The sequence below is a fragment of the Diadema antillarum genome, unplaced genomic scaffold (genome assembly GCF_040938485.1).
Source record: "Diadema antillarum isolate AM-2024a unplaced genomic scaffold, OU_Dant_1.0 seq00000512_RagTag, whole genome shotgun sequence".
Lineage (NCBI taxonomy): Eukaryota > Metazoa > Echinodermata > Echinoidea > Diadematoida > Diadematidae > Diadema > Diadema antillarum.
In genome coordinates, this window is record NW_027271466.1 from 1,539,671 (window position 1) to 1,828,028 (window position 288,358).

Consider the following 288,358-nt stretch of genomic DNA (forward strand, 5'->3'; position numbering starts at 1 on the left):
CATATTGAGTTGATGCGTTTAGTTTAATGAAATGAACAGCCATCCAAATACACAGCATTCACCACTGACAAAGTTATACTCAAGGAAAGAATGTGACATTGTGTAAATGCCACTGCTTTGTAAAAATATTGTTTGAAATTTGTGAATATCTTTGTTGAAGATGTTATTTATAAGAGCATGGGTTGTGTGTTTGTGGCTATTTAAGGTATTTCTATTGGGTTTCCTGTTACATTGCTCTGTTCTAAGTGTGCTGAAATATTGATTTCTTTTCTTTTTCCCACCTAGTTCGTACATGTAGTTAGAAATTTATAATGTGATACAGCGTATTCATTTCCCTCTTGCCTACTTGAAGGCTGTTGTATTTGGGGTTCATCTGGATTTAATGCTTTTTTGTAGATCTCTTATTTATCCACACTGAGTTCATGTATTTTCACGAGCTACATCTTGTAGATGGAAGCAACATCTAGGGAGTAGGTGTTATGTTGATAGGTAAATGGAGAAAGTATTTTGTGATATTGGTCATATTTGTGAGTGACTGAGAGAAAATTATGCCAAAGTCGTTGTGTAAATAAATTTTGAAGCTCAATCATGATACTGCCACAGTGACCATAGTATTTCAAAGTGGATGAGAACTGGAAAGTGATGAATATTGAAGCGGGTATATGTTTTCCATGACATACATACTAGTCTTTGTTTCCTACAGTGCTGATCGCGTTAAACTTACTACGCGTAGAACCGCGCATCGGTAACGCGTTCACAAACACGTTTCAACGCGAACGCATCGACCGACGGAGCTCCGCCGGTCAAAGTGTCTAGCGCCATCTACGGCGCCTAAGTGAAAGTATCGCGCGTAGCTGCAATGCGATTTTGCGCCGCGCAAAATGTCGCATTGAAACACAATATTTGTATATTTTGCAGCGGAACAGAAGAGAGTGATTCACTTAGTTCTTTACACTCGTAATGTTAAGATCTTTGTGAATAATTGGTGCCTTTTCTTTTCGCTCGCTTTTCAGCCTCTGAGGACGGAATTCACGGCAACAGAAAATAAGTGTCTGGTAATACAGATAGTCGGGACTTTCATTTTAATGACCTGTTGATTCGTTGTTGGTCTATCTCGATTTAAAGACGTTTTGCACTCGTTAATTAGCCCTTTATATTGCTGTTCCAAACGATCTACCGAATTTATCCTTCATTAATGATTCTCAAAGTTATGAAAATGAGGTGTCAGAACTGTTTTATTATGTCCGTCAGTAAATCGTTACACATCTGTATTTTTTTTCTAAAACGCAAACAGAAGGAAACTGCCCAGAAATTGATATATTTTATCAGTGGTAAATGAGCACAGAAAATCGGACGCTATCACGATAGAATCCCATTTTCTTTGCTTATTTTTCCGCTGATACATTATTTCTCAAACATTGAAACTAAATTGCGGCACCTCCTTTTCATACAAAAAAAAAAGTTTGAAGGAAATAAAGCTGATCTTCTGTCTCACGAAGCGAGGTAAACGCGACAAAATTAATACGACGTTTCGGCCGCGAAGTCTGCTATAGATAGCCGTCGGCTGGCAAAGTACTATTCATTTTTATTTTTTTTTAACCTCGCTTCGTGAGACAGGAGATCAGCTTTAATTCCTTCAGTTTCTACACGATGATGGACACCTTCCCGACTAAAAAAAAAGTCAACAATGAAAAAAAAAAGGCTGGTCGTGAAATGTTATCCATGTGAAATGATTTATCTCTTGGCTATAACTTACTTCTTAGTTTATTAACCTAATATGACGTTCGAATTCGTTGTATTTTTGCTTTGAACGCGTTGAGTTGAAATATATCTCGTTTTCTTTTTAACAAATGGTGTTGACGTTTATCTGATTTTTGTCGTGTTACGACAATGATGCGATTAATCATTTTTTTTTTAATAATCTCGTTAATCTCTGTTTCCGGGTGATGTTAGTTTCGAAAGGTTTATTATTCCGAGGGTTCGTTATTCCGAAACACACAAATTGCGAATACCATTATTTATATTCATTCGTTCGAAAATGGAAAAGGCTTGCTTCATTCGAACACAATTTTAGTTTGTGGCGTTTGTTATTCCGAAGGTCGATTGTCGTTTCGTTAGTCGTTTCGTTGGAGTTTCGATATTCTACATTAACAAACCTTCCCTAATTTTCCGACTAATGAATATCCGGAATAAGCGAACCTTTGAAATAACGAGCATTCGGAGAACCTTTGAAATAACGAACATTCGGAATAACGAACTGAAAGCGGAAAAACAGTACCCGGAGAAAGCGCTGAAAGCGAACGCCTTGACTTTTGATGCCGAGGCAACAGCTATCCAGGAGTGCATGACACGTTCAAACGTTTTACGCCTTCGTCTCGCCTTTGTCTGGCAAAGTAGTATTTATTTTTTCGTGTTTACCTCACTTCGTGAGACAGCAGATCAGCTTTATTTCCTTCAGTTTCTACCACGATGATGAACATCTTCCCGACTAAAAAAAAAAAGTCAACAGTGAAAAAAAAAAATAAATAAGGCTGGTTGTAAAAAATATTAGCCAAGTGAAATGATTTATCACTTAGCTATAACTTCCTAGTTTATTAACATAACATGGCGGTGAAATTCGTTGTATTTTTGTTTTGAACACGTTGAGGTGAAATTTATCTCGTTTACTTTTTTCAACAAATGGTGTTGACGTTTATCTGATTTTTATCGTGTTACGATAACTATCGTGTTACGATAATTATGCGATCAGTCATTCTTTTTTTTAAATTATCTCATTGATCTCTGTTTCCGGATGATGTTAGTTTCGAAAGGTTTATATTTCCGAGGGTTCGTTATTCCGAAACACGCAAATTGCGAATACCGATAGTTATATTCCTTAGGTCGAAAATGGGAAAGCTTGCTTCATTCAAACACAATTTTAGTATGTGGCGTTTGTTATTCCGAAGGTCGATTGTCGTTTCGTTAGTCGTTTCGTTGGAGTTTCGTTATTCTAGATTAACAAACCATCCCTTATTTTCCGACTAATGAATAGCCGGAATAAGCGAACCTTTGAAATAACGAGCATTCGGAGAACCTTTGAAGTAACGAACACTCGGAATAACGAACTGAAAGCGAAAAAACAATACCCGGAGAAAGCGCTGAAAGCGAACGCCTTCGAAATTCTGACGCCGGGGCAACAGCTATCCAGGAGTGCACGTTCAAATGTTTTACGCCGGGGCAAGCATTAAATTGGCGCCTCTGTCAACTCTTGACGCTTGTGGCATTTTGTTTGTTTTTTTCGTTCGTCAGATTATTTTATAAAATCTTGTTTTATTTTTGTTTGGTTTGGTTTTTGTTTTGCTATTAATTTGTGATGCCATGAGCAGTTGCTGTCACTGTTCCTGTTACGGCCGAACTTGTACCCGTTATGTACTTATACACGTAAGTTGTTTTTTTTACATTGTTTTTACTGTTCGAAATTTATTATTCAAATAATAATTTTCCGTTGGTTTTGAATTCTATACTTTACTGAATTTGTGTTTGTGTTACTTGGAATACTTATTTTTTTAGTGTCATGTAGATATTTGAAATTGCACATTTCGTATATTCTGATATTTTTTCCGCCTTGATATGACAACGCTGTTTCATTTGGGTTGCGCCCATTCCAGCAACTGATGATTTGTTAGTGTAAAGCGTAGTACTCTGTAATTATCTATTCAAATCTATTTCAAATAAAGTTAAGCATGGATGTCTTTGTTATATTGTTTTGTTTTTTCTTGTTCTAATTATGTTAAGCTCTCTAAAATCAGCTATAAAGAAATGCAAAACTTTTGTAGTGCTGTTAATTTTATGAATAGGAATTTATACCTTCTTTACATTCAACCGTTTGATATGACTACAACGAAATTGAATTGTTTTTAACGTAATGTTCGTTTAAATATTATTCAGCTGTCAATAGAAATGTAGACATAAACCATTATTGTAATAAATTTTTATATCTCGGTTCACTGTAGCTTATCTTATGTACATTTTGCAATTATTCATGTACGTCTAAAAGACTTGAAATGTTTCCGATTCAATTCACTTTAATAACAAAAAAAAAGTAGATTTATGTCGTCATTAGCTTACTGAGTCTCACTCATTTGCAGAATACAAATCAAAATTTCCAAATATTATAGAGAAATTAAAAGTCCATGACCTTTCTTTCAAGTGTGATTAATTTTTCACTTATTTTGCTTGGTCAGGTTAGGTTTATCAAAATCGGGTTGATCTCAGAGTCGAGTACTCGTGCAGCGAGCCCAAAGTGGCAGTTTATTTTCGTCATTACTATGCGTTATTAGAAAAAAAAACCCGTTCATATTCTCACCGTTTCTCTTTCAGTTATCTTCCAGGCTTTGGTGTCCACATTCGAGACCCTCACTCGACATACTTACTGACACTGGCACAAACGTCTGCTACACTGGCATGCGCAACAACAAGAATTCCACGCTTGTTTTTTATGGACTTTTAAAAACAGAGGGGGAACGTTCCGGCCAGCGGGTCTGTGAACAACGGAAACCAATAGAGCATACACACCCAATCTCATACAAATACTTGCAATTGTCGACAATTTTTGTTCAAAGCTATTTCGTGTAAATGATGTCATGAAAACAGGGACATGGGTGCAGTAGTTTTACAACTTTCATTGGAGAATTCGATTGGGTTTAGTACAGAACGTATTATCATTATTACTATTCACATGTTCTCAAACCCTGTGTCCAGGAAAGTTCCCGTCCTGGTTCAGAAAACCCAATTACCCTGCAACGGTGTCTTTCTGTGGTTTTTTTATTTTTTATCTTTTGACAGACTGTATTTTATTGCATATTTTCTCCTGGTGAATGTCTGTTAATGTATACACACTTAGTATGTCTAAGTGGTCATGTTTATAAGAAAACCAACTGTCCATTCTGATAGTGGTGATGTATTATTTTTCTCCTCATAGCTGGAAATGTGCGATAAGCAACTTACGTATTTCTGATGACCACAATCTATAATCTGTTTCCTGTCAGAGTCCTACCTTTTCTGAGATGAAATAGATAGTGAATATTAGTTTCTATTATGTGTTTCGATTGTTTTGCCCCTAGTCAAGTAATTCCTTTTCGAATTTGTAACCTTTCCACATTTTGCTTAGCCTATACATTAGAAATTCAAGAACAATTAGAAAGGCTATGAATCCTCATGCAGCTGAAAAGGCGTTGATAATATACCACTTGTATCACTGAATACTTTTCGTATTGTTTCAGCTTTTTTGATATTTCAATTGCTCTATGAAATTTTATTTAAAAGAATTATGGCTAAAGTATCCATGTATACATCTCGTATGACAGCCTGCCGTACGCGTTTATTATTAAGTTCCATGTAATCCTTTGCGTTGTTAGATATGCTTATTGCAACTAAGCGTTTATTATCAGCAGACAGGTGAACATGAAATTACGGTCATGACTATATTGCATTTTATACGTACCTTTAAAGGTATATGTTACAACTAGCCCTTTATAAAACGGAGACTACGTAATCCGGGATACCAAGTATTTTTCTTTAAACTGTTCATAAAGTTATGCACAACTTCTGAATGACAGAATTTGAAGTGCTTAATGTTGATTGAGGTTCTTCCCGACGTTTTGACAAAGTGAATGAGGCATAATTATGACTGCGTTATGAATGATTTTGGTTCAATGCTTATCTGTCACTTCTTCCATTTAACTGGTTTCTTTTGACAGTACTGATTCAACTGACATCTGCATATTTCCAGCTTCCATGATATGATTAAGAGTAATTGAGAAATCATTATCGGTGTAACATGATAGATACATGTATTCGTAATTATTACACAGTGTACCTATGATATCATGTAAAATGTATGATAATATGGTTACAGGGTGAATATTTTCAGTACGATCATATAATATAGAATGTGCACTTTAATTAATTTTCTCTGTTATTATGATAATTATGCATAACACTTCTTTCATAACATAGATTACAATCAGATTGTACGTACATGTAAGATCATATTCAAATACTTTTTTTTTTCATTTGGATGAAGGTGTCCACATTTAAACTGAAACATATAAGTCAACATAAAGTGATAATAAGATAATGTACCTCGTGTACATATATATTTTAGGCATTTCATTTAATCGCGCTGTGTATATCTACGTCACATTAGTACCAACAATGATGGTTTGACGAGTCCATCCCCAGGTATACTGATAATTATATATCTAAGGATACCTGGAAAGTCCAAAGCAGGGTAGCGACGTGAAAAATCAATCATGGATGGTAGTGTTTGTTATTATGTTGATAGTGTTTGTTATTATGTTGACAATTATTTTAGATTGGTCTAAACATAACGTTGGATATCACCTACGAATCTTGTATTGGTTCTTATGCATTTCAGACGCATGCATTCTCGCTGTAATCATCAAAACGACGTGAATTAATGCGTATATTTGGATTACAACCAACACAAAGTGTGCATAAACATGAACAAACATGCTTCATAGTGCAAGACGGACTCGGTCTATCTGTGCCTTGCGTGACTTCTAAGTTCCTAAGTTCCATTATGATTCTATCGGCCTATATGTTTTTTCCCTCGTTATAAACGATCGTGAAAAAATCTATCGTATGACGTTAAATTAAAAAAAAAAAAACGTCTGCATTGAATAAACGTCCACTTGTGTTTAATATAGATTATGTAGGTGAAGCCCGTATATTCGCATCATAACCAGAAAAGGTAATAAAAAATGAATATATTTCCGTTGTAACCACCACAGAGTTTGAATGGACAAAATGTGAATAAATATGCTCAACTGAGTGTGAAACACCTACTGGGCCTACGTGTGTCTGGCTTGATGTCTAAAGTGTTCATGAAATCCGTTACGATTATTTAGGCAAATATTACTATTAAGACAATCATGAAAGTTCTATTATTTGCACGTTTTATAGGTTATTTTGTTCGTCGAAGAACCACCCACTTTTGTTAGAACGTACGTAAAACGCATACATTCGCATTGTAACCATCAAAGGTATCGAATGAACGCGTATATATGCGTGATAAACACCAAAACGTGTAGATACATATGCTCAATAGAACTGACATCGCAGTTATAGTAATAGGGATGGGAAGGGTCTCTGATTCAGTAATAAATGAGTGAAGGATAATTGCCAGCTATTAGAGTAAATTTGTAAACACTATAAAGCATTAGTTGCTAACCTTAATATAAAACTTATACCAATGAAAATGGCTCTTATACAATGTACGCACTGTATAGAAGGAAAAAAAAAACAGCAGCTCGCTATCGTTCTGTAGCGGGAGATTTTGAAGCATTTTAAAGGCTCACATAGTCCTAATAATCTTGTAAACATTAATGTGACCCTTTATACTCTCTACAGAATCATGAAAGATCTGTAGTACACCTAATTGATTATCTGCGCATCGAATAAGCGCCATCTTCTGTTTAAATATACGCAAAACGCGTACATTCGCATTATTTCCAGTAAAGGTATCGAATGAACCAATATGCTTATTAACCACCAAAACGTGTGAATTAACATACTCGACAGAAATAACATCGCAGTAGTACAGAAATGGGAAGTATTCCTAATTCAGTAGTTAATATGATTGAAAGATTATTGCCATCTATTAGAGTGAATTTGTCAACAATATAACGCATTATTTGCTAACTTATAACACAAAGGCCGCAACAACTCCCTCCCTCCCTTGACACAGACAAGAACATTCCAGTCCCTAAATAAGCTACCTCTGGAATAATTTTTGCTGAGCGAAATAATATTGTGTCGAGATTGATGCTCAGAATAGGCCACTGAGAGACATTAATGAGGCAATAATCTCTTGATAACATGTTTTTCTACCACTTTCAATAGAAACTGCCGGGGCAGAATCCTTTCGTAATGGAATATACATTTCAAAAGGCGGACATACGGTTTACAGCAGCAAAAGATATTGAATAATTATGATGTCTCTTATAACCACTAGAAAGCCATGTTTGTGTTCTGATAAATATACATGTACCAATGTGAATAAACCTGGTCAGCAGTGAATAATAGACCTAGTAGACCTTCCTGTACCTGGCTTGACGTCTTAAATGTTTAATGATTCATTAGGATAATGTGAACTTTTTCTATAGTCTCTAAAATATCTTGAAGACTATAGTTAGCACGATACATTATTATTTGTGCAAAAAAAAAAATAAATAAATAACCGCCCTCTTGTGTCTAAATACATGTATACGTAGAACGCGTAGATTCGCATTATTGCAAGTTAAGGTATCGAATGAACGCATTTTATTTTGTATGCGTAATAACCACCAAAACGTGTGGATAGACATGCTCAATAGAAATGACATCGCAGTAGTAAAAGGAATGGGAAGTTTTCCTTGTTCAGTAATAAATGATTGAAATATAATTCCCATCTATCAGAGTGAATTTGCCAACAATATAAAGCATTTTTGGTAACTGAATTCATAGGCCACAAACACCCCCCCCCCCCCCCGCCTAATACGAACAAGAGCATTTTGGTCCCTCAATAACCTACTTCTGGAATGATTTTTGCTGAGCGAAATATGATTGTGTTAAGATTGATGCTCAGAATAGGCCACTGAAAGAAATTAATGTGGCAATACTTAATTTATGACATCTGTTTTTGTACCACTATGAACTGGAAACTGCATGCTGGGCAGAACCCGTAATAGAATACTCTTGTATATACATTTTAAAAGGCGCACATTCGGTTTATAGCAGCATCAGATAATGAATTAATGCATATACAGCTGTACTTCTCTTACTGTATCTTATAGCCGCTAGATAGCCTGTTTGTGTTCGGATGAATATACCGATGTAAATAAACCTAACAGGGAATGATAGACCTATACTGGACCTATCTTTGTCTGGCTTGCGAATGAACGCATATTAAATATTTATGCGTAATAACCACCAAACGTGTAGATACACATGCTCAATAGAAACGACATCGCCGAAGTAACAGGAATAGGAAGTGTCCCTGGTCGAGTCGGGGGGGGGGGGGGGGGGAGGGTGTATGTGGCCTATATAGTTACCAAAAATGCTTTATACTTGTAGTGTTGACAAATTCACTCTAAAGCATACGCATTTACTGTATTATCATTTGGTGTTGAAAAGGGTTAGGGTTAGGGCTAGGGTTAGGGTTCAGAAGAAAATTAATGTGGCAGATCCCTTTTGTAATGGAATACTTGCATATTCATTTCAAAAGGCAGACATTCGGTTTACAATAGCAAAAGACAATGAATAAATGCGTATATTATGCTTCTCTTATATAACCGCTAGAAAGCCCGTTTGTGTTCGGATGTATACCGATGTATATAAACCTTCTCTGCAGGGAATGATAGACCTACTGGACCTTTCTGTATCTGGCTTGATGTCTCAAATGCTTACATGATTCATTAGGATGTGAGCTTTTATAGTCTCTACAAAATGGCGAAAGATCTATAGTACGCACGACAGATGATTATTTTTGTGCATCAAAAAAATAAATAAATAAATAACCGCCCTCTTGTGTCTAAATACATGTACAGAACGTGTAGATTCGCATTATTGCAAGTAAAGGTATCAAATGAACGCATAAATATGCGTAGTTACAATCATAACGTGGAGATACACATGATCAATAGAAATGACATCGCCGAAGTTACAGGAATGGAAGATGTCCTTGGATTAGTAATGATTGAAATATAATTGCCATAAATTATATTAGAGTGAATTTGTCAACACTAAAAAGCATTATTTGGTAACTTAACTCATAGAGCCCATTTATTATACTTTGCTGTTGTTAAGGATTAGGGTTAGGGCTAGGGTTTGGGTTAGAAAGATATTAATGTAGCAAATCCCTTTTCTAATGGAATACTTGCATAATACAGGCAGATATTCGTTTTAAAACAGCAAAAGATAATGAATAGATGCGTATGCTTCATAACTGCTAGAAAGTCTGTTTGTGTTCGAATGAATATACCAATGTAAATAAACCTCGTCAACAGGGATAGATAGACCTATACTGGATCTGTATCTGGTTTGATGTCTTGATGCTTGCATGATTTTTTAGGATAATGTGAGCTTTTATAGTCTCTAAAAAATCGTGAAAGTCCTTAGTACGCACGATATTTGTGCATCAGAAAAAAAAAAACCACCCTCCTGTGTTTAAATACATGTATACGTATAGAACGTGTAGATTCGCGTTATTGCAAGTAACTTATCGAATGAACGCATTTGTATGCGTAATAACCACCAAACGTGTAAGTACACATGCTCGATAGAAATGACATCGCCGAAGTAACAGGAATGGGAAGTGTCCCTGGGCGAGGCGGGGGGGGGGGGGGGGGGGGGGAGCGGAGGGTGTATATGTGGCCTATATTGTTACCAAAAATGCATTATAGTGTTGACAAATTCACTCTAAAGCATACGCATTAACTATCTTAACTTTTTGCTGTTGAAAAGGGCTAGGGTTAGGGTTAGGGTTAGGGCTAGGGTTAGGGTTAGGATTAGGGTTAGAAAGAAATTAATGTGGCGGATCCCTTTTGTAATGGAATACTTGCATATTCATTTCAAAAGGCAAACATTCGGTTTACAACAGCAAAAACAGTGAATAAATGCGTATATAATATGCTTCTCTTTCTTATAACCGCTAGAAAGCCCGTTTGTGTTCGGATGTATACACCGATGTAAATAAACCAGGTCAACAGGGAATGATAGACCTACTGGACCTATCTGTATCTGGCTTGATGTCTTAAATGTTTACATGATTCATTAGGATAATGTGAGCTTTTATAGTCTCTAAAAAATCGTGAAAGTCCTTAGTACGCACGATTTTGTGCATCAAAAAGCCACCCTCCTGTGTTTAAATACATGTATATGTATAGAACGTGTAGATTCGCGTTATTGCAAGTAAATTATCGAATGAACGCATTTGTATGCGTAATAACCACAAAACGTGTAGATACACATGCTCAATAGAAATGACATCGCCGAAGTAACAGGAATGGGAAGTGTCCCTGTGCGAGGCGGGGGCGGAGGGTGTATATGTGGCCTATATTGTTACCAAAAATGCATTATAGTGTTGACAAATTCACTCTAAAGCATACGCATTAACTATCTTTACTTTTTGCTGTTGAAAGGGTTAGGGTTAGGGTTAGGGTTAGGGTTAGGGCTAGGGTTAGGGTTAGGGTTACAAAGAAATTAATGTGGCGGATCTCTTTTGTAATGGAATACTTGCATATTCGTGTCAAAAGGGAGACATTCGGTTTACAACAGCAAAAAAACAATGAATAAATGCGTATATAATATGCTTCTCTTTATCATAACCGCTAGAAAGCCCGTTTGTGTTCGGATGTATATACCGATGTAAATAAGCCAGGTCAACAGGGAATGATAGACCTACTGGACCTTTCTGTATCTGGCTTGATGTCTCAAATGCTTACATGATTCATTAGGATGTGAGCTTTTATAGTCTCTAAGAAATGGCGAAAGATCTATAGTACGCACGATAGATGATTATTTTTGTGCATAAAAAATAAATAAATAACCGCCCTCTTGTGTCTAAATACATGTATACAGAACGTGTAGATTCGCATTATCGCAAGTAAAGGTATCAAATGAACGCATAAATATGCGTAGTTACAATCATAACGTGGAGATACACATGATCAATAGAAATGACATCGCCGAAGTTACAGGAATGGAAGATGTCCTTGGATTAGTAATGATTGAAATATAATTGCCATAAATTATATTAGAGTGAATTTGTCAACACTAAAAAGCATTATTTGGTAACTTAACTCATAGAGCCCATTTATTATACTTTGCTGTTGTTAAGGATTAGGGTTAGGGCTAGGGTTTGGGTTAGAAAGATATTAATGTAGCAAATCCCTTTTGTAATGGAATACTTGCATAATACAGGCAGATATTCGTTTTAAAACAGCAAAAGATAATGAATAGATGCGTATGCTTCATAACTGCTAGAAAGTCTGTTTGTGTTCGAATGAATATACCAATGTAAATAAACCTCGTCAACAGGGATAGATAGACCTATACTGGATCTGTATCTGGTTTGATGTCTTGATGCTTGCATGATTCTTTAGGATAATGTGAGCTTTTATAGTCTCTAAAAAATCGTGAAAGTCCTTAGTACGCACGATATTTGTGCATCAGAAAAAAAAACCACCCTCCTGTGTTTAAATACATGTATACGTATAGAACGTGTAGATTCGCGTTATTGCAAGTAACTTATCGAATGAACGCATTTGTATGCGTAATAACCACCAAACGTGTAAGTACACATGCTCAATAGAAATGACATCGCCGAAGTAACAGGAATGGGAAGTGTCCCTGTGCGAGGCGGGGGCGGAGGGTGTATATGTGGCCTATATTGTTACCAAAAATGCATTATAGTGTTGACAAATTCACTCTAAAGCATACGCATTAACTATCTTAACTTTTTGCTGTTGAAAAGGGCTAGGGTTAGGGTTAGGGTTAGGGTTAGGGCTAGGGTTAGGGTTAGGATTAGGGTTAGAAAGAAATTAATGTGGCGGATCCCTTTTGTAATGGAATACTTGCATATTCATTTCAAAAGGCAAACATTCGGTTTACAACAGCAAAAACAGTGAATAAATGCGTATATAATATGCTTCTCTTTCTTATAACCGCTAGAAAGCCCGTTTGTGTTCGGATGTATACACCGATGTAAATAAACCAGGTCAACAGGGAATGATAGACCTACTGGACCTATCTGTATCTGGCTTGATGTCTTAAATGTTTACATGATTCATTAGGATAATGTGAGCTTTTATAGTCTCTAAAAAATCGTGAAAGTCCTTAGTACGCACGATTTTGTGCATCAAAAAGCCACCCTCCTGTGTTTAAATACATGTATATGTATAGAACGTGTAGATTCGCGTTATTGCAAGTAAATTATCGAATGAACGCATTTGTATGCGTAATAACCACAAAACGTGTAGATACACATGCTCAATAGAAATGACATCGCCGAAGTAACAGGAATGGGAAGTGTCCCTGTGCGAGGCGGGGGCGGAGGGTGTATATGTGGCCTATATTGTTACCAAAAATGCATTATAGTGTAGACAAATTCACTCTAAAGCATACGCATTAACTATCTTTACTTTTTGCTGTTGAAAAGGGTTAGGGTTAGGGTTAGGGTTAGGGTTAGGGTTAGTGCTAGGGTTAGGGTTAGGGTTAGGGTTACAAAGAAATTAATGTGGCGGATCTCTTTTGTAATGGAATACTTGCATATTCGTGTCAAAAGGGAGACATTCGGTTTACAACAGCAAAAAAAAAACAATGAATAAATGCGTATATAATATGCTTCTCTTTATCATAACCGCTAGAAAGCCCGTTTGTGTTCGGATGTATATACCGATGTAAATAAGCCAGGTCAACAGGGAATGATAGACCTACTGGACCTTTCTGTATCTGGGTTGATGTCTCAAATGCTTACATGATTCATTAGGATGTGAGCTTTTATAGTCTCTAAAAATGGCGAAAGATCTATAGTACGCACGATAGATGATTATTTTCGTGCATAAAAAAATAAATAAATAACCGCCCTCTTGTGTCTAAATACATGTATACAGAACGTGTAGATTCGCATTATCGCAAGTAAAGATATCAAATGAACGCATAAATATGCGTAGTTACAATCATAACGTGGAGATACACATGATCAATAGAAATGACATCGCCGAAGTTACAGGAATGGAAGATGTCCTTGGATTAGTAATGATTGAAATATAATTGCCATAAATTATATTAGAGTGAATTTGTCAACACTAAAAAGCATTATTTGGTAACTTAACTCACAGAGCCCATTTATTATACTTTGCTGTTGTATAAAGGATTAGGGTTAGGGCTAGGGTTTGGGTTAGAAAGATATTAATGTAGCAAATCCCTTTTGTAATGGAATACTTGCATAATACAGGCAGATATTCGTTTTAAAACAGCAAAAGATAATGAATAAATGCGTATGCTTCATAACCGCTAGAAAGTCTGTTTGCTTTCGGATGAATATACCAATGTAAATAAACCTCGTCAACAGGGATAGATAGACCTATACTGGACATATCTGTATCTGGTTTGATGTCTTGATGCTTGCATGATTCATTAGGATAATGTGAGCTTTTATAGTCTCTAAAAAATCGTGAAAGTCCTTAGTACGCACGATATTTGTGCATCAAAAAAAAAACCACCCTTCTGTGTTTAAATACATGTATAGGTATAGAACGTGTAGATTCGCGTTATTGCAAGTAAATTATCGAATGAACGCATTTGTATGCGTAATAACCACCAAACGTGTAGATACACATGATCAATAGAAATGACATCGCCGAAGTAACAGGAATGGGAAGTGTCCCTGGGCGAGGCGGGGGGGGGGGGGGGAGGGTGTATATGTGGCCTATATTGTTACCAAAAATGCATTATAGCGTTGACAAATTCACTCTAAAGCATACGCATTATCTATCTTTACTTTTTGCTGTTGAAAAGGGTTAGAGTTAGGGCTAGGGTTAGGGTTAGGGTTAGAAAGAAATTAATGTGGCAGATCCCTTTTGTAATGGAATACTTGCATATTCATTTCAAAAAGCAGACATTCGTTTTACAACAGCAAAAAACAATGAATAAATGCGTATATAATATGCTTCTCTTATATAACCGCTAGAAAGCCCGTTTGTGTTCAGATACCGATGTAAATAAACCAGGTCAACAGGGAATGATAGACCTACTGGACCTATCTGTATCTGGCTTGATGTCTTAAATGTTTACATGATTCATTAGGATAATGTGAGCTTTTATAGTCTCTAAAAAATCGTGAAAGTCCTTAGTACGCACGATTTTGTGCATCAAAAAGCCACCCTCCTGTGTTTAGATACATGTATAGGTATAGAACGTGTAGATTCGCGTTATTGCAAGTAAATCATCGAATGAACGCATTTGTATGCGTAATAACCACCAAACGTGTAGATACACATGCTCAATAGAAATGACATCGCCGAAGTAACAGGAATGGGAAGTGTCCTTGGGCGAGGCGGGGGGGGGGGGGGGGGGAGGGTGTATGTGGCCTATATTGTTACCAAAAATGCATTATAGTGTTGACAAATTCACTGTAATGCATACGCATTTATTATCCTTACTTTTTGCTGTTGAAAAGGGCTAGGGTTAGGGTTAGGATTAGGACTAGGGTTAGGGTTAGGGTTAGAAAGAAATTAATGTGGCAGATCCCTTTTGTAATGGAATACTTGCATATTCATTTCTAAAGGCAGACATTCGGTTTAGAACAGCAAAAGACAATGAATAAATGCGTATACGCTTCTCTTCAATAACCGCTAGAAAGCCCGTTTGTGTTCGGATGTATATACCGATGTAAATAAACCTGGTCTGCAGGGAATGATAGACCTACTGGACCTATCTGTATCTGGCTTGATGTCTTAAATGTTTACATGATTCATTAGGATAATGTGAGCTTTTATAGTCTCTAAAAAATCGTGAAAGTCCTTAGTACGCACGATATTTGTGCATCAAAAAACCACCCTCCTGTGTTTAAATACATGTATACGCATAGAACGTGTAGATTCGCGTTATTGCAAGTAAATTATCGAATGAACGCATTTGTATGCGTAATAACCACCAAACGTGTAGATACACATGCTCAATAGAAATGACATCGCCGAAGTAACAGGAATGGGAAGTGTCCTTGGGCGAGGCGGGGGGGGGGGGGGGGGGGGAGGGTGTATATGTGGCCTATATTGTTACCAAAAATGCATTATAGTGTTGACAAATTCACTGTAATGCATACGCATTTATTATCCTTACTTTTTGCTGTTGAAAAGGGCTAGGGTTAGGGTTAGGATTAGGACTAGGGTTAGGGTTAGGGTTAGAAAGAAATTAATGTGGCAGATCCCTTTTGTAATGGAATACTTGCATATTCATTTCTAAAGGCAGACATTCGGTTTAGAACAGCAAAAGACAATGAATAAATGCGTATACGCTTCTCTTCAATAACCGCTAGAAAGCCCGTTTGTGTTCGGATGTATATACCGATGTAAATAAACCTGGTCTGCAGGGAATGATAGACCTACTGGACCTATCTGTATCTGGCTTGATGTCTTAAATGTTTACATGATTCATTAGGATAATGTGAGCTTTAATAGTCTCTATAAAATCGTGAAAGTCCTTAGTACGCACGATATTTTGTGCATCAAAAAACCGCCCTCCTGTGTTTGAAACGTGTATACGTATAGAACGTGTAGATTCGCATTATTGCAAGTAAAGGTATCGAATGAACGCATTTTTATGCGTAATAACCACCAAACGTGTAGATACACATGCTCAATAGAAATGACATCGCCGAAGTAACGGGAATGGGAAATGTCCCTCGGTGAGGCGGGGGGGGGGGGGGGGTGTATGTGCCCTATATAGTTACCAAAAATGTTTTATAATGTTGACAAATTCACTCTAAGGCATACTACTTGCATATTCATTTCAAAAGGCAGACATTCGGTTTACAACAGCAAAAGACAATGAATACATGCGTATATGCTTGTCTTATATAACCGCTATCATAGAAAGCCTGTTTGTGTTCGGATGTATATATACCAATGTAAATATAACCTGGTCAACAGGGAATGATATATAATAATACTGGACCTATCTGTTTCTGGCTTGATACACGCCGTCCATAGTTACTGGAATGGGAAGTGTCCCTGATCGACAGTATAATTGCAAACTATTAGAGTGAATTTGTGAACATAATATAAAGAATTATTTGGTAACTTAAACATATAGGCCACAACATTCTTATGGAATCGACTGTCAATAAACGACCAAAAAAAAAAAAAAAAAAAGGAAGTGAATTCATTGGGAACGGAAAAAATATTTTGATGTATGTATTCCTTGTATATGAGATCTCCTGTAGTAGGCCTAGATCTATCGAGTTTCCACGATACACGGGAAAGGAATTTCGAACGCTTTTCAACTGCAGTGCACATCAACACACGAACAGAAACTCACCTCCCACTTGCAGAGAAATGATGTAATAACATTGTCAATAGCACACAATCACTCTAATAGTCATTTCTTACATTGGAGGCAAGGGAAAAGAGGGATGAAAAACAGTTTCATATGCATGCAATTATATAGGGAGCATGCTATTCGTATAAATATAGGGTAGGAAAAGATAGGGAAGAAAGTTGAGAAAGTGATATTATGTTCAATCATGAGAGCATATCTCTTTGTTCTTTCTTGAATCTCTGGTGGCTCTAAAAAGAGCCGTTGTTTCAGGGGCCAAGCCTAGGCCTTGCCTGCACCCCGCCTGATGGTATAGAGCAAGACGCGTCCATAGATCAAGATGGTATAGTCTGTGGCAAGTTGAATGTCCCTACTCAGAGCTCGTCGTTAAAAGGACCTCACAGGTTGTAGATTATGGTATATACGGAAGTCTTCGAGCTTCGAGGTTATTTTTACAGTAATCTTCTTCACTCTTGTGGAGCCCGTTGACTCGTATAGTGACTGCTTCAGGAATTAAAACAGATAATATCGCTTGCCGGCTCCCAGTGATACCTCCTCCGCTAGTTTTTCTTGTATAGAAGACTGCATGATGACTCTCTGGCTCGCGTGGCGGGAGACATGGGCCCCATGAGGCCCCATCCTTCTTCTCATATCGACTTGCAATTTAATTGCAATGTAAAGCAAATTATGAAGCATGCATTATCATGAAAGAGAAAAACTACGCGAAATGTAACAATAACCAAAGTAAGTAAACAGAGGAACTTTAAGTCCCCAGTACTGGAAAAGGAAAAATTCGAAAGCACGATTAATTTTGCAGTTCTATCGCCATTGAATTTTAATTTGGTGTTTACACAGAATGTGGTTATTACCGCCCAAATTTCAAGTAAAGAATTTCCTTTCTTAAATTTCTTTTCCAGTTTCGGTCCCTTATAGGGTTATTTGAGACTAATTTGTGTCCGGGACCTTCTGTGAAATTGATTTGGAAAATTATCGAACAAAACACCTGTAAACAAAATTTTCCCTTCAAGTTCACAGAAAAGCTTAACGCTGCTTTCTTCAGCTGGGAAACACAAACTGCGTTGTCTCAACAAAACTGTAAAAAACTGGTAGTGATTTAGTACGAATTGCAATATAAAGCAAACTGCTATAAGAAAAACTACGCGAAATGTAACAACACCAACTAAAGTAAGTAAACAGAGGAACTTTAAGTCCCCAGTACTGGAAAAGGAAAAATTCAAGAACATTATTTGCAGTTCAATCCCCATTCATTATGATAAGGGGTTTACACATAATGTGGTTATCAGCGCTCAAATGTCAAGGAAATAATTTCCTTTCTTAATTTTTTTTCCAGTTTCGGTCCCTTGTTTTATAGGGTTATTTGCGACCAATTTGTGTCCGGGACCTTCTGTGAAATCATCGATTGGGAAAATTATCGAACAAAACACCTGTAAACAAAATTTTCCCTTCAAGTTCACACAGAAAAGCTTAACGCTGCTCTCTTCAGCTGGGAAACACAAACTGCCTTGTCTGAACAAAACTGTAAAAAACTAGTAGTGATTTAGTACGAATTGCAATATAAAGCAAACTATGGACCATACACTATCATAAAGAGAAAAACTAAGCGAAATGTAGCAATAACAACTAAAGTAAGTAAACAGAGGAACTTTAAGTCCCCAGTACTGGAAAAGGAAAAATTCGAAAGCATGATTTGCAGTTCTATCCCCAATGAATTTTGATTAGGTGTGTACATAGAATGTCGTTATTACCGCTCACATTTCAAGTAAAGAATTTCCTTTCTTAAATTTCCTTTTCCAGTTTCGGTCCCTTATAGGGTTATTTGAGACTAATTTGTGTCCGGGACCTTCTGTGAAATTGATGTGGAAAATTATCGAACAAAACACCTGTAAACAAAATTTTCCCTTCAGGTTCACAGAAAAGCTTAACGCTGCTTTCTTCAGCTGGGAAACACAAACTGCGTTGTCTCAACAAAACTTTAAAAAACTGGTAGTGATTTAGTACGAATTGCAATATGAAGCAAACTATAATGGACCATACATTACAACATCATAAAGAGAAAAACTACGCGAAATGTAACAAGAACAACCAAATTAAGTAAACAGAGGAACTTTAAGTCCCCAGTACTGGAAAAGGAAAAATTCGAAAGCACGATTAATTTTGCAGTTCTATCCCCATTGAATTTTAATTTGGTGTTTACACAGAATGTGGTTATTACCGCCCAAATTTCAAGTAAAGAATTTCCTTTCTTAAATTTCTTTTCCAGTTTCGGTCCCTTATAGGGTTATTTATGAGACCAATTTGTGTCCGGGACCTTCTGTGAAATTGATTTGGAAAATTATCGGACAAAACACCTGTAAACAAAATTTTCCCTTCAAGTTCACAGAAAAGCTTAACGCTGCTTTCTTCAGCTGGGAAACACAAACTGCGTTGTCTCAACAAAACTGTAAAAACCTGGTAGTGATTAGTCCGAATAACAATGTAAAGCAAACTGGGAACCATCCATTATGAAAGAATGGAAGTATTCGCGAAGACAACCTTGTAAGAACTAAAAAAAGAAGAAGAAAAAGCGCTAACGTATGAAAGTTACAGCTATGATAGATAAATCAATGAAGTTTTGCAAAATAGTCATATTTTAACATCATGAACTATTGTCTTTTTAATCTTTTACTAATTACTCTAAAAAATGACTAACATGCATAACTGACAGGCACTTTTCACATCATTTAGAAAGATAGGTAAAATGTATCTTTGTAATGTCAACAGCTTAGAATCTGTTGAACAAAATTACCTCTGAACCAAACACCTTAAGGCAGTATAGGCCCTACAGTCTGTATTGTCATTGAAACATATAAAATTATGGTGACTATCCAGAATGATAAATACATTATTTTTCAACATGCTTAAGTCAATTTATTCATAAAACCAACAGCAAACAAAAATAATGCTCACAAGTAAAAAAAAAAAAAAAAAAAAAAAAAAATTTTGCTATTTTACGGCATTATAACTCGAATATAACTGCTTCGAGCGCATACCCGTGGGTTAATATTTCGATGCAGTCAGTTGCGCCGTTATGATTTTCGCGACGGGGACGCTCAGAGCTAGCTGGCTAGGGGAAATAACATGTTCTGAGCATGCGCAAAACGCACGTCAAGTCGATGGCCATGGTCGACGCGTGGCCTGGGGGCGGGGGGGGGGGGGGGGGGGGAGGGTGTCACAAAGCCGTTCTTAAAGTTAAGAAGGACTTAAGACCGACTAGTGATCAGTTCTTAAAGGGAATGTAAACCCAAAGAACACTGTGGATTGAGTGAAAGCAGGAACATTAGTAGAACACATATCAGTGAAAGTTTGAGGAAAATAGGGCAATCGATGCAAAAGTTATGAATTTTTGAAGTTTTGGTGTTGGAACTGCTGGGTAAGGAGTCTACTAGAGGTTCTGACGTATGAGTGGACTACAATATAAAGAAAATATAAAGGAAATTCAATAAAAATTCATTTTTCATGAAAATTACACATTCCATCAACTTGATACTGACATATGTTAGGGTTAGCGCTTATTCCCCCTGCTTTCTGAAAGCAGTTTAGTCAAGTTCTCTTTCATTTTGCTAGAAAAGTGCATTTTTGTGAAATTCCTTTCATATTTTCTTTATACTGTAGTCCACTCATACGTCATAACCTCTAGTAGTCTCCTTAGTGTCATGAGCTATAAAAACAATAAAAATGAAGAAACGAAAATCAAACTCAAAAACAAACCAACAAACCAAACTAAACGTTTCAATACACATCCGCTCAGTAACGACGCATGGCTGTGAAATTCACGTGTACTGAGTATTACCTATGGAGGGGAGGGGGTACAGTGGTGCCGATCGCTAGGTACCCTTTTAAGCTGCGCTAAGAAAACGGAACGCACGCACTAAAATTGCGCTATTTTAAAACGGAGATTCATAATCAACGAGACGGTCACGACATTCAAAACTGCACTATTTATGGCATATTTGAGGTACGAATTAGGCGAATTTGTGTTATATTAATTTTTAGAATAAACAAGCTACAGATCCTTAGGGTGACGATAGGTGGTACCCCCAATGCTACACTGCAGTGGTGGGGAGGACAAAAATCTCTTTGATCTATTTATAGCTTGGTAGTAATGGGGTGTCGGTTATAAACGTTACAATCAAAGAGATTTTCGCCAGTGACTTTGGTTACAATGCATGCAGTCTTGGACACCGACGTACTACTACATTGTAGTATACGAGTACCAGTAGTGTTTCATCAACGAGTAGACCTGCTGCTTTTGTTCATGTACATTACCGGCGACATAGCCTAGTTTTCACGACGCTATACAGACGCAAGGATTTACACTGACAACTGTTAAAAGTAACTGTTGCGTACAAATTTGTCGTACCGCGCCCCCCGCGAGCTACCCGCCAGTTTTCATGCAGCAGCTGTTTTCATGCAGCATGCTAGCTAGCAGCATGCAGCATGCTCGCTCATCTCATCGTGGGGGGAAAAGCAAGTGTGACGTGTGTGTACTGTATTATACGTACAGCTAGCTCTATGGTGTGTGTGTACATACACCGTATGATTATGTAGGCGTGATAGGTAGCGCGCGCACCTACCCCTACCAAAACAGCAGAGTCTCCTACCATATCAGGCAAAATGCCCAGTGTGCTGCAGATGAACGCAGTATGTGTATGTGTCTGTGTGTTGCGGCCACTTTTGTGGTTGCGGCTCATCATCCGTGCTCATATCCAGCTAGCTTAGAGGTCAACGCACAACTAGTCTAATACAGATCGTAACATAGGATCTTCGATGTCACGCACGTCAATGATCCACGTGTTCTCAGTTCATTACATCTTTATGTTAGAGAATTATCTAACGTTAGATAGAGTCTATAGACCATAATACTATAATCATAGCTAGACAGTAGGTTTGCATCAAGTCCAGACTGCTGTAATGTACTTAGTTTCTATTTAGTTCTTGATCTCGAACCGATGGAATCCCCCAAATTTGTTGCTCATTTTTCCACTAATATCACACTATTCAGAACTTTATCGAATTTCTAATGCAGCTACGTACGTTCACTATTTGTGTCATATCGATAAAAAGAGCCTGCTGAGCTGGTGTTTCATTCTATCCTTTTTCATTTCCTTCCTGTCGGTTTCTTCTTTGAGCCTGGATGAAAAAAAATGCCATATCTTGCCATGGGAAGACAACACATACAGGGCTGCCAACATTGGAAACTAGTTGAGAGTGGGACTCCCATAGGCCAATGCTATAATTTAGGACAGGAGTCAAAATGAGTGAGATGCAAATGAAATAAAGTTATAGAGTGAGAAAGGACCAAAATGAGTGAGAGTTGGCAGCCCTGCATGCACATACCATCGTGAAATATTATAACATGAAATTAAGAAAAAATAGGTGAACGATGAAAATTCGTTTGTAAAATCATAAATCAAAGGTGATTTCTTATGAAGCAACCAAGATGTACAACAGCTTTGATAATGAAGCAAGTGAAATCTGAAAACTGTCATGGAAACAATTGATATTGATAAGGAATTCTGACAAAAACTTACTCCATTCCATAATGTTCGAATTTGCCTCTTCTTTTTTCTTTTTTTTTTTGAACGGGTAAGATTATAAAATCATAAACGCCACCGATAAAATGACAGTCACAATTACAGTCTAACATGCAGGGGCTGTAGGTACCGTAGTACCGTAGGCCTATATAACAACTCCGTAACAGCTGATTACGTAAATGCATCTTATCCATGGGTAACTGCAAGAAGGTGCATGGAATTTAGACTTGAGTCAAGAACTGTACATATTATTTTTTTTTAATCCGAAACCAGATTTCTTAGACTGAAAAAAAAAAGAAACACAAAATATATTGTAAATGTATGAAGTAGTTTTATTTGTGATTTTATGAAGAATAAGAATTAAATATGAAATATAGAATATAAAATATAAAATACCAGAAGGGCTTTAATAAAGGCAAATTTCGCCCAAGAATCTGCAGCACACCGTGGTGCATTCCTAACGTTCTTGCCTCATTTTGGTATACTGCAGTACTCTTTGGTATGTATGGGATATTATAGGGAAAGGGACCGTTCTTCATGCGTGCAGTACACATACACACTACTGTTGTATGGGTAGCTATCTCACCGATCACATTCCTTATCTCATGCGAGGAAAACTTACAAAGTATAGAATTTCTTCTCAAAACTCGGTCAAACATGAGCGTGGAATATACTCATTACATTAAAGTGTCAATACCATTTCAGTGGTGGAGTTTGATTTCGCCATTTGTTTGTTTTAGCTCTTGAATGTACGACTTCGTATGTCCAATTTGTTTGTGCCTTGGTACCATTAAAAGTCACGTGCTGCGCCGTACATACAGTATACTACGTACACCCTTCACAGCCAGTACACACCGTAGAGAATCGGTAATACAGCTCTATGGTACACACACACAGCGTACCATCGCGATCGAACTTTTAGTTACTCAGTATAGCGAAAACACGTGCGGAGCAGACAATCTCATGCGGATTACAGTACAGGGTGAATGAGTAGTTAAACGTATCACGATTGAATGTCAAATCTTTTTCTATGTCTCTGCAAATTTAGGTTATCTAAGCATAAATAGATTATGATGCATCATAAAATAGATTAGCCGTAGCAAGAACTTGCTTACACGAGAGTTAGTTGACAACGTTGCAAAATAAAAACCCCGTCATTGAATGGAATGTCCCGGAGCCCATTTCCGCTATCAGAGGACGATGTGGACGCTTCGATAAATTGCGTGTGGCATATGGCAAAGATGTGTGAACAAATGGGTTGGAATAAAATTTTTGTTTCACTGCTGCACAAGCACTGAATGCCAATACTAGTACACAGTTCATAAAACAACAATCACAGCTTTAGTCTCCTGCATTTATTTTGTCGAAAGGGAATAAAAAGCTTTTTCACGATTAATCCTTCGATGATGCAATCTCAGAAAGTAAATCTTATTTTATTTCCCGAAACTGAACATATTTCGTGTACTCTGTTATCACTTCGATTTATTTCTGTCATATAAACATACTCCATGATATTCATGATATAGCGTTACGTGTTAAGATGCGTACATTTTGTAAAACTGGCTGTGGTGAAAATTTGTGAAGAAGAATGCACTCTACCGCGATTTCGTATCCAAACTTCGGTACGCGCATCGGATACTAGTATTCTGCTACAAAAAGTCCCCGAGTTCCAATGTGTATAGACGCTCTGGACATAGCGTCCGGAACAATAGAAATTAAAACTAAATACTAGTATTGGTAGATCACCTAATTAACACACACACACACACACACACACACACACACACGAAAAAAAAATCACCAACCCCCGAGGAATGAAAGAAACATCAACATGAAGAACAAGCATGCCATAAAAATGAAACTCAAGCTGAAGAAATTCAGCACCGACAGGCAAAAGAAGGGCAAGTCAGCGCCGTGGAAACGTGTAAAGTTCGTTACGTTTTTGTGATTTAACGCGGTTGTATGCTTTCGGAATGATAGAGATTAAAACAAAAAAGGTCACCTCACACACACACAAAAAAAAATCACAAACCCTCAAGGAATGAAAGAAACATCAACATGTAGAATTAGCATGCCATAAAAATGAAACTTAAGCTAAAGAAATTCAGCACCGACATGTAAAAATGAGCAAGTCAACGCCAAAAATACGTGTTTATTCATTACGTGTTTTGTTTTTTTTTTGTGTGTGTGATTTTACGCGGTTGTATGCGTTTGGAACGATAAGAATTCAAACAAAATACATGTAGGTCACCTCACACAAACAACGAAAAGAATCACCAACCTCCATGGAATGAAAGAAACATCAACATGAAGAACAAGCATGCCATAAAAATGAAACTCAAGCTGAAGAAATTCAGCACCGACAAGTAAAAATGAGCGAGTCAACGCCGAAAATACGTGTTTATTCATAATGTTGTTTGTTCGTTTTTTTTTTTAATTTAACGTGGTTGTATGCGTTGATCGGAACGAGTAGGAATTAAAACAAAAGATGTCACCTCACACGGAAAAAAAAAATCACCAATCCCAAAGGAATGAAAGAAAAATCAACATGAAGAACAAGCATACCATAAAAATGAAACTCAAGCTAAAGAAATTCAGCACCGACAGGCAAAAGAATGGCAAGTCAGCGCCGTGAAAACGTGTTTGTTCGTTACGTTATTGTGATTTAACGCGGTTGTATGCGTTCGGAACGATAAGAATTAAAACAAAATAGGTCAACTCACACGAAAAAAAAAAAAATCATCAACCCCCAAGGAATGAAAGAAACATCAACATGAAGAACAAGCATACCATAAAAATGAAACTCAAGCTGAAGAAATTCAGCACCGACAGGCAAAATGACTCTGAGCAAGGCAGCGCCGTGAAAACGTGTTTATTCATTACGTTTTTGTGATTTAACGCGGTTGTATGCGTTCGGAACGACAGGCGGAATTAAAACAAAATGGGTCGCCTCACACGAAAAAAAGAAAAGAAAAAGAAAATCGACAACCCCAAAGGAATGAAAGAAACATCAACATGAAGAACAAGCATACCATAAAAATGAAACTCAAGCTAAAGAAATTCAGCACCGACAGGCAAAAGAAGGGCAAGTCAGCGCCGTGAAAACGTGTTTGTTCGTTACGTTTTTGTGATTTAACGCGGTTGTATGCGTTCGGAACGATAAAAATTAAAAAACAAAACACGAATCCCCAAGGAATGAAATAGACATCAACATGAAGAACAAGCATACCATAAAAATGAAACTCAAGCTAAAGAAATTCAGCACCGACAGGCAAAAGAATGGCAAGTCAGCGCCGTGAAAACGTGTTTGTTCGTTACGTTTTTGTGATTTAACGCGGTTGTATGCGTTCGGAACGATAAGAATTAAAACAAAATAGGTCAACTCACACGAAAAAAAAAAAAAATCATCAACCCCCAAGGAATGAAAGAAACATCAACATGAAGAACAAGCATACCATAAAAATGAAACTCAAGCTGAAGAAATTCAGCACCGACAGGCAAAATGACTCTGAGCAAGGCAGCGCCGTGAAAACGTGTTTATTCATTACGTTTTTGTGATTTAACGCGGTTGTATGCGTTCGGAACGACAGGCGGAATTAAAACAAAATGGGTCGCCTCACACGAAAAAAAGAAAGAAAAAGAAAATCACCAACCCCAAAGGAATGAAAGAAACATCAACATGAAGAACAAGCATACCATAAAAATGAAACTCAAGCTAAAGAAATTCAGCACCGACAGGCAAAAGAAGGGCAAGTCAGCGCCGTGAAAACGTGTTTGTTCGTTACGTTTTTGTGATTTAACGCGGTTGTATGCGTTCGGAACGATAAAAATTAAAAAACAAAACACGAATCCCCAAGGAATGAAATAGACATCAACATGAAGAACAAGCATACCATAAAAATGAAACTCAAGCTAAAGAAATTCAGCACCGACAGGCGAAAGAATGGCAAGTCAGCGCCGTGAAAACGTGTTTGTTCGTTACGTTTTTGTGATTTAACGCGGTTGTATGCGTTCGGAACGATAAGAATTAAAACAAAATAGGTCAACTCACACGAAAAAAAAAAAAAATCATCAACCCCCAAGGAATGAAAGAAACATCAACATGAAGAACAAGCATACCATAAAAATGAAACTCAAGCTGAAGAAATTCAGCACCGACAGGCAAAATGACTCTGAGCAAGGCAGCGCCGTGAAAACGTGTTTATTCATTACGTTTTTGTGATTTAACGCGGTTGTATGCGTTCGGAACGACAGGCGGAATTAAAACAAAATGGGTCGCCTCACACGAAAAAAAGAAAGAAAAAGAAAATCACCAACCCCAAAGGAATGAAAGAAACATCAACATGAAGAACAAGCATACCATAAAAATGAAACTCAAGCTAAAGAAATTCAGCACCGACAGGCAAAAGAAGGGCAAGTCAGCGCCGTGAAAACGTGTTTGTTCGTTACGTTTTTGTGATTTAACGCGGTTGTATGCGTTCGGAACGATAAGAATTAAAAAACAAAACACGAATCCCCAAGGAATGAAATAGACATCAACATGAAGAACAAGAATGCCATAAAGATGAAACTAAAGCTGAAGAAATTCAGCATCGACAGGCAAAAATGACTCTGAGCAAGGCAGCGCCGTGAAAACGTGTTTATTCATTACGTGTTTTTTTTTTTTTTCTTAATTTAACGCGGTTTTATGCGTTCGGAACGATAAGAATTAAAACAAAATAGGTCACCTCACACGAAAAAACAAAAACAAAACACCAACCCCCAAGGAATGAAAGAGACATCAACATGAAGAACAAGCATGCCATGAAAAAGAAAATCAAGCTAACGAAATTCAGCACCGACAGGCAAAAATGAGCAAGCCAGTGCCGAAAATACGTGTTTATTCATTACGTTTTTTTGTGATTTAACGCGATTGTATGCGTTCGGAACGATAGGAAGTACTGTACGAGCTGAAATTTTCGCGTACAGATATTTTTGCAAATTGCTATTTGGGGGGACGTTTTCGCGTGTTATTAATTTCGCGGTTGCGAGGGCCTAAGTAAACTAAACTTAGTTATTCGCGCGTTGTTATTTTCGCGTGTTGTTATTTTCGCGGTTCAAAGGCGATTCGCGAAATTCACGGAATTCGCGAAAATAAATCCACCGCGAAAATTTCAGCCCGTACACTAAAACAAGATACTTAGTAGGTCACCTCACAGAAAAAAAAAAAACAACACCAACCACCAAGGAATGAAAGAAACATCAACATGAAGAGCAAGCATGCCATAAAAATGAAACTCAAGCTAAAGCAATATTCAGTACCGACAGGTAAAAATGAGCAAGTCAACGCCGAAAATACGTGTTTATTCATTTTTGAATACATCACCCCTTCTCAGTGACACATAAAAACTATAAACGCACACATGTTTTCTTCTTTTTCTTCAATTCACAGTCAGTTATAAAGCTCTTTCACTTTGAGTCAATATCATGGCGCGGCCCGATATGGATCGCATTGCGGTGGGAGCGCGGGCGCGAACACAAGTACAGATAATGAAATGTTGCCCGCGAGATGGCGCTATTCCACAATAGTGAAAGGGAAGGGAATATTTTGCTGTACAATGTGTACGCGTTGCGATCGCGTATGGCGAAACGCAACGCGGAAGTACACGTACCGACGCGTTTTTGGGGTAACGCGTAGGTAAGTTTAACGTGATCAGCACTGTATGATATGAAAAAAATGAGAGTAGAAATCTACAGATGTTTGTCGAATGTATGATATCATTTATCAGAAATATTATTGGATGTTCAAAACTTGCCCCGATTGCTCTAAGAGAAATTCGCATCTTGAATGATACATGCACAGAAATCTGTCATTAAACTGGTGTGCATGTTGAATTTTAGTATGAAATTTCCTAATCTATGCACACAGTTTTAGATTATTTTGATGGAATACCAATGGATTATAAATCTGCCAACAGTGTATTCTCAGTATTATGAAAATACGGCAATTTGGATATGAAATGTTTTGCAGAAACTAAAAAAAAAAAAGAGATACATGTGAGCGATTTAGTTTTGCCAAGGGCATAACATTATTTTCTACAATCCACATCATTTAAAAAAAGAAAGCAAACAAAAAAGCTTTTCTTTGAGTGGAATTTGTGGGTATTTATTCACACAGCATCATCAAATACGATGATACATTGTGGGATAAACTCTGTTCCAGAGACATAAATGTTGCACTGAAAATCAGGAAGAAGTGATGCAACTAAGACCCAGTTGAGTGTCAGGCGTCTTTGGCTGATTGACATCAATCAAGACTTGTGCTTATCATAGACCCATCTATGCTGCCATCTCCTCAGGAAATAATATTGGTATTTATGAAGCCGTTTTGATCGCTCCTTGTGGTGTTGCTTGCAAATGCTGAAAGAAAAAAAATTGTCATGCCTGCTACCAAATTAGCTAACGTTTGGTAAGATGGCGTGAAAGTTATACATCGGGATTTTCCCGTTTTTGACCAGCACACTGATATGGAAAAGTAATTTGAAAGGCTCATTAATAATGGAAAAACTGTGATGTAAACTACCCTGTAGTTCCACTAGATTTGATTTTTGTGAGTAAAACAAATCAACTCCTCTCTTTCTGCAACTCTTGTTGACATATGCAGCCTACCTTGGTATGTTGGTGATGGTTGCTATGGTGCATACTTCCATGTAGGTGGCGTAATTCGTTTTCAAAGTGAAATTTTTATTAAAATTATTGTATTCTTGTAGACTTCCACTGCCCTGAAGGAAATGCACCTGGCATTGAATTGTATTTATTTATTCATTTATTTTGTCCTTATTGCTTTTGTATAATTTGCAATGTATACATGATACTGTAAAATAAATGATATATGAGCAGACACTTGCTTTACTTGCAATCAGTGTATGGTTATTGTGGCTTTAATTACATTTAAATTTAGGAACAGGCTGCTAAGAAGTGTGTATTTGTGCATGCATAATTATGGATGGTTGCAAATGCATTGTGTGTCTGTGTGTGTATGTGTGAAAGCAAGGCAAAGAATAATATGGATGATGGCAAATTGTACAGAAATGCTTATAAATGAAGGGTGGAGAGGTTTTTGTGTTTTTGTTTTTTGTTATTGTTTTTTGTTTTTCAATAACAGGTCTCCAAGATTACAGTGCATAGGAGTTTCAGATCAGCCATAGTCTGCTGCTTGGACCGTCTCCGGAATGGTTTATATGGAATATAAACCATTCTAGAATATGATTTTGCAGTCGCATTTTCTCACTGCAACTATGCATTTATAGAAAAGGCATGAGAAGCAGTAGTGTAGCAGCTAATGAAATTGTAGTAGCATACAGAGATGGCACAATAGCAGATTCAATAGGATATGACACAGGATGTCCAACAGTTACAATTATAGTGGCATCGACAGCATTTACATACTGTACTTTATGGAAAGTTGAGAAGACAATATTACACATTTACAAGACAACAGGTCTCAATATAACAAGCTGCTTGGGATCATTGAAACTGCCACATAATATCGGGGACAAAAACAACATGATACGTGTATAAACTACTGGGGCCTGCAAAATTACCTTGTATCTGATATCTCGCTATACATAGCTAACCTCGTTATAAGAAGGCTCCACCATACTAACTATAATGTTAGGTACATGTCTCTGCAAGAACAAATACACACACACACACACACACACACACACACACACACACTTATTTGACGTGAAACAATCCAAACTAAAATGTTGCAAGTTTCCATTTCTTTATTCTCCACATTCAGATGTGATTGTTGTTACATCAAACACGTTGATATTCAGATTTCTTTATACAAAAGCAACAGCAAATGGGCAATTTGCGCACAGGAGAGAGAAAAAATCGGTACAAAACAAAAAATCTACTTGATCGATGTTCTAAAAAATCAGTCTTCAACAGGTATTCATGAAACACTGTAATATATAGGTAAAGCAGAGAAGAAAACTGCAGCAGACCTTCTAAAAACATCACATGATTCTAGAATGCAAGTTTCTTGTAGATAACAATGTGCGTTTTCTCAATATGAAAACATAATGTTGATTACAAATCTTCACACAATATTCTCAAAATATATTGGAGCTAAACCATGACATTGACTTAAAGCACTTGAGGGGGGAAAAAAAAGCAGACACATTAAGATTAACCCGATGAGGATGAGTCCCGGGTATACTTGAGCAAGTGTCCATGGGAAGTGCGTATTGTAGCAAAATCAGCTCGTCCTCGACGGGTTAAGTTTATACTTTCTAATCTGCATCCGTGATTTTTATTATTTTTTGAGCTTTCTGTAAACTTTAAATAACTGTAGCAGTGATGCATTCAAGGAGAAGTTCATGATCTAACATTTAGTTCTACATCCTGTAAACATGTTTGCACTACACTGACATCCTGACATAAAGCCAAACTGAGAACTGGTCGTACTCCTGTACAATTTATGTACAAAATCTTAGATTTACAAGGCATGAGGGTTGTCATGGCAACGATCACATTCTCAGTGCATCATAGTTAAACAAGGCATGCATATCTTATAGTCCGGTGGTGATAAAACTCATTGTCATAAATCAGAAATAAATCAAACATGTCTTTGTAGGATAAAATATGGCTTAAATAGACGCCACAAAACAAGAAGAACTAGAAATGTCGCTTTGGCGACTGGTATGCCTCCGCCATAATGCATGATTTTCCCAATAGGTCTAGATAGTACATGTGGACAATGTGTGATTACATTTTCACAAAATTGGCAAAATATTTAAATAACAAATTTGTCACAAATGTGTTGAATGTTCACCTTCCTTGACCTAGGTTTAATTGGATGAATAGGAGAGCATGTATCTAGGGATTTAAGGACTTTAACTTGACTTTGACCCATTCATACATTTAGGCATTGAGTAATTTTCAAGGTACAGGTGTGGAAAATTGGTGTGAATTTCTGAATTGAATAGTAAATTGTTACCATTTTCATCTGGCCCTTGACCCTAAAATTCATAAGATAATCACTTTCAGGTAGAACATGCATAATATAGTGTATGTACTAAGTTTCAAGATAACTTGAGCCACTTCCGAGATATGGAGGAAAAAGTTAGTTCAGCACTTTCACTTGATTTTTGACCTTTTGACCTTTGAGGCAAAGAAAGAAGAAAAAAAAAAACTTTCCAGAGAATTTCTATTAGGTTACACATGCATACACCAAGTGTAAAAAAAAAATAACCCTGCTGGCATTACATAAATATGAGGGAAATAGTAAAATTTTGAAGTGTTGCACTTGACCTTTGACCCCTGACCTTTGACCCCATGAACCCTACATTCTCTAGATAATCACTTCCAGTCAGTACATGTATATACTATGTTCCATGAAGATACCTTGAACAATTTTCCAAGGTACGGAGAAAAAAAGAAGTTTTAATATTTTTACTTGACCTTTTGACCTTTGACCTTTGACCTCACGACCCAAACTTTCACCAGAGAATTTTAATTGGGTAATACATGTATACACTAAGTTTCAAGAAAATATCTTCAGGCATTCAATAGATATGGTGGAAATAGTGAAATTTTATGTATTTGACCCTGACCTTTTGACCTTTGACCTTTGACCTCATGACCCAAACCTTCACCAGGGAATCTTAATTGGGTAATACATGTATACATTAAGTTTCAAGAAAATATCTTCAGGCATTCAATAGATATGGTGGAAATAGTGAAATTTTATGTATTTGACCCTGACCTTTTGACCTTTGACCTTTGACCTCATGACCCAAACTTTCACCAGAGAATTTTAATTGGGTAATACATGTATACACTAAGTTTCAAGAAAATATCTTCAGGCATTCAATAGATATGGTGGAAATAGTGAAATTTTATGTATTTGACCTTGACCTTTTGACCTTTGACCTTGAGCATGTGCACCCAAAAGTTGATAGGCACAACTTCACCCCCTAATACACATACATGCCAAGTTTCATTAGGATACCTCAACAGGTTTTGATAGTTACCTTGTCCACAAAATTCATTACGGACGGACGGAAGGACGGACGGAAGGACGGACGGACGGACGGACGGACGGACGGACGGACGGAAGGACGGACGGACGGACGGACGGACGGACAACCCGAAAACATAATGCCTCCGGCACCACTTCGTGGCGGAGGCATAAAAAGAAAAAAGATTGTCATGGATATTTCTGAGGTTCGTGTCTGGGTTAGCTTCATGGTGGTAATTGTCTATTCATGAATTGAATGTAAACCAGACATCCATGTCAAGAAATAAACTTAAATAGAAGCCACAAAACATAACAAATGCACGTATATAATGAAGCCTGCATTCTTTCATATTCGCCGAGGTCTGTATTCCACGATATCTATTGAGGCTAATGTCTGAATTCAGTAGTAAAACGGCCTAAAAATCTCTAATCAAGCCTACAATACATGTGCTTGGTGCTTTCCCAACAATGTAATTACATTTCCTCCAGAGTATCATACAAACATGGAAAATATTTCAACTCAATGATCATCAAATTTGAACAAAATTCAGTTGGCATGGACATCTGCTTACAGAAAATCAACTTGAATATATAAATACACCTCACAACTCATTATGTCCATATATCAATATGCTTAGCACTTGGAAACATAGGAATAGGCAACATTCATGCAAGACATAGTTTCATGACGGGGAAATAAAAATCAAGTAAAGTTTAGTTGGCATCAAAAATAAATCTATAAACGACTTCACATGAGTGCAAGGAAAGAAATTCTTTTCAGCATTAGCACTTTAAAAAAGAAATTGAAAAGATATGTACAAACACATGTTCATGCAATATAGGTACTGCATATCATACTGATTTCTTTACAGTGATAGGGAAAAGCAGTTTTGGGGCGATGAAACAAAAACAGTGTATTGTATTGTAAAGCACCTTAAGGGAATATGTTCTTTATCTTCCCCTTGGAAGAATATGGATTGCGAGTTCAACCCCAATTTGAATTGCATAATAACCACAACAAAAAAGCAAAACAAACAAGCATACATGTACAAGAACATCTGCCTCAATCTATGTACAATGTTGTATACACTCACTCTCACAGCACAGGCTTATGTGTTGTCAGAAGGATGTGGTTGCTCAGATTCAGTTTCAGTTTCTACAAGAGATTCTACTCCTCTTCAGTCACATACACTGTCCACCATGACTTTAATGTGTGGGTGTGGTCATGCCATTTCCATACAGAAGACCAGTCTTCTTCACAGTAAATGTATCTAAAAGACATACACAAACATGGACTGTATCTTGTGTTTGGCTGTTCTTCAATGGTATGGCACAGTCTGACTAACAGACAGACAGACAGACAGACAGACAGACAGACAGACAGACAGAGGGGACGATCACTGCTCTGAAGAGTGACATCATCAAATCAGGAAAAGCAAGAAAGCATTACAGCACAGGAAAACAATTATTGCACAGTGCAAGCAATGACCTGTATTGAAACCCCAGAAATAAATTCCACTCACAGATCCAGTGGCCACTGGCACGTTTGATGTCACAACAGTGGAACCAATATTAAAAGAATAGTACAACTTTCTGTCAAGTACAGTCAGCGTCATATACATGTACATCTCTCTCTCTCGGCTAATTCACTCAAATTTACACCGTTTCAAACAAGATAGATGAAATACTTGACCCATGTAAGGCTGCAGCCATCCCACCACCTACATTGCCAGGATACTGCTGGGAACCTTCAGTATATGACGTAAATCGTCTCATGGTTTCACTCATGGGGAAGTCGTGTATTTCTTTCTACACCTGATCATATCCTGGTTTAATCATCTTGCGTAATTGTTTTCCCTGTAAAAAAAGCTTGCTACTGGACAACATTTTCGTCTGAAGTTCATTGGCAAGCTACTTGCAATGGTTTCTCTCTGACCCGCTCTCACTGATGTAAGTTAACTTTAACTCTGTGTGGAGTCTGTCACCATGGTAACGCATCATCAATACTGAGCTGACATCACCACTTATAACACCAAAAGAGTCTGATTGACCATGCAATTTTGACTTTTCTACTAAGTCATCCACCTCGGTGATCCAATTGGAGTCTGTTGCCTAGCAACACTTGAAGATAACAAGGGCTCCTTGTTGGCTGGGTATGAAAAGAAGCGATCAATCAATCACAATATCCTCTGCGGTGAAAGATTTTCTTTGACACCTATAACTCCAGTCTTGACGTTTCATATGACCTCCTGTTTATAGATGGTAGAGGTGGGTAGGTTGGGCTTGTGGGGAGAGTTTCCTTCCGGCAATCACTGCTCGTCGATCAGAGGAGTAGAGTCCCCGCCCGCCTGGCTGGGTGCCGGCGTGGAGATGGACATGGGGCTGGGCTCGTGCAGGGCGGGGCTGGGCTGGACAGGGGGGCGCATGTCCTGCTGCCGACGCTTGGCCCACTGGGCAGCCTGCTGTGCCCAGTCTACTGTGGCAGAGACGGCTGGCATGGCGCTGCTGCCTCCACCGCTGTTTCTGAGATGCACGAATTGAGATTGAGACAGGAAGGCAGCAGAAGAGGATGTGACAAAACTTTCATATAATGATCTTTCATATCAACTGTTGTAGCTATTAAATTCTGATTTTTTTTTGTATCTGTATCAGTGACCCAAGGCAGTGTGGGGTTGGGAGCGGTTGAGAGAATTTCTTGTCTTTTTAATGGCGAGGAAAGATGATGTGAAATGCGTACATTTTATATATTATCTTGAAACAAACAACCATTACGTGACTGGCATTCATGTTAGCTCTTACTTTTATGAACAGCTCATAATGAAAGTGATTTTATAATATGTATATCAAGGGCTTATTTACTCCAAGTGTCAAATCTCTCATGTCTCTAATTGAATTTTCACCTCTTCATGATAGAGAGTTTTATTTCCTACACCCCTTTTCCCCTCCGTATACAACAAAGACACACACACTGTGATTTTCAAACTAGATCTTTCATTCCAGGTGTTGAAAACTGGTGTATGCAGCATGCAAATTAATCTGTATCTGTGTGTGTTTGTGTGTGTTTGTGTGTATTTGTGTGTGTGCAAGAAGCATGTTACATGGTACAACTCTATCTTAGTGAAACCAGCACTGAGCCTTTTCCCCTGTAGTGACACACTCTCCTACTTTGACATTAGGGAGCTTTAGATTTTTGCAACAGTGAGGTTCAGAGAAATAAAACCTCTTCTGAGCATGAGCAAAATCTCTTCTCAAAGGCACTCTATTTATACCTTGCGTCATCTGAGTTTTCACTACGCGCTCTGGGCTACATTTACCTCCGTTCAATTCACAACACAGAGAGTTACTTGATGCACTGATCATGGGGGGGGGGGGGGGGTGCCATATTACTTTTTTATGGGTTGCATATTCTCGTGTAATCTAAAGCTACTTAACAACATGACGCAGGGAAAGAGGAGAACGTCCAATGCAATCGTCATCTCAAACGTCTGCGTCGCAAATCTAAAGCTCCCTATTATGAGTAGGTGAAGAGAGAAGAAATAAAGCTCTAATATCAACTAATAGTCCTCCTTTTTTAACGTACAGTTGAACCTCTCTTATCCGGCCTCCCTTTATCCGGATCTCTCTATTATACGGACGCAATCTCGCCATGATTTTTTTTTAATTACGGGAGGAAAGGGGGATTCCCAACTCCTTGACAACTCCTACCCAAACACACATGAATTACATATTACTTCCAACATGATTAACATACATACTTTGTACATTACATCAAATTTCCTTCCAAATTGCTTACCTCCTAACATTTCAACATCCCCAAACATCCCCAAATGTAACAATGAAAAGGTTGCAGTATACACATTACTACATGTGGTACTACAATGGGCTACATCAGTACATGTGTATGTATATGTTCATGTATAAAGCATTGAGTCTCCCGTATCCGGCCAAATCCCTTATCCGGATGAGCCCTGGTCCCGACTTGTCCAGATACGAGAGGTTCAACTGTATGTCTCACATCAATATGTCCAAATTTCTATTAAGTCCACTGCAAGGAAAAACATCAATGTTGAACAATTTCCCATAGGATGTAACCAAGGTGATACGAACCTCTGCGGGGTCCTTGCCACTGTCCTTTGCATCATCTGGCTGGCAGATGGCGTGCTGCCACCCCAGGACTGGCGGGGGGTGCGCTGGGACTGGTACTGGGGTGTGCCTGTGACGTTGGTCTGAGGGGTCATGCCTGCCCCCTGTGGGGTGCGCATGGGGTTGATCTGAGGGGTGCGGATGCTGCCAATCTGGGGAGTGCGGGCGATGCCAGTCTGTGGGGTACGCATCCCCTGGGATGGACAGAGAAGTTGGAGGAGGGTGAACTATGATCACATTCAAGATTTCTTGAAGAATTCAATCTTTTAAGTGTGAGATATATTTATCATTTTAATCAATTTCATTTGGTTCGTGGATCACATTTCAAACTAGCGACATTGCTATCACCGACACTTACAACCTGAGATTCTGTACTGAATATTAATCTCAAAACCTCAGAGTTGAAGCCCAAATAAAAGTTAGCTATGACAAAATGGCATATGACTGTTTGAACTATATTCTGAAGGGATTCTGAAGATTCTACTGAAGACTACCCCTGACAGAAACACAAGTATAATCATGTGGGGGTAAGAAACACAGGTAATTTCAGGGGTCAGTGGCTATGAAACTTAACCCGTTGAGGACGAGTCCCGAGTATACTCGGGCAAGCGTCTATGGGAAATGCGTGATGTAGCAATATCAAACCGTCCTCAACAGGTTAAGTGAATCTTCTACAGAATCAGCACATAGGATTTGCCGATTCACCACGTACTTGTACATACAATGTACAGGCATTCATCTACAGATTCATATCACCACATCATTTGTGTTCCACAGTTGGAGTACAGCTCCTCTTCATCATGAAACCACTCAAGAATAAAAAATGAAGATCATGCAAAGTCATCAACCATCACCTTATTTTCAATGCACAAGACTATTCATTTGCTTATTATGACCTATTGTACAAAAGTCCAGTGTAACAAAAATGCATACAGTGTAACAACTATACATTTCTACATTGATGTCTTGTCTTGCCCACAATATCTGATGACAAATTGCCGCATTTCAATGTTGGAATCATCACCACATTCAAGAACAGAGGATCACTTACTGCATAGGAAGGCGTGGCACCCACAGGTGTGGCCAAGGCATTCTGTGGTGTGGGGTAGGAGTAGCCATACCCGTAGCGGCCAGCTGTGCCCACCTGTGGGGTCTGGTTGGGGGTCTGGCGGGGCGTACCCTGTAGCATGTTGGGAGTGGCATACATCCCGCTGGTGAAAGTGGTTCCTGTCTTCTGGATCATGGGTGTGCCCGCTTGAAATCACACAAGAAAATCAATGAAGACATGTAAGATACAATTTGAGATGTGACTGATACCAAATATATTTTCATTTGGTAGGAAATGACATTATAAAAAGAGTGTGTTCCATGAAATCAATATGTATACTGACTGACATATCACTTTTTTGTCAAATCATTCAAAAACATATAACCAGATGTACAAAATTAAAACAATACCCTGATAGGCTGGTGTACAAATGTATCAAAGGCATGCATCTGTTTGTAATAATCATTACAGACCTTGCAACAGGCTATTCATACCATTGATTGCTTCAAAATTTGTTCCAAAAGTTGTAATTGAATTTGTATGTATTAGCTGCTGCCATCTCACGCCTCAGGTAAGCTTCCTAGTTGTAAGAAACAGCCTTGTCTTTTTCCCTTCCAAAAAGAATTACATTCAATGTAATTTAACCCTTTTCTGTGCCAGCAACTTTGGAGAGTGTGTATAATGAATGCTCTAGGATTTCTGTTCCAAGTGGCAGTCAATGCAATCAAAGTGTTAAAGGCATAATTTACCATTTGCAGATAAACCAAAAACCCAGCATCAGTGCATTAAAATAGTTCTAAAATGTGAGTTAGGGATAGAAATAACCACTGTAAAAATTTGAATTAGTAAAATCGATGTTAAGTATTGTTAAATACACAAAATGTGAACAATAGTTATAATAAAGAACGTTTCCAGACTAAACCGTCTACAAGTTACGGTTTATTGAGAAAAATACAGACATCTCCTTATATTTTACGCTTTATCGCGAAAATGTTATACGATAGGATGTTTTGTGGTACAACAGACCTACACATATGCATTAAATGTCATGTCATGAAATCTTTTTTAAATCACTGTTTCCAAAGGTAAACACGAGGTTAAACCCCTTTCAGTGCAAACGACTTTGGACAGTGTGTAAATTGAATGGGGCTTCCGTGCTAATCAGCACTCAGACCACTCAAAGGGTTAATCTGTAAATGTGCCAACTGACAATGACACAGAAAGGGTAGACAGTTTTCTGAGGTTTCTTCTGTTTGTTGCCATCTGTGGCTGACATTGCTACAGACATTGAGACTCTTTCTGAGTCCATCCCTGAACGAGGTACAAGATGGGTCCTTAAAACTCACTCTGCCACGGCGTGCCATCGTGGGCCACCGACATCGGGGTCCTGTGCGTGCTCATTGGTGTTGGAGTCACATTCATGCCTGGAGTGGGGTGGGAGAGAAGAAGACATTATTATTATTCCAAGTCTTCACATGGATCTATGGTTGGAACTCTTCTTCCCTACTCAAAATATACAATACCTCAGGATGAAGTAGAGTTTAAAACATACTCAAGAAGTTTAACAATTTACCTATTTTTCAATTTAATTCTGATATTACTTCCATTATCACAATTTTTTTTCTTCAAATTCAATGACAAAATGTCAAATAATATGAATTACTTTCCCCACTTTCCCTAACAATTGGCCATGGTTGTATTCTGTAACACAAACATCAATCACAAAACATGAAACACGGAACAAAAATTGAACTGTTGAATGGGTATTAGACACAGCGCTCAGGTGGTCACCACCAATGCTCATGAAATTCATCCTATCTCTGAAGATCACATTTCCTGCTATCACCAATAGATGGCACCCTTTCCTTACCTGGGATGGGGTCCCTGAAGTGCACCTTGAACCAGCGGTGGAGGGAGTTCACTGTGGTGAACATCTGAGTCCGGAAGCGGAAGCCATCCGGTGTGACAGTCACATACTCGTGCCGCACCTTGCTACGTGGCTGGTACGACAACAAGAACTTGCCTGAACAGAGAATACGTGAAAAGGAGAGATCAAAACAGTTAGACAGACAGAAGGATAAACTAGAAATGTCGCTATGGCGACTGGTATGCCTCCGCCATAATGCATGATTCTCCTAATAGGTCTAGATAGTACATGTGGACAATGTGTGATTACATTTTCACAAAACTGGCAAAATAATGAAATGACAAGTTTGTCACAAATGTGTTGAATGTTCACCTTCCTTGACCTTGGTTTAATTGGATGAATAGGAGAGCATGTATTTGGGGATTTAAGGACTTTAACCCATTCATACATTTATGCATTCAGTAATTTTCATGGTACAGGTATGGAGAAAAAGTGCAATTTCTGTACTGAATAGTAAATTGTTACCATGTTCATCTGGCCTTTGACCCTAAAATTCATAAGATAATCACGTTCAGGTAGAACATGCATAAATATGCAGTAAGTTCCACGATAAATTGAGCCACTTCCGAGATATGGAGGAAAAAGTTAGTTCAGCACTTTCACTTGATCTTTGACCTTTTGACCTTTGAGGCAAAAAAAAAAAAAAAAAGAAAAAAAAAAACTCTCCAGAGAATTTCTGTTAGGTTACACATGCATACACCAAGTGTAAAAAAAAAAAATAATAATCCTGCTGGCATTGCATGAACATGAGGGAAATAGTAAAATTTTGAAGTGTTGCACTTGACCTTTGACCCCTGACCTTTGACCCCATGAACCCTACATTCTCTAGATAATCACTGCCAGTCAGTACATGTATATACTATGTTCCATGAAGATACCTTGAACAATTTTCCAATTTACAGAGAAAAAAAAGAAGTTTTAATACTTTTACTTGACCTTTTGACCTTTGACCTTTGACCTCATGACTCAAACTTTCACCAGAGAATTTAAATTGGGTAATACACGTATACACTAAGTTTCAAGAAAATATCTTCAGGCATTGCATAGATATGGTGGAAATAGTGAAATTTTATGTATTTGACCTTGACCTTTTGACCTTTGACCTTGAGCATGTGCACCCAAAAGTTGATAGGCACAACTTCACCCCCTAATACACATACATGCCAAGTTTCATTAGGATACCTCAACAGGTTTTGATAGTTACCTTGTCCACAAAATTCATTACGGACGGACGGAAAGACGGACGGACGGACGGAAGGACGGACGGACGGACGGACGGACGGAAGGACGGACGGACGGACGGACGGACAACCCGAAAACATAATGCCTCCGGCACCACTTCGTGGCGGAGGCATAAAAAAACAGAGAAAACCAGAGATAGACAAAGCACACACATTATTATAAAGGGAGTGAATCTTTGAAGTTATGGAAGTATTGTGGACACTCTGAAGTATCAATCAGTCAACTTGATGTTTTTAAGTTTGCAGACTATCAAAATAAGATGTCGGGAGCAGGAAAGGCATCAATGTTCTGAATCTGAATCTGTAACACTTTATAACATCTCACACGGGCAAACATCTGAAGAATGTGTCTCTTTCTTTTTGCGACAATTTGTTGTGCTCAAAAAATGCTTATACTACCTGTTTTTCAACTTTTCAAACATAATAAATTCTCAAAACAACAATTCACCAAGCACAAACGCTTTGCCATACGGGATACTTACAAGGAAATTCCCTACAATGCAAGAAACACTTTTTTTTTCGTTCCTTTTTTTCCCATTGGAAAAATGCACATACATATCATTTTGAGGCAGGTGATAAAATCAAGCCAATACAGCACATAACATACTCAAGCAAATCTTTCCTACAAACTAAATGAAGACCATCCATCATCATTACTGCATTACAATGAATGAATGAACGAACGAACGGACGAACAAACGGATAAACGAACGAACGAATGAAGGAATGAATGAACAAATACATAAATAAATAAATAAATAAATAAAATAAATTAATTCTCACTACCCTGAATGGGCATTTTAGCAAAACCCATTCTTTTTTCACATGCTCAACAGTCAATTCAGTCACCCCTGGCAAGCAGGCAAGCATAGTTTGTAGCACCCTGACCATGTGAGAAAATGAATGAATAGGACCAAGACCACTGGTCTAAGGTCCAAGAAGATGGCGGTACCTGGGTAGTCCTTGGTAAAGCTCATAAAGTAAGGGATGCGATTGGGTGTCTTCTTCTTCTCCTGAGCCAGGAGCCGATCCATGATCTCCCGGTTGCCGCCCTCGGAGTCACGGTAGTACTTGTGGGAGGTCACGTCCCGCACGAAGCTGGCCATCGGCTGGACGTGGCGGGCTATGATCTCATCCAGATCCTCAAACTCCTGTTGATTGCACAATGAAAGCAATATGCATAAAAGTAAACAAACCTGTTATATACACACAAACAAAGGTTAATCATTTTCCCATGTCAATAAACCCTAAACAACAATTCATATGACAAAAAAGACATGAACAAAAAATGGGTGAAATATCATAAGTATACAGCAATAACAAAATAATAATAATTAATAGTAACAGTTATGTCTGTTTATTGGTCTTTTTATTCCCATGCAGCCACTCTAGTCACTTCATCAAAACATACTAGTCCTGTCTAAATCAAAATCAGTGCAATATCAAAGCACATCTGCTTAATTCAAAAGGAATCCCTCTTAACAGTTTGAGATGATATAACATAAACAAGAAACAGACCATTCTCATTTGACACAAATGTACACACACATCCTGTTCGTTTTGCTTTTCTCCTCCTTTTGTTGGCAGACTTTGTCAGAATTGCTTTGCACCTGAAGGAAGAAGTACCTTAAGACTCTAATATCCTAATATGTCAAAAGAAGCAGTGTACACCAATATCATATGAAAATAGCAAGTACTTTAGGACAGGCATTGAACTCCTTGTCATACGAAATCCAATAATCATACATTTTTTGCGTATCTTAGATTTTCAGTTTCACATTAAACAGGACCACCAATATTCACACATCAAAATCATCAAGAGTCCACAGAGCTTTTGGGAAATAATTTGTTTCCTACATCCATTTCAATTGGTGATAGTACTTCCTACATCAGGGAGACTGTCATATTATATTCTCTCCTCAGGCCATTCGCATTTCTTTTTTTCATACATCCTCTTACAAAATCAGAGAGACCTAGCACATCTGCATTGCAGAATACTTGAAACAAGACTAGTTTTTGGTGGAGGTTTCATACATCACATGGTTACCCACCTCGTCACCTATCCTCAGGCTGGAGCCAAGGCTAAAGTCGTTGTCCTTGCCCTCCTCCTTAACATCAATGTGCTGGTAGATTCCTTCATCCACCTTCCATGTCACCGTAAGGTGGTCAGCTCCCTGAGGGGACAGATAGAAGCATTAGTCCTGAGCTGTTTCTCTTCTTTTTTGACAGAAAGAAGATACTTTCCTACGCACATAATTTGCATAAATGTCTTCGTCAACCAATCATGTCACTGCTAGCTGGCTGGCTTTGAGGAGTATTATAGGCAAAAGGAAGGATAAATTAAAACTTTCATCCTCTTTCAAATCGATATCATATACACATCTGCTCTGCATATGTCTTACAAACAAGGGAGTTGAATATGCATTGCTAATAAGCTCACAGAATCTGTCTGAGTGTGGTTGAATGGTTTCTCAAAAAGACAACATTTGCACCTAAGTGCACTTGCTGATCGGCGGCTCGAGAAATACACGAGTTGCAAAATCATTAAATCCTTCGTTACTGTTAATCAATAGTAACATGACATTAAAGGCATAATCTACCATTAGCAGAAGAAACAAAAACCCAGCTTTATTGCTTCAAAATAGTTCTTAAATGTGAGTTAGGGATAGAAACAACCAATGTAAAAATGTGAATCAGGACAATTAATGTTAAGCATAGTTCAATATACAAAATGTGAACAATAGTTATAATAAAAATGTTTCTAGACTAAACCATCTACAGTTATGATTTATTGAGAAAAATAGTGATATCTCCTCGTATTTTAGGCTGTATCGCAAAACGTTTACATGGTAGGATGTTTTGTGATACAACTGACCTACAAATTGGCATCAAATGTGATATATCGAACATTTTTTTAAATCACTGCTCCCAATGGTAAACAGTACCTTTAAAGGAAGAGGAAGCCAGCTATGCCCTCAAGAGAGAAATGAATACTTGACAATCAGTTTGTGAGACATTACCTTGCTGCTTGGCCGGATGACCACGTCACCGATGTCTGACTCCCTCATCACCTTCTCAGCCTGCTTGTAGGTGATGTTCTGGAAGGATGGGTGAGTGATCACTCTCTTCACGTAAGCTGCGGGCAAACAGAATGATTGCTATCAGTCGTCCATAACCATACAGTAATCATCAAAGAGGATCTGAGACACCTTTAACCCTGTGAGGATTAGTTGATATTGCTGTAACACACATTTCCCACGGACACCTGCACGAGTATACTCGGGACTAGTCTTCAAAGGGTGAAGCTAACTTCAGATTTTCAGTACTAGGGTTTATCCAAAGAGTAATAACCTATGCTCATAGATACTGTACTAACAAACAGAGAATTTGTGTCAATAGCTGAAAAATGTGAGCAAATCTTCCTGAAATTCAAAAACTCACTTCAAGGTATAATTGGTCCTATCAAAGATCTCTCCAGCTGGTCAAAGATTCGCTGCTTTCAGCGCACTTATCCAGATTTTCAGTGCATCAACCAAGTAAAAATCCATGCTGATAGATACTACAACCCCCTCTGAAAGGGCTTGTGTCAACATTGGGAAAAATGTGAGTGATACTCCCTGAAGAGTGAAACTTTGCAGCCAACATTTCAGACTAAGTAAGAGTGATTCTACTGAGAAATATTTTCCCAACTGGGTGTCAAGACTCACTGCTGGACTGGGCAGCCTTCTTCTTGTCATCCTCAGCCTTCTGTTTGTCCATCTCGGCAGCCTCGTAGTCATAGTAGGTGTCCCGCGGCGGGGCCCACTCCCCGTTCCGGTCCTGCAGGTCCGAGCTGCGGCTGGTCAGGTCCACCTGGAAGCGCTCGATGTCGATCTTGATGATCCTGGCGTGGAGTGTCATGCCAATCTGGATGGACAGATGGACAGACGGACAGACAGATGGACAGACAAGAGAGATAGAAGGTCAAATAGTGACACATAATATGCAAGAATAGAGACACAAAGGTACAAACAGCAAGATGGAAGGACAGACAGAGAGATAGATGGTAAACCATGCAGAGAGATGGAATAACAGACAGACAGACATATGGATGAATGGAAAGATATATAAAGAAATACTGTAAGGAATAGAAAATCTTTACACCTCCGAGAGAACGCATTTAGAGTTATTGAGGCTGTTGTTCTTCATTTCGTATGACAGAATGAATTACAATCCATTTCACCAAAGCAAAATTTACCACATCTTTCTTTGCTCTCATTTGCTTATCATTATCACTCATTTTCAGCAGGAATTGGAAAGCCGAAATATTTGACTTAACATCAACTTGCACTTTCCTAGCAGGATATCACATATGCATTATGAAGATCTCACTGCCCATGTCAGATCAGCATTAAAAAAAAAATCACACAGCACCACTCTTAGATGTTTCAAAAATACAGGTTTCCCTGTCTCATATTATAAACTCACCTTGACTCTGTCTTCTGGGTTTTTGACCTTACTGTCACTTAGCATCTTGGTGTGGATAAATCCTTGGATGCCATTGTCCAGCCGAACTTTTACCCCTACAGCCTGGCCAGGGCAGTTACCCGTGTCGAAATGGCTCCAAACCTAAAACGCATACATGAGGCAACAGAACACGCGGGTTAAAAAAAAATGAAATCCCAATAGAAGAACATTAATACTTGAGTAGAAATGTAATAGTCTTACACAAAGAATTTAATGGATTATAGACAAAGAACTTATCATCTTATAAGAAATAATATTTACCCACTGCTCAGATTCAGCTGCTTTTTCATTTTTTTTTTCTAAGATTCATCTTTCAGTCAGTCCCTTCCCCATCCACTCCACAAGGAAAAAACACAATTCCCTAACTTTCAAAAAATTGGGTCCATAGTCCCATGCCTGTAAATTTTTATGTGCCTCCATCACAACCCATGAAGAAAAAGAAAATGGTCATGTCTAACCTGGTTGAGTTCTTCAAAGTAGTCCTGCTGACAGAAGGGGCAGAGCCAGAATCCTGTCTCATCGTTCTTGCTTGGGTTGGCCTCATCCAGCATCTCCCTGGTTGGTCTCCGCCTAGCGATGCCTGTCACCGTACACATCACCATCTTCCCTGGGGTGGTGGGCAGGCATTGGGAAGCAGGAGGGGTGAGAAGAGAGGGAAATCAACAGTAATATCTTCCCCTTGAATCAAATGCTTTGGGCCCAATTCTAAAGCAGATAACTTATCGATCTACCACGGCAAATACTACTTAAACCCCTGCGTAGCTTAAAGGGACTGTACAGTACTGGTTTAGGTGGGGATTCATGTTTTGAACATTCCTAAGTGAGATAATGAGAAACCTCTTATGAATATGAAAGAGCATGTAATTTAAACAAGGATTCAACATGTATTTGATGAAAATTGGTTTTCAAATGGCTGAGATATCCAAAAAAGTGATAATGATAAAAGGCGACAGGCCACGCCTTTTATCAGGATCTCTTTGTTTCACCTTGTTTTTGGATATCTCAGCCATTTCAAAACAGATTTTCATCAAATAAACTTTTGATACACCTTAGAATTGCGTGCTCTTTGACATCTCATAGAGTGATTTCTGAATATCTCGCAAAATGTTAAAAGCTAAATCTTCACCTCGACCAGAACTGTACACACCCTTTAAATATCCAAACTATGACCATAACAAAGACAAACAGACAACAAAAGAGAACTATGCAAAACAACAGAGCCAACAAAATGCTCTTTCCTCATTCTAAATAGTTCTCTCTGATATCTTTTCCCCCGTTTGCGTGTATTTTTTTTTCTTTACAGTAATTGATTGACCTGTTGGTAATTGTTGATAATTAGTAGACAAAGTAAAACAAAACAACAATCCCAATTTCCCACTAAAGAAATCACGCTACGATGCAAAGGATTGAAAAGTGTCTATTTAGCTCAGAGTAATTTCTCCAGCATTGTAAAATCCCTCCTTCTTTAGTAGAAAAAAAGGGTCAAAACATCACAGAAAAAACACCTATCTATCTTCCACATACCCCTGTAGAAAGTCTCAGGGGTCTCCTTGGTCAGCATGCTGAAAGCCTCCTCTGGGCTGGGGGGATGGAAGGGTGTCCTCAGGTCCTTGTAACGACTGTTCAGCTCCGCCCGGATGTCATACAGTGTGATGCTCCTGTTACCATAACCCTACAGAGAGGTGTACAACAAGAGCCCTCTTTTAAAGGCACTGGCTTGCAAGTTATAGACATGAATGTGCAGTCAAGGATCTTTGTAACTTGACATTTCTTGACTTACTATTCCTGTCTGAAAATGCATAAATGAGACTACACTAAAGGACTAAAATAAAGCACATGTCAAACAAAAAGGGACAGATTAACATACTGAAAACAGAGAGACATATATCAGATCTTGACCCGTTGAGGACGAGTCCCAAGTATATTCCGGCAAGTGTCTATGGGAAATGCGTGTTGTAGCAAAATCAGTCCGTCCTCAACAGGTTAAGAGCACTCCTTACAAAAAAAAATAAATAAATAAAAATTCCATGCGCTTTAAGATATTACACCAATCTATCTACAAATGAACACAAATTCTAGATTAAACAAAAGGACATATTTATATGATTTTTTTTAATGAATATTCAACATACCTGTCTTTCCAGCTCCTCTGCAAAGGCGTCGAGATCCAAGTCCTTGAGTTTGTCTGGATTCTCCAGGATTTCCTCCAGAGCCTCAGCTGGGTTAGCATCATCTGCTGCCTCATCGTACTCCAGAGCATCAACAGCCATCTTGCGGGCCCACTCGTAGGTCTCTGGGTGGATGCGGGTGCTGTCCAAGACCTCTATGTAAGTATCGTCAGCACTGCGGAGTGACACAAGAGATCGCATATTTGGTCTATTTTTTGTTCGTTTCTTTTTTGGGGGGAGGGGGGCATTTCCCCCTCCCCCACACATACAGACACACAAACACACAGATGAGATGTACTGAGTTAAGTAAGAAATATCTCCAAAGCCTGTCTCTTGAAGATGACTGTACTGGAAGGAACAGTATCCCAGTTTTAGAACAATAGACTAACAAGATCAGCACAGGTCTACTTTCATTAACCCGTTGAGGATGGGCTGATTGGCTACAACACGCATTTCCCATAGACACCTGCCCGAGTATACTTTCAGATCAATGACACTTTCTGATGGTCTAGTTAACAAGAGCATCAAGCTCCACATGACTCACATACCAACAAGTTAATAGATTAATAGACAAACCAACCAACAAGCCTACACCACCAAATCCCCCTCCCCCCAAAACAACAACAACAACAACAACATAGTAACAAGTTCTGGCCACCCTTACCCATCACCAGCCGAAGCCGTGTCAATCTTGAGGAAGCCAGCACAGTTGATGAAGACCTTGGGGCCAAGCTCACAGTGGGTCACCAGCTGGTTTCGGTTGTCAAGCCTCTGGTTCTTCTGCTTTAGCTTCTACAGTGGTTCAAGGGAAAGTGTGGACATAGCACATCAATGAAACAGTGAAGCCCATACTAGTCATAAACTACTGTAAAACGAGGAATTTTTGCGTGCATTTTAATTTCGCGAATTTCGCGAGCCCCAAGATTCACAAAATTACAATGCACATGAAAATTCTTGTCTACACTATATGCATTGAATGCCAGTGGCAGTTCGCGAAAATTTCATGCCGCAAAAAAGGCCATTGGCTCCAATTCGCGAAAAATTCATGCCGTGAATATATCATGTTTTACAGTACTTTATTCACTGAATGGGCTTCAGTAGAAATTCTAACTTCTAGACGACTACTGTACAGTATTTTATGAAGGGCATGGCATCGTTGATAAGAACACCATGCAGTACAGTGGACATTTAGTTTTTATCCCTCTGTACAAAAAAAGAAACCAAACACAACATATTCACAAAGAAATACATGTGGACACTTACACAACAGACACACACGTTAGCAGAACTGGAAGTTATTGAAATATGGTTATTATGCAATGTCATCATCTTTTATAAAAACTGTCACTGATAACGACATCATGGAACAATCTGCTGCTGTGTGAGTCATCCTTGAACGAGTGATAGACCACATTTTTTTGAAAGAGGCATGTAAGTACAACTACTGCAAGATATAATTTCTAAAGTCTTGCCAAACATCACTACCTTAAGTTTAGCTATCACTGTGAAAAAACAACAGACAAACAAACAAAAGGCAACTTACTCTCAGCAGAGCATTGCCCTTCCTGGGCCCCAAGCCACAGACAAACTGGACCAGGGAGGAGGTGTGGGGGTGCAGGATGGCCCGGTTGATGTCCACGCCCACCTCGTTGACCCGGTAGATGAACTCTTGGTAGATGGCTTCTCTCAGCTCATCCTGATTCACCGCTTCCTATAAATTGCAGCAAAAAGGACAACATTTGTCAAAGTAAAAAGTGTGTAATCAGCAGGACACTCTCTGTGTAATGTGAATGTTATTGGTTGCAGGAATATATCTCACTATAATCATCATCCATTACATGTAATGGAGATTAAATCATTAACCCTTCAAGAACGAGTCCCGAATATACCCGGGCAAGTGTCTATTAGAAGTGCATGTTGTAGCAAAATCAATCCACCCTTAACGGGTTAAGAAGTTCATAATGTTATTGTGATTACAGCAACTTTTGCCAGGACTAAAATACTTAAGCTTGTTTGACATTCACATTTTCTACTTTAATTCCTCCTCCGACGCAGAGAGCTACTTGATGCAATGATCATATGGAGGTGTCATTTCACTGTCTATAGTGGTGTCTCTACGAAATCTAAAGCTACTTTTCAACACAACGCAGGGAGAGAGGAGGACGGCCAATGCAATCGTAGTCTAAACGTCCCTGCAGCAAATCTACAGCTCCATGTTGAAGTTTTCAGGATGCATCTCGTAGAATCAGGAAGACTTGGTAGCTATGCTATTCAGTGAGTTTGCATGAATCTGTACGATCAGTAATTTAAAAAAGAAAAAGAAAAAGGAAGACGTGGTCAAAATACCTGCTGGGGATGCAGCTTCATACAGAGGAGGTCTTCGTCAGGGTTACAGAGACGGGCAAACTCCATGAGGGGATCCTGGAGGCGGCGGGCCACCGAGACGGCCTGCCTCAGGAGGGGAGGGTAGTCTCGGAACTCAGCCTGGATAGAGAGAGAGAGAGACAGACAGACAGACAGACAGACAGACAGACAAAAGGAGAGAGAAATAGAGAGGATCAATTAAGATCTTTTTTTTCCCCACTGGGATATTTATCATTCTGCATCAAACATACATTCATCAAAACACATAATACATCACAATATTTCAAACAAAGTGATTTGTGAAGATCTTGAATCATTGCTAAAAAAATAAACAAACAAACAAACTACCACTACAACAATGGATTGGCATCCTGGGTCCCAAATTCACAAAGGTACAGTCAAACCTGCCTTAGCAACCACCTGCCATACAGTGCCACTAAAAAAAACCCACCCCCTTCCCATAACCAATGAAAGCCATGTTTAAAGACCTATTTTATTACGTAAGTCTCCGATCGAGACTACATGTCTCATCGGGTGTAATATGAGATCCCGCTGGTCACGTGTGTGGCAATTCGTTGGCGCGTTTTGTGTGTGTGAAAAGGATTTTCACAACCCTCGAATATTCAAGAATTTCGCGGAAATTCTTCCTTTCGGACTTATCAGAATAATGAAAGAACAGAAGGATAGAAGATCCGCTGGCGTGGCCGCGGAAAAAGAAAACAAAGAGAAGAAAACTGACCGCGCAGCGGCAGAATCTTCGGGCGAAAACAGAGCAGCAATGGAGTCACAACAGGCGGTGAGTGCTAGCCAAGCTGACCGCGCAGCGGCAGCGAAAGGTACGGCTGCCAACACGGGCCGTGGACGGGGAGTACCGGCGGTGATGGAGGCTGGCGACCGCGCGGCGGTAGCGGCGACTCGGCCTCGGATTGCTACGAAATCCAACTCGTCAAAGTTGACAAATGATAACTTTGGGACCGTAAACAGTCGTCTTGATAGACTCGAAGGCTTGCTCTGTCAGTTCATGGAGGCTCTTCCCAGTAAAAGGGAAGGGGTGGCAGGCATGGGACATGCACAGCCAGACCGACATCTTGATCGCAGTGGAAGTGATTCAGCCTCTGCTTCAACTTCTAGCGTTAGTGCAGATTATGATGGATATTGAGGATGATGACATGGTGCATGCCTTGAGTGCAGGGCATAGCTCAGAGCTGGAGTCGTGCGTGGATAGGGCAGAAGCACAGACAGTACCAGCTTTTGCTGCTAAATTTGCGGTGGCATCAGATATTGGACAGCCTCTTGATGAGGAGCTAGCAAGCTCTGTCAACTACTTGATGAGCCATCATCTGGAAGAGAAAGTGCTCGATGAGACAAGTAGCAAATACCCAGTGCCGTCGAACTGTCGAGGGATCGACACCCCGAAAGTGAATCAGACGATCTGGGACAACCTCTCTGCCCCTGTTCGTACGAAGGATGTGAAACTTCAGAGGGTCCAAAAATCCCTAACAAGAGGTATCTCGGCTTATGTCAGCCTGCTCGATCCAAGCAACATATCTCCCGAACAGCAAGACGTTCTAGCTTTGTTGTGCAACGCAAACTTTGAGATGAATGCTCTTCGTAAAGAATTGATCAAGCCGGATCTGAACACGAAATTTACTCATCTCTGCAAACCAACAAACTCTGTAACCAAGTATCTCTTTGGGGATGACTTGGGCAAGCAAGTAAAGGACTTGCAAGACCAGCACAAAGCGGCGGCCGGAGTGATGAGAGGCGGGTTTAAAAGACCCAAGCCGGCCTATCACCCCTACCCAAGCCAAGGGTCTCAACGCAGATACAAGGAAGCTGGTTGGGTGTCGCGGACATCCTACGCGGATTCGTCAGGGAGCACATCTAGGCCTTTTTTAGGCCAACGAAACCAGTGGAGGAAGAGGACCCCACAAGCTCCCCATACATTTACCCCGACAGCGTCTCGAGAGGGACGCCAAGCCCCACAGTACCGGAAGCTCGGCCAAGGGCAGGGCAGGATGAAATAGAGCAACTCCCAAACAGTGATGAGGTAAGGGAGACAATAACATCTAATGTCAATGATATTGCAGTCGGAGGTCGACTGAAGCTACATATGCACAACTGGGGAGAGCTTACATCTGATACATATATTTTGCAAGCTGTACAGGGCTACAAGCTTGAATTTGACCCAGCTAAATATCCCCTTTGTAGGGAAAAACCCCTTCATGAATTCAAAAGAAATTCTGAGGAAATGGCCTCGATTCAGGAAGAAATCAACAAGCTGGTTGAGAAAAATGTCATAGAAGCATGTGAACATGTAGAAGGGGAATTCATATCAAATATTTTCACAAGGCCAAAGAAGAATGGCGGCCTCAGGGTCATCTTGGATTTGACAGAATTAAACAAGAGTATTTTGTATCAGCATTTTAAGATGGATAATATCAAGACAGCTCTACCGCTTATTTCTCCGGGAGATTATTTAGCTTCAGTCGATCTCCGAGACGCATACTTCACGGTTCCTATCCACCCAGATTCTCGAAAATTCCTGAGATTTACATGGCAGGGAAGGTTATGGCAATTTCAAGCACTTCCCAATGGGCTTAGTTCAGCACCAAGGCTCTTTACAAAACTGCTAAAGCCTGTTTTGGCAACGCTCAGGGAGCAGGGCCACATTGTAATTGCATATCTAGATGATACACTTATCATTGCAAAAACTGCCGAGGAAATGCAGGCAGCAGTGAGCGCAACTACTAAGTTGCTATCAAATTTGGGGTTTATTGTTCACCCTGAAAAATCAGTTTTAGAGCCTACTCATGAGATTACCTTTCTGGGTTTCAATCTGAACACTCTGGATATGAGTGTTAGGCTTCCAAAAGAAAAACAGGAGAACATAAAGCAGTCTTGTAAAGAACTGTTGGCTACTGAGAAACCTGTTATCAGAACAGTTGCAAAGGTTATTGGACAACTAGTGGCATCCTTCCCAGCAGTACAATATGGCCCTCTCTATTATAGAGCCTTAGAGAAAGACAAGATTCTTGCCCTTGCAAGGAACAAGGGACATTTCGATAGGCATATGACCTTGTCAAGAGAAAGCATCCATGAAATTCAGTGGTGGATATGGAACCTTGAGTCACAGTTTAGCCCAATGCAGAGGGCAAAACCAGATGTGGAAATTCACACAGATGCCAGTGGTAAAGGCTGGGGGGCAACAAATCTGTGCACTTCAACAGGTGGCAGATGGAATAGTGATGAGTTGAAAGAGGCAAATCAGAATAAAATTAACCTGCTAGAAATGGTAGCAGTTAGTCATGGGCTAAAAGCCTTTTGCTCAGAGAAAAGGAGCAATCATGTACTTGTTAGAGCAGATAACATAACGGCTGTCGCATATCTGAACAATATGGGTGGCACAAAATCTCCTGAATGTAATCAAATGGCCATTGATATTTGGGAATGGTGTATTAGTAAGGACATCTGGCTTACAGCTGCTCACCTACCTGGGCGATTGAATATTGAAGCAGATCGCATGTCTCGAAAATTCTCGGACAGCACAGAATGGATGTTGAATAAGAGCATATTTCAACGAATAATCAGGAGATTTGGTGTGCCTGAAATTGACATGTTTGCCTCCCGCCTAAATAAACAGGTAGACCGATATATTTCTTGGAGGCCTGAACCAGAGGCCTGGGCAGTAGATGCCTTCACAGTTGATTGGAGTCAGTGGGATTTTTATGCCTTTCCCCCATTCAATCTAGTGCCAATGTGCTTGCAGAAAATTCAGAAGGATAAGGCATGTGGGATTTTAGTGGTGCCCAATTGGCCAACACAGGTTTGGTACCCTATCCTTAAGAGTATGCTGGTTGAGGAACCCATTTTAATTCGAAAGAGTAAGACATTATTATGTCAACCAGTTTCAGGCACCCCACATCCTTTGAATAATCACTTGTCTCTATTATGTTGCAGGCTTGGAAGGGACTTTACGCAGAGCAGGGCCTCACACAAAGGACAATAGACATCATAGCTGCGTCGTGGAAAGGATCCACTAAAGCACAGTACCAGGTGTACATCAGAAAATGGAAAAGATTTTGTGCAGAGAGACACATTAATTATTTGAATGTCCAAGTTTGTGATGTCCTTGCATTTCTTACAAATATGTTAGACAAAGAAAAAGTTGGATACAGTAGCCTGAATACAGCCAGGAGTGCCCTTTCCACGTTTCTCATAGTTGATGGTGGACGACAGCCTCTTGGGTCGCACCCACTTGTAAATAGGTTTATGAAAGGAGTTTTTCATTTAAAGCCGCCTGCTCCTCGCTACTCTTCTATCTGGGATGTTAAAGTCGTCTTGGACTACCTCAGAAAGCTGTCTCCATCCAAGGCACTTAATCTGAAGCAACTTACTCAGAAATTGACTATGCTGATAGCACTTGTTTCTGCACAAAGGGTGCAGTCTCTTCATGTTATCCACCTGGACAGGATGAGGTGGAAAAAATCATCTGTTGAGATTTCTTTTGAGAACACACTGAAACAAAACAAGCCTGGAAATACGGGATTCAGTGTCACACTAAATGCGTACCCTCCAGATAGGAGATTGTGCATAGTGAATTATATGAAAGAGTATGTGCAGCGGACACAGAATCTAAGAGGGATGGAGAGACATTTGTTAGTAGCTTATAAGAAGCCTCACCATCGTGCATCAAAGCAAACAATTGCACGTTGGATTAAGACTGTCCTACATGACGCTGGTGTCGATACACAGATCTTCAGTGCTCACTCCACAAGGGCGGCCTCTACGTCAGCAGCACAAAGGAGTGAGGTGCCTGTGTCAGAAATCCTCTCAAGGGCTGGATGGGTGGCTGAGAAGACATTCCGCAAGTTTTATTGCAAGCCCTTACAAGATACTAACCAATTTGCCCAGGCTTTACTGAAAATGTGACTTGGCAACTTCAGTCTGCATATGGAATGGCAGTCTGCACAGAGTGCACAGGTATGTCTGTCTGTAGTGATGCCGTTGATGGCTTACAGATGTATTGTTCTGTACGTGACTACAGGGCTTTGAAATCTCATATTACACCCGATGAGACATGTAGTCTCGATCGGAGACTTACGTAATAAAATAGGAAGATTAAATGAGAACTTACCTGTTTGAAATTTAATCTTGATTTTATAAGTAAGTCGTAGAGAAGAGACTACATCCCTCCTCTTCCCACCCTGCGACTTACGTAGCCTTATGCAGGTAAAGTTCTCAACATCTTCATCTTCCTATCAATATATCCTGTAGTCTCGTACAGCTTTAAAAAATTGCCACACACGTGACCAGCGGGATCTCATATTACACCCGATGAGACATGTAGTCTCTTCTCTACGACTTACTTATAAAATCAAGATTAAATTTCAAACAGGTAAGTTCTCATTTAATCTTCCTATTAAAGTGGCCACTTGTCTATAGCGGCCACTTTTGTTATCTCCCTTGGGTGACCGCTGTAGACAGGTTGGACTGTAGTTTCAATAGAGTCCATTGGCTATGATAGATTGATCGAGCGTAAACTTCTCCAGTATTTTCAAACTTCAAAATATTCCATATTTACAAATATTCAAGTTTTGCAGGTTCCTCAGGGAACACACACAATTCTTTTGTAATGGATGCACTACACTAACAGAAATTGTCCAGAATTTCAGTAAAGTGAGACATCCTGTGTACTAACCTCGGCAATCTTTGTGGCTTGGAAAGTGACGGACACGTTGCTGTCGAGCATCTGTACTTCGATCGGCGCCATCTGCTGCTCTGATTCCAGATCCTTGATGCAGCCTCGGATGTCTTGTATGACCGAAGTTGTAGCTCTGTTAGATGAGGACGCATTGAGAGAAGAGAAAGTGGGGACAAGTGGGGTGGGGGTGGGGGTGGGGAGAGAATGTTGAGAAAAGAATTTTCACTTCTGTGAGTCACAGGAGCTGCTGCATCTGCTGAAATTGATAATACTGATTGCTAGCACTCTCTTCTTGGTATTGCATTCACTCTTTAGTCTGCTATGTAGAGAAACCTCCAAGAGCCACATTAAACCGAGAACACAATGCACAGATATATAGAAGATGCTAAATGGCCGACAATTTCAACAAGAAATATTCCCACTCTCTGCACCATGAATCTTTGAAGATTAAAAAAACATGCCAAGACATAATACAAGACACAATCTGAGGGCAAAAATAATATATCTGATAGAATATGGGGAAACTGCACATACGTGTATTGAGCATGCTGAATCAAATTCTTTAAAAAAAACACACAAAAACAAAACAAACGTACTTCTCATCTCAAAAACAAATAATCTTATTTCTATGTAAGAAAACAATACCAAATAATGTTAGCAACACATAGGAAACTTTGATCACTGTATGCTGTCCATTGATTTGAAAATATTCTTTCACACAGGGCCTAGCTTTAATATGCTAAACATTAACTCTTAAACCAGCTCTGGAAATCACATGCCACCACCACACATGAAAAGGCCTGCACCCACCTTCCCTCCGACGCCACGGCAACCACGTGCGGCTTCTGTTGTGCGATGAAGTTCTTGAGGGACTCCAGGTCAGCCTCCTTCAGGTCCCGGTCCCGCTGGTAGAAGGCCGTCCGCCGCCTCAGGAAGTGGGGCAGTCGCAGGAAATCTGTCACCTCCCCCTCACCATCAATCATGCAGCAGAATGCAGCGTTGTCCCTTTGAGAGGGGAGGGGTAGGGATAGGGTAGAAGATTTTAACGTCATTACTGGTTTAGAGTGAAAAGAGTGGAAGGCCGATTTTTAAGGATATATTCTTGATTCGCCGATAATCTCTGGCTACAGCCCGAAATGTTTATTCCAACTTACTGGGGACCAATCATAACAGACCTACCATCTGGCAACATTTTCACAAACTCTGCACCTGCCTGAAATCTGCAGATAGGAGACAACAGGTGATGCCTTTATTTAACCCTTACATGACTACAGCATTTAAATACCACTGACATCATATGCAGCAAAGATGCTGGAGATACTCACAGGTATATTAAAAACATTTACAGCTTTATGGCATGGAGAGGGAACTTGGAAATCCAACCTTGGAAGTAAGATGTGCTTCTCATATGTGAACACCAGGTCCATGGTGGCTATCTTTGTCAAATTAGTATGTTCATAATATGTTCTTGTCATCTTATCTATGTCACTGCGGAAACCAGACATTAAACTGGCACATCAAGTCTTATATCTCATTTCTTAGGGCCACTGGTGGCTTCGTACATGACTACCAAAATAGTATGATTGGGTACATTCCCATATTTCGTTAACATCACTGGGGAATGGTTATTAGGACTTTCTGTCACATCTCACCTCTTGTACATGAATGCAAATCCCATAACTTCACAAATCTTTCTCAAGATATTACAAGAATGTACAAGTTGCTACTGATCTTTTATATATTCCAGAACAGATATTCGATCTTTGAGGCAAGCACGGCTTCCAGAGTCTCACCTCTCGCTTGTGAACGCCATGCAAATGACATCAAGATGGTAAACTGAATGCACAAATGCATTACTATTCTTTCTTAAACCCAAGGACAAATATTTGATCATTTAAGGGATGGTAGTTTCGGTTGAGGTGGGGCTTCAGGTTTCCAACTTATTTTCATGATAATTTGTTGACATAATGAGAAACCACTTATAGAATATGAAAGAACATATAATTCTAGGAGGAATTCAAAGTTTTTTTTGATGAAAATTGGTTTTGAAATGGCTGATATCTCCAAAACAGAGTAATCCTAATAGAAGGTGGGACCCACCTTTTATTAGGATTCCTTTGTTCTACGTTGGTTTTGGATATTTCAGCCATTTTGAAACCAATTTTCATCAAATTAACTCTGAATTCCTATATAAATTGTATACTTTGTAACATTTCATACAGTGATTTCTAAGTATCTCACAAAAAGTTAAAAGCTGAATTCTCACGTCAACCAATACTATAACATCCTTAACTCGTTGAGGACGAGTCCCGAGTATACCCGGGCAGGTGTCTATAGGAAATGCATGTTGTAGCAAAATCAAATCGTCCTCAACGGGTTAAGGTGAGCATGGTACCCATGAGACTCACCTCTCGCTGGTGAATGCCATGCCCATGACCCTCAGCCCCATCCGTCCCTGGCCCTCCAGATACTCCTCATCATCCTCCTCCATGGGCTGGTCCACCTGGAAGGGCATCACCTTCAGCCAGTTGAACATCTTGGCGCAGCATTGCTGTCAGGGGTCGGAGGTCGGGGGTCGGGGGTCAAAAGTAGAAAGGGAAGTACATCAGTCAAGTCCACAGGGGTTCATCACACACAATCATAATCATAATCACAATAACACAATCACACAGGGCACTTTAGGGATGCAGTTGTAACAATATGCAATCCCATTCAATATTGACCAGTTTTTGTTACTACAGGTGACATTTAAGCACAACAGAGCATAAAACAATTCCAACCCAACTGCTGAAAAGATAACATGCAAAATAAACAAATTTCACTCTTAGTCTGTATGAAAGTTGTGGCTAATCCCATTCCTCTGAATAAAGAAACTGCTATAGGGTCCCTCACAAAAAGAAAGGAAAAGCAAAACAAACTTCACAAGGTTAGATTGGATAAATCATTATGGTAAACAAATGCATCTCCCTAATCCACAAACATTCCTGACTAAAAGATGCTTAACACATTTAAAGAATGCAAATGGATTTTCATGGATCTCGTTTCTGTTTTTCACTCACAATAACTAACTGTCGAGATATTTCCAGTTGACTTCTAAGAATACCAGTGTAATACACTATGCCACTCTCAGACATACTTTGCAGAAAAGTAAGAGAAGATTCTGGAAAAGAAGTCACCCATAGATTCTAGTGTGGGTGCACTGTGCACATAGCTCAGCAACCACAATCCTCATTAATGTGCCTGTAAATATTGTTTTACTTTTTCTTCACTCATGGCAAAAATTCAACACAGCCTCTCAGTCCCATTCATAGGAAACTGTGTGGCTCCTATTGGCTTACCTTAATAATGCCTTCCTTGGCCTCCACAATGAGCTTAGCCCTCAACTCCTTGGCCAGCTGAGGGTAAAGGATGTTGTTGAGAGCCATCTTGATCGCCTCACTCCTCCCCCTGTTCCAGTCCTGCACCACGGTGCTGAAGCCGTCCACATAGTAGAGTTGCTTGATCTCGTCATAGTAAGTCTGGGACTGGTAGGAACTGTGGAGAGAAGCGGCGGGAAAGGTCTTACGTTGAATCATGTCAAATACTCTGTATTTTTTAGATGGCAAGAGTGACAACTATGAATCAACTCTCTACTACTCAGTACTGTGCAGATGGGAAGGGTGACAATAATGGAAAGTGTAATAATAATCAACCCGAGATGGTCCACTGTTTTTGTGATGAACCAGAACTTTTGATTTGGTGTCATAGTGGGAAGAGTGGGTCTGGGACAAGCATGAGCAGGGAATCATGGAAAAAAGAATGCAGTGGGCTAAAAACTTGTTTGTTTTACTTAATTAACATTTTCCTACCCCTACTGAGTGCTTTCTACAACATTCTGAATCTGGCTGAGGCTTACACAGCTGGAAAGTGCAACAACTTACAAAGAATGGATTTGAACAAGTTAGAGATACCACCGTCTCTCTTCATTGTTACCCAAACTGATTCTCTTTGAATGGACTCTTTTTTTTCTACCTCATTGTTGTCCTTCAAAAGGGGGGGGGGGGTTTACACTCCCATATAATTTTACCACGAAACTTCTACGGATTATGACTACCAAGAGTGACTGTCATTCAAAAAAAGGGGGAGGGGCAAGCACTAACTGACCTTCCACCCTGTGCCATGTCAATGCCCATGGTCATCTCGATGAGTTTATCCTTCTCTGCCTGGACCAGCTTCATGAACTGGTCCCCGAGGAGGTCCTTGACCTGCTTGTTCTTCAGGTACTTGCTTCCAAAGATGGGGTGGCTCTCATCGATTTCCTACGATTGCCCAAGAGAAATGAGTAAAAGATAACAATGCATTTAAAAGTTTTGAGAAATGAAGAAAACCTTAAATTTGACAGCATGTAGGTTTCGTATTAACTCACTCAATTCCTTTTTTTCAAAGGTTACCAAAGCAAAACAGAAAGAACAGAATATCAATTTTCCAACTGCTCATGAGAGATTAAATCAAAAAATTATGGGTAGAATAATTCTACAGCACAACAATCTATAAAGCCTTCTTATCCTTTTACATTTTCCTTTTTGTGTGATCAGCCAGACAAATGCTTACAGATTACAAAAATTGCACGATGACAAATACACACACACACACCAACACACACAACACACAGACATCCACAATGTACCATTTGTGAGTTTGTGTGAATAATACCAGTATGAAACAAAGATATGGGGAGGACAGCATACATCTCACTGTAAGTCACCTTGATTCCTTTCTTGGTGGGTTTGATGGATATCTTGGCCCTCTCGTAGTACGTCTGTCGTACACACTGCCTCACCAGTGGGTCGTGTGCAATCTGCAGCGCCACCATGTAGTTGGCCGCTTTCAGTACTGCATCCTCTGACTGAAATTTGCTGTGGAAAATTCCAAAGAAAATGACGATTGATCATCAATTAAGTGGCAAGTGATCTCAAATGATATTTTGATACTAGATTATATGCACAACAAATGCATATTGAGGGTTGATTGTGTAAACTGGTGCACGGCAAAGTGTAAACCATTTTCATGATAAAGTAAATACATTCAGCACAATTGGAAGTTTTCATTCAGCATGAGATTTTCTGCACAAATTTCATGAACACACTGCAAAATCATGATGATTTCAGTGAAAAAAGAGACAGACGCAAGAATATCTTGAGAAAAACTGAGTAAAAAGTCACAGCTTACTTGCTGACGAATTCGGAAGCCGCCTCCTTGGTGCTCACTGGATGCTGATCGGGATCGTGGCGCTGGTAGTTGTCCCTCAAGTTCTCCCCAAACTGCTCCGGAGTGAGGCCATATTTGGCAGCCAGACCAGCTGTAGAGCAAGACATCACATATCAAAGTTTTACCATTTATCCATCCTTTCTCGCAGCATCTCATCTCATGCAATTCCCTCTACTTAATAACTGTACATGCCACATATTTTGCAGGATGGTATTTTGTGAATTGTGACTTGCGAGACTGCTTCCAGAGTGGTTAAATTCGCCATAGAGAACAATGACGGAATGAGAAGAGGTATGACCACTTCTTGAGAGAACAATTACTGAATATCCCTTTCAGAGACAAAAGATGGTGCATCTGTCATATAATAGAAAATATTTTCGAAAGTCGGCTATTTCAGGAACATAGGTCCACTCGCAAAATTTGCAAAAACAAAAACATTGCAATGTATACTGGTTTTCCTAAGCAAACAAAAGAAAAGCATTTATAAAGCATCCACTCCCCACGCTCTATGAGGAACCAACACAGCCCCCAATTATGAGCTAAGAATCTAAGCTTTTCGTACCAATCTGCCCTGTGGGGCAGACTTTCTAGAAGTCTCTGTAAGGATCTAGAAGTCTCTGTAAGGATCATCAAACCTTCCCTCTGCCAATCACTAATGATTTTGAGTACCAGGTATACTAAATGTAATGTTAAGAACAATGTAGCTTGGTAGGCACATCTGGCACACTGATCATTACTGGCATCATCCTCTGTTCTACAGTGGGAAGGTCTAGGTGGAATCATGGACGCAAAAGATACATCACTCTTTCCAGGAAAATCTGTCAACACAAACACTCCTAAATGCTTTCCGCTGCCAGGAATGTCAGAAAAAAAATGATATAGATGTTTCTGTTGTGATCTGCATTTTTTTTCTCTCTGATTTTGAGCCGTTCTAATGGACTCCACTAATCCTCGTTATTCCCTTTCCAATCTAGTATAGGCAGTGAAATTCAGAGTTGCCAATTCGTCGCATTAGAATGATAAGGGCGTTAAGTTGCCACTACATCAATAGTGTTCGAAGCAACTTTAACACCTTTCTCATTCTAAGCCGATGAATTTAAAGAGGACAAAATGATTATTGCGCCAACAAATCTACCCAAGGACCCAAAGGGTTAATATCTGGGAGCAGGGAAGTGGGAAGAATGAAGACAGAGCTCAGACTTACTCAGCTTGGCATCCTGGCAGAGTGCATACATAGACTTCCTGCTAGCCTGCTTGATCTCATGACTCTTCACACCTGCCTCCTCATCATAATCATCGTCAGAGACCTCCACCTCTTGCTCCTCCTCAACCTCCGTCTCCACCTCCACCTCCTCCATCTCATCCTCCTCTGCCACCTCCCCGTCCTCTTTGTTCTTGTCAGACTTCTCCTTCTCCTGCTCCTCCTCCTCCTTCCCTTCCCCATCTCCTTCCTCCTCCTCCTTGTCCTTGGTCTCGCCTTCCTCAAAGCCATCATCCTCCTCATCCCGCTTCTTCTCCATCTCCTCTGTATCCATCTTCTCCTCCGTTTCCGTTGCCTCCTCTCCCGTCGCCGCGGCGTCCTGCTTCTTCGCATCCTCCTCCTCCGCCTGCTTCTTGTTGCTGTCCATGTCCTCATCCTCGTCGTCGTCATCGTCTTCTATCCGCCGTTCCTTCCGCGGCGACTTCTCCTTCTTCTTCTTCCTCCACCTTCTGACCATCACCTTGCGCTTGATGGTGACGACTTTGAATTTCTTCTCCTTGGGCTTGGCCCGGAGGCTGTTATGCATCTTGGGCACCTCTCGGCCGTAGTACAGCAAGAAGTGCATGTACACATCCTTCAAGCTCTCTGTCGAGTCTACTGCATTTAATCTATCATTTAAAGAAACAAAAACAAGAACGTTACATAACAAGAAATCAAAAGAAAGTAAAACTTGAGACATCGTTTGCATGATTCCCCTTCACTCCCTCTTCAAGCTGGAGTTTAAAGCTGGAGTTTATATCTAGCACTATTCAAATACAAATTATGTCGATTGAGGAAGCACACAGAACCTATTCTGCATACAGGGAAAGAGGTGAATCGATACAGATCAATCAACCGAAAAGCAACTAACAGCAAATATCTGAAGAATCAGTTTCCTGCAAGAGGCTGCAATTAATGCTTACTTCTTCAATGAGATACTATTGATTCAACATCCACACAGAGTCACATGAAAAGATAATGTCGATGTGATACATGTATGTCATTACGGTGTATAACATATACCATACACTGTAAATGCTACCGAAAATGGAAGGAAAAAACACCAATATCTGATGGAAAAGAACCTCACCCAACTTATGCTGCATAATCAATGCCACAAAAAAATAATAGCAAAATTCTGCTCAAACATCACTTTTGACACAATACTATGACCTCTGACGAGCAAATAAGTAAATATGACAACAGAATGAGTGATTTGTGAGGAGATAGGAACCATTCAAGGTTTGGCATATTGGAAAGCACATCTAAACCTAAATATTTCGCTATTTGAGTAGATGTTTGCAAATTATGAAAAATGCCTGCGAAAGCATGACTTGTCACTAAAATTTCAGCTTCCACCCCCCAAATAATTGCTAATTCAATATACCAGAGCACCAGTAACTTTTGCATTCAGGATTTTGTGTTATTGCAATGGTATAAGGCATGAAAAATTCCAATCTTTTGTATGCCCACACATCTTCAGTCCACAACGTAGGTCTATGTGAAAGAATCTTACTATCTTTTTTCTTTTCATCCTTTTCATAATCTTTTTCTTTTTAAGACATGAATTGTCCTTTCAAAAACACCTTTCGATGTCCTGATTGGAAAGGGCCCGGAAGTCCTCCGGCAGCTCGGCGTCGAACTCCTGATCCTTCATCACGGTGTCAAACTGGTATGTCTGCATCTTCTCAAACAGCTTACGTAGATTCTCCTTGCGGGTTTTCAGCTGGCACCACTGGTGGGGAGAGGAGGGTCAAACAGAGAGGAAGAGAACGGGAAGGATGATGTCATCGGTGGCAGGAGCAGAAGGCTTTGCCCCTTTCTGTGCCAGGGACTTTGGACAGTGCGTTGAATGCTATGTGGTTTACTGCGCAAATAGGCTATCAAAGCACATAGAGGCTTAAAACCACTTCTGAATTTACAAACAGTTTAACAACTTGACAACCCACCAAACTACATCGATATTGTATACAAAATGCCTTGTCATTCATGTACAAAAAAAACAACATACAGCGGTACTACTGATCCACACGTACATCTTATAAAGCAGTCAAAGAAGAATGACAGATACATTTCAATGTTAGCTGTCTCTCTTCTTTTCTTTTCTTTTCTGGTAATCAGTGAGGTGGGTGATTGGTAGATATGCTCATTAGTATAATCTGACAAGCAAGCTTAGATTACAGTACAAACAAGATTGAACAGATACTGAAGTGTGCAATTCAGTATACAAACAAACATGCCTTCCATTATCAATATAATTATGAATTACAACAACAATTCAATTTATGATTATCCAAATGCCCATAATGAAAACAGAAGTTAGACTGAATTTCCAGTCACGCAGTGGTAAGAAGTAGACACCTGTCCAGTAAGTTGTCCGTATCTCGTCACATCCTGACCCTGATAGTGGTTTGCCAAACTGGAAGATTACTCATTGGTAAAGTGTGGTGGATTATACCAGGTAATGACATCCCACATTGATCTTTACTTATATTGAATTTACCTTGAATTTACCTTGAAGTGCCACACCTCCATCTTCACGTAGATAGATTGCAAGTGTGGCAGGGTTTAGGAAGCTTTTTAGCCCATTAATAATATTGTGTGAATGCAGCTTGCCGCTCGTCCTACCTCCTAGATTTACCTCTCTTCAAATGAATGAGCACTAATTGTGGTCAGAAAATAGTGTTAATAATCATCATCACGCTTAACTCCCCGTATATAATTATGGTGCCAATTCTGACATGGCTTTTTCTCTGGCACCCACAATGGAAAGTCAGCACCTCACCTTCTCATCCCAGTGATAAACCTTATACAGGTCATTGAAGTTCAGCTCAGGTTCAACGTACTCTTTGCGGTAGAAGGCAATAAAAGGCACCTGTAGAGAAACATATTTTTGAAACAAGGACAGAATGGGACAACAAAAAAAAAATGCATAAAGATGATCTGAGATGTGCCACACACATCCAGAAATAGCACATTTGTGTCTTTTCTTTTCACATAACCATGGCAAGATATACGCTCTAGCTCCGCAAGCATTTAATGTACCACTCATTTGTATGTATAATTTGCACAGTATCTCGATTCATTCACTGTACCCACTGCTTGCTTTGGTGATAATATTGGCATCTGAACAAATCAATACATTTTTTTTTTCACTATTCAATCTCGGAAGTCTTACCATGACTGATGAGAATAGGAAGCATGGAAGGGAGGATTTTAAATTAGCATGAATTTATGAACAGCATGACAGCACTACAACCTTAGACTGGTAATCTGAAGTGCAGTATTCCAAAATTCTTCTTCTTCTCTTCATCCTCCATCTTCTTCTCCTTTCCTCTTCCTCCATCATCTGTTTTCTTATTATCGTAATTCTAGGATTATTTCTATTATTATCATCATCCTCATCAATATCATCATATATCATTATTAGCACCATCAGTTATTTCCCCTTTTTGAGGAAAGAAAATACTTCTTGGCACGTCATGTGGACAGTTCCTCACCTCAAAATGCTGATTTCTCATGAAGTGGAGCGCCTCCCTGATCTTTTTCTTGGTCTTTGGCGGTTTTCTCTCATAGCCACTGGAGCCGTAAGCACCGTCACCCTGATCGCCAAAGTCCTGTTCAGACACACAAGGCAGTGTAATTATCAGACAGGAACAGCTCTCAAAGTAATTACACTCCCTTCTCTTGCCAATATTATAATACCGGTCTTTTTTTTTTCTTTTCTTTTTTTTGCATTGCCAATCCTCACTGTACTTCAGGAGTAGCTTGGCACATCTACTGGCTTGCTTTGAGAGATGCTCTGCACAAAGACTGTCTCATTGAATAAACATTAATCAATCCTTCTCACCATGGTACACATGTGGCCTACCATATGGATTCTTGCATTGGTATACTGGGGGAGGGGGTAGTAGGGGTAAGGGGTTAACCAAAGGCTAATGAAATCACACTCAGTAAGTAACTACTATTTAAGTGCATGAGCACATAAAGGATTAAGTATCAAGTCGACTACAGCTACCAAAGTAATCAGAGGTGTAAGAATAGTTCAAGCATGTATTTTGCACATAACAATAGAGGTGGGCTATAGAGGGTGACATTTTCAGAACATGCTCATCACACCTGAGTTTGATGACTTTGTGCCTACTGACACCATTTTCGAAAAAAAGAACGAAAAAAATGCGAAATCCAGGGTGCCCCAGCCGAAATCGTTAAAAATCCAAGATGGCCGCCGTTTCGGCTTAAAAAAGACATTTTTGGCTATAACTCGGCTATATTTTGGTCAATTGTGATGGTTTTGGTGTCTAACCCCATGTTTTAGGGGTCAAGGAAATGGATTATAGTGTTCATTTTAGTGTAAAACCTCATCTTCCACATCATACTTACTTTTTCCCATATTTAGGGTTAAATTTTCCTTGTCCTTTACCCCTACCCCACCCACCATTTTTTCACTTTTTTTCTGTATTTTTTCAAGTCATGTTATCTACCATACTCTTAATAACAAGTTATAGCTATCAATCTGGTTTTTCTACCAACGATACAACAAGAAATATACAAATAACTTTCGATATACATGTATGTGTCATGCAGATACCGGTATGTGGCTGGTGCATTCAGGATGCATGCTAACTGTGCAACCAGTGCTAATACTGTTTCTGCTTTATAGTGCCCATTGACATTTGGTCATTAGACCTTTAACAATAGTCAAAGTGTACAATTCTACTGTAGGTGTACAATTTTGTAAAATGACTTGAATAAGCCTTCTATATATGTCAATTGTCCAGCCAGCACCATACTTGACTGGATGATGTACATTGTATCTGGCGTCTTGCCTAGAAAACACATTTTTACCATAACTCATTCATTTTTTCATCTTTCAGCCTAGTTTTGGTGTTTCACCATCACCACCTGGTCCCTCATTTCTCATGCCTGCTTTTCCCTACCATGTATGGTATATTTCTGTTCTTTTATAAAGCAAGAGTCCTCATGTTTGATGGGAAATTTGATACCATTTGGGTGATTATCCAACCAGTTCTATGACAAGCAAATGTTTTGTACAATGTATGTTCCTCACATAGCATCATAATGGTAAAGTCATCATCTCACTCTCTGTGACTGAAAGTGCCTAAAGCTGAGGTAATTAATATCTGTTGACTTTATCTGTCATTTCCAGTCCCTAGGTTCTCTTTTCCATTTCCAAAATGTGACCCAAGCACAACAAGCAGTTAGATTACTGGTATGTGCATAGGCTGTCTGTTACAGAAACGCAAAACATGGGGAGGCCCATTAATTAACAAAGTTGACGAACTCAAGGAATGCTTAGATACCCGAGATCTCACCAAACTCAAAGCTATTTTACATGGAGAGCTGTCATACCGCAGACTCATATCCCATCGAGATTATTGTGCACCCACATGTGTATAAGGTCTTGATACCAAATCTCTGAGATGGAAGTAAAGATGAACTTGACTCTTCTAGTGACTGGAGGAGAGTCTGATAATCTCCCTGCCCCTGGTCTGCCCACTGAAGATGACATGGTGAATGCATTCAATCTAAAGTCAACCAATGGCATCATACAACCAACAACCCATTCCAACCTTGAAGAAACTGTTGATAGTTAACTGGGCATCAATGATTCTGCATTGCGATATTGGATTACATACAAAGGTGCATGAAACTGGCACCTTGGTATGTGTTGAGACCAAGAACATGAGGCATGGAATCGAGCACATGGAAAGAATGAAAGGGACAGATCAGCATCAGCACTAGTGATGCCCAAAGCAAGCTGATATACAGACAGTACTGCTGATGCAGATTCTTCCATAATGTACAATATATAGGCTCATGGGATGCATCATCCAGCCGAAACATTACCTTTGTGCTGGACAATATTGGTATATCATAGAAGGCTTATTCAAGTCATTTTACAAAATTGTACACCTACAGTAGAATTGTACACTTTGACTATTGTTAAAGGTCTAATGACCAAATGTCAATGGGCACTATAATGCAGAAACAGTATTAGCACTGGTTGCACAGTTACCATGCATCCTGAATGCACCAGCCACATACCGGTATCTGCATGACACACGTATAACGTAAGTTATTTGTATATTGCTGTACTATTGTTGGTAGAAAACACCAGATTGATAGCTAGAACTTGTTATTAAGAGTATGGTAGTCAACATGACTTGAAAAAATACAGAAAAAAAGTGAAAAAAATGGCGGTTGGGGTAGGGGTAAAGGACAAGGAAAATTTAACCATAAATATGGGACACAGGTCAGTATGATGTGGAAGATGAGGTTTTACACTAAAATTAACATTATAATCCATTTCCTTGACCCATAAAACATGGGGTTAGACATCAAAACCATCACAATAGAACAAAAAATAGCCGAGTTATAGCCAAAAATGTCTTTTTTAAGGCGAAACGGCGGCCATCTTGGATTTTTAACGATTTCGGCCAGGGCACCCTGGATTTCGCATTTTTTTCGTTCTTTTTTTCAAAAATGGTGTCAGTAGGCACAAAGTCATCAAACTAAGGTGTGATGAGCACGTTCTGAAAATGTGACCTAAAATTGACCCTCTATAGCCCACCTCTAATAACAATACATTTAAATACCTAACAAGAATAGAAAATCAGAAAGTCATATTTTTTTTTGAGAGAGAGAGAGAGAGCAGAATATTCATCCTTTTTTCAGCTTTGTACACATTCCACACAAAATAAGTACAATCTTCCTTTTTTTTCAAGAATGAAATCATTCTCTTTTGCAGAAGTACACAAGTACTACAATATGAATAACACATGGCAAAAGAAAAGCATCAGTCAAAGATTATGGGGTTGATAATACCTGATTTGAGACAGCTGGGGTGAGGAAAGCTTGTTTGTAGATCCACTCAGCCTCCTCCTCCAGCTCCTTGTCATCCGCCTCCGTCATCGGCACAACCCTCAACTACAGAGAGAACATGGGACCCCAAAGGAAGTGAGATAGATGACAATACAGTTAGGTATTTCCATTTTCAACTCTTTCGATGCATTGAGCATCAAGTTTTTTTCAATCTGCAAAGTCAACATGCTACTTACAGGGAAAGGCACATTTTTTATTAACCTGCATCACAGTGAAGACATTGGTCAAATAATCATTTACATCCTATTAGCCTGCACAGGGTACTCAAAAGTGGACCTGACACAGGATCTGACACATGAATCAAGCACAAACAATACTACTGTTGTTAAAGTTTGTCCCAGCTCAGAGTCTCTTCTCCCATTGATCCCTACTGCCTAACTAGCTGTGAATACAACATTTGCAACATATCTAATTAATATTCCAGTCAAAATTTACTCGTCAAAGTGCTCCACGATGTCTTTGGTATTATGCATAATATTGAGCAAGGGCAAGAAAACATGGCTAAGAAGGTTTGCCTTTTACAGGTGCCAACCCGTATACCGAGCCTTACTGGTAATTGATAGTACTAGTATAAAAGCAGTTACAAATATTGATATCAAGCTCTAATCAAAGGCAGTTGTTCATATTTGTGGAATTCAAAGCCTCACAGGCAGTTGCTGATACCATTTTCAGATGACAAAAAGGCAGTTCTTGTTGCTAGTATCATAATTGATCGTAGTTGTTACACGTAATTAGTGTCAGGCCTTTACAGTACATTGCTAAAATTGGCACCAAGTCTCACCATAAATCTCTCTGGAAGGTCTGCCGTCTTGATCTCCGAGTCTAGATCCGTGAAGTGACCCCTCTCCAGCTCACTTGGCTCAAACACCTGGACACAAATAGAGAAAGGCAGACTTGAAACAAGGTAACCCGGTGGATTCTTGATCACTACCCAGAAGCGGAACTAGAGGGGGGGTTTGGGGGGGGGGGGGGGGGGGTTGCAACCTCCCCCCCCCCCCCCCAAAAAAAAAAAAAAAAAAAAAAAAAATCCGGGGACCATTTTTTTTTTTTATCTTATCTTTTTTTTTTAACTTGTAATTTTTAATTTGGCAATGACCTCTATACCAAAAATAGTGGTGTTTTAGATGCAAGAAAACGCCATTTTCACACACAGATTTTCAAAAATTCTCCCTACTCTGGGAGGGGGGACACCCCCCTCCCACACTCTCCCCCCCTCGCTCGCTCCGCTCGCTCGGGCTTGGTCGCTACGCTCCCTCGCATACCGCCCCAACCCCCCCCCCTTTATAAAAAGCTAGATCCGCCCCTGCTACCGATAGAGAGCAAGCAAGATGAAATCTCCCGCAATAGCTGAGTCCCATGGGGTCTAAACAAAAAGAGGCTTGTGCAATATAGTTTGAAGGCAAACATCACACATTGGGTTGGGATGGTAAAACTACACATACAATGCATACTTAGTCAGAAATACACACACCTTTTATTTAAAAAACATCTTTTTATTTTTGATGATGAATAAGAAAGCAAACTTGACATCAAAGAAAGATATCAGTTAACAGCTCTACAAAAGACACCAACACAATTGTGGATGGTCACATTTTAATCTGTCAATCAATCAATCAATCAATCAATCAATCAATCAATCCAAATCTGTCAATCAATCAATCAATCAATCACTCACTCAATCAATATCTGTCAATCAATCAATCAATCAATCAATCAATCAATCAATCAATCAATCAATCAATCACTGAATCACTCACTCACTCACTCACTCACTCAACCAACCAACCAACCAATGAATGAATCAACCAACCAACCATCCAATCAATCAATCAATCAATCCAAATCTGTCAATCAATCAATCAATCAATCAATCCAAATCTGTCAATCAATCAATCAATCAATCAATCAATCAATCAATATCTGTCAATCAATCAATCAATCAATCACTGAATCACTCACTCACTCACTCACTCAATCAATCAATCAATCAATCAACCAATCAATCAATCAATCACAAAGACTGTCCCCACACTGACCTCATAGATGCTTTTCTTTGGTTGTCTCTTCTTGCCAGGGCGCTTGGCTCTCCTCCGTGGCTCTCCCTCTTCCTCAAGATCATCATCCTCTTCCTCGTACTGTAGGTGGAATCAATTTTTACAAGATGCATGAGTGTTCAAAAAGCTTGCTTTATTAATTTTGTTCATTTTCTTCTTCAATTACTTCTTTGCTCTGCACAAATTTTGGAATACACTGTCAACCACTCTGATTTATATGCAACGTTATAACTATGTAGAATGTTAACTGAATTATGTAAATCATAAGCATAAAAAATTCACGACAAGTCTACTGTGCAATTAAAACACTTTTCAATGTCCAACAAAAGAATACTAAAAGCTTAATATCCTATGTTGGCAGTGCAAACCTTGCTGTATTCACAACAAAGAGGCAACATATGCCTGCTGTTATGCACATATCAGTAGGCTAACCTCATAACATGATGCTGTTCGCATTTTTAGCTTGTACCTGATCATATTCACTTCACTGCTTTAATACTTCTGTGTCTGGCATTTCAGCCTTGTGATTTGATGTATAATTCGAAATCTACTATTGCACACTTCCTTATACAAAATGTGGATGATTTAGATTCCTAGAAATCAAGTTAAATCATTTTAAATCAAATCAATATCGACAATCACCTCAGAATATTCTTCTTCCTCAGCCTCTTCGTAGTCATCCCCATACTCATCAAACTCTTCAAAGTCAAAGTCTATGCCAAAGATGTCCTGAGCTTCTTGGAGGGCACTGTTTAGGGGTAACAAACGCAAATATTGTGAGGAAGATCACATATGACCAATATATGACAAACATACGACCCACACAGTCAGTTATCATCATTGTATTACTGTATCACATGTATTTTTTTCTTCTTCTTTTCGTTACTGTTATTTTGGTTTGGCATTTTCTTTATGTTATTGTGTTTTCTAGTTTTCATGTATAATAGCATCAGTGCGCTTAGAATCACCTGTATAAAGCGCCATATAAATGCAATTATCATACTGTAGTTGTTGTTGCTGTTATTATTGCTGTTGTTATTATTATTATTATTATCATTCTTCTTCTTATTATTATTATTATTATTATTGCTATTATCATTACTACTATTATTATCATTATTATGTAATGTTACATAATATCTAGTCACAGTAAGATAAACTTTGTGAAAAACTGGAATGGCAACTCTGACAAGAATTAAGTTCCTATGGAACATGTATGGAACATCTCTTTGAGAGAGTCATAAGATTCCTGTTTTGTTCACTCTCCAATGGCAGGTGATACACACATTACTTGAGATTGAGAGACATGATGTAATAGTTTGTGATGTCACTTCAGACCCTCTGGAAAATTATGGTTCTGACATTCAATTAGTAGGCATCCAGGTCATAGACAATATCAACCTCATCAAAATGCAATGGGCATCACACCTGTCACAAATGTTATCAAAATGCAATGCATTCATGAAAATGAAAACACACTCACGAGTCGGTATATCGTGGGCGGTGCCCCTTCTTCTTCTTCTTTGTGATTGGCTGGCCTGCGTCGTCGACGATGAAGTCATCGGGATCTGTGAAAGAGCACAAAAAGGTATGGCATACGATCCTAACAGCAGGCAAAGAAAGATCATTTTTGATATGGTGGAATTTCCACGCGTGGGTCAGTACGGCTTGTCCTGAGTTTAAAGGCTGATTACTGTTTTTACCAGGTATCCAACCTTAATACCCATCTTCTCCCCTTCCCCCTCCCCCCCCCTCCCCCAAAAGTACATACAGACAAATAAACAAATTAAACAAATAAAATAAAATGACTAATGTAAGAGTATGACAGGTGAGACTCCCACTAATGTAAAAACATATTCATCCAACTTTTGAACAGCTAGCAGGGAATAGCCCAGAGCAGACTGGAGACAATTACAAATAGCTTGAGGCTAAAACTATAAACGAAGCAAAGATAGATAGATATACTTCCACTTTTCAGAATTTAAGTGTTTAACATCACAGATGATATCACATTAACCCATTGAGGACGGATTGATTTTGCTACAACACGCATTTCCCATAGACACCTGCCCGAGTATACTCGGGACTCATCCTCAATGGGTTAATAAGTTGCAGCAAAATGCACCATCTTTCTAAACATACCAAGACTTGTGAACGACCATTGCAAATTCATATTAATTTCAAATCAATATTCCTTTCAGTTAGTTCAGACTCGGGGAACAGGTAGAGAGTTGTACCAGCCAAGGACGGATGCAAACACTTGAATATTCAACTGTCCTTCTGCTCCACGTACCTGATTCCTCCTCTGAGTCCTGAAGGTCCGCATACTGGTCAACTTCCACTGTCTCAAGCAACTCTTCTTGCATCTCCTAGCACAATCGAAAAAAAAATGCACAAAGAGAAGAAACATAAACTTTTGTACACTTGCTCATTTTCTGTCTGCCAGGTAATGACATTGTGAAAATGTTACAATCCTGTTCAGAACATATTTTGAGAGTGAATCACCAATCGAGGGAGTTTCATTCCCTGATGGTGAACTAACAAAGTTTTCTTTGAGCCTCCCTACAGTGATATGCACATAAAGAGCATGTTCTTGGTTGACCTTACAGACAAGCAACTGCAGGGACACCTAAGGAGCAGTACCAAACATTACAATAAGTTTGCTTGATATGAATTTAAAAGCTTCATTTTAGTCATTATCTTTTACTCTGTTGTCCAGAGTGGAATGGTCAAAGGAGAGGAGGCTAGATAAAGGAGCTAAAAATAAGATAAGTTTGAGAAAGATGACATTCTCACTGGGTGAACGTCACCCTTTATGACTGAGAGACAAAGAGAGAATGTAAGGACTCACAGCGGAAGTGGGACTCAGCTCTCCTTCCTCTCCCTCGCCTGCAAAAATCTCCTTGGCGATCGCATCTCTCTCGTCCAGTTCCCGCATCGGGCCTGCCCCACCATCCTCGCTACCACTGTCCTCCTCATCAGATATCTGACGCACACGCCGGAATTTCTTCTGCAAATTCAAAATGGATGAAAGAGTTTGCCATTTGATGAACGGTCTTACTTCGGCATACTATTGTATACACCATATATTTTGATATATATTTTTTTCGAATTTCATGAGTCTGGTGCTTTTCGCGAATTCAAGAACTCACAAAATTACTAACTCTGCTCCCGACATGAACTCGACGCACATGCATACATGTATTGGTATGCAGTACACAGTACTTGAACAAGGTACGCGATATTACTGTACTCCACAATTGCAAATCAAACCCCCCGCAAAATGTCATGAAGTCCCGATTTGTGAAAAATTAAACTCAATAAATAAATGGTGCATACAACTTACATCATTTATGACCAGAATGGCCATTTCTGTTATTGGTAAGTGTCATGTGTACTCACAGGAGGTTTTACAGGTCTCACAGTGGCAATACCTCATGAATGCGTTCATTTCAATAGATTTCAAACAATATATCTCAGCCATGGTACAGGCTATATACACCTGAGCTTCAATCAATGACTCAAACTGGAATATTTGGCTTCCTAAAAAACATGGATCACTCTCCAGCTAATTTCTTTTTCTTTTTTTGTGCAAACATACTGCTACACTCAAAATGTACCAATTTCACCACTACAAGGTGTACACAGCATTTGACCACTGACTGTTTCAAAATGTGTGGTAAAAAATCTAGGGGCTCTTTAAGTAAACTGTAACTCCTACCACCATGGAATGTACATTGAAGATCTCTCAGAGTAAAAAACAAAACAAAACAGCAACAAAAACAAAAACAAACAAATACCGACCTCAAAACAGACGAACAACCAATTATCCCAAGAGAATCAACAAATCACAAACCGCACAAGATACATAAATATTTGCAAATATCATTTCTTTGCATTCTTCTATACTTTTTACAAGACGTTTTGCACTTACCCTCTCAACTTTGACCCCAAGGTTCTCTTCAATGAGGTCGTAATCTTCTTCTGTCAGCCTTTCATCATACTCTTCTGCAAGGTGACGTAGAAAATAGTATACAAAGAGCTCAAAAAAACCTTCCAGTTTCATATCTTTTTCTCCTTTTTCTTTTTGTCTTTGCCCTTTGAAATACTATTAAACACTTTAAATATTGCTTCTTTGAGGAATTTGCAGCAATACACAACATGTCAAACAAAGTAAGTTTATGATTTGAAATACAGCTCAAGAAGTCAATTCTGTCATAAATCTGATAACCTTAAAGTTTTACTGTAGTTATCCAGTATGCCAATCAAAATCATACAGACAGACTCATATTTGTACATTGATATTGTATGTACTATGTGCAAACTTGCACATATTCGGAGAAGTTTACATATCAAAGTGTGATATCTTTCACAGAGAGCAGGTCTATTTTTTTTTCTTTTGGTGACATGAAATCATGTGTAAGAATTTGAAATAAAAATTCTTCAATCTAGCAATTTACAATGTACCTTGAAGTAGTACTATAACAAACATGCACACAGATGGACATTTTTTTTTTTTTGTCTATCAAGGTATATATTTTCAAAGAGAGATCTTATTTTCCTTCATTCTAGATGTCAAGTCTTGTGGCATGAAATCATGTGTTAATTTGAAATAAAAACTCCCAAAGTCCTTACAAATGAGACATGGAAATTGTCCAATATCTGAAGATGGTGTTAAGTTCACCATAACCATCTTTTCAAGCACCTTGAATTGCATTTCTCTACAGGAATACCCACAATGCTTCAGAGAGAGAGAGAGAGAGAAAAAAAAAAGCTGCTAGCATAAAGCCACATTACAGATTTGGTATAATGTCAAAAATCAGAATTGAAAGAAACTTGTTCATATTTAAATAGGCTGACAGTGCCAAATTTCCACATGTCATTAATGGAATTGAATGGCACAAAGATAAGAAAAGTACAAATTCACGCTGACATCTCTGCTATTCTACAAGTAAAGTGACAAATATTACATCCTCTTTATGTGCGCTGTATACACATAGGACGGACTATCACAACTACGGTATACTGCTTTCGTCAAGGGTGTGATTGTAATTGATATTAAAAAGGAAATACAGTGGGTAACAGGTTTGTTTGCCTACTACTTCTATAAAGTGCATTTGCCTACAATTTGTATAGGGTGCGCAGGAAATAGTCCCATCCATAAATGTACGTGGATGGGCAGTCCACACATCTCATACGCATCACACATGACAAGCACTGTACAACACAACTACTTGTCCACTGGTATACAACTATGATACAGAATGTTGACAAAATCAAACCTAAATGTCAGCTAATTCAGTGCAAAGTACAGAGAAGAAGGGCTACGCACTAACCTCTGTGTTTTCTCTTTTTCTTACGGCCTATTTCTCCCTCATCTGAGTCAGAGTTCTCCTGCTCCTCATCTTCAACGTCATCGTTTATTAGGTCCGGTACATTCTCCTCCTCATCTGCAAAACAAGGATACATTGGTCAAGAAAGAATGATGTCACATTTGTGCAAACAGCATGAATGTAGCTCTGAATCTTCATCTTCTTTTCCTTTTTATCAATGAATTCTTGACTTTCAGACACATGTCAATTGTATACCAGTACTTGCGAGGATAAGAAACTTTTTTTTTCCTGCTTCTTCTTCAGGAGAGATTACATGTAGATTGAACTAAATACAGTTGAACCTCTCTTATCCGGCCTCCCTTTATCTGGATCTCTCTATTATACGGACGCAATCTCGCCGTGATTTTTTTTTTTTTTTTTAAATAATTACAGGAGGAAAGGGAGATTCCCAACTCCTTGAGAACTCCTACACAAACACACATGAATTACAGTACATATTACTTCCAACATGATTAACATACATTACATCAAATTTCCTTCCAAATTGCTTACCTTCAGTCATTTTAACATCCCCAAACATCCCCAAATGTAACGATGAAAAGGTTGCAGTATACACATTACTACATGTGGTACTACAATGGGCTACATCAGTACATGTGTATGTATATATGTATAAAGCATTGAGTCTCCCGTATCCGGCCAAATCCCTTATCCGGATGAGCCCCGGTCCCGACTTGTCCGGATACGAGAGGTTCAACTGTACATGTAAATTCATCAAGTTTGCACAAAAATCACCTGAGACAGACATCTTCATTTTCATCTCGAAGAAAACTGTTGTCAATTTACAGATTAGTCATGAATTTAGTGATTAAAAATACTTTTGATAATGCTGCAATTGACATAAACAATGATGAAAGTACAACTAAAATGAAAGGGAAGCTTTTATTCTCTCCTATATGAAGTATAAAAGTACTTAATAGCAATGAATGACACGATCTATAATAAAAGATACAGCATCAACACAATGAAAGGTATTGGATGGGTTAAGCAGGCAAACATTACAATGTATTACAGGACCCATGGAAGCAACATAAGGGGTCAATATTAACCTTCTTCCTCCTCCTCCTCCTCATCATCACTGCTCTGCTGGACATCTTCCTCCTCCGATACCTCCGCCTCTTCCTCAAAGAAATCTGACATCTTCTAGGTTGGCACTATTCTTGGGTCAAGGACGAAAAGAGCTGCAGAGGGACGGAGAGCAACACAATTAGATAGCAGAATATGTGGACACTGATACAAAGTAAATGGTTTGAAAGTTTCCTGCAATGCATACAAGTGATCTCAAAACATTAACACCACGCTACTGAGAGTTATCCTACAGATCAGCAGAGGGGTTTGAAAAAAAGGAATGACGATAATAAATACTGAAGCTAAAATGAAAAGTCAAACATGAATGAAATTGCTTGTTATAATACTGCATATTCCTCAGTTGGGCTGATTCCTTGCAAGTTACGATGTACTTGCACTCTCTCTTCCTTCATGAGTACTTGTCAAATATCAGCATTTTCTGACTGTACAGAACATACAAGTTCCTATCAATACCATTTCATTTCACTCTCTAAATCCAAGTTTGTCCACAGAGTTAAAAATTATGCATACAATGGCACTTACTGTACACTGTAAACCAGTGCATACAATGTACATTGTAACTTCTCTGTAGTAACAACCATGCAGGCTACCTTCCACTACATGTACACATGTACATGTACATGTATAATGCACATTCCTATCACTGGTGAAGCAATCAAATCATTGGCCATATGAAAATAAAAGTTTTCATTTTCTTTAACAGTACATGTACACCGCACGTATACAGTTGTATGTTAACAGTGCCCGATCAAGAGGGGGGTGCACCAGGCACGCGCCCCCTCTTTACTTTTGGTCTAAACAAAAGAAATAAAAAGAAAAATATCGGGGGAGAGGGGGGTGCGTGCACCCCCCCCCCCCCCCCCCCCCCCCCACCTCCTTTACTTTTGCGAAGGCGCCTTCCCTTTATGGAATTCCTGGATCCGCCCCTGGTTAAACTTACAATGTACACGTACATTATTCCCAAGGTGATTTCTTCAACTTATCGTACAAGACACACTTTTCTGGACACTGTTTGTAGACCCTACTACATGTAGTACGGGTCTCCAGTCATCTACATATGATCTACATGTACATGTATAGTACATGTACAAACTTGTTCTGAAATAATCTGTGATATAGTATGTTAGATCAGTGTACTATTTACTTCAACTTCTACAGATTGTACATTTTAATGTACATTTGAGTCAATATGTAGAGTATGTGTCATACAAATTGTATCTGACAACATAATATTGTAGATGACTGCACTTCTCATGAATAAATGACTTTCTGAGATTCAGAGTTCTTTTTAGTTTGAACCAAACGGTACTGGTGCATTATCGAGCCAGCTGAGGCACATTCACACAATGATAAAAATTTTACAGTTGTCTAGAACATACTCAGCTCAGTGCTTGTAGCTTGTATGTAGATGTACATGTACATGTACAGGAAGCAAGGTGGGCTATCACCAGATCACAGGTCATTGGATTGCTTCAATCTTATCTTTAACTTTATCAGGACATTACAACAACTAGAAAAGAAAAGTGGTATAGAAAATAGGCATTCTGTCAAGGTCCCCATACATACACAAGTGTACGCTTGAACAAGCGAGTAGCCACTTATTGTTACATGTATTTTTCTCTGGTGAGAGTGAGGCTTACATAATTGCCAAGGCTACCAGGCCAGGGCAAGTTGGCAAGTTGGTTCTTCTGACTTCTTTGTCTTCCAGCTATTCAAGTACAATTGTACAGACTGCCATTGGCACATTACCTTACTTGTCCTTGTCAAGTGCACAGATGAAAAGTGCACATAAAAAGATCACTACAAATTATACCTAAACACGTGCTGCTATTACCTGGTACTCAAGGGTTCAGTGATTTAATGATGTGATGATTATGGCTGAATAGTTAGTTAGAGGTTTAACGTTAGGTCTCCGTACATGATGCACTCAGCTCAGGGCAGGTAGACTTGCATTTGGCTTTTTGGAAAGGCATTGTAGTATAATACACTACACATACAGTATCGTCAACGCGATAACCGCAGCGCAGTAGGCCTACAATGTACCTACAGCATCTATTGCATGTGTTCTGAATGCAACAGACAACAGAGCAGAGCTCGCGTTATCATGGTTATTGACGGTGTCTATGAGGCAAAAATACCTTTAATGTGTTGATGAATCAGAACCGTATACTAACGATATTATTCAAAATTCAGTCTTGTTCGAAAATTCGACATCCAAACGATAATAACTCTTTACGAAGAAATAAATAAACAGGAATATAATCACTTACGGGGCTTCCCAGCGACAGCGAGTGAGACGTAATAGATAGGTAATAATGCACAAGGATGGAAGTGCTACTTTTCTGACTCAACCTTATGTGGGGTCATGAGTGCAAAATCACATTCCCTCTTCCAGTTTGCCTATCGTTATCGAAATGGTAACACGATTTAATATGGTACATTAATATGAAATCATATTAAAACGGCCGTAGAGGTTAAAACTGACATTTATATAGAAAATTCGTGCACTAGTGCTAATCTTATCCTCCTTTTGGGATTTTCTGAGAAGCAAACATTACATTTGGTTATCACTCCTAATTATTGTTCCGTTTACCACTGATTGAAGGGTTCTGATTAGAATCTCTTTTCTTCGCTACTTGTAGTATATCATTCTGTTATTCACATTAGTAAACATGTTTTATTCTTCTTCCTGACACTGACTGATCACTAAGTAGAATGATGGTTATGAATCTCAGTGAATCAAGTCCAACTGCAGAGTGTTAAAACGTGTGACAATAATAATCTCGCACGATGACTAACATACTCAAAACAGAAATTGGATTAATTCTGCGCTCTGGCACAGCCACCACATGGGTGTAGTAAGCTTTTCACCCGGCATATGAAATTTCTTTATTATCATCTTTCACTTGCACATCTTGTTCAGTCCAGTATAGTTCAGCTCAGTTTATTTTTGCATCGAGTTTTCATGACAATGTAAAGCAAAATTTGACGATATTTTATAAATCATATAAATAGATATATTGTTTCAACGCATTAATACAGCTTATAAAAAGAAAAAAAAAGTATAAGGAAAAACATGCAACAAAGTGTTAAATTGAATGTAAAGAATATACGTGTATATGCAGTATCACTTAAAGTTGGAAATGCATTGGACCAATTAATGATTCATAAGCGGAGTTTGATTATTACTTGTGCACTCTCACCTAAACTGAATGATGCACCAATTTCATCTAAGTAACACTCAAGACACTTACCAGAACATACACATGATGAATAAGAAATGTGTATTTCTCTTCATATATATATATATATATATATATATATATATATATATATATATATATATAATATACACATATATACAGTATTATATATATAATATATATATATATATATATACATGTATATATATATATATATATATATATATGAAGAGTTTGTTTGCAAAAACCGATAAGTCCATATTTGCCAAATGGAGATATTTGCGATTAAAGGTCAAGAAAAATAAAGAGAATAAGAACATTTGTGCTTCTTTTGACCATAACTTTAAAAATGTACCTTTATATGTAGTGACAAATATATCATTTAAAAGGTATTATTTTGTACTTTATGACAGAGACCGTACTTCAAAATCTTCAAAAATGGACTTATCGGTTTTTGCGAACAAACTCTTCATATATATATATATATATATATATATATATATATATATATATATATCATATATCATATATCATTATATTTCTTGGGGGGGGGGGCTTTCCCTTCAGATCTGTAATGTAAAATGATAGGCAGACTGTCAAATCATCAAATTCAATCTTTGCTTGTAATGTCAGTCATTTACTTTAAAACCGAGAATGAAAGCCATTAATGTAGGCATTCCATTGTTCTGTACATGTATTGTAGTTTTGTAAGCTTTGCATAAAATGTATTGTAGTAATGTAAAGTGAGTATAAGTGAGGGGACTGCACTATACAAGTTCGCTTTTTAGCAGCCCCTCAATTTTCATTTCCATCAAATCCTTAATGAAACAAGATGTCTACTGATCAAGTGACATTATGTTACAAGAATATACTATCATTTTGACGTTTGCATGTATACTGTTTGGAAATGAAAATGAAACATGAATGAATAAATGAATGAATGAATGAATGAATGAATGAATGAATGAATGAATGAATGAATGAATGAATGAATAAATGAATAAGTGAATGCAATAACATCAGTAGAACACATCACTGAAGTTTGAGGAAAATCGATAATCCTTTCAAAAGTTATGAGTTTCGGTGCTGCAATTGCTGGATTAATGATACATGTATAAATAAGATATGAAGATAATTCAACATAATATTAATCTAATTTCTATAACGTACTGAAAATCACATGACTCACCTATTTCAGAAAGTATAGAGGAGAAACAATATTACCCTTAACAAATATGTCATTAAAACCTAAGTCGAGGGAGAACTGTTTTATTTTTTTCTCTCTCTCTCTTCTTTCGTTCTTTAAAACAACAACAACTGTTTTCATGACGTTTATAGCAAATTAGAAATCTGTGGGAATCTTTTCTTTGTGTTGTTGTCTATAAAATGCTTGACGTCACGAATTATTAGTCTTCTCATCCAACGATGGCGGCATCGAAGTTCAATTCATAATTTTCTTAACAATCTACCCAATATCCCTCAAACTTCACTGATAATTATGTTCTACAGTGCTATTGCACATTTACTCAATCCATAATCTTTGAATGTTTTTCCCTTTGAACATAGTTTCCATCACTTCTCAGTCTCCTTGCGTTTAATTTCTTTAGACTTTGCTACGATTAATCCTTACGTTCTTTTCTAAGAGACAATATTGCCACTTAATAGGTATTACTTATGTCACTGAATGCCTTGTAAACATAGCTTGATTGATATCTCTTACTTTGTCTATACATTATACTCTGTATTTTTCATTTTTATTTGAAGCGTTTGATCGCAGAACTGTTAATTTGAGATGTTTGCGATTAAAACAGTTAGAAAACAGATAATATTGAGAAAATATGGGATTTTTTTAAACATAACATCAAGAGTATTCCTTATCTTGTAACAAGTGAGGTATACCACTTAAAGGTTTGGTTTTGCTCTATCCTCAAATGATGAACCTCCCTTTAAATGCTAAAAAAAAAATGACACTTAACCCGTCTTTGTTATCAAACTCTTCATTTGAACCGGGAGGAAAAAAAAAAACCACAAACAGATAAAACAAAACTATAATCATACAATTGATGTTGGCACATAATACAAACTTCTGTAAGGATTCTGCGAAGAGTCCAAGTTCATTTTGTTGTTTCTGTTGTTGTTGTTGTTGTTGTTGTTGTTGTTGTTGTTGTTGTTGTTGTTGTTGTTGTTGTTGTTCTTTGTCATCGATTGGACGGTAAACGTAAATGCAAAGCATAATCTTTTACAACATCATACGGTCAATTTGTCGCCAGAGTAATGTTATACATTATATTCATCACAGTTTTCAAACAACTACATGTGTATGGACTTGACAAGCCTGCAGCCAGGGGGTTTTCGATTGCTGTTTTTAATACAAACAACAATTATACAAACGACAAAAACAAAAAAGGAATAACAGACAGGACAAAATGAGACAAGGCTAAACAAGTTTTAAGTTTTTTTTTCACTTAAATCTTAAAACTTGTTTAGCCTTGTCTCATTTTGTCTTGTCTGTTATTCGTTTTTTGTTTCTGTTGTTTGTATTAAAAACAGCAATCGAAAACCCCCTGGCTGCAGGCTTGTCAAGTCCATACACATGTAGTTGTTTGAAAACTGTGATGAATATGATGTATAGCATTACTCTGGCGATAAATTGACCGTATGATGTTGGTTTGCATTTACGTTTACCGTTCAATCGATGACAAAGAGCAACAACAACAGCAACAACAACAACAACAACAACAACAACAACAACAACAACAACAACAACAACAACAACAACAACAAAATGAACTTGGATTCTTCACAGAATCCTTACAGAAGTTTGTATTATGTGCCAACATCAATTGTCCTTGATTCTTGTATATAAATATGGCATGCTTTTGGATAGCAATAGATTTACAGTGATATAGTGCTATAAGCAAAATAAACACATAATAGATAAAGATGCATAGATACAGAGAGAGAGAGAGAGAGAGAGAGAGAGAGAGAGGGAGAGAGAGAGAGAAAGATCATACATACAGAAAGCATATAATTATAAGAAAGGTAAAGAGTTATACGACAGTCAAATAGATAGATAGATAGATAAATAGATTGATAGATAGAGATAGATAGATAGATAGATAGATAGATAGATAGATAGATAGATAAATAGATAGATAGATAGATTGATAGATAGAGATAGATAGATAGATAGATAGATAGATTGATAGATAGATAGACAGATATAGATAGATAGATTGATAGATAGATAAATAGATTGATAGATAGAGATAGATAGATAGATAGATAGAGATAGATAGATAAATAGATTGATAGATAGAGATAGATAGATAGATAGATAGATAAATAGATTGATAGATAGAGATAGATAGATAGATAGATAGAGATAGATAGATAGATAGATAGATAGATAGATAGATTGATAGATAGATAGATAGATAGATAGATAGATAGATTGATAGATAGAGATAGATAGATAGATAGATAGATAAATAGATTGATAGATAGATTGATAGATAGATAGATAGATAGATAGATAGATTGATAGATAGATAGATAGATATAGGTATAGAGATAAAGATTCAGAGAGAAAGTGAGAGAAGAGCCAGGTATATTTACTGATATTCGGTAACTTCGCGTGACAAACTATTTAGATTTTGAAATGCATCAGAACGGAGAACTGCCCAGCGATATCATCATTTATATCCTGCTCTCGGTTTTTATTTTAGCAAAATATCGTTCCTTGTCACAAAGGCCTATCTTTAACCTAACTGCAGCAGCTAGATCGTCATTCATTCATTCATTCATTCATTCATTCATTCATTCATTCATTCATTCCTTTTTCGTTTCCAACAAAACATATAAAATAATGTATTACAGAAATTGAATACAAGTACATAAATTTCATCATAATTCAAAATAAAGGATAAGCTTACAGAAAAATTGTAAGTATACGAAAATGTTGGAAATGGAGAGGAATGCTAAAAAGCTGGGCTTGTAGGGTGCATTCCCCCCTCACGTAATACAAGAAATTATATGATCGACTGACTGATATCCGTTGAAAATGGATGAAACAAAGAAACTAAGACAAAAAGACCTATTACTAACCTAACTGATCCGAAACAAAAACCCTGAACAAATCCGTAAACTAAGTCGCGGTCATGCCGGAAGAGAGAGGAGAGAAAGAGAGGGAGAGAGAATAGAGGGGGTCATTACCAATCATACCCAGGTAATTTCCCAGAGTACGTGACTTTCTGTATTGTTCGATCGTGCTACTATTTTCATAGCTGTTTTGTTGGTTATAGCTGCAATATATAGCATTCATTGAGATTCACGATATATCTGTTGAATCATCTTTACTTTTACAGACATGATGCACAATTCTTTCACATTTCATTAAACAAGGAAAATAAATCTTGCCGGTTGTGGATCATTCAGATGAAAAAAAAATGAAGAAAAAGCATTTTTAGTGGATGTATCATAAATCCTCATTATTGTGTGTCAAAGATTGGCTATTCACTTAAACGTTTCAGCAGGGAAACATGTTTATTGTATATGATTATACGTTATGGTATGATATACATTTCAGATCCGTTTAAATCCAGACCCATCTGATGAAATCCCTCATAATCTAAAGAATTCCATTGATCTTATACGAACTGAACACATCTTTATGAAAGCGGGTATAGAACATCTGAATTACTTGTTCTGGGTAATTTTGTGTTCGACTCAAGAACGAGCCTAATACACAAAGTGGTCTAAACCCATTACGATATAGTATAGTCAATCTGACACCTATAGACAATACAGTCGTCATGTAGTAGTAACATGCCGCTTAAATCGTGTCATTGGAAATAAGCTCGGAAACCGAAATGACGTGACGTTGAAATTCGTGTCGTTATTCCTAGGAATATACTAAGAAGCATTTTTCCCGAAACCAAAAGGCAGCATGACGCTTCCGAATAAAAAAAAAGACCTTCCGAGACAGTGACATTGATACCACAAGTTGCCTATCTGTTCATACAAAAGTTGGTGTGTGTGCATAAAAAAAAATCCCTCTTTATTCTATACTCAGCCATCAAAGACAGAACGCTTTGTAGCGGGTTATAAATCTCGAGACCAAATTCAGGGGCGTCACCAGCTTTTTTTCAAGGGGGGTGCGTTTTGACAGTAAATGTAAACTGTGAGATCTTTTTTATTTGATTTATTGGCTCATGTGTCATCATGTACATGTAGATTTACACATACTCTATATATTGTACATAATACATGTGATTGTATACATACACGAATCTTTCGCTATGAAGGACTATTAATACGGGGGTACATTATGTGGCGGTGTGAGATCCTCGGCGATGATCTATTCCGCTCCTTCATTGCGGAGGGAGTGGGAGGGGGATACCCCCTCCCACGATAGGAACTTTTTGTAAAAACAAGAGTGTAAAAGTCGCGCTTATAGGGCATAGTAAAAATAGATATACTATGAAGGACTATTACGGGGGTACATTTTATAAGAGGGTATGGTGTGAGATCCTCGGTGAGGGAGCGAAGCAACCGAGCGGGAGAGGGTGTAGGAGGGGGATACCCCTCCCACGGAGGGACTTTTTGTGAAAAGAAAAAAAGGAGAATTGCACAACAATTAAATGCGAGCGAGCGGAGCGAGCGAGCTTGAAAATTTTGACATTTTACAATCCCGAACTGCGGTTTGTAGCTATATTTTTTCGCTTTGGAAATGAAGGGGGCGCACCGGGCGCAACTGCTGGCAATTACTGGCAGCAACATGAGGATAATGGCATAACGATTAAATGCGAGCGAGGGTAGCGAGCGAACTTGAAAATTTTTACATTTTACAGTCCAAAAACTGCCGTTTTTAGCTCTATCTTTTCGCTTTGGAGATTAAAGGGGGGGGGGGGTAGGGTGGCGCACCGGGCGCATCTGCTGGCAATTACTGGCAGCAACGTCAGGAGAATGGCACAACGATAAAATGCGAGCGAGCGAAGCGAGCGAGCTCGAAAATGTAGGCATTTTACAGTAAACTAAAAATGTCGTTTTTAGCTACATCTTTTCGTTTTGAAAATTAAAGGGGGGGGGGGCGCACCGGGCGCAACTGCTGGCAATTACTGGCAGTAACATCAGGAAAATGGCAAAGCGATTAAATGCGAGCGAGCTTGAAAATTTTGACATTACAGGCAAAAAATTACCGTTTGTAGCTATATTTTTTCGCTTTGGAAATTAGGCAGGGCGTACCGGGAGCAACTGCTGGCAATTACTGGCAACAACATCAGGAGAATGGGATAACGATTAAATGCGAGCGAGCGGAGCGAGCGACCTTGAAAAATTTGACATTTTACTGTCAAAAAAAAAACTTCCGTTTGTAACTATATTTCTTCGCTTTGGAAATTAAGGGGGGCGCACGGGGCGCAACTGCTGGCAATTACTGGCAGTAACATCGGGAGAATGGCATAACGTGAAATGCGAGCGAGCGGAACGAGCGAGCTTGAAAATTTTGACATAGTCAAAAAACTGCCGTTTGTAGCTATATTTTTTCGTTTTCGAAATTAAGGGGGGGGGGGGGCGCACCGGGCGCAACTGCTGGCAATTACTGGCAGCAACATCAGGAGACTGGCATAACGATTATATTATCGTCTGTATCACTTCAGTCAATCAATTTTCCTTACAACGTTTTTGTTACCCCAAGGTTCCACAATTATGTTTTCTCAATTTACTTTGTTTTGATTATGCAACCTTATTCTACGTTACCAAAGAAAGTGAAATGTTTATGTTCTTTTCGAAAAATGAAATTAAGTTTGAATTGAATTGAATTGAACTGAATTGAATTAAATTGATTAAAATGCGAGCGAGCGGAGCGAGCGAGCTTGAAAATGTTGACATTTTACAGTCTAAAAACTGCCGTTTGTAGCTATTCCTTTTCGCTTTGGAAATTAAGGGGGGCGCACCGGGTGCAACTGCTGGCAATTTAATACTGGCAGCAACATCTATTCAGGAGAATGGCATACACTATAGCGATTGAATACGAGCGAGCGGAGCGAGCGAGCGTGAAAATTTTGACATTTTACAGTCCAAAAACTGCCGTTTGTAGCTTTGTTTTTTCGCTTTGAAAATTAAGGGGGGCGGTGCGCCACTGGTAGTAAAGGATGTCGGTTTATGTTCATGATTGGGGGAGGTATGACCAGCGAGGGGGCGTCGAAGTGACCAAGCGGGGGAAGGATGTCCAAAATCTGCACTTTAGAGCATCCCCTAATTGTTTGTGTTTGTGTGTGTGTGTTTTATACATGGAAAAGTTGGGAAATAGCCCAGGTCAAGTCTTATTATTGGCAATGCAAGGCATCTTAATATAGACTATAGTATGTAAAGCAACACTCAGTGATCTAGCTTTGATATAACGAAGTGTAAGGTAAAGAGGTGTACATTCTACATCACATTGCGCAACATTGCAGCGACTTTTTGCCGTTCGGATGTTCTGAGTACACTGCTCCATCCTCCTTATCATTCAGAATGCCAACCAGGAATTACGCTGAATCACAATCTTTTGTCGGCTCCGGGCTTTTTGAACAATGTTTTACACTATTGATGCCTCTTTGATTATGGTTAAAAGAAATCTTAGAGAAAAAAAAATTCTTGCTCACCCTTTCATGTCAATTTCAAAGCAGTTTACTAATCCTTGAATTACCATTTTGATATATATATATATATATATATCTTTTTGTACCAGCGTTGGATTGAGGGGAGGGGGGGGGGGGGGCACGTGCCCCCCCCCCCCCCCCCCCCAGTTACGCCATTGATTGGAGACCTATAACGGAGGAGGAGGGTGTGGGCGGGGTATCTCCGTCCCATGCGACGGAGCTTTTGCATTTTCTGAATTGATAATCCGTTGCACAATGAATTAAATATACCTTACGTATACAGTACGGTCAACAGGTAAACACTGTATGTATATAGCATCAGTGCTGCCAGAGCCGGGGTGCGATTGTTTTTGTTTGTTGTTTTTGTTTTTGTTTTGTTTTGTTTTGTTTTGTTTTGTTTTTCCTCCTGGTACAAAATAAAAAAAAGAAGAAAAATAAAGAAAGAACATTATTATTTAGCGTTCGGCGTTGAGGTCGCTCGCAGACTGAAGCGTGTTTTTTTTTTTCTTTTTAGGTTCTGAAGGGGGGTGCGTTCGCACCCAGCGCACCCCCCCCCCCCCGGTGACGCCCATGCAAATTATGGCGATAGGAACAGGACTGAACTTCAAAACATACTTCTTACGTGTGCATCAACTCTTTTTTTAATGCTCCATAGACTGAAATTCCATACTCTCTCTCTCTCAAAAAAAAAAAAAAAGGGAGAGTGAAAATGTTCACTCTTCATAACAGAAAAGAGTGAGTTTCGAGTGAAATTGGAGTGAATTTTGAGCGAAAATGTTCATTTTCACTAATGCTCATTTTCACTAAATTTTGAGTGACCTCATTTGCAGGGATCACTCCAAAATCTTTGAGTAAAACAATATTATTCAAACAAGCACAGCTGACTGGTACAGATCTAATCTGCCACAATCCATTATAGGCAGCGTGATCAGAACCCCTCCCATTATACTTATCTGCAGGAGGAAAGAGGGGAAATAATCACTTGCATACCAGAAGTGAGACACGTCGGATGTTTCGTATATTTTACAGATTTCCTTTCCCTGAAGGGGTGTTGTTTCTCTATAGGTCTGTTCGTTTGTTTATCTGTATAGTATCGTCTTGCGTTCCGGGATGACAAAGCGCAGATGCTCTGGAGGGCATTTCATGGAGCATTTTGGTCGGATATTTTTCTGACAAACTGTTACAAGTTACTGAAATCCTTGCATGTGATTGGCTGAGAGCAAATTTGTCCAACAACTTTGTCGGACAAAATGCTTCATGAAATGCCCCGCTACAGTAACTGTTCTTCCATAGTCGTAATTCCGTTTTCTCATAACGCCCTCTATTGTTGGAAGCTGTCCCCGACTCAAAGAGATTTTTCTACAGAACAAGAAATTAGGGGGAAAGAGGAAGTGATATGGTTTTATTTCAACATCATAGCAACATTCAATAAACATAATCAAACAACACAATAAACAACGAACGAAATAAAATGGAAACATAATTCGTCAGCCAAACATTGAAATGGGGAGAATATCATCATTCTGTTTCGGTCTCAAGTCACTATCGCAATAAATCACGCGATACGCCAGAATGTCCATAATAAATTATTTTCTAATTGACTTTGTATGGCATGAGACAACTAAAGTAAAAGGATAACAGAAACTACTCCCTCAAATGAGCTAGAACCTATTCAGTTTTCTGTTTACAGATTGCTGAAACCAAAAACATTTCAAAATTCAGAATTGATCCTTCGAAACGTAATCTGCATCTATCATTATGGTTGGAAAGAGGAAGTTATTTATCGGCTACCATTATTGTAATGCTACGTACACCCTTGCATAGCAGCTCCCATCCACACTCAGGGTGAACCAAAATTCAGTGGCTGATTTTATTTCATGTGTGTGTATGTGTATGTGTGTGTGTGTGTGTGTGTGTGTGTGTGTGTGTGTGTGTGTGTGTGTGATTGTGTGTGTGTGTGTGTGTGTGTGTGTGTGTGTGTGCTTGTGTGTGTGTGCGTATGTGCATGTGAGTGAGTGCGTACGTGTACGTGTGCGTGTGCATACGTGCGAGTGTGTGTGAGACATGCTCGACCAGTATCATCAAGTACTATTTCGGTCCTATTACATCAGTAACAGGTTATCCAAATCCTTGAGGTTTGATCAGGTTTGATCGTTATGCTGGAATTCTGAAACAGTAAAGGGTAAACGATTAAAAACTGCAAACAGAAGGACGAAGTTGTATGGCCAATACATTGTATATTAGCAGTTGTATGTAACATTGAAACATGATCTATTATGTATAAGTTAATACAAATTAGAATAACCTTGCACGGTAATGAATAGGCACTTGTAACGGGTGGCCAATAAATCAAGCATGGCAGAATATGAAATACCTGATCGAAAGAAAATGATATGCGATGTGGGACTTAATCAAAGAAATGACGGTAAACGCTGTAAACATGGTCTGTTAAAACTTAACATTGTGATCCTCACGACTTTCGGGTATGGGTGTTACGATGGCAAATACACACAAAAAAACAACAACAACAACACACAAACAACACAACAATGTTAACAACCCAACGACAAAGGGACAAGGACATAAAGTAGATATGACCTGAAAGTAAAACAGACCATTAACATCAATATTTGATTTTGATTCATGTATTAATACATTTACACTTTTATCCCAGTTCGCCTCTCGTTTTCTCCCCTCATTCAGAAGCTGGTTTCGAAATTTCTCACTGTATGCTTATATATTTCATGTGTATTCTAACTACTTTTAGACGTTCATATACTTTCGTTGATGTTTATGGTCAATCGATATATAACGCCATTTTAATAATAATGATTGTGATTGCGCCTTCGTCTTCCTCTCTTTTTTTTTCTTCAAAATCATATATCAAAGTAGGCCCCTATGTTCAAATTGTATTGACAAAGGCAGAAATCAAATCAAGCTGATTACATACACATATCATAAGAAAAATTAATGGTTCTGTTGCAACATACGATGCGCTACTGCATGAGCAAACCAAAAGTGCTGTGTAATCAGGCATTGTGGTATTTTCATTTGGCGATTTCGTATCATAATACTAAAAGTAACACTATATGGTCAGAGGAGGATGTTGGTGTTCACCACGCATAATTACAAAGTCTGGTGTTTTTTGTTTAGAATGGAGCTAGTGGCCCGGTATACACAGGGAATATATCTCGCATATATGTGAGTATGTGTGTGTGTGTGTGTGTGTGTGTGTGTGTGTGTGTGTGTGTGTGTGTGTGTGTGTGTGTGTGTGTGTGTGTGTGTGTGTGTGTTTGCTTTACGAAGAATAAGATAATTTACGAAGAATAAAAGAGTCACCTGTACCATTAAAATATATGCGCCGCCACAGAGACCGCAGATTACAGACTGGACGCTGTTAAGAGAAATTCCCTAGACTCGGGGACCATGACGATGACGTTACATTTTGGCTCGAGAATCACTGAAGCGACCGATTGTTTCGTCATCCACGGAGGGTTTGTCCAAGGAGGTAAAGCCTAGTATCTCCTTGGTTTATCCAGAGACAACCTCGGTTATACCGAAAGTAACGATCTTCGTTCATAGGCCTTCAGAAAGACTGGCGCTGCTTCACTTGGTACATCTGCAAAACTCACAATTGGAGAGTCTATACGGAGATATAGAAACACTACGAAATACTATATGTATATATATATATATATATATATATATATATATATATATGTATATATATTATATATATATACATATATATATACATAATATATATATATATACATAATAAATAAATATATATACATAATATATATATGTCTACATATATATATATAATGTTACTACGCTACCGACGGTCTTCGCACTATATATAATATTATATATCACGAAGAAATGAAGGAAAGGTAGCAAAACAACACTAGATAAAATAAGAGTATTAGAAAGACAACCTATAGAGAACAACGAATATAAATCCCCAAAATTACACGTATACAAACTGGTTGTGGTTATTAATGGCAGCTTCAAAATCTTCCAAAATACGTGTACATTCATTATGTCATCAAATAATGGCCAATCCGCTTTACTGAATAACCAGTATCACTGGCTATGAATGAAGCATACTTTTTTTTATATGGAATAGGAACTGACGAATGTCGTCTAAATCTTCTTCAATCTCACTCATTCGTGGTTGAAGTGAAAACCAATTCAATTCAAATAGTAAATGCCTTAGATTAAATGAGCAATACATCAAACGCACGGAACGATAAACTGTCAATAAAGTAGGTCAATTACTAACTTCATAATGATGCAAACTTTATGGCGTTTCAAAGTTTCACTTGACGTGTTTATTGGTTTATTAGTGATATTAGTCATAGTCAGTTTTACACATCACGAGGTAGTGATGTCATTGCAAGATATCTTATCGATAAAGGTTTTAGTTTTTTATTTTTCTTCTTAGACAACCCCCCCAAAAAAAAAATTCGAAGAAAACAGATTGCAATATCCTGGTATGTATTAACGTAGGCCTATGTCATTCGTATCACATTTGTTTGTTTGTTTGCTTGTTTGTTCATTTTCTATCTGAGAAGATGGCTAAATAGCCCATATTCCGCTACGCTAGAGCTGGACTTAAGCCATATGCACAGACCAACCAACCAATGGGAGAGATGATGACATCACATTGTCTAATTGCATAAATCATCATGAAAATGTGATCACCGTCACTGTTTTAACTTTCAGTATATCCGTATTTTTGTGTGATTTTATAATCAAACTTTACGGTTTGTATGCTCAGCACGTGCATGCCTTGTCTCATTAAAGCCAAACAAAGCGGAATGGTTTATAGTTCCCCTTTAATCTATAGCAGTTTATAATTAGATGAAATCAATGCAGTCATGACAATTTAACCAACTGGAGTATTCCACAACGGAGAAGGGTGTGTGTGTGTGTGTGTGTGTGTGTGTGTGTGTATGTGCGTGTGTGTGCGCGCACCGCGCGTGGGGGGTATGCCCCTTTAGTACAACAGTAACAGACAAACAACATGAATAAATAACCCCGGCATAATCGTGTTCTGCAGTGTGTAACATTGCAGACATAACGGTGAACATACAGTATGAATTTTCATTGAAAATAAACATTGATAGTGTACATGGTTCCTTGACATTTGCTCCTGCGACAATAATTGCTCCCATGAAATATACCTGCACGCTAAGCCAAACATAAATTCTACCTACATTTAACACAAACTCTAACTCTAATCCTAATCCTCACATCAAACTAAACGTAAAACCCTATCACAACCCTAACCATTTTCGTCCTTGGAGAAAATAAGACCGGAGCAACTGCAGGAGTAGGCCTAAATGTCGTGTCACCAGTAGTGCGCACAGTCGTCATTGAGGTGTTGGCTGATGATAATCTGAAAAAAAAAAATGGAAATGGCCCAACACACAGGCTTGTGCTGGAATCTAGGCTTTTTGCCAACTCAAAATGTTCTTCCAGACATTATCACTGGAATTTGTTTTACTTCGAAACTAGAACAGGATGTTTGGATTCCTTTCCATTATACTATCGCAAAGTTTGATAGTGTCATGAAAAATAAAGAAATCCTGCAATCCTCCTTGTGATTCATCAGTATAAGGAATTTACAAATTCACAGGCTCAAACTTGATTATCTTACGGAAGTTAAACCCCCTTTATTTCTCTAGTTCTATTTTTGTTTTGGTGTATACGCGGTTGCTCCCAATCTCTATGCATGGTACATCTGAGTATTATTTATATGGCTCATCGAATAATGTCGTTCTATAATTTCTTTTAAACTATTTCTCAGCAATCCCATTCTTATGGGTTCTTCTTTTTTTCTTCTTCCTTGAGAGTAACCACAGTCAGCTTGTCTGTCACAATAAACTAGCAAGTCCATAAATAATAAGAATAATATAATATTATATACATGTATATATATATAAATTATTCGATTATGCAAAAGACCATGACAGAATCGGTTTTTGTCAATGCTTACAGCGGCACGTAAAGCGGAAAAATGTCACGATTATGTAAAATCAACCTTAATGGATTTACTGAAGTTGTTATTTGCTGTAGTTATTACACTGTACATGATTATATAATGACGTCACGCAATATTATTGGCTATACGGGGGTGGGGCATTGATATCGATATGGGGCGGGGTCACTGGACAGGTGGAGGCCAGGCTGAGCTCTAATCGAACCCTTTCGGTTCTGCACTCACAACGTAAACATTCTTGCGTATGAGTGTGAACCACAGTAAGAGTTCTGTGGTGTGAACCACCGTGTCATGCATGTGATGAATAAAGTTCATTGAAACTTTGTACGAAGCCAATGAGTGGTTTATTGTACACCGCATCCTGATTCTGTTAGCAGACGAGCAAGTGTATTGGTGCAATAGTAAACACCGCCACCTCTTGGAACCAGCGCCTCATCGTCACACTCCCAGCCAAGCTTTCCTACCAAATGCTGCAAGGTTGTTTTTGCTTTGCATACACACTCAGGCATAATACTGCATGCAGTATACACGCCTTCATTCACACACACGACGACACCAAAAGCCACCATCACGAAAATGCCAATCTTACCAGTGTACCGCCGATCCGACGTCGCGATTACATGCAGCGAAAAGGTATATTAGTAATCACCCACCATTCTATTGTATCGTATTGGATGAGACACTGTAGAGTTGGAGAGTTCCTAAGTACCAAGTATTAGAACAAAAAAGCGGCCTGTTAAGCTAGGTGGAAGTGACAGGACCATTTTTCGCAGGAATACGTAGCCGCCTCGCCACGGTGACGGTAGTAAAAATGACGATCAAGGAGGATTTTATGGAAGCATGGAGACGAAACTTCGGGGAGTTTCCACCGCCGGGTCTCATATTTCTGCTGGACACGACTGTCGCCGCGGCTCTCCCGTTCGCCAGCAAGCGTGCGCTCACCGACCTCCAGCTGCTAGAGGATGACCTCAAACTGACGCGAAGTCGCATCTTTAAATTGAGGAGTGAGATTAGACGAGAGAAGTTCTGCCAGACATGGATCCAGAAAGAAATCATTAGGATCCGACGGGCCAACGAGGGGCTAGAATCTCTCGGTTCTGACGATGCCCACAGCATCGACCTTGACAGTGAGGATGGACTGAAGTCGAGAGGGGAAGAAAGCGAAGAGGAAATATTGGAGGGGGATTCGGACAATGAGTGTGACGAGGAGCACGAACACGTCAACGCAGGCTTGGATGCAATTCCGGCTGTTCCCCCGAGGCCTGCGCCTAGTAGATCGATCAGGACCCCGATCCCAATAAATCATGGAGACGATGACAGCGATGACAGCGGAGACGATTACGAAAATGTGGCCTTCATACTGGGTTCCTATCAGCACAATTCCATAAGCCCAAGTTCTCTTGGTAATGAGACCGGGAGCCATGGATCTGACACCGATTACGCCAATGAAGGAGATGACGATGTGCTCGTTCGGGCCGGGTCGTTTGGCAGCAGCCTAGACGACCTGCACATAACAACGGAGAAAAAGCTGGCAATACTGAGCTGCAGGAGTAATTTCAAACCGGTCTCGCCCTCCATAGGGGACTGCGACAAGTTGAGTGAACAAGGCTATGAGAGCTCAAGTACGACAGATGATGTTGTAAACAGCACCACAGAGACCAGGCATGATGCAGGTATGTTCCACCTTGATACCAAGTAAATACTACTGGGTTACCGTGTATGTTAGTGCCATTTGTTACAGTCATTCCATGCAGTGCACCTCTAAACCAATTTAAAAGTGATGATGTTCATATAATACTTCTTCTTCTTCTTCTTCTTCCATTAAAGTACATCCCTCTTAGTAGAGTATAGTCGTACTGAGTGCAGTGAGGTGCGCAGTCACGGGAACACGTGCAGTGCATAATACAGTGTTAACACCCAAAAAATAAAAAATAAAAGAGGAGGGCAAAATAAAAGTGCAAGTAAAAACTTCTTTTGAAGTACCGTGGTATCCTTTCTTGCCTGCAACAGCGACCACCCCTAGGGTCCGAGACAAAACAGAACAAATCAAAGCAAAACAAAATGACACCAACTGAGTATTATTTCACAAAAGATGCCACATTCTTGGCATGAAACATAAAAAGGACTTCAATCTCAGGAATCACTATGTCTGAAGAGTCAAATCAAATCAGTCTTTCATCAAACTGAACAAAATTCATCTCAGTGAATAGCTCATTCTTCCTGAGCTGTGCTTTGAAACACTCCCTCTCCATATCCCATGCATATTGAGAGGAATATCCTGGTTGAAGACCTAGACTATTAATCTTGATCACCACCAAAATCTCATTTATCCCACCATGACCTTTTGGGATTATGCTGGAAATAAAGAGATGTTGGTAAAGAAAAAAAAAAACCACAAACATGAATATATATATATATGTGTGTGTGTGTGTGTGTGTGTGTGTGTGTGTGTGTGTATGTGTGTGTGTTTAAATATCTTATGTATACACACATTCTTTGTTGAGGGATAGATGTCAATAAATCTAATTTTTGTTCACATAAACTTAAATTTCATTTTCATTTTTCCTGCGGGGGGGGGGGGGGGGGGGGGGGGGGGGACAAGAAATAAGATGTGAAGATGGAGTATATGGAGTACATATATATTACTTCTCTCTCTCTCTCTCTCTCTCAGTTCAATGATGGGAACTGAGTAGCAGTATAGTAGAATAAAAAAAAAGAGGCAATGATCACCATAGGGTTAAATGTAAAGTGATGAGTAGCTTATGATTTACAATCCCTATCAACTGAGGATGTGAATCTGATATCTGTTCAAAGCGAAAGTTCAGAGCGGAGACGAAACCATTCCAAACTTGCCAAATCCAGGCCCTGTGTAAAGCTTCTCCAGCTTTTATAGAGCAAACAACCTTTTAACCATTGAATACTTTCTCTACTGTAGGGGCATAAAAAGCAAAAACAAATGTAAAATATCTCTATGGTTGGTTATGTGGACAATGCTTTGCCTTTTAGAATCACAAAAGTGTCTGGTTATTTTTCTAGTGAAACATTTCTGCTCCCCAGTAATATAGGAAAGAAGTAATAATGCATTGCAGTATTCTACATGTATGCACAGTAGGACCTATATGTAGATGATATTATGTCTTTTTTTTTGTCATGGTTGATTGTATGCCACAACCTCCAACTGCAGTGTGCAATAAGGATTTCTACATATATATAATACTGTGTGATCAACAGCAATTATCATGTCTTAATACAGTTGGATTATTTCTGTATTGACCATTTTGCTGGCATCATATCATTAGTGAGCTTTTCCTTTATAGAACATTTGTTTTTCTGTGCTTTTGATGGCACAAATCCTGGCTCCATACCATTTCCTCTTCCACTGGTTTCAAGGTCTTTTTCTATCAGTGAACTCTGCAATGAACATTTTAATACACAATACCCAAACACGATGATCAAACTGCAGGATATTATCCAGATGTCAAAAGAGATTTCTTTGTGACGTGATCACCGCAGCCACACGTACTACAGATCAGATCTCAGCGACCGTTTTGATAGCATAAGGTAACAGTCAAAGGTGTCCTTGCTGACATAAACACGGTCAAACCCAGTACACCATTGCACATGGAGGTACAGTATAGCGTGACGTGAGGTTGATACTGACTCGAGACTCTGGAAGAATTCTGAAAAACATGATGGTACTTTGTTGGCTGGTCATATAGTTGTGTGTTTACAAACTGAATATCGCCAGGGGTTTTTGTTTATAAATTATTTTTTACCCCTGTTGTTACCATCTAGAGCAGGCAGTGCCACCCTTGATTGTTTGGTGATGTTTTGTGGCCAATATGAGTCCCTATCAGTCTACAAAATGGTGCACGTGTACTCTGTAAGTCTTCCCCTGGGTAAGCAAAGCAAATGCTAGGGATATTTCTTGCCTTCACTGTCAGAAGAGGGGCTTGCTGCACAAATTGCTTGACTGCTGCAGAAACTTGCACTCCTGCAGTTTGTCAATTTGCAAAATTATTTTTGGGATGAAGCAAACATCTTTAATGGCCAGATCTTATTTCTCAAACAGTTACCAGGTTCCCCCTCCCTCTCCCCCCCCCCCCCCTATTTTTTTTTTTTTTGGGGGGGGGGGGGGGGGAGAGGGAATTGGTAAAAAATGGGACAACAAATGCACAAAAATCAAAAGATTACTTTGAGTGATGTTATGTAAAATGTGTGTGACATGGAGGCCAAAAAAACAACAACATATTTTGCTAGTCAGACATCATCCATACAACACACAAATGTTAGAAAGCAAAAGCATGCAGTCTTCTTTGTACAGACTTGTATGTTGTATCTATTTGAAAATTTACTAACTGCCAAAACGCAGGGCTAACAATCGGGGGAACAGTTGTCGCAGGGCACCGGGGCACAAGATTGTCTCAGCTTGGAGTTGGGCACGCGGAGCCCTTTGTGTTGAGTGATGAGGGTATCTCATATTTCATAAGCCACCACTGTTTGATGGCTGTGTTTGCTTACTCCAGACCTGGCTGGCTGGCTTCCTTACTCCCTCAGATCTCTGATGATCAGAGAGATGAGGGAAGGAGAGAGAGGGGGAGGGAGAGATGGAGAGGGAAAGAGATGCATCATGGGGGAGTGTGTGCTGTCCCACAGTGGAGGGAACCAGGGGAGATGTTGTTAAATATCGTGAATGGATGTTGATTTGCTCCATTTACAAAATGTGCATATTAAATATGAAGCCGGAGGCTTTTCTCTCCTCATCTGCCTCTCTTCATCCCCTCCTGCAATCCCCCCTCCCTTTTTGTGAGACCCAGTGGTAACATAAATCTGTGCCATCATACATTTTGTCTGGTCATTTGTGACCAGTGATGATAATCCACAAACTTTCCTCTGGTACCTGTACATGTATTCTGGGTTCAGTTTTCTAATGATCTACGTTTTTATCTATGGATAACTGCCAATCAGGTATCAGCCATTGCTACAAGTGATGCACAAAAAGATTGTATGTTCTATAAACCTACGTACAGTACTGTTTTTGGTTAGTCAAGTGAAAACAGGATGCAAGCTACTTTCCTCTGGTACGTATTCTGGGTTCAATTGTCAAATCATGTGTTTTTATCAGTGGATTCTGCCAGTCAGGTATCAGCCACTGTACTGCCCCAATCTGCAATGTTTTAAACAGTCCAGGCAATTCCAGCTGTAAGGGAAATCCTGGTGATAATTGGCACAGTCATACAATTCACCCAAATTCAACCAGACTGTGTGTAATCAGAGTGCCAATTACGTAGACGTAGATACCAGAGTGAGCAGTCATACGTAAATTTATTTTTTGGTAGTGATAGCAATAGGGATAGTAGTAGTGTAGATTTTTACTTTTTGTTGTCATGCAGTGACTGGAATGACTGAAAGTTCCTGGATGATGAATAATTATTAGGGCTTGATAAAGCAGTCAATATTACTCCCCCCCCCCCCCCCCCCCCCCCCGACTGAGTTTATTGTCAATAGATCGATGTCAATTTGCTTATAGAAATCTCCCAAGTTGAAAAATATGCAAAAGTTGGCTGTTTTCATTTAGTCATTCATTCATTCATTCATTCATTCATTCATTCATTCATTCATTTGTTTTGTTACATACTGTACTGTAATATTCACTCATTCATTCATTTATATAATAGATCATTCATATTCATTCATATCAATTCAGTCATTTTGGACATTAGTGAATTCATACATGAGTATTCATTTATTTAGAAATAAATTCCTACATTCATTCATTCATTCAGTTAGTGCAGGTCCATGTGATCTTGCCACTGAGCATTTTTTATTAGTTCAGGGTGCTAGAATTTAACCCACTTTGCCCACCTGCTCAGGGCAGTTAAAGATTCACTGCTTTGTCAAATCAGTGGTTTCTTGCTTGTTGAATGACTGTAAGGACACTTGCCAATACAATACATTGCAATGCCTGTGAGGGAAATGGGCAATAAATGTTATGATGTAACCCAGTTATCTTTCACAATTTACCCATGGAAGAACCTAATGCATACAATGAAGAATATAAACACACTATCACATTTAGTACGGTAATGGCAATCATATGACTAGAGACCTCTCAGGACCTCCAGCACAGAAAGCCATCGACATTGTGTATGAAGAAAGTCACCACTGGTACAAAGAGTAGTTGTAGAGTGAAATGAAAGTTTGTGTCTTAATGACTTTATATGTACATGATAGGCATGCATTAAAGGGATGATTAGAATTGGTTGAGGTGAGAATTCAGCCTTAAACTTTTTGAAAGATATTTAGAAACCACTTTCTGAAATGTAAAGAAGCGTACATTTGTACGATTCCAAGAGGAATTCAAAGTCTACTTGCTGAAAATCGGTTTTGAAATGACTGAGATATCCAAAAACAAAGTAAAACAAAGTGGTCGTAATAAAAGATGGGTCCTACCTTTCATTGGGATTGTTCTGTTTTGGATGTCTTGGCCATTTCAAAACCAACTTTCATCAAGTAAACTTTGAATTCCTCGTAGAATCATACAATGTTCTTTCATATTTCATAAGATGTTAGATTGTCATAAAAAAAAAATAATCATCAAAAAACATTGGAAACCTCAACTCCATCAAAACCAAAACTGTACCACCCCTTTTAAGCTTTCAAATGTATTTTTTAAGCAAGTTTCCTTAATTGGAGTTTTGTCAGTCACCTTATAGGCCTACAAATTGTTGTATATTAATACGGCATTGAAGAAGAAGGATTGAAAAACATAAAGTTGATTTGGAGAGTTTTTGCAAACACTTGTTTTCATTGGATTTTTTGTGAACAAGTGTGTAGGCCCTTAATGTTATTGTGAAGAGTAAATTGAATGGAAAGTTTAGTTTATGTGATGGAATCCAAGAAATCATATTGTGTAAAATTAGCAGTGTTTAGGGAGTTATTACATCCAGAGGTCTTCTGTACACCACACGAAAAAAAAAATGGTCTGTTGCTTCTACGAAAATGGGAAGCTGCCCCTGGTTTAGTGATGAGAACTGAGCAGCGTGTGGAGTTCCCCTGCCATGTGACTCACCCCATTATGTCTCCCGTGGTGAGGATGGCGTTGCTCCAACAGAGCTTAAGAGGACAAGAATATCCTCGCGTAAACACTCGAAGCTGCTTGCCCGTCGGTGCGAATAAATGAGTGTGTTGTCCCGAAGTTTTCGTTCAATTTCCGTTTGGTCGAGCACGCCTGGAGGAGGCGAGGAGGAAGTGTCGTAAGAGATGCCCGCAAGATGCTGCTGAACTCACAGAGATGAGAATAAGAAGTCCCCAGAAAGGTTGGCACATCGCCGACTGTCAGAGTGTCAAGGGGCAAGGGGACCATCGTAACAGAAGCTTTTGACATTTGATTTGGAGCACCAAGCCTACAAGAGCCAGCGATGATTCCTTCAAACAAAAAGGGAAACAGTCTTTCGAGTAGACCCATGGCAATAAAACAGATTTCACTGACTTAAATTTCAATGTTCTGCTGTGATACAAAAGTTGTTACTGACAGCTAGAACACTTGCCTGAGGCTTTACCTGACTAATGCAACAGAAGGATTGATAGGGCCATTTTACATGACTTGAATAAACAAGGTTTTGCCACATAAAGTATGTCCCACGTGGAGAAGAAGTATCAATAAATTTTAATACATTTGAATCCAACTTAAGGGGAAAGAAAGCTGTGAAAATTCATACCCCAATAAAGACAGAAAACAAATGAAATTTGCCAGCATTCATTGGAGTTCATTTATTTCAGGAAACATTCTCCCCCTCCCTACAAAAAACAAAAAACCCACAAACAAACACAAACTAACACACAACAACCCCAAAACAAAAACCAATTCTGATTTCTAACGAGGTGAAGCAAGACATCAGACTAGGAAGAATGGAAAGTGAAAAACTTCATGAACAATGGGGATAAAAAAAACTATACTACATGTACTTTGATGTTCGAAGTCACCAGTAATGTCAGATATTGCCATTTAAAGATAGTACTTTCGGTAATATTGCACATACAATGCAATAGATGAGGAATATTACCATGATTGCTATTTTTAGATCAAGCAACCATCTTCACAGAGTATCATCAGTTATGAAGATATGACATTATCTTTTCATTGTACCATGAGCTAGAATTCCACAGTAATGACCAATTACTGTAGCTCTTTAATCGTTATGCACAGAGAGTTTTGAACTTAAAGGATGTGTACAGTTCTGGTCGATGTGTAGATTTAGCTTTTAACATTTTGCGAGATATTCAGAAACCACTCTATGAGATGTCAAAGAGCATGCAGTTCTAAGGGGTATCAAAAGTTTATTCAATTAAAATCGGTTTTGAAATGGCTGAGATATCCAAAAACTTCATGAAACAAAGAGATCCTAATAAAGTTGTGGCATGTCACCTTTTATTATTAGCACTTTTTGGGATATCTCAGCCATTTGAAAACCAATTTTCATCAAATAAACGATGAATCTTTCTTAAAATTACATGCTCTTTCATATTTCATAACGGCTTTTCATTATCTCACTTAGGAATGTTCAAAACATGAATCCCTACCTCAACCAGTACTTTACAGTCCCTTTAAAAGTGGGAGTATTGAGAGAAAATGAAAAACATTTTATTGAGATAACAGAACGTGAAGATAATGATGGTGAAACCACTGATTCTATGGTGCACCTCATTAAAGGAAAAATATATTCACTGTAAATGATTCATTTGTTCTAAAATTGTATATTTATTACAATAGGTGGCATCAGATGGCATCATCTTTTTTCATGCAGCTTTTTTATCATTGCCTCATTGCCTGGTACACTCCAATTCAAGATGGCTGGCATCCCAATATACGGTCGGCCTGTTTAGATTGTTTGTAAAAGTTGACTTCTTGAGATCTCGCACTACAGTACGTTGTCACCCAGTGCACATCTCGCCTGTCTGTCCAATCTCAGAATTTATCAGCTAGTTGGACTTTCGAGTGGTGCCAATGATGAAATACAATATATGGCTCATGTGTCACTCCTGGTGAGAATGTCGGTCAAGAGAAAACTTGCCGTCATGTGACGTCATTGTCATGTTTTGTCTGTGACATCATCCTGCCCATGTAGAGCTCATCCTTCCGATTTTGATCACCTAGCTTTATATTGCTGCTACTATTTTTGGTCATCCATGTACAAATTGTATTCATTGTGAAACACATTGCAAAACTCTTTTGCCAGATCATATAGCTACATATTTTGACCTTCAGTGTTTTGGTGTTTGGCAGGGTTCAGAGGATACTGAATTTCTGGTACCAAATTCACACATTTAAAGGAATTTTTATACTATCTGCAAATCTTTGATACCCCTTGACTGTTTCTTTGTACATGTGTTTCACAGCTAAACCAGATAGTAGAAGAGGGTTAGGAACACAGAATCCCAGCACAAAAAAGTTGAATACTTGAGGAAAAATCATAATTCATATCAAGGTAAATCACATTCCTTATTTATCCTCAAAACGGCTTTTACTTTTATTTCTTGATTGGCAGTAATGCTTCTTTTATGTATAAGACAGCTGAATACATGAGGACACATTAAGATTATTTGACTAATTTGCCAAAGTTTTCATCATTCAAATTTTCAAGTTTATTCAAAGTTACTTTGAACATATTTGCTAAATTCTTATTCTGTGTATGATTTGCTGGTACACCTGCTTGGTATATACACAGAACTTCTTTTTGGAATTTCAAAGATGTTGACAAGTTTGTATCAAGTATGTGGGTTCATGCTAAATCATGAACATGTAAAAGAAATGTTGTACCTAAGTCTCCTGTCTGAGATCTAGTGTGTATCATTAATGCCCTTTCATCAACACACTTCCAGATACTGGCTCTACACATTTTGTAGAGTATTTCACTTTCCCTCCTCATTACAGATCACTGCAAAAATTCTTTATAGTTAAAATTGCACTTTCTTTGGTTTTCAGGATCTATGTACTCACTAACAAAGATGTTAAACATAACAATTTGATGGCAACTTGAGATTATGGACAACTCTGCCACATACAAACCATCATGGTGTTATGGGATGTTTAAAGTGTCTTGACTACAACCAGCCTGCCAAACATTTTCTGAAGTTTTTGCTCACTCAAATTTTATGCTGCTGTTTACGTGTTGATTTAAATTTCCGGAGATAAGGTTATATAAAGATAGTCATCATCATTGTTGTTTTTCACCTACGTAGTTCGATGATCAATACAATGTATGGTAAGGTCAACAGTGCATTGTGGCTCGTTTTTATGGGCGTACATGTCGGCCTACGTACCTATGGAACGTGCGAGACTGGACTTTGGGTCACACAGCATCCCCTTCCGATTGGTGTTACGTTCCCCCCATATCCTGTCCATTCCGGTCACGCAGAGTTTGTTTTCCCATGATTTTTCTTTTCTTTTGAGAAAATGAGTGAATCAACACTCAACAGTGCCCATTTTTTTTTTCTAAACCAGTGCTTGTCCTGCTACACTATTATAAATCCAGCAAATTGTTGATCTTGAGGAAAAAAGTTCCCAAAAGTTGTGAGTTTGAGTTTGTTACGTGATGTCATATATTTATAATTTAGAACTGCAATTAATGTCTTCATTTGGATTACATCACTGGCATTTTTACCATGGAAGCAAAAAAGAAACAAACAAATACTGTGACTCAAAGTTCTGCTGCATCATGCATATCGATACATTTGTAATGAAGTGGCTGAATTTTGTTGTGGTAAGTGGTTGAAAATGCGTGTTTCTACATATTTTAAAATGTTTTTGGGAAATAAAAAAATGAACAAAGAAATTGTACAGAAAGCATGATTCATGACAAACTAGCTAAAGATTGAATGTGCCAGAAATACCAGGCAGCTGTGTTTTCAAATCAATTGAAGTTTTTTTGTTTTCTGTTTTAACGTTGGAAGTAGTCAGATTGTCAATGGAACTTTGACTTTGGACCCTGAGAATGTACCAGAGGAAAAGTTGTTTTGATAGAAACCAGTTGAACTGTATGATCTAAACCGGACATACAATGTACATTGTAGCACATTGTAGCACTGAACAACACAACTTTTTGTTTCTCTTCTGCAGTGATATTACAATTGAAAGACAAGAGCTCTCGGTCTCAAATTTTCCAAGCTTTGTAAACTCTTTATGAAGATGAATAATAGCACAACTGCACTCAACTGTTCATTCAGAAGCAAAATTAATAACTGTGTGACAGAGCCATGGTCCTCTCTTGCTATGGTTCTACCGGATGTATTGGGGTGTTTTGTGTAGCACATTATGACTTTCAATACTGGTAGTAAAGTTTATGCTATTCCTTGCACCCATCACCATGTTAGATGGGACTGCTGTTTAGCAAAATTAGTGGCAGATATTTAAGACTTTACATGACAGAAAGACAGTGAGCAAGACACAGGTCTTTCCTCTGCTCTAGACCAGTCAAAAGTCTGGTTTCAGGCCTCTGGCATGCTATACAATGTATGTTCACTACATAATCTGTGCTCAGCTGTAAGTTTATCGCCCGATACTTTGCTGGTGAGTCAGCAGGCATTGGGATGACACCACTGACCCGCTCCCAGCAGGTAACCTGTATCTAGGAATGGGTGAACTCAATGCGAAAGGGGCTACGCCCTGGAGTTTGGGGGGGGGGGGGGGGGGGCATGATGATATCCCTTCCAGACTAAGAATTATATGAGTTGGATGCTCCTGGGTGTATCTGCTCAGTGCAAAGTCAGGGATAATTTGAGTGAAATATCATCGTCCTCTCATGAGATAATTTGCGATTGCTCACTAGTGATGTGATGGGAGGCTTTAAACTGTATAGTTGCAAAAACTTTCTTGTTGGAAACGCTGTATGGAAAATTCATGCATGCTGCCCATTTGCATTTAAGCTGTGCAAAACATGACCTTCTCTGGCTCCATCACCTCATTGTGTGTCTGAAATGGGTCTGGAAGATTTCATCACTTATAACAAGTAAGAGTTTGTCTCCATGGATCACTGAGAGGTCAGAGGTCACTTCATAACTAACAGATAAAGTCTGTCTGCAAGGGGTGTCAGTCTTCAAGCTCTACATTTTCATTGTTGTTCTTTTTTTTAAGGATTTGTGGATATCAATCATTAGTTTGATGTAGACCCACACCCAGGCTGTCCCATGGGGGCACTCATGCTGGTGTGGTAATGGTACAGGTACAACTATGTATGATCATTAAATCTTTCTATGGACATACATTGTGATAGAATTGCACCATGTCAGTGACATACTCGATGGGGAATAAGCAAAAATAAGCAAAAATTAACTAGTGGTGGCCTCATGATAATGCGTATATCTGCTCTACAGCTTTGAATCATTACTGGGACAAATTGAGACAGTGATGTTCTCAGTAATCTCATGTCTCTGTTAAAAGTAAAAGAGTGTGTCTATTTAAAAGGAAGTGATATTCTTGAAATTTTGCAAGCAGAGTGTTATTTTTATGATTACTCAGCAAATTATTCTGCAGTCTCAGTAATCATCACTTTTGAAGGAGATTTTTATGCGCTCTAAAAAAAGATATACAATGTAATATGGAACATTTTTCCTTTTTAGGTGATCCGAGTATCCTCTCGGATCACCTTCTGTATCTGTACTGAATCTTTCTTCTTTCTTTGTTTCTTTCTTTATTTCTCCTCAAAAGTTGTGCAGAGGTTAGCTCAGAAAGTGCTTTGCCTCCCAATGTCAAACTTATACCATATATGTATCATGTCGCACAGACGACAGCGCAAGTAAAATCATAGTGATCAGTCGACCGTGACGTCACTATGACGTCATTATATGAAAACACATTTTCATGCATATCTCATTAATGGAATAGAATATTTCAATGAAATTTACGTCACATATATTTCAAGTTATGCGAATTTTACTCATATTCTCAAAATTCATTTTATCTCAAAACGCGCGCGTATGCGCGCGTTGAAATATTTGTATGCTCAAATCGAGCTCAAAACTTTTTTGCACACGTTTCAGACCATTTGGAGCATTTTTTGAAAAATTGAAAAAATTGAATGGACGCGTACGCGCGCGCACATATTCGCACGCACAGCTCATATGAAACAGAAATTTTCAATTTTTTCACACGGATCGGATGTCCGAAATGTCAAGAAATATTAATACCAAGTTTCAAGTCGATCCGATTCAATATGACGTCATACGGGCCCGTCAAAGTTCAAATTCCGCGTGTGCGTCAATGGGGATACACAGTGCAACTATGCCAAAAAAACGCCAATTTTAAATCGGATTTAACTCGTCAGGATGGACGGTGACCCCCCATTTTCTTGACATATTCTGAAAGCTGATGAGTTGTACATGTCATTTCATGGGCTGGCTATGCTGACAAAATGATTAAAAGATATCAAATTTCTTAATAAAGTAAAAAAAGTAAATTTTCAAAATGACGTCATCAAATTTCAAGTTTGCTCGAGCGTATCTCACTTATCCTTTGCCAATTTTCACGTAAATTTCAATATGTTGTAGCTTATAAAATGCTCTTTCATTAATGTCATTGCACAATTTTGATTAGATGACGACATCACCTCGAAAAAATGGATTGAAGGTAACCTTGTCAAATTTGACCAGTTTACGTGTAATCTCTATGGGAGTGCAATTTTTATGGAAATGAAAATTGACATGACTATCTTTATCGAGCACTAGCTCACTTATGCTTCGGTGAATTTCTCTAAGATTTTAATATGTTGTAGCTGAGACGTGGGGCTATCGTAAGTGTGCCATTCGTTTTTTCATACGTTGTCGGGATCACGTGAAAAAAACTTGGTTGAAATTAAAGCTTATCTTCGATGTATTGTAATATTTCTTTCTTTTTACAACTTTATGTGCAATAACTCAAGAAAAACATACCCTATCACCACCATATTTTGCACATGTTTCGTTCATGTCACGAAAATTATTTCTTAAAATAACAACTACTTGATCAGAAGCCATCTTGGGTATGTAAATTAGGGTCAAAGGTCATAAATGTTTTATCCTGTATCTTGGTGAATACATATCCTATCTTTCCCATATTTTGCACACGCAAAGATCATGTTACAAGAATCATTTCACAAAATAACCACTCTTTGCTCAGATGCCATCTTGTCTGTGCAAAGTGGTGTCAAAAGGTCATGTGTACTTCTTTCTGTTTCTTCGTTATGACGTGTTATCTCTATGGGAGGGAATTTTTCTAGATGTGAAAATTGACATGATTGTCTTTATCGAGCACTAGTTCACTTACCCTTCCGTGAATTTTTCTCAGATTTTAATATGTTGTAACTGAGACTTTGCGCTATCGTTTCGTGCCCTTTGTTTTTTCATATGATGTCGGGATCATGTTACAATACTTGGTTGAAATTAAAGCTTATCTTCGATGTATTGAGCTATTTCTATGTTTCTGCAACTTTCTTTACAATAACTCGAGAAAAACAGCCCCTATCACCCCCATATTTTGCACATGTTTAGTTCATGTCACGTACATTATTTCATAAAATAACAACTACTTGATCGGACAACATCTTGGGTATGTAAATTAGGGTCAAAGGTCACAAATGTTTCATCCTGTATCTTGGTGAATAGATGTCTTATCTTTCCCATATTTTGCACACGCAAAGATCATGTTACAAGAATCATTTCACAAAATAACCACTTTTTGCTCAGATGCCATCTAGGTTGTGCAAAGTGGGGTCAAAGGTCATATGTACTTGTTGCTGTATCTTCGTTATAGTGTATACAGATTTGGTACCAAAGATGGCAGAATGACTCCCTTTTCTAAATGAGAATCCAAACATCACACGGCCAATGTCTCTGAACACAGATGAAACCTGCATGGCCATGCCTATTGCGATCAGGACTTGAATCATTGATTAAAAAAAAATCGGATCACCTTAATTTGTCAGTGATGACAAATTATAATCTCTAGTTTTTCTTTATTTCTCCCCAAAAGTTGTGCAGAGGTTAGCTCAGAAAGTGCTATGCCTATCATGTTCAATCTTATACCATGTATGCATCATGTCCCAAAGACGACAAATCTAATGTATCATTGTGATCAGTCGACCATGACGTCACTGTGACGTCATTATATGAAAACACATTCTCAATCATATCTCATTAATGGAATGGAATTTTTCAATGAAATTTACGTCACATATACTTGAAGTTATTCGCATTCTACTCATGTTCTCAAAATTTATATTTTTCATTAAAACGTGCGCGTACGCGCGCGTTGAAATATTTGTATGCTCAAATCGAGCTCAAATTTTTTTTGTACACGTTTCAGACCATTTGGAGCATTTTTTGAAAAATTGAAAAAATTGGACGGACGCGTACGCGCGCGCACATATACGCACGCACAGCTCAAATGCAAGAGAAATTTCCCGTTTTTTTTACACTTATCTGATGCCTAAAATGTCAAGGAATATTTCTACCAAGTTTCACGTCAATCCGACTCAATATGACGTCATACCGATCCGTCAAAGTTGAAATTCCGCGCGCGCGTCAATGGCGATATGCAGTGCAATAATGACAAAAAACCGCCAATTTTGAATCCGATTTTACTCGTCAGGATGGACGATGACCCCCCATTTTCTTTACATTTTCTGAAAGCCGATGAGTTGTACATATCATTTCAATGGTTGGCAATGCTGGCAAAATGATTAAAAGATGTCAAATTTCTTAATAAAGTAAAAAAAGTAAATTTTCAAAATGACGTCATCAAATTTCAAGTTTACTCGAGCGTATCTCACTTATCCTTTGCCAATTTTCACCTAAATTTCAATATGTTGTAGCTTATGAAATGCTCTTTCATAAATGTTATTACACAATTTTGATTAGATGACGACATCACCTCGAAAAAATGGATTGAATGTAACCTTGTCAAATTTGACCAGTTTCCGTGTTATCTCTATGGGAGTGCAATTTTTATGGAAATGAAAATTGACATTACTGTCTTTATCGAGCACTAGCTCACATTATGCTTTGGTGAATTTCTCTAAGATTTTAATATGTTGTAGCTGAGACGTAGGGCTATCGTAAGTGTGCCCTTTGATTTTTCATACGTTGTCGGGATCACGTGAAAAAACTTAGTTGAAATTAAAGCTTATCTTCGATTTATTGAAATATTTCTTTCTTTTTACAACTTTATGTGCAATAACTCAAGAAAAACATACCCTATCACCACCATATTTTGCACATGTTTAGTTCACGTCACGAACATTATTTCATAAAATAACAACTACTTGACCAGACGCCATCTTGGGTATGTAAATTAGGGTCAAAGGTCATAGATGTTTCATCCTGTATCTTGGTGTATACATGTCCTATCTTTCCAATATTTTGCACACGTAAAGACCATGTTACAGGAATCATTTCATAAAATAACCACTTTTTGCTCAGATGCCATCTTGTCTGTGCAAAGTGGGGTCAAAGGTCATATGTACTTTTTTTTTCGATCTTCGCTATGACGTGTTATCTCTACGAGAGGGAATTTTTTAGATGTGAAAATTGACATGACTCTCTTTATCGAGCACTATCTTACTTATGCTTCGGTGAATTTCTCTCAGATTTTAATATGTTGTAGCTGAGACTTTGCACTATCAGGACTCGAATCATAGATTAAAAAAAATCGGATCACCTTAATTTGTCAGTGATGACAAATTACAATCTCTAGTTGATATTTAGCGTGTGACTTTTTATGATATGATATTAAATTTTGCTCTTAGAAAGTTCCATGTTTTTGCCACTGCTCTTTTGCCTGCTGACTTTGGAAATAGTCAATGACCTCTTTTGGGTAAACTATAGGCCTACATGTTGTTGACAGTAGACATCTGTATGATTGTATACACGTTTACAGTAGTGGTTAATGTGGAGGGGAATCCTTCATTTAAAGTATCATATTATTACCAGTGTTTTTTGAATACTCATTTTCACAAATATTCTTTCACCTGTCATATTCCCACATCCCATCAATTTCCAGCGGAAACTGCATGCCCAATATCAAGGAAAAACTATGTCAGGTATTCACACCTTGAAATTGACCTTGAGCCACAAAAAAAAAAGGGTCAAGTCCGCCTCTACTAATCTCGTAAATGGACAGGAATGAAATAAAAAAGTGCATTGTCACATACACCTCAGTCAGTGTGTGGTGGTGCTGACCTTCATAGACTATACATACATGGTGTACTCGCATCAATGGTTTACACACACTCCATTCATTCTACAATTGTACATGTCCTGTTTGTTCCCCACCCATATTCTCTATTGTCATTTCATTGTCTGTTAGAGAGAGAAAGAACAACTGTTCCCCCCCCCCCCCCGAAAAAAAAACAGAAGAAGAAGAAGAACGAAATGAAGAAAAAAAAAAATGCAAAACCGAAAGCAAAATTCCAAAAATCCCCATACACTGAGAACAGGAGAACAAAATCTGTGAATTTGTTTGCTGCTGTGATGGAAATGGCTGCTTCACATTGTAGTCACTTCTTTCAATAGGAAGGGAGACATTATAGTGTACATTTTCATAATGCTGCACTCTTCAATGATGCAGCATTTTTATCTTATTACCTCCGCCAAGGGAGGAGGTTATGTTTTCGTTACCGTTGGTTTGTTTGTTTGTTCGTTCGTTCGTGAGTTAGTTAGTTAGTTAGTTAGTTAGTTAGTTTGTTAGTTAGTTAGTTTGTTAATTAGTTAGTTTGTCCGCGTGCAAAATAACTCAAAAAGTAGTGAATGGATTGGGATGAAACTTGCAGGAAAGGTTGAGAATGACACAAGTAACTAACTTTTGGTAGTGATCCGAGAATTTTGGGGGAATTTATTAAGGATTTTTTATATTTTGGCAGGTAGGGTCAATGAATTTGGGAGTTCAGGCTGCGCGTATTTGAGGTTGGCATGCGCGCACTAAAGTGCGTGCTCTAGTTTCTGCTAGGGTCAGGCGCGCCGTGCAGCTGAGGGTTTATGACATGACAACGGCTTCTATAAGAAATCGGGCGACTTTCAGCACACAATGCTACATATGTACGTATCTATATGGGTGGAAATCACTGATATCTCTATTTAAGAACAAGATCAGTGGTGAAAGTGATTTGCGTGCTTGGCGGAGGTCTGCGCTCTCAGAGTGCTTCTCTAGTTTATAATAGCTTTATCTACTATAGCTACTATAGCTACACTATCTCTATAGCTATAGCTTATTCCTGTGGGATTAAGTTTTCTTCCTCTCTGCCTTTTCTTATCGTCTTTCCCTTTCTCTTTCTATTAGGGTCTCTGCATATTATCAGTATTTGAATGTAGAGATTTAAGTGCAGCTTTCTTTTTCCAATGTGCAATTTGAAATCAGACAACACCACAAAACTTTTAGAATTTCATTTCCTTCTTTCAAGGAAGCTTACACCAGTTTGTTCATATGATTTTATGCTACATAAATTTATAAATGAAAGACCTGGGCCCTGTTTTATGAAGAGTTTATAATAGATTATATAGTTGATTTCTATCATAAGTCTATGGCAGCCTGTGTGTTACGGAAATTTACGATGTATAATCGATTATATCTTTTGATGAAATGGGGCCCAGGTAAACATGAAGGTTGACTGGACTTCAAATCTATGCCTAGAAACCATGGCAAATGCAAAATACAACCATTTCATGAATGATGAAGTATCAAACAATGTACACAGTATTTGGGATTCCCATTCCCAGTAGCTATATCGAGCACAACTGTCAAAAAGAGTAGATTGCACTCTCAAAATGGCTTTGGTCATAAGTGGAGTGTAAAGAAGAATATTTTTTTGCCTGTATTCATAGCCAAAAATGGCTACATACGTGGGATGAGAAGTATATCATGTTTATAGAGATAAAAACTGTACCAAAAGGTCTAGTGCGTGATTGAGTCATAGTGAACTGGATGTTATTACCGTGTGTGGAAGGTCATAACATATTTCTAGGAGATTGTTCCCAGAAGTATGAAGGAGAATACATACAGTGACATACACACACACACACACACACACACACACACACATATACACATAGATACATACATACTCACATGCATGTACACACAGTAGAAGAAGCGATTTGGTCATGACCTATTATAGGCCATCATGTCACTTGTTACCGTGAGGTGGTAGAGGAAGCGACACCACCAGGATTCTAAAGGTATTGGTAGTCATCTATTCTACCAGCTCACCCAATCTTTACCAAACTTTCTGGACATGATAATAAGATATTTTACAAAAATGGCAAGGGGCAATTCAACAGTGTGAACTGATAAATATGAGCTGAAACTACATTTGTAGCTAATAAGAGTGCTAGACAAACCCTCTAGCTCTCTTGCCCAAACAACATACAGGGCAATTCCGGGTCAGTTACCCATATAAGAAGAAAGAGTGAAATTTGATAAGTATATCAGTGAAAATTTGATCAGAATTGGATCAAAAAGTAGAGAAGTTATGAAATTGTTAGTATATCAAATGCAAATGAGTGAGCTAATGATGTCACCACCTCACAATTTTCAGTTGTACATGTAACTACGATGTATAAACAAACATTCAATTTTTCTGCTGTTTTAAGTCAGGGCCGGCGCAGCCGTGGGGGCCTTGGGGGCTCGGGCCCCCACACTTTTTGTGCACCATACAAAGGTATACATTTAAGGTGTCATAGCTTTGGGCCCCCACACTTTTTTCAACCCGGAAGTACGTAAGCGGCACTAAAATAGAAATAGATAGAGATCTTGAAGTATGGCGGCGGTAAGGTTATGTGTTTTCTCAGAAGACCTTTTTTTTATAACACCTGGAAATGGGAGGGGAGAGAATGAGCTGAGGACCTTAGCCCCACCGTTGGTACGGGACTATCCTTAGCCCACTTTCTGTTTACACTCGTTTTTGCCAAAGTGGGCTAGCCCCACTGATAGTCCGGTACTATCTGGCCCTGCAAAATAGCAGGGTCAGCACCGCAATTGCGGTGCCAAGCAAGTGAGTGTAAACAGAACGAAAAAATAATCCTGGGCTAAGCGACGGAGACGAAGTCCGACCCTCACTGACCAATCAGAAACGAGGTAATCAAGGGCTGCCGGTGCGTGCGTGTACATGTACAGTACACAGCGTAATCATGAATATTCATGTGGTTTGGAAAGTCTGGGGCTAAGAAATATGAGTGTAAAAAGGACAAGAGATAGTACGGGACTAATTTGCCAGTGTAAAAAGCTGAAAAAATTGGTACAGGACTAACGATAGTCCTGGGTCAGAGAAAGTCCGGGGTTAAGAAACACAAGTGTAAAAAGGGCTTTAGCCTACAAATGTGAATTGAATGTTTTAGTGTTTAACGGTGTGTCTCCTATCTGGGAGATGTCATTCTACACTATATCCTACACTCTGCCCGGTTTTGTTTGATTTAAGTTTGTACTGTTTTGCAAATTATGTCATGACAGCAACGTCCTCTGAAGACTTTCTGAATATTCTCAACTCTCATCCGTTGATGGCATGTATGATGTCATCATTGTGTCATATCTATGTCAAGATCAAAACTCCCTCATGGCAGTTCATGTGCAACTTATCAACAACATGTTCCTAGAATTTCCTGTTTGGTTGTTTTTGTTGGTTTTTTTTTGGCGAATATTTTGTTGCCCTTTCGTTGCCTTTCCAAATATCCAATCCGCAGAATTTTGTTTTTTTATGTCTGTGCACTTGAATTCCATGGAAAATGTGTTGGAATTGTCATTACATGAATACACAAACACATGAATGCACAGAAGTTGCTATTTCATGGTCAAGAGTCACACTTATTTGAGCATCTGACGCTACATCCTTTCAACATTATGAAAAGACACGACACCAAAACCACCTAAGTCAGAAAGTAGTTTCTTGGGCTAAATGAGTTCTTGATATTTACAGTGATTTGATGGTTATATAAATACACATATATCAGCTTTGTGGTCTTGTTTCCTATTGCAGTCAACTACACCTCACAATGCTTCATCAGGCTAGGGTAAAACACTTTTAACTACAAGTGTCATACCCTCAAATATTCTTACAATTCACAGTCACTGATACATTGTGTAAAGCACTAGAAATGTAGTTGGTAACAATGTGTGTGTGATCATGATACACTCAATGTATTGCATGTCTGATTTTCTAAATTTATACATTTGTATGCTACAAATGAAAAAGACATTTTGTTTCATGTGAAGTCCTGCTATTATTATCATCGTCATTATTATTATTTTTTTAATGGGGAAGGGGTTGTTTTATCATACTTCTGTGAAATGAAGTTCGAAGGGGCTTCCTTATGTAGGAATCAGCGTGTGGTAGGTTGATTGGGTGGGCAGTCAGTTGGTCACTTATTGTCAATATTGGCTTGGATGCTGTAGTTTACATCTATTTACATCTTTATTTACCTACTGTATCTATCTATCTATCTATCTATCTATCTATCTATATCTATCTACAGGTGTATCTATCTATCTATGTGTGTATCTATCTATCTATCTATCTATCTATCTATCTATCTATCTATCTATCTATCTATCTATCTATCTATCTATATTATGTGTGTGTGTGTGTGTGTGATGTAAAGATTTGGAAAAGAAATTTAAATGATAACTTGTATCATCTAAAAACGTACAAGTAATGCACTGGGTCAGAAATTGACCAAAACGAGATCTTTGACACTTTATCATTCAGAGCAGAAAACTGATACATTGGGTTGATGTATGCCCTCAAGTATTTGTGACAAAGGTAATGAAACAGAATTTGAGTAGCAAACGATACCAGTAGAATTACAAATATTATCTAGCACCGCAAGTTATTAACTGTGTTCCCTACCCTGTCCATGCAGCTGTCCTCATCCGTAGTCTTTACTGACAGGAGTTTTGTTGTGGTTTTTTATTCTGAAGGCATGGTGATTTCTGATGCAGTACCTGTAGCAAAAGCCTTCCACTCTTACATTGCATACCAGTACTGCCACGTTAATGTCGGTCCTTACTTTCTCATACAGTAGAGCATGTTCACCTTTGTGTTCATTTGGGTTACGTTATGAGCTCTCCGCATAGATTATGACAGTTGTTGGCTGTGTCTAAATTGGATGTCACGTGGAGATAACACATATCAACTGAATGTTATTATTTTTTAAATTCTAATCATTATCTTCATTGAGAAGAGGATGCAGTGTAAAGTATGAAGACTGTCTTTGGCTGAACATTGACTTTGCTTTGTTTACCTAGATCCAAAATATTGGTTATCTTGGTTTTTCTTCCAACGAGGAAGTTTGCCTAGCCTTGGTTGCTGAGCGGCGGGAGACTGATCTACACTGCACCGACTGCGCCTGTGAGAAAAAAAATGTGTTTGACTGTCATGGAGCGGCAGTCGTCCTCTGTCATTTGATCTGCCTTGGTAATATGAGGCCGCTGGGCGATATTTACGAAGGCTGATTACTGCATGTTATTCCCAGATAATGCATCATGTTGTAAAACTTGCGTGACCGTACTGCATCATATCACTGTGTCTTGCATGCATCCACGTTTACGTAGGCGGGGTCATCTAGCTGACACTTTTCTCTGTGAATGCGTCGTTGGCTACTTCTCTCATTGTTGTGTCGGCAGATACTTCATCACGGGCTCTTGTAACAGGCTAATAAATCTGGCCAGTCAGTAGTCCGTGTCCCTATGTTCTGCTGTATGTGTGGCTACTCATCACACACTGAAGGTGCAACGATGTTTTGTGCTTTGACGGAATGAGTGAAACCTGGTCTACAAGAGGCTGTGGCTGTTGTTGTTGTTTGATCGATGAATACTCTCACAACAAGCCTCCCAGACTGTTTTAAAAACGTCTGTCACTACAGAAACACTTTGGTAAATGGCGTCGCGGAGACTATGCTTCGTCAGTCTATTTTCGTGGATATGAGGATCCATCCGTCATAGTGTGAAGGAGAAAGTCTCAGAGCCGGAGACTCGGGCTCGTTAGCTCTCGCATGAGATCAGGAAGGAATAAGACTTCCAACACGGCCAGATCTTTCATACCTCGTGGGAAAGAAATCTGTGCTCGGGGGAGAGCAAAGGCAATGGTTGCGATCTAAGATTTGGGTGTGTGCAGGGGAAGGATGGAAGATGGGGAGGAGGACAGCCTCTTTGTCGATTGCGACGACGACCTCGACACCTCGCTGGGGACCACGGACTGGATGAAGGAGAGGGAATGGTACCTGAACCTCATTGAAGAGAGTCTGAATGGTAGGTGCCTCTAGAATCAGTGAGAAGGATGCACAGTGGTAGACCCAGCTGGGGGAAAACACTTGTTGATGGACTTTTAATGTATTATTACAACGTGTATACACTGTACTTACAATGTATGTGTGTTTGTATATTTAGTGATTACTAGTGTACAGTGTGTGTACATTGCATCTGTGTTGGTACATGGCTAGTTTGGACAAGGAGGTGATACCTTCTTGGTTTTGAAAGCTACATCATACTTATATGTGTGGTGTGATGTGAATGTTTGTATTTCAGTGACATGTGAGTGTGTTCAACTGTGGCATGCGCTGTGTTTTGTTTGCCTTTGTATGTATGCTGTCATAGTGTGTGTTGATAGAGAGGTGTGCGTATTTCTATGATGTGAGATAGTATGCATGTAGGATACAAAATAAGTGTATGTAAAGAGAAGGAAGTTGGGAAGGAATTGTATTCAGGCTAGTTTTACAGAACTTTGCAACTCATGGTGTCTTTATTTTTTTGGGAACTGTAAGTGTTGACTAATTTGATGTATAGATAGTATTCGACATTTTTTGAATGATGTGGAATCCATTTGTGCCATGATTTTTTTATTTCTTAACACGGAGAATTTGTTAATAATAACATGTACCAGGTACTGCAAGTGCCAATTCAATATTGCCTCATTTGATCTACAGCTGTACCTGTAGGTGTCAGAGTATGATGATAGTAGACCTAAGGTTATTGACAGTATCATGTAGGCTTTGAAACTTTACTAGAATACAGTTCCATGACTTTCTTAATTTATAAGTCCAGTTTCAACGAAACCATCCCTGTTCTATGAGTTTGAGATAGTACTAGTGAAAGCTCAGTTGACCACAATGAGAATTTCCACATTTAGATATCTATACTGCACACTTACACATAGTGAATTACTGAATCATAATTTGACAACAGTTTGAGCGCCTGTATGGATCTATTCCAAAAGAATAGTGATTTGAATCCAGGGACTGATTGTATTGTATGCTTTTAGATGTGGACTTGAGAATACCTCTGTGGAGTTTACTGTATGTGCACATGTAATATTTCAGATATTTCTTTATCAAAGTCCTGTCCTGGGGACAGATGATTTATAACCAATCATTATATTTCTCTTTCTGTGTAATACAGCCTTCCCTGTGCCAAGTTCCTCTACACAACAGACTCATCTCCCATTAAATGAAAGTGATAGTTTTAACTGTACCCTGTCGAGGTAGTCGACATGGCTACTAGTGATATAAGTACTACTGAAAGTTATGCACATTCCCCCCCCCCCTCCGATTACATGATCGCAATTGGACTAAAATCATTCAAGCTTATATTCTTGTTGGAATGCTTGTGTTTCCCTGTAATTGTCTGTGCATGTATTTGTGTGTGTGTGTGTGTGTGTGTGTATGTGTGTATGCGCACGCACGAATGTGTACATGTGTACATGTTGGTCCCCAACAGTAGTTGTTCAGACTGCAATTAAGCACACGATATTGGAGTTTCTATCACTCGTAAAAAGTAGCAGGCCTACAAACTTCACAAAGTCATGGGAACTTGAGTTTGGTCTATATGGCATTGTTTGATAGAACCTTGTGCGTTTGGGCTGAAAACCTCCCTAAAAGGTAGTGTTTATCATTGGGAGCAGTGATTTAAAATATGTTCAAGATATCACATTTGATGCATATGTACAGTAGGTCAGTTGTGTCACAAAACATTTTACCATGTAAAAATTTTGCAATAAAACCTAGAATATAAGGAGATATCACTATTTTTTGCTCTAAACCATAGCTGTAGGTGGTTTAGTCTAGAAACATCTTTATCACAACTATTGTTCACATTTTGTATATTTAACGATACTTAACATTAATTATATTGATTCAAAGTTTTACATAAGTTGTTTCTATCCCTAACTCACATTTTAGAACTATTTTGAAGCACTAAATTTGGGTTTTTGTGTCATCTGCAAATGGTAAGGTAAATAATGCCTTTAACATCACCACAAAAATTTTTCATTTGAGTGCAATTTTTGTAGCTCCGCACAGTTTACAGTAATAGTTGTGATTTACACTGTGAGTTGCATGATGTCAGTTTCACAGTTCCAGTCCAACGGCACATGTGCAGTTTTTGCATAAAGGTCACAATTTTCCCAATATTTAGATTCCATAGTTGGATGTAAAGGTCAGACATTACAATTTTGAGTGTTATATATTTTCCTGATATATATTTTCAATAAGGATGGGCCTTCTGAATAGGGTACATGTATTACCGATGCAGTGATTGTGACCTTACCTTATCACGCAGTGTTTTCTCTGAAGCGATGGCCTTCTACCTTTAGCTATTGGATTCAGCTCATGTCAACAGTTGCAGGGTTGTTCAAACTTTTGTTTCTTCTGTATGAGAAAAGGGAACTGCACACAAATCCTGAAATGGTCAGCCATTATAACAGATATCTCTAGCATTCTACAGCTGTACCTCTCTTGCTGGAGAACTTTACATGCAAGATTTAGTGTTGGACACAGGGATATGAGAAACCCTGCCATTACCATTGATGATCCATTTGTCAATGGCATTTTGAGATCTTGGGACTGAGAGGGGTACCAGATCAAGATCGGGGGGGGGGGGGGGGGGGGGGGGGGTTCATCAACTTAGTCAGCACTGACAAGTTGCCATTCACTGACAATATCCATAGTAACAGTCAGTGACCAGAGCCTCTCAGCCAATCAAAACCAAGGATTTTGCTGAAATTGTCAGTGACTGACAACTTGTCAGTGCTGACTAAATTGATGAAACACCCCCTGATGATAAAATATGCATGTTAGGGGAAGGGGGGGGGGGTGTTGAGGGTGGGACAAAGACAAGAATAGTCAAATTTGTTGACATTTCAGAGCCGATTTGCATTTATCATAAAGGTTTGTATGATCAAGCTTTACATCAAGTACTTCTTTGGAAGCTACCTGATTGTAGTGAGCAGTATAAATGCCTCTCCTCCTTCATGTCTGGGAAATATTACTGTTAACCCTTCCTACTTCTCCAGAATTTTGCTGCCGAATTATCACCCTGCATCATTGAATTGCAATCTCTGAATCATTTTACATTTTCTTATTTCATGGAGGAAGGTTAGACAGAGTTTGTTGAATTCAACTCTGTACCTACTGTAATCTGAGTATTCAAAAGTATTGAGGAACTCATATTGAAGAAATTAGCCAAAATTTGCCATGTTCAGAAACATTCAAGACATTCTTCAAGTTTTGCAATTGAAACAAATAAAAATGAACAACAAATATACAAACTACGAATGAATGGCATAATGACTTATACTACCAAACCACAGAAATTTCCGTATTGAAACTTGTTGAGAGTTTTCATAGACCCTGTATTCCAAGCTACCTGTCCAGTATGGACACCTTTCTAAATTGGTTGCTTTTCCCATTTCCTTTGGTTTTCCCATTGGTCGCTTTTTTCATTTCTTTCAGTCATTGGTACATATAGGTTTTATCAAATTCATAAAGCATCTTTCTGAAGTCGATGTTTTTGGCTTGTTTGTCTGTATCTTTTACTTAAAGGACAAGTTCACCTTCATAAACATAAAGATTGAGAGAATGCAACAATAATAGTACAACACATCAGTGAAAGTTTGAGGAAAATTGGACAATCGATGCAAAAGTTATGAATTTTTTAAATTTTTGTGTTGGAACCGCTGGATGAGGAGACTACTACAGCTTGTGAGTCATATGCGTACAACAGTATAAAGAAAATGTAAAAGAAAATTCAACATATTTTCACTTTTCTCGCATAATAAAGGAGCTCTTGACTTGCCTCTTTCTAAAGGCAGAGGGAATAATATTACCCATAACATTTGTTGGTAACGAGTCAGGGGAATGTCTATGTTTTTCAAAAGATGGAATTTTGTGAAATTCTCTTTATATTTTCCTTATATTGTTGTACGCATGTGACATCTAAGTTATTCATACACTGCAGTAGTCTTCTCATCCAGCGGTTACTGCACAAAAACTTCAAAAATTCATAACTTTTGAACGGATTGTCTGATTTTCCTCAAACTTTCACTGATGTGTTCTACTAATATTGCTACATTCTCTCAATCCTTATGTTTATGAAGGTGAACTTGTCCTTTAAAGGTGTTTTTTCTTTTTTTTTTTTTTGCTTTTCAGCCTACAGTTATACAGCAATTGCTCAATTGCAATGAGGACAATGTGGTACTGTGCTTAGACTAGTACTTTTCCTAAAATAAAGTCTTTGCTCATTTCATATTTGTAGAGAATTATATTTAGAAACAACAGCTGTGTTTGGTATTAGGTGATCATCAAGAGGAAAAGAAAAAAGAGACACACAAAGATTGAAAAAAAAAAAATCCGTATTGAAACAAAGACCTCAAAACAATGATGTCGCAAGTTGATCTCTGTGCATTGTATTACACGGTAAACCGTTCCTTATGCCCTATTTGTGTACACCAGCTGGTTTGTACTCACGTATCATAGCAACCAAAGCTAGCACGTGAGAGGGGCCCACTGAGTGGGAGTCAGTGCCTTCTCTATCGCCTCCCTTCCCCTCTCTTCTTCACTTACCCCCTCCTTACCCCTTCCCCACTTCCCATCCATGCCCCCCAAACTTGACCTAATTGGATGATTAAGAGTGTTAACGTGATGAGGGAGATATCCATGGTATCTAGCCAACACTTGTAATCTATACTGTAACTATTATCTCTGATGGAAGAGGAGGGGAGAGTAAAGAAAAAAAAAAGGGGGGGGGGTTGGGGGAGAGAAGGCCCCCAAACAATAGTCAGAGAGAGGTCTACAGACTATATCTGGGTTCTTGCCTCTTCCTCCGGGTGCCTCGCGCACTGCGTCTCACCGTTTCACCGCACAGTGGCAGAGACGTGGGCGCTGACAGCCGTTCTTGCTTTTAGGGGGATGATCACGTTCAGTTTGCCTTGCACTAAACTTGTGGATGGATGTGCAATATTTTTTATTGGACAAGGATTGCTCGTGTTGAGTAAAGGGGATACATAATGAGTAAGTACACCAAGTAGTGCTTTTATTCATTTTGGTTTATTTTTATTATTTTTTTTGTAGGGGGTGTTTCTAAAATTTGTGAGTGTTCTCTGTGTTGTGAGCTGTGCTGTCGAGTTGATGATTTAGGGTGGAATTTCTCCCAGTATTCCCCCTTTTTTTTCTCATCAGAGAATGGTCATCACATAGTTTGCTCACCAGGTACAAAGGTGTATGAAACAAAATGATGGACTTTGAAAAGCTGATATTACTATGGGTGCATTTATCAACTCACTTCTGGCGCAGAATTAAGGTTTCCAACAACTTTCAGGGAGTTTTAGAGCAGCTGTTAATGTAAAGCTGTTTTGATTATGGGGTTAGAAACAAGTTTCTGAAATGTGGAAAAAAAGTGTCATCTCAAACCCATTTGAGCCAGAAACATGTTTCTGTGGAGTTGATAAACACAAAGTTGCTTTAAATATGCCTTTCTAGCTTGGACCTGCCCACACCAACCACTGCCAACTACACATTCGGGCTCCTTGGGTCAAACTGCGCAGTGGAGCTGCACAGTGATAAGGCCTCCATATTGACTCTTGACAGAGTTGATAAATTGTGCAAAACTCGAGAAACGCGATCCTAAAAGCATTTGCAAATGTGGTTTGATAGTGGTTATTAATAAGTGTTTCAAACATGAGAAAGTTGATATACGCAGCCCTAGTCACAGGAAGTATGCTAATTCTTTATTTTCTGATATGCATTGCAGGAAAAAATGATACTTGTTTAACTAACCCCCTATTCAGATGCAAGCCAGTTTATATACCAAAACTCGATAAAGAAACGACGTATAAAGAATCATCATATAGCCGATAGACCGTTCAGACGCTAATTTTGACCATTCTGGAAAAACGTTGTGTAGATGTGCAGTTTCTCACTGCGCATGTTGTTATGGCCATGAGTGACAGGTACAAGGTCACCTTTCGTGCTCGCTCCCATTAAGCCCCGCCCAGTTATACCGTTCTATGGTCGCCATACGTTCAGATGCACAATGGACACGGTGGAATGCTGATTCGTTATTGAGTTCTAGTTCGAAATGATGCTCTGAACGTCGTTTCGCTATACGTCGTTTCGTTAGTCAGCATTCAGACGTATAAATTCATCGTATAGCTATACTATTTTGGTATAGCTATACCGTTCTAGTATAGATTTTTTGTGTCTGAATGCCCTGTAAGATAGTCCCCAATATATTACCCGGCTCAACAGAGTAGCAAAAGACCACATGAAAACATTTTTATTTGATGTAGTGTCACAAATAGAAGTCTGACAATTCAAGATGGCAGGTTTTTGAGACAATGTAAGGCAAGTTCATATTTGGTCTATTATTTTGCATTACCGTCACGCAGGAACACTATCCTCAGACTCCGTGAGCCTCAGTCCGTCGGTGGACTCTGTCGAGGAGAAGGATGCCCTCTCGGACCCCAGCCTGGCCAGGCCCAACGAAATCACTCTCACGGATGGCGTCACGAACTCTGCAGACAAGCCATCGCCGGCATCGCTTGGAGCTGGCACACCGGGCAGGGTAAGGAGATACAACATGTCCGCCAGTTTTTTAGAGAATCCAGGATGTGCAAAGACCAGTGACCTTCTTATGAACTGAGGCCACTGAGATATAAGACAGAAAGTGGTCAGGGGGACGGAAAACCACTAGACAAATATGTACATGTATCTTTGCAAGTTTCTTTCCTTTTTCTGTGTGTGTGTGTGTGTGTGTGTGTGTGTGTGTGTGTGTGTGTGTGTGTGTGTGTGTGTGTGTTTGTTGATAGTTGTTTTACAGACTAACCATGTTAGAACAGTCCTGCTCTTCAAACCTTCATTGTGACTTTTGGAGTATCAAATGCAGACAATATAAAGATGAGCAGAAAGACATTACATTGAATGGCTCTCAGAGTTATAAGATACGCCCTTTTGGCTCTCAAGGGACACTGGTGTACAGTATAAGGATTGTTCAAAGACAAGATTCATTCATTCATTTATTTCATTTATTTGGCAAAATATAAAACAATATATACAAATCATTACAAAGAAACAAATACATGCTTTCTTTAGTAATGGCTCCTTCACAATTTCTACCCCCGAACTATCTGTGCATAGTGTTTTAATGATCTTTGCCTAAATCAGTAAATGGTGCCGCTGAGAAGTGACAAAAGTATTGGTTTGATTTTCAATAGGATAAAATGCAATCTCACACTATTATTTGAGTTGACTTCAATGAAAAACAGATTACAAATCAGGGGAATGGAATGAACCTTTAATAGGGTCTCACAAATATCAGACCAAGAGTGAGAAAATTATGGCATTTTAAAGTCGTGTGCTTTAACTTAATCAGCAATGTCATCACCCTGCCATTTTCCCAATTGGTTTGTATACAAAACACTATTGGGATGTTAGTAATGGTTGATTTTTGCCACTTTTATTATCAAGACACCATGATTTAGTGCAAAGGACACATTAATAATTTTACCGATTTCATTTAAAAAAAGGAAAATCCAGTGAAGACCTTTGTATATTTCGGTGTGAGGTGATCTGCGAACTCTGCCAAATTTGATTATTTCGTTGCAGTTGATATCTCAGATTTGTGAAAAAGAAAGGCAAGCTTCAAAACCTCTACCATACAGTACAATTAAATCTGAAATTTACTTTATCCTTTTGAGCCAGAATTGAATACATTGTATGGATTTGAACTTCAAAATAATAAATTTGCAATAGGTATCTTCAAGTCATCACAAAGACAAAGTTTCTGTGATCTAAATACCATATCAAACATCTGAATGATCATAAATTTATTATCCTAGCCCTCTTCCTCATGATTTTCATCATTGCAAATTGTACATTGTCTCTTCAGAATGAATTGTAACAGAGGTTTTGCAAACAAAGGTATACTGCCTGATAGAAAATGATAAAAAAGCAAAATAAACAAGGCCAAAAAGAAGACAGACAGGGTGGAGGTTCATTCAACCTCTTACAAAACACTTCTTGCTGAAAATAGTTGTGGTTTCTGGAGCAGCAGCTGCTCAGTAGCAACCAATCACCTGGCAACATTGAAGTTGTTGCTATGGTAACTACAACATGATTGTGACTCATAATGCTTACCAGTTGTCCACATGAAATATGGCTCGGGTTAGGATAAAGAAAGCAATGAGCCTACACGTGTTGTACTTAAGTTCTAGTATGCATTTTAGAGTGCTATCATGAACTGGGTGAGTGGGTACAGTAAACAATTACAAACCTTTCGAGAATAAGTGGAGTCAGGGTATTGTTTTACCAAAAAGATAAAATAGTCTTGAAACTTTTGTCCCACTGTAGCATAATTAGTTTACAATGATATTCGCATTGTCTCTGGTGTGATTGTGATGTAGAAAGGCCTAGGTTTTGAAGCTACAATCTGCTGTTTCCTTGAAACTGCTCAAGAGCTTAGGGACGATATATCAGATAATTTTGAACGCAAGATTCTTGGCTCAAATTGGAAGTGAGGGCCTCATCTGAAGTCATATCATCATGCATTTCCGGAGAGCTACCTTTATCTAATAGCTCTCTTGAGTGCCATATTGTCAGCTTTACTTCGACTATAAAGATTGACGAAAATAGACAATCAGCTGTGCGTGCCATCCTTGAACCTTCTTCTGAGGGGCTCTGAATGGCAAAATGCAGTATTTTGTTCTGTGTGTATCTGTGTGTTTGTGTTTGTTTGTGTGTGTGTGTTTGTAAAGGAGATAAAATGTTTTTGTGGGTTTTTTTTAAGGAGATAAAATGTGTATGTGTGTGTGTGTGTGTGTGTGTGTGATGTTATAAAGGAAGGGGGGGGGTTATTTTAGGGATGGTACCCATGTAGAGAAGTAATGGTGTCAGAGTACTTTTTCCCCGACTTGCCCTCGAACGTAAGATTTACCTTGGCGAGAGACATGATTACCCAGTGCTAAAGATACTTTAATTGCAAATGTTGCTGAATTTGGAAAGATATGTTTAGTAGGGATTGGAACCTTCTGTGGGGAATTTTAATAAACAATGTACATGAATGTATGACATGTGTCACCAATCAATCGACAGTCATGTCCTATTAATAATCTTGACTTCCCTTTTCTTTTTGTTATAAAAAGACATGTAATAATAGCTCTATTACTGTCATCAATATGTGTGCTCATACCTCTCACTTGTGTTAGAATAGATAGGGCACATTATATACATTTTATACATGTACACATACACATTTTTTATAGCTCATTTATTTTTTAACCATATTTTTTCTGTGATGATATTTCTACCCTCAAGGCTAAATCAATCCTCTGTCATGTAGTTTTCATTTGTATATTATGTTTTCATCTTTTGCAAAAGAAAAAAAAAATAGCAGTATGATGAAAGACCAGGGCTATATGGTCTTTCTTGTTTAGAGAGAGAGATCGAGAGATCGAGAGAGATCGAGATCATACTGCAATTGGAAAAAAATAGTTTTCTTGTATTCATTTGATGCACTTTAACGCACTTACATCATTGAGGGACAGTTTTACTAATGTATTCGAATTTCATGCATACAAATCTTTATTTTTTGGTTTTCCTGAAACCAGAAAGAGGGATGGCTTGCCTGATATAACAACATCAAGTGTGAGCATTTGGATGAAATAGTTTATCACTAGCTTCTCAAAGGAATGTCTCCAACAAGTTTTTAATACACGTCCATAAAGATTTAAAAATGAACCTATTACAATATATTATTTCAGTACGAGTGTGTGTGAGTATGTCATCTCATCTTGCAAACATAATTGTCACATGTAGATAGTTTCAACATTGAAAAAGAAATGTGTAATGCGTTGTGTTTGTGCCTGTATCACTCTCTGTAACTCTCAGTAGGCATTTTCACATCAGTCCGGTGAAAATCTGAGCTTGAGATTTTTTTCACAATCACGAATGAGCGCACTATTTTATTTCCCATTCACATCAGCTGGAAGAGAATTAGCTCCCCATTTTTTCTTTTTGAGCTAATTCAATAGCTGAGCATGTGCAAACAGCATCTATAGAGTGCATGCCTTCAAAAAATTACCTGCGCATTTGCTATTTTGTGTGTAGGTTGCCTTGATCGATCAAATCACACATACTAGGCATGATGGGATGCATCACACTACTTTCTAGAGGTGAATTCACATTATTAAATGGAGCGCTAGTTTGCAAATCATCCTGCAATTGTGGAAATTTCCCCAAGTTTTGGTTCAGAAATTTTCTTGAGCTTAGCTTTCAAATTGGTGCATCAATTTGAATTCACATTATCAAAAAGCGTGCTATTTCATTATTGGCTATGAAAATCCAAGCTTGAGATTCTGAAAGTAGTGCACTATTTCGAAACATCGGGCTGATGTGAAAATGCCTAGCGTATACCTTGCTTGATCTGGAGCTAATGGAATTGGTAGGGCCTATACCAAACTATGATTTGACTCATCCTATTCTAATGGTTGGTGGTGAACCCCATAATACCATTAATTTCAGTTTGCAAGCAAGATGTTTTGCTGGATGTGATATCAATACTTTGCATGACGTTTCATCGTACAGGGAGATTCGGTGAAGCTGTCGACACCAGAGGTGGAGAGTCTCAGCATCAGACGCCTCCTGCTGAATGGTATCCTGGAAAGTGAGAGGAAATACATCAAAAGTCTGGAGAAACTACAGAAGGTAAAAAACTAAGAAATGATCACCAGTCTGTTTTTGTTTTTTGTTGTTTTGTTTTTTATTTTTGTTGTGTTGCTGTGTTGCCAACATGGAGTAAAAATTCCCTTCCCACAAATTTGAATTTCTGAAAAAAGAAGTGCCCTAAATGAGGAATCCCTAAAGATATTTCATCAGTTCATGCCTTTGAGTTATGATATCATTATTATTACTGTAGTTAAACATACACATGTATATAGTTGTAGAAAAAAAAAGGAAAAAGAGAATTTGAGTGAAATGACTACTGGTGTAATAATGTGTTTAGCTTTGTAATGAGGAGTTTTGTGTTATTATTGTTTGCCTACATTGTATTATAAGAAGTTTAAAAATTGCTCAAACACTGGGCTGTCCATGTAAATACAGGCAAACACCTCAGAAGCATAGGATGTGTGATATGATTACCACTACTGGATATATCGCATAATTACAGTGGGTCGTATTCACACACCAGTGGAGGGCATTAACCCCATGGAAGACTGAAAGTCAGGGACGCAACAGGACATGGGAGATAAAAGCCTTTCTCTCCCTTACACCCCCCCCCCCCCCCTAGTATTCTGGGAAAGACTGTCGGTACCACAGGAAATTAATCATGGCTTGTGAATGTGATGGTTAAATATGTTTGTTATATATCATGTCAGGGTCGGGGCAGACTATATCAATACCCTGCAATATTGTGAGAGAATAAATTGACCACAAAACTGCCCCTCCCCCCCCCCCCCCAAGTCTAAATCCATGAAAATGTAGGCATTAGCTACAGACAAGATCATTCTTGTAGGCAATATATCATGTAATTCCTTTATTTCTGTATTTTTATTGCCTGTTTTGGTTGTGTTTGTTGTTAATGTTGCATGACCCATTTTGAAATACAGGATGTGCTGGATCCAGAGTAAATCAGCATGGTCTATCAAAAGTGTTGCTGTAACTGTAATCACTTGATTCGACATCTTCAAAGATGATTTATGTCAATGATCGCAGCACCAGAGGGTTACAAGTATTAAACAGGGCTCTCAAATGTGCACAGACTGTACATAGATTTCACATACTGTTAGTGTAGTATGTGGAAACCATAGGAAAATATATGGCAGAACTCTTTTTTATTTCTCAATCACATTCAGACAGATGGCACACTGTGTAAGTTACATGTGTTTAGGGAAAACTCCAACATCAAAATTATTCTACAACTTAACGTGCCAATCACATTCTCACAAACAGAATAACTGAATAACCAGTAGGCATGCATCTTGGTGCTATGTTGTTGATGTTTTTTTTTTCATAAAATAAGAAAAATAGTATTTGGTGCACACTTTTATGAGTTTAGATTATACTTCATCTTGAGCAAGTATGAAAACTTGTTTTTCGCATTGCTCATTCTTTTCATCCACAATGCGCAATTGTACTACTAGCCTTTTAGAACACATATTCTATAATGTGCACAAAAAAAAGATTAGTTTCCAAAATTGCATTAAGGCTTTATATTTAAGTGAATGATGTATTCACCATTAATTGCCTGATGTAGGAAAGAAGCATTTGTTGAAAGTTGGAGAGATGACACAATTATCATTATTATTATTATTTTTTTTTAGGGGTCGACAGTGATGCAAGGAGGTTATTAACCTCAGAACCTGCATTCATGCCAACATAAAGATCAATAGACTGTGGTAATTAACCGCCACTTGTGTACATACGGATAGAGACTGTGCCATTGTAAATAGCATGTCATTATTATTGCTGGTGGTAAACTGTCCAATATTTTTTCAGTTTACCCTTGCTGTCATACCTGGGTGATGATGATGTGGTCATGTGTCATTCAACTCATTCCAAGTTCAAGCTTTTTTTGGTCCATCTGGCTTTGTACACAGAAGCAGTTTGGAGAGAGAAAGTGCAGAAGGTTGGCCATTTTGTCTGTAATTTGTAAATAATATGACACTGTGGTATTTTTCTGGTGATCTTATCTGCACAATGAATGGCTTTGTAGAATTCATCCGTGATTCCAGCTAACCAACTCCAAAGGTCATGCCATGACTCCTGGAATGCTAGACAAGTGTCGTGGCATGTTTGCTTTTCCACGTACAGTCATTAGCCGCTCAAATGTTCGTACAAGAAAACAGAATGACACGGAAAAAGAATCAGATTATTATATAGTTACTTCAGAAAAATGAAGGTAGTTGACTGTCTGTCATTATTACAAGTCTTTTAAAATGTAGTATCCCTCATTCTGCAAATCTTCATGTGAATCTCAAATAAGGGATAAAAAATTAATTTGTGAAAAATAAGAAATTCAGCTCAAAGAAATAGAATGAATAGTGTGAATATCAAAGCGAATCAGTTTCATTTGGGGTAAAATTAGAGGAGAAGTTATATTTAAAACAAAGTAAAAAAGTGATGATTATTTGATTTTAACATGACGGGCAAATTTGTCGCGACCGGATGGCTTTGATTTGATTTCTCTTTCACAGCACTGATTTTACTTTCACACTGCACACACAGAACTACAAAGATCACAAACATCAGCATTTACTTAACCTATTTAGGGTATTGCAAATGTTATATACTGTGTGTTAATTTGGGGATGGTGATAAGGTGTCTATTGGCTTCTGAAGTACACAGCTGAGAACATATTATGGCAGTAAACAGAAGACAATTTTTCTTCAAGGGGGAAATTGTTTTCTGGGGTTTAGAGTCCCATGTGAGTATTAGTTAAACACCTCACTCACGTTTTTACTATGCATGCTACAGCATGATTTGAATTAGTGCGGCAGCTTGACTGTAAAACCTTTTATCCCCATTGGCGGCCTGTTGGTTTACAAAACACCAGTGGTTGTCAGAGAGTAGTGGACTCTGATAGGATTAATTAACCTTCATGAATGAAAGTGATTTGCCCGTGTCCAGGATGTTGTACCCGGTTTCTGCGTATTTCCACTGCCGAGACTCTGTCTGTACATCCTCTGCACTTTTCTCTTCCTTTTTTGATCAGAATATTTAGGACAATGCATTTTGGAAGGGTTCTTTAGTTTGATTACATAACATGCAGTGAACTGTGATGCAGGACTCTAGTGTACAGTGGCTTGTAGTAGTGCAGTATCAATGTAGGATGGGTCTTGTAGTAATGCAGTATCCGTATAAAGATGGGTGGGTCTGTTATCTGTGTCACAGGACTCGGGTGAATATCAGCAGTTCCACTAATATGCAGTATTGATGGTGTCCTTAAAATGCTTAGAAGAGAGAAGAAAGGAAGAAAGACTCTCAGTAATAGATATGCTGTAATATGTGTGTTTAAGCCCTCCAATGGTTTGGGTTAAAATGCTAATAGTTCTTAGATGGAAAGCTACAGGTGTACCGACTATTTTGTCATTACTTCTTTAGATGTTCTATTGTGTACAGGTCATAGCTAAAGGTATGAAAAACTCCAATTCCAAAAAGATATTCAAAGATCAGTTCAGAATGTATCTTTTAGGCAAATATGGTGCTGTTCAACTTGTATTCAGTGGAAGAGAACGATGTTATGGTTTTAATATATCATTTTCAGTTTCTTGTGCACATTTTCCACATAGCACTGTAAACCAATATCATCTGCAAAGTTCTATTACTTTTGAATGGGTCAACCTTCATAAGGATATTCTCTTATCCTGTTTGGCTGTTTCAATATGAACCAACTGCCAGGATAGCACTTTGTATGCAGGAGATCATCTCTTGCTGAAAGGGTGCATTCATGAAAGTGGGGGCTCATTAAAATTTGGTCTGAATACAGGTTTTTGTGTCCAAACTTCACCTACAATAATCCCACATAGCTTGATGTGTTATAAATCTTAATTTGATAAGAATGTGAAGTAGACACCAAGCATTGTCATTCTTTTTGTTTTGTTTGCAGTAGTTTACTCAGAACAGGAGGACAGGACCTTTCAGTTTTCAGGGAAATGTTCCAATCTATTTGTTGTTTGTGTATATTGTTGAGATTGAGGAAAGGTTGATGAATAGAGTGCTTGGTCACAATACAGGGTATAGAGACATTGGGGGACTGTATTACTGCTGTGTAAACAAACTGTACAGGAAATGGTAGCAAGATATTGGTAACTTAGTCATTCAACATTTTCATGTTTTGTTTTGTTTGGCAGCTGACCACATCCATGTTCCTGGAAGAAGATCATCCTGCTTGATTTGAAAAACAAAAAAATAAGTACAGAAATTTCATAGCAAGATAAGTAGAAACTTGATTGGTCTCACCAAAGTTGTGATCATCATGCAGTATGTGCAGACCATCTTTTGTCTATGGCAGGATGATATCATTTTGTTCCCTCATCATCTTTACATCAGTGTACATGTCAAAAGACTGAAAAAGTGGACGCATTGTGCAGATTTGTGTTAAAAAGGAATAAACTTTCAGATTTCCTACAAAGAACTTTATCTTCGGGTGGCCTGATTGGGCAACTAGGATTCAAAATCTATTGATATGTTTCCCTTTATTTCAGGCCAATTTATTCTATTTTCAGGCTACCACAATTTGAAATGTAAAGATATTGGAGGCACGGACTGGCCCCTAGGAGAAAAATTAGTGTTGAGTCCTGGTATTGCTGCACAGGTAAAGGTACATGTGTAGAGATACTGCTTTCCACCAAAAATATGCTGCAATGCTGTTTACAAGGTTGGCATCCCCATTGCATCTATCTTTGTCTTTACTGCTTTTCTGTCTTCTGTTTGCATACACTCCCACCCCTCATGCTCCCCCACCCCACTGATAATATTATTATCTACCTGTCAGGCAGAGATCAGTGAACAATGATAATAATGTGCTGCCGGAGCGTAGCACTCAGCTCGCAGCACGTAAAAACCCAGGAGCTTTTCTGGGCGCAGGTTGTAGAACCGATATAGGGACTCCTAAACGACCTTGTTTATTATATCAATCAATCTTACATTCCTCTGTGCACAGCAGGGAATTTACTAACAATTGGCCTAAACTTCGGGGGTTTTGTCAAAAAAGGGGCGGGTATACCTGTGAACTTGCAGATTCCCATAGACATGTACTGTATGTATCCAGTGCAGGCATAGCTGCTAGAACACCTTACACTTGGCAAGCCTTACAAAACATGTTACTTGTCTGCTATTGTCATTTGTTAGTTTCAGCAGCATATTAATCTTTTGTTTCTTGAATATTCCTTGTTTATGATCAAAGGAGGAGACAATGTTATGTTTAGAGTATGCCTCTTTGTGTTGAATCTTGCCATGGCATGTAGAAATCTAGGTGGACTGAATGCACCGTTATACAAACACAACATACATTTTAGCCCAGCTTGCAATCTTTTTTATAATACCTACTTGTCGTAGTTAATTCTTCACATGGCAGATTAAAGAAATACAGTTACGTAATTCTGCCTAAGTTGAAGATTTGTACAATGTATGTGAAATAATGGGCTAAAGTTGATGGAAAAAGGAAATTCCCAGTTTACATTCAGAGCTTTATACATAAAATAGTTATTCTTCTGCTCATATTCCAAAGTTGATTGTACTCTTTCATGTGAGCCTGGATGTGACATGAAAGGTCACCTCCCTGGTATGAGCCCTTTTCTTGTTCATATTAAGTTGTTCATTACAGTTGCAGAATTCTTAAAAGCCTTTCGTTGCCAAATTTATAATCAATCTTTAAATTGGGCATTCATTTTAGAAGAGCGGAGTACATTTTTACCTCTGAATTTGGGGAATTTTCTGAAGTAAATTTCCTTCTGATCTTGAGACAATTTTATGAACTCAACCATTTCCAGAAAATTTTCCCCAGATATAATTGATCGATTGATTGATTGTGCACTCTGTTTTCATACATGAGCAGGCAATTAAACAGAGTTATTGCATGATATTTGAATCCAACAGTAGAAACTCTTGAAAAGGTAGATGATTGACTTAAATGTACAACATTGTTTTGCTTGATAATACAAAATGAAGATGTATTATGCATTTGAATTCAGAGGTGCCAATTTAGTGATTACAGGATGATGATGATGATGATGATGATGATTTTTTTTTAGGGAATTCCCCCATGACTTCATGAGATCAGGGAGGTGTCTCACCTCCCTGATGAGATAGATGTACCTACCAAATATTAATAATGTTTACTTTGGCATGTACAGAATGAGGCAGAAATGATGTAAAACCCATATTTTGTACTAAATAATTTGAGTATTCTCTCTATTGGCCTCCCATCAATGTTGTTCTTGCTCCCTCAAAAATGTTAAGTATTTATCCCTAGCAATCATCGAAGCTGCTTTGCTACTGGTATCTTTGGTTTCTAAGCACTCATTGTTGATATTTGCTATAGCACCACAATTTGAACTCCCGGTGAATGGTTGTTGCCTGGTTGTTTAAGCTGTTTCTAGAGCTGGTATTTACGATCTAGAGATAGCACAAGATGTGCGGCACCTACGATAGAAGCTGAAGAGTACACTTTGAAGGCATTCTTTTTTCGGGATGTATATTGAATGAATGGATGTCGAAAAGAGGCATATGACGTCTTTAGGACATGACACTATGTTCATGTTGAAATCAATTAGCATAATGAACATAAAGACTTTTCCTGCAAAACAAGGTAACTTCATTCTTGTGAAGGTGAGGTATTTGTGGTTAAAGCTGCTATAGGTACAAAGTGTACAAAGTACAAAGAAAAATAGGAAAATACTTTATCACAATCTTAAGAATATTCCTTATTATGATACAAGTGATGTATCACTGGAAAGGTTTTATTTCGCTCTCTCTGATGATGGACTTACTCTAAAATGTTTATGAATGGCGCTTAACTCATTTTACAATGAAACTCTTCATATTATTTGTTATTCTGAGTTTCATATTACTTGTTATTCTGAGTATCATGAGGTTGAAACTTGGATGTACTTCCTGTTTATCAATATTCAGCTGGTATGATGGGTCCAAAGTTTTATAATTTTGTATTGTTTATGAGGCAAATGAAGTGAAAGTCTGGGGACATATATGTCACTTGTTGAGTGGGGCGTATGTCACTTGTTGAGTGGGGCGTGTGTCACATTTAATTTTAGACCCAGTGCCATCTAAAAGGCATAGTGTATTGAGGTTTGTGAACATTGGTGTGAAATATTCTGTTCAAATTGGTAAACAGTGGCAATGGAACGAATTAAAATGGAAAGAATGTAAATTATCCCATCTCCAATCAGTAAACTGCTTTGTATCATCAATATTTCCAAACAAAGCATGCATGATTATCATATACATTTTATGTACATGTGCATTACCCATTGCATATCTTCTTTAAACCTGAACAGACAGCCAGAGAATAATCTCCACTAAATAATTCATTGTGTTTAATCAGGTATAGTTTCTAAAGTTTATGAAATAATAACACTTGATAGCATAGCTTCAGAATCATTTGTATTTTAAACAATCAAGGTTAGTTTGTAGAACAAATGATTCTATTCATATATTATATACAATCATGCTTTGCCATTCTTTTTTCTTTTTTCTTTTTTTGGTCTCGAGAACAAGAGGGAAGTTCATGGGGGAATTCTAATGAATTCTGAACCCAGGTATGTTATACTGCCTCACAAACAATGGCATGTTGTATTGAGCACTGTGTAAACAAACCTAATGTCCTTTGTACTTCTGCTTATTGGTTGAAAGGAGCTTTGCATTCACCATTTGTGCTGGTATTTTATGAGTCCAACATTGGACTTGCTATATATTAATGTTGAGCACATGCAAATTCATCCCTTCATTTCCTGACCTTTAACCTATCAACTCCCAGTGAATTCTACTATGCAAATAATCATCCTTAGTTAATGAATTGGCATTTTTATCTCTGAATTTTACTACATATCTTATATTAGAGATAAATTATACTAAAATATCACCAAATCTGCACAAAATAAAGAAATTTACACACAAAAATGCCAAATTGAGAGATAAACAGGACATTTTTCCTCAAATATGTTGCCAATTTAAAAACCAGTGATGCACTTGTAAATGTAAGACTGAAAGGAGGCTTTTGAAAATAATTCTGCAGAACAAAACAACCCCGCAAATGAAAACAAAAAGGGCTCAAATCAGAATTTACTACCTGCAAACCTATATGTTTATGCTGTATTATGAGCATATTCTTTCATGATACATATTTGTACAGTATTTACAAGGCAGTATCGGTGAACAGGAAAACAAAAAATGCTACTATAAATTAAAAAGTGGTAGGAGAATTTTTACCCAAAAAAAAAAATCTAGATGCTTTTTGTCAAAAGTTTTAGATTTGACCACCATGTTGCCAATGGGACCTGCTATAGAAAGATCTGCAGAACTTTTATCCAGTAAGCCAATAAAAGCTCAGATGATATGGAGCACATGTAAATGTGGTGCTGGTCAAATAATGCAAGCACACAGCAACATCAAAATGCAAACACGTGTAGAGAATGGTTATTGAAGTGCTGTAAAACATGATATATTCGCGGCACGAAATTTTCGCGAAGTGGAGCCGATAGCCTTTTTCGTGGCATGAAATTTTTGCGATTTGCCACTGGCGTTCAATGCATATAGTGTAGACAAGAAATTTCGCGTGCATTTTAATTTCGCGAATCTTGGCACTCGCGAAATTCGCGAAATTAAAATGCACGCGAACATTGCTCGTTTTACAGTAGCTTGTGATTTTGAAATAATGCATGATTTTGACAGTTGTTCAGTTCGGGAGCAAAAAAAAAATTCTTTGTTATATCTGACAAATTCCTCTAGGTGTTTTTCTTTTTTTCTTTTCAGCCTTAAGTTTATGTCACAATGAAAGAAACTTTTCTTTCCCATAGGTTGGAATCTAGCATGTAAAGGTTTTGGGACCCAACGATTTACCCCATTAAAATGGACCCTTGTATCCAACCTTCCTACAATGGAACTGGCACTGCCCTGTATTACAGCAGTGGATAGTATACAAATATCGACTGCTGCAGAGGGAGATGGTAAAACTATTTGCACCGAGGTGATTTCTCAACAGTGCTTATGTCCCGAGACGAAGTCGAGGGACATGGCACTGTTGAGAAATCACCGAGGTCAAATAGTTTTACCATGGCCCGAAAGAAAGCAGTCGATATTTGTTTTATATCCCTCTCGAGCATTTTACTAGAGTAATGACGGTTCCCTTTTGGAAAAATGTGCAGGTTTCTTGAACGATAAATCTACCGTTAGGCCGTAGCTGTGCAGCAGCAGTGCGTGCAGCGCGTAGCGAACGACACCGCTGCGCTGTTGTTGATTCCTACACACGAGCTACACTACACAGCGTGCAAAACTCCGAAAGATCGAGGAGGTCCAGGACTACGTTAGAAGTAGGCCTAAAGCAGCTTCGTTACCCAGATCATCTTCAAAATCGGTTTTAGTTTATTCCTAATTCGTACCTGATATGGTGTCCTCCTGCGATCATTCCTCCGTTACTTGAACCAGTCACTTTGTCAATTGAGCTGAATGCATTGATCACACTAATTGCAAATAACGTTACACACACACGCCATCGCACCACAGATTTCTGTAATTATGCCGTCGCGCAATTCCAAAGCGCTGCTAGATGCTAGCGCTAGCTACAAGCCACGCACAGGACTGTCGCTCAAAAGTATCGCTACTACGCGCACTGCGTACATTCTTAAGTGAGTAATGTCGATATCGATCGCACGATCACGATGGGTGCAGATCGTGGATTCCCAAAAGTACTATATCCCGCTGGCTAGTAACCAATTGCACCGCATCCAGCTGCTCGTAGCTAGCTAGTAAAACTACACCATGTTCGTGCTCTGTACAATCCTATGGCAAGAAGCTTTACATGAGGGATATAATATGAATTACAAGTAAAAGATGTAGCACCAAAGCAAAGATACATGATTTGGATGAGATAGATTCTAGGGCTTGATGTGAAGAGTTTGTTTGCAAAAACCGATAAGTCCATATTTGTGAAATAGGGATATCTGCCATTAAAGGTCAAGAAAAATAAAGAGAATAATAAGAAAATTTTTGCTTCTTTTGACCATAACTTCAAAAATGTAACTTTATATGTAGTGACCCATATATCATTTAAAAGGTATTATTTTGTACTTTATGACAGAGACCATACTTCAAAATTTTCAAAAATGGACTTATCGGTTTTTGCAAACAAACTCTTCATGTGTTGATTGATATCGTTGTTCATATACATTAGGAAATACACCATTTGTGCACACCCTGTCAGAAGAATGAAAGTGTATTCTGTGTCACCTGCTCACGATAAGAATGAGTTTCACCATGATGACCTGTGTAATTAGCATTTATAGTGCCTGGTGATCAGACATGACTTGAACTTTATGTGTATCGAAAATGATAAGAAAATGACATTTAGTTATGAAGATATGAGCAATCATCTGACATTATCTGAAAATCATGAAATGGTGCTTAGATGACGTCACAGACAAGTTATTATCATGAAAATGTTAATGTCATCAGTGTTACGACCAAAATCACTCTGAGAATGATCGCACAAAAGAAACAATCAACTGATGTTCAGGCGGTTTATTAACAGTAATATTGTGGGTACAGACTGGTAATCGGCGTCATATCAGTACAACAATGATCAATAGAAACAATTACAAATCGGTAAAGGGATTACTTACATGCATCCAAACTATCACAAAGTCGCTACAGTTCCCTGGTAATGTCCAGATATGATGTTCGATGCACAAATGAATGATCCGCGATGCACCGATGAATGATTCCTGCGACGTAACTCCAGAGGCGCAGGTTACGATAGTCCAAGGTATAGATACGGGGTAAAATCCACGATTATGTCCACGGCGAAACGTGCAGAGTCCAAACGTTGTGACGACCACGTCCAGTTGATGCGTTGAATGATGATTCACTTAATATTGTCCAGCTATGAATCCAGCCCGTCACAGCTTTGCCGTAGCAATGTCCATTGACATTAAAATATGGAGTCCCATGAAGGCACATTAATTCTGTGCAGGCAAAAATGTCTCCCAAGCCAAGTATCTCCACAAACATAACAAGTCAGCAGGTAACACAGGACTGACTATAACAAGTTGCTTCAGAGCCAGAAGTGACGTAACTCTCAGAGCAGAGGTGTTGGGTACTCTGCCTACTGCAGAATTCCTCTGGCTTATATACTATCCATTCACCCCCTTCTAGCACATTCTATAACTCTCTCCAACCTACTAGCCAGTCCAAGTTCCAGGAAACCTGGATGACTCACTGCCTAACTATGTACAAAACATCATTACCAAAAATAACTACCAATCACATTGGGCTACAGGGACAGTGCCTCACTCAGCCAAACATGTAAGCACTTCCCAGAACTTTCTGGAATGGGTGAAACCAATCTAGATTGAGTGAGCTATAATGTATTTCCTGCTACATGCATGTACTGTATAGCTACATTGTATACCACCTAGAAAATTCTCCACTTATCTGGTCAGCCTGTATGTACTATATCTATACCACATAGAATGTTCTCCATTAATCTGGTCAACCTGTGTACATACACATTAAAACAACCATGCATACAGTACATCATACATGTACATAACTACTAGTGTGTACACTTGTGACACCATCCCCCATGGGAAAAAGAAAGCCTTGCCGTAGCAAGGGTTTCTTTTACCTTCACAATTTCTCATTATTATTTACAATGAATGTGAGGTAAAATCCAAGTCAAGCTACAATAATCACATACTATCACATGCCTTTTGGATAGCTGTATTAATTCCATGTTATCTTTTCATGGATATCATTTACAATTTAATATTGCTTGGATTCTCAGAGCTTATACAATCATATCAAACTGTTTTGCACACATTAATGAATATGCTTAACACATACACTGGAAATGATATGCGGTGAAAACTTTTCACCTTTGATACTCTCTTCATGTTACACTCTTGACAGAGCGTCGGCAATTACATTGTTTTTGCCTGCCACATGTTTGATTTTGAGTGCATATGGCTGCGTCATCATGCTCCATCTGAACAACCTGTTGTTCTTCATTTTGAACCGGTCTAAAAAGACCAAGGGGTTGTGGTCAGTATAGACCGTGATCTCCCCTTTGCTATTTGTCAAGTACACTTCGTATTGCTGGAGGGCAAGGATGAGACTGAGAGCCTCCTTCTCAATTGTGGAGTACTTCTTCTGGTATGTGTTCAATTTTTTGGAGAAGTAGCTAACTGGTCGTTCAGTGCCTTCTTCATCTTCTTGGAGCAAAACCGCTCCCACTCCTACATCGCTGGCATCTATTGCCATCTTGAATGGCTTTGCGAAGTCAGGAGCTGCCAAAACAGGCTCATTAGCAAGGACTGCCTTTAGTTTCTCGAAGGCTCTTTGATACTCATCAGTCCAGGTGTACTTTGCCTTGCCCTTCAGCAGGTTTGTTAGGGGGGTGACTACAGTGCTGAAATTCGGTACAAATTTCCTGTAGAAACCAGCCATGCCCAGAAATCTGAGCAACTCCTTCTTGGATTGGGGGATGGGAAAGCCTAGTATAGCCTCTACCTTGGCTTCTCTTGGTAATACTTGTCCCTGACCGACTACATGCCCGAGATACACCACTTTGGCCTTTGCAAATTCACTCTTTGCCAGATTAATCACCAATCTGGCCTCCTTGAGTCGATCGAAAAGTTGCCGCAAGTGTGTAATGTGCTCCTCCCACGTGTCACTATACACTAGGATGTCATCAATGTATACTACACAGTTGTCAAGTCCGGCAATGATTTGGTTTGTCAGCCGTTGGAAGGTGGCTGGAGCATTTTTCATGCCGAATGGCATTACTTTGCATTGGAACAAGCCATCTGGTGTAGCAAAGGCAGAAATCTCTCTGGCTTTGTCGGTCAAGGGCACTTGCCAGTATCCCTTTAGAAGGTCTATTTTACTGACATATGCAGAATTTCCGACCCTGTCAATGCAGTCTTCTAGTCTGGGAATGGGGAAAGAATCTGTTTTCGTCACGGCGTTTACCTTGCGGTAATCAATACAGAATCTTTGAGACCCATCCGGTTTGGGCACCATGACGATTGGGGAGCTCCAACTGCTTTTACTAGGTTCTATTATGTCATTGTCTAGCATGTATTGAACCTCTTCCCTTACTTTTTGCAGTTTGCTTGGGTTTAGTCTGTAAGGGTTTTGCTTGATAGGGTCAGCATCTCCTACATCGACATCATGTACAGCCAGAGGGGTGCAGCCTGGCTTGTCCTTACACAATTCTTCGTACTCGTGTAACAGACTAGTCACATCTTTCCTCTGATTTTCAGGTAGGTAGTTCAGTGCCTCATCTACTTTCCCTAACATCTCTGAGTTAGACAACCTGGCACTAGAGGGCTCACTTCCATGCTCATCTTGAGCTTCCCCTTCTTCCTCTACTTCATCTTTTACCACCTGAGCTACGCCTACCGGCTGACTAGCCTTTCTCTCGTAGTACTCTTTCAGCATGTTTATGTGACACACCCTCTGATCTTTTCGTCTATCTGGCGTACTGATCACATAGTTCACATCATTGAGTTTCTTTTTGACATAGTACGGGCCACTGAACTTGGCTTTCAGTGGTTCACCTTGTATGGGCAGCAGTACAAGAACTTTGTCACCTGGGTTGAAAGTTCGGGCTTTGGCATTTTTGTCTGCCTTTCTCTTCATAGAGTCTTGTGACACTTTCAAGTGTTCCCTAGCTACCTCACAAGCCTTTGAAAGCCTTTCACGAAACTTTGACACGTAGTCAAGTAGGTGGACCTCATCATCCTCCGTCATGAATTTCTCTTTGATGAGCTTCAGTGGGCCCCTGACTTCATGACCGTACACCAACTCAAATGGGCTGAAACCCGTCGACTCGTTTGGGGAGTCCCTCGTTGCGAACAGCAGGAAAGGGATGCCTTTATCCCAATCCTCGGGATACTCCTCACAGAACGCCCTAATCATTGTCTTTAGGGTCTGGTGGTAGCGCTCCAACGCACCTTGGGACTGGGGATGATAAGCTGACGACTTCAGCTGCTTCACACCCAAACGATACATCACCTCTTGAAATATGCCTGACATGAAATTTGACCCTTGGTCAGACTGCACTTCCTTGGGCAACCCATACCTAGTGAAAAACTGCACTAGAGCATCTACCACAGTCTTAGCAGTGATATTTCGCAATGGGATAGCCTCTGGAAACCGTGTAGACATATCCATGATTGTCAAGAGGTACTTGTGACCCGACCTAGTCCTAGGCAAAGGTCCAACACAGTCAACTAGAACCCGACTGAATGGTTCTTCAAACGCAGGTATCGGAATCAATGGCGCCGGCTTCACTGAATGCTGTGGTTTACCAGCCACCTGACATGTGTGACAAGTCTTACAAAACTCAGCCACATCCACATTCAACCCTGGCCAATAGAAATGCCTCATGATCCGATCCTTTGTCTTTCTGACGCCTAAATGGCCGCCAACAGGTAACTCGTGAGCAATCCTCAAGATCTCACCGCGGTAACTAGGAGGGACAACAACTTGACGGACCACCGTCCAATCCTCATCAGCTGGCCTATGGGGAGGTCTCCACTTCCTCATCAAAATGCCATCTTTGACATAATAGCACTCAGGGACCTTTTCAGCCTCAGCCTCAGAACACGCCGTCTGAGACAAGCCTTTCAACTCAGAGTCTGCCTGCTGTGCTTCAACCAAGGAAGACTTGCTAAACAGCCCATTACTGTTAGCCTCGGAGCCTAATACAGCAACCCCATCATTCAAATCCTTGAAAAAGGTTTCTGCCAACCAAACCCCGGAATTCTCCTCCACATCAACAGAATCCGCATCATCTTGAACAGCTCTACGAGCCTGAGACCTAGTCACAACACAATCTGGGAAAATCCCAGGAAATTCCTCCTGCAACTGCTCAGTTTCAGCAACCACCACTGGTTTCTCCGAAACAACTGGAGACGCAACCACCTTGTCCCCAGCCAAGTCATTCCCCAACAAGAAGTCAATGCCTGCCATGGGCAACTCAGGAACAACTCCAACAGTGACAGGACCAGAAACTAGGTCACACTTCAAATCCACTCTATACAGTGGCACTGACATATAACTGCCATCAACAGTCTGAATCAAGACTTTTGCATTCACTGCACTATCTGGTGGAAAAATCATACCACCATCCACCATCAACGACTGAGAGGCCCCCGTATCCCGCAGGATGACCACTGGCTTACCTGCCTCACCAGAAGTACATGGGGTCACCTCACCATCAAACAAAAAGCTACGATAGCTCTCATCCACCTGCTTCAGCCTATCTTTGAATTTGGGAGATTGACTTTCAATGGCCTGTGTTTTACTGAACGGGACACTGTTTTCGGGTAGGACACTTTTTGACATGACAAATCCCAAGTCCTTCTTTGTTTTGTTTTGCAACTTCCAACACTGTGACTTTACATGCCCTGTCTTGTTACAGTGAAAACATTTGATGACATTTGCACTTGTACTGGACCCTTTGTCAGATTGAGGCTTTGGTGCCGATGAAGTTTCAGAACTCGTGCCTTTTTCAGAACCAGCATTCTTTGGATTGCTCAACTGATTTTTGTCTCTCTTATTTCCAGAGAAATTCCTGAAAGGTGGTCTGTTGTCATTTCTGTGGGTCAGCTCATACTCATCAGCCATCAAGGCTGCTTTATGCAAACTTGTCACTTTGTGATCATCCAAATGTGACCTCACACTGAAAGCAACACTCTTTTTTAATTCTTCCAAGAGAACAACCTCACGTAGGTTATCAAAGTCCTGATCCACTTTCAGGGATCTGTACCACCTATCAAACATCATTTCTTTTTCACGAGCAAACTCAACATGTGTCTGGCCTGGTTTGCGGTACGAATTTCTGAACTTGTGTCTGTACGCCTCTGGCACCAACTCATAAGCATTCAACACTGCTTTCTTGACTGTAGCATAGTCACGTGATTGCTCTTCAGAGAGAGATGAGTACACATCGGCTGCTTTGCCGACAAACACACTTTGAAGGAGCAAGGGCCAAAATTCCTGTGGCCAGTTCAAACTGTTAGCCACCTTCTCAAATGACACAAAATATGCATCAACTCTGTTTTCTTCAAACTTTGGCACCAATCGAATGTTCTTGGCCAAATCAAATTCAGAGGGAGCCCTTTCCTGAGTTCTTACAGTCTGTGCATGAGCCAATTCCATCTCACGCAATTTCAATTGTTGCTCAAGTTTCTTCATTTCAATTTCTCTTTCAATTTCTAATCTCATCTTCTCTTTCTCCATTTCCAATTTAGCAAGCTCAAGCCTCGTTTGATCTGAAATTTGAGCTCGATCTTGAGTATCAATTTCTTCTTTGAGCTCCATGTGACCAGCTACTAAGTCAAGGATCTCTGCCTTTCTTACACCTTGTGGAACATCAACATTTAAATGCTGTGCAACAGCGGTCAAATCACATTTGCGTAACCCTTGCAAATCTTTGAGGGACAAATCTGTCCTCTGAACAAATGCCTGAACATCCATTGTACTGATTGACATTGTCACAATGTATTACACACAATATACAATTGAACAATCAACTCAACTCGTATTTTGTCTGTACCAATGTTCTGGATTCCGGAACGTTCCAAATTCTATATTTTGGCTTTCAATTCAATTCCCGGACACAAGCCCCCAATTTTGTTACGACCAAAATCACTCTGAGAATGATCGCACAAAAGAAACAATCAACTGATGTTCAGGCGGTTTATTAACAGTAATATTGTGGGTACAGACTGGTAATCGGCGTCATATCAGTACAACAATGATCAATAGAAACAATTACAAATCGGTAAAGGGATTACTTACATGCATCCAAACTATCACAAAGTCGCTACAGTTCCCTGGTAATGTCCAGATATGATGTTCGATGCACAAATGAATGATCCGCGATGCACCGATGAATGATTCCTGCGACGTAACTCCAGAGGCGCAGGTTACGATAGTCCAAGGTATAGATACGGGGTAAAATCCACGATTATGTCCACGGCGAAACGTGCAGAGTCCAAACGTTGTGACGACCACGTCCAGTTGATGCGTTGAATGATGATTCACTTAATATTGTCCAGCTATGAATCCAGCCCGTCACAGCTTTGCCGTAGCAATGTCCATTGACATTAAAATATGGAGTCCCATGAAGGCACATTAATTCTGTGCAGGCAAAAATGTCTCCCAAGCCAAGTATCTCCACAAACATAACAAGTCAGCAGGTAACACAGGACTGACTATAACAAGTTGCTTCAGAGCCAGAAGTGACGTAACTCTCAGAGCAGAGGTGTTGGGTACTCTGCCTACTGCAGAATTCCTCTGGCTTATATACTATCCATTCACCCCCTTCTAGCACATTCTATAACTCTCTCCAACCTACTAGCCAGTCCAAGTTCCAGGAAACCTGGATGACTCACTGCCTAACTATGTACAAAACATCATTACCAAAAATAACTACCAATCACATTGGGCTACAGGGACAGTGCCTCACTCAGCCAAACATGTAAGCACTTCCCAGAACTTTCTGGAATGGGTGAAACCAATCTAGATTGAGTGAGCTATAATGTATTTCCTGCTACATGCATGTACTGTATAGCTACATTGTATACCACCTAGAAAATTCTCCACTTATCTGGTCAGCCTGTATGTACTATATCTATACCACATAGAATGTTCTCCATTAATCTGGTCAACCTGTGTACATACACATTAAAACAACCATGCATACAGTACATCATACATGTACATAACTACTAGTGTGTACACTTGTGACAATCAGATATTGATATGAGATATGTTGACTGAAAATTTCATGTTACCTGGTCACGTCATTGTTGAGATATTTTGTTCACAAAATTTGTCAGAAAGAAATGGGAATAAACAAGATATGAAGATTTCGAGCAAATAAAACAGATGATACAATGTTAGCGTATCACCTAACAAATTTTGACACGTATGGAGAGACATATTCATGGAGCCAGTTGTCTTGTTATGGCCTCAGAAAATGCCTCACAAACAGAGCATGACTGCCATTATCAATACCTGAGAGCACATATTTTTATTTGCATTTCCTGCTAATACAAGGTCTCTAGAACTTTTGACTATGAATCTCTATTTTGGTAGGAAAGATTAGGGCAGACTAGGTGAATACAACATTTGTGTGAGATCATTAATCCGCACTTTGAACGTTGAGATAATGTGGTATTCTCGGAGACGTGCGGGTCATAAGACCATGTGGGGATTTGAAAGGTGAAGTCCCTACGCATTGTAATGATGGAATGGAATGATTAAAGAGCTGCAAAGTGGCTGGGTGACAGACTCTGTGATACAGTCCTTTGCATTATTTGAAGTGATATTGGCTGTTTTCACACGTACCAAGAGTGCGTAATTTGAATCACGATTCTAATGAAGCATCACTAGAATCATTATTCAAATGAAGCATTTTAGCCGCGTGTAGACACTGTACAAACTGGAATCATGGAGGCTGATTTGAATGGTAATTCTAATTGTGATTCAAATGTTACAGAGGTGCTTTCTAATCACGATTCTCCAGAATTATGGAATGAAACAGCCATGTGTATGGATTGACTTCCATATTTTTTTTTTTTTTTTTGGGGGGGGGGTGGAGCTTATGGTGACCTTCTAACCACATTTGCAGGGAAACAGCACTCCTCAAATGCTCTCATTGCAATAAAAAAAGTGCACACTACTCACCACTCAGGACTGATTGGAACTCAGAAAGAAGCCATGCCTTCTGTCCTCGCTTTGAAATTCAAAATTGCAGAATCTGTGAAGCCTTCCTTGGTGTATAGACAGTAATTCTGATCGTGATTATAATCGTAATTGTAATTCAGCATTGCAAGTACATTTCTCAAGAGGTGTGAAAACGATCATAGTATGATATGAACATTTCCTCCTCTCTCACTCCTTCCCACCATTTTCCATTCACATCGATTGTTTAGTGATGTATCATAAGTTGAGAACGTAATGGGCAAACTGGGTGTATGGGAAGTCTCTTGCCTCCAGCCAGAAGTATCTTAAAAGTACACTGTACACCTGGAGGTAGTGATCATGATGTTGTTGTCATGGCAAATCAAATCCTCTAGACATGGAGTGAAAATGTCAGTGTGATGAGCAGTTTCACAGGATAAAAGAACTTCGCTCTACTCATATTTTATGACTCTCTGAACCCATTTACAGTTGGAAACTCTATTTTCTTTGCTTTGTGTGTGAGCTTGTAGTATTTTAGAAGAAGGAAAAAAGCTCCACCTTCTCAGTGGATGGCTTTCTTTCTTTTTGTTTCCTCTTTTTATTTGTTTGTTTATGTGCGTGTGTGTGTGGGGGCTGGGGGGGGGGGGGGGTGGGGGGAGGGGGAGGGGCTCTAGCATCACTCTGATCAAGCTTTCTTCAACTTCCCCATGTGGTTGGTTTAGGGGATAGAGCATAAATCTGGAGCTTTTACCGTGCCAGTATTCCTCCCTGTTCCATGCACAGTATGTTAAGGGCTTTTTACACTTGTGTTTCTTAACCCCGGACTTTCTCTGACCCAGGACTATCGTTAGTCCCGTACCAATTTTTTCAGCTTTTTACACTCGCCAATTAGTCCCGTACTATCTCTTGTCCGGGGCTAAGGAGAAAACTGACCTTTTTACACTCGTATTTCTTAGCCCCGGACTTTCCAAACCACATGAATATTCATAATTACGCTGTGTACTGTACACGTACACGCACGCACCGGCAGCACTTGATTGCCTCGTTTCTGATTGGTCAGTGAGGGTCGGACTTCGTCTCCGTCGCTTAGCCCAGGATTATTTTTTCGTTCTGTTTACACTCACTTGCTTGGCACCGCAATTGCGGTGCTAGCACCGCAATTGCGGTGCTAACCCCTGCTATTTTGCAGGGCCAGATAGTACCGTACTATCGGTGGGGCTAGCCCACTTTGGCAAAAACGAGTGTAAACAGAAAGTGGGCTAAGGATAGTCCCGTACCAACGGTGGGGCTAAGGCCCCCCCTTAGCCCCACCGATAGTCCGGGGCTAAGCAAAAATTTACAAGTGTAAAAAGCCCTTTAGACCCTCTGATCAGTTAGCTTTGTCTGCATGTACAGTAATTGCTCTCCTTTGGCCAGGCCAAGAAAGCTGGACAAGGGGGCTCATAGATCATTACTAAGGTGTTAGTTTTGGGTCAGGATTTGGTCAGCTAGTGGCCTGATGTTGACAGTCCGCTTCCCTGACTCTAACTGATGGTAATATCAGTCTGGATGACTCAGGCTCATGAAATAACTCTTAAGTGAGGGAAAACGGAGAAAAAAAGGGGAAGTGTTAATGGCTGGCATAATAGTCATTTGTTGAGTATTGAATAAGAATGAAATAAAAGGCAGTAGAGTCATAAAAGGAAAAGTGGTTGGAAAGCAATATGTGCATGTGTGTATGGGGGGGGGGCGGGCGGGAGTTGGAATGGCTCAGTAACCTTTGTTTGGTCATGTCCACATATTATTGAAGTGGAGAATTATCATACAGTCAAAGCCCAATGCAGAATAAGAGATGAAGTTATGATGTCATTTCCATACAGGAGTCATATCAGCATGTCTTCAAATTCCTGCTAAATTTCCTTTTTTTGTTGTTGAATGAATGAATGAATTAAAAAAGAGATATCTTTCACAAGGGTCGAAATACTTGGTGATGGTGACTTTTCTTATAGGGGAGTTGTAGTTTCACTCGATTGTCGATCCCAAAAATGTGCGTAATGTTCTTTTCTTTTTTCTTTTCTTTTTTTAAAAGAACAGTGGAAGAGCTCTGAGGTGATGACATTGATGTGACTTTGATCACTTTCCGCTTTGTTGATATGTGTAAAACATCAAAATTCCATGATATTTCTGAATTTTTGATTAGCATCTTTGTCATGAAAATTTCCTGTTGTGATTGTGAAAGTTAACCCTGCTTCATAAAGTCAATCTGACCACATAGTGGAATTCCTCTGTATGGTAAGATCGGCATCTGACATTAATCCATTTAATGTATTATCACCGTCATCGTTCTAATCGATCTTGCCCTCATGTTCAGGTGATGGAGATCTTCAAGGCTAGCATCTCGACCTCCAAGCCCGTGTTGACAGAGGAGGAGTACGATACCATGTTCTTCCGCATCAAGGAGCTGGCCGAGGTCCACCGCCAGTTCGTCCACCACATGGAACCCAAGCTGGAACACTGGACACCAGAGCAGATGCAAGGAGACTCCTTCAAACTCCTGGTGAGTCTAGCAACTGCCAGAAAATATATTCTCCATGAAATTATTGATCAATATCGATTGATATATTCATTGATTTGCATTTTAAGCAATGATACAGGGACATTGCTTTTGGATCTTTCTAATTTTAAAGATGGCTGAACAAGATTTCGTTCATGTACGCATTTAATATTCTGTCAGAAAATTTCTCTTCTGGTGATATTTGGTTCTTTTTTCCCCTTGTATTTTCAGTTTCTCTTGAAACTTCCAGTAAGCCATGTCTGGTAGAAATGTCCATCATCTTATTAAGCACACCAAATATTTACAGCCAGGGTATCTGTAACCAGTCTCTGTGTTGTATTGATTGGTTCTCTGTTTATATGTTTTTTTTCTCTTTGTTTCATCATTGTTTTGATTGTCAGTTCCTAAAGTATAATATTTATCACTCTTCATGTAAATTTCTGTAAGGCAGCTGTGCCAAGACTAGATACAGGGCTCACTTCTTCTTATTCAGCTAGTATCTGTAGTGATTCTGTGACCAATATGATGCAAGCTTTGTTTACGTACACATAAAAGATGATTTTTAGAGATTGGTAGTTTCCCATCCACAAATCTTTATTTTTCCAACACCACTTGTGCAAAAGTAAAGCAGTGAAATCAGGAACGAAATTAAAATCACACACTAGTTAAAGTATCTTCAAGTCGGGAAAAGAGACAAGTGCTGGGTATTCCCACTTGTGTTCCAATCATCAAGAGCAGGGATTTTATGTTCATTGCCACTTTAAATGCAGTGCCTTTAAGCAATAAAGCCTGACCATCTGTTGTGACAGCTTTTCAACACAGCACGAGTGACTTGAAAGAGGCAGAAATTGAATTACCCGCTGCAGGTACAGCGATGAGAGAATACGTGCTCCGTCGAAATCTTGTCGGATTTTATGGTGTGACGAGGGCAGCGTCATATCTTCGTCGATGATGGGATGACGCCCTGATGCTAGCTAGGCTTGCCTTCTTTTTTTTTTCCTCGGGGTTGTGCAATTTGCGAAGTCGCTCGGCGTCAGCGGGCGGGTTCAATAACACAGAGTGACGCCGAGGAAAGAGTTCGTTCATTCATAAATGCCCTCGTAGCTCCGTCGCTTATTCTACAGCGCATATGGGTATAAAGGGTATTGATGGTTCTTGAAGTGGTGGTCAGATTAGCATTTGTGTGTGCATGTGTTTGTGTGTCTGTGTGTATGTATGTGTGTCTGTGTTTGCTTAATTTCCATTCTATGTGTATCCAGGCTTTGCTAGATAGGAGAGTATGTTTGCTTCTTTTTTCCCAGCTCATCATGACGTGTGTGTGTGTGTGTGTGTGTGAGTGTGTATACTGTATGATCTCAGTTGTGGGTATTTGTGTGTTCTTGATGTAGCCAGCCAGAGTGTGTTGTTAGTTCATTGATTAAAATTACATGTTGTAAGTACAAGATAAATCCTATTTGTAGGCGCAGAAGAGAGCATTAGCATAATCCTACGCATAGTGCATATTTTGCGATTTGTTTCTATTGGGGCATGCTGAGGGTTTGTGTATACACAGTGCCTCCTTTGTCATCACTGACAGTCCCTTAGAGCTAAAAAAATTGTGTCTGCACTGTAAAGGAGTAGGTCGATACCCTGCTTTTATATCATCCAGAGCTGGATAAAGCCTAGCTAGCTGGTACATAATTATGTATATTTTTAAATTGTGAAACAAAACAAAGCAAGCTTGGTGGTGAGAGGATTGCATTGATGGAAGCATAAAACAAATGAAAGAATCAGTTGCTTCATCTATGATACAATTATCTTGCATTTAATATGAAAGAAAATGTCAAATAGGATGTGGTAAATGATTATTGTAATCAATTAAGTTAACTTGATACCATAATAAATACAATCGTAATGTTTTTACAACAGTGTTTTCATTATCAAGTGCACTTTGATGTAAGAGGTCTTGTTCTTGATAGCCCCACATACCTGTATCACTGTGTTGTAGTTGTTTTTATAACATACCATGTACTGCATCTTGAACCTTAGGCCATCTTAAAGGGATGGTACAGTTTTGGTGGAGATAAAAATTGGGCTTTTAAATTTTTGCGAGACACCAAGAAAAGCTTATGATATAGGCTAGTACCGGTACAGAACATACCATTTTAAGAGGAATTCAAAGTTTATTTGATGAAAATCGGGTTTGGAATGACTGAAACATCCAAAAACAAAGTAAAACAAAGCGATCGTAATAAAGTGTGGGTCCCACACTTTATTAGAATTGCTCTTTTTTTGATATCTTAGCCATTTCAAAACCAATTTTCATCAAATAAACGTTGAATTCCTCATAGAATTACATGCTCTTTCATATTTTATAAGAGGTTTTTCATTACCTCACCAAAAAATGTTAGAAACCTGAAATTAGGTCTCAGCCAAAACTATACGATCCCTTTAACATTTGTCGAGAGATTAGTTTCTCCTGAATTTTCCTTCTATTTGGTGTTGTTTTCCTATGTTTTCTGTTCATGAGGCACATAAAAATATGTACACAAAGGTGATGTTAAAAACAGCCAGTAACAGCATTGATACTTCGAAATAATCATGAATCAAAGGAGCTTTATGGGTTTGCTAAGTTTCACTGTTAATCAGATTATCCCTTCCAAGTGGTTTCTGTGTTTTGACATCATTGTGTGTGTGTGTGTGTGTGTGTGTGTGTGTATGTGTGTGTGTGTGTGCACGCACAATAGAAAGTGAGTCAGCGCTCTTCAATAGACCCTTAACTTCAAAGCCTTTTTCCTCAATATTTTATTAACAGTTTTAGAGTTTGGTGTTTCTGTCGCTTGTTTCAGTCGGTTCAGACCATCATCCAGTTTGATCAGTTATACAGACTGAACTTTAGCTGTTATACAGTCACCACCGCTTAGTCAGGATGGCCCAGGAGAAGAACATTTGACTCCGATTTATAGCATAGTGTAAAAGAGATCAGAGATTGAGTCAGTCATTTAAGACAAGACATTCAATATAAAGGCCTGTGCATTGTATGTCAACTTCCCCGACATGTGACTGTCACTGACAAGATCAGACTCCTAATTATTAATCATTATTCATTCATCAAAATAACTTATCCTCATAACTTTTGATGGCACAACTTTTGATAGTAATTCAGTCAACCTCATCAACTGAAGTTAGGACTAGGCTGGCTCATGAATTTATCCCATTATGTTCTCATTCAGAATGTGATTGGCAACAGAATGTTATGAAAGACCACGCACTGCCAGAGTTAAAGTACAGTATGTTCAGGTTGGTAAAGCCTGGTCATACAGTCTGACCTCTCGTATCCGGCCTCCCTTTATCCGGATCTCTCTATGATGTGGATGCGATCTCGGCGTGATTTTTTTTTTTTCGTTCTAATAATTACGGGACAAGGGGGGATTTCACACCCAAACAAAATTCCTACACAAACTCACATGACTTACATATTATTATTCCCAACATAATTTCTATGCATTCACATCAATTCTCAGCTTAATACCTATCATTGGGTAGATACCTGCGTGTATTAAACACTGAGTTTCCCATATCTGGTCAAATCCCTTATCCAGATGAGCGCCGGTCCCGACATGTCCGGATAGGAGAGGTCAGACTGTATATTCCCTTTATAGAAAACAAACAAACACAAAAACCTAGAACAAAAAACAAGTATTCGTATTGTCACAAGATAGATTGTTTTACCTCATGTTTGTGCCACTAAAATGGTGCCTGATGAGTCTTATTCCTCCTGTTCAAAATTAGCCTAATCAGGTGCACAGTGTGATGGTGTTGCCATGGTTATGAAATATGCAAAAGAAAAGAAAGAGGAAAAAAGCGAGAAGCTACCTCCCATGATGTCATGGAGTGTGTTTAATATTTAACTCTAGCGGTGAAGGTAATCCGCGCACCATGAAAGGGAATTATGACTCGCTGTACTTAACATCGCACTTTCCAAACAAAGAGATTTTGATGCCCAGTCTGACACAGTGAAGGGATCTTGCCTGGGTGTGAAAATACTTAATGGAGTGAGAATCGGTATTATCATTAGGTTATTGGGGAAAAAATATCAGAACCAACCTTCCCTCCCCCATTCCTATCTGAGGCAACTGTATCATAATGAGTAATGCTTTGATTGTGGAACAATGTGGCTAATCAACTTTGTATTTATTTGTCTATCCATTGATTTATTCATTGAGCTGAGCTATATGGCCCTACATGCTATCAAAGTCTGTGATATTGCGTTGGTACAAAGAAGAAAAAAAAATAAAGAACCAGGGTTGAAAGTAAGTGGTAAATGCTTTTCAAAATCAGTTCAAATCAAGAGGCTGGAGCTTTATAGAGTTTACTGTTGCAGTGAGAAATTTTCCCAAGTGGAAAATCTCCATACAATGAAAAGTCATCTTTTGCTTAGCAAATAATAACTGAGGTGAGCAGTTAATGGTGTCACTGGGCAGTGTTGTGATTCATGAGAACCAAATTGAGCTTTGATTGACTAAACCTCCAAATGATTAGAGCCAATCGCTTCTGCATGAAAGACATTCCACAATGGCAACAACAACAGTGCTACCTTTTTTTTGCGTACGGAATATCACCTAAAATTGTGTGCATTATGTGTGAATAGTGCACTGAATATTCTAAAAACTGTGTTTTGACTTTAATGACTCTTGGGGCAGGGGGGGGGGGGAGGGGGAGGGGGAGGGAAATGGTCAATGTTTAAGGGGACCGATGATTTTAGAAAAAATAATAATTGTGACATGCATACTTTTAATGACATGTTTCAATTACCTATGAATTCCTCATAAAAATGTATATCGCAATAAATACCCTGATCCAATAGCTAACATTTGAAAACGTGAACAAAAGGCAAATAACTATTTCCTAGTTTCATTCTTGTGTTTTTCTTAACCCATTCTAAACAGCATAGTCAATGCCATTAAAGAAAATCAATGGGTAATGAGATCATTTGCAATCAAAAAGTTTATGTTGAATGATGTTATGATGTTAATTGTGCAGAGTCGCCATTCAATGTAGTCAGATGATTAAATCCAGGCAGGGGTTATTGTTGAAGTACTTCATGGTCCTCTGAAATGAAAACAAAACTGAACAATACACAATCAAACAATATGTACAACTCACACTGGAAGTTTTGATCCCTAGTCCTATAACAGAACTAAAAGGTACTTTCAGTATCATTTTTTTGTGTGCAATATTTTCCTAGTGGCAAGAAAACACAAAGACAAAACAAAACAGAAAGAATAGATTGATTTCCTGTATGTCTATTGCACTTTCAATTTACAAAAAACAAAAATGTCTTTGTTTGTCATGAGCAGTCGCTGTCAGCCATGTAGGGTACCATTCTATGGGTTTCAGATTGTGACAAGGACCGGACCTTACTGGAGAATTATTTACGTTGCTGAGGGGTCATTTTCCCTGAGTGCAAACTCTACCACTCAAGAGTGTTGATGCTAAGAGGTGTGATGCTGATGCTTATGGGAATAGATTCTTCAATCAAGCCTCTTTGGAGACCTCCCTCTCCTCTTACCCCACCCCCCTTCTCCCTTCTCCGCCTTACTCCTGTCATTCATGAAAAATGATTGAGATAAACGAGCGCTGCGAGCCGTCCTAAACTTCGCATCGTATTTCAAAAATTATTCAAAGCGCTCCCTCTTTGTCGCTGGACCATGATTTTTGTTGCGTTAGAGGAGGGTGAGGAAATATTTTCTCAGTCAGATGATGCGGATGGATTGGTAAGTGGCAAATGATGGAGGCGTGGTGGGGGGTGGGGAGGGGGAGGGAAGAGAGAATGGGGAAGAAGGGAGATGGAAGAGGCAAGGCCAAGTTTTTGTTCCCAATTTTCCAGGCTGACAGAGCAATGCGAAGCATCCGATATTGCAGAGGCTCGCCCGTTCATCACGTCGCGGCAATCAGTTTGCAATAACTGCCGTGAGTCAGTCATTAGCAGCATCACAACTGTTTCCATCAAGGGGGTCCCCCTTTCCTCTTTTTTTCCCCCTCCCTATTTCCATCTCTCTCCCTGCCTCCAGAGATGGGAGGCATCCTCTCCTCCCACTGATGGGAAGATGATGGTGATGATCATCGTGATACCAGGTGGATGGTCTCCATCTCTCTTGGAGGGAGTTTCAGACTGATGTCAGAATTGTGTGTTATCCTGTTTCTAAACACTTTAAAATTCTTAGAGGGTGTTTCAGACACTAAAGAGATTCTCTGTTCCATGCAATAAGTTGCAACAGCAAATTATAGTCCTTATGAATGTGGTATCATGAACTCCTTGGCTCTCCATATGGCAACTGTAGAGATGATTACCTTGGCTTACGAGATGCACGATGATTATGGCAGAAGTGAATACAAGCATGATACAAGGTTGAGCTAGGCTTCACCTCCTTAAACATGGTCTGGAGGTCACACCACTTGGTCTACAAACCCAGACTTGCAGCTAAAATGATTGGAGATAGATACGTTTGGATCATGGCTTGCCAAACGCAATGTGAGAAGTGTATTTGATAGAAGAAATAAGTCAAATTTTGCTTTCAGACTTACGAACTAGATAACTTGTTTTAGCCTGAATTGTGTGTTTAAACACATTCACAAAACCAGTACTTGTGCAAGTGTGAAAACCCCACACAGTCATTTTCCTCCTCTCTCTCTTCCTTCTGGGGCAGGGGCGTATGTTTCCCCAATTACGGCCTGAGTAAACATATGAGTCTGAGAGCAAATATGATCACAAAGCCTCCATCCCATCTCGTAATCCTGTAATTAGGGAAGAGGGGGAAATTTTGGCTTCCCCTAAAAATGTTTTTAATGCACTCAAGCGTATCAAGAGATAGCCATTCAGAAATCTATATGGGTATATTTCCATTACTGTTTAGAAAAAAAAAGATAATTCCCCGACTTTGTTGTGAGTATGCCTAGGGCTTGATTAATGCAGAAATTGGTTTAACAACAGACTTCATAAGAGTGATAAAAATAATTTACGTAGGTATATATATATATACAGGTTACCTATCTCTATATTTTCATTATTTTTCTGGGAGGGGAGAAGGACATCCTAGTTTCTGTGATGGTTGATTAGATCCCAGATATAGTGAGTCACATTTGTAATTAGGAACACAGTGGATTCTCCATTCCGGGAAAATTGGCTAAGTGAACACTGTGTAATGGGTTGGAAGGGATGGAAAGTAGGGATGGTGTGTATAGCACAGGAGTCAATTAAGTGTAAGGAGATCATCAAGAATATTCTTACCCCAAGCTTTTTGATATTTTTTTTTTTTCGGGGGGGGGGGGGGATTAATTTAATATCCGTAACTCATTGCAAAGGGCGTGCTATTACGGATATCGAATTGTAGCGTGCTTGAAATTGGTGTGCAGTGATGCAATAGCTGATGTGACCGCATCCCAGTGATTTATGAGGTATCTTAGTAAAAATGTGATTTTTTTTTTTATACCACTTTCCTCTACATCCTTGAAAATGAAAATATGAAAAAAAGAAACAGTCCAGGTTTTTTTCCTCATAGTTGTTCTTTTTTAATGATTCTCAGTGATGTAACAAAGGATGGTAGTCGTGGTGGTCTATACACTAACTCTAATCTGGCACTCAGCATGTTAGAACTGACTGCCTTTTGTTTTTATAAGCAGTAAACAAAATATGTAGATGATATTACTTTAGAAGGTTTACATGGTATTCACAGTTGAGCTCAGTATATATATATATATATATATATGACTCCGATGAATGCTTATCTTCAAAGTATGTTGTATGGCATGAATCGACTCTAATTCTACAAACAGATCACAGAACCCCAGCATTTGAATGTTAATGACCTCACAAACTCACACATTCAATTCAATTCAATTTATTTATTTTCATACTTCTCATTTATGAATATTACATCAGAAATAATAATACAAGTTCTTTTACCTTGTAAACAATGTGCAAAAAACAAACCATGTACATGGTAATAACACAGCAATTGTAATGATAACTGGTCGAAATCGAAATGGGGTTGAACAAAGAGAAGCATGACAGGACCTACATGAAAGCAAGCTTGTTTGGCTGTAAGCCCCGAGTAATCAGTGTTTGCCAGTATCGACTATTAAAAATTAAGACAAATATGTTTTTATCATGATACAGACAGCCACATGTCATTTCTGTATTACTTGGCCCATTTAATTGATATCCAAGAGAGATTCTAACTTTTGCCATGGAAAAAAAACCCCACGAGGTAGTGATGAATTGCACAGGCAACATTTGGGGAGATAGCAAGTCAGTATCTATGGAGAGACTGTGACAAAATTTACTTGATCTTAATGCTTATTAGATGACTAATGCATACCAGTTTGCAGTGGGGAAGAGCCAAAATACACATTATAAAAAAATCTTGCAATTAGGGTAATTGTGACTAGGTCATTGTTGAGGCCTTGAAAATCTGTAATTAATAAAGCAAGCACAAAATCATTGGCCATTATGAAATGTAAACCAGCACTCCATTGCCAACAGGGCATCAAGATGTTGTTTATTTTTGCTGTAGTCTTTTACATGAATATGAAATACTTACAAAATTAAAGAATTTTCTTCATCTTCTTCTTCATCTGCTTCATTCATGAATAGGTTTTTAAAATAATATTTTAAAGGAAAGAAAGAATTTGTGACACTTTGCCTTCTGACTGATGTGTGTGCCATGACGTATGTTGTATCAAAGTGATGTGCATTTGCCGTCATTTCCTTGTTGCGCTGAGTGTGAACTAATGTCACTGCCATCCCCACTGTACGTGAGGCCATGAGGCTAGAGCTATATTTGTGCCCTCATTGTTTCTGCTGGTATGTTTATGAGCTCACCTCTTCTTTTACCTACCCCACCCCCACCTCTCCACCCCTCCCCCTCCCTGCAGGATATTTCATCTATTGTTCCGTATGAACATTTCGTCTATTGTTCCGTATGAACATTTCGTCTATTGTTCCGTATGAACGTTTCGTCTATTGTTCCGTATGAACATTTTCATGCACAAAGCAGACCCCTAGATGTAAATTTGACTTCAAACTGTGTGTCATGTTTTTGAATGATATTTCCTTTTGTTTTTTGCAAAATGCCATTCAGCATTTATCTTGGAGATGAAATAGACTCTTTTCTGGCTTCTTTGAAGCTTCTGTTATATGTGAAAGTAGGTAAAAATAGGTAATACTTTCATTAGATCTGTATTTATACATATTTCAATCACTAGGTTTAATCATTTTGAAGAGGCAATTGCCTCAAAGAATATCTTCTGTCTTTAAATTTTGTTTTCTTGTTTCAATACCCAATAATTTCTACTGTGATTTTATTTGTAATTGTTATAAAAATGGGTGTTCTATTGCCATTTCCAGCAAGTGCAATGAGAAATATGTTATATGGTAGCTGGTCATAAATTCTTAGGTGCATTTATGTGTATATTGCATCTTTTATGTAGTAGGAAGCATTATCTGAAAATGTTTATCATGTGTCTTTGCACATGTGTATCTAAAGCATACAGCATGCATGCACTGTGTATATTGTGGCACTAGAAACTCTCTATTCACAAGGCAGTACTGATAAGCAGCAAGAAAATGCTCTGATAGAGTCAATTTTATAGCAAATCCAACTTTTTGTAGTCTTTTTGTCCATTTGTTTATGAGCTACATGTATGTACTGTGCAAGTGCAGACTATTCATGTCAATAAAGTCACTTGCATACATGTACATTTCTAGTTTTCTTTTTGTATTTCACTTTGCATAAACATAACCTTACTTCTAACCCATCGTTTTCTTTTTAAATATCTGCTCTCCTGCTGTTCAGGCAAGCCACTTTGACATCCATGAGGAGTATGTGACGAACTATAAGCGGGCGATGAGCACCCTACAGCGCCTCCAGTCGGAGAATGAAGTGTTCCGCAACATTGCTCAGCAGGCCCTCAAGCTAGAGTCGGGAGAAATGTACACACTCGAAGGTAAGAGCAGAACTGACTGACCGACGAATACACAACAATTATTGTCGTCATCGTGGGCACTTCTCTTCTCTTTCACCTATCTACTATAATCCTTTTTCTGGTCTTTTAGAATTGGATGCACTTTTAATGTGCTCTGCGAGTCTATGACCATTACATTGTATGTGCACATACGTCTTTCTTTGACCAAATCCATGACCAAATGATAATGATGAAGATGGTGATAATGGTGATAATAATGTTGAATGTGTTAAAAACAAGAGAGTTGAATGATTTGTTCGCAGTGATTATAATGTTGATGATGGTTATGATCATGATGATAATAGTGTTAATGTTTATGGTAGAATTAGTTTTGCTGTTAATGATAATGATAGTGATGGTAGAAATTTTGACACTGGGTATGTGAAGACCTTGTTCAGTTGTGGTAAGAGTTAAGAGTATTTTATCTAAAGTAAATGTTTACATTTTGTTCAGAGTGTCATATTAAGCAAATTTGGTGTCGTTTGAGATCAAATGGATGGGTAAACATAATTGAACAAAAGGCACAGAAATTGATGAATGTATATTTGGTAAAGGAGAAACGTAAAGGACATGCACTGTTGTCTGTGTCATGTGTCAAGCACAGAAAACTCAGCCAGAAAACTGAAATATATCACAACATTTCATGGGATGGCGGTTGTTTGCATGTGGTGCACCGTAGCTTCGAGGTGTTAATACAATAAAAGTGTTTTCTGTACCACTGGACGCATGCGGCTTCTCTTTTGTGGAAGTAGAAATCTCGTTTGTGAATCAGAGGCGTAATTACATGTTAATTTTGGGCAAATGCTGAAATAATTATCAGACCCAGTTCTTGACGTTTTCTGAGATGGATCAGCGGGAGGGTGGCCTGTTAACAGTCAGAGTGAGTTAATGATTAACTCACTGGGCGGGGGATTTCTCCCTCTCTCCCTTCCTCTGCTGCTGAAACTGCCAGACTTAATGGTTTTTACCAAGTACTCTGTGGTATCATAAATTGACATTTGATTCATATTTTTATTAACATTGGCTGTCATGCAGGTATTGTGGCTAATACTTCTGAGAGGACATTGATTTTTTTTTTTTTTTTTGCGTAAAAAAGAAATAGAATATCCATTTATTTATTTACCAACAGCCAATACAAACAAGCTTAATCTACTGGATAAGACATAGAGTATGAAATATAGTCCATGAACTTGTGGCATTATGATGAAGCAGGGTAGAGAATCAGTTAAGTCAAGAAATGCTATCATACACAGAAATTTTATGAAATTCAAATAGTTTTGTGATAAGTGGAAATGGGTTTGTTGTTATCATGACAATTTCATTATTCTGGTTATCATTATCATCACCATTATCATTATTCTTAGAACTATTTATTAGCATCATTACCATGGTATTGGTATTATTTGACTGACATATCAAGGTTAAAAGAGCAGCAGTTCTGCTTTCCTTCATCTTTCTATTGAAATAAGTTTATGTAATTAGTAAATTGTAAATCAGCTTGTACTGTCAATAAATTTACCAAAAATCCTACAAAATTGTTCTTTTTCTTTGAAAGCCAGACATCAGTCAAATATGATAATTAATTATAAGATATAGTAAGTTTGTTAAAGAGAGTACAGATGAGCCTCCATATTTTTCAGAAAGGGTCTTCATTTTAAAGGGTGTGTACAGTTCTGGTCGAGGTGAGGATTTAGCTTTTAACGTTTTGCAAGATATTTACAAACCACTATATGAGATGTCAAAAAGCATGCAATTCTAAGGGGTACCGGTATCGAAAGTTTATTTGATGAAAATTGGTTTTGAAATGGCTGAGATATCCAAAAACAAGGTGAAACAAAGAGATCCTAATAAAGTTGAGGCCTGTCGCCTTTTATTATTATCACTTTTTTTGATATCTCAGCCATTTGAAAACCAATTTTCATCAAATAAATGTTGAATCCTTCTTAAAATCACATGCTCTTTCATATTTCATAAGAGGTTTCTCATTATCTCACTTAGGAATGTTCAAAACATGAATCCCTCACCTCAACCAGTACTGTACAGTCCCTTTAAGGTTTGATGTCATCGTTGGTAACCTTACACAATTACCAATGGTTGTTTAGCTCATGAGGACAGAAGATAATATGCTGTTATTGCGACTCTCTCTCATCATTTTATGGTGGGGGTAGTCGGGTTTTGAGACTACATTTTGGAGGAGTTTGAATGAGATCTGCTTCCCAGACTCTCTCTTTGGACCTGACGCAGAGACTTAGGAATGATTTCTCCACGCCTGTGACCGATTTTAGGTTTTGATTCAAACAAGAGAAATGCTCCTCTCATACCACCTCAAGGATATGCCTCTTTTTCACCTCTTTCTCGTTAATACTAATGATGCAATGATACCAGTATTCCGGCTCTCAAGTCGCTATCAAGTGATCATTAGTCACCAGAGATGGCAATTGCCTTCCTCTCAGCGCTTTGTTCCATGATTGATCGCAGAGTGATTTTGTTTTTAAATACCTTTTGAGACCTATGACTGTAAGATACAAAAAAAGAAGAAATGTCATTTGTTCATAAATCATTCAGAAATACCATCACAGTTTTACAGGATGTAAATCCTTGAAAAAAAAAATATTATGGGGGGATGATATGAGACTTTTGATGGGATTAATTCCTTGAGTCGGGTCAAAATATGAGATCAGTGAGGAGTTGCACTGTGGATCATGCATTTGGGTGGTGAAAATACACACGTAGCGCAGTGTGCCCAATGGAGCTGGTGAATAATTTTTTTTTCTGTGTTTATATTTTGTATGTTTTAGGGATTTTTATGTGTTGCAAATTTTTATGAAGTGAAACTGCGTGACAGCTGTGCTGAGGCCGATGAGTATTTCTTTTTTGTTCATTTGTGCCAGACTATTTTTGGCTAGATGTCATCCAGAATAGGTTAGTATTTTAGGGCAGTAATCCATCATTCGTGCAAAGAGATACATCACAATCTTTGCAACAAGAGGCCAGGTGCAGTAGGTAGTAATTCTTTTATGGCACAGAAATAATATCTTCCTTTGTCCTAAAAAGCACCATAGGCTATTCTCTAAAGTTCTATAGATCTATAAATATTTGCATTTGTGATTTAAGTGGCTAAACAGATAGTATCAACAAATTTTTCTTGATGATTAACATTTATAAAGACATTTGATAGTTGCTGATAGTTGAGTTGTATTGATCACTTTGTATGAAAATTTGCTTTTGACCAGCTGCTCATATTTACAAAAATTAACATTTTTCATCTCACATATGAGGTGCCATCCGTATTGCCGTGTTGTAGAATTAACATGCCAATCACTTTCAGAATTGTGTTTTTATATATATGAGGACATGAGTACAGAAAATTCCCAATAGAAATAGTATCATTTAAAAGTGCAATCTTGTGATAATGTCCATGATTTTATTGATATTGCTACTAATTCTTTCCTATAATTGAATTGAATGGACTTATCATAAGTTAAATCTTATGGTGAAAAAAAAATGGTAAAAATAGGAGCAATGCATCCCTCCCCAGCAATGAAAAAAAATCAAATGCAATGGATCCAGAGTCAGAAATAAATTCTGTTTTCAAATACCGGTACCTTGAATTTTCTTTCAAGATGTGGTGTTTTAAATTCATGAAATCTGGGACATCTTTTAACCATTTAAGTTAGCTTTTCTTTCTGTCCGTGAGTGGGTTTTTTTTTTCCCATTCACATGTGATATAGCATCAACAAAGTAAGGATTGTGAATTATTTTGGTGAATTTAGATTGATACTTGCAAGTGGGATTGACTTTCCAATTACATATCAGCAGTGAGAATTTTTATAGACATAATTTCAAGGTGTAATCCTGACTAAATTTAGATTGACTATGAAGATCAGGAGGATGTCTATTAGTTACCCAGAAGAAATTTCTAATGGTTTACATTTTCCTGTGCCCCAGCTGCAAATGTACAAAAGTTCTAATGGAAGACTTAGCCAGCCATGAAAAGCAAATAGTCTCTGTGGCTTAAAGACGCAGTTCACAATTCTGTTGGCTCAGTAGTAGTGAATTGTTGAACTTTATACTGAGTGAGATGTCTGGTGATAATAAAATGTGTGATACAAAAAGAAAAAAACCCCACAATACCAAAGTCTTTAGAATATACTGTAACTATCAAAATATTTGTAAAGGAATATCATTATATTATACATGTATATCTGTTAATCAAATGGTTTATTCTAATACAACTTACTGTGGAAAAAGTCAATAATGATAAATCTGGTCACCCATAGAATTTTTCTTTACAGAGTAGCATTTAATTCCAACCCTAGTTTTTTTTAGTAGCTTCATATGAATTTCAAGGCTCTGGTAGCATAGGGCCATGCAGCTATGGTTTTTAAAACTCTCGTTGTTTGACAGTGGCTTTCTCGTCAGCATCTGTTTTGAAGATCGAGTTGATGTCAGTCATGCCTGACACAAGCCCCCTATTCAGACGCATGCCATTTTATACCAAAAGAATCATCGTATAGCCGACAGACCGTTCAGACACTAATTTCGACCATTCTGGGAAACGTAGATGTGCAGTTTCCCATTGCGCATGCTGCTATAGTCATGAGTGACAGCTGTGGGGTCACCTTTCGCGCGCACTCCCATTAAGACCCGCCCAGTTATACCGTTCTATGGTCGCCATACGTTCAGACGCACACGGAATGCTGATTTATTAGAGTTCTAGTTCGAAACGATGCTCTGACCGTCGTTTCGCCATACATCGTTTCGTTATATGTCGTTTCGTTTGATAGTCAGCGTTCAGACGTATAAATTCATCTTATAGCTATACCGTTCTAGTATAAATTTTTTTGCGTCTGAATGCCCTGTTAAGAACACCAGGGTCTTGCTGCAAATTGCTTAGTCTTGCCCCCCTCTTGCTTATGGCCCTGTCGCATGAGAGTGTATGAAACGAACAAATGCCCAATAAATTCAAAAATTTGATGATACTTTCACATCCTTTGCTAATACTTGAATAGTTTTTATTAACATGATTGACGTTATTTGTATTCATTAGTTGTTTGTAGGAATACACAGAGATATGCTAAAGCCAATTTTTTATTTTGAGGTATCTCTGCAAATCCCTATTAATAACTAGAGATTGTAATTTGTCATCACTGACAAATTAAGGTGATCCGATTTTTTTTAATCAATGATTCGAGTCCTGATAGTGCAAAGTCTCAGCTACAACATATTAAAATTTGAGAGAAATTCACCGAAGCATAAGTAAGATAGTGCTCGATAAAGAGAGTCATGTCAATTTTCACATCTAAAAAATTCCCTCCCATAGAGATAATACGTCATAGCGAAGATAGAAAAAGAAGTACTTATGACCTTTGACCCCACTTTGCACAGACAAGATAGCATCTGAGCAAAAAGTGGTTATTTTATGAAATGATTCCTGTAACATGGTTTTTACGTGTGCAAAATATGGGAAAGATAGGACATGTATTCACCAAGATACAGCATGAAACATCTATGACCTTTGACCCTAATTTACATACCCAAGATGGCGTCTGATCAAGTAGTTGTTATTTATGAAATAATGTTCGTGACGTGAACTAAACATGTGCAAAATATGGTGGTGATAGGGTATATTTTTCTTGAGTTATTGCACATAAAGTTGTAAAAAGAAATAAATATTACAATACATCGAAGATAAGCTTTAATTTCAACCAAGTTTTTTTATGTGATCCCGACAACGTATGAAAAAACGAAGGGCACATCTACGATAGTCCTACGTCTCAGCTACAACATATTATAATCTTAGAGAAATTCACCGAAGCATAAGTGAGCTAGTGCTCTATAAAGATAGTCATGTCAATTTTCATTTCCATAAAAATTGCACTCCCATAGAGATTACACGTAAACTGGTCAAATTTGACAAGGTTACCTTCAACCCATTTTTTTGAGGTGATGTCGTCATCTAATCAAAATTGTGTAATTACATTAATGAAAGAACATTTCATAAGCTACAACATATTGAAATTTAGGTGAAAATTGGCTAAGGATAAGTGAGATACGCTCGAGTAAACTTGAAATTTGATGACGTCATTTTGAAAATTTACTTTTTTTACTTTATTAAGAAATTTGATATCTTTTAATCATTTTGTCAGCATAGCCAGCCCATGAAATGACATGTACAACTCATCAGCTTTCAGAATATGTCAAGAAAACGGGGTGTCACCGTCCATCCTGACGATTAAAATCGGATTTAAAATTGGCGGTTTTCTGGCATAGTTGCACTGAGTATCCCCATTGACGCACGCGCGGAATTTTGAATTTGACGGGCCCGTATGACGTCATATTGAATCGGATCGACTTGAAACTTGGTAGAAATATTCCTTGACATTTCGGACATCCGATCCGTGTGAAAAAATTGAAAATTTGTATTTCATATTAGCTGTGCGTGCGAATATGTGCGCGCGCGTACGCGTCCGTCCAATTTTTTCAATTTTTCAAAAAATGCTCCAAATGGTCTGAAACGTGTGCAAAAAAAATTTGAGCTCGATTTGAGCATACAAATATTTCAACGCGCGCGTACGCGCGCGTTTTGAGATAAAAATGAATTTTGAGAATATAAGTAGAATTCGCTTGACTTGAAATATATGTGACGTAAATTTCATTGAAATATTCCATTCCATTAATGAGATATGCATGAAAATGTGTTTTCATATAATGACGTCATAGTGACGTCACGGTCGACTGATCACTATGATTTTACTTGCGCTGTTGTCTTTGCGACATGATACATATATGGTATAAGTTTGACATTGAGAGGCAATGTACTTTCTGAGCTAACCTCTGCACAACTTTTGAGGAGAAATAAAGAAAGAAACAAAGAAAGAAGAAAGATTCAGTACAGATACAGAAGGTGATCCGAGAGGATACTCGGATCACCTAACTAATGAAATACAAATAACGTCGAACATGTAATAAACTATTCTAGTATAAGCGTTGCATGCGAATGTATCTTCAAATTTTTGAATACGTTGGGCATTCGTTGGCTGCAGGCAGGCTTTAGTATGACAGGGCCAACACTAAAGTGCATTTTAATACAAGTAGCAACGAGAGCAGATACTCTGGGAGTAATGATGAAAGATTCTGGGAACTTGAAAAATAGATATGTTTGCATTCTTCCACAGTTTCAAATGGGCCCTGTTTCTTTGAGGGAGAGTGGTGCTCATATTTTCTGTTTTCATTTTCCATTTCAGCCATGCTGTACAGTCCTCTACAAGGGATCACCAAGCTCACCATGGTGCTCAATGTAAGTACAACGGGATGCTCGTCTCTTCATTAAATTGCCTTCTTGTCTTTGCCTGCCAGTTTGGTCGGGTTAAATTTTATTTCATTTTCTTTGTACGGATCAAAGGGGGGGGGGGGGAGGGACCCTCTTTAGAGTCCCCTGGTCATCTAGCTGAGGTCGGCATATGTTTCCTTGGAAACCAGTAGGTGGGCCTTTCACCTCAGGAGAGGTGGCAGTTTCTTGTTCGCGCATTTGCGTGCTCTGCCACAACCTGGGCAAGTCACGGAAACTGGCCCCAGATTGATAAAACTGTGTGTGGTTTATCAAACCTGTGTATGATCCAAGTTTCAAGGTCGAAGGTTTACATTGTATGCCAAGTGATCTCCATACCATTCAGACACACTTGTAAGTTGATCCATGGGCATACTGCCTTGTATGAAGAGCTGATCATTGGATAATAGATCAAGTTACTAAGGTCACTTTACTCTTCATCATTTATACCAATTCTCTCTTTATTTTTGTGATTTTCTTTTTGTTGGGGGAGGGGGGGGGGGAGGGGATGAACAGGAAGGGAAGATATTAGTTCCGTGTTGCAAGTTGTCTCAATTTCCATCAAATTCCACAAGAAATTATAGCATGTACCGTTATCAAAACACCAACATTCATTTCAAAGAAAGAAATCACACAACAAAACCCCTTCCCCACGAGGATACATGGAAAGTTAACATGGCAAACGAAACAGTAGCCACAGTCACACTGGCAAAAGATCATGGAGCACGATCCTAAAGATCTCAAAGTTTTGCCAGTGTGACTGCAAACTTCTCACGAAACTTCCCACTCAAACTAGGGATATTTGAACTCTTGCAACGGAAACTTCGCGATGTTTGTCACATGACCAGTCCACCACCTGCATATCGGGCGGTGCCTCGATGGTAAACACCTGTGTGCATTGTTACATCACAATCGTTAGCTGTCAGATGGCGCACTCTCTCCTCTTTTTTTGTACGCATGCACCAGTGACCAAAACTCCTCGATCCAAATATTGAGAAGTTTGGCTGCCAGTGTGAACAGACGGAAAAAGATCGGAAAGACTTTGCAATCTTTTGCCAGTCTGACTGCGGCGAATGGGAATTGAGTACAAAGAGAAGAAAAGCCCTGGTTAGACAAAAGTGGTCATTGCATAACTGTGATGTGGAAGGGTTTTTGTGAACTAAAAAAAAAACACCATGAAAAATAAACTTGTATGTTGTACAATGAATGTGGCAATGTAACCATGAATATGGATGGTTGAATACAGTCACCAAACAATCTGTCTTTTTTCAAACCTCAGTGAGGTTAATGCGAGCCAACCTGCGACAAAAAGTTCACCAATGTTTGCCAGAAAAAAGGAAAAAACAGAAACCTGTATCTCCAAATTCTGCACGTATACAGAAAATTTGTTACAGTTTACAGACCAGTACCATGTGTGTATAAACTTTATTGGCAGTTCTTTGTCTGAACTACCCTGAAATGAACCACCAACGTTGTACTTGTACTTGACCTAAATAAGAGTAAAAAAAAATATGCACTGTTGCTAACGAGGGGAAACCATTCATAATGCCCTGAAATTGAAACTGCCATAAAGCCCACAAGATCGTTGGGCACTTAGCATGTCAGAACATCATGAAGCAGCCACTTGTGGCGGCTCGGTTTCACAGGATAGGGAAGTTGTTGGAAAACCCCAAACCAAATACGTGTTGCTTCCCCAATCCACATGCAGAACTCAAAACTTCAAGCTGTTGTTTCTCTGCAAGACAGAACCGTGTTAATGAAGGAAACCGATCTAAAAGAAACAAAAGCAATATCCTGTCCCTCAGTTACAGTAAAAGAAAACTGTGGTAAAATATGTCCTTCAATTTCATTGATATGTTCAGGATCATTGGTAGTGCTTTGCATGTAGAAATGACTGGTGCATGATTATGTCATTTTCCGTCCAGGAGCTCTTCCATTTAGAAGGGATTTACCCCAAACAGAGTAGAACTTTCTCCCCAAAGGTTTTATTGACTAGAAATGAAACCATCAATCAAAATGAAACATAGATTCTATTGTAGAGTCAAATATTTTAGCACAAATCAGACAGTATAGGAATGTGACTGAGGCTTCTTGTACTGTATCTGTACTTCACTTTGTGTGAAACTCTTGTTCCTGCTGCATTACATCCAAATTATACTCAGTGTATTGTTGTGTTCTTACATCCCTTACCTTCGAATCTCCACTGCCCCCTCCAAAGAAATAATAAAATGAATAAAATTAAAACAGACATGTCACATCAAATGTCCAGCTGGAAGGCCTTGTGAATTTATTTCAGTCTTGTGATGGTGTGAAATGATCTGTGTTTCATGTGACATCGAGTCAAGAGGCAAAGCATATGGCAAGCCAAATGGGCAATTACAGATTTCACAGTTCTGCTCTGTGCAGCAGAGAGGTGCGCACCAGATCAAAGTCATTGACTTTTTGTTTTCTGTGGCTCCTGTACATTTTTTGTCGCCCCCTCCCCAGTCATAATTTCCCCCCATCGTTCAATGCCATGCAGCTGCGTTTGAGCGTGACTCACTTTCGTTCTCCCCGCCATAAAGTTTGATAATTGATGAAGGTGTTACTTCATGGTGTAGGCTCGTTGCCAGACCCTTCTCTGGTGGCACGCTGTGTTTGACCAGCTGCCAGACGGCAAACTTTGTGCCATTAAGGGGGTCACTAGACATTGCATTTTATTCAGTGTTTCCCTGGTCCGGTCTGGGCGCAGGTTTGCAGAAGAGTTTTTGCATCTCTGAGGTACATCGGTAAACCCCCCTGGCAAACCGTCCCAATTTTCCACTAAGTTTCAATCCATAGATCTAGCATTGGTAATAGCGCAGTTCATAACTCATTCTAAGTTTATTCTTGTTTACCATTGAGGAAAAAAAAAATCCATCACCTCTCATATCTGCGTCTGTCAGAGCATCAGTATCTTTCAGCAAGTTGTAGATGTTTTTTTTTTCTTTTGCTCAAAGTGTATGCATATAATGATATGATCGTTAATTAGTATTTCATTTGGGGATGTGCAAGTACATCGTACTATACTGTTTGGTAATTCATCTCATGTCTTGAAGAATATAGTACTCAAAGAATTACATGCAGTGAGAATTTGACCTATAACTGACCTTCTTTTTCTAAAGCTGGGAGACTGACCTGTGACAATTTTTTGGGAAAAGCAGACAATAAATGTAGAAGGCTGTGACCCTTTCACTGCCAGTCTTGCATGAAGTGAGCATTTCCTGTGTTATACCTCAAAATAGTTGATATAGTCAGGTGATTGTGATGTGAATGGCATTGTATTCTTCTTGTACAGTATTTCAAATTCAAGAAATATAAATGCTCTCCGAATCTATAGTATTGCCTCCCCCTCCATCATAAAGAAGTTGGTAGTTTGTTGTTTTGAGAAACCATCTTTATAATTACCTACCTCTCCAATATACCAGCTTATGAAAGGAATCTAACTTTCAGGATTGCAAAAGGGACACACAAACTTTAAATGGCTTGGAGGATGTCATTTAATAAGACCAACTGACTTTCGGTAATACCATTGCTGCATGTTCATTTTTTTCACTTTGGATTTTAATTCATAGCTCTCTGTCTTCCTACACTGACGAAGGTCTTCACTTGGAAACATCTTTCTCTGAAGAATATTTATGTAAACCTCACTTCTTTTGTCTCTTTGTTTCAATTTCTTTCCCATTTTTTTTTTTTTTTTGGGGGGGGGGGGGGTGATGGGAGACTCCCAAAAGGTTTATAAGATGAGCATAAGGGCAATCACCTTCAGAGAGAATAAGGATGTGGGATAGAGAGATAGAAAGAAGAGATGGAGAAAGGAAAGTGAAGAGGGTGGAGCCATACGATTCTCATGCTTAAAGGTAGACATAGTCAACCACGCAACAGACAGGCAATTTCTATTTTCACACTGGCCTGTAAATGAATTAAATTTTGCGGGGTGATGCATTGGTGTCACTGAATCTGAGGTGCTGAGTAGATCTTCTGAGTCAGATGTCGCTAAAATTGTCTTTGCTACTACAAAGAGGGAGGTGTCCGCCAAAAGTCCGGGATGATATCACACCGATGATGTCACGCCTATTTGCAATTTGTGCGTGTGTGTTGGAGGGTCAATTGCCTTTAGATTGATTGATCAATCTATATTGTCTATAATAGACTGATCTTCTAGGGGTAGAGGTTTGTCAATGGTAAGTATGAAAAGGTGGAATCTTCCATTGATTTAGAGGGAGGGAAGTTTTTTGTTTATTTGTTTTGTTTCAATATAATCAACAGTGTGCTGTGCTAAAAAGTGTTAAATTTGTTTATGTTACATATCATATATAGGTGTGACGAAGGAATGACTGCTCACACACGTTGCAGTATGTTCACTAATAGCCTTTAATAGTCTGCGAGCAGTCATTCCTATAAATAGAATAATGCAGCACCCACAACGTACGAGGCTGAGCCCACTTCACCTTATATATATATATATAGCAAAAGTAACAATCCATTTGGAATCTTAAGCCCTTTTTACACTTGTGTTTCTTAACCCCGTACTTTCTCTGACCCAGGACTATCGTTAGTCCCGCACCAATTTCTTCAGCTTTTTACACTCGCCAATTAGTCCCGTACTAAGCTCTTGTCTGAGGCTAAGGAGAAAATTGACCTTTTTACACTCGTATTTCTTAGTCCGTTACTTTCCAAATCACATGAATATTCATGATTACGCTATGTACTGTACACCTACACGCACGCACCGGCAGCACTTGATTACCTCGTTTCTGATTGGTCAGTGGGGGTCGGACTTCATCTCCGTCGCTTAGCCCAGGATTATTTTTTCGTTCTGTTTATACTCACTTGCTTGGCACCGCAATTGCGGTGCTAACCCTGCAATTTTGCAGGGCCAGATAGTATGGGATTATCGGTGGGGCTAGCCCACTTTGGCAAAAACGAGTGTAAACAGAAAGTGGGCTAAGGATAGTCCCGTACCAACGGTGGGGCTAAGGCCCCCCCCTCCCCCCCCCCCCCCCCCTTAGCCCCACCGTTGGTACGGGACTAAGCAAAAATTTACAAGTGTGAAAAGCCCTTTAGTTGCCAAATTGGGCCATCAAAAGATAAATCTGATAGTCCGACACCAATTTTTAGTGGCCCTGGGCCACTGCCCTGTTTATTTAGATAATATACAATATGTATACATGAGATGTAGAATCATTTATAGTGTTTGAAAACGCACTTAGATTATGAAGTGTTATTTCTTTGAGTGCACTTGAGTTCAAAGGTGTCAATACATTTGTTCTAATAATTTTGAGTGGAATAGGCTTTAAACCCATTGAAGACTAATCCCGTGTATTCTCAGGCTGGGGTGAATGGGAAATGCATGTTATAGCAAAGTCAGTTCATTTTTTTTTCTTGATTGCTTCCTCTCCTCAAGAATTATATATATTTTTTCTGTTCAGTAATACTTTTAAAGGGATCGTACAGTTTTGGTTGAGACCTAATTCCAGGTTTCTAACATTTTTTTTTTTGTGTGTGAGATAATGAGAAACTTCTTATAAAATATGAAAGAGCATGTAATTCTATGAGGAATTCAACATTTATTTGATGAAAATTGGTTTTGAAATGGCTGACATATAAAAAAAAGAGCGATTTCAATAAAGTGTGGGACCCACACTTTATTACGATCGCTTTGTTTTTCTTTGTTTTTGGATGTCTCAGTCATTTCAAACCCGATTTTCATCAAATAAATTTTGAATTCCTCTTAAAATGGTATGCTCTGTACTATATCATAATTGCTTTCTTGGTATCTTGCAAAAAGTTTAAAGCTAAATTCTCATCTCCACCAATACTGTACCATCCCTTTAACGTATGTAACATGTTCCTGTTGTGTGTAGTTAATCAATTACTGTAGTTCATAGATAGCCTGGGAGATCAACCAAAAAGAAATTTGGTGTTGATTCGTATGGACGCTGTCCTCATTCATTTGGTGGTGATTATTACAAAAGGGGTGTCTGGAAGGCAGACTATTAAACCCTGAACAGTATGAATAAATGCATTTTATGACAGGGAAACATCTGGTTCATGTAGTTTTTAAAAAGAAATAGAATCTAAAGAAAGACCACACAGTCACTACAAAGTCTGTGGGACACTTTAACAATAGCGACATGTCTCTTCCCCCCCTCCGGCCAAAACAGTCTACAGCAGCAGTGTGCTACAGTAACTACTCAGAGCTCACTGTGTACTCCGAACTCTCCAAGCATGGATTCTAAAAATCTCTTGTGGATTGTGATGCCCTTGTCCCCTCAAAAGAGAACACTTATTTAGTGAGCAGCATGGCAGGACACCGAAGCTCCTTTTTTACCCCCCCCCCCTTTTTTTTAAATGAATGAATCCATGCATGACCAAAGAAAAAAAAAAGAAAAAAAAAAGGTGTGAAGATATTTTGCCACTGGAGAGCTGTCTAAATGTAGCAAGCATTGAGCTGTGTGCTGGACAATGTGGAAGACTGAAATATACATTGTCTACACCAAATGATCAGAGCAAGCAAGCCTTTGATACACATCTTCATGTGCCTAACAGACAGGGAATGAGACTGATGAGATATTTTCGTGCACACATTTCATGCCCATTCCATGCTCTACAAAACTGTGCAAATGTTGTACTCTTGCAATGCAAAGTAGTTCATGTCTTTGCCAGAGTTACTATTTGCCAGAGCACAATATTGTTTACAAATTTAAAAAGCTGTTGATAGCTGGTACAGCATTGTCATTTGTATTTGGTGACAATACGTGTAGGTGAAAAAGAATTGTATAGTTTAGGCTGACATGGGGCTTCAGGTTTCCAACATTCTGTGAGATAATCAGAAACCTCTTTATCATGAAATATAAAAGAGCATACAATTCCTTGAGGAATTTAAAGTTTGTTTATGGATATTGGTTTTGGAATTGCTGAGATATCCATAAACAGGAGGTCATACGATGGTAATTTCATAAGTGGTCTCTAATTATTGCACGAAACATTAAGAGTTGAATGCGAATCTCAACCGAAATTATACCATCCCTTTAAAGGGCCTGTACAGTACTGGTTGAGGTGGGGATTCATGTTTTTTTACATTCCTAAGTGAGATAATGAGAAACCTCTTATGAAATATGAAAGAGCATGTAATTTTAAGAAGGATTCAATGTTTATTTGATGAAAATTGGTTTTCAAATGGCTGAGATATCAAAAAAAGTGCTAATAATAAAAGGCGACATGCCACAACTTTATTAGGATCTCTTTGATTCACTTTGTTTTTGGATATCTCAGCCATTTCAAAACCGATTTTCATCAAATAAACTTTTAATACCCCCTTAGAATTGCATGCTCTTTGACATCTTATAGAGTGCTTTCTGAATATCTCGCAAAACGTTAAATGCTAAATCCTCACCTCAACCAGAACTGTACACACCCTTTAAGAGTTGAATTCGAACCTCAACCGAAATCATACCATCCCTTTAAAATCTGAATACCCCATCCCAACCAAAACTATAACTATGGTAGTTCAGAGATGCTGTACTTCCCCAAAGAGCTACCATGAGACACACCTTGATAGAAGTAAAAGTTTATGTATTATCTCCACATAGTTTCTCAGTGTAAGCAAGATACACCAAGTCACGATTTTCACTGAAAATTTCAATGCTTTCAATTTGGATTTGTTTTTGTTTTGTTATTTGAATGTGATCTCTTTCTAAACTTGCGTGCATTGCCGTGACTGTTTGCGTTTTCAGTTTTAAGTGGTCAGCCTTATCTGTTTATTCATTTATTTGTTATTTTTTAATTTGTTGTCGAAACCTGTGAAGAGGGGAAATCTATAGTTTTGATTTTGCCATAGTACATTTCCTCTTGTGTCGGTCCATGCTCCTTGTCGCCCTGTAGTCAGCTGATACTGGCTTCTGTTTCTCTGCGAGGTTAGAAACCGTAGCGGGTGTAAACATTTCACAGAGGTTGAATGCACTCTTTTTCTTCCTTGGCTTGCGATTCATTGCATTGAGCGTTACTGATTTGCACGGTAGCGTCATATTTACTTTCGAGCTGTGTGAAATTTTTGGTAATCCCTGGGATAGCAGCAGCAGCAACAACAAAAACAAAGCAGTGGAGACAATTACTAATTAAAGGGATCGTATAGTTTTGGTTGAGACCTAATTTCAGGTTTCTAACATTTTTTGGTGAGATAATGAGAAACCTCTTATGAAATATAAAATATGAAAGAGCATGTAATTCCATGAGGAATTCGACGTTTATTTGATGAAAATTGGTTTTGAAATGGCTGAGATATTCGAATTAGAGCGATTCTAATAAAGTGTGGGACCCACACTTTTTTACGATCGCTTTGTTTTACTTTGTTTTTGGATGTTTCAGTCATTCAAAACCCGATTTTCATCAAATAAACTTTGAATTCGTCTTAGAATCGTATGCTCTGTACTATTTCATAAGTGTTTTCTTGGTATCTCGCAAAAAGTTAATGAGCCCATTTCTCATCTCCACCAATACTGTACCATCCCTTTAAAACCAAAACCAAGCAAGGGCCAAGGAACTTTGCTTTGATGGGCTCAACCATTGGAATGGACATTTATGCAAGTAGTGTCCAAGACAGCAAAATTAGCTGTGCAACCCCAAAGTATGGAAATGGCACTTCACAATCCAGGCCCACATATTCATTTATTATGTGTTTGTTCTTTTGCAAGCAGTGATCTATAGAAAGTGTTTTGATTGTAATGCTTGATAGACAGGAAATATACTGCGGAAATTAGGAGTAGTGTCATATTGTAGTACTTATTAGAGATAAAGTTATATATACCATGAAATATTTGTAAAGTTAGTCACCACTCCTTTGAAGTTTATTCAAGTGTGTACTCTTTCTCTATTAAATGATATGCAGTCAAGATATCAAGAGAATTCCACAAAATTTCATTCTTTTTATGGAAAGTGTGCATTTCCTCAACTTGTGACTGACATATGTCAAGGGTAATATTATTCCCCTGCCTTCTGTAAGAGGTACATGTGTATAGAAAGCTCTTTCATTATGCTAGTAAAGTGAAGATGTGTGGAATCCTCTTTATATTTTCTTTATATCACTGCCATGCAATGACATCACAAACTGTTGGAGTCCTCCCATCCAGCAATGGTGTGCTGAAACTTTAAACTTTCATAACTTTTGAACTGATTGTTCAATACTCCTCAAACTTTACTGATGCTTACTACAAACACTGCTACATTCACTCTACCACAAAAATAATTTGGGTTTCGTTCTCCTTTTGTACTTCATTCATTAAAGTGACTTTTCTTTTAATACATGAATGAAATCTTATCTCATTCATGTCGTTGTCTAGTTGATTGTTTGATTGTATGTATTCAGTTTCCCCTGGAAAGGAAGTATATACCTGCCTACTGATAAAGCTACCCTGTTCAAATAAAACTGAATAAACAAATAAATATCAAATATATATATATTTTTTTTCAGTTGAAGAACACATATATGCATTCTTTTCCTCTCTTTGATTCAGTTTATTTTGAAGTTGATTTAGTTTATTAGTGAGTTTATGACTAGATTCATAAATATCACTTTGAATGTCAAAGTTGAATTATACTCTGATACATTTTTCTCTCTCTCTGTCCTTCACTCTTGCTTTCCCCAACCTCAATGTTGTGCAGGATTTGCTGAAGCACACACCAGAACATCATGAGGACCACAGCATCTTTAGCCAGGTGCTGGAGAAGACCAAGAGATTCTTTAAGCAGGTGGATGAGGCTACCAGAGAGATTCACAGCACTAAGCAGGTAAACCACAATCATTCATTCATTCATTCATTCATTCATTCATTCATTCATTCATTCATTCATTCATTCATTCATTCATTCATTCATTCATTTCCCCTTCTTTCCTTCCTTTTGTCCCTCATCTTTCCCTTCTACTTTCTTTTCCTCTTCTCCATCTTTCTTTTTTTATCCCTTCTTTCTGTCCTTTCATTCTTGTCTGCTTCCTCTGCTACATTAAAGGGATGGTACAGTATTGGTGGAGATGAGAATTGGGCTTTTAACTTTTTTGCGAGATACCAAGAAAACACTTATGAAATAGTACAGAGCATACCATTTTAAGAGGAATTCAAATTTACTTGATGAAAATCGAGTTTGGAATGGCTGAAACATCCAAAAACAAGGTAAAACAAAGCAATCGTAATAAAGGGTGGGTCCCACATTTTATTAGGATCGCACTGTTTTGGATATCTCAGCCATTTCAAAACCAATTTTCATCAAATAAATGTTGAATTCCTCATGGAATTACCTGCTTTTTCATATTTCATAAGAGGTTTCTTATTATCTTACCAAAAAATGTTAGAAACCTGGAGTTAGGTCTCAACCAAAACTATACGATCCCTTTAATTTTTCATTTCCTCATTATCTCCTCCTTCTTCTTTTTTCTCTTTTTTTTCTATGTTTTCTTCTTCTTCTTGCCCTTATCTTCTCTTCTTTGTCTTTTTCCTCTATTCCTCTTCTACTTTGCTATTCTTTCTCATTTCAATTCATTTCTCATATTCATTCTGTCCACCTTGTTTCAGTTTTTGCCATTCATGTGTGACATGTATCCCTGGCTATCTCTACTTTCAGTGCCAGAAACCCTCCAATTTTTGTGCATATGATGTATCTCTCTCTCTCTTTCTTTTTCCTCCCCATCTCCCCTTTCTCTATCTCCCCTTGCTTCTTTCTTTATAATCTCCTCTTTGTGGGTTTGCTCCTTTACACATGTTGGTCCTTCTGCGTGCTGTAGCAGTTGTATTATGGGTTCATCACCATGGCAACATCATTACTAGTCTTTGCCGTCTTCTTTACCATTCTCCCTCCATTTGTCCCCTTTCTTCACACTAGTCATTCTCTTCCTCTTGCACTCACTCCCATCTCTCCCATACATCATGTTTCCTCCAAACTACTATGCCCCATCCTCCTTCTTTTTTGATCATCACTGTACAATATTTTCTTGTGCTGGGAATGTTCACTGAGCCCAAATGGTAGTGCTGGTGGTGGTGGTGATGGGTACAATGATGTTTTTCAAAGAGATGGGTAACCACCAATGGTAGTAGGGCATGGTGCCGTTGTCGGGCGGGGCCGGGTCAACCGCGTCAATGGACCAACATCCCGTGGATGGATGTGTAATCCATCACAGTTGCTCCCCGTCTGTTGTGGTCTCTCTCAGTGATATAGTGTAACGTTGTTTATCTCGTAGACAGACGAGAACTTCCATCTGCCGTTTCCTGCTTCCTGAAGTTCATTTCAACAGCAGGGCCAGAGGAGAGAAATGGACCCGACAGAAATCCTCTCTTGCCAGAGAGCAGTATATGTATACAGTGGTACTAGACATGAAAACACAAGCCCTATTATGCTGTATAGCGTACATGGTCCAACACAAAAACACATGCCTGTACTATATTCGTGTACATGCACACACCCTATGTTGAATCCATGGGGTCTGATTGCATAAATGTAGTTCTAGAATGAATGTCTACTTCTCTGGTACCAAAAAAAAAAAATGTATATATAAATAACATATATATATATATATATATATATATATATATATATATATATATATATATATATATATATATATACTGCATCCAGGAAAAGTGCAGCATTTCTGAGATTACTTGATCGAGTTATTGTGAAAGGGGTAACAGTGTAAGAGTGTCACGTGTCAAGTAGACAGTGTCAAGTAGACTTGTAACATCTGCTTGTATTCAGATTCTACCCATCCCTGCCAGTACCCAGTAAGTATAATAAAAGCCCATGGTTTCTTTTATTTTGACTTCTCACACTTGCCAGCAAGTAACCTCAAGCAAGCTTGCCTACATTAGGACTGTAGACTCCTAATGCAATGTTTGTTAGCAAACCTCACAACACACATCTAACAACCATGAGCTGTAATACTCCCCTTCCTTCTTTCCACTCCCCTCCCCCCCCCCCCTCCATCACATGAGTGGCATGATTGAATAATGACGCCCAATTCAAGTTATCAAATGTGTTTTGATAAACTGTAAGCCACTAGACTTGATGTACTTGAGCTGTCACCGGAGGGGGTGTGCCTGGCAGCGAAATGAACACAATTACTTCCCCATACCAGGCAAATTTCAGCAAATTACTGGACCCAGTATACGTGTGCAGTAGCTTCTTGGGAAAGGGCTTTTGGAACATTTTCCCTGATAGAGAATTATGTGCCTTAGGCAGCCTCTTATTGCATTTATGTAATACAGTGTTAGTAGCTTTTTTTTCCTACCGATATATTGCAGAATTTAAAGTAATGTCATGATAAGAGGGAGAGATTAGATACCTACCTCCCACAAAAATGAAAGATAAGAAAAAGAAAAGAAACATTTTTAAGTGAACAATAATTATGAGATGATTTGTAAAAATTGTTTTGTTGTTTTATGTTAGAAGCTGAAATCAAATAACCAACTATTAGAAAGAGAAAGATAGATGTGTTTTATGTAATGTATATTATGTATGTATGTATATACGTATTAATGGATGGATAGATAGATAGATAGACACACAAACAGACAGACAGACAGTCAGAGAGACGGAAAGATAGTGTTGGTGAGAGTTATTGGTAGATACATGACACACACACACATATATATATATATATATATATATATATATATATATATATGTGAAGATATGTTTTGGCTTGTTAGATTGATAGGTAGATTGATAGATATTAGCAGAAATATTTAGTTGGAAGTATAATAAAATATTGTTTGATGGATAGATTGAAACACCAATGCCCCGAGAGATATTGACAGAGGGGAGATAGAGAGAGAGTGATGGATTGTGTGCGTCAAAGTTTGTACGCTGCTCAAATATTTAAGTAATGATAAACACAAACATGACTTGCAGGTGAGGATGAATGGCTGTCAGGAAGGCGGACCAATTTGGACCCATCCAGCGATGTTTGCACTTGGGGCTGAGAGTGCCGAATTTGATCAGTGTGTCATAAATAGATTAAGGGGCAGGGGGAGAAATTTGTATGGGGAACTAAAGTACAAGCAAATCAAGTCATGAAATAGTGGTGAACAACGACTTATTCGCCACCCCAAGGTACACTCATGTCCCCCCCCCCCCCCTCCTCTTAACCGTATTTTCCCTAATTGCCTCATGAAATAGATATTGTGCTATGTTAACTGTCATGCCAGAAATCAAATAGGTAAATGATTATCTTTGTGTACCCCTCTCCCCTCCTTGTATGTGGGTTGGGGGGGGGGGGGGGACACAAATCTGTTTTTGAAGACTTTATGCATCCAGTCACACTGACAAGCTTCTCTGTCATGATGTGTTTGTTATGCTGGAAGTCAAAGGGGTAAACAGTCAATCTTTTTTATCATTTGTATTCAGAGATTCAAAGTTGATGTGAAACAGTTTACCCCTGTCTGTACCAGGGACTGTGGACAGTGTGTACACTGCTATGGGGTTCTCTATGCCAAACGGCACTCAACACACACAAAGGATTGAGCATCTTGTCAACTAACAAAGATTTTGGTTCACTTGAAGAGAATAGAAGTAGACATTCCATTCTTTCTTTTTCTTAATTATCAAAAATACTTGTACACACACACAAAAAAGAAAAAAAAATCAGCCTTGATCGCCACATTCTGTCTACAGAAGATTACGATCAGGTGTTGTTGGTTGGGTTAGTTCTTCCACTCCCGGTATAGATCTGAAAAGACCAGAACGTGTGGAATTCCCCCACTTATGGTATAGCTCATAGGGATTACAATGTGACATGCCCAAATGCTCACACATCTAATTCTTTTGTATGACCCAGATGTATGCTTAGTACATCAGAGACTAGATCAGACACATTATCTCCCCCTGTGAAGAACAACATTTTGTTGGGGTTTAGTATGAAACATGTATCTCTGGCTTTTTGGCAATGTGATCATGTCTAGGGTATAAAGTTCAGATATATTTTGTCAAATAATAGGGGTCCATTTTTTTCCTTGTCGTAGGGGCTGTAGAAATTTCATGAAGCTCTTTACATAAATACATGAAAACACTTTTTGTCCTTTTTTTTAATGAAAAAGGGCATCATTTTGTATGTGTACAAGTACTGTAGAACGAGAAATGTTCGCGTGCATTTTAATTTCGCGAATTTCGCGAGCGTGAAGATTGGCGAAATTAAAATGCACTCGAAAGTTCTTTTGTACACTATATGCACTGAATGCCAGTGGCAGTTCGCGAAAATTTCATGCCACAAAAAAGGCCGTCGGCTCCAATTCGCGAAATATTAATGCCGGGAATATATCATGTTTTACAGTAAAACCCTGAAAGGTTTTGATTGCATGAAGTTCATTGTTTTGACAAGTTTTGGCAAATGAGTTTTGTAAGCTTTGTTGGGACCACAAATATGTATTTAGGCTGGTAGCCTACTTTGCTCAAGACTTTTTGTTTTCAATTTATGCAGCTTAGCATGATCAAAACTAAATTTGTAGGATTTGCATTTTCAAATTATAAGCTGCAATTCAAAAAAGAAAGAAAAAGAAAAAGAAAAGAAAAGTGAAATAGTGACTTATCCCGTTGAGGTCGAGTCCCGCGTCTACTCGGGCAATCATCTATGGGAAACTGCATGTTGTAGCAAAATCTGCCCATCCTCAAGGGTTTAAATCCAATTTTAGAGAAACATTCTACATTTATGCTTTCAATTGTAGTCACTATAAAAAGCTGGCAGGAATGACAACAACTGTTGATAACTCACAGTAAGGGTGCTTAGAGTTGAAATGCCTTCTTATCATACCCACAAGCAATTTTAGATGTCACTACAACTAATACACTTTATCACTATTTGCATATTGATACCAGACTCATCAAATACCATCCTGTGTCAATAACAACATTTTCAGCAGATGGCTGTGTAATACACAGTAACACTGAATCACTGTAGTTTCGATGTACAATTGTCATGAAACTGGAGAGATGCCTTTTATTTCACATGTTCTTGAGCTCAGATTGAATAGACCTGATCAAAACTAATCATAATTGTTGTCAAAGTTATGTGGGGATTAATGAAATTATTGTATTGACGCCACTTCCTGAAGCAGACAGGAACTTAGGCAGGGTCTTGGCCTTTCGGTTCCTTTGTTGTCATTTTCAACCCTTCCTGTGTCAGGGACTTTTGACATTGTGTACAATGTCCTGTGCTTCTATTGGTCGGCACCCAAAGTACAAAAAACTGTTAAAGGGGAAATCCAGTCCAAATATAAGTTAATCTGATAAGAAAAGAGTAAAATATTACAAGTTCAACAGTATAATTTTGATCGAAATCGGATGAAAAATAAGGAAGGTGTGACATTTTGAAGTTGTGCTAATTTTTTGGGAAACAGTTCTTAAACGGTCAATATGAATATGCAAATGGCAAAGTGAGCATATCATTCCCTCACAACTTACCATGTTGTTTGTACATAAAATTTTGCAATTTCCAGTTTTTTTTTTTTTTTTTTTCAAACGCAATTATGCCCAACGCTCAAATTCTTGTATATCTAAATGATCACTATTCTGTAGTTATTCAACCAGGAATAACATCATGTTCAGACTTCAATGATAGAAACATTGAATTTTCGTCATATTTTTATACACGATCAATGGAAAAATGTAAGGTTATAACATGGTTAACTCACTCATTTGCATATTCATATCCACTGTTCAAGAACTGTTTTGCAGAAATTAGCAAAACTTCAAAATGCCATAACTTCTTATTTTTCGTCCGATTTCAGTCAAATTTTTACTGCTGAACTCGTAAGATTTTACTCTTTTTTAACAGACTAACTTATAATTTGGACTGGATTTCCCCTTTAATGTCATACACGCTCTTGACATCATACCGTCGCTTGCCCGGAAGAAGGGAACGAGCGCGCGAATACGCGTAAAAATAGATTTCGAGAAAAGACCTGCATGAGGTAAGATCATAAGCAATATCATAAGATTTGTAGATTATTCATTATAGCCACTTTAGCTAGTACCAAATTGGAATATTATCTGTTCACTTGTGAATTTTCAGCAGTATTGATATTCAAATATCAAAGATATAGTCAATTGAAACTTTAAATTGCGATTTTCTCGAAATCTATTTTTTACGCGTATTCGCGCGCTCGTTCCCTTCTTCCGGGCAAGCGACGATACAGTGGTACACCAAAACCAAGTTCCATCTTGCTATTGTCACTGCCTCACACAGCTGTCTTTGGTACCCTATGCACCTATAGGAAACAAACTGGCAGGATTATCGTTTGTAAAACAGAATAGCGTCATAGTGTAAACATATTCATTGTGGGGGACCAATTAAAGCCTTCAGGCTTGTTGGAGAAAAGGTCCCAAAGTAAATACAAGACTTTCTCAACTTAAAATGATATGGTACAAAATATGTAGAACACAAATGGAATACAGGCTGAAGAAGGAAAATAATAAAGAGTAAAATACTGGCAGAATATATACAAAACTATGATGCTATTAAATATGGAAAGTGCATCTAAAGCTGTTTCTGAACTGCTGCGATGATTTGCAGTTTTTCAGTTCATTTGGTAAAGTATTCCACAAAATGGGACCTCGATGAAAAATTGTTACTTGACTAATTCAGTTTGGTAGAGGGGAGGATGAAAATCTTGTTGGTTTCTTGTACCATAAAGATGAATACTGCTGTTGAGATGAAAACATTGTTGTAAGGGGGCTGGTAATGCGCCAAATAAATACTGTTCCATAAAAATTCCTGTTTGGAAGCAGAGAATTACATCTTGAATATAATATATTCATTTTTTGGAATAATGCAAAGGTTTGCGACAAACTATGTACAACTTCTAGAATACCTGGTACTCAAATGGAAACCTTGCTTTTCAATACAGAAGGTATCAAACGTCTATGGTGTGATTGTCACATGGAGTTGATACATTGTACATCATCCACTTGTGTACCACATATAGTAGAAAGAGAGAGAGAGCAAGGGGGGTGGGGGGCAGGGAAGAGATGTGTACGGAAAGTGTGATTTGTTTCAGTTGATGTATGAAATGAGTCATAATCATAATGCACTTTGCTCACCATCTGATCCAATATTTGACAGTGCTCAGGGGAGAAGCAGTGCATTGACTTTGTTTTGCTTCTTCTGTTATAGCTGTCATGAAGATGAATGTACCAGGTACGAGTACAAAGCAACGAATGGGCTTCTGAGTCAAAAGACACACATACGTACTTAGTATTTGGGTGTTTTTTCTTATCGAGTTTGCAATATTGGTAACCTGTTCCTTGTGTGCTACAGTGATAGCATCTAGAAATATGAGCCAAATACTGTATTACCATAGATCATTTTAATGGGGGGGGGGGGGATTGAGATTTACTGGTAGATCACTCAATAGAAATCGCTGCTGGTTTATTATCTTGCAATTCTATTCAAACACAAATCTCCGCAAACATAAATCAGAGATAGTGAAAAGGTGATACTTCTGTTGCGACTGATTGACAAATTGCCCTTCAATGACGTAAATGAACACCAGAACATCAGTGTTTGAATAATAGCCATGATATAAATCATAGGCATACATACCATGTACCATGTACTCACTCGGGTGGGACGCAAACCAATGACCTGATTGCTAGACAGGTGTCATATCCAATGGTACCCTCCGCAACGATAACTTTAAAAATAGCGAATCAATCCAAACACAATTTCAGGGTATGAAACTATAACTCATTGCCCACATCTTACAGAAAACCCCATGCAATTTGCTTCAGTGGTCAAAGAGAAATGAGGAATTTTGTAGAGCATGTCGGGAATCCTTTCCCTCCAGGTTCTGTCTATTGTATTTACACATTGATATGCAGTTCCAAGAGCATCCAAGCGATAAACTTGGAAGAATCAGACCCATGACATGCTTTACAACAATCCACATTTCTCTGTGACCGCTTAACCAAATTGACAGGGGTTTTCTTCAAAATAGATCTAAGATGTTATATTTAATTATATTGGGTATTATCAATGAAAAAAAATCCGATTGTAATTTTTTTGGGGGACATACTGTAGTCAGTGATAGTTCCAATCCCTATTTCAGTGGGTACTGCATTTTATCTATTAAAAATTGAGGATTTTTGCATCGAGTAGGTGATACTTTTATTTTTTTTTTAAAGATAATTTCTTTGCGGCAAAAAGTAACAATCAAATTGACTGAAAAGAGATGCTTCCGTATTAAATTCCAGACCACAATTTAGACATCAAGACCCTAATTCACGAAGGTGATACAAATGAAACCATGGTTTAAACCATGGACAAAAACCATGGAGCGCCATGTGTCGCATGGAATATTTCGTTACGAAATCAGTCATTTCGTCAATGAAATGTTTATTTTGTAACGAAATGACAACATTTTGTAACTAAATGAACATTTCGTTAATGAAACGGTCATTTTGTCGACGAAATTACCAATTTCGTAAAGATATATTTCGTGCGCCACTTGGCGCTGCATGGTTTTTGTCCATGGTTTAAACCATGGTTTCATTTGTACCACCTTCGTGAATTTGGGCCCAAGTGTTTTCAGTTACTGTGTCACATAGACTACAGTGACAAGAAAGTGCACCTTGGGCAGTTTGGGCAATTGCAACAATTGAATATGGAAAAAGAGACAATCCTTTTCTTATTGCCTTGTCACATAGTAGATATGAGTTCATTGACATTTGTAAGCGTAGACCAGAGGGTTTTGTGTGTTCCTTTGTGTTGTTTTCCAGCGCAAGCGTGCAGTAGAACTACCAACCATGACGTAATCTGGAGTGAGTGTCTACTCATTTCCAAACAACTACTTTCTACATCAGGTCTTTAACCCCCCCCCCCCCCCAATAAAACCAACTAATTGTTAGGGGGGGGGGGGAATCCCCACCCAAACCCCCTCCTCCACCTCTTTGGAGTTGATGTGTTTATTCATGCCACTCAGCGCAGCAGTATGTCTGAACCTTGGCGTGCGTCACAGTTTCAGACGTGAGCAGTTGTGTGGTGTCAAATTCACATGATGTTCTCGTAGACAATGGAAATATGAGACGTTTTCACATCGTCAGCTATTCTTAGGGGCAATTGACGCATGTGGGATAGATCATTGTTCTTCCAAGACTTGTTCTCACAGAAGTCGAACTAAAAGGCAGGTGCTAATTGAAACATTTTTCATTTCAACACATTCTTGAAGAGACTCTGAAAGAGACATGACGGTTGACAAGGTAAAATTTGACAAAATTTTTGCTTCTGGCAGAGGTTTCTGGCATGTGTCCAGTTTTCTAAATTTCAAAAATCCCCCTCATTAGAATTACCAAATGTTTATGACAGGCATAATAATCAATGGTGAGTAAAATATTCCAAATGGTCTGTAATAACCAGGATTAAAAGGCAAGTGGAATCCATCTGTACATAGTGGCAAAATGATTGATATTGATGACGTTGGGTTATATCAACCTTTTTAAACGTTTTTAAATATTTTTTTTTTGAACCTCCTGCCCTCACCCCCACACAATATTGTACAAGTTACTAGTTTTGTGCAATATTGTACAAGTTACAAGTTTTGTACAATATTGTACAAGTTACCCATGTCACAGGTCATGCGATAATGATTTGAATGTATAGGTATACAGAGTAGTAACTGATTCGATGCTTCATGTGTTACATTCCCTGCTTCTCTTTTCTTAATTCCATCTTCTGGTGGCGTCTTCTCCTTGCTGGTACAGAAGAGAGAGCTCCTAAGACAAGGCTTCTTAGTGGAATGGACGGATGGCGGCCGCAAGCTGCGGAGGATCCTTCTCTGGTCTGACCTCATCATCTGTGCCTCAAAGCGCCCTGTCAGGTAAGCCGTCCATCGTAGCCCTCTCCCGCTTTCCCCTGTCCTTTCCCTCTGTGCACCCTTAAACAATAGGTGCATTCACGCACGGGAGTTTAATATCGGTTTTCGCATTACGATGCAAAAAATTTATTTAATTTGCTGTCGTTTACACATGCTGCATAGGGCAAATTACTGCAAGGAGTTTCATATTAATGTGACCGCGGATAGCCAAGTGTGTGAACCTATTGCGGCAAATTCTTTTCTGATATGGGATAAAGAAACAGACAATATGGTCCTGTGTGCTGACAGAGCCCTGGCATTGTGTACGTGTGAAGCTATGAAAACACTGGGGTGGGAAATAAAGGCTAGCAGCCTGAAAATAGTAAAAACCAGTCTGTGACTGGATTTCCCACACTCAATATTTCTCATGCACAGTAGTTTTAGAATTAAGATTCAGCAACAGTCATTCATAGAATAAAGATTGAGTAAACTGTTAATCAGCATGGTGGTATTTGTCCATAGATCTCTGTTGCAATTGGTAGCAGCAGTGTAATTCTTATAAATTTAATGTGCTGAAGTACATGCTTTCTTTTTGTCACATATTTGAACATCTTCATACTGCTTGGTCAGCAAAGTTCAATGACATTTCTCAAGTTAAGCCACCACTATGTCAAACAGGGTGGAAATCCTGTGTGTGCGTTACGTGTTGTTTGGCACAGAAAACCCCATAGTGTTGTACACACTGTCCAAAGTCCCTGGCACAGAGAGGGTTCAGCTTGGTGTGGCATGGATTGGTTTCGCTGTCTTTAAAATAGAGAGTGCTGGCTGATCATTGATGAGGGTAATACTTGCATCATCATGCTTTACCACGATTGATCCATTGATACATTGTAATCTCGTATCTTGAAACCGTGCTCATGCAGTGCTGCTCCTTATCGACCTTGGCCGCCACAAATGATGATATTTATGTTGATGAACAGTGAATGGGCTGGTAATAATGTAAGGTCCAACAACAGTCCTTTCAAGGACTCCATACGCATGGTGTAAACACAAACCTCCCTCTCTCATTTACATTTTATGTCACCATAAAAACTTTCAAACAACAAATAATGTAAGATATTTACAGATCACACAATGCACTGACAAATTGAGATGAAATTGGGATGTAATTGTTGACCTTATGTCATTTATTCTATATTTTATCCTTTCCCCTCCACTTTTAACTCCCATTACAGTGGAATGTTCCAGCGTGATAAAGGGCAATACGATTTCCAGTGGTACATCCCACTCACCGAAGTGTCACTCACACCAAATGACCGCAACGAAGGTACAGTGAACTCCTTAGAGGAGGGATGCTATTTTTCACTTTTTTTTTTCTCTGCATCCCAATAACATCTAACATATCTGATTTTAAAGTACAGTTCGACCTCGATTATCCGGCCATGTCGGGACCGGCGCTCATCCGGATAAGCGAATTGGCCGGATATGGGAGACACAATGGTCCAAGCTGCCGTCCCAGTGCACTGGCAGCTAGGCAGGTAGCGTACCCCACAACGGTGGTGTAATCTATGCTAGCCTGCGCAAAATTGTAGTCCCTTCTTCACAAAAATAAATTATATCTTTATGTGAAAATCATACATGTTTTACCTCATTAGATATTGAGAAACCTATCATGCACATCTTATGAAATTAGTGAAATAGATCCATGAAAAGATGTTAAAGTCACTGTTTTTTTCTCAATTTTTAGATGAAAAAAAAAAGTCCTTCACTGCGTGAACGCGTCCGGATAATAGAGATTTCCGGATAAAAGGAGGCCGGATAATCGAGGTCGAACTGTACTCTAAATTTAAGTCTTTTTAGATGAAGAAGTTAATGACTTAATCCTTTTTACATCACTTGACATAGTGATTGAGGACTTTTTTAATTACAATAGTAATAGAACAGGCTACTAGCATATTCCAGGTCAAAATTATATCTATTATTTTCGTGAAAGATAATTATTGTACAACTACTTTATACTTTTCAATATCACCACAGCAATGAATATCAAGTGCATGCGAGCGGGATTCCACCCCAATACTGAAATGTGTAGAGTAGTATCAAGTGAAAGTAATAGTGCATTACTGAGTTCAGTGAACAAGATATCTGTGAACTTGAAAAGATGCTGTGTCGGAAATTGAAACGATTCTTATGATCAGTTTCGATTCCTTTTGATTTGTGATTGTGCGTCCTATTTTATTCTGGTATATGTTAATATCCTTCTGTCTTCTATTCAAGCTACAAGTATACTTTTGAACATCTCTATGTTGTATGCTCCTAACTAGCATTGCCCTCATTAAGATACATGTAGCACTGGCACAATAAGTAGGGAAATGGTATGAAGAAAAAAAATTTATGCACTTAATTTGTCGAGGAGTGGGATTTTGAACAATCCGTGTTGGCATACTCCTTGTTTGACAGCTGAGCCAAAGGTCGTTGAGAAAAGCAACGAAGAGCTGAAACAGATGAAGAAGGAGATATCGGAGCTCCAGGAGAAAATCAAACGTGACAAGGCAGCGGTGAGTGGACTTACTTCCTCTTCTTGGAGAGGTGGACACATTAGCTACTACTGTACATGTACCTCATGAAGATGATTCTCATAATCTGCTTGTGTCTATGTGTGATACTGGAACGAATTTTTGATTGAACCTAGACTTTGCAGGTGCACGCCCTGTTGAACTCACAAGATTACATCTTGTGGAATCCCATTTTCTTTGCTCATTTTTCCACTAAGATTAAATCTTGTTAATGCTGTGTAGGATTCAGGGATTGGATATCAGAAAAGTTTTGAGGTGATGTTAGATACCATTACACTTCAGCATGTGCGAGGAAAAATGCAGGCAGAAATTTTGACCACATTGGGATGCAAGACCAGACTGTGACAATAACACTGCCAGCTCCTTTTTCTTCTCTTCCTTGTTTAAGTATGGCACCTGTGTAGAATTCTTTTATTTTAGTGCTTTGAAAAAAACTTCTCTTTGAAACACACTATTGAGAGGTAGCCATGCTGAAGTACCTGTAGATCTCACATATAGACTCAGCAAATTGAAAGATCGCTTTCACCATTGTGTCTGCGCATTTTCCATTGGAAGTTTTTCAGCTTCACAAAGTGAATTTCTTCAGAAGACCATCCGTTCTGTCTGCGTGTTGGGCTGTGATCTTTGTTGGAAATAGTATTGATGTATGTTTGACATGCATTTAATTCTATGCGGTTTTTTTTTCCTACTCCAGAAACCGACAAGACCTATCCAGAAATGTATTGAGCAGAACAGAAAAAGGATAGCAGAACTGGTGAGCTGAAAATTGAATTTCTCATTAATTTGGAATATATTTCATGATTTTGTTTCTCGTGTGTATGTTTCATGCTGAATTTGAAAAAATGAAAATACCAAAGTTTCACAAATCACTATTGGAGCAGTTTCATGGCAAAGTTTTGCACGGGGAAAACCAAAAAGATTGAGAAAAGATGGCACAGAACAATCTTTAGCAAAAAAAAAAAAAAAAAGATAGAGGAGAAAAGAGAAATTCATCGTCTGATGGGTTATGTACTTTATGTGGCTGGCAAAATGCAGGGAGCTCGAGTTCCAGCTGGAAATCGATTCTTGGTTTCATGTGTCGATTGATAATTGTCTATGGTTTCACGTGTTGTGTAGTAGACATCAACTGAGAACATTGTAATAGGGAGGGTATGATCAATTATGCGAATAAGGATGGTTGAATGTAACGCGAGATTATTTCTTGGGGTAGAAATTCAAGCCAGTGACCTTTTTCCACATTCACTAGGCGAGTGTTGAGTTTTTGCAGTGGGTTGTATTTGGGGGCGCCAAACTTGCATTGTGAATTTATCATGCACTATCTGTGCCCACTGTCATTTTGCGTGTGGATTTGTGTGTGTGTGTGTGTGTGTGTGTGTGTGTGTGTGTGTGTTTCTGTGTGTTACAGATGCATATGTCTGTAATTCTTTAATGCAAGATGCAATTAAAAGGGGTAGTCCCTCCGCCCACCCCCCCCCCCTTCACTTGCACGAGCATAGGGTTTAATAGAATGAGGTTCCTCTCGTGGCAGACACCCCACTTTCAAGTCATTTGCAGTGGTGAAAAGAGTGAAACATTAACTAGAAATGAAACATTCTGGTGGTAAATTAAACTTTGGGTTGTCACTGATTCACCTCCATCATTTTGCCCCCCCCCCCCCCCCTCCTCCTCCTCATTCAAAAAATGTATCATCGTTAATGATAAACATCCGTCCCATCATGGTATACCATGATACACCGTTTCTGTTTTAATAAAGAGTAATATCTGCTGTAATAGTTTAGGCCACTCTTCGAAAGTAGGAGCACAGGAAAGGACAGAAAATAGAAAAAAAAAGGTGATATTCATGTAAATACTTGTGATGTCATTCTAAAGTGTGTCAACGCTGAAATAATATTTGCTCTCTATGATCGTCATTTCCTCGTGTTGATATTGCGACGTGCATTCTTCACTGCACTTCCCATGTAGTATGCCTTTGAAGTTAGCTAGAGATGGAATCATGTGTAGTAATCCATGTAATGCTACCTTTGAATGGAAGCTTCTGTTAGAAAAGTGTTGCCTTGCATGCTATTGGGACTTTAGAGACTGTCTGAGTTTGTACTGAAAGAAAAGACACACATTTGCAATGAGACATCAGCAAATTACTTGCTAGAATAAGAGATTATAGTAAATAATGTCACCATGCAATATTGCTTTCAATAGGTTTAAGTTTTGAGGAATTGCATTGTGTGGATTAGTTTTTCAATGAGGAGAAAAAAATATGGGAGAAAATATCAATTATACTCTATGACATGTCTGTATGCATTTGAGGCATGGGTTTAAGAGTGTTGTAGGCATTTTTGTGGGATGACTTTAACACAAAGCTGCTCAGATAGCCAGAAATGCATTTAATGCCTCTGTGGATGTCATAAGCCTGTCATTTACTGCAAGGATGGGCAACCTTTCTTCATAGAATATGGCTTGATCCGCCCTTTAAAAGCCCCACAGAATATCCACTAAATACCGTGACCAGTCGGGCCTGAAAACCTCTAGCTTGCATACATGTCCCTACACACTTCCCGTACCCTTGGATTTTTTTGTTTTGTTTTGTTTTTTTGATAAAAGATTTGTTGATTCTGTTTGTATGACATTTTCGTTTGTTCAAATCGGGGTCACCTGTGCTGCGGGTGAGAAAGTGATCACACCCATTCGCCATGGTCGCTCACATGACGTCAGAACCAGTTTGTGGGACTAATCGGTGCATATCACTGTCACACTGTCTTTCTGTCTTTGTTCCTTTAATGAACTGAGAAGATAAAATATTTGAAGTGTACACAAAAATGTCCATACATTACGCATAACTTATCTTTGACAGAATAATTCTTTATTAATGAACAGTAGTAAGTTTTTATACTGAAATCTGTTTCTGTGATAGAACATATATCCATGTATATAATTCCTTTTAATATTATGTACATCAGCAAAAAAATAAAAAAAATGTCTGTCTGCTTCCCATAAATTATGCTAATATTCTACACGGGGGATAGAAGCATAATCTAAGGGAAGCGGATTCATTTGATAGTTTTTCCCTTGTAGATAAGAGAATCAGTTTTGATTCTGATGTTCTGCCAAGTTATGGAAGAAATTTGGGGGCTGTATAGGAATTGGTTTGATACTGCAAGCATACAATCTATTGATGTCATCCAGTGTATCCTGTGCAGTCCATTCTGGGATCAAAAATGCTAAAAATGATAATTTTTATCTCACAAAGCTATAGTTGATGAAAACTGTGGATTGAATTCCTGTCAACTTATGGACAAACACGTGCGATACCGTTAATGGCAAATTTGGTGGAAAAAACTTGAAAAGATGGGAGTATAAATTCTCTACTGTTACATGGTATGTGTTCCTGATTTCTGGCCCATTCTGTCTGCCCCATTCTGTCTGTTCCTTTCAAGAAGAAACAAAAATGGCACTCAGTGTGCTGTGGCTGCCTTTTCGAATTAAAAAAAAAGTGTGTGTGGGGGGGGGGGGGGAAACATATCAAAACATGAAGCATACATGTACTCTAAATTTTGAATCCTTTGGGGTTGTTTTGATGTAACACCGGGCGGTGCTGAAGGACTTTGCACTTGGGTTCAATTGAGGCGTTCCATGACACACCGTGATAGTACAGTTCGTCTGTCTGGTTCTTCCCTTTTATTTTTTTTTTTCAGGTCATGGATAACAATATCACGAGACCTGTGGAAGTGAATGCAATTTTTTTCCCCCTTTTCAGTCTCTGTCTATATCTGTGCTGGGGAGATGGGGTTACTAGAACAGGGTCTATTTTTGCCCTATCCACACCTGCACTGATTGGGCATGTGTTTGGATGTCTCAATGGGGGAAATAGATTCATGTATGTGTTATCTACTATATGATAGTGATTGTTAGATTGTATTTTAGTGTGTGTGTGTGTGTGGGTGTGTGTGTGTGTGTGTGTGTGTGTGTGTGTGTGTGTCTGTCTGTCTGTCTGTCTGTCTGTCTGTGTGTCTGTGTGTCTGTGTTTCTGTTTATTTTCTCTCTAGGAGAGCAGAAGAGACAAGGGTTGGTTTAGAGTGATGTGCACGCACCATGTGTAATTCAAATCAAACAAATTTATGTTTTGAGAGGTATACAGAAGGATCCAGATTTTTGTCTGAGGTGTACATGCCTGTCTGTTGTATTGCTTGAATGTGTGTGTTGTTGTTGTTGTTGTTTTTTTTTGGGGGGGGGGAGGAGACTTTTGAGAAATGATATGTCATGGTATGTGTTGTCTTGTAATTTTTGTTGACAAGTAGAGACCTATTTTAGGCTGAGGCACAGACAAGCTAATGTCTCCATGTGCTTGCGTGTCTAATGCTAGAAATAGAATGATACATATGTACTCCTATTTTAAACTTCACGATTTAATGTTATGTTATATTTTTTTTTGGCATCTTTTGGGATTGGATATAGGGAAAGGGGTAAGAATGGATGCTGGTAAGGTAGGGGCTATACTATATTCTCAAAATGATCATATTGCCCAAAGTCATCCAATTCTAGTAGTTATGTATCATATGTTTCATATTGATCCAGAGAATTGTATACAGAAAATGATGGAGCTGAAATTATAACGTGTTCTTGAAGAGAAAAATCTCCACTTGTCTATCCTCGTCTCACTTCTTTTCACACTTTCCAAAGGCAGGGAGAAGTGTGCCCTGTCTATGAGGGTCGCTACAACTCTGTTATTGCTGATGGGGGCCAATTTTGATCAGCATTCTATTCATAGGATTCAGTTTAGATCTTTAACAAATTTGCAAACTATTGTGATCACCATACTTATTATGAAACCTTGAAGTTGATGTGTAGTTGTGTGCAAATTTGACTGCTCCATTACAAGTCAGTCCCAAATTGTGCAATAGTCTTGTACATTTCATGATGGTATTGTTACATATTGATGACTGTCTGTTATTTTTGTTTGTTTGAAGTGTAGTAGAAGTCCAGGAGATAAGCTAGCTCTTTTAAGTCAATCTCATTGACTTCAAAATTCACAGCCATGTTTCTCTGTGTGTGATGTTTCATTATTGAATGATGCATGAAAATGTGTGACAGGTGCCCAAAATGTTTGGGAAAAATCCTTTCTTAAAATGTATGGAGGCAAAAAGTCTAGCCTATAAATAGCTTCTTTAATACTTTCAATGGAGAAACGAACTGTTTGGGATGGAACAAATTTCTGAAACTCATGAAAAATTATTTTTTAGGTCTTTTATATCATAATTGGTGGCACTATCCTAATGTCAAATTGATAATCATTGATATCTAAGCTGAGGATATTTCAAAAAGAGGCATATGCCTACATACCATGCATTTGTTACCTTTTATTCACCCCACCTATGAAGGAATCTATCTTGAGTCGTTGTAGAGTTTCTGTCTTGCCTTCCAATCTCATTCTTCAATCTTTTTATTTTTCTTATTTCATGCTGCATACAGGAAGTTACCTATGTGCTTGAGTCCCCCAAGCTGCCGTTCCATCTGTACCACCACACCGGGAAGGTAAGGATATCATCTTGTAGCCATGGCAACTAGCTCTTGTGCCTTTTTTGGTGTGTGTGTGTGTGTGTGCATGTTGCAGTTTTTCTTTGGATTCAGTTGAGTTCTTGGGACTATCAGGAAGGCAGTAATCGTCACCTGCTCTTCCAGCGAACCTTTTGTGAGCTCTGAGCAGCAGTATTTTTAGCACAAGTTTCTCCGTGACTGAAACAATTTTTGGATGTTAATGGTACCAGTGTAAGTCTGCTTTCGTAAGAAGCAGGTGGATGTGGTTTTCATCTGGGTCTGTATCACAGCATACAGCGATGAACCTGCTCACTGTGTATGCAGTGTTTAATACTCTGTAGTGCAAATTTGGGGGGGGGGGGGGGAGAGAACTTTTCCTAGCACAGCAAACAAAGAAACAAACATATACTTTTGTAAGCTTCCTATATATCAAGTGAAGCAAAACATCATTTAAGATTGTTAAAGTATAAGTCCTATTGATTGCCCTAAGACCATTCATTTGGCATTGTCAATAACTATTGTTGTAAATCTTCTACGTTATGTGAAACAAGGCGTCATTCAATGCCATTTCCAGTCATTAGACAAATTGATTGCCGTAGTGTTATCAAGGGACAAACTGCTAAGCACTGAATGAAGACGTAGCCATTAAGAATATCTTTTTAAATAATGATCGAAACTTATCCTACTTATACAGTCCATTACCTTTGTCCTTCGTGATTGCTTTTGTCGTAATTGGTCGTTGGCAAGTCATACGCTTTTGTTTTCCTGATTTCACAATCCAGATTGTGTGCTCAACGTGTTTAACCCGTTAATATGCTACAGTGTATGTTTGCTGATTGGCACACAAGCTAGAATGTTCTCTGTGCTCATTTGTACAGATGTCTGGAAACTAATTTTCAATGAATAGAGATTACCTCATTTCTTTAGTCCCCATTGTGTCACCATGGCCTTCTAGTTGGACTGAACCATATTGCTATCATACACTCTGAGTGCACTTGCTGTTAAAACTTTCTGACTAATTACCTCCGCCAAGGGAGGAGGTTATGTTTTCATTACCTTTGGTTTGTTAGTTAGTTAGTTAGTTAGTTAGTTAGTTAGTTAGTTTGTGCAAAATAACTCAAAAAGTAGTCAACGGATTGGGATGAAACTTGCAGGAAAGGTTGAAAATGACACAAGTAACAAACGATTAACTTTTGGTAGTTATCTGAGAATTTTGGGGGAATTTATGAAGGATTTTTGATGTTTTGGCAGGTAGGGTCAATGAACTTGGGAGTTCAGGCTGCACGTATTTGAGGTTTGCATGCGCGCACTAAAGTGCGTGCTCTAGTTTCTGCTAGGGCGAGGTGCGCCGTGCAGCTGAGGGTTTATGACGTAACAAAGCCTTGGGAAATCGGGCGGCTTTGTACGTATGGGTGGAAATCACTGATATTTCTATGGAAAAACAAGATCAGTGGTGGAAATGAGCTGCATGCTTGGCTGAGGTCTACGCTCTCAGAGTGCTCTCTAGTTAGGTCATGTTTGGCAGTATTACTGAATGCTAATGCAAAAGCTTGGCGAGAGAAGCAAAGTGTCTGGGAGTACTAGTATACAGGGTTAATGCAATGAGAACAACTTATGGACATTCCTTCCTTAATCAATTGCTTCAATACTTTTAATGTGCCCTTGGCCTGGCCCTTTAAAAGAGAGGTTTCACCAACATTGCAACATATCTGTGGATACAGCTGAATTCACCCTGAAACCCAGTGCAGAAGAATCAATAAAACATGCTGTGAAAGTGTGTGGAAAACGTAACAACAACAACAACAACAACAGTAACAATTATTTAAGTTGTTGAATGTGATAGTGTTTGGTAATTTAGCGTGCTGCTCACTCTTGATTGGAAGTCTTCAACAATTTGTGAAGTCATCACACTGGTAGGTCCCGGTGGTATTAAGAAAATCTGAGAGGAAACTTGACAAAGGTTCATTTTTCAAGGACATTAAAAAAAAGCATGTGACGGAACTTTTCCAGAATGCAGAGAGAATGATATTTGCCGTAATGTGTGTCAGTGACATGTCAAGGGGAGTGTTCAGTTTTCATGAAAAATAAAGATTTTTGAGATAACTTTCCTCATTTGGTTTATATCATTATGTAATTGTAACATCACAAATCTTAGGCAATTCCCATAATACCGTCAATGGGGGTGTGCTACATGCAGTTAATCACTTAATGTCTCTAATGCTTTAATGTATCTTTTGAAAAGATTGTCAAATTATCTGCAAGCAATGTTAGGCAAACCTTCCCCTTTTACAAGTAAAAAAAGGGCTATATTACGGCAGAGTGTCAGTGTATGTGACAAATTCTAACAAACCAAACAGACGACACACACTGTGCACTTAAGTGAAAATTTTTGTTTTGAATCAACAGAAAAAAAATCTGGCAAATAAAAGATAAAACAAACAAATCTCAAAACACGATACAAATAAAACAAAAAACAACAGTCCTTTTCAGGGCTACATACGCAAGGTGTCACCACAAACCTTCTATTCCTCATAAGAATCACCATGCATACTATCAAACAACACATGTAAGCCTATCTCTGTCAATCATAATGGAAATTACACACTGATATCGTAATCACTCAGAATTGGCCATCTTTTTAAGTCAGTTTTTCACTGATTAAGTAATTATATTCAGAATTTCCAGAGTTTGTAATAACTCAAGTATCCTTCATCAGGCTATAACTGTACTTTTAGCGTAGAATCCCCCTTAGTTTTGGCTACCTTAAAGAATAATCAGGACTGATTGCCCTCAAGTGAAACGACCAGCCCAGCATGTCGGTATATCCAGAGATCTCTATTATTGTGTGGGCTGAAATCTGTGGGAACCATTGTTGAAAGTTCTCTCTGCAGTGAATACAGCAGTAGCTTTCTTTGCAGTATTAAAATGCTTGTGGTAAATCCCCCATTCATACTCATGAATTCCTGGTTCTTTGGGTTTGGGAAAGCTCACTTCAAAGAAAATGGCTAGATTCCCATACTGAAGTCAATGTTGTTAAACATTTCCAAGGTATTATTAAGTGTGTGGACTTGCCAAATTCATCAAAAACAGGATTAAAAGAAAAAGGCATGATGCATTACGTTGCCCTTGTATGCACAAAACTGCCAAAAGTGTTGATCATGATAGGATTAATTGATTTGTTTATATATCACAAAATATATTCTGTTAATGGATTGATAGCTTTTTGGGGTCTAAAAAGAATTCTTCTGTTTGAATATTACCTGCACTCATGTTACGTACATGCGAATGATGTGTTACAAGCATCAGAAGATTCTACTCATTGACTTACGTTCCTTCTTTGTAGTTCTAGGAAGCATCTCCCACCCATCAGACTAATGATTTTCCTTCTTTTCTATCTCTCCCTCTCTTGCAATATTTGCATCACGATACAGTCTGAAGACAATATTCCGTATCAGAACAGGATGTTTCAGATTGTAAATTAACCCTCTGGGGGTCATAATCTCTTGAGTGTCATTAACATTGTGAGCTAACAGCTCACCATTGGTAATGAGATGGGTCATAAAGGAAAATGCAGTGAAGATTTTCCTTGGATTTCTCTCCATTTTGCTTTCATTGTTTTGATTTCGTTCGTGGGCTGACGTCATCTCCAAACCAGTGTCTCTGAGAAAAGTGCGATAAAATGTGTGAATACCGTACTTGCATTGTTACGTTATGGCCATAAATAGAATTATGATTTGGCACGTTTAACTTGTGAGTCATCAACTTCAGCCACAATAGCCTGATTAATTAGCAAGTTCAGATTAACGGATATTCCTTTTTTAGGATGTTGAAACAAGCTATTCTATTTACACATACCTTTTCCTACTAAATGCCTTTATATTAGTACTTTAAATCCGGTTTGTTTAACATTGGTTGTTGTTATGTTTGGCAAGCTCAGGTAAGCTGGCTAGTTAGTGTAGCAGCCTCTATCAAGTGTGGTGTTAATGAATTTTGAATATGCAGATGATCTGGTTGATTAGTCACTTTCAGCCCTAAGACACTCCCCCTTTTCTTCCCACTCAATGCTTTTGTTGACTGCTGTCTAGAAACTTTCTATCTAAAGTTGGATCTGGGATATCGTGTCGAAGATTTTCCCCAGCTGTGATGGCATCTCCAAGTCCCGATGACTCATCGGTTCAGTGACACAGAATCTTATTACCGAACAATATTTCCCATGATGCTTTGCTACTTAAGGCCATTATTATTGATGAAGAACTCTCCACAAAGAGAATTTTTTTTAATTGTTTTTATTTTTGTGGGGAAATAAGTGAAATCAGTGACTCAATAGACATAATTGGTTAAAGAGCAGAGAACATTCTGTATGTTGCCCTCCCCTGTCAGTCATCATTTGTGCAATATACTGATAGTCAAAGAGGCCAAAGTTTCTGACTTTTTGTCTAATTTTACTAAGATCTTCAATGATATTTGACTTTGATCTTGCTACTGCTCCCAACAAGCATTTCGTACTCGGCATGACTTGTGAGCTCTGGGGGGCATATCATGAAGTGGTTTGTCATATATCTTTTTTTTTTCTGACAAACTACTGTAAAAGTGGATATTTTCATGTGACTAATTTTTCGCGCTCAGCGGGGTAAGAAGAGTTTCGCATGTTTTTAATTCCGCGGAATCAAGGCATCAACTTCTGGAACATATGGCAAACAAAAATATTTGCATGCTTTTATTTTCGCGCTAGTTTCGGGTTGCACGAAATGCGCGAAAATTTCCACTTTTACAGTATTACACACATGCTACAGAAATCCTTGCATCTGATTGGCTGAGAGCAAATTTGTCCAACAAATTCGTCAGACAAAATACTTCATGAAATGCCCCCAGATGTTCAAGTAATATAAATTTTCATTGACCAACATATCTTTTATCTCAGTTTTCCATGATGTCAAGGTATTGAATTGTTACTAATAGAAACAAAAAGATTGCACACTGATGAATTGTGAAGTGGCATTTACGCCTGGGTATAATAAGCATAATGCATGCAGAACATCCAATGTGTTGCCAGGTATCTCATAAATGTCACATTCAATAACTGCTGTTTGTTAGCCCTGTTAATGATTAGTGAACTGTCGCTGTGTTACTGTTCTGGCAACTCACGTGAGAACAATGTCTTTAATCATCATCTCAACGATCCTGAGTGTTCTCTTCTTAGAATTGACAAGATGTGGCAGTAATATTTCCAGCATGTAAACACTCTTCCGTTATTTCCGAGAGAGAGAGAGAAAAAAAGGAAAACCGCAAAGCAAAATGATGAAGATTTATGGGGTTTATACAGATTAGATTTTCAAACTCGCTTATTTAATATATTCAGACTTGCGGTGAGTGTGTGCTTGTCACATTCTAGTTTTTGCCGGTAGCTTAAGATATTCGTGGATCATTTTTGCAGGACCTTTGATGCCTGCAGGAATTATGCAGTTTGGTGCTTGAAATCATCCCTTACCAAGAAGAGACCATATACTTTTATTAAGCTCTGCCAGTGAGATTTTGTTGATAAAGCTGATTCTTGATATCTGTCAGTAGTCTCATCTTAAAGATCACTGCGCCTTGCACCATGTCAATTTCAAACCAGTGCTTCTGTTTGTGTATCAAACATTAATTCTTGCCTCCTTTGAGCCAGTTACACCCGTGAGTCTTGATGCTCCATTTCCTCTCGTGACACCAAGCCTTATCCAGCTGGTTTTAGCTTCCACATCCCCTTCTTGTAAACCCTGACTTGAGATTAGCAAATGATAAAAAAAACCCCAACATTTCTCCGAACCCTGCCAGTCCGTTTTTTGTGGGGTTTCCTCCTCTGATCAGCAAGTCGACATTTGAGCGATGGCGGAAGATCACCTATTTTCCCTCTATTTTTATAGACATTTTTTTCACGCAGCTGCTGTCATACCCATATGAGATAAAGAAAGAAATCCTATTCCTGTAAATCCAGCTTTGGGCTTTATACACCTCATGCCTACCCCCTCTCCCTGTCTGAGCAAGTCATGTGTGCTGCCTTTAGCATTATCATAGAAGTGGCATCCGAGAACATAACATGGAAGAAAGCTGTTTACCAAAATTGTGACCCTTTCAATTTCTCCTTCTGTATACAGCAAATGAGGTTGTATACTCTGTGAGAGAGGATATATTCATGTGAACAAAATGGCTTGCTATAGATGACCATAGACTTGAATGTTTGATGATCTACTACCAATCAAAATGATATTAATTTCTTGTTTTTTAGGTAGCAGTACTGTATTTGAATTTGCCTTTTGCTCAGATTTTGCTTGATTATGCTTTGTTGCAACTGCCTTAATTCCAAAAGCAGTTTTCTCTCTGGGTAAGCATCCCCTTTAACGTTAAGAGATAGGAACCCTGCCCCCCCCCCCTCTATTTTTTTTTAAATCCCTTTTTGAAATTTGGTGTTCACTTGCATGGGAAAGATATAATTCATGCATAATTTGATTCTTACCCATCTTCTCTCTTTCTCGCTGTTCTCTCTGTCTGTCTCTCTGTCTCTCTGTCTCTAGACATACACTCTCCTGATGTCATCAGACTACGAGAGGTCTGACTGGAAGGAGGCCATCTTGAACGCCAAGAGGGAGTGCCGGATGACGCCCTCTATCACCCCCTACCACATCAGCAAGCTCATCCCAAAAACGAGACGGGTAAACATTTGATTTGCATGTGCATATTCAAGCATGCGTCTGACTTAAAGATGAAGAACAGAGACGTACTATGCGAAAGTTGTCTATGGCATGTCAAAAAATAGAGACAAACTGTAATGGAGACGAAGTGTGGTATAGCATCAGCAAATATCTACCCAAGCTTGTATTTTAGGGTAGTGGGTGAAACTGTGTGATCATGCTCATTTTTGTTGGTGTGTTTGTTTGTTTGTTTGTTTTTTCTGTTGTGATGTTAAAACATCAACCAACAACCAATGCGCACACTGGCTGTGAGCAAGACTATCCTTTACTTGCTAGAATCTACGTAGCACGCAGTACATGATCGCTCACACACACACACGCACACACACATGGACACAGACCCAGACTGCCTAATCTATATGCCGCTCCCCAGAACCTGTAATAGCTCTGAGAGCATCAACAGGTGTTCTAAATGCGATCGCACCGCATCCTGCGGAAGATATTAATTTGGGCAAAACCGTCCCATTGGGAGATAGAAACAATCGGCGGTTCTGACCAGGTGTTCATTATTGGTCAATTAATTACCAGGTCTTCTCTTTGTGTGTTGTTTGTTGGGTTTTTATATGTTGGGTTAGGGTGTTTGGTCATCTTCTTAAAGGAAAAATTCCAGACAAGCATATTATGACTAACCCTTTTTAGACCATGATTTAAAAAGTTTTGTTTTGTATTCTGTACAAGTGGGTTCAGAAAAAATAATGATGGGGCTTAATAGAGCTGTGGTGTGCGAAACTTATCTCCACTGTTTGTGAGAAAAAAACAGTCACAGATATGAATGTAAAGGCACACAAACTGTAGTTGTGCTGCATGAACAGCAACCGAAACTTGCTAGATATGACCTCGGGTGAGCAAAATGAAATTGGCGACTAATAGTTTCGGGTCTTCAGTGTTTTGTTCTCGATTCTCAATGCCACACTACTCATTGGTTGGGGGACAGAAAAACGACTGGAAAAGCAGCTCTTTTGATTTCTGAGCTCATTCAAGGGATGTATCCCTCATTTCCAAAGCATTTTTCGATTTACTTCTGTGTTCTGAAGTAAACTTGAAAGTCCTGCAGTTTATTCTTTCATATCATATGGACACTAAAATGTCATTTTGCAATATAGATGGGTATTTTCCTTAACCCGTTGAGGACGAGTCCCGAGTATACTCGGGCAGGTGTCTATGGGAAATGCGTGTTGTAGCAAAATCAGTCCATCCTCAATGAGTTAAACTGTACTATACTTTGTCTTTGCAAGATTTTGCCTAGTGATTTTTAATTGTTTAATGGAAGTAGAAGCAATTCCCAAGATTTTTCACATGAAAATGAATAGCTTGATTCACTGAGGACTAATCCTTATTTTGTACAGATTATTGAGATAGAGATAATATGATTGCATGTAAAGAAACAATTATGAGCAATATAGTTTTTAGAATACAAATACAGCACACCTGCCAACAGTCTTTGGATTACCTCTTTCTGTCTTCCTTATTTCTGGCTTTTTTAATTGTGTGTTTTGGGGGATTTTTTTTTGTTGAAAAACAAAAATATAAAGGAGACCAAAACCAGATGTGAGACAGAAACATATATTGTCACGTAATCAAGTTGCAGATTAACAAGTGTGACAAATAACACCACACCCAAATACTTGAAGAGAGCTCATGTAGTCACATTTCATTCTTGATATAGTTTATGAAAGGTGATTGAAATTAGTCTTGATTACTTGAATGTTTTAGTTTGCAAGAGAAGTGCTAATTGCCTGGCTGCAGAACAAACATGAAATTTTGAGTCTCCCCAACTGGGATTCCCCCCTCATACTCTCAAACATATTTGACACAGAAGTATCAAGTCGTCAAACTGCCTCTCTCTGTACCGTGTTATGTATTTGAGTTTCTGATGTTTGTTTCATCTGTTTATGTGCTCATATATATTTATATGGTTTGTTTGCTAATGACATGAATATCCCTCACTCCTAGCACAGTTTCATATTCAATGCTATGACGTCTACATGAATAGAAAAGAAAGAATCATAGATACTCAGTGAACCATAAAGCACACCTGTGATCTTGTGACAAATTTTATTTTAAGATGGATATCACCAGTCTAGTTTCGAACACGTCTTGCCATTCAGGTGGTAAATTTAAAGCAGCAGTATAGTAATTGAAGTCTGATGAGCGAAAACTAAAGAAAACGTAGAAAACTAAAGTCAACTTAGACAGGTGAGAAGGTAGAACGTGTATGAAAATTGGACATGAAATAAGATGGTTTTGAAAAATCAGTTAAAGCACAGTTTTTCAAAATAGTGATACATGTATCATTTACCAATAACATGGAAATTGGGCAGTGTAAAGGTATTGTCCTCTTGTATATACTTGTACATGTAACTCTTATAGGTGTAAAATGAAATTGTAAGATAAAATTATTTTACAATTCTTTAGCAGCTATATCCACCTTCCCTGTACTAAAGTTTTAAAGTAAGGCTAAAATGTTGGAAAAAGGAAATTTAGTAAAGATTTGTGTGCAAGGAACTGGTAAGATCATGTTGTTGTCCCCTCACCTAATTTGTATCATGTGATGGCCCTAGTTATCACTGCTTTTTGAAAATGTGACACTTTGAATTGGCTTGGCTGTATCCTTTTGTGGGGGGTCTTTATTTTATGGAAACTTCTGCTGCTCTGTCTGATTTTATTCTTATGTTCTATCTTTTTTAAGTCAACTTGAATGCGGAATAAATATTGAGTTATAAAAGCTTAGTCGACTTCACCCATGAGGAGTAGGAAGGTTTGCCTTGATACTTTTATTGCATATATATAACATAAAAACCTAATAAAATGTGTTCAAGTGTGGTTTAGAAAACAGTACAGGTACTTGAGCATAAATGAGGCAATCATACGACAGATTATTTCCTCTTTAAGTATGTTACCATAATTTGTCTGCACTCATCTATACCCATGTTGATGTATTTAAGTGTATACAGTGTCGCAGACAAGTCTTTCAGATTTTGCAATAATGAAATGTGTCCATCTATATCTATGGAAATGCAAAAATATGTTTCATCCATTTTTTTTTTTAATGATCTGCTAGTGCCAGGTAGTTTCCTCGTAAGAAATTTTTTTTCTGTTTCGTTTCCGTTTTCTTTTGAAAGTGCTGCACTTGATTTTAGTCAGTTATGTATGTATGTATAGTCTCAAATGAACCTCCTTTACACTTTAGTAGATTCATGTACATGAATGATGCAGGCAAAATATATTCTTACTTTTTCTGTGGAGTGGGAAGAGGGGAGTAAACCAATGAACCTGAGAATGTCGTAATTTCTGACAGGTTTTTGTATTCCTGTTGGTTCCCACTGTAATATATTTTTGACAGTAGTAATAATCGTTAATGCAGTGTGTGCTGCTCATTGCTCTTCGACCTTCTTTCTGGTTTGAAAGCTTTGGAACAAAGAGATAGAGAAAAAAAGAATGAACTAAAGCAGTCCAGCAACAAGATGCGATTACTACCAAACACTCACTGGTAGGACCAATTTGAGGTCCTGGCCTAATGATGTGTCCACTTTCCTCTCTTTCCTTCCTATTTCCTTCCTGCTATTTTGAGTTTAATCCCCAACACTCTTTCTCTCTCTCAATCAGGGTCGGGATTCGTACGTCAACATCAGCTCTGTCCTGCTGAAAGACAGTGAGTATATATGCAGTGCTACTTGTACGACCATCCTGTGTTGTGTGTTGGTGTTGCCTTGCGTGCATTAATACATTGACCCACAGTATACAGTTAAAGGGATGGTGTAGTAATGGTTGAGACAAGGATTGAGCTTTTAACTTTTTGTGAGATACCAAGAAACCACTTTTGAAATAATGCAGAGCATACCATGCTTAGAGGACTTCAAAGTTTATTTGATGGAAATCAGTCTTGGAATGGCAGAAACAGCCAAAAATAATGTAAAACAAAGCGATCGTAACAAAAGGTGGGTCCCACCTTTTATTAGGATCGCTCTTTTTTCAAAACCGATTCTCATCAAATAAACGTTTAATTCCTCTTGAAATGACATGCTCTTTCATATTTTATAAGAGGTTTCTCATCATCTTACCGAAAAATGACAGAAACCTGATGTTTGGTCCCAACCAAAACTATACGATCCCTTTAATGTACCTGGCGGTCTCTGTGCTGAGACTATGGAATTAGAAATCCCCACAGTGATGGGCTAGGTAGCTTACAACAAGTGGGAAGCTATAACTATCGTACACACTGCCAGATAATAGGCCTGTTAATTTTTGTGGCCGTTGGTCCCTTCACTTATCAGAGTACAAAGGTCAGAGTATATTCCCTCCCCTCCCCCCCCCCCCCCACCGCACCACCACCCACATGAAGATGGAAGAGTCGTTTGCGGTGATGACCAGGATGTTTGCGGCAATTGTTATGAGTAGACACAGACATTCTCGCTGACTACCACTGGCAGAAGGCCATAAAAAACATAAGAGAATTCCCACAACAGAAAACTCAGTGTACACTGCGGTATACATGAGTTGCTCTTGTGCAGGTACAGTCTGTACATCTACTTGGTGGGATTAGGTGTATAAAAATTCCTTACCATCATTTTCATCGTTACCAGATTTCCATGATGAGTTGTATTAAACCATTAGGTTATAGAGGAAGGGGAACATTTTCTGTCAGAATTAGCGTGTCATGTTTAGTGTCGCCATAAACTGTGGCTGTAGAGTCTGCACTCTTCTGTAGGATGCCAAATTGTTTTTGTAAGAGTGGGGATGATTCCACCACGCGAGGGCGCTGTGATGTCAAATGCTTCCCATTGTCGAATATGTGAGGCATACCAGGAGACAGGCTAATGGCTAATGCGACACATTTGTTCAGAGAAATGGCCATAGGCGTTTTCACATCAGCCCGATAAAAATCCAAGCTCGAGATATTTTGTGATCGCAAATTAGCACACTATTTCATTTCCTATTCACATCAGCCCGAAGAGAATTAGCCCAAGATTTTTTCGAGCTAATTCGACAGCTGAGCATGCGCAAACAGTGTCGAGTATACCAGTAGAGCATGCGCTTAAAAAAAAATTACCCGTGTGATCGCCATCACACACGCTAGGCATGATGGGATGCATCGTGCTAATTTCTTTGGGTGATTTCACATTATCAAATAGCGTGCTAGTTTGCAAATTATCCCGCTATTTCGGAAATTTCCCGAGTTGGACTGGAGAAATTTTCTCGATCAGAGCGATAAGATTAGCGCGCTATTTGAATTTGTATTCACATTATTAAATAGCGCGCTATTTCGTGATCGGGTTAATTCCCAGGTCAGAAAATAGCGCGCTATTTCGAAACATCGGGCTGATGTGAAAATGCCTATAGAAAATGAATTGGCAACATTTTCTGTACCAAGTAGTCATGCTGAATTAGCTTTTTCACATGACCAAGATGATACAGCCACAATGGGCATCTTGGGGATATTTTTTCCTGCTTTAATACCATAAAAGTGCAGAATATTACCCCAACTGTGACGTGTGCAGGTATGCTGTCGTACTTAAAGGGATGGTACAATTTTGGTTGAGATGGGGCTTCAGGCTTCCAATTTTTTGTGAGATTAGTAACCTCTTACGAAATATGAAAGAGCATACAATCCTGAGAAGAATTCAAATTTTATTCAATGAAAATTGGGTTTGACATGGCTGAGATATCCCAAAACAAAGGGGCCCCTATTATTAAAAAGGTGGGACCCACATTTTATTGGGACCACTTGTGTTTAACTTTGCCTTTGGATATTTCAGCCATATCAAAACCTATTTTCATTAAAATAAACTTTGAATTTCTCTTAGAATTGTATACTCTTTCATATTTCATAAATGGTTTGTAATTGTCTCACAAAAAGTTAAAGTCTGAATCCCCGTCTCAGCCAAAACTAGACCATCCCTTTAACACTGGGGGAGGCCCTCGCTTGCATCATGGTTGATAAAGACAGCAGGAAAGCAAAGAGGTCCCAAGTCAAAATGAGTGATTCAGCAGGACGGCTTCCTTTGCAACATGTCATTTTCACCCCACTATCTTTGGATTGATGTGGTGGTGATTACCTTATATAGCTCTGTGTGTCAAAAGTTTGACATGGCCATGCTCTGGAAAGACCAGACAGAATTAAAACAGAAAGGAAAAAAAAACCCCACGCGGAAATGAACATACGTACGTATTACAAAACTAGAAATGACCTTAGTTGTGCCAATTTCAGGCCTATGCACCTGATTGATATTGTGATTGATATCCTGGCAATAAATCGTCTGTCATTGAGAATGCATGCTTCAAGTCATGAACTGTTGATGTTCATAGAGTGTGTCCATAATTTAGCAACATGATGTCAGCAGAGGAAATTTTCCCATGGATAGTTAGCCACCATATTGTTGTGCAATGAACAAAAAAAAAGAAAAAAAAAAGAAATGGAAAAAACAATGCTTCCATGCCACTGTGAGACAGAGTAGCACCATTACCAATGGTTTGATATCAACTCTTCAGCTTCATTCACTTTGCGTATGATTTAGTGAATACTATGATTTTTTTTAAATCTCTTTATAGCCAGGCTTACCCTATTATCATTATTATCATTATTTTTTTTTTGACCAGCTGATCAAACTTATTTCACTGAATGTGTATGGTTGCCATGTTGTTCAGAATGAAAGCAAACCACACAAAAATAATCATCATTCTACTTAAATACAATCCATGTGTGTGCATGTGTGTGCATGCGTGTGTGTGTGTGTGTGTGTGTGTGTGTGTGTGTGTGTGTGTATGTCTGCCAGTATGTTCCTAAAGATTTCCCTGTAGAATTGAGGGCTGGAGGAACAGCCAAGGTGACGTGAATTATCATTGCTGTCTCTCTTTTCTCCAACCAGCCGATGAACTCATGACTGGAATGTTGTATGTGACTGTGAAGGAGGCAAGAGGACTGACCGTTCCCTCACGTAAGTCAGCTACCGTTGTCCTTTTCCCCTCCTGTAATGTATGGCTGTTTGGACAGAAAAGTATATCACCCAATTAAACATGCTACCAAAACGTAGTTGCTGATTGACAGTGTGTTCAGTCGCTTGGAGGCACCAGATATGTACGTATGTTGAAAAATGTAAACCTAAACTGAAGACTTGATATTCTGGTCACTTTGAATTAACACTTATCTAGTGTAATATTACAAGTAGTTCTTTGTTGATGGATTATGGACATACACTTGTACAGTGTAATTAAAAAGAATAGCTGACAGAGTTTTCACTTTCACTCTGATCCACTCGCTTCTCAATGCCTGCATCTTTTTTGTTTGTTTTTACACTGTTTGTTTTTCTTCTGCATCTTTCACTTTTGCTCCTTTTTTTTTTGTCGTCTGAATTTTTTCTTTGCTAGGGACAACAACCAAAAAATAAGTACCAGTTTAGTTATGTTGAATAACGCTATACAAAGTCTAGGCATGAATTCAATTTTAGCTATATGTATTTGTCATGACCTCATTTGTTCAGAGGTGTACTGTTGCCTAGAGACGGATGCGTACGGGATCTTCTCTCTGATGGCGAAGACGAGGAAGACGTCAAACACTGTCAAGCCAAAGTGGAACGAGGTACACCAATCACAGCTCCCCTTGGGGTTGATTGCACACCTCAGGATTGCATATTTTAAATGACTCATGCAATGAAGAAGTCAGAGCATAGTTTTGAAAGCTGTAGCTGCCTCACCTACATCTACAATCCAAATACATCCCCCCCCCCAAAAAAAAAAAAAAAAAAATCCCCCCTGTTAAAATTCTCCCACTACACACAATAAAACCATAAAAATGACCAAGAGGAATAGTGTGCGTTATGTTTTAGATCACTTTGGTAATCCTTGTATTATGATGATACTAGAACAACTATTTGGATCAACCCTGATGTAAGCATAGTACAAAATGTGATTTATGTTCATGATTAGATGATCACCATTAATAATTTTAACTTCTGGAAAATTTGACAGCTCTCTATACAGTAATTCCAAAGCACCTTTCTGAAAGCATTTAAAGAAAGCACATAAGCATTTAGATAAAGTTTTCATAATTGTCTTATCTCAGCAAACGTTATCAGAAAAAAAATTGTGAGGCTTATAGGAGAGGGCTACTGCATTCTCACAATTTTTCTCATAACAGAACACTATCTCAAGACAATACTTAATGGAAAATTAAGATCTGTCATCAGCTTTCACCTCTACACATTTTTCACAGTACCTGCCCTCTCTCAAACTTTTTGTCTCACAACAGGAATTTGCTCTTGATGTGGACGGGGCGCGGACACTCCGCATCCTCTGCTATGACCACACCCGGGGGCTGGAGGATGAGATGTATGACAGGGGTGCCATCAGTCTCCTCAAGCAGGACCTGAGGGGGGCAGAGCCCAGGGAGTGCACTGTCCAGATGGACCAGGTAAGAAGGATGGGGGATAAACTGAGTGGTGGGAGGAGGGGGTGCTAAATATGGAGCTGCGTTTCATCAGTTTTGATGGCAAAACCACAGATTTCACTTTTGATATATCTTGTGCAATTCTATATATATGTTGCTGACAACTGAGACGAGAATACCAAGTTTGAAGTCAGAGCATCAAAATCAATCAAAACCATCGAATTTAATTTTTTTTTTACTCAATTTTGTAGTCTGATGTTTTGTGTATCATCTGCTGAAATTTTGAAGCTGAATAATCAAAGGAAAGGCAAAAAAATGAGCACTTTTCTGAGCCATGATTTTCTGACTTTCAACGGAACAGAAACGCATTCGAAGATTTGGATTTAGTGCGGCAGATAGACTCCGCCCCTAGCAACGAGGGAGTGATCGTATTGGTCAGTGCGTGGCATCCTGGTTACTTATTGGTCGTGCATAGACCGCTGGGGCTAAGCTTGAATCACATCGCGGAGGTTGCTAGTAGCATACCTTCTCAAACTTAAACCACACACTATGGTGAGGATTGCTAGTCTGTATTGAATAACACTCTTCGATGAAAATTTACACAATATGTGTATGCCTTACTCAGAAGAACAGAGTTGGTCCAAATGACATGGACAAAAGTGTTTGGGAGGAAACTGCAGTTTGAGTGACACAAAGTCATCCAATATGGCATCCCACAGTGGCCATAAAAATGGTGTCAAGGACATGTAGCCATTAAAGTTGCCTGTCTTCACATCCTTGTATCCATGCATGTTTAACGAGACAACTCAGTCATTAAAACTGGACAACTCCTCGTCAAAATTCAGAAGAAATAAACTGATGTAGACAAACCTCAGTTAAACTCTGAGCCTCCTGTAACTTGTACTTGTAAGTTTTGAGAGGAGCATACCAGTACAGGAGAAGTACAGTGCTTACTTTAGCAACTTTTAAAACTCCCTGTGAGAATCCAGCATCATGTCCATGTCATGCACTGGTGTGAACTAAAGGTGAACTTCAACCATCTGGGACTCAGGATCCCCTTTCTTCCTCTCTGAAAACTTTGAAGGCCTCCAGGACCCTCAGCTTACATATATTAGCTTTTGCTAGACTCCGGCCCATTCAAACAGGAACACAAAGAGGCAGGCATCTAGGCTAAGGAGAAAGAAAGAAAGAACAGGGCCCAAGTTTTGTGGGGGTCCTCTGCTCAATACTGGAAGACATAGCTTAGATAAGCAAAGACAGTATTACCAGCTTCTTTCTTTTTACAGTGTGGGATCCTAGTCTTAATCCCAGTCTTAATCTTCAGTTGTAATAGATACATTGGATGTTGTGTGTAACAGTTTTCAATTAGCATGACAAGGTTTTTTAGAAGTTCATTATTTCTTTCTTTTTTCTTTTTTTTTTTTGGGGGGGGGGGAATGTATTACAGGTTTTTAACTTGATTATACTGTGATACAATACTACAGTTTAATCTGGTAGTGCAGTACATTAAAGGAGTCCCAGGAGGAGATTAGAGTTAATATAAACTGTATTGAAAATATCAATGCTGTGTCTAAAATGCAGTCTTTTATGTAGAAGAGTCTGTTCTTGTCAACTGTTTATGTGGTAGTGGTTCCCATGCCTCTGCTTGGGCTCAAGCTCTGAGCAGTTAGATACTTGTATCCTGGATTGGACACACAATGTGTTGCTGCCAGCAGCATCATGCTCAGTTGATACGATTTGTTGTGGTAAGCTTGAAGGAATACTTCAGCTGGTCCACAGTATACCCTGTGCTGGAGGTGGGAAACAGGATTTTGCTGTGATGCATGGTGTAGATAAGAATTCTGCTCAGTTTGTCACTCCTTATACACATTTAAGAGGGTTAGGCTCTAACGTTTTGCCGTGCTGCAGTGGAAATAGAGACTGTGTCTGCTGGAAGTCCAGTCAGGGATCTGAGATGATTTGATGGATTAGGAGAGGAGGAGAGTCGATTCACAGGTGGTAGAGTTTGTACCTTGAGTGCATCCAACAGCAAGAGGAAAGACTGAGGACCGATGGGTAGCGACTGATGATGTGATCCATGCTCTATCATGGTAGTGATGTAGAGTACTCTGCCCGAGACTACATCCAGGGTGTGTCATTTCCCACTCAACCTCTATACTCCTTGATGATCTGCGTGTAGCTTTGGATCACCAGAAAGTGTATAGACTCTTTGCAAGACAGCATCACTCAGGATGAGAATAGAAATGTCTTGAAACTATTAGTGAAACTATTACGGACTGTCTCAGAACCAGAGAACCATCTTATAGTACCCAGGGGATGCATACAGTCTCTGGCATTACATCCAAAATTTCTAATTGACTTCACAGACTAGCATAGAAGAGACTTGCTTCATGAATTCTGATTTGCTAATGTATCATCAGTGGCATTAGCACGTGGATGGGTCTTTGTAGCACCTTGTGCCCTGAGTGGTTGTTTTATTGTGTATTTAGTCTGGATCCTTGTTGTGATGAGGAGTTTGCTTTCTAAGGTAAATCACTGTCTTCATCATCTGTACAATTCAATGTTTATGTGTAATATTATACCACATGTAATTATCACCAACTCATACATTGTAGATGAGGCACTATAAATCTGCTCATTTTCTTACCTTCCCCTATCTCATGTCCCTGCTCCTCTCTCTCTCTTTCACCTTTTCCCCCTCTGTTTCTTCTCTTTCTCTCTGTAAATTATCTATTTTGCTATCTCTCATTCTCTATCTTTGTACTTATTTGTCAATCTATGTGCATAACAATCCATTTATTTTTATGTCTATCTATTTTTATCTCTTTCTATCTCTCTATCTGTATATCTGTCAAACTATCTATATATCTCTCCAATCTATTCATCTACCAATCTATCTATCTGTTTATCTATCTCTCCTGCTGTACCTTCCTCTCATCATTGGTCCTGGTTCCCTTCCCCTCCACAGCTCCAGGTGGATGTCAGTCTCCGCTTCGAGTCCTCGGAGCGGACCCTCAAGCGGGTGCAGTCCCGGAAGAAGATGGGTGTGTTTGGGGTGCACGTGGGCACCCTGGCTAGCCGGCAGGGCAAAGACATCCCCAACATCATCACCATGTGTCTGGAGGAGGTGGACAAAAGAGGTGAGGTGTCTGGGGGTTTCCCCTCCCTTCAAGTCTTATGATTCCTAGAAATAGGTGTTGTGGGTTCCAAATGAAAAGAAAAAGAATGTCATAAATACGATATAGAATATAAGGCTAATCGAACTCCCGTTTAAAATAAAAAAAAGGTAAAATTTGTGGGGGGGGGGGGAAATAAGACAAACATGAATCTAGGGCCCATGCCTCAAAATCAGAGGGTAGTCACCCACCCCCCTCCCCCAATCTTTTCCAAGTTGAGATTAATGTTTTGTGAAAATCAATATCTCTTGGAGATGCTACTATTGGTTGTTAAGTTGCTGACATTGCAGCCTACATTTTGCTTGTATTATGTGACACTGTCCAAGACACAGAGGTCCCCCCCATGCGCATCCCTGGTAATAAACCACTGCAGTGTTTGATATGTTTCACTTTTCTTCTGTCAATTGTACGTAGGTACTCAGGAGATGGGTATCTACAGAATATCAGGTTCATCAGCAGACATTCAGAAGCTGAAGAAAGCTTTTGAGCAGAGTGAGTTTTCTTTTCTTTCCCCCTCTCCATCTTGCTCATTGGTTTATGACATTTTGAGATGCAGAGTCAAATAGTCAAATAGTAGACTTTATGAGATGGATGGATGACTGAATAGATGAATGTTTGATGGATGGATAGATGGATGCCCATGGATGGATAGATGAATAGATGGAGGAATGAATACTATTTTTAGATGGATGGATGGATGGATGGATAGATGGATGGATGGATGAAAGACTGGTAGAGATAGATAGAGGAAATGAAGCCTAATAAAGTTACCAAATATTGATAACAGTTTGGTTTTCTTAGATTCACTAGACTTCTAGATTTCTAGTGCTGTATAGTTTGTTCTGCTTTATTTCCAAAATCATTCCACAGAAATAGGAAGCGACCCAGCAGCCAGATAAACTGTTAAACCTTTTTAGAAAATTTACTTTGAATTTTAGATATGTAAGTGTTTAATAGGTGTCCAGGCATTTTAGCACATTAGTTCAACTCAAAAATGGCACAGGAATATACTTCATGATTAAAAAAAGAATTATAATTTCTGCATCTTTTTAGACTATGTCATTTTGACAAGAGGCAGTTATGATATCAAAGTGGATTTATAAACAGTTGTTAAATTTCTAGTTTGAGTGTGGCAAAATCACATGGTTTTGCTACTTCTCCGTTCTTTCTTCTGAATTCCATTACCAGGTACATCAAGGTTTATGAGATAATGTTACGTTCTTCATGTTTACAGTTTAGGGACAAACCATAAAGATTGTTTAATAGCTAATTCATATGAGGGAGGGAGAGGGAGAGAGAATAAAAAATGTAGAGGATATAGATTCCCACTGACATTGCTTTGTTATATAAGATATTGACTATGCTACATACTAATAGCAATGATAACAGATACCATGACAATGGCTCAAAATCCTGTCAGCTTTTTGTCTATTGCTACAGCAGGGTACTGCTGGGTTTATGGGTAAATTCTCATGAACGTTCTGTGCAACATGGCTCACAGGATTAACTTTGTGTGTGGGATCCGTACCAGCCATGCTGTCATGCTTTCCAGTCATACAATTTGTGGAAATCTTGCCATGAATTTGTTGTTTTGCAAACAAAGCTACAGACATGAGCACAGTCCGTAAATGGTCTTTGACCTTGAGTGGACAGTAAACATTGACTGGAATTCAGAAAAGTGTTTGTAGTTTGAATTAGATGAAGCAAGAAAAAAAAAATGAAGTGAAGCATACACAGTGGCAATTATCACATGAATGCATTACTCATATTTATCTGGTTACAGCAGCTGCAGATACAGTGTATATCAATTACTAATATGCATATTCAGCATCATCATCTTATAATCATAGCCACACCTATTTAAAGGGAGAATGATTGTTAATAACAAACTGACATGTTTTTGTTTGACACTTTTCATATCCATTTTGACCATAACCACATATTGCAAGCATTTTATGATATGTTTGTCATATAGTACTGCAAAGTAACAAGAGTACAGAGTCAATTCTGTGCTAAATCTCATTGTCTGTACAACAGAAATGAGTTGTGCCAGTGCAATTTCACTTGTGTAATAGAATCTAGATAGGTTTAGATATATTTAGATTTTTTTTCAAGTCGATTTTGTGCTAAATCTCATTGTTTGTATAGCAGATATGAGTTGTGCTAGTGCAATTTCACTTGTGTAATAGAATTTAGATAGGTTTAGATATATTTAGGTTTTTTGTGAATAAGTCCTTTACATTTTCATTTTGTCACCTTAAGTGTGAGAAACACACAAAAGTCACTTTGATCCAGGGCCAAATGCAGCCCATTGAACCAACAAAACTGTACATGCTGTAGATCACTGATTCTAGAAGCTGCTAGAATTTGCCACGTCAGTATTAAATTCTTCTGTTTGGTTGTTTTTATTTCCCCACGTATTAGTAATATATTTGTAATGTGATACACATTCATGTTCTTTTAAATAGTTATGATGAAAGTGTACACTGCCCAGTTTACTTGGCATTTGTGATATTTTGATCTAGACACACTCAAAGGGTTCCTCACAAATCAAATAAGAGACAAATTTGTAATACTTAATATATACAGTTTGCCATCATAATATTGTATTTTTTATAATGTCAGATTTTTTTTTTATAATGTCAGATTTTGTTTTCAACATTTTGTTACTGTTATTTATTCCTTGTTTGGTAGAAAAGAAGTTCGTTGCCATTTTCTTAGATGGTAGTCCTTTTCTACTGAATGGCAAGAAAGTTTCTGCTACTAAAATGACAAACATACTCCAACTCTATGGTATCTTTGATTCATTTTCATCTAAACATAGTTTATTTTACTTGTTAACCTTTCCATCCTTTCATTTCTCACTCGTAATTTGACATATGCTAGTCCAAAGAGTATATCAAATCGTAACATTTTTGTTTGATTGTTTTTCTGAATGATCATACTGTCTAATACATGTCATCTGCTATCTGCTATTCCTCCTCGATGCGTGTATTTAACACTCTCAAATAAACAGCATTCCATGATCCGTCTGATGTGAATGAGATCGGTATGTTTAACCTACTTCATCAGCATGTATACGTTTCTATGTGCATGCCGCCGTGAAAATGACTTTTGCGACTGACATTTTGTTTGTGATTTCCATCAGATTTCTGTTGTTTTAGTTGTGCGTATGCACGCCATCCACACGATGCATTACCAGGGAAAACGCTTTCCCCATTCCCCGTCACGCTGTGACTAATCATGTTTTTGTGATTATTCCTTGGCATGTCCCCTTTTCATTTATGTTATTTGCCCCTTTTACTTTTATGTTATTATCATATTATATTTATGTTGTGCTCAAGTGTTCAGACCCGTGTGAAACATTCTTAAATATCACTGTTTGCTGTAATAACATTGGACCAGATTTGTATTACATCCCTTCTTCCTTCTGATTTTAATATACGCAGTGTACTTCAGTGCTTCTCTGTATGAAATTGAGGCATGATAGTTGTGTTGTGACACAATGACTCATGTCATTACAACTGATTGCATAAAGCCATATTGGGATTACAAATGAATTTATGTTTATTAATTTCATTTGGGATTTTACATTCATACCTTTGATATGACAGATTTTGAATTATTTAACTTTATTTTATGCCCTGTAAAACAAAGCTGTGTGTCGATTGCATACAGTAAACCTTTGCACACCAGGGCCTTGTTGCATGACTCTACGGTAACTTTACAATTAATGGTAACTCTGCAATAAATTATAGCTACCATGGCAACAATATTCCATAGCCAATCAAAGCCAAGAAAATCACTGATGGCCACCATTGATGGGAGTTACCATTTATTATAAAGTCACCATAGATTAGTTTGATGCAAGAGGGCCATGGAATTGTTCCTCCAAGTATTTCTGCATGGATAGTTGTATCAAGCAGTTTCACAATATGGTGGCCTTCCCATGAAAAAGTAGAGCTCATATAAATTGACAGACATAGTCTCCATAAAGTCTTTTTTATAATTGATCATACGTAACTGCATTATCTTTACTTTAGACTTTATGTTTTGCCTCTGTGTTTTTTTATCTGTTTTGTTTTTTATTTCTGTTCCGTGTATTTTTTTTCTGCAAATATGTGAGATCCTTAAATCTCATGAAATTCTTGCGATATGATTGTATGATAAGAGAGGGGACATTTCATTTTTTTTTTCAATTCAGTTAGTTCAGCAGCTCACTTTCACTGCTGACTGAATGTAAAGTGGTTCACAAGAATTTTGGGTCTTAATTTTATAGCTTTCAAATGTTTGTATTTGCTACCTTTTCACTTTTCAGTTTATTGCTTGATGAAAAGTGAAGTTGAACTACTGTTTAGCTGCTCAAGTTTGAAGATTTTATTATAATATTTTTTTTTTTTTGCTGAGGTATATCAAGCCTTTTTTGTGTCTGAGAAATGAGTTATAATTTACACTTAGTATAATTTCTGTGTTTCTATGTTTATCTTTCTGCACTGCTAAGTCACTTTTATGTTGAACAACACACATTCTTAGCTTGCACTAAAAATCACTGCAGCCGTGACAACAAGAAGCTGTGAGAACAAAAGGTTTTAAAGACTTTCACTGACAAATCTTAGGAATCTCTATCAGCCTGACAGTTTTAGAAGATGCATTAGACTCTGCATAATGTCAAAGAAAAACTCAAAAACTTTGTTTTAATGGGGGAGGGGAAGGATGGCCAGAAATTTTTATCTAAAATAAGTTGTGACTGTTTTGCAAGAAGTTATTTCTGTTATCCATGAGGAAGTGGTATATATGACTATGATAACATATCTACATGGTATGTTCATAATTTCAGTAGATTGAGGTAAGGCCATGACTCTTTTGCAACTTTCATATTTTGTTTATTGCCAATGAAGTGGGGGTTACAGGCTTGTCTCCTTCCCAGTGCATTTATTTCGTTATTTCTCTTGAGTTGTGGTAATTGTTTTAGCCATTCACCTTATCTTTTTTTAAATGATATGTACCAGATATCCCCAGACATTCCCCATTTCCATACCAACCAGCTTGCATGTTGTAATGGTACTTGAAGATGTCTTACATGTGATTACTTGGTGGTTTGTGTTTGTTTCAGAATTTAGTTGACATAGCATGACCCTTCACAGGCAGTAATGCTATGAATGCAAAGAACAGTGTACTCTACGACACTCGCACAAAAATCTTTTTGTGGATGATACACTGTGTAATTTGGTCTCCCACTATTTGTGGCAGGTGGTGTAAAGTTGTGAACTCGACATATCAGTGAAATACTTTAGAAAGCATCTTTACTTCAAGGATCTTTGAATAGAAAGGAGTCAGAGACATTTATAGAGTAAATAGAAAATTCCTGTAGCCCGTCACACAATCTCAGATGTTTCCGACTGGGATATACATTGTAAGCCGTATGGAGTCATGCGTAGAGACATAGATAAATTTTTCGAGATACACTGTTAATGTTGTGCCTCCAATACAGAAGAGAGCAAAATCATTTGCCATCAGATTTACAGGTCTGTGTGCTCCCTATGTAGTACATTTTCTCCTGGGTAACAGAGTTAACATGCAAAGCAGAAATGTCACTCTTTTGTTATTTCATGTTTCATACATGTGTCACTTTGAATATATTATCACTCATTACTGCATGGGCATGTACAGGTGTGATAGCTATTATCCCTGCTAAAAGCAGTACACTGTATATGAAATATCAAAAAATACACCTGTATGTCTTTGTATTGGTGTTAAAACAGATAACGGATCTGCTCATAATTTGTACACTTCCCTGTTACCATGGCAACTTCTCTCTCTCCTTTCTCCCTGGCAGATCGTCGAAATGTTGCCACCATGCTGAAACAGAGTGACATCCACGCCGTAGCCGGTCTGCTGAAGGCCTACCTCAGGGAACTGCCCGAACCACTCTTCACCCACGCGCTCTATCCGAAATTTGTCGAAGGATTACGTAAGTTTGTTTGTTTTTGTTTGTTTGTTCATTTTCCATCTGAGAAGATGACTGGATAGCCCATATTCAGCTACGTTAAGCTGGTCTTCTATGGGGGTCCAGTTGGATGTGAGGTGGGGACCACTTCACCGGGTTAAACACCCTGCTCTTTACGATGAATGAAGCGGGATCCTTTACGTGCATGAGTTGTTACTCTCTCATACACGGGACCTTCATTTTATGTCCTATCCGAGGGACAAGTCAGATGACTGAAATCTATTTCTGACTGAAGCAAAACAAAAAGCAACACATTTCCCCCAGTCTCTGCTTTCTGTGAATTTACCATTACTGTCTTAGAGAACTTGTAAGTTTCTACTGTGGGAGCCAGGCATTATGCTGTCTAAAAGAAAGCAAGCCATGGAAACGTTGCTGGTGGCTTGTCTTTTCTAATAAATTGGTTCACATACTATTTCATTTGTAGAGTCTGTATACATTACAACAAGAGGGGAAAAATGAATAGATTGATCAAGTTTGTGCTTCTTGTTGTTTCAAATATTAAGCAGTCTTCATATGCCACAGTGTTTGCTATAATGCTCTGATGTGGCATCAGAGCTGTTACTTTTACTAATTTTCACAAGTGTTGGTATTAATGGTAAGAATAAAGTATATATTCATGGATGTGATCCATTGGGCTGGAATGGCAAAGTCTTTGTGATGGTGTACTAGATTCATCTCCTTTGATAGTTCATTCAATCTTTTTAGAAAGAATGCAATACATAGTGAATTCTTTTCTAGAGATTCTCCAAGACATTTGACCAAGAAATCACATTTGTGGAAAGCAATACACGAGTTCCTAATAGCCAATATGGAAACTCACCAGAGGCCAACAACAGGAGGGCCTACTTGCGTAGATGAACTCATACTAAAGATGTTTTATGAATCTCACACTCCCCTATTAAACGAAATATATATGAAGTCCAACTGTAAATTGCTTAAGATTTTGCTGTTATGAGGATTTGGTCTTGATATGACTTGATCATTTTCAAAACATATCTCCTGTCATGCCTACTTTGCTGTACTGAAATAGGAAAGATTTTTTTTTTGGTATGTGCTTTACCTAAGTTATCATATTTAGGCTTAGATGATAACTCTCATCCATTTTGTCCTACTCTCTTTTGTCCCTTAGAACTCACTGACCAGTCAGCCAAGAAGAGGTGTTTCTTGTCCCTCCTAAAGCAGGTCGTTGAACCCAACAAGACCATCATCTTTCTCATCTTTAATCACCTCAGGAGGTAAGTAATGATGATGATGATGATACTATCACATCTACTACTTCTACTACTACTATTACTACTGCAAATAGTAGAAATGATTATAGTTTTGTAAAATTTGAAACTTTTTGTGATTAATTTTGCACAATGAACCAATTTTAGTGAGCTTTGCTTGATTTTCACAATATCTTCCAATAAGTATTCATGTGTTGTCATTAGTGCTACTGTATGATGGCATCGCATGTCAAGCTTTTCATACACAACTCTACAGTCCGACCAGGGAGGGGTTACAGAGATGGAGTGGCAACTCTTCGTAATTCATGCAAACACATGTCTAGGTTCAAGGCGTTACATGTACAATGGGATGTCTAGCATTCCACTACGCTTTGAAGTCATGCTCGGCACGGCTCTAGTTGAAGACGAAGTTCGGAGACAAAGAACGCATTTTACCTTTCGTTGAATTACAAGCTTTATTTCGCCGTAAAATTTTAAATGAAATACTCGAATTGATTTAGAATAGTTTAAGAAAGAATTCAATATTATAAACATGTATTTCTAGTTTCTTCGTAATGCGCAAATCGAAATGAAATGAAAATTAGGCCCTCTTAAAAACCTACTATTTTTCTATGATGCACACATTTCCGCATGTTAGTTTTCTATCTTTAAATCTGGGATATTTTGATCTTTCAAATGAAGTACTCCGCTAAAGCGTGTTCCAGCATGTTTTGAAACTATTTGCTGTTAAAATTGTCAGTTTTACACTGCATTTTGATTCGCTGCTCCTATTTAAGGTACACAAATTCATTGTTGTCATCACATTGAAAGAGAGAGCGAATTGCAGTAGGAGCAAGTATTTCTAGATGTGAGAGCGCTAGTCCCAATTATTGATGCTCTCTTTTGTCAAAGCACATGGGTAACACCTGTAGTTGAATGCATAACTTCTCGGCGGTGCTGCGCATGACTTCAAAGGAGAGCAGTAGTTGTCTCTCCTTCTCTAGCACCTCCCTGGTCCGACATATTGTATGTCATTGAGGGAATTCAATCGATACTTTCTGATGTGATTGCAAGGTCCTCACCTTTCTCTCTCTCTCCCTCTTCCATCGGCTGCATAGAATCGCCAAAGAGGAGGAGAAGAACAAGATGTCGCTGCACAACCTGTCCACTGTCTTCGGCCCCACCCTACTGGGCCCTGCAGTCTCTCAGGCCGACCGGGACAAGCCGGACATCCTGGCCGAGATCATGGGCATGTCTAGTGTCATCTCCCAAGTTGGCATCCTCCACTTCTGCCTGGACCACTTCACCGAGGAGAGCCTGCAGAATTTCACTGAGACAGACCTATAAAACTTTGGGGGCCTGAGTGAAGAAATATCGCCATGGCTGGAGTTGAGAAATACATGTATCTGGGGAGGAGGGGTGAGGGAGGGGTGAAGGGGATAGGAGAAAAGGAGAAGGGATTGTAAGTAGAACATAAAATAGGATTAGATTTTCAGTGCGCAAGAAGACATGGAGTCATTGGAGTGATGAATCACCTGCAGGCGTGCCTGTTTCCATGGTAACACAGTTGAAGACACCTGATTGGATGATTTCTCTTTACACTTATCAGTTCTTCTCGGTGATGGGCAGTGGTGGGATTTCTTCCTGAACAGTGACATCGTACGAACCTGATGTTTTGATGGGGATGGCAGGATGGGAAGGGGGCAGGGAAGGTAAAGAAGTGTGACCTTGTCTCCATGGTGATGACCTCACACTTCTGTTCTGTCTTGGGTCAGGAAGTACGTTCCCTGCCCAGTCCATGAACAACACAGGATTGAGCTGGAAAGCCAAGGCATGGTAGATAGTGTGTCCGCAGAAAAAGTGTGACTTTGTTGTGAATAAGAATGACAATTAAGCTAGTTATTAAGCCATTTATTAAGCAATGGCATAAAATAAGAGGCAATGTTTTCAGTGGTTCATTTTGCATTCTTGCATGTTTATTTAGGAGATGTATTTTTATTTAATCTCTTTCTGTCTCTTGAAAGGTAAATATCTGCCAAAAGGTTTTGGAAGCTTGCCTGATATTGATGATGCAGGCAGTGTTGTTTTAATTTTTTAGTTATTTGGTTGGTTTTTTTTTTTTTTTTTGCATTGTGATTGCAAGCTGTACTGACTCCTACGTATGCTGGCCCATAACGTAGAAGAAAATTTTCCCCATACTGACACATTCTGTCAGTACCAACCACCAAGTTCCATGTATGATTTTTGTGGAAATTATTGCAGCATACTCTTACTCCTGATATGTTTAGCTTTTGCATTTTTTGTACACCCTACCAATTCTTCGTTGGACTTCTTAAACTTCCTTGTGTGGTAAACCGATTCTCGGAAGTGCTATCTTGTGTCTTCGATCATATCAAGTTTAAAAAAAATACAAAAAAAACCAAAAGCCTTTTTTTTAAATATTCAGTGGCCTGATTTGCATGAGAATGCATGCACATCTGTTTGTTTGTACATTTCATGAGTAACTCCACTGTGTTCTCTCATTTGCATATCCCTGTGCCTGCTCTAAATCACTGATATCACTAGCCTTATGAACACCAGAGGGTGCATTTAGAGTGATTGCATTTATACTCCCATGTTCAGATAGGGGTGGGGTCATAATGTGTAGAAAGCTTAAGGATGGGGGCTTGTCTATCAGTCACTAGATTTAGTGAGAAATGTTACGTTATAACGGTTTTTATTAGGTAAATTCTGGATTGCTGGCACTTTGAAACCGTAAAATTTTGAGGCTATGATAGTTTGAAATTGGCTGAGGTATGGAGAGGCAAAAAAAGTGTCTGTGTAGGGGGTGGGGAGGGGGATTGGAAAGTGCTTTTATCATAAGGGATATGATAATACTTTCTGTCAGTGTATGAAAAAAACAACAACAATACACCTGACTAAACAAATAGAGAGTGAGATTTAATGCAAAAGTGATGAAGGTGTTATGATAGTAACCAGAAAACACGCATAGTATCTGAAAATACCTTACTGAGATTGACTTGTTGAAGAGAATTTTTATTGAGGAGTGCTGCAGAGTCCAGTCTGTGGCTAAGGACAACGAAGACTGTGTCACATGAGAAGAAATACGTGTAAAGGTTTGGTCCAGTGGTGTCAAATTTCCCAAGGGCGTGGTTAAATGCAGCAGAAGTCTGTTAAAGGGAGTTCCCCCCCCCCCCCCAAACCTGGTAAACCACTTGCAACCAAAACAACCAAATGCAATGCTATGATGTTTATTATTTTGTAGCTATTAATAGGGTAATGAACTAATGACAAGCAGACTGAATTTGTGAATAATAATCATGCAGATAACTATTTGCAAGTCTAGCCTTCATTTATGGTGCTTAATCTTTGCTATTGAGCCAGAAGTTGTCTCACTTTAGCAAATAATCATTTGTTAATCTTTAATATGTGTGTTAGCTTTTTATAATCTGTGATGAAACCAAAAGGAATCCATTGCAACTTCTTTTGAAGCCCTCTTTTGTAAACATTTGAATCCTGTTATCTTCTTAAGAGATTATATATATTTTTTATCACATACATTCAGACATCAGCAAAGAAAAGATTTGCCATCATTCCGTCATTTTGTACGCAATTTGTGTATTGTAATTATGTTTATGTGAAACGTTGGATTTGATTTAGCAAAGGGAAGTCAAATAGATTAGGGGAATGCCTTATAGTGATGACAGTATTCTGTGTTGAGTGATGTTTATGGTGTGAGGTAACCATAGAGTTACAGACACACACAGTAAACTAGACAGGAAATCTCCATGTTTCTCATGAAGCTCATGTTAGATTTATCAAACTTATTGGATTGAAGACAGTTAAGATGATTCATTCTGTACACTGTACATGAACAGGATTTCCTTTCTGTTTGGTGACTGGATGAAGTGTGTTTGATGCCATGCCGCTATTGTCAAGAAATATCTTAGTCAATACACCATGGATTGTGTGGGCTATTTATCACCATATCGTATTAATATATTCGTTACAAATACACAAGAAGGTAATGGTCGTTATGGCTGTAATTTATACAATTTAATTTCCTCAAGTAATAATGGGTCATTGGCTCAAAAGACATTGAATGGTTATTTTAAGATACAAAATGAAAATAATATGATGTGGAATAAGTCGAAGATTTTATCAATTAGTCAATGTGGTAGTTTGGTGGGATGAAGGTAGATCTAAGTTTGCTTAATGTAGCTAGAATTCTGTGTATAGTGTACATATTATAGAATTTAATGTTATATGTATTGTATTTATAGATTTTTCCGTCAGAAATCAACGTAGGATTACAACCTGCGTGATGCAAGCCAAACAATGCAGGAATACGCGGGAGAGTTGTCAGCACAAGTGATGTCCTTTGAAAATTGTTGGGAGGGGGAAGAAACATTTTCTTGGGTGAAGAGAATGTGATGTCAGGGAATTGTCTGACATCAATATATGTGACCAATTGAGGAGAATATTCTAGTTATTTTACATCTCCTTAGCCCAAACAAGAACCTTTCATGACAAAATTTAGCATGTACAGGCGCAATACTTTTTGAACACAAATTCTGATGTGACAATACATGGGCTCAAATGTCCAGAAAACGTGTTCCATTTAGTCATCTCCGTGTAGTTTTGAAATGAATGCATATTTTGTGAATTGCAAAAATTAACGATGTATTTGTTTTAGAAATCGTGTTGTTATGTTATTTGTATGTAAATAGGAATTTTTTAGATACGATGTTTTGTTTTGTACCTGTCAGTATTTATTCAGATCGATTGAGGACATGTCTTATCTTATGTTAAGGTCTCTTTCTACACCTCTTATTCAATCCTCAAGCTTGTCATTGCAATTTAACTTACTCTGTTGATATTTCATTTCCAGGGATCGCAGAACCCCTTGTTTAACACTCTCCTGATTTCTGTCAAAATAGGAAAAAAAAAAATCTTGAAGGCTTTTTAATGAAAGGCAAGAACTACTAAAATTTTGATGGGAGACATTTTTTTAATGTTTTGTAGGGATATGTATTTATCATGCTAGCAAATGTCTCATTTTACCATGGCATTTACAAGAAAATGCAACTCATAGTTCCCGTTCTGATGACTTGAGGAAACACACTCATAAAAAAGAGAAACAGAGAGAGAGAGACAGAGAGAGAGTGAGAGAAAGATATTTTATAAGTATTTTAAGGAATATCATTGTATAGAGAGAGTTGTGTATACATATATATTTCTTGGTAATTACATTCAACTAGCTGCTCATGTCAAGTGAAGTGTTTTTATTCTTTGTTGTGTATATTTCCAGACGTAGTTGCGTGTTTATGTAGACACACTTAATCATGGTGGATTTCAGTAATCCAGGGATTAGAGGGGATAGTTTATCTAAAGTCATGATAAATCACGGTGATAATTTGATCACTATCACAAGAACTGTTCATAGTCTGCCATGTACTGTACTCGCATTGTTAGCATGAAATTATCTGGATCCATTATTGGGAATAGAAAGCAGTTATCATGGGCTTCATTCAGGCACAGTAACTTATGCTAAGTGTTCCAGATTGGTATTATGTTGTATGATTTTACATAATATATGTTTATTTACGACTTAGTGAAAGTGTTGTAGGGTTGTGACTCACAAATGTGACAGCCACAAGAAATCTTTACATTTGAAATAGGCAAAAATTGTGAGATTTGAAATTGAACTAGAACCACTATGCTGTGTAGCATATGTATTTATGCATGATATTTCAACAAAGAACTATTCTTGAAAGAGTTTTGATGTTTTCAGAAAAACCTCATAAGTAAGTTTGAAATATTTGTGAAAAATTCCCAAGCTGGAAAGCAAATTTACCAATTGCCTGTTTAGGCGAATAATACTCTTGGTATGGAATTACAGCATAAGATAAAATGTCAAGTGTGAGAGGAAAAGTGGTCGTTTATGTTTGGGTTTTATGTTAGTGAATATAAGGCTGTTGTATATTGTAGATATTGTTTGCTTTAATAAGTTGATCAATGAATCTGTGATGCTCTTTTATAATGTCGATCTTGTGGTTTGACTTTTCATTTCTATTCACCTCTCTTCCATTTCCTTTTCTTCCTCTCTCTTTTTTTTTTTCTTCTTCCCATTCAAGTCCTCCGTAATGAATACTTTACTGGACTTCCACATTGCCATGGATTATTAGAGAGTGGGAAAGCCAATAAAGTTTTGTATACTCAGACAATAATGGACACAAATGAATAAAACTACCGCGTATTTGTAAAACCTATTAGTCTATCTCTGTTCTATAGTGTGTACTGTTTTGCGTGCATTGCAGTGATGACAGATCGCAACTGTAATATACTTTTAATCGTAATATCAAATTTGTTACTATAGGGTTGTCTAAAGTTTTACCTCCAAAGATATCCCATAATCTTGATTTCTTGGGCTGTTGCAATTACTTTAAAGTGATGGCATTGTTTTGGTTGAGATGGGGATTCAGATGGGGATACTTTTTGCAAGATAATTAGAATCCATTTACATTAGATATTAAAGAGCATACAATTCTAAGAGGAATCAAAATCTTACTTGATGAAAATCGGTTTTGAAATGGCTGAGATATTCAAAAAGAAAATAAAACAAATTGGTCCTAATAAAAGGTGGATCCCACCTTTTCTTAGAACCATTTTGTATTTTGGATATCTTAGCCATTTTAAACCGATTTTCATCAAATAAACTGTATTCTCTTTTATGTATTTCATACATTCTTATTATCTCTCAAAAATTTAAAACCTGAATCCCCATATCAACCAAAAGTATACCATCCCTTTAAGATGTAGTGTATAGGTCACACAGTTAAGAACAACATTGGTCTTTTTCTTGAAAGCATTGTCAATGTTCTAAAGCATTGTTTCTTAATTACTTGGAGACTTCAATATTAATCTTTAAATTCTAGCAGTAATAAGACAAACTGATTGTTTAGTGTATTTGCTTCTCATTCCTCTCAGTTACATATCAACTACATATAAAATATACAAAATATGTTGAACAACTCATACTGACAAGAACTTTTCTGGCGTTAGGAATACGTATTTACAGTGTTTTCCATAAACACAGTCTATCATAATAAATCTGGCCATTTACTCATCTTTACTATTACCAGTTTATCGAGTTCTAAACAATAATATACCAGTTGGACCAAGTCTTATGTATAGAAACTGGAGCAACATCAACTCTGCAACCACTGATTTAGCTCAAGAAGAATGTACCGATATATTTGATGATGATAATGGAGATATTGTGTGTGAGACGGGTTCATTCTTCAATTGAAATTCCCCTTGTTGAATGGAAAACTTTGAGAGAAAAAAACCCCCCAAACTAACACACAGCCATGATGGAATACTATAGGGGTCTTTGATACACGTTTATTAATACGTAATAAATCATAGGCCTACAATCAATCAAAGCTTTAGAAAAATGATAACCATAATATGTGTGATTATAAAGCAGTAGACACAAATAGGCATTTGAAAGTCAATTATCTCGAAATTGAATAATTTAACAGTAATTTAGAAAGTGAGGAAAGATAATCTAATGAATTTTGTAAAATGTAAATTAGTGTATCTCTTCGGATAGACGAAAGTTACTAAATACCAACATTTTCATCAGTAAAAATCTGTAGATCCTATCAATCTAATGATTACCGGTATCTGCCGTTAGTCCGAGTGTAGTATCGAATGCAGATCCCGGTATAATACCACCAATTTTACCAGTTATCAACATACTACTTGGAAAGGTTCAATATTTCCTTGCCCTTTCGATGATCACGAAATCATTAACTTTGTCCGAATCCTGAAAAACAGCTTACCAGAGTAGCTACGATGGTGTAATCGTTGAATATTTGTGACACAAATAATTATATCATTATATCGCAGCCCCCTTATCCCCGCTTCCAAAAGGAGTAATTCCAAACTTTCTCAAATTTGTCAAGTTTATTTGCACATATTTTCAAACATCTCAAAGATGATTGAAATTATTATTTACAGGCCATTATGAGTATTTTAAATTTCTTTAGAAAATTATTATAAACGGGTATGCTACCTCTTGCAAACTAAGTATTGGTACCTAACCAATTTTGGCTTCAGAAGTGGGCACTCAATCGAAGTTGCAATTGCACTCATGTGTGACAAAATTGAATGCTCTGTCAAAAAGGAACATGTAAGGATGCACATGGAGTTATTGAAAACATATTACAGTATTTACCATGATCTAATTATCCATCAACTTTTAAGTCGAATGTTTTAAAAAAGGGAAGCTCTGCTCCGGTTCCTAAATTAGGGGGTAGATAATGCACTGCTTTTTAAGCCCATATTGTCCCAAAGACTCGATAACAGTGGTGTACCTCAAGGTTGATTAGGTAATTTTGTATCTAAAATTCACATAAAGATATTATAAAATCTTCCCCATTTCGAAGTTTTATCAATGTTGCTGACGATAAAGCCATCATTTCTTCACATGATATGGGAACTCAAACTAATCGTTTGTGTACTTCAGCCGACCTATACTGCAATTGTTTGAAGGTAATAAGTTAATCATTAAACTATAATAAACACTATCAAGCTCACAATTGATGAATTTCATCCGTGCGAGTAATAGTCGACCAATTCTTAAGGTGTTACTATAGATTCCCAACTATCATGGAATATACATAAAATTCTATCAACGGACACTGTTGAACTTTCAGAAATATATCATCTAAACGATCCCTTGTCAATTTAAAGCTTTAATAGAATGCAATAGTATTTCTAAAGCGCTTTTCTTAAATAGTCACAGCGCGCTATGCTCGACAATAAGACATGTCTGAATATAACATTAATAAATCTTTACAATTCTTAATTAATAATTCATATTTCTAATTCATGATTGTTTGGGGAAAACTGCAATACTATAAAGTCATTGCTATTAATAGGGGTTAAACAAAAACATTACTATTTCTGTTCATACTAATTCCACATGAATATTTTTCTCACACATAGCCCATACTCCACAGCTGCAACATGCAAACAGATCCAAGATATTCAAGTTTTACAAGGTTTTATTCATGCACAGGTACACGATCAACTCCTCCTTATTGATCCACAACAAACTTCACTTAAAATGAAGTAGGGCCTATATACCCACATGTACACAAGTACAGTAAAGCCATGTAGACAGTGTCGGACAAATCGTTGCGTCATAAACCCCCAAACTGTTTTTTTTCCCCCCAGAAATCAACCAGACATTATATTGGCAAATGCCTTGAGCACCTTTCCCGATATTCAATTCAATTCATTCCCATTAAATTTCCATCCAACAACAACAAAAACAAAAACCCAAAATATGAATTCAAAGTATATATTGAATAAGTCATAATTTGTAAGAACACTACTCACGCTAATCATAAAGTTTGATACCAAATAGTGGGCAAAATAAATGAATAGAAATAATGCATACTTTGCAATTGTGACAAAATAGATAAAGCGACGGAAAAGAGTGACCTACTGAAATGCAGAGGTTGTAACCAATATCACATTACATCCAAATCTATAATTTATTATGAAGGCTTCTGTAATAGAAATATATGTTGTAAATAATATCAAAACTATTTTAGATAGTACAGTTTCAAAGTAGAGAGGACATAAAAAATTGAAATGATGATAATAATCATGATGATTATGATAATGATTACAAAAATGATAACGCAGTTTAGTCTTTTCTCTTTTACAGCACATCTTCAAAAATATATACTGAATATGGTGACTTCTACCGACGTGCAAACTTTTCGTCATATATACACAATCATGCGTATCATTAAGAATATATTCCCTTGCACTGTCTCACATTAGTATTCTCTCATAAATCCAATGGTGTAGCAAATTCATCTAAATTACACACACCCACACTTTACATACACATAAACAAGAATACAGTCATCTAGTCCATCTCTAATTCTCTGCCTTTGGATTATATCATGTATAGTACAGAAATGTAAATATAAAAGTAACTAGAATAATTCATTTGGTTATTTGTTAGGGCTCCATCTTAGGTCCAGCTCTGCCTATAATGATGTGGTCTCCAATACTGTTTTCTCCCTGCCTTGCTTACGATTTCATAACATGCGATGTAGCTACTTTTCTGTACCATATTAGAGACACTGTTAACTGTGGTCATTATTCGCTAGTGACATTTCCTATATACTACTCGTATGGTTTTGTACCTTCTATTATTAATATATACATTGCATGTTTGTTTGTTCATTTCCATCTGAGAAGATGGCTGGCTGGATAGCACAATTTAGCTACAGGGCCGGCGCAGTGTTTTCAAAAGTGTGAGGGCCCACTTCCGGGTTTCATGAGCTAACAAGCAAAAAAAAAAAAAAAAAAAAAAAAGGTCCTCAGTTCATCTCTCCCCGTCCCCGTCCACTTCCGGGTTTCTTCAGCTAACAAGCAAAAAAAAAAAGAAAAGAAAAGAAAAAGCTCATTCTCTCCCCTCCCATTTTAGTGCCACTTACGTACTTTCGGGTTGAAAAAAGTGTGGGGGCCCAAAGTGATGACACATTATGTATTCCTTTGTATGGTGCACAAAAAGTGTGGCCCCCACGGCTGCGCCGCCCCTGAGCTATACGAGCTGGTCTCCCATTGGGTCCAGTTGAATGTGAGCTTCGGGCCAGCCACACGAGAGCGGCCCAAATTTGCGGTACTCGGGCCCGCAATTCGTGGGCTTACGTGAGCGCTTTCGGGCCGGCTGTAAGAGGAACGCGTTTCAAAATTTTTCGTAGTGGCGGTGTTCATGCACAGAAAATATTTCTCTGGTGCACTGCAGCTCGTCTGCATGTGGTGTATGTGGTTCGATCGGGGGTAATCCTTACTATGCGTATTATGTAAACTGACCTCATTATATGCCGTTATAAAAAATCTATACAGAATAATCATGGTAGGGCCTACTACATTGTACATGAGCACAGGTCGCATGGCGCCCTCTGGTAAGGGGGGGGGGGGATTTTAGGCACGTACGGTACCACAGGTAGAGTTCTGTGGTAGGGTACAAGTCTGGTTTGATTATACACAGGAAACATTATATTGTGATGGAGACACCGTTATGGGGAAAACGCCTATTATGATGTGTATCCATTAATCTGAATTTGAAAAGTCTTTATAGCTATGAATATAGGATTCAAAATATTTCATTCTGTAGTGTGAATACTGGGATGTATTAAATTTCATGAAATCAATATTCTTATAGGCCTGCGAACATCTGCTCAAAAAGCGTTGGGAGAGAAGGTTGATATTCATGCGCTGCCCATCGGACCGCGGGGTACGCTCGTAAAAACACGACAAGCGTGGGCCTGCATAGGCCTATAGGAAAACTGCCCGTCAGCGAATATGTGCACCGAAATAATACACTCTGTTGACTCATCGGTGACGTTCGACTCCATTCGCGAGTTCGCAGCTGTGTGTGTACTTAGAGATCAATGATAAAGTTGTACACAATGTTCGTTACGGGGATTCACGAATGTATCCGAGTCGGGTTAAGCCTTCCCATTGCAAGGTATACCCCTACGCTTTTAGGTCTATAATGGTATGCAAGAATAACGACTAATCAATCATTACCATGCACTTAAAATGCAGATTTGACGTGGTATAGACTGCTCTGCACTGCGCCCTCATTGCAAATCTTTCTGCACAAACATACAATGTTCTCGTACTCCTGGTTTACTTCGTTATATTCTTTTTGCAACTTTTCCTGTAGTTTCATCAGTCCTTCACTGGTAGGTGCACGACGTTCCTTCACCAAAGCGTTTATACTCAGAACCAAACTTGCGAGGGTTAATGGAATGGAGGCGACTACAAGGGCTCTTGAAGCGAAACGACCGACCGCCGTCAGTGTCTCACCAGCAGCCATGGCTGTACTAATCCCATCGAGGGCTCCAGCGGCGTCACTGCCTGCAGATATCGCCCTCGCAAGACCCGCTGCAAACGTCCCCGCCTGCACCCCTGTCTGGACAGCATAACTTCCAACAAAGATGAAACCTTTGATTTGAGCCACGGACATGCGGGGAACTCTTTTCCTTGCATGTTCAACTATCACGTTGATTTCCTCCATTGCCGCCTGAGCGGCTTTGTATTTTTCCTCATCTTCATTTATGATCTTGAGAATTTCATTTCTCTTCACTTTCTCGATGATAACTCCAGTAACGGCAGCGCCCGTGGTTGTTACGCCGCCTGCCACCGTAATCCCAATGCCAACCATAGCTGCCGGAGGGAAGAGAAACCCTGCAATCGTCAGGCCGATACCGACCGCTGACACCCCAGCTCCAGTCGCTTTGGCTATATGAACGTCTCGGTAATGCTGGTCTATTTCCTCGGCTATCTCATCAATCATGTCTATCAGATATTCCCTCCCGACAAGCCATGACTTCACACATCTATGAAAGTTCTGGACGTGTGCCGACGCCGTCTTCACAGTTTCTTGAATGAGTAGCTTTTCCAAGCTGTCTTCCATGTTACACTGCAGAGAAAATCATGAGATGTTTGTAATTTCGTTTATCTCGGATCTGTATTTATGAACAAATATAATTATACATATTGATTTATACGCCCATCTAACAGCATTCACTATTCACTGTTTCAGAGTCATAGCTAAAAATCCCTTCTATTATAAAAGCCCGTCAATCCCACAGCCACAATGTTTTAGGTTACCGGGATAGTTTAAAAATATGAAAAGCTTAATATGCCAAATGAGTAGCTAACGTAAATGGAAGCAAAAATGGTATAGCGCTTCAGTTTTTGTATTCCTTGAAAGACTCCGATAATACGATGTCATGGCATTCTCTATATTTGTCATTTATGATTAACATAATCTTGGTAGTTAGAAAGCTTCTTCATATTGTACAAAGACTTTTAGACAACTCATCTTGTTAAAGCATGCATGGGATTTTACAGAACTGTGATACAAAACCAGTTTGTACGCTGACAATGTCGTTAATCTTGTCGTTTACTAAAGAGTGTGTAATACATTGTTGCAAAAATTGATAGTAAGACCAGCAGCACAAAGGGTCATAGGGCATACATTGTATACATATTTTCTATGAAACAGTTGGTGCTACCCCGAATGCTACCTCCTTCCAGTCTAGAATCAGAATTTACCTGTAAAGAGTTTATGGATATAAAATGTACAGCTAAACTCTCTATGCCAAAAACAGAATTTTGGTTTCCTTTTTTTTAAACATGTTAAAAGAAGCTTGGTCTTATGTAAGGGGTACTGTGGTAAGGTGGTTGAGACTTTTTAGTCTTTTATGAAGATCTCGTCAAGTGACTTTATCCTCTGACGAGAGGTTTTTACCCCATTGTCCCTCCCGACACAGGAGCTGTGGAAATGAGCAGCTGACAATGGCGGAGTAACTTTATATGGCAAAATCTCTAGAAGAATATGCAGTGCTAGCACTTAAGAGGAAAGCCTGTTTATCATTTTATCATTATTATTGTTTTTGAAATAGAGCCATGTTTGCTCGAGATCACAAAAGACATCGGGATGGTGTCTCCAGTACAAAAGATAGTGATTTCTTGACATGCCATTTCCGATAGGATCCATATATTGCTATTGCGTAAGTGTACGGATATTTTCATATTACTATCCATTTGGCACCATTATGTTTAACACCGGTTTAGTGGGAGTAATTCAGCTTGCTATTACCGATGGGTGTTACAACTTCCATTATAATACGTTTTAATAACATAGCGGCTACACGTTGCACTTACCCCAATAAGGTCGCCCATCTTTCTAGATTTCGGCACTGCGATGTTCTCCTGGAATCAAATGGAATCAAAGGTTTTATGAGATACAAGTACTGCAGTTTTTGAGAGCACATTCATTTATATCAGTTCATAAAATATACTATATATATATATATATATAACGAAGAATAAACCGGTAATGCAATATTTCGCCAATATAGAGTTTATTGAGCAACTCAAATTTTCGGTGGCTTCCATCCACCTTCTTCAGGAGTCTCGACGCGGAATGTCAATGTCAATGTCAATGTTCAATTTATGTTTTGACATTGACATTCCGCGTCGAGACTCCTGAAGAAGGTGGATGGAAGCCACCGAAAATTTGAGTTGCTCAATAAACTCTATATTGGCGAAATATTGCATTACCGGTTTATTCTTCGTTAAATTGGAGCCAATACGTGAATTCGCAACATATATATATATATATATATATATATTCATATATATTTTAGTGGACCTCTCAGTTCTCTTCCCCCCCTCTAAACATAACTTAGTATTTTGACGATATGTATGTATATCTCTATTTGTTAATTTTCGTTTCGCACATTCTAATGTATAGTATGCTTATGATACCTCTTCCTATCTATTTTGTGTTATGTTTTGTTGGAAGGAAAATGATAATGAAAATGAATTGAATTGAATTGAATCAAAGTAGTTGATCGGTACCCATGATATAGGTGTCGGGTGCGCTTGTCGTCCCTCATAAACACTTATCATACCAGGATTTTATGAGGCTCATCAATTAATTAAAGGTTTCCCCGGTCAATTTTAACTCATATTATTGTCATTCCAATTCATAAATGTACAATTGTCATGAAACCGGAGAGATGCCTTTTATTTTAATATGTGTTTACGGAATTCCTGGATCCACCCCTGCAGTAGATATGTTTGGTTTTCTTGGTGTTGAATAAATTGAAATTGAATCGATTTGACGGTTCTCCTCCGAGACAGACGGAAGCCTCTCTTTAGACACGACTCTGTGTGTGTGTGTGTGCGTGCGTATGTGTGTGTGTGTGTGTGCGTGTGTGTTTGTAATGAAAGCAATTATGTAACGCCGCGCCGTTTGCTCTAAACACTAAAATGCTCTTCCATGCGCCGCGTGAGCAGGACTAGGATGTCGTGGAAACTCCACACGACTCGACAGTGGCACATTTTTATAGGGCCCTAAATGATTTCAAAAGAATGAATATATATATCTCAACTTAGGGAATGACTAAGTGTTATTATACAACACCTCAGAATGATGTCGAATTGTGATTGGCCAAGAACATGTCACATGACATTCAATAGAAAATACCTATCAAACTCATTGAGAGTGACAGCCATACAATAGGCCCCTGGCATGGGCCTATTGCACGGCTCGAAGGTACTATAGCACGGCTTCGCGGGGGGGCTACTAATGCATGGCCGCTCACAGCTAGAGTTCTGTGGCTCACACCCGTAGCAAAGCGCCAGCAAACTACATTGTACGTGCTGGCCGGCTGCGCTGCGCTGCCGGTAAGTCTCACAGACCAGGCGCGGCGGAGTACTGCAACGTTAACGTGTACGTGTACGCGCAGCTACTTTACCTAGCTAGTTGCATGTATCGCGCGGCCTTTTATACCTACTGCTGTGTTTTTACTTTTGACTCTGATCTGCTACGTGGACCACAGTGATCCCAAAATCAAGACTTCATTTCAAGTTGAGAAACCGTAATTTGATTATTTTTCTGTGTTTTTATACAAAATCATTTTCGGAAATAGACAAAGTCTAGACCTACTATAGATCTACCGACATCTCAGATCGGCCTAACAGTCAGGCCTAACTCGATCTAACGTTAGCGTAGAATGGGTATAGACCCTGCGGAGTTTGTGATTCCTGTGACTGTGTGGTCGAATCATGACGAGTGTTTGAAAGCAGTACACAGGGTGGTTTACAATTCTCTGCCTAATTGTTACATTTATTTTTGGGCCTTCCTGAGTTGGCGGTCACTAATTCAGTACTGTGATTGTGGACAAGGTGTTGTATAAAACGAATAATTTATGATTTTGTTCGTGCATTGGGGCACGTAATACCGCACTCGGTGCGAGATTCGCCACTGGTCTATTCAACGCGGCGCTATTATACACGCCTTGTTGAATAGACCAGTGGCTTATCTCGCGCCTCGTGCGATATTCGTGCCCTATGCACTCACAACTCATAAATTATTCGTATAATGTATTACATGGGGCATAATGTATATTGCAGGCCAGGGGCATACATGCCCACTGCATGTCCTTGGTGACATTATTCTTTGAAATAATGAAGAATAAATTCACAAACTGACAATTATTACTCATGGGCAGCCACCACAATGTGCACACACATATATACACACCGTAACACAAACATACACGATTACAACGATGGGCCATATTCACACACACACACACACACACACACACACACACACACACACACACACACACATACACATACACATACGCTTCACCTGCGTGAAGTGGTTTGCGTGAATTGCGGCGGGGGAGGATGCATGAATAAATGTTCAAAATCGCAGGGTTTTGCATCGCATACTTCCTCACACTGTGTGCCATCTGGCAATCCTCTGCGATGCTTTGTATCGCAGGAAATCGCGTAAGTGTGAGGCGGGCTTCTCGTCCCACCTCCCTGGAATCACTACGTTAAATTTACGATGGTATGTGAAGCTAGATAATCCTGCAAAGGAGAGCAACGGCACGCGATACACAGGTGTTGCGTTGAAACGCATAGCAAGCTGTCTCTGATCAAAATCGTGTGATGCAGGCATTAGTGACCTACTGTAACTTGTCTAACGGCGTTCCCTACAACCAGAGAAGCTCGCCAGCTGCTCATCAGTACGTGGTGGTTTATATGGTATATTACCTCATTGGCATACGCAGATTGGGGTATCGATAATACAGGCCCCTATAGTGCATGATTGCCGGGGATCTAACAAGAATAACACATATACTCAAAATAAAAATTATGCAATACATAATGCGAAAAGTGAGATTTTACCTGTAAAACAGGAGGCGTGAAACGAAGAAAGGTTGGTAATACACACCGTCATTCCCTTACGTGATTTGTCGATAGAAGTTTCTTGTGGCTATCAGAAATAATTAGATGGACTATATCTGACGGTTTTATGAAATTTCAAAGGCAATTACGGGAAAAAAAAAAGTAGATAGGCCTAATTCTGACGGAGAAGTACGCCAATTGCGGACGGTGTGTGTGTGTACTGTCGACGTAGCACGATGAATCACCGATTACCACACAAGAACGGCCCAGAGAATCATAGTCTGTGAAACAGCCGCTTGTTCGTTCTATAACCACAACAATAAGCTAGTTCGGAGTTAGCTCATGGGCGCATTGGTACGAATGACCTTTCTCTTTTCTCAGTCGGTTAGGGGCACTTCACTCGTTTTAGAGCGACATAATGCATAAGCTTTACATAACAATTTATGGGATTCACAATCCTGTTCAAACAAAGAATAGAGTTGCGTAGACCAGATGAGCAGAACGATTCTTCAATTTACACTTGGGAAAGCATCCATTTCATTATTTTGTATTGAATGTATTGACAATCTCTTTCTATTAATATTGCCAAATACCACTTTTGCTATCAGGTGGATGTGCTGGCAAGCAGCATTTATAAGTATCTCATGAATAATCATTACATTACAGATGCTTATCCCAGTGAATTCAAAAACCATTATGCCTGTTGGTCCGAATGACCTTGTTTCTGCTCATGCGCAAAGTGGAACTACGAACTGGCTTATTACAATAAGCCAGTTCGCAGTTCCACTTTGAGCATGAGCTGAAATAAAAAAGGTCATTCGTACCAACAGGCATGATGATTTTTAAATTCCCTGGGATAAGCATTATGTGATGTAATGACTATACTTACTAGTATGTAATCCTTATAAATGCTACTTGCCAGCACATCCACCTGGCAGCGAAAGTGGTATTTTTCAAAATCAATGCAAATAGTGAAATAGGGTCTAGATGCTTTCCCAAGCGTTAATTGACAGATCATTCTGGTCATTTGGTCTGATGCAAGTTCATTCTTTGTTTGAACAGGATTGATGAATCCCATAAAGTGTTACGTGAAGCTTATGCATTATGTCGCTCTGAAAACGAGTGAAGTGCCCCTATCCGACTGAGAAAAAAAGAGAAAAAGTCATTGGCACCAATGTACCCATGAGCTAACTCCGAACTGGCTTATTGAAAAAGGAAATGTAGGGTGATCTTGATGCGCCTGGCGCGTTTCCGATTGTTTGTTATTTGTCAATTTTCTCCTGCATTAAATTGCATATATCTGGCAACATTTGTTACAGGCTAAATGATAGAAGGATGATTAATGTCCAATCTACCAATAATGACTGCATGCAATGACAGCAAGGATCGAAAGTACGCTTCAGTATTTATCATAGTACATAGTAGTAGCAAAAATGAAGATGAAATGAAGTAATAATAATGGTAATGCCATAGTTATAATACATGTTGAAGAAATGATGGAACGACATTGTTGAAGTGAATTGTATGGATTATATACATGTATAACACAGCTTTTGTCAGGATTAGATTTAAAAAATTAACATAAAGAAATTACGTCTAAATCCTGGTATACATAATCTCAGTTTCATAGTGACAATGAGAATAAGGAGAAAAATAAAGTTTACCATTCAGATTCGTCGGCTTGAACGGAAAAATGTAGAGCCCATTTGATACGTAGTATTTAACGTCGTGTTCCGTATTGCTGGTAGGCGGCTAAATAATGACAATGGCAATCGATTATAATCGTTAATATCCTCTGCGAAATCGATGCACTATACGTAAAAAGCGCGTAATAAGCCAGTTTACAGTTCCACTTTACGCATGAGCAGGAAAGGGTCATTTGTACAATCAGGCATGTTTGTTTTTGAATTCACTGAGATAAGCATTTCTGATCTAATGATTACTAGTATTCATGTAAGGCCTAACCCTTGTATATGCTGGTGCGTACTAGCATACTGTATCCTCCTGACAGCAATTTAGCTAAATACCAATTTATATCTAAATACTAAATACCTATGTTGGTATTTAGCATTGTTATTTGATAGCAATGTTGATAGAACGACTTTGTTTATGCATGCAACACAAAACAATGAAAATCAATGAATGCATGCCGATGTGTCAATTGACAGACCATTCTTGTCATCTGCTCTGCGCAAGTTCATTCCTTGTTTGAACGTGAATTCCATAAATTGTGGGCATGCTCATGCATCATGCTGCTTTGAAAACAAGTAACGTGTCTATCCAATTGAGAAAAAAAGGAAAGGTCATTAATTGTACCACTGTACTCACGAACTAACTGTGAACTGGCTAAAGATCCTGTCTCACCTTTCCGGGCAAGCCTTGCGTGTGACTTGCGAGGAACAATCTCTGCTATCCGGAAGTCCCCTCAGATGACACACACATGACAGTACCTGGCACGTATCTCGCCCGTAGTTGCCCGGAGTTGCCCGGAGTCCTGCTTACCCGCAGTCAAGTTTGGGCCCTGTCACACCTTTCCCGGCTAACTACGCGGACTTGTTGCGTGTGCGGATTTTCCAGCACATAGGATAATATCTGAGGGCGAACAAGGACTTGGGCGAGTTTTGCATGCGTCTTACTTGCTGGACGAGTGCTACTTAAGTTCTACTTGCGGGTATTCTGTGTGACCTGCGTGTGAGGCGCGTGGGGGCTGACAGCTCATGCATTGAAGGAATTCTTCTGAAGGAATATTTATTAGGCAGATGTCCCATAGAATGTCATAATCCTGGCCGCAGCCGACTCTCAACTAACCACCAGAAAGGCAGGAACTGATCCTCAGCATGCACGTGGGTTAACTGCCTGTGACTTGCGACAGCTACGGGCCTCCTACTGGTGTTCTGCGTGGACCTCTGTTGCTAATCCCCGCGAGTCACCCGGAAAAGGGTTTGAGCATGCTCAAAACTTGGCTGCGGGTAAATCGGACTTGCGTGCGCAACAACGGGTGACTACGTGCCAGGTACTGTCACTGTGCAGGCCATCTGCGAGGACCTCCGGGTAGCCCCCCCCCCCCCCCAAAAAAAAAAAAAAAAAGTAATTGGGAGAGGTTGTTCGGTCTCACCAATGTAATTGTCTTTAAAGTCTTTCCAATCGGACTGAATCCTGTATAGTACATCATTCCGTTTTTCTTGAATGAGTTTCATCTTATTGGTGATTTCATAGAAATATGTTCTTCTTTCACAATCATGAAAATCATTTTGTACCTTTACAGTGATTACTTTCGCCTCCTACTGGTGGCTTCTTCAGACTGAGTCGTAGATGGCGGTGTGACGCCGAACGTGAGGGAATAGGATCATTTTACGTGTGAGAGGATGTATTGGCTCGAGTCTCTGTTCACAGTGGAAAACTCAAAAGTAAGTTGCACAACAGATTACCAAGGTGTATATTTAGGATGGAGATGTGTTCGTGTCCCATGATGTTACCTGTTTATTTACTAACACCCCCATCACACAATCACTGGAGATTGTGGAGAAGAGACTACGTCAGGACGACAAAATACACGAAAGAACCAAACTTTCCGTTGAGGACATATAGCCTTGTTTGATCTCGAGCTCAATATAATATATTTCCAATTTGATGGGGTGATCTATCGACAGAGGTTTGGTGCAGCCATGGGCAGCCTGGCATCGCCTATCATTGCAAATTTCTTCATGAAAGAGCTAGAGCAGCAGGTAGTGGCTACAACACAATTAGAAGCCAAACCCAAACTCCTGAAGCGGTATGTGGATGATATTCGATCTTGAGATCGTAAAAGAAGATCAGATTGATAATCTCACTCACCATCTCAATCGAATTGTCGAAACAGGAAGTATCAAATTCACATAATAATGAGAAAGAGCAAGACATTACCATTCCCTTTCTTGACACACTCATTGTCAGAAAGATCAATGGAATGGTCAAATTACTGATCTTTGGAAAACAGACACACACAGACCAGTATCTGAACTTCGACTCTCATCACCCCCTCCATCAGAAATTGGGCATTATTCATACTCTGTTCAGCCATGCCAGGTCTACTGTCACTGAAGAAGAGGATGTCAAAACATACCTGAAACATGTCACCAAGGCTTTAAAAAAGCGTGGATATCCCCCATGGAGCTTCAAGAAAGTTCACCAAAAATATCAGCTAAATACAAATCCCCAACAGACAGAGATTACAGAAAAGAATGGGCCGTGTAGTTCTCTCCTACATCAGAGAAACATGGCTAAAGCCCTTCAACGAGTCTTCAAGGAGTTTGAAGTTTCCTGCTGTCAATCCACATAAAAAAATCATCGGAAGCCTACTGGTCCACCCAGAAGACAAACGGAAAGTAGACGACGCACAGCAGGAGTCGTGTATGAGATTCCCTGCATTGATTGTTCAGCTGCATACGTTGGGTCGACAGGCAGACAAAAAAAAAGATAGGAAGAGGCGAGCATGAGGATGAAGTTAGAAACATAAGAAAAATCCCTTTCACTCGATCTAGAAAACAATCGGCAGGCAATATCGTCTACAAATCAGCCGTTGGGGATCATGTTACCATCAATAACCATTCCATCCAAATGAACAGGAGCCGTATTCTGCCAGAGAAGATCATCATCCATCAAGATGGATAAGGGAGGCAATTCACATCAGGAAAACAAATAACGCTATGAACAGAGACTCGAGCCAATTATGTTCTCTCACATGAATTATGATCCCATTATCTCACTTGATCGGTTCTCCTGATCAGACGAGAACAGGGCACATTCAGCGTCGTATGGTCGTAAGCGACATACCTACTAGTCTAGATCTGGACCCTTGAACTGTCGCGCAGTTCTCGGGATCGTAACCATGTAACCATGGATGGGATGCTGATGGTGCAACAGTGGCTACGATGCACAAAAACCTGACTTTCTTGACTGCGCGCTGTGCGTTCCGCGGGGCCATGGATGCTGCCCGAATGTCACGACGCGGCCCCGCATCACTCTTGCCTTTTGGGGAGGCATATAAATTGGACGCTGTATATGTATATGACTTTGTCTGCAGCAAGCAGCCCGTGTATGACAAATTCAAATGTGTCGCTCATGTTTACTTCTTTGTTTAATATATTGTACATGTGTTCCTGACTTGCTGACTGCGCTGTGTCTTCTTGTGAATACTGCTGAATACAACGGTGTGCAGAGTGGTGGCCCATGTTCCCGATCTAGAGGACGGTTCCAGAGGAGATAACTTGCAAGCAGTTGGATTTCGGGAGTAGTGGTAATGTGACTTGTCGCATATGTCCCGCGGTGCCCAATACAAGTTCCAGTCGTCACCGTTGGATTTCGGGAGAAGTGGTAATGTGACTTGTCGCATATGCCCCGCGACCAATCCAAGTTCCAGCTGTCGCCTGAGGAAGATGGGAGAAGTTGGTAACGGTGCGATATAGCGCTTTACCCCGTGCCCACCAACGATACCTGTGCCACCACACGGTTGTGAAAGGTGTACCATGTTAGCGTGACTGAGTTGGTAGCAAAAGTTGGTAGCTAAAGTTGGTAACAAAATTTAGGTGTACCAATTCAAAACCATCTACAAGTAACACTTGGGAGTGACATAATATAAGTGACGTTGAACGTGGTATGTGTGCCGCTTGTGTTGGTGAGCTGCTTCTGACTAAACTGTATTATTACGTGGTAGCACACTGACTAGTACTTATATTGATTAAAGGGATCGTTGTAAACTGTAACAAAACGAACCCCGCCTACTCGGCCATCCTGACACGGCTCGCGGAGGCATTTGTACAGACAGTCAAATACTCTCACAATCACGACACGAAGGCGAGTTCGTCACAATATATATGAACATACTTAAATAATCGTTCTGTGTGCAACCATCTGCACATTACTTTCATTGTATTCATTGCCATTGTTATCAATAGTATCGCTCAACTAACTCCTAAATGCTTAACAAATTTGAACTGTTTTTTAAACTAACCAATATGAATATTTGTCTTTACTCTATCCTCTATCAAACAAGAATATACATTTGACAAGACAATAAAAGCAACGAAATGAAGCTTGGAAGACGTGCTCCAATATCTCGTTTTTATTCATTGTGGTTTTGATCACTGTTCGCGTCGCGTCAAAGTTTGTGACATAATTTATGTTATCATTATTGTCTTGGTATTTCAATTACGTGATTACAATACTCATGACTTGCATCATTCATCAGTCTTACAAGGGACACTGGTGTATCTGTGATTAGATTCTCAATATTTCTAAACATGAGTTTAAAAGTTAGTTCAGAGTTGTGCTCTTCTATTAAAGGAAAAATATGGACTCTAGCTAATATTCAATTCAACAAAACCAGCAAAATGTAGATGAATAAAATTGACAAATATCTAAACTCTCTTCATATTGTCTTTGCCACATTTGCCATGAGCAAAGCATATTTGAAATATAGCTGTTTGAACCTTTATGTATAACTAAAGTAGTTTCATGAGGACGACAAAAACAGTTCAAAGCTTATTTCATTCTAATTATATATTCATTATATAGTTCGACTGTTTGGAGAGTAAACATGCACAAACAATTACTGAAAGCGATGATGAATGCTTTAAAGACCTGACTTGATGATGAACAATGTCTATTACTACTTACATTGCCTCGGCAGGACACATAACATGCATTCATTTCAAGCATTATCAAATGAGGCCATGAAATCGGCCAATCCATAGAGTTCACTCTGACACAATATGTATAATATCATTTAAATGACATTGAATCACATCAGATCACATTAGAATCCGAAAATGTTTGTGTCCTTACAGTTAAGGTTATAATCTATCCCAGTCGACACTCATCATCACTCTGCCTTTATCATTACGAGACTTAAAATACAACTGCTAGATTATTTCAGTCACATACTAAACATTGTCAAATATTTTTAGTGATCAAATTTTGAACGAATCCGCAGTGATTAAACAAACCTTTGGAGTATTATGAGTAAGATATCAGAATCATTTTTGCAAGCAGTTTTTGTTCTATAAATCATTTCTATGATGGTTTATATCTTAAGACGTAATTTACAAATGATGGCAAAACAGAGAATTTCAAAAGTGTTTATTTCAGAATTTTGTTGTTTCACAAGATCAACTGTGATTACCTTGAAGAAAAAGAAACATCATCGCAATGAACTTGTTCAAAAATCCTTCCCGTTTGATCCTCGTACAGCAATAATGTAAAGCACCGTTTCTTTCAGTACAATTTTCATCATTAGATATTGTTCTAGCATTTGTTTCTCATGATACACAATATTCTTATGAAAACAAATTCTTATTCAAGTGTCATTCCCGCTTGGCTTTCAAACGACTTTTAGAACAGCAGCAATCCCTAATTGCACGGATAACTATGAAAGAAGTTGCCATTACACATAATGGCAGCAGTGGCAATATCGAGCATGTAAATCTGATAGAAGGACATGTCAAGAGTTGGTGGACGCAAGTGCTCCCCTCCATGTTTAATCACGTGCTCGATCCAAAATGCAGCGGTATCGGCCGGCTTCATCGGTCGGTCTCGGAAGATGGTGGACAGTCGTTTTGCGGTAGCCCGATACTGAGGATTGGACAACACCTCGTTTAACTGTTCGTATATGTGTTCTGTACTGAGTCCGTTCTTATCTATTTTCGTGCCAAGGCCCTTGCTCAAAACCCTTACTGCCACGTCGTGCTGGTCGTCTGCCAACGGCATGACAACAAGGGGAACTCCATGATACAAAGCTTCGTAATAGCCATTGTTACCACCATGGTACAGGGCTGCTCGTGTTTTGGGATGCCCCATGAGATCGTTGAGGGGTAACCATGGTAACGCCTTGATGTTGTCAGGCAGTTTCCTGGAGGGAAGTTTCTTCAAGTGCACGATGACTTTCTGGGGAACCCGACTAAAGGCTTCAATAAACAGGTCGACCACGTCAGCGTGTGTTGTTGTAATTTCGGCATAGTATGAACCGAGTGAGAAAACAACAACTCCATGTTCCCCGGAACTCTCCATGAATTCCTGCAGATCATCGTCTAGAAGATTCGCAGCTCTTGACGTCACACCACCAACTGGTATGACGTTTGGCATTAATGAAAATGGAAACTCCCCAGAGATGTCAGAGTTGATGAAATAGACATCTACGTGCTCACTTATTTTCCACGTAAGACCGAGGTCTAACTCGTAGTCAGATACTAACTTCTTGTAAGGACCCAGGAAAATGTTTTTGCTTACTGCGTTGGTTAAAAAGTAGAATAATACACTTCTGCATCTTTCAAAGAATGATGTCAAAGAAAAGAAAGAGGTCACAGCGACGGGTTGATAGGATGGCATGAAAGGGGAACCTGATTGTTCGAAGATAAACGGAAACGGAACCATTGGAGCAAAAATTGCAATTGGAATGTCTTTGGTGTCCCTGTGTCTCTCGAGATAGGACTTGACGAAAATTCCACAGGGCCAGACGACATCAAGAACGTAGGCATCGTACCATCGCATTCGCTCAAGGAGATCGGGATCCTCAAACACAGCCCTACATGCTTGGTCATTAAAAAACTGACAGGTTTGCGCAGTTGCTTCTGCTGAGATATTGTAGATTCTTTGCTGAGCACAATATCGCCTAAATGACTGGAGCAGTCATCATTTTTTTCTTTCTGTCCAGGAAGGTCGAAAGCTTCAAAATTAAAAAGTTTCGAATCGGAAAAATCAACAGCTTTCTGCAGATACTCATTGGCCACTAAGAAGGTCACGTTGTGCCCCTTTTGTAATAGGCTCCAACCGATTGGTACGATGGAGAGAAAATGGCTGCCGTCGTCCAGACCACCGGAGAGTAGAATGTTTGCCGATCTCACCGGCAAAATTGCGCATGAAATTACTAGACCCAGCCTCAGTAACCCATCGCATGCTGGTATGCGTCTTCCTTTATCAGTCCAGTGCATTATGACTGGCGCCTTATACCATTCAATCTGACAAGGTACAGGTGGATTAATCAGATTGATATTTCAAATGTTGTGATGAAACCTACGTTATTGCAGGCTGTTTTATTGTATGTACATTTCATAGTTACCATCGATAACCTGGCAAAATTTCGATCCTTGGGGAAATGGGGAAAAAACAAAACTAAATAAACGAAATTCCGCCATTGAACTGGAGGTCAGTTTGTGTGCATGGTCTTTTGTGCGTGTTCGTTCGTGCGTTAGGGTGTGTGGGCGTGTATTTAAGTGTATTCATTGTACAAGACTATCCGATCACGGGCATGCTATATTGCGATCCCGATAGCGGCTCTACGTTCAATCAAATAATCATAAATGTGTTGCTACTTGTACTTAATAATTGTAGCCAGGCTTGTACGTACAAACTGTACTCCTTTCGCATTGTTATGGTCAGACATCCGGGTATTAAGCGGCGGCTGGAGCACAAAAGAAACTACAGTGTATCAGCGTGATTTCAAGACGAAATTATCAACTTTTCTTCTATAATTGGCTTTGAAATTCCACGAAACTCTCAGAGATGTAAGTCTTAACTTTTTTCCTGGCCACAAAGAAATGTTATTCAAAAAATTACGCAAAGAATGTTAAATCGGGGATTTTGAACGCTGACGGACGCCGTGTCGTCTAATCACCACGTCACTGAGATTTGTAAGCTACTGCATGCTTTCATGCACGCCCGGCATTCACACCCAGTCTCTCTACAGCTGCACAGGGTTGTACTGTTGAGAGCTGTTTGTTTTCACTCCAGCCACACCGGAAGTGACGTATACGCAACTATGAGAATCAATTTGTAATGATTGACTTAATGTTGCCTGTATTATTGTACCGTATATATATATATGTATATATATATATATTTTTTTTTTTTTGGGGGGGGGGGGGAGGTTAACATCTTCAGTGAGGATTTTCCTCTTTTACGTCGTCACCTATGTATCGCAAGCAACTTGTAAGAGGAATCATAGTATAGTCAGTCAAATGGAAATACGTGTTCATCTTTTAGTAAAGATGAAGGATCAAACACAGAGAAATCTTAACATAAAGGGTTGTGGATGAGGTCCTGGCCCACCCCACCCCCCCAAAAAAAAAGGAAAGAAAAGGAAAAAAAAAAACAACCTAAATCTGGATGAATGCTAATGGTGAAAGAAAAATTTCATTTCGTTTCATTTATTTTCTATTTCGAATAAAAAGAAACCCAAGAACAATCATAAACGGGACCTAATTGTCTTAATACAGGGTATTTCATGATCTACATCAACACGTGACTTGTAAAAAGGTAATAACTTTACACAAAGTTAGGGCGTGACATGTACTTAATGACGTTTATCAAATAATCGGTTGAGCTGACTGTGTGAAATGGAGAGTACTGCTAAAATCTTAGTTTCTATCACAGTCCCGCTCTTTAAAGCAAACACACACACACACACACACACACACAAAGATTTTAGCAACCGTTGCTGTTCATTATGACAACGAAATAATTGAGAACAAGAGGGCACTTCATGAAGCATTTGTCCAACAAAGTTGTCGGACAAATTTGCTCTCAGCCAATCAGATGCAAGGATTTCAGTAGATTGTAGATTGTAACAGTTTGACAGAAAAATATCCGAGCAATGATCCAATGAAATGTCCCCCTTATCTGATATTCCACATTCAGGAAACGTGGAAGGAAATGATGAAGGAGGGGGTGGGTTAACGAACAATAGAAATAGAAGATATTTCAGAAGTTATGAATAAGAATAACAGCAACAAGTTTAACCTAATCTTCGCAGCGCAGAAATTGGTTTAGGTCAGTCAGTAGGGCCATCAATGAAGAAGAAAAATGTATGTATATTGAAAAGCTTTCTTCCAAAAGGTGCTTAAGTCCATCATTTTTTTTATGGATTCAGCGCCTTTTGGAAGCCAGCTCTTCATATGTCAACTATCAACGACGGAAAGAAAATTCAAGCAAAATGGCTTTTAAGAATATTAATGGTTAATATAGTGATTTATCAGTCATTTAGATGATTAGACTTGATGACATTCTTATTAAAAGAACCTTTAAACCGGCCAAGTGTAGCTGAATGGGCTATCCAGCCATCTTCTCAAATTGAAAATGAACAGACAAACCTTATGTCATTGTAGGATAGCCGACCCTTCAGAAAAATGGACTCTATTAAATCCTTTTCGGATTAACGAACCTTCGGAATATCGAACTTTATTTCCTTTTCGGATTAACGAACATTCGGAGAGCGGAATAACTTACATTACCCGTTTTTATCAGTCTCAGCAGTGTGGATTTTCTGTCAGTGCAAATTGAACATCGAATACTAATTCTGATAAATCAAATACATGTAGCAGAATGTGCGAGTGAGTTTAAAAGTCAATAACAATGGTTTCAGCGTCTTCATGTACGAACAGAAGAGAATCAAATGATTCATTTTTGCCAGTATAGAACTTCTTTGTTATGAAACGAAATACTATCAATTTTTGTAAAACAGGACGATGTCCCCTAAACATTTCTTGCGTGCAGTTCTGTTGATGAACCTGAATACCGCCTCTTTTTGTGATCTGTTTGTGTAAGCATTCGAAGTGACTTTGCTGCAAAATACAAGTAGTCATCGCCGATGACTTTTATGACGCAAATATGATTTGATCACTCAGGGGAGCATTTCATGAAGCATTTTCTCCGACAACTTTGTCGGACAAATTTGCTCTCAGCCAATCAGATGCAAGGATTTCAGGAGCTTTTGATAGTTTGCCGGACAAAATATCTGACAAAAAAAGCTTCGTGAAATGCCCCCCTGAAGTGAAGAACAAAAGAGCTCGCTTCCCTCTTGCCATTACTGCACGTAGGTGGCGTTCTGCAAGCTGTACCCTCTAAATAGATCTTCAGCATCCGCCCTTATACTGCAATAGATAAGGAATATCGTCCAGACTTGAATGCTTGGCAAATTTCAATACGTTGTGGTCAATGAAGGAAAATATGTTTGCAAAATTAGAATCATTTACATACAGAGGGATGTCGGCGGTAAAAACTGTTCTCCTTTAATCAACTTAATCTTGATTAGTATGAAAAAATGAAAATTAACGCATACATCACATCACGACTGTTCAAGTGACAGGACTTGTTTACTTGGATATGAAACACGATATGTATAATACAATGACGCTGTGTGGTTTTCAAAGAATATTACTTGATTGTTTATCTTCACTTTTTTCGAAAACGTATTTCAAGATGTGAGACACATAGTACATTGTATAGACATGGACTGCATTTCATTTGGTTTGAGTGGTTGGCGAAAATTCAGACATTGAAAGTTTGTGACATCAATACACAAAAACAAAAAAATAACTGTAACATCCCGAAACAGAAAGCGCGTATAGCTGCAAGCAGATCACATTAAGATTACCTCTTACAGTATACATCAACATTGTGCTGATCCCGTGTCAGGCTGTGGTTACATGCTCTAGACAATGCGCACATCCACTACATAGTCCCGAACATTCATTTTTGATAATGGCAATTTGTTATCATTTAAAGGGACTGTACAGTACTGGTTGAGGTAAGGATTCATGTTTTGAACATTCCTAAGTGAGATAATGAAAAGCCTCTTATGAAATATGAAAGAGCGTGTAATTTTAAGAAGGATTCAACGTTTATTTGATGAAAATTGGTTTTCAAATGGCTGAGATATCCAAAAAAGTGCTAATAATAAAAGGCGACATGCCCCAATGTTATTAGTATCTCTTTGTTTCACCTTGTTTTTTGATATATCAGCCATTTCAAAACCGATTTTCATCGAATAAACTTTTGATACCCCTTAGAACTGCATGCTCTTTGACATCTCATAGAGTGGTTTCTGAATATCTCACAAAACGTTAAAAGCTAAATCTTCACCTCGACCAGATCTGTACACACCCTTTAATTGGTTACGAATTGTTCATTGCTCGTCTGAATAAATTCGTTTAAGTGAATGGGGTTTAATGACTTGCTTTTTAAATCTTGTTTTGAACAGGAAAAGGCTATGTCGGAGTATGCCACGCAATGCTGTATTCGCTTTTGTGTGTGCATTGTACACACTGAGACACGGGGGTGGAGGGTTGAGAAGGGCTGGTTGAAATATACACACCGCATTGTCATTCGTTCACAAACCCCTCCCCTTGCTATTACAATTGTATCAATATTATCATCACCATCATCATTCTTATCTGAGTAACACAAACTAAGTAACGAATATATTATTATTAATGATAATATTATCATTATCAATGATGATGAATGTTTTCTTCAATACATTGACAATGACACCAAAATTACATTGGTCCGCTGGTGCTCAAATAAATACGGATTTTTCCCTAGATCACATCTTTGCTGGATGCAGGACTATGGAATACTAATTTTGGGACGTATATTTATAGCGACACAGATATTTTGTTTGAAATGAGATCATAATAAGCATGCACATGATTACTTAGTTTTCATTCCTGCTTTGGTTTCAAACGATTTTTAGAACAACAATACTTCATTGCACAAGAAATTATGAGAGAAATTAGGACAATGCATGCGAAAGCAACACTAGCGATATCAAGCATGTAAATCTGATAGAAGGACATGTCAAGAGTTGGTGGGCGCAAGTGTTCCCCTCCATGTTTGATCACGTGCTCGATCCAAAATGCAGCAGTATCGGCCGGCTTCATCGGTCGGTCTCGGAAGATGGCGGACAGTCGTTTGGCAGTTGTCTGATACTGAGGATTGGACAACACTTCGTTGAGCTGTTCATATATGTGTTCTGTGCTGAGCCTGTTCTTATCTATTTTTGTGCCGAGGCCCTTTCTAACCACTCTCGTTGCCACGTCATGCTGGTCGGCTGCTAATGGCATGACGACGAGGGGAACTCCATGATGTAGAGCTTCGTAGAAGCCATTGTTGCCGCCATGGTATAGGACCGCTCGGGTTTTGGGATGTCCCATGAGATCATTGAGGGGTAACCACGGTAACGCCTTGATGTTGTCTGGTAGTTCCTCTGAAGGAAGTTTCTTCAAGTGCATGATGACTTTCTGAGGTATCCGACTGAAAGCGTTGACAAACATCTTCACGACTTCAGGGTGCGTTGTCGTAATTTCGGCAAAGTACGTTCCGAGTGAGAAAATAACGACTCCATGGCGTCCGGAACTCTGCATGAATTCTTCTAGATCCTTGTCAAGGGGATTTGCGGGCCTTGACGTCACCCCACCGACTGGTATGACGTTTGGCATGAGTGAAAATGGAAACTCCCCGGAGAAGTCAGAGTTAATGAAATACAGGTCCACATGCTCACTAATTCTTGACTGAAGATTGGGGTCCAAATCGTAATCAGACACCAAATTGTGAAAGCGACGTAATGTCTCTTTGTTTATTAAAAACGTGAAAGCTAAGTAAACGAATGTGTTTTTGCACCTTTCGAAGAATGACATAGAGGAAGAGAGTGCAGTAGTTGGGACAGGTTGATATGACGGTAGGAATGGGGAACCTGCCTGTTCGAATATGAACGGAACCGGGACCATCGGAGCAAGAATCGCAATAGGAATATCTTTTTTATTTTTGTGCTTCTCGAGATAGGATTTCACAAACACTCCACAGGGCCAGACAACATCAACAACGTAGGCATCGTACCGATACATTCTCTCAAGGAGCTCGGGATCCTCAAAAATACTCCGACACGCTTGGCCATAAATGGTGTTGAGACGTTGGAATAGTTGCGTGTGTTGAAATATGGACTGTGCAAAAGTAACTTCGCCAAGGCGATCGAAGATGTCATCCATTTTCTCTTTCAGACCAGGAAAATGGAAGACTTCAATATCAAACTTGTCTGAGTCAATGATATTGGTAGCTTTACGGAGGTACTCATCTGCCACCAAGAGGGTAACATTGTGCCCCTTATGCAGTAGGCTCCTACCGATGGGTACGATCGAGAGTAAATGACTGCCCTCGCCGAAAGCACCGGACAACAGAATATTTGCCGATTCCACTTGTACAGAAGCGCATAGAATTGCCAGACCGAAAATCAACGAGCGATGGTACACTGGTATCGATCCTCTTCCTGTCAAGTACATTACGCTGGTAATACTGCACAATGTGACATGCAAAAGGTGGATAGACCAGAATGTGTTATACGAAGTTGCGATAGAACGTACTGTATATCATTACATGCTGTTAATTCCCGCATTCATATTGCTATGCGTACATTTCGAAGTCGGTATTATTGAACAGACTTTGAACCCACTGTACTGTACCTCAAATCTGAAAAGATTTCCGGCGGTGTTTTGAAGGTCGATCTATGGCGCCTTTTGTGTGTGCGTTCAGTGTACACAGGGTATGGGCATATGAACGTTGTGCGATCGTACTGAGATAAAACATCTCCATAATATTTTAAAAGGAGCTAGGCTATCATATTCTTTTCCAGAATACTGTGCGGTGCTGGTGTGTCTATGTCGCTCTTTCCTTCTCTGCATAATTTTGGTGTAATGAGAAACATTTGTCTTATCCATCTACGCCACAGGTCCTCTCTTTATACGCAATGATTGCCAGAACAAATGACCCTCTTTTATAATTACAATGTATCAATACTATAAACAGCGTGAGAATAACCAAAGGTAAATCCCCTCAAATGCAATAGAAAATACAGCATTGCATGGAAAGAAAAATAAGCATGAAGTAAGCCTAACTGCTCCTAGTTACACTTCAAAATGTATGGTTTGTCGAAGTGACCTCCCCCCCCAAAAAAAAAAAAAAATCAACAAAAAGCGGAAAAGTAATATCGGAATTTGTTATTAAGGGTAGGCAAAAGAAAATATATAAGATAAGAGTATTGTATTGGAGGGGGTGTTTCTTTACAAACGCCAGGAATTTGAAAAAAAAATGAATGATTCTATTTCTAAAAATGCAAGCGTTGTCCATCATTTCAAGTACTCACCAACTTAAAAAGATCCATTAAGAGACTGGGAATTTTACATCATTTATCTCTGTTTAATATTCCCTCTTTTACAATTACGACTTGGCTTAGAAAGTACTATATTGTTACAGAGATATGAAAATGAAATCTAGAATATACTGGAAATTGTCCTCGGACTGTGCTGTCTTTGCTGCAGTAAATGCAATAACACAATAAACCGATTCCAACAAGGCATATTGCATGGGGATCAAATTCCCGGAGTGGAGGATTTCATGAAGCAGAGCGTGATCATGACTTTTTCCAACTTGCTGTGGAACCATCGAAAAATATCTTTACCAGCCTTTTCGCAAAGAATTTATAACCTCTCAAGGAATATGTCAAGGAAGAAGGAAGGGTAGTGGCATGGGGACAGGTCCTGACCTCTGACCTAACCATCGAGCCAGCAGGCTTTTATTTCCCCTGGAAGCGGGTCACGCTTAATCGCATACATAATGTTCATCCACCTTTTCAAGTGGAGGATGAAAGACAGCCCTGTCTATGATTGCTGTCATGGAGATCAGACAGTAAAGCACATTGTGAACGCGTGACCACTCCGTCGCTTTGATGCTTTCACAAGACTAAAGACTTGGCAAAATGCACTAGACAGCTGGGGACGCACTGGACTGGCTGACCAATCTCGACTTACATCTCTAGTTTTACCCAAACATTTACCTGAATACAAGTCATGTCAAAGGAGAAGAAAAGAAAAACGCAGTGAGAATGTCTCTGATGTTTCTGCGAATATCGAGATAGGAGTCCACAAACGTTCCGAAAGGGTAGACGACATCAAGCTTGTCCTAAACTTCACGGATGAATACTTCAGCACATCCCGTCTACTATGTTATACCAAAGGGCGGTGTTGGTCACACAAAAGAGAACGAAGCTGTGGTTACTATGAGAGCTGTAGCTGTAACCAAGGATGGAATGCTGATGATGCAACAGTGCCTGTGATGCACAAGACACATTAACAAATGGAGAGGTTGGCGCGACTTTCTTAACTGTGCATTTCCAAGGGCGATTGATGCTGTCTCCATGCTACGACGCAACCTCACATCACCCTTGCCTTCTATATACTCTAGAGAAGATTTAACTGGTGTCGTCATTTTAATGCCGCCAAGGAAAACCATGAAAAATTGCCGGAAAAAAAATGAAGAGTCTCATAGAAAGAGGAGAGCCAGCATTTCAGACAGCAAAAAGCCTACAACATCCGGTATTCCCAGGCATTTTTGCATGCAAATAGACTACACTTTTCATGCTTTTACGCCAAGGTATGCAAATGCCGCTTTTCGACATCGCACCAGGGGGGCGTTTCATCAACGAGTTCGTCGGAGGTTTTCACCGACAAATTTGCTATCAGCCTATCAGACGCAAGAATTTCAGTAGCTTTTAACAGTTGTCGGTGTAAATCACTGACAAAAAGTTTCATGAAACGGTCCCCAGAACTAGTGATCACTTGTTGAAAAAAAAGGAACTTTTCGGGGTCATGACCCATGGGAACAAACAGACAAATGTACAGAAAGACAAAACACACATACACACAAAGGCAAACAGACATAAAAAACAATTACAACAGTAAACATAAAAGAGCAAGCAAATTGGGAAAGTAAAAAAGAAATCAGGCACACACGAAAAACATAGTCAATCAACAAACAGAGAAAAGGTCAAAAAGGAATTAAACAGTAACAGACATCAAATACACATCAAACATAGAGAAATAACAAAGAAATAAAATGAATGGAAAAATAGACAGCGAAAAACAACACAGGCGGTAAGAATAATGTATAAACAACAAAGAGACCAGCAAAACAGACAAACAAAAACATATGCAGCCAAAAAGAAATATGCACACACACACATACAGAAACACACACACTCACAAAACGGACATGGGCCTATCTACACGTAGGTTGTATCACACTTGATCAGCGTATGACGTGCTCCAACATTGGACGAGACGGTGGGTAGGCGTGGTTCTTGGCAATGTCCCTGGCTGATGATCAGCGGTGATCACGCAAGCCCTTGTTTCCTTGCGAGGTCGTAGGCTATGGTTCAAGTGTATAAGCGAGAAAAATATCACCAAAAGAGACAAGCAGACGACACTCTTCGATTCTGGCCGCAGAGGGCCTGCGCCGTGAACGACGCGAAGGCGGTGGTCACGACACCCGATCACCACGAAGGCGGCGGTGATCTCAGAACTCAGGGGAGTCAGCGAAGCTGGCGTGCTTCAAGATGGGTTGAGGCGTCGTCCCAGGCCCCGGCCGTCGCCGACGATCACCGGTGATCGGGCGAGCCCGAGGTCCCTGGCGGGGTCATGAGCCCGGTTTAGGTTATGTGACCATGCGATGGAGGGACTGTTGATGATGCGAAAGCGACTTTGCGCATGACATACCTGCTTATAGGGGTGTTCTGCCACTTTTTTTTTTACTATTCTCTGTGCGTTGTCAAGGCCAATGGATGTTGCAATTGACCATGTGGCTGACGATTACCTTGTCTTCTTTACAAGCAGATTATGTTTTGAATTAGGCCAATTATATAACCAGAGGAACTGCTGATGCAATAGTGTTTTGCACAATATAACACACCTGATGATTGTCACGATGACTCAACTTTCTTGACTGCGAAATGTGCGTGTCCAAGGCCATTTAATGGATGCTGCCTAATTGTGACTACGCGGCCCACCTGAAGCCATGCCTTCTAAAGGATGAAATCTGTTGAAGAGATGAACCTTTGTAATAGGCATTGAATAATGCTATTACATTGCCCGACTTGGTACTTGCCAGGATAGGCTTAGGTAAATTACGATTAAATGCAAATGTTATTTGGGAGTCCTCTTGTGAAAAACATATAAATCAACTGCAAAAACTGCAAAATATTCTGAAGATTGATCCTAAATTACACTTTTCTGTCAGGTCAATGCATGATATATTACAGTAGGAAACGTTAAAATCCCGTCAAAAATCTCATACCGGAGTAATGATTTTCAAGATTTTGAATAATCTAACACCTACCTATTTACACGAAAATATATTTTACTCCCCCAAACCCTACCAATTTCGGCACAGCAGCCTTGGCCTTCCAAAACCTCGGACAAACTTTTGCAAGCGTGCATTTTTCTACAGGGGAGCCAAACTATATAACAGCCTTCCGCATGCTGTCCGTGACTGCAAGTCACTGAAGGATTTTAAACGGTCCCTTTCTGAATTGATTTGATTTCATCTGTGTAAACTTATCTATATAATTTGTCTGATACACAAGAAATGTATCTACACTTTTCAAGAAAGCATATTTTGCCTTGAGATTTTGTATAATCATTGCATTATAGATTTTTCATGAGACTATTATAATGTTGTATTTATATAATATGTAATATTCTGCTCTCTTTTTTTTTTCCATACCTCTTTATAACTGGTCCCAATGGAAGACGACCGGCACCAGAAAAGTGCAGCTGATTATGGGCTATCCAGTCGTTATCTTTCTATGATCCTACATTCTATTTCTTTTTTTTTTTTGTATATCCATGATGTGTCACACTATTTATTTGCTGTGTATGTTTTTATCATATTATGCATTATGTATCATTTTCCCTGTACCTTATGTTGTCTTTTATATCTGTATGTATGTTTATGACGGAAACAAAACAAACAAACAAACAAACAAACAAAGAAACAATTGCCATGGTGGCAGACATTTCATTGTTTTTCTTGTCATCTGTTCTATTGTTCTATCATTGCATATCGTTTCGTTTTGTTTTTTTTTTTTTTGCTGTTTTATATAAATTCACGAATCATCAGAGCGGATTTATATAAAAACAACAAAAAATGAGGAGTTGCAGGATTCGAATTTTCGTGGACATAGTAGCCTCAGTAACGCAACGTGGCGCGAAGTCGTCGAAGCTATTACTGTGTCAGAAACTGACGAAATGAGCATCTCAGACGAAAGTTTTGAGAGCGACGAGGATGCCGACGAATCGCGTGATGCACTTTAGCGTGTGGTCGTGTAGAATCGGAACCAGCAAAAACTTGCAAGGACGAGGACGCTATTCTCAGGTTCGATTGCGCTTGTCGGTGTAAGGAGCACTTTTCAACTCAACAGCTTCTCTATTACCGGTTCACCATGTTCGAGCTTGAGCGCGACGAAAAGAACTTAATCGTTATGGCCCAGCTTCACGCGTTTAACAACTCCGATGACAGTACGTCTTGTTCGAAGCGCAAAACTCAAAAGGAGAGGGAGAGAAGCAGATGTACCTACTCGTTTCACAGTCTTCAAGTTTGTCGAACGTTCTTCAAGATGTGTCATTTGTAAGACTTTCCTTCAGATTTCTTTGGAGATATTTGTAATTAATATACAGGGGATTGTAAAGTCTGTATATTTATTGGGTTTTGGCATTAATGTAAGTGCAAGTTATGTAAATCTTCTACTACCAATTGACTACGCAGGGTCACCAAAACATCGACACGTTATAAAATGTGTATGGGGGGGGGGGGGGCGGTTGAGCTTTTGATTTGAGATTTGGTATTTGTGTATGTAGGTTTGAGATATGGAAAAGATATGTTTTGTTGGTGTTGAATTATGGGCTGCCATGGTGACAATATTTCTAGAAAAAAAAATGCACATACTGCTGTGATGTGTGGATGTGTTAATTTTGATTTTCTTTTTAGGTTGATTTGTGTTTTTCGATGGTAACCGTAACAGTATGTGCCAATAAAAATTATTTTGAAATATTGTGGATTTAGCCAGGTTTTTCAGTTTTGACGATGTGATTTGAAATTTGGCGCATGATAACGTTAAATCATGTAAATGTGTGATGTACAAACTTTTATTAGTGTTTTGCCTTCGTAACAGATACTTTTTATGAAAGGTATTGTGAATTGAGCTGATTGACGCCGTTATTTGTCTTTAGTAATTGACCTGGAATTTTGACATTTGCCAGCGTCGGGCGGTGTGCTGCCCTGTAGACAGCATTCTTCTCCCCCCCCCCCTTTTTTCCGATCTTATAAAGCAGGCAAGAATATGGTATGAATTTGGCTAGATCCCTCAGTGTTTGAGCATTTGATTTGAGATTTGGCACATGTTACCAACATAACGTTTATGACGGAGAGACATGAAAATTTATGTCGTTTTAGTCTTAGTTTTACTTTTTATTTTTGCCACGAATGTTATATTTGTTTGTTGTCATCAAATCCTTATATCATTGTTTATACAGAGTATAACTGCAATAATCTATTTTTCATGATTACGATTTTAAAATGTGGAAATCAGTCTTTGACTACCAGACATGATTTTAATAAAAATACGCACGCACGCACGCAGACAAGACCTGGCTTCGAATTCTGCTGATTATTTCTTCATTTTGATCTTCAGCACGGACATATGGATCTTGAATAACTTGTGGTGTTGTTATCTACTACCTCAGGAAACTTTTCGTGTAAACTTGGACAATTTCTGAATCATGTCGTCCACAAAATCCAAGTCGAAAAAGAAGCTCCGTAACACCAGCGAGGCAGTAGAAGAGGTTACCATGGCTTCCACGGAGTCTTCGTCCCAAGATCCCGGGGACGAGAGCCCCGGAGAAAGGGGTGCAACACCGCTTACTTCTGGTGCTCAGCGGACCGAAGAGACCAATTCCAATCCAAACTCAGCTTCTGACATCCGAACAATGATCTCCGATGAAGTCACGAATGCCTTGCGATCCCCGGCTGTTATCAGCACCATTGTTGAGGCTGTTTATAATGGCCTCTACAAGAAGCTGGCGACTGAACTACACTCAGCATTCCAGCTGGAGCTCCAGAAGAGCGAACAAAGGATCGAACGTCTTGCTACGACCTGTGACCAGCTGACATTTTTTTTTTGTTGTGAGTATCGGTACCTCATTATCACGATCACTCCCTGTTACCGATGTGAATTTTTCCAGTTTTATGCCGAAAATGTTCGATAAATCAATGTTCTTTAATCCCATCTCTGAATGTGAAATTATCGATGTCATCAGGAGCATCAATCAAAGAAAAAGTCCGGGATATGATAATGTATCTATTGATATTGTTAAACCAAGTATATATTTCATAAGTAAACCTTTGACATATGTATGTAATTTATCTTTACAAACTGGCATTTTTCCGTCGAAAATGAAACTAGCTAAAGTAATACCTGTTCATAAGAAGAATTCTATGTCTGACTGTGGGAATTATAGACCAATTTCTGTATTGCCACTATTATCTAAGATACTCGAGAGACTTGTTCATAATTTAATTCATTTTAATATAAGAAGTTTAAATAAAAATTTTGAAATATTTGAATTATTTTTAAGTTCCCTCAATGATTTCCCATTTTCCGTCATAGGAGTTACCGAGACATGGTTGCACACCAATTCCCCGGACCTATTTGGCATTGAAAATTACAATTTTATTCGTAATGATAGAAAGCATGGCAAAGGAGGTGGGGTTGCCATGTACGTCAATAATCAAATTGAATTTAAAATTCGAACTGATTTGTGTATTCAGGAAGCAGAAAGTTTATTTATTGAAATCCTAAATGAAAATGAAAAAAATATCATAGTTGGTACTATTTGCCGTCCCCCACAAAATGACATTCAATCTTTTTTTGATAACTTCGACCATTGTGTTAATGAAATCTTTGAAGAGAGAAAATCCATTTTCTTGATGGGAGATTACAATATAGATTTATTGCAACCTACCCATTTCCACGACATATTATTTTCCAATTCAATGCATCCCCACATCAATAAACCTACCAGAATAAATAACACCACACATAGCAAAACATTAATAGATAACATAATGTTTAACGTAATAACGGAAACCTGTACGAACGGCATTATTTACTCAGATATATCCGATCACCTACCAATTTTTATAATAAATGATAAATCTGTAACAACCCCAATACGTCACCAACCCAAACAATATTTGAAAATGCATAGAAATGTAACGCCACATAATATTGATTCATTGAATCAAGATTTATTTGAAGAACAATGGAATGACGTCTTTGAACTCCAAGATGTTAATTCTTCTTATGAAATTTTCTTACAAAAATTATTATATTATTGTGATAAGCACATTCCTTTAACTCCCAAAAGAAAAGGAAGGAAAAAAGCTCGGCAACCCTGGATTACTCAAGGTCTTATACGTTCCATTCTCACTCGAAACCGTCTTTATAAAATATCTTTGAAAAAACCTACTCCTGAAAATATGAAAAGGTATAAAACATATAGAAATAAACTAACTACTTTGATTCGAGTCTCACGTAAATCATATATTTCGAATAAACTCGAATCTAATAAGGATGATAAAAGTGCTCTTTGGCGGACTGTTAATGAAATACTCAAAAAGAAACCTACGGAATGTCCTGACAGCATTACTCATAACGATAATGTTATTACCAGTCCTGACCAAATTGCAAATATTTTTAACAATTTTTTTGTTAATGTTGGTCCTTCTTTAGCAGCATCTATTCCTACAAATGATACAAAGAATTATAAAGATTATTTATTCGAAAGTAATCAAAATTCTTTGTTTTTTACTCCAATTAATGAATCGGAAATTATTGATACTGTTCGATTTTTGAAATGTAGTAAATCCTGTGGGTCTGATAATTTAAGTGTGAATTTGTTGAAAAAAATAATTTACCCCCTAGCAGCCCCTCTCACCCATATATTCAATCTATCCCTACTCAACGGAAATTATCCAGACTCCTTCAAAACGGCCAAAGTTATCCCCATTCATAAAAGAGAAGATCCCTTAATGGTGAAAAATTATAGACCCATTTCATTGTTACCTGCAATATCGAAAATTTTAGAAAAAGTAGTTTACAAGCGTCTCCACTCGTTCATGATTGAAAATGAAATATTAAATGCGAATCAGTTTGGTTTTCGGAAAGGATTTTCTACCGATTATGCTATAATTAAATCTGTTGATAATATTATTGATGCGCTTTCTAAAAAGGAGCACATAATAGGAGTTTTTATGGACCTTAGTAAAGCGTTTGACACTATTGATCATGATATTTTACTTGAAAAATTACATAACTATGGTGTGAGAGGGATTACTCTGTCGTGGTTCAGAAGTTATCTAAGTCATCGAAAACAATATGTTGTATTTAAATCCACTCACTCAACATATTCTAACGTGTCATGCGGTGTCCCTCAGGGATCTATCCTTGGGCCCCTACTCTTTTTGATTTATATCAATGATATTATCAACTCCTCTCCTCGTTTAAATTTCATCTTATTTGCAGACGACACCAATGTTTTTTATTCCCACAAGGACATTGTAACACTGGTTGACACATTAAATACGGAATTAAGCAACATCTCGAAGTGGTTTAGAAGTAATAAGCTTTCATTGAATATTGATAAGACATGTTTTATACACTTTCATACGTTGCAATCCCAACCCACCCTTCCTCAAAGTATTTTTATTGATGATATAAACATTGCTGAGAAACATTCAACCAAGTTCCTAGGAGTAACCCTAGATAGCAATCTAACTTGGAATACTCATGTTCAGAATATTACAACAGCAATATCTAAAGCAACTGGTGTTTTAAGAAGAATAGAATATTTAATTAATGATCAAACTTTAATCATGTTATACAACACTTTATTTTTACCATATGTAATGTACTGTAATATTGTATGGGGCAACAGTAGCAAAACAAAATTGAACACAATTTTTCTTCTCCAGAAAAAGGCTCTTCGTATATGCACACATTCACATTTTTTTGGCTCACACTGACCCCATATTTTATCGCCTAAAAACTTTGAAGGCCCATGATATACATTTGTACCTAACTGCCATATTTATGTATAAACACACTCGAAATGCATTACCATTTTTTCATAATACCCTAGTAACCAATGACCATATTCACTCATACCCAACCCGTCGTTCCCATGATTTTCACTTAAGTAATCCGAAGCTTTTACTTGCTCAAAAGTCGATTAGACATCAAGGTCCGGATACATGGAACACTCTTCCTGAGGAGTTGAAACAGTATGCCTCCTTGTTTTCATTTAAAGCAAACTTAAAGAAGTACATTTTATTACAGTATATTTCAAATATGAACTAAAAAATAAATTATATAACTAATGTTGGTCTCCTGATAGCAACAGCGCATATCGTCCCCTCTTTCAGTAAACCAATTTCACTATTCTAAATTCCAGCCTATCTGCTATTGTGCACCCTCAAGCACCTGCACACACATTCACCACCACCACCATCACACACCAGAGTTTATTTTCCCCTGCTACCTTCGCAGCAGAATTTATATTGTTACGAATTTAGTACGTCCTTATCTTTTCCTCGGGCCGGCCATCTTTTCAAGCAATGCTTATAATGGCGGCCCTCTGCATAATCGTTTCTTAACTATAAATGTTATTCTTATCACTGCTGCATAGACATGCATACTGTATATTAAATTTCTTTCATATCGTTGTTTATGCAAGTCAAAAGACTGTGTTAAATTTACTTTACATATGTCCTATACATGTTCATGATTACGTACTTAATATGTATCGTGGTTTATGCAAGTCAAACGACTTTGCGTTGAATTTACTTTGTATATTTCCTGCATTTTCATGATTATGTAACTTATGTATATTGATTTGCAGAAAATAAAGTATCTATCAAACAAACATAATAGACTGTATAATTATTTGACTAGGAATAGTTTGCTTACTTCTCAGCAGTATGGATTTAGGAAAAATTGTTCCACTGAATTTGCAATTATTCATTTATATGATAAAATTTTGAAGTATATTGACATTAACAGACATGCAGTCGCCATTTTCATGGATTTGTCGAAGGCTTTCGACACTTTGTCACACTCGATATTGTTATCAAAGTTACAGTATTATGGCATTAGAGGTATACCCTATCTTTGGTTCAAAAGTTATTTGAGTAGCCGGAAACAGTTTTCTGTGTACCAAGGTCACTCATCCAATCCCAAAATTATTTCATCAGGTGTACCCCAAGGTTCGATTCTGAGACCATTATCATTTTTGATTTACATAAATGATCTGGTCAATTGTTCACAATTTTTTGACTTTGTTTTATTCGCTGATGATACGACTTTAATTGCCTCCCATCAAAATTTTGAGATTTTGGTCAGTAGGATTAATATTGATTTGTATAGAATATAATTGGCTTGTTTGTAATAAATTATCTTTGAATATTTTGAAAACGAAATTTTCTGTCTACAGAAACAGACAAAATAGAAGATCATGTTATGATAATGTCCAACTTTATATTAATAATACTTTGATAGAGCAATGCTCTGTTGTCCAATACCTTGGGGTACAACTCGATGACTGCTTGACGTGGGATTCTCATATAAATTTTGTCTGTGGTAAAGTATCCCGGATTGTCGGAGTTATGAATAATCTGAGAAATATATTGCCTTGTAATGTCCTTTTGTTATTATACAACGCTTTCATTTTACCTCATATAATGTATTGTAATGTGTTATGGGCCTCGTTACATCCCTTTAAAGTGTCAAGAGTGCTACGACTCCAGAAGAAAGCACTCCGCGTTTGCGCGAACACTCATTATCTTGCTCCGTCAAAGCCATTGTTCCACCGCTTTCACACATTGAATGTCCATGACTGCAATGTCTTACAAGTTGTTTCTTTGATGCACAGGTATTTTACCAAGAGCCTTCCCCCTTACCTCGCCGAAATGTTTTGTTTGATTGATAAAGTGCATAGTTACAACACCCGTCAGTCATCCAAATTCCACCGCTGGAAAATGGAAACAAACATCCATTCAAAATCAGTTCGTCACCTTGGTCCGGTCATTTGGAATTCACTACCGTCCAGTATTCGAAATTCACAATTTAACAGGTCTTTTAAAAAACAACTTAAAATATTTCTCCTCGCTAAATACTAGTTTCACATTTCTTCACACTTGATCCCCTATTTGTCTAATTTACCCAACACTGCGTTGCATTTTCTGTTATTTTCGTTTTTTCCAACTCCTTATAGTCAGGTGATCCCATCACTGCAAGCCCTCGAGGCTTTTACGGGACACCTTTTTCTTTCACTTTACTTAAATTCTCCCCTCTTGTTCTTGTTCTTCTTTTTTTTTAAGTCTGACTTTTTCAAAAGTCTGACTTGGTACTATACTTTATTGCATGATGACCTATTTCATCCCTTTGTGAATTGTATTGTGAACTATGTTATATTTCGTCTTTTTAACTGTATATACTGTAAAGGTAGAAAGAAATAAAGGAGAGTCCTATGCTCTCGGTCAATCAAAAGACAATCAAAATATGTGTTTAATCATTCAATGAATCAATCAGCTACGTTCGCTTCTCCATGCCCAGGCTATTTCATCAGAGAGGTTTTTGTTAAATAACGAAGCTGAATTCACCGTAAAAGACTGTGACCATGGATAGACTAATAATGACTTAAAAATGGCTATAGATGCGCCTGCCGTTGGAGGCGGTGGTGCAACTTAGTTGAATACGGCCTGTGGATTTCCAAGGGCATGGATGCTGCCTGAATGATTATGATGACGCTGCCCACAATTATAGCCCTGTCTTCTAAAGAATAAAATCATAATATAAAATTAGATTACATCATATAAATCAAGAAAAATGGGTAAAGATAACTTTAACGGCTGACAAGCCAAATGAAGAGATTCCACAAAAAATCACTTTTCTAGCATAGTGAAAGAACACTTAACTTAGCATTTTCAGAATGCAGGATAATTGCTATCCCCACATAATTACGTCAGTATCATGGTGATGGAATGTGTAATTTTCATGACTTTTTTTTTTTGGGGGGGGGGGGGTATTCCCATTATATTTTGTTCATATCGTTGTCCACACATGACGTCATATCCTCTAGTAGTCTCCACATCCAGCGGTCCCAACACCAACACTTTGAAAAATTCATAACTTTTGCATCGATTGTCTGAATTTCCTCAAACTGTCACTAAATCCACATTTCTCTTTTGGCTTTGGTTTCGTTTATTTCTGTTTTCTGAAAAGACTGCTCTGACAAGCATCATTTGTGGTATAGAGTAAAGATATAATGCACATTTATATGTATATGTATATGTATATATATATATATATACGTATATATACATAAAGATGAATTCATGAACATATCTACATATGTTGCACAGCCTGATTCAAGGTATACCTCGTGATACATAATGTACATCAATGTGATTTGTTCAGTTGCCTTCTCTTGTATATATATATATATATATATATATATATATATATCATTAAATACACATATACAAATATATGTACATTCTTATATATTGATATATGTATTATATATACAGTTTCCATTACCATGATGAATGGTATTCATGTTTAGCTGTCATCATTTGTTGCATGCTGCATGCGCTGCTTGGAATCTGCGTCTCATGTAAATACATATCTCGAATTATTTGCTCATAAATCCACAAACGAGTACTGTTCACGAGTCTGTTCTCGATAACCAAAGATTGAATAAAGCAGAAGACATCAATAATGTTGCAACATTTCGTTTAATTCAAGATTTTATTCATTAATCATACAAAACAAAATAGAATTCCATAAAGATTAAAAAGAGCTTAAATCAAAAGTTTTTGTTGCATTGAAACATTTCCTTATTCATTGCACAATTGTCAATACAATAGTACAATATACAATAGTATAATTATTTTGTATTTACTGTAAAGAAACTTGTCTCAACGCTAATTCAAACCCGTTGTTTCACATTATATAGAACATTGTCGAATGTGTTGTTCCGGTTGTCTATTAGTTAGAGATGAAATGATTGCTTGATGAAAAAAAAAGTCGTAGCATAAATCTAAGACCTATATTAAACACTGAAAGTACGGAAAGTATTTTACTTGACAATTCGACCTGCATGTAAAATGCGTAGGTCCCCTTGTCATGTAACAACAGAGATACCTTTCGTAAAGCTATTGCCGATGTGTTAAACAATCGTTTCTCAGGAGAATGAAGGCATTATTGGAGACGTCAGTGTAACATTTCTACCAGTAACAAGGTAATGACACAGTGAGATTGATTAATTCACAACCTTTCTCAACTTCAGAAGATGCAAAATAGAGCCGGGACATTAATTTTGAAAGTCAACCCTTATTCCCATGTTACTACCAGTGATGTGTATTATAGCTTAGGATGGAGTACAGTAACCAAAAGACCAAAAAAAAAATCGTCTGCTATTATTCATGTTTAAGATTATAAATGACATAGCCCCCGAATATATGAAAGATATGTTTAAGTACAAGACATCACCATACTCTCTCCGTAAAGAAAATGATTTACAGTTACCACAGGCTAAAACTGATTATCATAAGAGATCATTCTCATACAGAGCTGCAGCAGCGTATAATAACATACCTAATGATTTACGTCAACTTTCCTCTTTACCCGCCTTTAAGTTCAATTTAGACCGAACCGAAATCCTTTCCACTTCATTTTTTTTATATGCTCCAAACCTATGACAAATTTGCAATATATGACATATTATTATATGTAGACACAATGTAGTAATCTATTGTACCGTTCTATGTGTGTTTGTGCCCTATTCTATTCTATTATCAGTCCCTGATAGTGTGAAATTTTTTGTAAACAGGGCCCCATGGAAGACCAGAAGTGACTATCATTGTCACTACTGAAAATGGGCTACCCTCCTTATGTTTTTCTTTTCTTGACCTTTAATGCATGGAATAATATGTTGATTTTATAGTACGGATATAAAACAAACAAACAAACAAACAAACAAACAAACAAACAAACAAACCTAATTAATTTCAATCACACATCAACAACCCAATAGGAATATAACATACTTTAAAAACTAACTTTTACAATAACAATTCAAACTTTTTGACTAAATATCAAAGGTAAGATACATGCTACAATGTGTCTGACTACTTACTAATCTTTGCCATTACTAGTCTACCGGGATCGAAGCAACCTGCAGATTTCACAAAGTCTAACGTGTTTTGAAAAAAAAAATCAACTTCAAGACTGTTTTCGAAGAATTCTTTGTGTTGAGTTACAACCAAAAAGCGTAAAATATAGTAGAAAATACAGTAGAATATATATATATATATATATATATATATATATATATATATATATATATAATATATCATATTTGCAACAAAAGAACATACTAGCATGCAAAGGATACATACAAATTGTACAACCAGCTTAATATACAATAATTCTGCATTTGGCAGCAAACAGTACCGCTCGTGCCGTCTGCAATATCATAGATCATGTTACATGAAATGATCATACACAAGAATACACAGATATGTATAGAAATAATGGTTGAATGTACGGCTACATATTTTTTCGTACAAATCTTAATTATGTACCAAATTTAAACGGCTTTGGAATATATTTGCATGATGTGATCAATGTTTGACATAATTATGAATTATTTGGCTTTGGTATAGAAATTATGGTGGCGTAATATTTTTGTTCTTATTTCATTACTGACCAGAAATTCCTTAAAGGTCAATATAGACAAGTCATTCAAACTTTCTATAATGATGTTTTGTAATTTTCGACAGTCGGCCCACATGCCATTTACTTGCACAGTTATTCTCAGAGCAGTGTTTTGAATGACCTGGAGTTTTTGTGGTGGCAGTGGCAGTAGAATATTTGAATTAATCCAAATTGTATTGCAATCATCAAGGTGACGTTACTCCGTTCTTTTATACAGTGTAATAGCTGTATTCAAATCAACAAAATGGACATGTTTGTCTCAACACATGTAAGCTGCACAGTGCTTTTGACTTTAAGATATACGTATAGAAATTTTTTAAAGCGATTTATCTCAGAATTCTTATCGGGTAATTGGATTAGATATTAACAAAAAACGCGATTTTAACGCGATTTGTCTCAGAATTCTGATCGGGTAATTGGATTAAATATTAACAAAAAAATATAAGATATTTGCCACTTCCCAATCTCAATTTTTGTTGTTGACGATACAGCCATTATTTCTGCACATCATTACATGGGAACTCATATCAATCGTTTAAACTGTGATTAGCTACAATATGGCGATGATTTGAACATGATAAGTTATCACTGAACACATATAAAACAAAGCTCAATATTGACGAATGTATCTGTGACAAAAGTAATTCATAAAATGTTAAGGTACTACGATAGATTCGTATATTCACCATCAAACAAGTATAACTTTCCGTTAAAAAGACTGGTCTGCTTTACATGCTGAAATTGCAGGACATGTGAAGCATCCCCGGTCACCTTATAACATGACCTACAAAACATCTGCCTTTCCTTTGCTTGTAACATCGCACTGATACACGTCAGTGGGACATTTCTAAACATAACATTAAGAATTTTAACAATCTATATTCTTTGAAACATTTGTCTTTCTTTCATTCTTTTTCAAACATTGTTTATGAAAACCACAGTACTACTGAAGAATGAACTCACTGCTGTAACCTGAAAACAAGCTATTTGGATTATTACTCATTAGACACATCTATCTCATGCTTAAAGAGCCCATAAGATATTTCAAAGCTTAACAGCTTAAAAATATTCAAATTTTACAAGTACGTATACTAGTCTCGTGAACAAGTACACAACAAATTAACCTCGCCATTGCTCCAAAATACATTTCACTTTACAGCTAATATACCCACGCGTGGACAATTCATAACTAGTTTGAGACATTAGAAGTCGGTCTTGAACACCCTTCCCGAACACCTTAATTTTCTATACCTCTCTTTTCTTTTTTCAAAGCACATTCAATACATACTATATTGTAATATATATGAATGTATAATAAGAAGTCTGATTGTCTGAAGGAGCGGTATATAGGCGCATATAGCTAAAGATTTCAACAGGCTACATGCCCTTCATCACACACGCACACACACACACCCTATATATAATATGGATATATGTATATATATATATACATATATATATATGATCCGCGTATTGGCAGTACTAGTGATATACAGGAATAGTAAAGCCACGATAGAAGAATGCATTAAATGCCAATTGGTTTTTCTTCAAAATCCAAATTTTCGAGGGCCTTCCCCCTTCGTCAGGGATGAAAGTGGTTATGAATTTTCAGAATGATATTAACAGTTTGGCATTAATATACAAATAATGACTGCTCCTGAGGATGATGGTGGAAATTATCATTCCCAAGGTGCCTTTCATACCGAATCTTCTTATCACCCCCGATAGAAGGGTCGGTATGAAAAGTACGCTTATGAGAGTGCATACTAAACCCCTTGACGTCATAATAGCTATGACTTCACACTGCATATTCATCCAGAAAACTCGGGTGTCTTCCGATGCGAAAAGTTTTTAAAGTTTTCGTTACTCTGCATCTTAAATAAATATACTAGTAAGAAATGTTAAATTGATAGGAGACATGATGTGATTGGAATTCTGGAAACCTGGATTTAAGAAACTTATAATTCTGATGCTGGTGGTGTTGTGGGTCTGTGGTGACGGTCTTTGTTCTTTACGTCATGACCTATCAATGGTTGGAACTATATCTGATTCCTGTATAATTGTTAAGGTAAAACAGAAGTATTGAGAACAGATTGTGACTGGAATTTTATGTAAAGCCCCAAATTTAGATTCTGACCAAAAAAAAAGCAATATTGTAACACCTTTTCTTTTTGTCAAGTAAGTAGAGAAAACATGTTAATATCGACATTATTCAATATGTTGCGATAATACAACAGTCTGTCTCTATTTCATAGTACTGTATATAGTATTTACTGTGTACCCATGCTGATCCATAGGCCATCGAGGGTGACTTGTTCTCCTGCCACCTGATTGGATAACATATTTACAAAACAATATGATCTGTCAATAACTACTTAACTTTTATATTGCGATATTACTGACCACTTGCCAATATTCATAGCACATCCTGGAATTAAACATCTTTGATAAAAATCAGAAACTGATAATCGAAAATAAAAATTGTAGAAAATTGGTTTATAAGCAAGAGGTGAATATGGTTAATTGGGAAGATGTGGATACCCTGAATGATCCTAACAGAACATTAAATGGTATTTTGAAGTAATCCAGTCAAGACTGATTACTTACCACTTTATTTCAACTTTTTATCTATAGGCCAATACTTTTCAACCATGTAATTAGTCAGAGTCAGAGTTAGAGTCATAGTCATTATTTTGAAAGTTTAGACCCCTCCTGGTAAATCTTCTTGCACAAGCTTACAATATTGTCGTAATCTTTCTTTACTTCGACCAATTCTGTTTCCATTTTTTCCTTTAACTGTATCAGTTCTTCACTAGTAGGAGCACTACTCTTTTCATACAAGGCCTTTATACTAACAATCAGACTTGCAAGAGTAAATGGTATGGATGCGACCACAAGGGCTCTCGAAGCGATCCGACCGACCGCCGCCACTGTCTCACCAGCAGCCATGGCTGCAGTAATCCCATCGAGGGCACCTGCAGTGACACTGCCTGCAGATATCGCCCTCGCAAGACCCGCTGCAAATGTCCCTATCTGCGCTCCCGTCTGAGCAGCATAACCGCCAGCAAAGATGCAACCTTTGATTTGATCCGCTGACATGTTGGGGAGTTTTTCATTTGCACTTTGAACTATTACGTTGATTACTTCCATTGCCGCCTGAGCCTCTTCGTATTTTTCCCGATCTTCATTTATGAGCTCGCGAATATCGTCTCTCTTCCCTTTCTCAATGACGACTCCAGTAATAGCAGCGCCAGTGGTTGTAATACCGCCTGCCACCATGGTCCCAATGCCAAACAGAGCCGCAGGAGGGAAGAGAAACCCGGCGAGCGTCACGCCGATACCGACCGCTGACACTCCCGCTCCTGTCGCCTTGGCTATATGAACATTCCTGTAGTGCTCGTCTAGTTCCTCGACAATTTCATCTGTCATTTCTAGCAGATACTCCCTCTCATCAAACCATGATTTCATACATCTATGAAACGTCTGGACGTGTGTCTCTGCCTTCTTCACAGTTTCCTGAAGGACTAGCTCTTTCAAGCCCTCTCTCATATTAGGCTGCAAAGAAATATGAGATATAATGCTATGGTAATAGATTATTCCGTTCAGCCCATCTATAGAACAATGATAGATGATGGGTCAGTCTTTCATGAAGAAACAGACTGCTTATTGCTTTTTATCTTTATCTAATACCCACCATCATGCATTAATTTCTTAATTTATCTTTGTTTCAGTATTTTTTAAGGTAATGATTCATTTTGGAAGTGATATAGCCTCTATTTAAAAAAATCTACTTTCTAAAACATGATTTCATATAGAACATGCATGGAACAAAATAGGGTAACTTTCCAACAGTTTATAGGTTCTTGGAATTATGTTTATTTTCGTTAGGTTTCATGATCATTTAAGGTTGGGCAATACGCGGCTTTTTTCATTCTTCTGCTTTTTGTTGTTCAAATTGATTTTCGATTGGTCTTATCTGTATTCAATGAAATCCAAAATGTTGCCATTCAAATATGTAGAAACTACTCCAACTTCGCAAAGCGGTCATTGAATTAATCGAAATACGGGGATGTGATTTCGCAATGTCTCTATTTCGCAGCATTTATACTGTATTCGTTTCGGAGCAATGTATTTAACACTTCGAGCGATCAAATTAGTACGTATGATGCATATGGTTGCACTGTCCGACAATGATTCCCTTGAGAACTTAGTAGCTATTGCGGAAAAGGTCAAATTTCAGGTTAAACTGCCAAAATGGTATTAGCTAATTCTGAAATTACACTTTTTCTTCGTACCTTGGAAATTGCTCTATTCATAAACTAAATAAAACTAGGTATATCCATGCATTTCTGCACAATGATTTTGTTGATAGGGAAACACTTTGATCGTGGGGTCAGAAGGTCAAGTGAAAATGTTAAAATGTCACATTTTCCCCATATATTTTGAAAATAGTTTAAAGTATTGGCCTGAACAGTTAGTAATTACTTGAAGAATTAAGGGGAATGGGGAAAAATGGCAAGTGAAGATGCTTTAATTCCCCATTACTTGCTTTACTCAACAAGAGAATTTCTGTCCTTCGAGTTTCGAGTTCCAAGTCACATTTTCAAGTTTCCAGTCATATTGTCGAGTTTCAAGTCAAATTTTCAAGTTTCGAGTCAAGTTTTCGAGTTTCAAGTCAATTTTTCAAGTTTCAAGTCACATTGTCGAGTTTCCAGTCAAGTTTTCGAGTTTCAAGTCAAGTTTTCAAGTTTCAAGTCACATTGTCGAGTTTCAGGTCAAGTTTTCAAGTTTCCAGTCAAGTTTTCGAGTTTCGAGTCAAGTTTTCGAGTTTCCAGTCAAGTTTTCAAATTTCAAGTCACATTGTCGAGTTTCAAGTCCAATTTTCAAGTTTCGAGTCGAGTTTTCAAGTTTCAAGTCACATGTTCAAGTTTCAAGTCACATTTTCAAGTTTCGAGTCAAGTTTTCGAGTTTCGAGTCAAGTTTTCAAGTTTCAAGTTTTCGAGTTTCGAGTCAAGTTTTCAAGTTTCAAGTTTTCGAGTTTCGAGTCAAGTTTTCAAGTTTCAAGTCACATTGTCGAGTTTCAAGTCAAGTTTTCGAGTTTCAAGTTTTCAGGTGAAGTTTTCAAGTTTCAAGTCACATTGTCGAGTTTCAGGTCAAGTTTTCAAGTTTCAAGTCACATGTTCAAGTTTCAAGTCACATTTTCAAGTTTCGAGTCAAGCTTTCGAGTTTCGAGTCATACTGCAGAATTCAAGTCGTGAATCTATTTTCGAGTGGTAATTTTTTGGATTTTTTTTTCTTGGAGTACGAGTGCGGCCGGGGCCCTCCGATCACGCCGTGGCCACAAGGCTAGCGCGAGGCTCAGCCCCACTGCACATGCTGCACAGCACACTGCATGCATGCATGCACAGCACATGACATATTTTGCAGTCCGAGGACGGTGTGAAGTAGAGGTCAGATTAGACAGAAAGATCCGTCTGTCCGGAGGAGTCTTTTAGTTTTTTTGACGTTATCGCTGTCCGTAGTAGAAATAAGGAGGGGATCCGTGAAACCAAACGCAGTCTCGGAACATTTCCCCGACCACCAGATACAGACCGATCTTTCGGTCAAAGGTCAGATCAGTTGATCAGGTAGGCCGGATTGTAGATTTTAACTTCTGTTTTGACTGCAACTATTCATTCTGTATTGCCTGAATTTATATTTTGATCTTTTTATTCAGAACAATAAACAACTTCAGACTGACTCAGACAGGCAATAAACTATCTAGATTTTAATTGGAAACCTTTTTTTTATTGCGGTCCCATATACTGCGAAATATGTTTGCGAATTATAAGGAGTGTGAAATTGCAATGTCTGATGACTGATGTGGCTGTGGCGACTGTAGACAGAAATAACCGTCTATTTCTGGAGACTTATTAGGTGATCCGAGTATCCTCTCGGATCACCTTCTGTATCTGTACTGATTCTTTGTTCTTCTTCTTCTTCCTTTTCTTCTTCTTTCTCCTCAAAATTTGTGTATCGATTAGCTCAGAAAGTGTTCTTCCTATCAATTTCAAACTTATACCATATATGTATCATGTCCCAAAGACGACGGGTCTAATAAAATCATAGTGATCAGTCGACTGTGACGTCGATATGACGTCATTTACATTTTGTATTTTTACTGTCGTCGCCAAAAATAGACGGTATTATAATAGTCCTAATAATACCATGTACATTCAGTTTGACATGTCTCCTTTTTCCTCAAGTGCTTACTGCCATAGAGTTGCCATCGTGTTTAATGCAATCATTACTTGCCAACTTTTGTTATTAAACTTTTGTACAATAAAAACTAGCACATTTCATGATTAGTTGCTTTGTACTTATTTACATGATGCTTATGGTGCCATGTTTTGCTTAATCTGCTTAAAAATGTAAAATATATATAACCCTGTGTGGTGGTGTGCTGTGATGCTGTGTGGTGATGATGGTGGTGTGTACATGTCTGCCTACTTTGTGTGTGTGTGTATGTGTGTGTTTATGTGTGTGAGTCTGAATGTGTGTGTGTGTGTGTGCGTGTGCGTGCGCCCATTGTATAGAACAACTTCCAAGGACACACAATACTTTAGATCTGTGAACCGTGGTCCTTGTGACAACCGAGGACGTCCTCGGTCGTAAGACGTTTAAACGGATGCAAATCCAGTGAACTTTTAAGGGTATGGTTAAAACGCCCCCTATATGACAATGCTTTCAAAAGTCCTTGGTTAGATACAAATTGCCCCCTGTAGGCAAGAAAAGTACGAACACGCAAGTTCTTGCTTATGCGATAAAATACTCAGACGGCCCGATACACAGGTCCTCGGAAGTTGATTAACATGTATGTGTGCGTGTGTGTTTGTGTGTGTGTGTGTGTGTGTGTGTGTGTGTGCGTGCGCGCACAAATAAGCAGTTAGGACTCGGATATTGGCCTATAACTTAAAAAAAATTGTTTAGACTCAATGATTTGAGCTTTGATACTTCATTTGAAATATGGCTTTAATTTGAAACTTGAATCAAACGCAGTGGTGACGCCCCCCCCCAAAAAAAAAAAAAATCGAATCTGTTTTTTTTTTTCTGTCAACAAAAATACACAAATAGAGCCAAAAACATACAGAAACATTAAAAAAAAATGTGTGTTTTTTTGTTTTGCTTGTCACCTCGCTGGTCTTTCCCCCGGGGGTGGCATTCAAAACTTGGAATAGTCATTATGACTCGAGAATAGATTCCCGACTTGAATTCTGTCTGCATCATGGTTCGAGTTTTGCTAACTTGATTTTTAAAAAAAAATAGAAATTGACAAACCATTATGACTTAAAAATAGATTCTTGAATTGAATTTTGCCTCATAACTCGAACTTTGTTCGAAACTCGAAAATGTGACTTGAAACTCGAAAATTTGACTCGAAACTTGAAAATTTGACTTGAAACACGAAAACTTGACTCAAAACTAGAAAATTTGACTTGAAACTCGACAATGTGACTTGAAACTCGACAATGTGACTTGAAACTCAACAATGTGACTTGAAACCCGAAGACTTGACTTGAAACTCGACAATGTGACTTGAAACTCGATGTTTGTTATTTATTAGACTGCATGCAATTTTGTTACAGACGTAATAAAATCGCATTTCATTTTTTTTTCACTCACGATTACAATGCTCAACTTCTTTGATCTTAATAACCGTTTAACAGTGTTCAATACGTTGTGATAATATTGTGTTCGCCATGTGCTATCTAGGCCCTAAAATGTCTTGTTGGGAAAAATACAGCTTTTTCTTTATTTTGTCTCATCGGGGATGCAATGCACACGAAAATAATTATTGGTTTATATTTTCTTAAATAAAGAAAGTTTACTCCAGTGTAATGAGCCCTGTATTTACTGCCGGTCGAAGTGTCTCGTGAGGTAGGTCTAGGTGAGTATATTCCAACAAAAACACTTTCTTTTTCTTGAGTGGTAGCGTCGATGTTATGCCTTTTGTATGACATAATGTGTATGCTCGCCATTCTTCCATGGTGGAACCAGCTTCTTCTGCATCTGGTCTTGGGCAAACTCTTCGCTGCTACTTTGAATGAACTCCAATGCTACAAGAAAATTTGATGCTTTTGTGAAATTATCACAAAAGTACATGAAACTACCGCTGGATGACATTATTCAGCTCTATCCTCATGGTGGAGCTGTTCTACCGAGGGAGCCGGAAGAAAACCCATTCGGTATATCCTATAATAACATACAAATTTATATCAACATGAAACTTCGCAAAATCAACTCAGAAGTACACAAAATGAAAAAGATATCATTACACTTAAGTTGTTCTTTGAACACTATTAAGCCTAATCAATCAATTCAACAAATATACATACGTATACTTCAAAGAAAAAAATACAGATACAAATACACTTCAGCTGAAAATGTAATACTATCATATAAACATGATCATCTACAGCTAAAAGATTTGCGGCAGTATTGTCTTTTGGGTTAAGGGAGAACAAAAGTACCAACAGAACGTAGATGTCAAAATAGCAGCGAAGAGTTTGCCCAAGACTAGATGCAGAAGAACCTGGTATGATCATGGAAGAATGGCGAGCTCTTAGGTCTGAAGGCGAAACATAGACACTACCACCCGAGAAAAAGAAAATGTTTTCGTCTGATTTAGACATTATAATTTGAATAATGTAAGCGCTAAGTTGCTCTATTCAAATTCGCCAGCTGAGCAGACGTTCAATTTCGTCCAGAATGCCAAACTAAATATAATTACCTAGGCACACACCTTTGCACTGTGTCTGTTCGAATTCAGTTTCATCTATAGGCACATTTGCACTTTGATTATTCGAATTCAGTAAACTAAGAATTTCTTTATTTTTATGTATTCTTTATTCTTACCGCGTTTTGTCATGTCAAATTTTCATTTTATTTTACCGTTTGATATCATTCTTAATTTAAATCTGATCTTGTCTTCCAGTTTCAATTTATTTCCTGACAGTAGGTTTACAATATACAGCATGGTCCAAACGAATTTGTTTTCCTTTACATTTTACACCCACCCCCCTTGGAATGCTTGGTAGATTTGGACCGTTCCGTATGTTGCCCAAATTGACCCAGCAGTATAAGATCTGCGCTTTACCAAGAGTGTATCCATGGCAGTTATGGGTAGTCTTGCTGGTAGTCAAATGCCTCAAATATCCTACCTCTGACAGTATTTGATATGCATTCACATACTCTCCTCGAACCGCGGACATAATCGTATTATGTACTATGAAAAAAGGGTTATGGGCCGTTGCTTCAGTGACAGTTTAAAGAGGAATTAGGAATGTTAACGTAAGGCAAAGGTCCCATTTCAAGGCTCATAAGTTTGCATATAGACTATTCAAACAGACGAAAAGCCAAGAAGAACATAAGCAATAACGAAACCGCTCCTCAAATGCTGTAAATGATTGCCTACCATGCCAATTTGTTAAAAGCGTTGCTGAAGCGAATATGAATAATTATGTATCATGCGCATTTTTTTTTAAAATTTGAACGCACTTTTTAAACGTTTATGTGGGAAAATCATGAAATTGTATGCTGATTACATCAAATTGAATGACATAAATAGCTTTTTTTTTCAAATGTTGATCTTGATAATCAGTCGAATTCGCCTGAAATTGAATGACATCGTAATACATTGTAAATCAAATGTGAATCTGCCGAGATTGGTATACAAATGATGCACAGGATAGAGTGCGTTAGTGGAGGCATATAGCGCACTCGAGGGTATTTACAATTGTGAAACATGCACTACATTGTAAATACCCGAGAGTGAGCTGCATCTCCACTAACGCCACGAATAATTATGTGCATCATTTGTTTTATAAAATGGGTCGAAAATTCGAAAACTAACAGCATTTTCAGCGTTTTTCACGTACCTTTGTGGGTCAAGACGTCCGAAGATGTTCGTCCCAAACATTTACGCACGTCGCACTCGGAAATCCCGCACATCGAAGTATGATGGGGGGGGGGGGGGGGGTTGGGTTTCCGGACACTTAAGTTCCCGCATGAAAACTTACTTATTTTACATAGAATATGCACCCTTTACCTTAAAGACTTGATATAGACTCCTCATATAGGCCTACTAGACAACATACTCTGAAAACGGCGTGAGAATTAACCTGCTAAATCGTTGGATTTGCCCTTCAAAGTGACTCCATGTACGCGTCCGGTCCCACAACGCTTGGTCTACTGTACTGTACGTATAAGAGTATACGTACGCCACTGCACACATGTTATGCACAAGGGACCGGGAAGAAAGGCCGGCCGGCCGGCAGCCTAAACCCGAGCTAGAAGTTGTTTACAGGATTGACAGCGCGTATGAGCCGCCGCGCGCACAGACGATCGGCAATAGGATTTAACACGCAGTGCAATGGGACTAGAATAACCAAAGCACACGTGACTCATTTCAGCGCTTGCTATTGGCTACATTCTTGAACCCATTTTATAAATACCTTTATTACTGACGGATGTTAAATTTATCATGTATTACGCTGTGTTAACAAAGGCTGGACTTACCTCATTGAAGTCGCTCATCTTTCTAGGTTTCGTCGCTGCCTGGAACCTTATCTTCTCCTTTATCAATTGCACTGTGGAATTAAAGGTGTATGAGACGGTCAAGCTCTTATTGAAGATCCGCCGGAGGCAGGAAAAGACAGTGTTAATGCCAAGCTGTCATTTGTCGCTCTGAACATAATTGTGTGTGTGTGTGTGTGTGTGTGTGTGTGTGTGTGTGTATGTGTGTGCGTGTGTGTGAATAATATTGCCATTATATTGTGCACGCATGTAATATTATGTCTTATTGTAGCCTATAGGAAACAAAGTTGTTTTCTTTAAGGGGAAGGCTAGTAACTGTTCAGTGGGAATTCGTGGGAATGCTGGGGGATGATTGTTCCAATCCTTGTGGGATTTATTTAAGAGTACATTATATATCTATTGTTGTGTGAAAATCATTTGCTCCAGAATGGTCTCATATTCAAGTAATGTGCACTTTAATGCTTCCAGGTTAGCATGCCTGTACAGTGACGGGGCGATCGTTAACGGCCCGTTATGCAGAAAATGTCAGTATGATAATGTAAAAAGGAGTAAGAATAGAACATTGGCTTAAAAAGACAGTAACATTTACAGCTAATAAGAATTTTTGGTGAGGAAAGAGTACATTGTTTTCATTGAAACTATCGATGATTCCAGAGAGGCCCACATTCTACAAGCTCTGTCTTTTGAGTAGGTCTCTCCATTTTTCGCACTTTAAGCAAACGAATACGTGTACTTCATTTCGATCACTTCTGTTTCTTTTTTACTATAATGTATAATTACTATATGGTTCTCAATTGTTGTACATTCTTTTTGATACATAATGTTCTGTTTACCTTATTCTCTGTTGTCAAAAGAAGTGTAACATATGTTTTGTCGAAAAAATGAAATAAACTTTGAATTGAATTGATGAAAAAAAAGAAGAACTTTTGAGCATTCCGTTTTGCTGGACGACATTTTACGAGCTTACTATCACATTCATTATACAGACGATATTAAAGAATACATATATATATATTAGAAGTTGATTCTACAGTTTGGTAACAACATGTATAGCATATAGCATGTGTCATAATATATATGTATATATATATCATATACATATAATGATAATAAATATAATGATAATATATATATATATATATATATATATATATATATATATATATATTTATATATTACACATATACATATATGTATATATACACGTAAAAAGATTAAAAAAAACCCAAAACTGTTTTTTTATCTTTTTGTCTTGCCAACACGTGGTCAACCTACTCAATATATTCATACATATATAAATATACAATGTATATATATTGTATACATGTACATGTATTTGAATATATGTATATGTATGTAATATCATAATAATGTATTACAAGAAGGCGGCTTTATGTATCAGATAAATATGAACGTCGTATTGCATTATAGTATTACTGTGCACGGTTTATTTCTCCTCACCCTATTCATTGTACTATACATTTTACCATTATGTACTTCATCTATAAAATGAGCAACTACTGAAGAGGCCAAAGACAGAAATTTTAACTTACCACGATGGTCGATTATCTTACAGTCAAGCTATCCTTGTTCTCCCCTCAGAATGCAAAGGTAACACTGTAAGCTTTTGTCAAATTCGCCTTTTTATAACTTTATGTCTGAACAACTATGACAGTCAGGCACAGGCGCAGAAAACTGCGCCTGTCGAAAAGAGCCGAATTCTGCTATCATGAATATGATAATGACAATACCCATCATGCAACGCGATGCTCATAGTGTAAAAGGCATGGGGAAAATTTTGGTGATGAAGACACCAAATCGATACTAATTTTGTAGCAAAAATTGAACCCTGACACTTTTCTGATTTTTCATCTGTAGTAAGCCAAAATAATACCTGATCTTGCATAGGAATCCTTTCTAGGGGAAAAAAACCTTGACAACTGGAGTAATTCTGGTCGGAATACATAATTAGGTAAATGTTTTTTGAATGACCAACGGTTTGCTGTCTTATTAGCCTTGCGCAACAGGCAATTGAATAGTGTAACAGAATTGTTATCTTAAACAGCTGGTAGGGGCACTCTTTCCCTTTCTCTCCCCCAGCACACCACCTCTCATGTCTTAACACATCATCTCTTTCCCCCTCTCTCTTCTGCCTGGTACTCTCGCCGGCAGCGATTTTTTTTTTCCGTAACCCTAACGCGTCGAAATTGCCCATTGTGTCACTTGAGCAAAGACTATCAGTGTACAAGTTGGTTTTTGTACGCATGTGCGTGGACTTCGTGTTCGGACTTTGAGTTCGTACTGTTACACAGTATACAGAATACCATTGGCATGGTCGTCTGCTAACCACTGAATCAGATTATATGTGAGAATGGGACGCCGTCCTTCAAGCAGAAACATAACAACGGGTTTGTGTATGGGTATGTGTATGCGCGTGTGTGTGAGTGTGTGTGTGTGTGTGTGTGTGTGTGTGTGTGTTTGTGTGTGTGTGTGTGTGTGTGTGTGTGTGTGTTTCCACTTCACATGTCATCGCCATCGCGTTCGGCTTTGCCTTAGGTGGTATTTCTGTAGTTTTGTTAGCCGTCTGCTGACACTTTTCCTGTGTCTCGCGAGACTTGCGTTACTAGGATGCATGCAAACTCGACGTCGTCATCAATATCTTGCAAAAAGTAAATTGGAAATCTAATTGAAGCTTGGAATAAATCATAATCAAAGTATTATATATACGTAGCGACACGTAGCGGTATATAGGTTAGTGAAGGAACCTTCTTTGTATAATTTGTAATCTGCTATTTACATGTAGATTAACGTCTGTATATCTGTTCATTTTACTCATGTTTGTATTCCCATATACACTATAATCTTGTATATCTTTTGTGTCATGTGTAATCTTTGAGTATTATATTCACTGGTTTGTTATATTGTTATTTATACTCTTATTGTTTGCTACTCTCATACCCCGAGAGGAGGTCGAAAGAGTCAATAAAATTCACAAAATTCACAAATATTTAGGTCTGCAGCGATTGCTAAAGTCAGTATCAATTAAGTTGATGGATTGTATAATTCTATTGATTTTTTTTTGGTGGAATTCTCTTCATATTTTCTTTACATTGTCGCCCATCATGGTCTCTAGTAGTCTCTTTATTTAGTGATTACAACACAAAAAATATAAAAACGAAAAACTTTGCATCGATTGTCCGATTTTTCCTCAAACTTTCACTGATGTAAATGCTAATGTTGCTGCGTTCACTCAATCCATATTGGTCTTTGGGTTTTGGTTTCCTGTAATATCAACCAATCATCGCTACTGTCATTGCTTTTATTAGATTACCATGCACGACCATAAACATCACTACTATCATTTCACAACTGGATCTCATCTTATCATCATCACCACGATTATCACTCGTATTACCATCGTATACATACCACCACAAGCAATATCTTCCACCACTATCAATACTTTTTTCCATGTCATCAATCCATCAACAACAACTTCACGAAATCTCTTTCAAAGTTTTCAATATCATTATCATCAGTCTAAATAAGCATTGCGACTGGCAATATATTCATACTCGATCCCTCCCTCCATTGCCCACATGGCCTAGCACCCGTAATTGAAATGATGAAGAGAAACGATTGAATATTAAAACACTGATTTGTTGGTTTGTTTGTTTGTTTGTTTGTAAGAACACTAGCTGCATTCACACGTACAAAATAGCTGGTTACCGAGCGCGCTCCAAAAACTCGAGAGTTCTTTTTATACTCGCAACTTTTTATAAACTTCATGATCGATATATTATAGAAACAAACACCAGGCTTTGGGCCGAATGCATAAACGCTAGCAATTGCTTGTGCTGGCCTTTTACTTGAATCCGTATGCATAAAAACAAGCAATTGCTTGCGAGCAGAAGCTTTTGCTAGCAAGCACAAGCAATTGCTTGCTGCCCGCAAGCAATTGCTTAGAGACCAAGCATTTGCTTATAAACGTATGCATAAAGCATACCTTTTGCTTGTTCTTGCTAGCAATTGCTTACGATTTTCCAAGCTCTGTAAAATGGGCTTGAGCTTTTGCTTAACTGGGACGTTCCCTTTTAAGTATCATTTTTCATATTAAAAAAAGAAAGACCACACTTGTCTAGGAGTGGTATGAATCTAGAAGAAATTACTCCTAGGTAGTGTAGGAAACTTTTTGTTTAAACAACGGGAATGTCCAGTGGTTAGCACGCAAAATGTGATGAAAAACAGGTAGGATGTCTGACTTCAGTGGAGAGCAAGGAGACCTCGCTCCACGTGCGATCTGGAACATCCGGGCTACTATAAGCAGTGATGGGAATCAGCCAGTAGGCCTACGTGTGTGTGTGTGTGTGTGTGTGTGTGTGTGTGTGTGTGTGTGTGTATAGATGTATGTGTGGGTCTTGGTGTGCATTTATGAGTGTCATTTCATAGCTCCTTTGCTATGTCAGGAAATGTTTCGTACACACATGCCCTTTGAAATACATGCTACCACACTCGCCTTTGTTTATGTGTTCGCACAGGCGTGACGTCCTTTTTGTTGAAAACGCAAGCAATTGCTTGTGCGGGACAAGCAAAAGGTATGAGCACAAGCAAAAGTTTATACATATGGATTTAAGCAATTGCTTGAGCTAGACCTTTTGCTAGACGAGCTTGTGCTTTTGCTTGAAGCAATTGCTTACAAGCAATTGCTTGTTTTATGCATTCGGCCCAACTGGTATCAGATTCCCAGGTGGGTTCATGACTTTAAATGTGTATAAACCATTTGTTGTCGACTGACACCCAAAAAGGGAAGCCATGCGTGATTTGTTGTCTCGAAGTCGTGCAGTATCGTACACATAGAGCTGTGATAGAAGTTTACCAGTATATGAAGTTTATGAATATCAGCATAACCATATGTTTACTATGTGTGAGAGAGAGAAAAAAAAAATCAAACCCACAGCTCCGATTTTCAAGTAAAACACATCTGTAGAAGAGATTTGAAACGATCGTTTTATAATGTGTTATTTGGCACAAAATAATTTCACTTATTTTTAGTAATATTAATCGATAGCCAAATGAAAATCAATTTGCCCGATATTAGCCAAATTTAAGATCTTTTCATTAAGTTGGAGCAATGAGCATTAGTTCAGAGTCACAGAGGCTACTTTCGAGTTTTAATGAAATACATTCATATATATATAGGAAACTGATAACTATAAGTTTGAACGATGATAGCACCCAAAATATCATGGTTACAGTTCGTTATTGAGAAGGTTCGTTATTGAGAAGGTTCTTTATTCCGAAGGTTCGTTATTCCAAAGGTTCTTTATTCCGAAGGTTCGTTATTCCGAAGTTTCGTTTTCCGAAGGTTCGTTAATCCAAAACTGAAACAAAGCTCGTTATTTCGAAGGTTCGTAACGGACCCTATTTCATTGTCGGATCAATGAATCTTCGGAATAACGAACCCTATTTTATTTTCGGATTAGCGAACCTTCGGAATAACGAACCCTATTTCATTTTCGAATAAACGAGCCTTCAGAAAGCGAACCCTATTTTTTTCGGATAAACGAACCTTCGGAATAACTAACCTGCGGAATATCGCCACAAATGTTCGGAATAACATACCCTTTTTGATTTTCGGATTAACAAACCTTCGGAATAACGAATATCCGAAACACACAAATTCCCTATACTTAGAGGTTTGTTAACCCTATATTAAAGAAAGGTTCGTTAATCCGAACATTTGTGACGTTATTCCGAAGGTTCGTTGGTCCGAAAATAAAATAGGGTTCGCTATTCCAAAAGGTCGTTTATTCGAAAATGAGATAGGGTTCGTTATTCCGAGATTCGTTAATCCCAAAATCAAACAAGGTTCTGGAACGGGTCATAAGACTTTTTTTGAATGTTCTTAAAACGTTTTTAAACGTTCTAGAGGGTTTTCAAAAGTTATCTGGATGTCTATAACGTCCAAACGTTTTTCTGTCGGTCCTTAAAACTTTAGAAAGTTTTTTTAGTGTTATCTTACCGTTTAAAACAACGTTTTTATAACGTCCAATTGAAACGTTTAAATACGTCGAAAACCTTCCACAAGAAGACGTTCTGAAAAAGTTTTGACAAGACGTTCAAATAACGAACTTGGAATGTTTCAAGAACGTTTAGAAAACGTCTTTGTGTTAGCTGGGTAAAGACGTAAAATTCAAGTCAGTTTTGAGACGCATTATTCACTTCATATTTACGACGTATTAGTGAAATAAAATTTACTTAGCTTTGCAACCTATTTACCACGTCATATTAATGACGTGACGTTAAATTTACGTCAGTTTTGCGACGTCTTTGTGACTTCATATGATAGGGCCTAGGAATTATGATTTTATAGAGTTATATCAGTTTGCGACATATACACTGTCGTCAGAACGACGACAATTTCACGTCAGTCAACTGTCAAAAATAAGATTTTTTTTTGTTGCTCAAATGGAAGACATAGAGAGACGTCATTATCTAGACTTTAGAAAGGCGTGATAACTGTCGTTAGTTTGCGGTAAATAAGCAAAGAAAACAGACGCTATTAAGACGTCTCAAACTGACGCCAATAAGTCGTATTGTTGTTTGAACCCATATCTAAAAGACGTCATATTTGTGAAGTCTTTCTGACGCCTGGTTGGTTATACGAAGACGTTGTAAAGACGTGTAGATTACTAATTTAAAGTCTTATAGACGAAAATAAACACAGATACTTGACATCATATAAACGTTTCAAACTGACGTGAATACGTCGTATTTTTCAAACTGACGTCAATATATGTCGTATTTTTGCTCAAATGGAAGTTGTCCCAAAGATGTCATTGGTGGTCATTAGATTCGTCTAAATGACGTGTAAATCACAATTCTAAAGACAAGATTTACGTCAGAATAACGTCACGAGCACGTCATCTACACGTTAATTCATGCCTTTTTGATGTATATTGGAAAAGAAAAAAAGGAAGACGTCTGAAAGACGCCTTTTTCACGAAATCTATGTAAACAAGGAAAATGGACGTGATTTTGACGTCATTTTTAGATGCATGTGAGTACCTCAAAGTACAACCATGATACAAATCTGGGTCCTAGCTGACATTTGGACGTTTCTAAACGTTCTTGAAACGTTCCAAGTTCGTTATTTGGACGTTTTGTCAAAATGTTTTCAGAATATCATTTTTCTGGAAGATTTTCGACGTATTCAAAACGTTTCAATTGGACGTTATAAAAACGTTTTTTAAACGTTAAAATAACAAGAAACCTTTCTAATTCTTTAAGAACCGACAGAAAAACGTTTGTACACGTTATAGACATCCAGATAACTTTTGAACAAAAAAAGTCTTATGACCCATTCCAGAACCCTGTTTGACTTTTGGATTAACGAACCTTCGGAATAACGAACCCTATTTCATTTTCGAATAAACGAGCCTTTGGAATAGAACCCCTATTTTATTTTCGGACTAACGAACCTTCGGAATAACGTCACAAATGTTCAGATTAACGAACTTTTCTTGAATTTAGGGTTAACAAACCTGTTAGTATAGGGAATTTGTGTGTTTCGGATATTCGTTATTCCGAAGGTTTGTTAACCCGAAAATCAAAAAGGGTATGTTAATCCGAACATTTGTGGCGTTATTCCGCAGGTTAGTTATTTCGAAGGTTCGTTTATCCTAAAAAATAGGGTTCGCTTTCTGAAGGCTCGTTTATTCGAAAATGAAATAGGGTTCGTTATTCCGAAGGTTCGCCAATCCGAAAATAAAATAGGGTTCGTTATTCCGAAGGTTCATTGATCCGACAATGAAATAGGGTCCATAACGAACCTTCGGAATAACGAATCTTTGGAATAACGAACCTTCGGAATAAAGAACCTTCGGAATAACGAACCTTCTCAATAACGAACTGTGGCCGTGATATTTTGGGTGCTATCATCGTTCAAACTTATAGCTATCATTTCCTAAAAACTCGAAAGGAGCCTCTGTGACTCTGAACTAATGCTCTTTGCTCCAACTTAATGAAAAGATCTCAAATTTGGCTGAATATCGGGCAAATTGATTTTAATTTGGTTATCGATTAATATTATCAAAAATAAGTGAAATTATTTTGTGCCAAATAACACATTATAAAACGATCGTTTAAAATCTGTTCTACAAAGCACATGTGTTTTACTTGAGAATCGGAGCTGTGGGTTTGATTTTTTTTTTCTCTCTCTCTCTCTCACATAGTAAACATATGGCTATGCTGATATTGATAAACTCCATATACTGGTAAATTTCTATCACAGCTCTATGTGTACGATACTGCACGACTTCGAGACAACAAATCACGCATGGCTTCCCTTTTTGGGTGTCAGTCGACAACAAATGGTTTATACACATTTAAAGTCATGAACCCACCTGGGAATCTGATACCAGTTAAAGCCTGGTGTTTGTTTCTGTAATATATCGATCATGAAGTTTATAAAAAGTTGCGAGTATACAAGAACTCTCGAGTTTTGGAGCGCGCTCGGTAACCAGCTATTTTGTACGTGTGAATGCGGCTAGTGTTCTTACAAACAAACAAACAAACAATCCAACAAATCAGTGTTTTAATATTCAATCGTTTCTCTTCATCATTTCAATTACGGGTACTAGGCCATGTGCGCATTGAAGGGAGGGATCGAGTATGAATATATTGCCAGTCGCAGTGCTTATTTAGACTGATGATAATGATGATGATGCTGAAAACTTTGAAAGAGATTTCGTGAAGTTGTTGTTGATGGATTGATGACATGGAAAAAAGTATTGGTAGTGGTGGCAGATATATTGCTCGTGGTGATATGTATACGATGGTAATACTAGTGATAATCGTGGTGATAAGATGATATCCAGTTGTGAAAATAAATGATAGTAATGATGTTTATGGTCGTGCATGGTAATTTAATAAAAGCAATGATGGTAGTGATGATTGGTTGATATTAAAGGAAACCAAAACCCAAAGACTAATATGGATTGAGTGAACGCAGCAACATTAGCATTATACATCAGCGAAAGTTGAGGAAAAATCGGACAATCGATGCAAAGTTTTTCATTTATATATATTTTTGTGTTGTAATCACTGAATAAAGAGACTACTAGAAACCATGATGGGCAACAATGTAAAGAAAATATGAAGAGAATTCCACCCCCCCAAAAAAATCGATAAAATTATACATTCCATCAACTTAATTGATACTGACATAATTTATGTTAAGGGTATAGTAATCATTCCTCCTATACTTTCTGAAAGTGGTTAATCAAATGCTCTTCCATTACTCAAGAAAAGTGAAAACATATTTGTTTTCTTTGGTTTTCTTTATGTTGTTGCCCACACAATGATGTCATGCATCCAGTGGTTCCAACATCCAAACTTAAAAAATTCATAACTTTTGCATCGATTGCCCGATTTTCCTTAAACTTTCACTGATGTGTTCTACTAATGTTGCTGCTTTCACTCAATTTACATTTCTTTTTGGGTTTTGGTTTCCTTCAATGATGGTCGTGATGGTAGAGGTGACGATGGTAAGTGATGAGAAGGACTATAGGGTTGGCAATGATCAAGTGAACATCAAAAAATTATTGATAGAGCAATTCAAACCGTGATACTAGAGCAATTTGCACATGTATGGACTAGGAAAATGAATTGATTTTGATGGAAACAGCACATCTTTTGATTTCTAAATGCCGATCCAAAATGCCTTTTTTTAAAGCTGATTAAATTAAAATATTTAAAGAGAGATTTCATCGATCAAAATCGATGATTACTAGCTCCCCCCCCCCTCCCGCAGTTCCTCTTCCCTACGGCACGAGAATGTAATCATAATTATACGTTGATATGAACCTGAC

At 38.4% G+C, this 288,358-nt stretch overlaps 4 protein-coding genes and 1 long non-coding RNA gene across 5 annotated transcripts; 2 read left to right on the forward strand and 3 right to left on the reverse strand.

Annotated features, from left to right (window-relative positions):
* Nucleotides 1-34,994: 34,994 nt before the first annotated feature.
* Nucleotides 34,995-80,014, reverse strand: LOC139734164 (transcription elongation factor SPT6-like). The gene is made up of 38 exons (XM_071644969.1): nucleotides 79,986-80,014; nucleotides 77,676-77,807; nucleotides 76,570-76,683; nucleotides 75,168-75,241; nucleotides 74,085-74,243; nucleotides 73,527-73,602; nucleotides 72,717-72,801; nucleotides 71,876-71,981; nucleotides 71,216-71,314; nucleotides 69,961-70,047; nucleotides 69,123-69,224; nucleotides 65,774-65,890; nucleotides 65,059-65,148; nucleotides 63,860-64,008; nucleotides 62,238-62,902; nucleotides 60,995-61,124; nucleotides 60,531-60,681; nucleotides 59,930-60,084; nucleotides 59,125-59,320; nucleotides 58,195-58,337; nucleotides 56,597-56,791; nucleotides 55,784-55,919; nucleotides 50,065-50,202; nucleotides 49,262-49,429; nucleotides 48,383-48,510; nucleotides 47,683-47,893; nucleotides 47,075-47,222; nucleotides 46,009-46,157; nucleotides 45,512-45,652; nucleotides 44,752-44,950; nucleotides 44,065-44,180; nucleotides 43,096-43,218; nucleotides 41,997-42,195; nucleotides 39,747-39,899; nucleotides 39,223-39,300; nucleotides 37,880-38,082; nucleotides 36,793-37,022; nucleotides 34,995-35,208 (listed from the first exon to the last, which is right to left on the reverse strand). The coding sequence occupies exons 2-38, from the start codon at nucleotides 77,764-77,766 to the stop codon at nucleotides 34,995-34,997; spliced, it is 5,718 nt and encodes a 1,905-aa protein (XP_071501070.1). The 5' UTR covers nucleotides 77,767-77,807; nucleotides 79,986-80,014.
* LOC139734193 (uncharacterized) lies at nucleotides 50,621-55,467 on the forward strand. Its single transcript, XM_071644998.1, has 2 exons — nucleotides 50,621-51,231; nucleotides 51,272-55,467. Exons 1-2 carry the CDS (start codon nucleotides 50,624-50,626, stop codon nucleotides 52,107-52,109), a joined length of 1,446 nt encoding a protein of 481 aa, XP_071501099.1. The 5' UTR covers nucleotides 50,621-50,623; the 3' UTR covers nucleotides 52,110-55,467.
* Nucleotides 80,015-95,286: 15,272 nt separating the features above from the next.
* Nucleotides 95,287-222,023, forward strand: LOC139734194 (active breakpoint cluster region-related protein-like). The gene is made up of 23 exons (XM_071644999.1): nucleotides 95,287-96,244; nucleotides 124,247-124,422; nucleotides 128,439-128,558; nucleotides 149,638-149,823; nucleotides 159,657-159,807; nucleotides 167,073-167,125; nucleotides 176,837-176,962; nucleotides 186,914-187,029; nucleotides 188,241-188,332; nucleotides 189,466-189,563; nucleotides 190,276-190,335; nucleotides 195,045-195,107; nucleotides 201,662-201,799; nucleotides 205,445-205,490; nucleotides 208,705-208,773; nucleotides 209,317-209,414; nucleotides 210,084-210,245; nucleotides 213,190-213,361; nucleotides 213,812-213,889; nucleotides 216,414-216,446; nucleotides 219,234-219,368; nucleotides 220,534-220,639; nucleotides 221,731-222,023. The coding sequence occupies exons 1-23, from the start codon at nucleotides 95,383-95,385 to the stop codon at nucleotides 221,957-221,959; spliced, it is 3,369 nt and encodes a 1,122-aa protein (XP_071501100.1). The 5' UTR covers nucleotides 95,287-95,382; the 3' UTR covers nucleotides 221,960-222,023.
* Nucleotides 222,024-233,029: 11,006 nt separating this feature from the next.
* Nucleotides 233,030-237,592, reverse strand: LOC139734138 (uncharacterized). The gene is made up of 3 exons (XR_011711144.1): nucleotides 237,440-237,592; nucleotides 234,392-234,439; nucleotides 233,030-233,141 (listed from the first exon to the last, which is right to left on the reverse strand). It is a non-coding gene; the product is annotated as an uncharacterized lncRNA (long non-coding RNA).
* Nucleotides 237,593-244,825: 7,233 nt separating this feature from the next.
* On the reverse strand, nucleotides 244,826-252,525 carry LOC139734165 (UDP-glucuronosyltransferase 2B9-like). The gene is made up of 2 exons (XM_071644970.1): nucleotides 251,010-252,525; nucleotides 244,826-245,700 (listed from the first exon to the last, which is right to left on the reverse strand). The coding sequence occupies exons 1-2, from the start codon at nucleotides 252,523-252,525 to the stop codon at nucleotides 244,826-244,828; spliced, it is 2,391 nt and encodes a 796-aa protein (XP_071501071.1).
* Between the last annotated feature and the right edge of the window lie 35,833 nt (nucleotides 252,526-288,358).

Coding starts and splice junctions, on each gene's coding strand:
- LOC139734193 (XM_071644998.1), top strand. CDS start 50,624: ATGAGATCCCGCTGGTCACGTGTGTGGCAATTCGTTGGCGCGTTTTGT. Junction 51,232..51,271: donor AGCGTTAGTGCAGATTATGA/TGGATATTGAGG, acceptor TGCCTTGAGTGC/AGGGCATAGCTCAGAGCTGG.
- LOC139734164 (XM_071644969.1), bottom strand. CDS start 77,766: ATGTCAGATTTCTTTGAGGAAGAGGCGGAGGTATCGGAGGAGGAAGAT. Junction 62,903..63,859: donor TCCAATCAGGACATCGAAAG/GTGTTTTTGAAA, acceptor TTTAAATGATAG/ATTAAATGCAGTAGACTCGA. Junction 58,338..59,124: donor CCAAGGAAGGCATTATTAAG/GTAAGCCAATAG, acceptor GACCCCTGACAG/CAATGCTGCGCCAAGATGTT.
- LOC139734194 (XM_071644999.1), top strand. CDS start 95,383: ATGACGATCAAGGAGGATTTTATGGAAGCATGGAGACGAAACTTCGGG. Junction 128,559..149,637: donor GTCTGGAGAAACTACAGAAG/GTAAAAAACTAA, acceptor CCTCATGTTCAG/GTGATGGAGATCTTCAAGGC. Junction 188,333..189,465: donor ACCAAATGACCGCAACGAAG/GTACAGTGAACT, acceptor CTTGTTTGACAG/CTGAGCCAAAGGTCGTTGAG.
- LOC139734165 (XM_071644970.1), bottom strand. CDS start 252,525: ATGTACTTGACAGGAAGAGGATCGATACCAGTGTACCATCGCTCGTTG. Junction 245,701..251,009: donor TTACATGCTTGATATCGCTA/GTGTTGCTTTCG, acceptor TAACCAACGCAG/TAAGCAAAAACATTTTCCTG.